This window comes from Dermochelys coriacea, chromosome 9 (genome assembly GCF_009764565.3).
Source record: "Dermochelys coriacea isolate rDerCor1 chromosome 9, rDerCor1.pri.v4, whole genome shotgun sequence".
NCBI classification, from domain to species: Eukaryota; Metazoa; Chordata; order Testudines; family Dermochelyidae; genus Dermochelys; species Dermochelys coriacea.
In genome coordinates, this window is record NC_050076.1 from 10,681,150 (window position 1) to 10,961,557 (window position 280,408).

Consider the following 280,408-nt stretch of genomic DNA (forward strand, 5'->3'; position numbering starts at 1 on the left):
AAGTCGTGTCACTCCCCTTTCCTCAGGTATTTGTTTGCATATACTGAGAAGCTAACTTGATTATTCTTGGATACTGGTGAGGAAGTGCAATCCCCCTTTCCCCACTATTCTATTTGCATTGTGGCTCAGACAGTTTCTTGCCCATCTGGAAATGAGGGGACTTGATTTACCCCTTCTGCTTTCAAAGCCATAATGTCATTCTGCAAAAGCAAAGAATATACAATATTTGACAATATTCTTCCAACCAGAACCCAACCCTTCCTGGGGTATAGAAATCTGTGGTGTAGGTAGAGTGAAGACTTTTACCCATGGAACTTTAATCCACATTTCACACCCAGGGAGCATTAGATGGGGTTTGGAGACATGGAGCTTAATATAATTTTAGCAGTCCCAGTATCCCTCCATTATCTATCACCTTCCTCTCCCACTGACAATCTGATGGATCTGCAACCAGGAGAGTGAAGCATGACACGTAGGCAATGGTTTGGGGTGTGAATGGTTCAGCATCACCATTATATGACATTATATGACTCCCTCCCTCTGGAGATTCAGCCACACAAGACAACTCTGTGAAGCTGGCATGCCGCTGGCCTTCACATCACTGCACTGGTACTCAGTGAGTGACATGGGCATTCACAGGCAAAGTAATCCTAGTTGCCGCCCTACTTTTCCTCACCCATCCCAGAGCTTTTCTGAGGCAGTTTCCTTTGCCACTGGGTGTGGGCCTCAGCTTGGGCTTGACCCCTGTCCTCATTCCATCCCTGTTAGGGTTTCTACTTAAACCCAGGATGACTATCCACAAACTGATCTGCCAATTTTCTAGCTACCTCCCTACAGTTTTTGTCTATTAACCATGATTTCAGGTTGAGGTGGCAGAGTTCACAGAACAGTTCTATACTCATAAATTTGCAGGTTGTTTTGACTGTGTTAATTCTCCACCAGTTCCCCATTTTCTTACATAATGCCTAATTTGAGTAATTTGGAGTCTACACCCCCTCTTCCATGTCCCAGGACATGTACATGGGATTTGGCTTCACTTTCTAGATTAGGGCTTTGAAAGTGCAGTCTCTCCATCTCAAGCTAATGTTAATATTCCCTGTACTTCTCTCTCTTTCCTCATGAAGAGGTTGGTTCTGCTTTTCTTCTCTCTCATACTAGTACTGATGTTCCCGGACTGCTCTCTCTTGTTTTCAGTCTGCAAACTGCTGGGTTTCCAGACACACTTGATCCCTCTCCAGCTGCAGTTTCTCCTGCTCTAACTGCTACTCTGTCCACATAGGTACCGACTCCATGGGTGCTCCGGGGCTGGAACACCCACGGAAAAAAATTGTGGGTGTTTAGCACCTACAGGCAGCCCAGCGGATCAGCTCTTCCCCCTCCTTCCCAGCACCTCCCACCCACCATTCTTAGGTCTTCAGCAATGTACAGGAGGCGCGGGGGGGGGGGAAGAGGAGGCGGAAGAGCAGGGTCAGGAAGAGGCGGGGGAGGAGGCGGAATGTGATGAGAAGGGGGTGGAGCAGGGGTGGGAAGATGTGAGGCAGGGGCTTGGGGCAAGGGTGGAGTGGGGGCAGGACTTGGGGCAGAGCACACGTCGAGCACCCCCTGGGAACTCAGGAAGTCAGCACCTATGTCTGTCCACATCTCCTGTTGCAGCGGTGTACTTGATCTGCACAGCATATAGTTACTTCCAGTCCAGGGGCTGGTTCCAAGAGTTTTGTCACCTGGTGGACCCTCTGCCAATGGGCTGGAAGTTCCCTAAGGACCCGGACCATTGTTCCTCTTCTGGTCATCAGAATATAGCAAATTTATTAGCTGTGTTTTTGTCCAATCCTCAGAGTTGAGCTGCCTTTCTCAACCAGCCGATTTCTCTTAATAATTCAAAATTGATTGTCCCCTGTTTCTCTTTTCACTATCCCTTTCCCAAAAGACTACTGAGACTTATCTCTGGGCATTTCCTTTCTAAGGTACTTGCTTTCACTACTGGCATGCTTCACTTTTCTCCTCAGAGATGGTAAACAGTGTAACTGCCCACAGTTAAACTACCACACAGCTCCTTCTAAGCAAGCACATGTATTCTTAAGATAAAAGCATTACAGAGAAAACATATTAGTGACAATAAAAGAAACAACACACATGATAATAAGCTTACCTGAGATCACCCCCTGACTCCAACAAGGTCTCTGCCCACTAACAGGCCTTCAAACCCCACCCAGGGGTTTTTATGTGGTTACCAGGTCATTTCTTCTTTTGCTCAGAAAAAGAACACAGACGGAGCCAAGTCGTTCCAACTCTTCCAAGGAATGACTGGGGCTTTCTTGGACAGTAGGTCCTATCTGTTTATTGGATCAGAAAGAAGGCCCTGAGTCAGTTTAAATTTAGGCTATCTATCCAAAAATCCTTTCTTTGTCTGTTGATCCATGGAGAATTCAGTTTGAACTAGTATGAGTCTCTCTCCAGGTGATGGTAATTCTCTGGAGTTGTTACAATGTGAGTAAATTTGCTTATTGACACCCCCTCGCTCCCACATTGTTTTTAATTCCTGGAGGGATGTAGTCCCTCTTCCTCATGGAGTCATATATAATCTCTGGCCCACAATGATATATACATTTAATTCAATACGGTTTAACTTAATTAAGTAAGATTTGCATATGCTATTGGAGGATATTGTCATAGCTGTCACACCATAGTTGCTAAGCAGCCATTCATTCACCTCCCAGCACTGATGAGGTCATAAAGACAAACCCAATAGGAGCTGGACTCACAGTTGCCATAATTATCAAATTAGCTACCAGATTAGCTATCTCATCTGCTTTGAGCTGGTGTCAGAGGTCTTCAGAAACCTTTTGGTTCAAGTGGGGTAGTTAAGGCTCTGAGGATCTAAATGGCAGTTAATTTTTTGTACTTTTTATTTTTCTAATACTCAGACTTGTTTTTTTCTGTTTGGGAGCATGAGTGGGACTGGTGTCATTCGTGATGATTTAGCAATGGCAACTGCTAACATGGAAGAGAGTGAGTGTCTTCAGGACAAAAGCAATTCCTTTAGGATCTTAATGTTCAGTTGTGTTTGCTGTTTTCGGAGAAGGTAAGCATGGCTGCGGTCACAAGACTATATCTGCCCCACAAATATGGTGAACAAAGGGATTTAAGCAAACAGGCAATAGACCATTCTATTGCTGACCAGACAATAGAATCCACTGCTTAGACAATGAGAGGAGGGGAATTAGGCATATTATTTGAAGTCACTGTGTAGTTATTAAACCATTAGTATATAGGATGAGGCTGGGACAAAAGTATTTACAGCTGAATTATTCCTAATTCCCCCCTCATATCTCTGCAGAAATGAAACAAACTCTGTACAAAGAAGGGGGGAAAAGAAAAGAAATAAGAGAAACGAGGAAGAGGGCCACATTGGAGCCATGCCCCTGGATAAGTCTGACAAGGAGGAGCAGCAGAGAAAGGGACAAGACCACTGGAGCACTATATCCCTGGGTGAACACGACCATGGAGATGCTGTAACTCTGGCTGCTAAACCATACAGAATGGAGATTCAAGACAGCTTAAGTACTGTGCACTTAGATGGGCACGACAATGAACAGAAGCAGGAGCGAAAACATCTGAGTGCCGTGTCCCTGAAGGTGCATTGTGAGGAGCAACAAAGAAAGGACAGACAGGACTACTTCAACAACTTGTCTCTGGGTGCACAGTATGAAAGGGGAAAGCAAAGAGGACAAGACCATGTAAGTGCTGTGTCTGAGGGAGCAACCACCAATGAAGAGGAGGACTACCAAAGTGTACCACAAAAGGAGAAGCAACAGCCTGTGGGAACAGAACACCTGAGTATCTTGTCTCTGGGAATAACCTATGAAAAGGAAAAACCAGAAGGGCAGATCCATGTGAGCTCTCAGTGTGAAGGTGCAGCCTACAAGGAGGAGCAGGACTACCATGGTATACCATACAAGGAGGAGCAACAGCTTATGGAACCAGAACACCTGAGTAATTTATCCCAGGATGTAACCTCTGAAAAGAAAAAACAAGAAGAACATGACCATGTGAGCACTGAGTCTGAGGGTACTCCCTCCAAAGAGGAGCAGGACTGTCAAGGTGTACCATACAAGGAGGAGCAGCAGCCTGTAGGACCAGAACACCTGAGCACTTGGTTCCTGGGTGTAACCTATGAAAAGGAAAAAAAAGGAGAAGACTATGTGAGCTCTCAGTCTGAGGGAGCATCCTCCAAAGAGGAGCAGGACTGTCAAGGTGTACCATATGAGGAGGAGGAACAGCTCATGGGATCTGAACATTTAAGCATCTTGTCTCTGGGAGTATCCTACGAACAGGAAAAACAAGGAGGAGACCATGTGAGCTTTGAGTCTGAGGGTGCAGCCTACAAAGAGGAGCAGGACTGTCAAGGTGTACCATACAAGGAGGAGCAGCAGCCTGTAAGACCAGAACACCCAGACACTTGGTTCCTGGGTGTAACCTATGAACAGGAAAAACAAGGAGAAGACTACGTGAGCTTTCAGGCTGAAGGTGCACCCTCCAAAGAGGAGCAGGACTGTCAAGGTGTACCATTCAAGGAGAAGCAACAGCTCATGGGATCTGAACATTTAAGTATTTTGTCTCTGAGAGTACCCTATGAACAGGAAAAACAAGAAGGAGGCCATGTGAGCTTTGAGTCTGAGGGTGCGGCCTACAAAGAAGAGCAGGACTGTGAAGGTGTAACGTATAAGGAGGAACAGCCTGTAGGACCAGAACGCCTGAGCACTTGGCTCCTGGGTGTAACCTATGAAAAGGAACAGCAAGTAGGAAAGGACCATGTAAGTTCTGTGTCTGAGGGTGCATCCTGCAAGGAGAAGCAATACTACCGAGGTGCACCACACAGTGAGCCACAACAAGTTAAGGGACCCAAACAGCTGAGCACATTGTCCCTGCCTGGAACCTCTGAGGAAGAACAGCCAGTAAGACAAGACCACTTAAATACTAGAAGCCTAGGAGCACTCTATGAGATGGATAAGCAGGTGGGACAGAATCACCAAAGCAACCTGTTCCTGTTTGTGCCCTGTGATGAGATGAAACTGCAGGATGGACAGAATCATCAGAACACTCTGCCCCTGACTGTGTCATGCAACAGTGAGAAGGAACTGTGGGAGGGACAGGATCCGCAGAAGATCATGTCCCTGTATGTGCCATGTGAAAAGGAAGAACAGCAGGAGAAACAGGATCTTGTAAACAACATGATCCTGTGTGTGCCCTGTGACAAGGGGAAACAGCAGGACGGTCAAAATCTCCTTTATACATTCTATGAGAAACAGATGAAACAGCAGGATGGACAGCAGGATCAATTGAACCCTATGTCTCTGTGTGTGGCCTGCAAGGAAAACGAGAAGGAAGAGGAGGAACAGGATCTCCTGAACACCACGTTCCTGTATGAGCCCTAGCAGTAGGAGCAGCAGAAGTAATTTCATCACCTTGGACACAGCTGGACTGTAGAAAGCAGAGGACGACAGGAGGGATGAAATCACTTGTATCTTTATGAGGAAGAGGAAATATAAATTATTTCTGCTGAAATATGAATTGTTTGAAAGCTTTTAGCCCAAAAGCACAATATAGAAAGGATGGAAAGTAAAACAAATTGGAATCAATAGTTCCACAGTTATATGCTAACTGATTCCATAGCTTAATGCCCTACAGCAATATGGTAAAATATTAAAGGACCTGTACCACAGGTCTTTGGCAGGGATGTATTTCTGCATTAGATAATTACAAGACCAACATTTTCAAAAGTGGATTCCCTAAAGTTAGGCACACAAAAAAGGTGGCCTGATTTTCTGTACTGAGCAGTTGCAGATCCCATTGATGTTAATGGAAGCTGCAGGTGCTCAACAATTTTAAAACCTAAAGTTAGGCACCTAAATCCATATTAAGACAACAGTATAAGTGTCTGATCCTGCACCATTAAGCTGATGAGAATTTTACCCTTTACTTCAATGGAAGAAAAAGCAGTCCCCTGATTTTCAATGGTATTAGCGTCCACAGCTCCCACTGATTTCAATAGGGGGTGCAAGTGCTCTGCACCTTGGAAAATCTGGTCATGCATTTAGGTGCTCAAGTGTGGATTGAGGAATCTAACTTTTGGAGAGACAAAAAACTTAAAAATTTGAAATTTCAGCAAAATGTTTTCAAAAACCTGTAAAAATGTTCAGTGATAAATTGTCACCATTTCCCACCAACTCTACTGACTTTAAGGCCAGTATTTTCAAACTCAGGAGCTTAGAAACCTGATAGTTTTCAACTAAAATAAGAATGTCCATGTTTCTCTGGAAAGGGAAACATAGAAAAAGCTATTTCATATTTCTGAAAATAGGCTGCTTTGTTTCACAGCTTATCTTTAATCATAAGGCCTCTTATGCTGCATGATATTTGCTACAAAACATTACACAGCATATTCACAAATACAGTGTAGAAGCAAAAGTCTAGGACACTTTTCAATCCTCTCTCGTTTTTGCTATTTACATAAGTAAACATTATATCTGTATTTTGATTAGAAAAAGGCTTGAACCAAATACCAGATCAGAACATCACAGAATGTCTGAGGGTGAGGAGTTAGCTAGATCCAGATTCGAATCTTGTAATCTTTATATAATGAGTTGAACCAAAACCTAGGATCTAAATAACTTGAAGTTTGGGGTTCTAAAGATCTAGTTCTGAATTTTGTGGCTTGGGCTAATATTTAACTTGGATAGACTCTACAGATGATGTACATATTCAAACTAAACAAGTAATACTGTGTTCACAACTCTGAATGTGATAAAAATGTCTAGATGATAGATGGATAAGCCTATATGCAAGTAAACTGTTAAAAACAACAGAACAGTTCTCATCGGTGGCATTTCGGCAGCGGGTCCTTCATTCCCTCTCTTCCACTTCGGCGGCAGCTTAATCGGTGGTTTGGTTTTTTTTCTTCCACTGCTTGGGGCGGCAAAAAAGCTGGAACTGGCCCTGGTTCTAGTCTAAACATCCTGTTTTCATTTGTGCAGCACTATATATATATATTCATATATATATATACACACACACACACACACACATACATACAAACACACATATATGTGCCTTAAAATTGTTATATATAAAATATTCTCATTTTATTTGCTTAATATTATGTCAGTGTTCAAGAAAGAAATGTGGTTATAATGACAAAAAGGTTAGAAAGTTCCAACAACACTCCAAAGTTTATTTCTGCCATTGTTAATTGTGATCTCGATCCTACAATTTACAACATGCTGATGAACACCTGCAGCTGTGCAGAGTCTGATTAATACCAGTGGAGCATCATATTTGGGGCACAGATGAATTTTAAACACAATCTGGTACAAAAGCTATACAAGATCACTCATTAAAACAGTGCAGTTTTCTGGTAGGAAAGACTACTAAACATGAAATATGATTAGAGCAAGCACTAAGGATAGTAAAAAAAAATTATATATATATATATATATATATATATATATAAAGACATATTAGATGAGAAATTATAACGTTTCAACAATGATGGAACAGTTGAAATTATATATGATATTTCAAAAATAAAACAAAATAGTATAAAATAATTGTATACATCACATCCACACAAATATATACATGTATGTACAATATATATATATTCACATACACACACTAATCTCTAGACAGAGAGGCACTTAAACTGAATTTTTTTGAGGCATGCAAAATTAGAGGCTATGTCTGAAAATGTGTTATGAATCCAGCAAAGCATGGATGCACTTCAGTGGAACTATTCATGTGCTTACCATGCTTAAATGCTTTGCTGAATCAGGGACTGAGGGCCTGATCCTGTGCCAGCGAAATCAACAGGGCTTTTGTCATGCACTCCAATGCCTGCAGGGTAAGGCCCTCAGTGACTTGCCAAGGTCATACAGTAAATGGCAAAATTAGTAATAGAACCTATGTATCCTGACTCCCAGTCTGATGCTTTATCCACTGTGTCATATTATTTCCCTATACAAGTGTTTATGTGATTATTACAACCACATATATGATGATATATACAAAGCCACACAAGCTGAGATTTAGTTCTTAAAATATTATTTTGTCAGAGGAAATAATGCATATTGTGTAAATATATACACAAGGCTAAGGGGGAATTTTTTGTTGTATATTTTGGAATTAAATTTCATATCAGTACTAGCAATATAGATTTTAAGAAATTAGGTTTAACTTATTAATGCATATAACTTGCAGAGGATAAATGGGATGTAAAGAACTGTTATGTGTGTCTAGTTTTATAAATAAAATTATAACAATGGCTCATAAAACTGCAGCAACCACTTGAATCCTAAAACTTATATATTTCAATTTTAAGACTCCTAGCTACACATACAGTTTATTTTACTCAGTTGAAATAATTCATACAGCTTGTATTGCAAAAAGAAAAAGAAAACAAACAAACAAAATATGCAAGACTTTATTTCATATTTTCACCTCCCAGGCACTGACTACATGATCATTGGATTTCTTCAGGAATATTTCATATTCCTGGGGTATGCCAAAGAGTAGCTATAACGCAAGACATAAGAGTATCATATGATGTGTTTATTATAACCATTTCCCTGTAGCTGCTACAACAGAACCCCCTGAGGCTTGATAAAAGTTTGCCAAAAATAAAATTCAATATAATTTTAATCAAAACAAGATAAAGAGGAGATTAGTGCCACCAGTGTCAACACCACCACTTCCAAAACATATGCTCAAATAAAACATGAAAGCTTCAGGGGATTGGTTTTTGCAAGCTTCAGTAGTTTACACTTCCTCTCTTCCCCAACTCTATGTATTATTAAAATGCTGATGATGTGTGTTAATGACAAGCTTCATTCTCAAAGGGCTCATTCACTGAAGAGGCACCATCAACTTAAAATTCAATGCAACTGAAAACAAAATGTATTTACCTAAGTTACTAATATTTTATTGAATTTTATTTATTGCAATTTATAAAACAACATAAAAAGGCATTCATTTACTACTCTGGGTGCCTTGGACATTATTTAAAACACCTATATAACAAAAGAAAACAAACCCCACCAGCAACCCCTTTAAAGCTCCTAGCATAACTCCATCCCCAACACAGCTTACCAGAAGAGTTTTTCTGTATCAAACCTTCATCCCCTGTTTACACCCTAGATGATTCAAATGGAAATATTTTTTATATCAAATTTACTTTTTCCAGACCCTGGTGTTTCTTCACCTCTTTTTTCAGTTTGAACAATGAAAATAATTTCAAATTTAATTTTTGTTTATAGTCTGTTTCACTTTCAGATTCCTGAGGAGAATGTAGGTGAAAAATGTGCTCAGAAATAATTAGCTCACTTGGAATTTAAAATATGAGGAGCTTTTTAGACCCAGTGACATAGCCACCCCCATAAATACTCCCTAACTTTACCACCAAGTTCATTCTCTTAGATGTACAAAATACTCTGTAGTCCATTCGAATGAGAACATGTCAGATATTACAAAAGCTAAGAAAAAGTTTGGACTGTAAAATGTTCTTATCATATAGCATTAAGATACACAGATGAGAAATATACACATATATAAATTAGGGACATGGGATAAAAGACAAATGCCAGAAAACTTTTTTCCAAAATTCCAACAGGTCTCAGACCAAAGCTTTATAATACATTATAAATATTATAAAAGGTTTGATATTACTTATTTTTCCAATTTTCCATTTTCATGAACCTTCATGCTTCTGACAAGAACTAGAAACTGAAGTGCAAAAATAACACCAGAAAAGCTTTCTTCCTGTATTTCAGAAACAAAAAAGCTCAGAAAATCTTAGGAGAAAATCTCTTTCTCATAAGAATCTCAGATGACTTTTGCCAATCTAGATGGTTCATAGTATTTAGGAAAATTTGGAGTAAACAAACAGATGTTGGAGTTCTTATTCACAGATGTTGGAGTTCTTATTAATTTGAGCTTCATCTATCAGTAATATACAAAGCGCAAGCCTCTCACTGAGAAGATTCTTGGTCTATATAAGACATCCCTCTGAATACTTTTGCAAGAAACATGTTTAATGGGATGCAGAAAATAACTAACCCACAATACTTACATATAAAAAAATTAGTTCAGAACATTTTGATATGTTTTGTCATATTATATTTAAATCCAACAATTAAAAGGTTAAAACTAGTTCTGAAGTTGAGAATGAGTTAATCAGAACACGACGTGCTATTTTTTCCAAAAGTCTAAAGTGTATAGGAATAGACAAAAATGATCCATTGTCGCTATTAGTGTTATAACTTGCACCTGTATCTATTTTCATCTGAACACTCTAAGAAGAGTGTTGATGGAGAAGATTGATGGTTTCTGAAATTATTATACTGCTCTTTCATGTTTCACACTTTAGAATTTCTCTTACTAAAATAAAAGCATTTATTAAGGAATTCTCAAGAGTGTCAAACTCCACAAACCAAACAAAGAAAAAGTTAGTCAAACCCATACAAACTGAACCTGGCTATTTACATACACCTCTAGTTATTTGGTACACACTGCCTGCCTACCAGAAATAATTGGAAGATGATAGTGTTAGGCACTGGGAAATTTACAGTTGTGTTAATGCAGTTCAGAATATGCATTCCACTATTGACTGGGTTTCCATCAGTAACTCTGACTCTAATAAAACCGCCATTTAAGAATGCAGATGAAAATCCAAACTTCTGGCTCCAGATAACTTTGGTTCTGGAGCATCTTTACATTTAAAAGTGAACCACTTACTTAGTCGTATGCTGTTAATTTACCATTAGACAGGGATTTGAGGAAAGGGGTGTTTGTTTTGATATGTTATTTTTCCATTAATTGCTTGAAAACTCTGGACCAGTATTATATAGTCAACGGCAACAAAATATCACACCCACCTATTATTTCCTTGGGAAATTCAACCAAGAGCCTGTATTTGCTCTCTAGAGAGGCAGGCCAGAGTGGCTGTTAGAGATATGTTTTACTCTGGATGGAAGGGGACACTTCCCTCAGCCATCATTGCTAATGAACATATAGTAGTCTGCAAGTACGCAGAACTATTTAGCACCAGTGTTCAACTTAAGAGGAATGAGGAATCATAGGAATGTCAGCCAAGGTAAACCAAAAACAAATAAAAATCCCCCCAAATCAGTAGGAATGTAAGCTACATCAAGGGTCTTGTTCACAGCCTCTTCCCTCACAAAAAAATCCCATTTTGTTCAGTGACAATTTTGTCTGTGTAGGAAGTGCTCAATCAAGCTTTCACATTGTATCTTCCTGAACTTCTGTGAAATAGCAACACTACTCTTCCTTTGTATGTGACTGGTTGTAAAAGCAAGATTGTGGGCCTATTTTTCAGCCAAGACCTACGAATTAGTGTCCACTTACATTAGATTATAAACTTTTTAGAAGAATGCCTGTTTGCCTACATGCTTGTACTATGTCAAGTATAACGGAGCCCCCATGTTAATCAGGGCCTTTGGGCACTAGTACGATGCAGATGATAATATATGTGTGCATGCCACTTACTAGATATACAAAAGTGGATCTGTAGCCATCCATTTGTACAGGGAACATGTAGGGTTTGTGCATGAAAAATGGATACACAAAATGAGAGACTAGCTAAAAATGCTGCCCTTTAAAGAAATATTTGGTATAATTATATGTATACATGTATGCATTATTTATATAATGTATTTTTCTGTCAATATTGTCATTATTCCATATATCATTATAACATGTATATGTATTATATACAGGCATGATGTAACAATTACAGTAGCATTTGGCATGGCCCATTGGTGTGGGTGGTTAAAATCACTACAGGAGCAGAATTTGACAACTTCCTCTAGCCTACTCCTCTATGAGCTCCATTTCTTGAGCCAGCTGACCTTGAGAAAGCCAGCTAGATGTGTCCATAACTGGAAGAATTAGCCAATAGGTTTTGTCAGGTGCTCCTAAGCAACATAAGACTGAAGCTGGACTCCTACAGAGTTGAAACATGTGGGAGTGGAGCTTCACTTCCACACAAACTAGGAGCTCAACGAAACTAAAGGTCTGCTTCTGCGGTGCTCCAAAAGCCAAAGGAACACTGATTCAGGCTCCCTCCATCACTCCATTTCCCCAGGACCAATCCTTGCTCAGCTTCAGTTAACTAAACAGCTGAACACTTCTATTATCTGAAGTGTGGCAATATTCCCAGGTAAAGTTGACCTAGAGGACCCAGCTTGAGATAATAGGGTTTTGGATAACTGAGGATTGCACTGTATATTTACGGAGACCGTAGGTACCCAACCTTGAAAATGTTGGCAGTGGTTTTTAAACTTCTAAAAGGGTGTTACAAACTAAAGGGAGAAAAAGTAAACACTCTAAATAGAAACAGTTCCATTTTATGAGCAAGGGATTTTAGACACCCAGAATCAGGATTCATACATATTTAATAAACAAGCAGAACGTTATTAAACCACTTCACTTTTTAATGTCACCATTACTCATGTTGCCCTGTGGGCCTCCAAGACAAAAATAAAAAATTATAGGATGATTTCTGAATTAAACACTTTCAAAATGCTAAGAAAAGACATTATGTTAAAATAAAGCAATACTTTGGTGAAAGTATAGCATTTTAACACAACATATAATTGTCACTGTACTGAAATGATAAATGAACTGGGCTAGTCATCTTCACACAAAAGAGAGATCAACACCAACAGCCTTTATTCTAGCTCATGCAGTGGCATTGATCAGGTACCAGTAGTTGCCTCTTGTGATAAGATTACCTTCTGAGTGTTCTGAAATACTATATTTTGACTGTTTCCATACTTATACAACACTCACTTTCATCAGGGTATGAAACTGATTCTAATATGGAACCCTCAGTCATGAATTATCCATGATCAAAGTCATTATACTGGGAGAATCAAGTTCAAACTCTGAACTGTTACATTAAGAAATTATTGAAAGACTTTCTATTCATTGAAAGGTTTTCTATTCTTTTCAAACATGTTTTTCACAACACCACCATTTATGGAAAATAACACATTAGAAAAAAGCTCAAAGCACAAGAAACTGTTTTCCGAGGAGCATGACCTAAGTAAAATAGATACATCTCTGGATTGGCAGAATCAAAGTATATGGTTTATTGCAAGATAGAAAAAGCCACTTTATTGTTAAGCAGGATTTTGTGTATATGTGACAATGAAACTGTATATCGGGCAGCTTGTTTTTGGTGAAACAGATGCAGAATTCATTTGATGGTTTATTTTGCAAACATTTGGGTTCTTGTTTATTTTCCCAGAATTTGAATAGCATCTACTATTCTTGTTACAGTGAATACATAGAGCTCAAGTATATCTCTTCTGATAGACAAGTTCATATACGCAAATCACAGCAGATCCCCGATAACCAGAAAGTCTGTGAGAACTCCTTTAATATCCAGTATATTTGGAAGAGTTTGCAGTGGAAGTAGCTAAAGGGGTTATCAGGTTTAGCCTGATCACATGGCCATAGCTAGGACTAGATTTAAGCACATCCTGTTAGTTCAAGGTATCTCATTCTAGTTACCAAACTCTAGACTTCATAATTATTCCCTATCCTGAATTTACCAATTTAAGTGAAAACTCAAAATGTTCTGGAGAAAGCTGACACTTTTCATGAAAAAAATCTTTAGTTGTAAACCCCATTTTCTGCCAACAAACAATTTTGATGGAAAATTTTTGACCAGCGATACTTACCTCTTAGCTTCATACTGGACAAAGTTAGTGTGCCGCATGTGTGCTAATTTGGTAGTTCAATCAATGAGCTATAGAAGAGAAAATATTTTTCAGTATTGTAATTTTCCAATGCAGGTTCTGCTGAGGATTTTTTTTTACCAAAGATTTACCCAGTTTATGCATGATGTCAATGTCATGCTGGCCAGAATGGCTCGTGAGCAAGAATATCAGGGCAGACTGTTAAGAAGCAGGGCACAAACCCCAAGCTGAGTCGCAAATGAGTTGCAGTCTTAGGTTTCAGATGGTAAGAGAGCTGCTGAAATATGCCAGCTCTATAAATCCTTTAAGGCTAACCCAGGTTAATCCTAGGGATCAATTGTTTATGTTTAGGAAGAATAGAATCGTAGGACTGGAAGGGACCTCAAGAGGTCATCTAGTCCAGTCCCCTGCATTCATGGCAAGACTAACTATTATCTAGATCATCCCTAACCGGCTCTTAAAAATCGCCAGTGATGGAGATTCCACAACCTCCCTAGGCAATTTACTCCAGGGTTTAACCACAGAGACAGTTAGGAAGTTTTTCCTAATGTCTAACGTAAACTGCCCTTGTTGCAGTTTAAGCCCATTGCTTCTTGTCTTATCCTCAGAGGTTAAGGACAACAAGTTTTCTCCCATCTCCTTGTAACAACCTTTTATGTTCTTGAAAATTGTTATAATGTCCCCTCTCAGTCTTCTCTTCTCTAGACTAAACAAACCTATGCCTAGAGACCTTGGAATGAGCGGATACCTGGTCTACCAGCCTCACAGTGTAATAACCTTAATCTGCTAAGTGTTTTGTCAACATGCTCTGATCTTCTTTAAATTTAAATTTTATTATTGTGCTATGTTGATAATGCCATCTTGCCACGCATGCCTTGAGTAGACAGAAAACACATGTTCTTTATTCAGAGAAGAGTTGGAAGAGCAATACATTCTACTGCTTACACTTTACCTTGCAGATTTATGTCAGGGTTTTTTGGTGGGGAGAGAAGAAGCAAGTTGCATTATAATCATATCACTATAAAATGTCAAAAGCATCAGGCGAATAATCTGAATTCTTCTTAACCAACAGAAATGCAATACAACTATGTATGGAAGTTGTCTGGCTTTAAAGTCATGACAATAAATTACTGTTAGAACTTGCTTTAAAAGCACTGTTTATGATTTCACTACTGTGTTGCAAAATTGAACATTAATGAAATCATTACAAATGCTAGATAACTTAAAATACCACTACTATGTACTTCTCTCACACTTTTCATCCAAGGTTCTCAAAGAACTTTTCAGAGATTAATGAACTGAGCTTCCAAGCAGCCTTGGATGTAAGGACGTTTTATTACATGTTTTACAAAAACTCAAAATGAGGCAGAAGTTCAAACCCACGTAAAGTACAGAGCTGAGAACAGACTTCAAGAATCCTGACTCCCAGTCCCCTGCTTTGACTTATAGTTATATATAAATCTGTATTAATTTCGCAGGCAATATTTCAAAAACTGAAACCTATCTTACAGAGAAGGCATTAGACCTGTTGGACTCAAGTGTGTATGTAGGGCATTACTATACATGAACCAGCTGAGTGACATCCTTGATCCCATATCTATAGTCTTGTTTAATTCTTGGGCCAGTAAGATATAACAGAGATTTAATTGTCTAAGTCCCCTTGGGACAACATGGTGGAGCAAATAACTGGTGTACAGAAATAGTTTGGTAGTTCTTTATTTGTATGAGGCTTCCCATGTTTACACTGAGGCTAAAAACAAGTTTTCAACAATCTGGAACTATTGAAAAACAATTTTAAAAAGAGGGAAAAAAGCCAAAACAAACCACCACTACCGCTCACCACACCCTCCCGCCCCCTTTGCCCTAAACCGAAAGGCAATCAGAGACTTTGATACATCTACCAATTTAGAGATACAAGTACATGTTTTACTATTAATTTTAATTACTGGATGGGGAGAAAATGACTTTTTTTTGCAGGCAGGTGATGGGGCAACTGCTTGAAGGACCCATTTCCCATGAAACCAGCTTCCAAAGATTTCATTAACCTAAATGATAATGAGCCGTTTTGGTTGAAATGAACTGATTAGTTCCTTCCCCCTGCTCTCCCCCCCCCCCCAGCTGCTGTTCAATTAATGGACCACTTTTTAAATTTACAAAATGAAGTTCATGACTCATCTATTTTTAATTTTTTAAATTGCAAACTGATAAATACTTTTGATGAATTCAGCCGCTTGATGACACAAACAAAAATAGTTTGAATTCCAGATCTGGAAGGAGTCAGTGTTAACACTTAGTAAAAAAAAAATGCAGCATGAAAATTTAGCAGTAAAAGTATTTCTATAAAAGGACTAATAAAATACAGATGATTAAAGTAACAAATTGGGGGGGGGGGAAGAATGAAGATGGCTCTTAAATTAAAGGTGAGGTGTTTAATCCCAAATAACAAACTATTGTTGTCACTGAAAGATCTTATACAAACCGATTTAGATAATATAGAAAAATAAACACACAATTTGACAGCCACCCTGGATTTATAGAATCATGGGATTAAATGCTTTCCACTTATTCAAAGAGGATTAGTGAGGATACATTTATTTATTTAAAGCAGATCTTTTACAGAACTAAAGAGTTTACAATGATATGGAGTGATGGAAAATAGAGAATCCATATCAGCTTTAGCTTCTATCATTCAGCCACAGATGGGAAACTGCTTACAATCAAATATGTGACATACTGTATTAGGAAAAAGTATGGAATAATCTTAAACTACTTAGTCACGGAAACAGAATATTGAATATGAAAAATATTTGTATACATTATTTGTACTGAAATCTAATAAAATTTGAAACTAGATTTAGGACACATTTGTAAAACAATCTGTGACTTTGGTGTAAATTTGGAGTAATTAAGATCACCGAAAATATAGGAAAATAAAAACAAAATCTAACATGAGGAGGAAGATGTTTAGAGGCTAAAAGGGAAGACTGGAGGTCAGAACTCCTGAATTCTACTCCAAGCTCTGACAGAGACTCACTATTTAGCCCCAGCTAAGTCACATAACCTGTCTGTTCTTTAGTTTACCCATCTGTAAAATAGAGAAAATCCTTACCTTGCAGGAGTGCTCTAAGTCTTAATTAATTAATGTCTGTAAAGTGATTCAAGATCCTCATATTAAAACCTTCTATACATGAAAAATATCTAACAATCATAATAATTCAATACATTTGTAGAGCATTTCTATTTGTGTTGTATCAGGGCCCGATTTTCATCTATTCTAAGGCTTCTTTAAACCACTCTGGTAGTGTAAAGAGGACCCATTTCAGGCCCATAGAGTGGTATAAAGTGGTCTTGATTTTGGTTTGGGGCCAAAATTTGTACAGCACCTAACTGACTGTATATCTGTGCCCTTCCGACTGACAGTTCTGGGTGCTACCCAAATAATATTCGTAATGATAGCAACAACAAATTTTAAATATGTTTATTGCATAATGTGACATAAGTACCTACAGCCCACAACAGAACCAAGCACTATGAAAAGTTATCATTACACATTCATGAAAAGATCTCACACATTCCAGAAGACTTCTCAAACAGTATATATCCACTCCTGCTATACCAGCCAGCAATCAGCCCACCTGCATTCCCAGAATTAAGTACATACACTCCTTAAGAAGTACTGGAAAACCTAAAGGAGTCTCAAACCAAACCTGTGAATGTGACCTACACCCTTCCTGGCTTGTGAAAGAATCATGGGAACTGGTGCTACTCCTGACTGAACTAGCCAACACATCATTCAGAGAAGGGATTTTCCCTTACTCCTTCAAATATGCAATAGTGCAACTGGCATCGACAAAACCCATCCTAGATATCAGGTTTCTAGCCAGCTATTACCCTGTATCAAACCTGTTCCCGAAGAAGCTCAGAGAGAAGCTAGCCAAAGACCAACAAAAAGCTCATCTAATTGAAGCTAATGTAGTAGACATGGCACAATGTGGATTGAGTCCAGGACATATAGAATGAAAACTGCTTTAGTAGTACTAAGGGATGATCTCCTGCAGTTAGTGGATGATAAGTAGTCATCTATTCTCATCCTCCTGATCCTCTCAGCAGCATTCAATATCGTTGACCCTTGCATACTGTGACGTTGCACTCCATATGCTTTATGAAAATATGCTTAGAATGTGAATATAATGTAACTGGAATATGCTTTATGCAAAAGGTCTCTTGTAAGGTATCATTACAAAGCTTATCATCTACTGAGTGTGTTCATCCTATTTGTATGCATGTATCATTCTTGTATCTAAAAACTAGAAATATGAAGTTAACTCAGAGGTTCTATTGTACTTATGCAAAGTGTGGGCCATTAATGGTGGTTTACAATCTTGTTGACTCCCATTGACTAGGACAATTGGCTGTAAATGGCTGTTTACCTGCAAGCCTTCCTGTGTACATGAAGTGGGTAATGAAGAATGAGGTCTCACAGGACATGTGACCAGGTCACATGATACTGGAATCCATCTTAAGCCTGGTGCTTTTCCATTTAGGAGGAGGGGTGGGGACCCAGAGAAATAAAAGGGTCCTGCCTTGTGCCAAAGCTATAAAAGGGGGTGGAACAGAACAAAGGGGTCCCAGTCATGTGAAATCTCCTGCTTTTCACCTAAGATGCCTGCTCGAACTAACAAGGTCTGAACCAGGGGAAAGGATTGGGTCCAGACTAGGAAGGAGTCTAGTCTGTGAAAGAAGCTTATTGGAACATCTCTAATGGTGAGATTTACCTGTATTCAGTTTCTTAATATATTAGGCTTAGACATGTGTGTTTTGTTTTATTTTGCTTGGTAACTTATTTTGTTCTGTCTGTTATTACTTGAAACCACTTAAATCCTACTTTTTATACTTAATAAAATCACTTTTGTTTGTTTATTAATTCATCCAGAGTCAGTGATTACTACCTGGGGGAGCAAACAGCTGTGCATATCTCTCTCAGTGTTATACAGAGTGGACAATTTATGAGTTTATCATGTATAAGGTTTATACAGAGTAAAACGGATTTATTTGGGGTTTGGATCCCATTGGGAACTGAGTGTCTGGGTGCTGGAGACATGAGTACTTGCTGAGCTGTTTTCAGTTAATTTTGCAGCTTTGGGGGCATGGTTCAGACCCTGGGTCTTTCTGCAGCAGGCTAGCATGTCTGGCTCAACAAGACAGGGTCCTGGAGTCCCAAGCTGACAAAGAAAACGGGCTCAGAGGTAGTTTCAGCACATCAGGTGACAGTCCCAAGGGGGTCTCTGTGACCGAACCCGTCACACAAACTATTGTCTTGCTCAAGAAAGATGGCAGAGATCCAGGGGAATGAGCTAAAATGGTTTAAGTCCTTTCTGGAGGGATGCACCCAAACAATAGTGATTGGAAATTGCAGGCCTCCACTAGACTTCTCGCGTTTAGAGTCTGTAGCCTGATCAATTATTGCAATTATAAAATAATTTATCACTTGCTCTTTATTCAGATGGCCACTTAGACTTAAATTAAAAAAATGAGAAGGGTGGAACACACACACAAACTTTATAGGCTTTAGTTAATACAGGCAAATATAACTGAAATCATAGAAGACTATAATAAGTATAAGAATATGATAAATTCAGTAAAATGTTTTCCTGAATTGTTCATGCTTCCAACTCTATGGAGACCATTATAAACAAAGATGGAAGAAACAGTCAATGGAGTGTGTCAGAAAAAAGGTCCTGATTCAGGTTGCACTGTCTCAGGATCTGACAAATGCAAATTACAGGACCAAAACTTAGATCTTTATACCCTCTTAGTACACCACCAGATATCCATGGCCATATTTGACCTATTCTGTGAACTGGAACTTGCCCTTTGCCCATGTGTGGTATTCCGGGTGCCCAGAGTTAGACTTCCAACCACTGACATAACCTATTTGCATCAATCACATGCTTAATAAATCTCATACATCAATGGGGTCACCATTATAGTTACCTCATTGCAAAATACCCCCAAACATTCTGTTATTTACACAGTTTTGTGATGTACCTATTCTTCTATAGTTACTTACTTTGTTATGCAGCATGCCACTATGAAATTTATAACCTCAGGTCAAACCCTGGGGCTTACTTTGGCTAACTATTTATCAGATCTGTCACCAAGCCTGCATTCTAAGCCCTTAACACATAACATTTAATAGCCAAACCTATACACACAGGTTAGTTCTTCACATGCTGTTACACCTTTAATAAAAATCCTTATTATTTCTATAAGAATGCTTTGCAGATAGATTATAATTTGATCAGAAATATAGAACATCACCATAAAAATAAGATCTGGTCAAAGTCAACAAGTCCCACAAGGATCAATTATTTCACTGGTCCTATTCAACATCTACATGCAGCCACTAGGGGAACTGGTCAGATGATATGGACCCAAATGCCAACAATATGCAGCTGACACACACAGCTCTACCTATCTTTCGCCACATACAATCACATCACTACAACCAAAATAATCCAAACCTTCATTCAGCTCATGGATGAAGAACAGCAGGTTGAAGCTCAACCCAAGCAAGACAGAAGTTAGTCTGGTGGACAGAAGAAAGCACTTTAAAGTGTTTGCAGTCACTGTGTAATCTTCTTTGATTGATGGTACACACACATAACAGGTCAATTCAGTTCATAGTTTAGGAGTGCTCCTAGATTTATTGATGGTGCTAAGTTCTCACAAAACATATATAGATATAGATATATGTATACCCACCAAAACACTAGATTGCACACATAATTCGCTGCCTGGGAGAGGATGAGCAAGACAACAAACTACATGTGAAAGACCTTAGTCACATCACTTAATGCGCTAGTAGAAGGTGCTCAGATACTACAGCGATGAGGCTGTTATAAGAATCTATAAAGCATAGAACTCTTCTGTTTCCATTTCCATTGTTATTTATTCATGCCCTCTTTCATCTCCCAGTCTCTTAATCTCGCCTACTTTTAACTCTGTCCCTTTCCATTCTCTGTTTCTTTCTTCCCTTTCATCTCTTCTCCACCCCTCTCCTCTATATTTACCTCTATCCTGAATTCTCTAATTTTTCTTTTCCATTTTGCAAGTTTCTCAGACCTTTCCCCAAAAGATTAGTACTGAACTACCCACATCCCCATCTCCAAAGAGTGGAATGCAATCAACCCCTTATGCTGTGCTCGGGCTGTTTTATCCGTAATTACCTCCAACACAGCTGTTCTACTTCTAAGCCATTCTGAGTCTCTGCTGTTTCATTCTCCTGGGCCACTTTGTGTTACCCCTCAGCTTCCATGGCTACTCTTGGCTTTTCCTGCCTCCCATTTCTTAATGAAATCATTCATTCAGTCGTTTATGATCCATCATCCTTTCTATTCTTTTCTCTGACTAATGTGATTCTTGTTTAACTCCTTTTATTACCCACCTCTTTTACCAATCCCTGTCAGAGTTGTGCAGCCAGTATTAGCAGATATTGACTTCAGTAGAAGTAGATATCAATGTCTATTGACCCAGGTGAAGCTAAGATCAATTTTTTTACCTCGAGGGACAATAAATCAAACATGAATTCAACTGTTATGTACATTCAGAATATATTTATTAGAACTATCTGGAAATCTGACCATTGTGGTCATGAATGTAATAGGTCTAATTTAAAACAGAACAGTATCAACAATACAACCACAATTAATATTCTAAGAGGAGATGAAGATAGACATCTGTAAAAGGAGACAGATTTATTAATTGTAAAATAAACTAAACACCTGACCATTCATATCCACAGGAGGGGTCTAAGAACCACAGATCACTACCTGAAAAAGCTCCCTGTCTAACCCCTGGAAGAAGTAGGTTGGCTTCTGTCAGCTGAAGTGTCCCAGCTGTTCCATATGCTGTACCAGAGCCCAGACTGGAAGACAGTGTCTGACTTTTTAAGTGGTAGTTTGATAAAAAGCTTTTAAGGCATTTCTTATTTCTTTTCAGCAAAACTATTTGTATCAACCCATCATATTCTGCCTACAAGTTAAGACCCAGTTTTAAAGTTAAACAACTTCATATTTACAGTCATGGAAAGCAGTGTTTCATATAAATCTCCCCTCTGTATTTTCCACCAAATGCATCCGATGAAGTGAGCTGTAGCTCACGAAAGCTTATGCTCAAATAAATTTGTTAGTCTCCAAGGTGCCACAAGTACTCCTTTTCTTTTTGTGAATACAGACTAACACGGCTGCTACTCTGAAACCAGTGTTTCATTGGTATATCAGCTAATTCCTTTTTTTCCAAAAAGAAGATATAGTAAGAATTCTAAATACCTCCGTACATCTTCTCTAGAGAAAGTAAATACAAATAAAAAAACTTTTTAAATAGTAAAGACATCTTAAAAATCTTTAACACAATGGAGCAGCTGTTACTGAGTTTACTTGATGGGTATATCCTGTCATTAGGGAAATCAGAGGCCTCTTCTAAATACCTTTTTTGTTTGGTTGTTTGTCAGCTCAAACACTGATTAGGTTCTTTTACAACCACATTGTTTGTTTGCAAAAATGCCACAGGAAAAAATCTTAAGTAGCAACTTGAGCTCTGTAGAGACTCCAGATACACATAGGGCTATTTTCTTAAATTCATATACAGTGGATGATGTTACTAGGATAAAAAATCAGAAGTGCATGGGAAAAAAACTCAAGGGGTATTTTCAATGATTGGTGTACACAAGTGAAAACAAATATATTTAAAACAGAAGGCCTAATCCTGCATTCCTTATAGGAAATACTGACATTGCCATTAATGGGAATTTTTCCTCAGTAAAGGAAATGCAGGATTAAGTCTTGAAAATAAATCTAGAAGTGAAAAACAACAACAACCCTAAGTCTGAATCTGAACTATTTGACAGAAGGAACTTCAACAAAGGGACACAAGGTAGGGTTCCCTTTTTTTTGTATCTTACCATAGACTCTGATGTAACTCGCAGCTGACCAGAACAATAGTATTTAGACAGCAAGCTGTGAAAACCTAAAGAGAATCCTCCCCATTTTCATGTTGAAAAATCCGCATCTAAATACACCATCTGCCAAGCCCTGCCCAGAGCTGGTATATTGTTGGGTATTCTGGATATCTCTGGGCAGAAACAGTATGCAGCGGTCTTCTACTCTGCTATGCAGAAAATCCACAGGGGAATAAAGAGGGGTGTATGTGTGTGTGTGTGTGTGCATCCATGCACATGTATATATATATAAAGGCCAAAATCAAGTATAAAATTATTTTTTTAAAATGAGAGTCCAGTAATTTGCTGGCTTCAGATTATGAAGCAGGTCAGTTTTGTGGGTAAATTCCTGTTTGCAATTTAAAATTACACTATGAAATGTGCAAAAATAGCTGGGTAACATATTGTGGCTGGTGATTTAACTAAAGATAAACCTGCATGGCATTAAAAATGTGAAATATTCTCTGAATTGCATTGGGAAATTTCTAACAGATAAATTTACAATGTCCAGAAATGGTTACCATTGCCATCTGACAATATACCATGAAGAAGGGAAAGAGGGAGAAAATATACACACACACACACACTTAATGCCATAGAGGCTGTTATTTATTTAGATCACCAGTACATTACTCAGTGACAGTAAATATTGTATATATGTATACACCACCTCTTTCACCATCAGAGAAAGAGTTGAGAGAAGGAGGGTAGGAGAGGAACAGAGAGAGTATTTTGTTCACACTTTTTGAAGAGGAGACCTGGTTTACAAGCTTCTTTGGAAGATTTTTTTTTTTAAAGAGAGACATGAAGACGGAGAAGATGGAGGTATGGTGGATCAGGTTTTCCAGCCATTGCGGGCTGCATGGAAGAAGACGTTGCAGTCAATAGGAGTTGGATGGGGTCTTAGTCATCAAGCAGAGCAAATAGGGAAGAGGAAGCACAGAAAGAGAAGAGGGGAGAGGTAGGCAGGAGCTAAGTTGTGGAGGGTGCTGAAAGTAAGAACTTACTTATGAGGTAAGTGGAAAGCAGAGGTGGTGTTTGAAGAGGGACCAGACATAGTCAGAATGGAGGGAAATGCAATTGATTTTTGCGGCAGCATTTTGGTTGGATTGAAGGAGGAGGGAGGCCAGGGTCTAGGATGTTCAGAAAAACCTGTTTTTTAAAAATGAAAGTGAGACACTGACATGACTCATTAAAACTTCATAGGACAGGATGCCAAAGCATCTCATCCTAACCTGCACCATGCATTTGATTCCTATCCTGGGCCTTTCACAAATGAAGATTATAGTTATAGTTATTCCAAATGGTGAGGTGCTTTTTTGGGAGATCAGATTGAGACCTTCAAATTCATTTTATTCATCACAGAGGTAATGGCTCCAAAATCCAGGTTTCCAGAGATAAAGAGCTAATGCTTAATTCTGTATACAATCTAGATCCTTCCTTAGAACACATACATTTATGGTCTTCCTTAGAAGAATCTGCCATTTTTTCAAAGATAATTTTAGTATTTATACGAGGTTCTAGACAGGTGTCCTGGAAAATGACATCCTGCATTTAGCCACAGAACAAGTAAAACAATGGTCATGGCAATGCCAGCTTTCTCATGCTTTCCTTTCAAAGGGCATCAGTCTTGACTTGAGAGTAGCATATTCTCCATCCCAGGTCAATCTCAGCAAGAGTACACAGCAATAGTCATTTGGCTTTTGATGTTAACACCTGTCCATGAAAAGATGAGTTAATTTTACCGTGGCCACCTAATGATTTTTGCCCACAATCAACCACAGTAACAATATACAAAAACAAGATTTTTTCCATATTTGCATTCCTTTTGTTTGAAAAGGAATATTTACCTTCTTGAAATTATGTTTTTCAATCTGACTTTATTCAGCAGATAAACATACATTTCATTATACAGATAGTTGACAAAAAGGAACAGGAAACCATTTACTTAAGTTAAAACCCTCATGTTATTATTGTTTGCAAAATATACATTTAAATAAAAGTGTTCAAAGGAAGCTAAAGATGTCAAAAGCATTTACAGACTGAACAGATCCCCGTTCAGATTACAGCATTTCACATAATCCAAATTCATACCCATTGTCACTAAGGTGAGCATTACGGCCGTTACCAAACCCTACACAAATATTCAGATTTTTGTTTTTCCTGTCATGCTGAAGGTTATCTCCATAGTTGCTCTGAAAAATCAGGTGACAGCCATTTCCCATGATGCTTTAAGGGCTGTCAAGCTGTCCATCAAACTGTCACCTGACCAATCGTTCCCATGGTTCTTTTAGACTTCTAGTATGATAAATTGAAAGGCACTATTATCTGCCTGTTGTGAAGAGGAACTGCTTAGGCTTTGATAAGATATCACTAGTCCCAGGTGAGAGGAGGCTGACAGCACATCAAGACAAGAAAACACATGGAAACAGTGAACATAGGAGCACAAGGATTACAAATATCTGTTGTCACTATTTATTACCCCTTTTCTTGATTTTAGTTTTATACTTGTCCTATTGTCAGTTCCAATACAAACAATTCACTTTCTAGGCAGCAAATCTTAACTGTTGCTATTTTTACAGTTAGTTATAGAATGAGAAGAAGTATTTAAAATATGAAAGAGAACTTTAATAGATGGTTGTGTTACCTACCTTTTTTGATACACCTTGCGCTTTCCACCATTGTATTTGAAGTTTTCTATGATTCTCATGGTACAATTATGTCAGAGGAAAATGAGAAACCCTGGAAGATATAAAGATATTTTTGAAGCTCAATACCTATTTTCATTGATATCTGTGTTTATTAGGAAGACCTTCAGTTCACAGTTTTTCTTGCTGATATCTCTGATCTCAGACTTTATATGAACACCCAAAGTTAGCTTAGGAGGTCTCAGACATAAAACAATATGTTGTTATTTATTGTGAGTTGTTAAGAATAAAAATAGTTGGTTGCTAACATCACCACCTTGTGTACAAATGTTTTTTTGCATGCAGATCTGTAATGTGATTAGGCAGCACTGTAATTTCATTAAGCAGCAACAGAGCCCCTCAATTACAAAGAAGAACATTTAAATAATTTTGTAAATCAAAAATCTAAAAAAATTCTTAATTTTTAGCCTTTTGTGTTCGTTCAACCACATTTCTATACTCCCCTGAACTGAGATTTAAAGCAAAGCTGACATACACAGTGAACAACTTGTATTCACTAAGATAAACACTAAGAATCAATGGCACAGTAATTCGACAAAGTAACAAAATCATTTCTAAAGTACTAATAATGGTAATGGTCTCAAGTTGCAGTGGGGGAGGTTTAGGTTGGATATTAGGAAAAACTTTTTCACTAGGAGGGTGGTGAAGCACTGGAGTGCGGTAACTAGGGAGGTGGTGGAATCTCCTTCCTTTGAGGTTTTTAAGGTCAGGCTTGACAAAGCTCTGGCTGGGATGATTTAGTGGGGATTGGTCCTGCTTTGAGCAGGGAGTTGGACTAGATGACCTCCTGAGGTCCCTTCCAACCCTGATATTCTATGATTTTGTGAATAAAGGTTGAATTCATAATTACAGCATGTTCAGCCAACTTCAAAAGATTGTTTTCCACTTGGTAGCTCTTTTGAGAAACCACCCAGCTTGTTCCATGGAGGGGGACTTCCCCCCACCCAAACTCTCCAATTTGCTCATATTTAAATATGCAACTCATTTCAAAACATTAATCCAGTACTCATCCACTGCTATGAAACAGGGCCAATTGTAAGTACATTGAGGTTCTCCATTCATGAGCCAGGTGAAAAGGCAAGTGGTGAGGCACACAAATATTAAATAGTGAATTCCATAATAAGTGGATTTGAACAAGACAGTTTCCTCCACCTTTTGTCAAGAAGAAGGATGTTAGCTGAAGTGGAAAGACAAAAGTGAAATAACAAATCAATTTCCTGTATGCCATAGAACAATTAGAACTACTTCAAGGGAATCTTAGCATCACTGAACGAACAACACACCCCTAGAACCCCGACCTGGGGTATTCTATCTGCTACCCAAGATCCATAAACCTGGAAATCCTGGACGCCCCATCATCTCAGGCATTGGCACCCTGACAGCAGGATTGTCTGGCTATGTAGACTCCCTCCTCAGGCCCTTCGTTACCAGCAATCCCAGCTATCTTCAAGACACCACTGATTTCCTGAGGAAACTACAGTCCATTGGTGATCTTCCTAAAAACACCATCCTAGCCACTATGGCTGTAGAAGCCCTCTACACCAACATTCCACACAAAGATGGACTACAAGCCGTCAGGAACAGTATCCCAGATACTGTCACGGCTAACCTGGTGGCTGAACTTTGTGACTTTGTCCTCACCCATAACTATTTCACATTTGGTGACAATGTATACCTTCAAATCAGCGGCACTGCGATGGGTACCCGCATGGCCCCACAGTATGCCAACATTTTTATGGCTGACTTAGAACAACGCTTCCTCAGTTCTCGTCTCCTAATGCCCCTACTCTACTTGCGCTACATTGATGACATCTTCCTCATCTGGACCCATGGAAAAGAAGCCCTTGAGGAATTCTACCATGATTTCAACAATTTCCATCCCACCATCAACCTCAGCCTGGACCAGTCCACACAAGAGATCCACTTCCTGGACACTACAGTGCTAATAAGCGATGGTCACATAAACACCCCCCTATATCGGAAACCTACTGACCGCTATTCCGACCTACATGCCTCTAGCTTTCATCCAGATCATACCACTCGATCCATTGTCTACAGCCAAGCTCTACGATATAACCGCATTTGCTCCAACCCCTCAGACAGAGACAAACACCTACAAGATCTCTATCATGCATTCCTACAACTACAATACCCACCTGCTGAAGTGAAGAAACAGATTGACAGAGCCAGAAGAGTACCCAGAAGTCACCTACTACAGGACTGGCCCAACAAAGAAAATAACAGAACACCACTAGCCATCACCTTCAGCCCCCTACTAAAACCTCTCCAACGCATCATCAAGGATCTACAACCTATCCTGAAGGATGACCCATCACTCTCACAGATCTTGGGAGACAGGCCAGTCCTTGCTTACAGATAGCCCCCCAATCTGAAGCAAATACTCACCAGCAACCACACACCACACAACAGAACCACTAACCCAGGAACCTATCCTTGCAACAAAGCCCGTTGCCAACTCTGTCCACATATCTATTCAGGGGATACCATCATAGGGCCTAATCACATCAGCCACACTATCAGAGGCTCGTTCACCTGCGCATCTACCAATGTGATAAATGCCATCATGTGCCAGCAATGCCCCTCTGCCATGTGCGTTGGCCAAACTGGACAGTCTCTACGTAAAAGAATGAATGGACACAAATCAGACGTCAAGAATTATAACATTCAAAAAACAGTTGGAGAACACTTCAATCTCTCTGGTCACTCGATTACAGACCTAAGAGTGGCTATCCTTCAACAAAAAAGCTTCAAAAACAGACTCCAACGAGAGACTGCTGAATTGGAATTAATTTGCAAACTGGATACAATTAACTTAGGCTTGAATAGAGACTGGGAATGGATGAGTCATTACACAAAGTAAAACTATTTCCCCATGGTATTTCTCCCCCCCACCCCACCCCCCACTGTTCCTCTGATATTCTTGTTAACTGCTGGAATTAGCCTACCTTGCTTGTCACCATGAAAGGTTTTCCTCCCCCCCGCTGCTGGTGATGGCTTATCTTAAGTGATCACTCTCCTTACAGTGTGTATGATAAACCTATTGTTTCATGTTCTCTGTGTGTGTATATAAATCTCTCCTCTGTTTTTTCCACCAGATGCATCCGATGAAGTGAGCTGTAGCTCACGAAAGCTTATGCTCTAATAAATTTGTTAGTCTCTAAGGTGCCACAAGCGCTCCTTTTCTTTTTGCGAATACAGACTAACACGGCTGCTACTCTGAACTCTATCAGCTGTTGTTTGGGTCTGGTAGCACCTACAATAGCACCTCCTAGGCACTTCCCAAAAAGAAAAAAGCATCGTCCCTGTCATAAATATAAAGCAAAGGGTAACCACCTTTCTGTATACAGTGATATAAAATCCCTCCTGGCCAAAGGTAAATTCCTTTCACCTGTAAAGGGTTAAGAAGCTAAAGTAACCCCGCTGGCACCTGACCCAAAATGGCCAATGAAGGGACAAGATTCTTTCAAATCTGGATGGGGGGGACAAAGGGTTTTGTCTGTCTGTGTAAGACCTTTGCCGGGAACAGATCAAGGATGCAAGCCTTCCAACTCCTGTAAAGTTAGTTAGTAATCTAGCTAGAAAATGCGTTAGATTTTCTTTTGTTGAATGGCTTGTAAAATTCGCAGTGCTGGAGGGAATATGTATTCCTGTTTTTGTGTCTTTTTGTAACTTAAGGTTTTGCCTAGAGGGATTCTCTATGTTACGAAACTGATTATGCTGTAAAGTATTTACCATCCTGATTTTATAGAGGTGATTCACCCTATACAGATAGTGTGAGAAGCTGACAAATGGTAGCGCAGGAGGGGGCAGTACATAACATGAAATAGGACATGGGCAGATAAGTAGGGAGGGGCAGAGTTATGAAGGACTTTGAACTGGTTGACAAAAAGCTTAAACTTGATGCAGTGGTGTAGGGGGAGCCAGCAGAGGTATTAAAAATGGGAATGATGGGGTCAAAACAACCAAATGATCTTATAAACAGTTTTTTGCATAGACTGGAAAGAGAAAATGAGCGTGTTGAAAAGGACAGAAAGGAAGAGGAGACAGAGATAAAGAGGGGAAATGATAAGGGCCTGAATGAAAATTTTGGAGGCGGGGATGGCAAATAGTGGAAAGATTATTGAGATGTCATGGGGGAAGAAGAAGAAGCAGGATTTGGACGTGACTGGGAAGTGTGGAATGAGGGACGAATCAAAGGTGAACCCCAGATTATGGGTAACCAAGGGGACAGTGATATTGCTCTCTTTATAGCTATGTTTCTTAATTAGTTTCCAGACACCCATCACTGCAGTATATAGGTGCTATGCACAGTGCTCCACTTATCAACTGTCCTGCAGTAACAGACCTCACTGGCAGGAGAAACAGAATGGGTGTATATCATACCTGCTTTTCTGCAAACACCACACATTAATACTTCAACAAGGTTTTAGTGAGTTTTCAGCAGTAGGCTGTATGGCACCAAACCCAATAAAGTTCTGTCTACCTCCTACTGAACACATCATTGTTTTTCTCTTCTCATTCCCATCCCAATCTCGCCTATTTGCCGGCCAAATAGAACTTGAAGGTAGAAAAAGGGACATAGATTACAAAACTCTACCGCACCCTCATTGGTGAATTATTACGTTGCACTGAAGAGTCATTAGAGAAAATAATCCACCCCAATGTCATAAAAAGTCTGTTCACAACACTGCTGCTCAGAAAGAATTCCCATTGCTAACAATAAGGAATGCTGGATGTGTTGAATAAGGGCCGTAACTAAAGGGAAGGCATCTACTGCTGACCAACATCAGCCCTATTATCTACTCTTTATAACCTGACTTTCCCCCTTGGTAAAGATGAGTGACGGCACTCAAATATTGCATTATATAAAATACATGAACTCCGCTATATTCACCCCAAACATAAATCAAAAATCTGTCTGTCTAATCTCTGCCCTGTATTAACAAACAACAAATAAGAAAAAGTACTATTGAACTGAGTATACAATAAAAGTAATTCCCTCACTGTTTACAAGTAAAATAAAACATTAGACCTCATTAAATTAATTTGTCAGCATCAGTTATACAGCACCAGTTGTCACATGAAGTCAAAAGAAAGGAAAAGGAAATGGGAAAGAGAAGACAATACAGGAGGGAATTCAACCCAGATTTTCCAAGTCCGAGTGCCCTAAATCACTGAACCACCCATGCAGTGCAAAATCCAAATTGTTTCTTTCTGAGATTGTTAGTTTCTCTGTAATAAGTGTGAAACCACGTTTTTTCCCAGTCTGTGAGGCAAGAAGGGCTACATTCTTCTCAGTGAGTCTGCAATATTTTAAGTAGTGCAATAATCATCAGCATATGTGTATTAAAATACCGTACTCATAACTCAAGTAAGAATAGTTTAAAAGAAGCAGTCAGAGGATACTTTAGAACTCCATGATGATAATGCTTATGTTACTCCATACAAAAGTCATTTTCTGGCTTGATCAGAGGATATGCAGTAATGCTGGAGGTGAGTGGTTGCATCCACAACTGTGAGGATGACAGCTTGGAGCCTTAGTACGAGCCCAATAAAATCTATTCAAGACCTTTCTGGGGGGTTAGTGATAGATTGTTGGGTGAGCAGGAATAGTTTTCTACAATAGAAAAGAGTACGCAGTATGTGTGTTTTTCTTGACAGTTTCTTTTTCCAGATCACTCTTTTCTAGATTTGTCAGTCAAACACTTAGTCCATATCAATTCCATCCTCCTGTACACAGTCTTTCCACCACTTTCTTGTTCTTTGTCCAAACACACTGGTCTCAAAGGCCTCCCTAACAGGATTCCGTACATCCTTACTTTGTATGCGCCCACACCACATCAGCCTCCTCTCTTGATACCGCCAACCTCCTGGACCTCATTTCCACTTGTGGTCCAGTAAAGTCGCCCCTCTCACTGTCCTCAATTGTCTCATTTCAACGACTTCAAATCTTCTCAAGTGCCTCTCTTTGGTCGTCCATGTCTCTCATCCATACAGTAGGATTGGTCTCACCATGGTTGTGTATAGTTGCCCCTTAAGTAGTCTGGGCATCCATTTATCATAAAATCACTCCATTTATCTTATGCCAGAGTTTCCCCAGGCTCAGCAGCCTTGCTTGTAGTGCTCTGTCAGCTTCTAATCAGCCCCCAACATACTTTTAACATTGTAAGCTGATTTAGGCACTGGCCCTCGATTTTGACATTCATCTGTTTTGGCTCTGTGCAAGTCATCCACACAACTTCAGTCTTTTTTCCCCTCATTTTGAGGCCGCAGGTTTTAAGTTTCCTGTTCCAGGTACTGATTGCCTGGACCAAATCATTTTTATGACAGTTTCTATAAACATTTTTTCTTTCTATCAACAATCTGATTTTGGCTAAATAAAAAAAGGAGGGAGGCCAAAGGACTTTGTTTGGATCCCTGATGCAGCAGCAGAATACCTCAGGGAAGCCTCTTCTGTGCCTGGAGTATGTGATTCAGTAAGACTAGTACAGAATACACTAAAGGAATAAACCGGTTAACCCATTTCTGCCTGTATGGATCCCTTTAGATTTACAAAATGTGATTTTTCCATACACAACGATAACTGATAATATATCTAGTAGACACCAGATATATTTTGCAAGTGGGCAAAAAATATGCAAGAGAAATTGGAACATCATTAGAAGGCTAGAACCGAAAATATATCAGAATGGAAGTACAGTAGTTGTCAGGAATAACCTAATGTTATTTTTTTTTTAAGACAATCTACTCTTTTATGCCCTCATCCTGTAAACACTTATGTATACAAATAACTTTTCAGATATGAGTAGTTCTGTTCAGTATGACTACTCACGTTCATAAAGTTACCCATATACCTAAGTGTTTGTAGAATTAAAGCCTTTGGATTTTTTTCCTTTATATTAGAAGAGGGTAGTAACAGAAATATTACTCAAAGTAATTCCTCACCTAATTCAAACTTTGACCTAGCTATTTCAGATCCTGGTACAATGGGCATGCTCAGTGGGTCCACTGAAGACAAGGATAACTAAACAAAAACTGTTTTTTCTTTAAAGAACATTACCAGTTCAGTACAATGCTGTGAACATTAGGAAAAAGCCACTTTAATAAAAATAAAATTGCACATCATGCAACAAAACAATCATGATTTGAAAGATCCTGACAAAATTACACAATGTAATATGATCCTTCTTAACTTCATTTCCCATCCAAAACCAGAAATCATAACACTAAAGTTTTATACATAAGCAACTTTGTGAGCTGAAAGAAGACAATGTGTAACTCCTTTCCATGCACTAAGCCAAAAGAAATGAAGAAAAAAATTGATTCTTCTCTGTTGGCCTCCTGTGTAAAATTTTTCTCCTTATCATCTCATCTAGTCATATCTTTCTGCAGTTTGAATTACCCTCTTTTCCTCAATCTGGTAAGGCAGTGAAAGGATGTTTGTTCTGGTAATTAACTTTATTACCCTGATAACTCCCTGCAGCCTTTGACGAAAACAATTACCGTTCCTCCTTTTTTTTAACCCCACTAGCAAAAAAAAAAAAAAGGGAAGAAGAAGAAGACTATTAATTAGAAACGAGGCCTCAGTCCCTGCCATGTTAGCCTGCCACATTCTCAGACCCTCGAGCGGGATAGCATTACATTGTCAGTAGTAATTTAGCTCTCATCTGTCTCTGCTAATTATTGTCACATTCATCAAATTCATCAACAAAAGTGCTCTCAGAAGGATTGCATATTTGCAGTTAATACAGCATAAACTGGTATTACCCATCACCACATTTGTGATGATGAGAGGGACACAACTTATTCATCCCTAATTAGAGCAAGCTGGGTAATTAATTATACATTCCGCCTTATTACTTCTGAGTTCCCAGATATTGTTTGTCTAAAAAGGGGGGGAGAGAGGAAGAGAGAGAAGCCTGAAAATAAAAAAAAAAAGGAGAGAGAAAAATATGTGTGATGTGTTTTGTCACATGTGCTATGCCATAATTCCCACCTGACAAACTAGCTGAATCAGTAGAAAATTGCAAGTTGTCAGCAGCAGAATAAACTGCTGTAATAGCTGATTAATGATCAGCACCTGTGACAGGTGCTATACAGGACTGTAAACTTGGTGTGATTAACAGTCACTGGACGAATAAATATTAGTGACAGTCAGTGGAGAGCAAGTTTGCTTGTTTGCTTTTGTGTTAACAAATCTCACATATTAAAGTTATTGATATTTCCAGTGCAGGCACTTTCTTTTTGGCAATTATCTGCCAACATTGGAAGAGTACATTAATTCAGTATGTTTGTTTCTACTTTGTTAATTTATTTAAGTTAATTTAATTATTTATTTATTATTTATTTGTTAATTTATTTATTTATTTAAATTTGTTAATTTATTTCAGAACTAAAATTCTGTTTTGACCTGGAAGGGTTCAAAACAGCAAGCAACCAAATGTAAAGGATTCACATATGGTTTAATCCGCACACTCCTGATAATAATACAGTCAAAGTCTCACACACACACACACACACACACACACACACACACACACACAAACTTTCTTTCGAGGAATTTTGTATGAGAGAGAGAATTTAAAACATGGAATGAAATTGAGGGCTCAGACCTCATTATTAAATACATGAATGGTTATGATGTAAACTTCATTTCCGTGGCTCACTGACATTTCACTGGCTACGTCACACAGTGAAATGTTTCATCATAGACAATTTGGCTTTTACTAGATACAAGACTTGAAGTTAGAAAATCCCCATGATATATAATAATTGGACATGAAGCCTATTTAATTCAAGTTATTAGAACGATATCCTACTGGACTGCATAAAATCTTCTGCTTGTCTCCTTTCCTTGGTTACATAAGGCATTGTTTAGATCAAATATAGATTACATATATTATGTAAAAAAGTTATCTACCATAAGACTAAGAAATTGTTGTAACCACATGCTACTAACAAAAAATCTGTGAAAAGACACAGACTCATCCTAGGTGTGCAAATAAAATGGGCCAGCCAGCCAGAAGCCAATGGAATCAGCTAAATGACGCTGATCTTACAAAGTATAGAGCAACATGTGCCAACTTATCTGAGGGCATTCTCAAGCCCTACACAGGGAGTTATTCTACCACCAAATAAAATTTCACTCTTTTACCATCTCACTCACAAGTACAGTGTTGCTACATACATGAGAAAAATCCTGGGTTTGTGACTAGCTGAATCTAGCCATATGATCACTACTAAACAGAGGTCAAACTGAAGTAAGGAACAAGGTAATCAAATAAGCAACATATAAAGCAATCTATTACTCACCTCTCCGGAGCTAAATAACTGTATTTTATGGCCCTCTAAACAGATCTATTTCCCCTTTAGAATGTTAGCTTAAAGGGAAAACCTACACTTTTGAAAAATCACAGTCCTAATGGAGCAATTTCAAAGTATTCAGATTGTATGTCGCAATACATATACTAACTTCTCATATCAGTGAACATCAGATTTATTGTCCCTCAAGGTAAATATATTTGCCTGTTGGGTCAATAAACCTTGATATTTTTACCTTAAAAGAAGCCAATTTTTTATATATATATATATATAAACACGAGAAACTATTAAATAAAAACATAACCTCAGAACATTATAACTATCGCCAAGATGTCATTTTCATTCTTCCATTTCCATTCATACTTCCTGTACCAGAAATATCATACAATTTCTGAATGATTTATTATCTCTAAAAAAGGAATGAAAATAAATTTTGTGAAGCAAAACTTTGATAGGTAGAATACCCACTTTTCTGTGTTCTGACGCATCTTCACTGAAATGTTCTGAAATCTTAGACAAAAAGTAATGACTTGAAAGCTTTATGTAAAATATATGTAAATGTGCCAGTACAGATACATAATAATCTGAATAGACAGCAGTGCAGCTAGCCAAGAGTCTAGGAAGGAGGCCAACCTCACATCCAGATGCCACTGATAGACAGACCCTGGGGCATCTAGGTTTCCTGCTGCCAAGCATGCCATGAATTTTGAGAAGGGTTTTAAGATCAGGAAGAGTTCTATGTCCACAACTGATAAGTAAATGCAGCATCACATTTCACATATGGTGGAACTCTTTTATAACAAAGTTATTGTATGGTAAAACAATTTCCATATAAGCAGTTTCTCATTATAACTGAAATCGCAATATCCTCATTGCACTGAACTGAAACTAAAAGCTGATGAAACAGTTTTTGTGAAAGTTCATGCAGGTTTTTTGGTAATTCATTTTGCATGATTTTGCACACTACTCAAAGAAGGAGAAATTACTCACCTTGTGTAGTAACTGGAGTTCTTCGAGATGTGTGTCCTTATGGTGCTCCACTTCACACCCCTTGCACCTTTAACCAGAGATTTTTGGTAGTAGTGCCTGTTTGACCTGCACATGCACCCTACTCTTCCTTGTGCCCTGCTCTGAGGCTACATAGGGCTCTGTGAATGAACCTCCCTTAGTTCCCTCTCCACCACAAAGTCCCCAGAGGAAACTCCAAAGCAGAGGGGAAGGAGGATGGGTAGTGGACCACCCATAAGGACACACATCTTGAAGAACTCCAGTTACTGCACAAGGTGAGTAATCTTCTCCTTCTTCAAGTAGCATCCCTGTGGGTGCTCCACTTCAGGTGATTATGGAGCAGTATGCCCAGCTGGAGGGGAGTGGGATATGGAGGCAAGTCCAAGACTGAAGACAACACTGAATTTCCTATGGTGGCATCTGAACTAGAAGACTGAATCACTGCTTGGAGAAGGTATGTATCGAAGACCAAGTGGCAGCCTTAGAAATGTCCAGAATGGGGATATTCTCTGGGTGGAAATTGATAAACCTTGGATCTATGTGTAATAGTCATGAACAGACTGGGTGATTTCCTAAATGACTTAGTCCTGTCTAAATAAAAGGCTTACGCCCTTCCAAACATCTTAAGTGTGCAACACTGCCTCCTTTCTGGACTAAGGCGGCTTGCGGGAGGGGACGGGGGGAGGTGAGACAGAGAAAGGCAGAAGGTGGATAATCTGGTTGATATGAAAAAATTTAGGAGGTGGATGTAATGAAACTTTGTCCTTGAAAAATACCATAAATGGAGGATCCCCCTAAGAGCCCCTGTTTCTCCCACCCTATGAGCAGAGTCGATAGCCACCAAAAAGGCTGTATTCTTAAATAAACAAATGAGGAAGTTGTTGTCATTGGCTCAAAGGAAGGGCTTAAAATCATTTAAGTACTAAATTCAAATCCCAGCTACACATGGGTTCCTTAGTTTGGGGGAAAAGGTTCCCTAATCTTCTCAGAAGCCTTACGGTTGTAGAAAGGTAAAGATCAAGAATCCCTCAACCGCTGAATGAAAAGCTGTTAGAGCCACCAAGTGGACCTTGACAGAGCTCATAGATAATCCTGTCTTTTTTAGCTGTATGAAGTAATCAAGGATGATTGAGAGGGAAGAACAAACAGGAGGAACTCCTCCTTGGACACACCACGGGCTGAACATTTTCCATTTGTGGAGGTAAGTGATCTCGTGAACTCCTTCCTACTGTTAAATAATACCTGTTGCACTTCCTTAGAGCAAGTTGATTCTAGTCACGCGAATCATCGAGAAGCCAAGCTTTGAGACAAAGTATCTTCAGGTGGGGATGAAGAGCACAGCCAGCATCCTGGGAAAGAAGATGAGGAATGGATAGGTGGCTGATAGCTAGGAACCAAAACCCGTCACGAAAATAGTTCGCTCAACTCTAACTGAAACAATGTGGGATTTAAATTGTATTTTACTATAAATGAAGTTGCATTACATCTGAGTTAATTATAAATAGGGTTCAACTTTAGATACCACTTTGCTCTGAAAACAGTTAGGAATTTTATTAAATCTCTAAAATGCCAGTATTCACAAGAGAAATGTAAACCATATCCACTGATCTCAGAACATGCGTGAACAGATCTGAAGACTGAGAGGAATAAATTTATTTCTGTATGAAGCAAGTATGCTAAAAGTCCATATACCATTTCTTCTGTGAATAGCACAATAGCAATAAGTAACTGGCCAAAAGAAAACAAAGTCAAATGCAGTTTATCTTAACACAAATTTACAGTATTGGGAAACCCATCTCTTTCCATTTATCCACAAATGAGAGAGGCAATATATGTTACTGTCCCTCAGAATAGTGGAGAATTTTGGTATCTCTGACACTGTCCTCAGGACACCCAGTACCATAAGCCACTATGTTACCCTCTGCCTCAGGAAGAGTGAACTTTGCTAGGGCTTGAACTGCATGTCAGCGCTCTACCATGCTGGTTTGTTCATCTTATCAGCAAACTCCTCAAGACACTGCCAGTCTTTACCCTGCCTTGAAGGTAACGATCAGTAAACCCCAGTTCCCGAGTTCCCCAGAGACATCTCTCTGCAGTGTCCAGTCCCACTCACTGTACACTTACAGAAATTATTAAGTTTGCTGCCTCCAAAGAGACAGTACATACGCCAGCCTGTTAGTTTAGCCGAGGACTCACACTTTACTCTGGTGTAACAGCACTGAGATGATTTTGTAATAAAACATGAACAAGTTTATTAATAAACATGGATGTAAGTGATACCAAGGAAGAATAAGAGAGAGAAAAAAGGATAACAAACAAAACAAAAATAACATGCTTTCTAGTTCCTAAAACTTAGTTCTAGCAAGTTATGCCTTACTTAAAACAATCAAGTTACCAACATCCCCAGACCTCCAGGCAAAAGCATCCAACATTTACAGAATTGGAGGGTGTGATTCACCCTTGTCCCCTAAATGAAGGACAACTTGATTGTCATATTGCTGCCCTTATATTTCCCAAAGTCCGTTGTTTTTCCCTTTTCAGAGTAGCAGCTGTGTTAGTCTGTATTCGCAAAAAGAAAAGGAGTACTTGTGGCACCTTAGAGACTAACAAATTTATTTGAGCATAAGCTTTCGTGAGCTACAGCTCACTTCATCGGATGCATTCGGTGGAAAATACAGTGGGGAGATTTATATACACACACAGAGAACATGAAACAATGGGTTTTATCATACACACTGTAAGGAGAGTGATCACTTAAGATGAGCCATCACCAGCAGGATGGGGTGGGGAGGAGGAAAACCTTTCATGGTAACAAGCAAGGTGGGCCATTTCCAGCAGTTAACAAGAATGTCTGAGGAACAGTGGGTGATGGGGTGGGGGGAGAAATAACATGGGGAAATAGTTTTACTTTGTATAATGACTCATCCATTCCCAGTCTCTATTCAAGCCTAAGTTAATTGTATCCAGTTTGCAAATTAATTCCAATTCAGCAGTCTCTCGCTGGAGTCTGTTTTTGAAGTTTTTTTGTTGAAGGATAGCCACTCTCAGGTCTGTAATCGAGTGACCAGAGAGATTGAAGTGTTCTCCGATTGGTTTTTGAATGTTATAATTCTTGATGTCTGATTTGTGCCCATTCATTCTTTTACGTAGAGACTGTCCAGTTTGACCAATGTACATGACAGAGGGGTATTGCTGGAACATGATGGCATATATCACATTGGTAGATGTGCAGGTGAACGAGCCTCTGATAGTGTGGCTGATGTGATTAGGCCCTATGATGGTGTCCCCTGAATAGATATGTGGACAGAGTTGGCAACCGGCTTCGTTGCAAGGATAGGTTCCTGGGTTAGTGGTTCTGTTGTGTGGTGTGTGGTTGCTGGTGAGTATTTGCTTCAGGTTGGGGGGCTGTCTGTAAACAAGGACTGGCCTGTCTCCCAAGATCTGTGAGAGTGATGGGTCATCCTTCAGGATAGGTTGTAGATCCTTGATGATGCGTTGGAGAGGTTTTAATTGGGGGCTGAAGGTGATGGCTAGTGGCGTTCTGTTATTTTCTTTGTTGGGCCTGTCCTGTAGTAGGTGACTTCTGGGTACTCTTCTGGCTCTGTCAATCTGTTTCTTCACTTCAGCAGGTGGGTATTGTAGTTGAGGAATGCATGATAGAGATCTTGTAGGTGTTTGTCTCTGTCTGAGGGGTTGGAGCAAATGCGGTTATATCGTAGAGCTTGGCTGTAGACAATGGATCGAGTGGTATGATCTGGATGAAAGCTAGAGGCATGTAGGTCGGAATAGCGGTCAGTAGGTTTCCGATATAGGGGGGTGTTTATGTGACCATCGCTTATTAGCACTGTAGTGTCCAGGAAGTGGATCTCTTGTGTGGACTGGTCCAGGCTGAGGTTGATGGTGGGATGGAAATTGTTGAAATCATGGTGGAATTCCTCAAGGGCTTCTTTTCCATGGGTCCAGATGAGGAAGATGTCATCAATGTAGTGCAAGTAGAGTAGGGGCATTAGGAGACGAGAGCTGAGGAAGCGTTGTTCTAAGTCAGCCATAAAAATATTGGCATATTGTGGGGCCATGCGGGTACCCATAGCAGTGCCGCTGATTTGAAGGTATACATTGTCACCAAATGTGAAATAGTTATGGGTGAGGACAAAGTCACAAAGTTCAGCCACCAGGTTAGCTGTGACAGTATCTGGGATACTGTTCCTGACGGCTTGTAGTCCATCTTTGTGTGGAATGTTGGTGTAGAGGGCTTCTACATCCATAGTGGCTAGGATGGTATTTTTAGGAAGATCACCGATGGATTGTAGTTTCCTCAGGAAGTCAGTGGTGTCTTGAAGATAGCTGGGCCTGCTGGTAATGTAGGGCCTGAGGAGGGAGTCTACATAGCCGGACAATCCTGCTGTCAGGTTGCCGATGCCTGAGATGATGGGGCATCTAGGATTTCCAGGTTTATGGATCTTGGGTAGCAGATAGAATACCCCAGGTCAGGGTTCCAGGGGTGTGTCTGTGCGGATTTGTTCTTGTGCTTTTTTCAGGGAGTTTCTTGAGCAAATGCTGTAGTTTCTTTTGGTAACCCTCAGTGGGATCAGAGGGTAATGGCTTGTAGAAAGTGGTGTTGGAGAGCTGCCTAGGCTACTCTAGGAAATAGCAGCATTAGTGCATGATACCAATGTGATATATGTCATCATGTGCCAGCAATGCCCCTCTGCCATGTACATTGGTCAAACTGGACAGTCTCTACATAAAAGAATAAGTGGACGCAAATCAGACATCAAGAATTATAACATTCAAAAACCAATCGGAGAACACTTCAATCTCTTTGGTCACTCGATTACAGACCTAAAAATGGCAATTCTTCAACAAAAAAACTTCAAAAACAGACTCCAACGAGAGACTGCTGAATTGGAATTCATTTGCAAACTGGATACATATATTTTTCCTTATGTTGAGATTCATGCCTAGTGAGAGGATGGAACCTGGGGTACTGCCATTATATGGGGCACACTTCACACTGATTATGGTGAAATTCCAAGCCAACACCCATGCAAAAGTTAACGCATTACATCTCCTGTGTCTTCTACAAAAAGAAGGCAATGTGCAGGTAACCCACTGGCAGCATGACAGCTTAGGGAGTCACATTGCCAATAAAAAGAGGCTGCTAAGGGAGCATCATGAAGTGGCCTAGCTCTCCCATATTACAACATGGAAATCTGCAGGAAGCTCCTTGTTTCCCTGCAGAACACAGGACTCCATGTGCCCTGGACCCCAAACATAAGATTGGAAACTGCTCCTCAATGGGGAGAATAGGAAGGACATTCCAAAGTGGTGACCTTTCCCCCTTTCTGGGTCTTCCACAAAAGAGGACAATTCTACACTATTAATGTCTAAATTAAACTTCTGTCGTGTTAGAAGACACAAGGCACTATTCAGTAAGGTCAAACCTACAGTTTAAGCAAAGAGGTCATCAGAGCGACTGAGTTCTGAATGTCTGGTCACTCTCAGGGTGAGGTAATATTTCTGCATGCCTCACAATTTTCCATAAAGAAAAGGAGTACCCGTGGCACCTTAGAGACTAACAAATTTATTAGAGCATAAGCTTTCGTGAGCTACAGCTCATGAGCTGTAGCTCACGAAAGCTTATGCTCTAATAAATTTGTTAGTCTCTAAGGTGCCACGGGTACTCCTTTTCTTTTTGCGAATACAGACTAACACAGCTGCTACTCTGAAAAAAATTTTCCATATATTTTCCAGTCCATACATGCAGGAGTGTTAAATATTACACTTCAAAAAGTTCAACTCTCAAAGAAAAATCTTTCGAACAGAAGGATCTGTATTCCCCCAGATGTTTTCAAGAGAGAGATACAAATATATTTTCTTAACTGTAGCAAAATTAATTGCTCTACAAGCGCCAATATAAGTATCATCAGAGGAGCTGGAACTAAGGGTTCCGGGTTGAAGTGGTTTCCATCATATACAGGGTTTACAGTTCAGTTCAATGACTCTCAGCACCCCTACTATAGAAATTGTTCCAGCACCCCTGAGTATCATCACGGATAAATCATTCTAAAAGAGATGTGAACAAATATATTAACATTAATCAATGCAGTCAGCAGAGTTAAACATTCTATAGCATGAAATAATCTTATCAGGCTTCTTATATGACAGTGTTCTAGATGAATTACAGATGAATGTTCTGGATGAATTTGTTAAGTAACAACAGCATACTTGGAACGGTCTCAGATACAGAAGACATCAAATTCTAATCTTAGTTGCACCAGTGGTTATATCAGTATAGCTCCACTGGCTTCAACGGAATTAATCTGCATTTATACCAGTATATTTTAGAGTGCTGCTCCTTAGCAGTAAACAGCCTATGTAGACAGACAGCATCACACACACTGGAGGAGTCTGTCTTAGAGCATTTTCCCCCTCTTATTAATATCAGGGTGAGGCATTGTTAACAAGGTCTTTTGGGATCTCATGCAGTGGTGAGCTGGAGCCGGTTCGCACTGGTTCCCAGGAACCGGTTGCTAAATTTTGAAGCAGTTTTAGAACTGGATGTTAAAAATTGTTAGGAAAACAAATGTTATAAAATGATCTTAAAATGAATAATCTTAATCTTATAAAATGGTGTAGAAAATAATAGGGCAGAGGTCGGCAACCTGCAACATGTCTGCCAAAGGCGGCAGGCGAGCCTATTTTTTACTGGCACACTGCTGCCAACCGGGGTCCGCTGGCCCCACTCAGCCCGCTGTCTGCCTGGTTGAACGGAATTGAATGGGGCCCACAGCCGGGACCCCGGCTGGCAGGAGCCGGCGGACGGAACCCCAGAGCAGCGGCGGGTGAGCCGCTGCCAGTCTGGGGTTCTGTCCGCCACCCCGCTCAGCCCGCTGACGGTCTGGGATTCCAGCTGCCGGCCCCTTGCCGGCTGGGGTCCCAGCCATTGGCCCCACTCAGCCTGCTGCCTGCCTGGGTGAATGGAACTGAGCGGGGCCGGCAGCTGGGACCCTGGCTGGCAGGAGCCGGCGGCCGGAACCCCAGAGCGGCAGCAGGTGAGCTGCTGCCAGTCTTGGGGTCTGTCTGCCACCCCACTCAGCCTGCTGCCGGACTGGAGTTCTGACCACTGGCCCCTTGCCAGCTGGGATCCCAGCTATTGGCCCCTCTCAGCCCGCTGCCTAGCTGGGACCCCAGCTGGCAAGGGGCCAGTGGCCAGAACTCCAGTCCGACGGCGGGCAGAGCAGGGTGGCGGACAGAGTCCAGGGTTCCAGCCGCAGGCCCCTGCCAGCCGGGGTCCTGGCCGCTGGCTCCTTGCCATCCTGCTCAGCCCGCCACAGGACTGGGGTTCCGGCTGCCGGCCCTTTGCCAGACGGGATCCCAGCCATTGGCCCCGCTTAGTCTGCTGTCATTCTGGGGTTCCATGGGGGGCTCAGGTAAATGTAAAATTTATAACTGGCATGGGAAACCTTAAATTAATGAAGACTTGTAATACGGTGTACAAAATAAACTTCAAATGCAAAGGGACGCGGAATTTTAGCAGTTAAAGAGCCGTTTCTACAACAGATAGTTGAAGATTTATGTTGCTATGTGCGTGCGCATGTAATGTTGCAGGCTGCAACTCGGTTGCATCCAAGTTCGTCCTGAAGCAAGACAAACGTCTCGTTTATTATTTTATTAACAGGGGTTGCACTTGCCTCGTTCATGCACTTGCTCAACTGTTTTTTATACAATTCAACACGACCAATGAGTCATAGTCGGTCTGTTTATTTCTAGTAAATTGCGTGTGATATTTCGGTGTTTAATACTAACTGGACTGTTATTCGAAGATTAAAGTTTTCTATTCAATATTATTTATCCTTCATAATGAAACGCCAGAAAAGCATTAGTGACTGGTTTTCCACTAAAATGACAAAATCATTAGTCAGTAGCTCTAGTAGTGAAAATAATTATTTAAATACTGAAAACGCCAATGACAATAACTTTGGTGATGAAAATGTCTTCAATGTTGAATCATCTGAAAATGTGTCCACAATGGAAGAGAATTTACATGATTGTGAAAATGTAGTACCCGATTGTTGGACTTCTGAGCAGGCACAATATCTTTTAAAGAAATATAATGGCTTGATAATTGAAGGCAAAAAAAATGGCTGTTGCCACTGTGCAAATATGTCACATTTGGGGGTCCTTGGAGGAAAATCTTTACACTTTTCTTCAGAATGGCAAAAGTGTACTATTAAAGCATCTGAAACTGATAAAAAAGTTCAGCAAGCTTCGTTAAGAAAAAAAATGAAGGAACATTTCAAATCAAGCTCTCATTTGAGAGTTATAAATATTTTAAATGAATCTAAAAAAGAACCTCTCACTACAGTGATTGATAAAGTTACTGAAAAAAATATTGCAATAACCAGCAAAATTTTCAACATAGTTTACAGCTTAGTAAAAAGAAACTGACCAATGTCAGATATGGAGGATGAAGTAGAGCTACAAATTAAGAATGAAACCGATTTAGGGAATGGCCTACATTCTCAATTTTCAGCCATCAGAATTTTAGAGCATATTGCTGAATTAATAAGAAAACAAATTTTTAGTAAAATCATTGAAAACAATTCAAAGATTTGTATTATTATTGATGAAGCTTCTACAATTTCAAGTAAAACTGTACTTGTAATTCTTATAAAATGTGAATTACAAGATTCTTCACCAACAATTTTTCTCAATTTAGTGGAATTAGAATCAACAAAAGCAGAAAATATTTACAATGCTTTGAGAAATACGTTAACCGATACAGGAGTTGACACAGAATATTTAAAGAAAAATTTAATCGGAGTTTGTTCTGATGGTGCAAGCACCATGCTTGCACATAAATCTGGAGTTGCTACAAGACGCATTCAAGATTTTCCAAAGATTATAATTTGGCATTGTTTGAATCATCAGCTACAACTGGTTTTAGATGATGCTATAAATGATATAAATGAAATAAGCCATTTCAAGATTTTTTTGGACAAGATTTATGCAATTTTTCATCAGTCAAATAAAAATCAGTTTGAACTTAAACAAGTTTCTGAAGAACTATATATTGAAATAATCAAAATAGGCCGTGTTTTTGGTCCACGATGGGCTTCTTGTAGCCTTAGAGCTGTCAAAGCAGTCTGGAGAGCTTATCCAGCTCTCTATATTTATTTTTCCAAAAATAAGAAATTTTCTGGCATGGATAAAAGATTGAAAAACAAAGAATTTTTAAAAGACTTGGCATTAATGATTGACTTGCATTATTATCAAATGCACTGCAAGTGAGACAATTGAGTTTAACAAAGGCAGATAAGCTAATCAAACCAACGATTGATTTTTTCATATAATTAAAAGATAGTTTTGGTATACATGAAAATAAAATTAATGAAATGATAGAAAGTGATGCTTTTAAATGCATAGAGTTTGAAGATAATGTAAGGTTTAAATCACTGCCACGAGACAAAGTAATAGAGTGTATTATTGAAAAAATGAAGGCAAGATTATTAAACGAAAATCACATTAAATATAAAGAAGATAATTTAGGTCATTCTAGTAATACACCTAAAATAGTTGAATTATTCAATGTTATGGCTCCCACTTCATGGAATATTGAAGAAGTCAGGTTACCTTGGAAATCAGGAGAAGAAAAAGTGCATGAATTAAACAAATTCATAAAATTTGTAGACGATTTAAATGATTTTTGTGACTATGTAGAGAATAACATTCAATCAAAACATCTTCCTGATCCGGAAACAATAAGGAAAGCAAAGCAAATCATGAACACAATTGCAATTAGTTCTGCAGAAGCAGAAAGAGCTTTTTCATTGATGAATATTATTTGTAGTTATAAAAGGGTGAATGTAACAATTACACATATCTCAAGCTTTATGACCATGAAATTTGTTGGGAAAACCACTAAGTTCCTGGAACCCAATACCATATGTTAAAGCATGGATGAGAAGTCATCGATCCGCATTAGATACCAGAGTTCGTGTATCCAACACCAAAGATTATGGAGAAGATCAAGAAGCCATTTGGAAATTACTACCTAATTAGTAATAAATAATGTACTTAAATATTCTTTAAAATATTGCTTGTTGCATTGTATACTTCAACATGAATATATTACACTTTTGATTTTTAATAACTTAAGTAGTTCACATGTAATATGTTAAAATACAAGAATAATAGGCATTTCATTCTTAAATATTATTATCGTTTGCTTACTCATACATCTCTTCTTTATATTTTCTTCTTTTCAAATGTATTTTAAATTCATTTAAGAAAGCAATACTTTGTTTCTATTATAATAAACATGTAAAAATGTTTTTTATTTTTTTTATTGTTAAATATGACTCCCAATTACTCAATGCATTGCCACTTCTTATGGGAAAAGGTACAAAAAATACATACTGTGGCACATCCCTTAAATCAGAACTTTTTATAGGGAACCGGTTGTTAAGGTTTTGGCAGCTCATCACTGGTCTCATGGACATGAGTCATGTCATGATACCCTAGCAAAAAAAGCATCTGAGTGTGACCAACATCTAGCAAAGTCATCTTAATGTTAATGTTAATAAAAACTGATTACACTACTGTTTAAAAAAACAACCATCAATATTTACATTTCCTTTACCAAGAGCAATGAATTAGTCAACTGGGGCAAGAAAATGAATAAGTAATGTTGCTACCTCACTGTGACAGCCCTCGCTCAGGGTTAGTTGGCAAGGAAATGCTGCCTAGTGGTCAGTGCTTAGGCCAGTGATGTTCAGGGAGGTTGTTGGTAGAGGAGCCCAGGTTCTCCACTCCACCCGACTCTGACCCGTGCTTTGAGTGCTATCAGTGATCTGACAGCTGGGGATGCTTAAGGTGGCCCTCCCTGGGCCACTTCCTACCACCTCCTTGCATTTGTCTCAAGGTCACCGTCTGGGGTAAGGTGGCATGAGGGTTGTCTCCTCACCACAAGGCACCTCCTGGTGGCGGCATATAGCGAGGTCGTTCTTCCTTCTCGGGCAGCAACTGCCTCCTCCTGTGGCATGGTCCGGCCTCCTGGGCCAGTTCAGTCCAAGAGCTTTCCCCTGCTGGGGTAGTCCAAATAAGAATAACAGGGATCAATCAAGTCCAGAGTTCATATAAGAAGAAGTGTTTCCCTCTCAGGCTGTCTCTGTAACAGGCCCTCCCTTCCCTCAGGGAAGGACCTTTGGGCAATTGTTTAAGGAGAGGTTCTGCCTTCCCTCAGCTTGTCTCTCCTGGAGCTGCAGATAGTGGATCTGCTCTCCTTCCTTGGTCTGCCACCAAGTGAGCTGCTCCCTGCCTTTTAACTCCTCCTCCAAGTGGTGCATTTATTATACTTGTGCCGGGGTGGGAATGGCTGAGCCCAAAGTAGTTCCTTAACCCCTTACTGCTCAGTTTAGGGTTTGTTCACCCCAATCAAACTCACATAGAGTTGATCATGTCCACTTGCTGCGCAGATGCACAAGGAGATTGAGAGAAGGCTCCTAAAGACTGAACATTATTGTCAGAGGCTGGCCACTCCTGCTTAGTGCTCCTACATAACTGTTACGCACCCCTTAAATGGACCTGATTCTACATCAAAACCATTTTACACAAAGAGAAATCCCTCCATTCCATTCTATTCCTGACCTGCACCTTGACCTTTTTCCTAGCGTAGATGCAGGGTATCAGATTTATCTTGATTTGAGCTGCTCATAATCTTAACTGGATTAGAATTTGAAACAAAATCAAAGTAAAGGGATGTTACTCAATATCTACACTAGTAAAATGTTCCAGTTTAGCTGGGATTTAAATAGTGCATGCTAGATAAGCCTTGCCTAAATTTGAGCACATTTCCTAGTCAAGACAAACCCAAATAGGACTTTTCTATAAGGGAAGAGGTGCATGGATCATACACTATTCAACAAGATAATTTATCATGTTGCTCAAAAACTAGCCCCATGGCTGGTAAAAGAGTGACATCGATAGCAAGAATTTGAAGAATTGCCACATTGAAGCAAGAATGTGTTCCTTGAATAAATGGTCAAACTCCTTCAGTTGAGTTTTAAAGAAAATATCAAAGGTAAATTCTTACTTCTACTCTTCTCTGAAAACACACACTATCCACAAACACATAAATCCTAGTTAAGTAACTAAATACAATTATAAAGAATTCAGACCTCCAGGCTTTGTGTGCATTACTACATGAAGCAAAAACACAATCTGATTGTTACAACCTCCCCACTATCTCCCATGTTTATCATCATTACTCATCATGTCAGGTCTTAACACAGATTGTAAACTCATTTTAGCAGAGACTCTGGACCTGACTCTCCTTTCCTTTACACTAGTGTATATCAGGACTAACACCACTAAATTAATGACACTACATAAGCATAAAACTGTTCTAAGTGACTGGAGAATCAATCCTATATCTAGTAAAGCACTATGCACATTTATATAGTGGTATAAATACGAACAACCACTCAATGGCACAAACCATTCTAGTTAATGACACACCACTGGAGATGGCTAAATGTTGCACTCACTTTTAGTCATTTGACCCCTCTTCAAATTCACTTTGTGTAAATGAGACATTCCTAACTAAAAATATTTCCCCTAACTTTATATCGTTTTCATCCTTATCATGAAACCAGAGCAACAGTCTCTTAAATCACTAGGAAACTGAAGAATTGTGTTTCCTGGGCCAATATAAATAGATGTTACCATGCAATGGAAGAAGCAAATTGCAGAGACCTAAGTAATTAAAGTTACCTTTAATTGCACCTCTTTAACCTTTTATAGTTAGTTTATAGTCCGTTTCCCTTGCTAGTTTGGCAAACAATTGCTTCCATTGGGAATTTCATTACAAAAATCATGAAAACATTCTAACAAAACCTAAACCAGCCTGACACGTTGTCATTATTTATTGTGATAGGAAAACTTCAAAAGGTTTGGGAGTACTATATGGGAAATCAGAACTTTATGCGACAAGACCAGGGAACTGGGAATCAGAACTCCTGGATTTTATTCTTTGTAGAGATGGGACCAAGCCACAAAGTTGGATCTAGAGCCAAACTTCCTAAAAGTTCAGAAGTGTTCAGATCGAGGGATAATAATGCCTATTATGCAGTGAGGCTTAATTACTATCTATAAAACCTTTGAAGATCAATAGATGAAACGTACTTCAATATATGAATGAAAAATAGGTTATTTCTAGTGAAGTGATTCAGATCTAATCTAAGTTATATCTAGAGAAAACAAATGGCAGATCTAGACTCATAGCACATTGAAACAGTCTATATTGTGTGCAGTTATGGAATCTTTGGCAATTAGTCAACCATCACAGTTAATTCCATTCACAAGAACATAAAACCAGTGTAGGTGCATTATTCCAGGTTCATATTTCAAAAGAATGAATGCTGTTCCTCATGCTTCAATATTCAAAACACTAATAAATACAGTCACAATAAAACAAAATACATTTTCAATTACTTAATACCAAAAATATAAGCACATCTGCTGAGTTAATTTCAGCAAGAATCATCCCCTTTGCATTTTCCCAATATTTTTGCAATTATTTTACATTTTTCCTCATGTAAAATTTTTTTCTCCACATCACATACAAGTTAATCATAAACAATTTGATTTAATCAATAAACAGAGAAACTGTATCTCTATCCATTTTCTTATATGGGCCCTATTATTGAAGTATAAAATATTCTTCCATTCTGTACTCAAAAGTACATAGAGAGGCACGTGACATTAACAAAAAATGTTCAGTGCAACATAATTTGTAATTTCAAAATTAGGGGCTATTTTTGCTCCTCAAACATCTAGATAGAAGTATTGGAAATACCTTTTCCTATGAAAGTTTAATAGCAAGGCTTTGGAAAATGACATTTATGGTACAAGAAATCTGATTGGACAAAAGGAATTCAACACTCATGTCCAGTCTGTGTATCTTCATTATCCCGCTTAAAGAACAGAATTCAAAGGGAATTGTGCCTGTGTCCAGGATGGGGCATTAAATGAAATAGAATATTTAATATTATTAATTATTATTATTCTAAAACTTAAAAAAATTACATCATTATGCATTTTTTTCCTATTAGATGAGAAGTTCGTTAAAAAAGCCCACACACTCGTCCAAAAAAGAGGATGGGGGAATTGCATACATTCACTAATGCTGGTTGGATGGTTCATACTGGATTGGGGCTCAGTCCTTCAAGCATTGGAAAAATTCCTGGAGGTACAGAGCGCACTTAATTCTCATTGAAAACCAATGGCAGTTGAAGATGCTTAGTATGTTGCAGGATCAGGCCTTTGGAAGGCAAAAATTCACCCACCTGCCCTGGATTAAAAGATATTTTCATTATATTTCGTTGGAAACCTATATCATATGTTTGTTTATTTTACGTCTACCAGTAGTATTCAGTTGGAAAATGCTGTTAAAATGGCAATATCTAACCAGATTGTAAGAACAAGATATTGTATTGGTATGTAATATCTCAGGTTTCATAATTTAGTCAACCTACACATTACCAATATAAAAGAAGGGCCACACATGCCTTTTTTGAATATCACTGATTCATGAATATAAATAGTTATGGGAAAATAAAATTTGTAAAACCAGACCTGGGAACAAAAATCTCCTGGAGAACAACAACTCTGAAAGAATCTAGTGTCACATTCCTTAGAATGTCAGATTAAACTAACATGTGCCAGTCAATATTGGTACACTGTGACCCCTGATGCCTCCTAAGCAAAACTATTAAGTCCAACATTTTCTCCTGTAAGCACTTATCTGTAAGGATGGCTAACATGTCCTCTGAAGCAGATATTGAAACTGATTGGACAATAGGTAGCTACCAGACAGGGGCCTGGGGGCCGACCTCTAGAAATAGGGGGAGAAAATCTTAATCTGCAACACAATGCAGCTCTCTTGAAACCCTATCATTTTCACTTCCCATGTGTCTGCTGCCTGACTGTGAATGGATTTGAAAAGGAATGGTTAGTGCTGAAAATTGGATCAGAGCTAACATTCTCTCATTTTTATCAGCAGCTGCCAAAGGTCATCTGACATAATAGCTGATGAATTCAAGCCCAGTGGATTTCATTTGCAATTTTCAATTTACTGAGGCCTCCAAACCCCACAGTGATAAAAGCTTCCCCTATCGTGGCCTGTCACAAACATCAAGAAACCGCACAAACCCACAAGAAAGAAATAGGAGAAAGCTGTGCATCATCACAGTTACAGATAAGGAGAACAGGAAGAAACAGTATCATGTAGAAAGGTGTAGAGCGGCATGTGAGGTTGAGTCTCTAAATGCCAATTGTAATGAAAAGACTATGAACAGCAATCAAATAACTTCTACAGAATAACATCATGCTCCCCCCCCTCCTCATTTGAAAACTGCCTTCTAATCTCTTGCTTGACATCCTGAAGATAAAAGTGAAAATGAAAAAAACTCTGTTTATTTAGACATGGAAAGTATTGTGGAGTTGATATATTTTCTGTAGTTTTGATTTACAAATGCATGCTATTAAGAGTCCCATTATCAGAGAAATGGGATGTCAGCACCAACTAAAAAATGCATTTGTTTGCTGACAGAGAGATTGTAGATCTTTACTCCTGATCTACAGGGAGTGCAAATGAACTCCAATATAGGAGGCTACAGAGACAGCACGCCTAACATTTCTCTTGCATACTTGAATTATTCTGGTGAAGCTAACTATTTTTGCCCAAAGCCTTTGCAAGATGAACCTTGTGAAGAATTTGCATAGGATCATATTCTCAGACATAAACAAGACCAGACTTTTCAGAACGAAAATAATAAAACAAAAACAAAAAATCACAAGAAAAAAAAAAGAAACCCCATGACTCAAGAAAATGATGCCTTTTAAAAGGCCATTCAGTTCATCAGCATCTTATCCTACACCTGCAAATAATGAAACTATGAAAGAGAAGAGTCAGAAAGACAGCCACAATTTCAGATGCGAGTGCTGAAGAAATTAATTTCAGACATTAGCATCTGGATCCCAAAGATGCTTAGTTTATCCAGTGAGAGCGTGATGTGTGAGGTTACCATCTGTCCTGTTTGTGACCATAATTTCCAGCTCGCAGGCACATCCTCTAGTACTATAGAATGAACTCAAGTATCTCCTCCCAGTAATGTTGACAAGAACTTCCAAAACAAATCCAGATAGCCCCCCTCATTCAGTATCATCTGGGTGGTTCTTGGGCTTTAAAATCAAGGATAACAACCATTCCTGAATGATAGTTTCAGTAATAAAGGGCACTGGATACAGTGAAAAAAATAACATTCACAAAAATCACTGAGTACAGAAAAGGTAGTTACAGTGAATACTGAGACTCACCTCCTGTTCTTGAAATGATTCAATTAGTATATTGCTCTTTTAAAAAGTTATGGCAAGAAAAACAAGGGTTATTTCTTATTGCAGCATTCTCTGTTGCTTACCAGTAGACAAATCAGTTGTTTTTCTAAATTGTGGCAAGTACTTGACAACACTACCTTACAGTGTTTCTTTACTTCTCTGTGTCTGTTAACAGTAGATTCTTGACTACTGCAGGAGTTTGGTTTTATGGTAAAAAACACTCAAAGGGAGAGAATACTGTGGCAGGCAAGTCAGTTGTATCCTTAGATGGCACTTAAAAAGAGAAAATAGATACTTGTTGCCTGAATAATCTCCCCATACACCTGGTGGATTTTGTTGAATCAGTACCAGCCGTCTGTTAGGGTAGCATTGTACTAATCCATCCTATAGGATGCCAGGAAAAAGTCAACTCTTCCGCTTATAGGGTCAAATGGAAGAGATTTTCAAAATATTACACTGTTTACAGAGAAAGTAAATGAGAGATGGCTCCAACCTACAATGTTTAGAACCAGAGCTAAACTAACCTGAAGCTCAGATCCAAGGTTGTGGTTCAGTCCTATCTCTGGTAGAAACTATTGGATTTACATGTAGGAGCTTCTTTTTGCAAGTTATTTAGCCAGTTGTAACCACAGATCCAATATGCACATTGTTTAGCTCAAGGTTCATATGTTATCCGCAGAGCCATAATGTTACCCCTTAGCCATCCTGTGTTCATCTCAAATAGCTCTAAGATATATCTACTCTTAAATCTTCATCCCAGGTTTATACAGTGTCATGAGCTACTGCTGGTTTTGTATCTACTATGAATATTTATTATTACCATTATTTCTTTTATAATACCTAAAAGTATGGTAGGCCCTTTACTGAACATATAGTACATGTGATCCCAGACCCAAGGAGCTTACAGTGTAAATAAAGATATGCTATTACAAACAGATACAAGGAAAATAAAGGGAGAAGGGATGGTGAAATGAGGACAACAGTGACTAACAGATTCCATGGTTGCCTAGAGATGAATGGGTTTTTATATGGTGAGCATTTTTTTGTTATTTTAAAAAAAAATCTAGCTATCTGAGGGTTTCATACTGACACCCATCACTTCAGTATCTGAGCACCCTCTATGTAAAATCAATAACAATTGCAAAAACCCTAGTTGATTTTGTAGAATTTCCATAGTTCTTGCTTTTTGTAGTTGTGGTGTATTTTTAACTAATGTTCTAGTTATATTGAGAATATATATATATATATATATATATATATATATATATATATATATATATATATATTTAAGTTTGGTTTTTCTTTTGGATGGGAAATCGGTGTTGAAGGAGGGAAGGGGATAGTGGAAATGAGGAAGAAAAGTGAGTTTTCTTTTGCAAATGATCATGGAGATTCCTCTGCAACCGTCAGCTTGTGTGGCTGTTCAAATCTTGATGTTAGTGTAACAACCATCAGTGCTCTTAGGCCAGATCATATGCTCACGCAGAAAAAGTTGTAAGACGGAAGAGTTACTTGTGAGTTCACAAGTAATGGTGAAGTTGGGGATAACAGGGGATAAAAGGCATGGCCTTTAAACTACCCAGGGAAATCTTAAAGATGGTGGAGCATCCCTGTCACATTGGGGCAGTGGCACTGAGGGATCACCCATACACACAATTCTTTGTTGCCACTCTGGGAATACAGCTCCATCTGGTCTATGATCTTGAGGATAAAATTTTGGCCTGGGAATCCAAGATACACCCCCGCCTCCTTACCCATCACATCTTAATTTGGCTCAGTCTCCATTCAAATGACTTTAGGGTTGTGGAGGGATTGGACATAGCTGGAAAAAGTATGTAGCTACATTTGGTTCAGAGGCTATATGAATTAATACATATGATAGCTACAATTTTGTTCTTGAAACTTTCTATATAAGGGCCGTAGTGCAGGGAAAGGGTTTTTTATTTTATATTGATTTGTTATTTGTTTTCTTCTATGTACTCTCCAGTCAGATTATCCCAGATTTTCAGAAAAAAAAAGTTCCTAGGAGAAATCTCCAGGTATCCCAATTTATAGAAGGAGACTGGCAATCATAACCCTACTAGGGAGAAGCATAATATGCTTTCATGCTGCAAATGCCTTTTCTTTATGGGATTTGTCTTACCTGGTGCCAGAAGAGATATTAATACCAGTGCCAACATCTTTATTAGGTTCCATAGTGCCAGCAGGAAAAGAAGATTTTGTGATACAACCACCCCCTAGAATTGCTGACTCAAGGTGGCCTATATTAAGCTAAACACATCTTGTTCTCTTCTGGGTGCAAGAATTAAATGCTTCCTGATGTCTGTTTAGTTAGTATCTCTCTTTTCCAATATTTTGAGAGGTAGTACAGTCTAAGCACATGAGATTCAGTAACTCCTGGGTTATAATTTTGGCTCTGTCATTGGCAACATGCATGGCCTTGGTGAAGTCACTTAACTTCCATGTTTCAATTTTCCCTTCAGCAAAATGTAAATGACAAAACACCTACAAAGCTATTGTGAGAGTTCATGTTTGAATAGTGTTTTGAAGATATTAAACAATAAGTGCCAAGAATCCTCAGCATTCATTCATCAGTAATTTGTATTGATCTTATCAAAACTGTGTCCTGGGTCCTCTCTCTTCCCAGAATCATACACACCTCATGTTCCAATAAAGCTTTACCTTTCCTTTGAGAGGAGGGCATAGTTAGAAGGAAGAGGGTAATTCCTATAGAAAAGAAACTATGAAAATATAGAAAACTCTTCCACACAATGATACAGAGATAAGACAGTGAGGAAGAAGACAGAGAAAATAATACTTTATTCAATATCTCCAAGTTCTCATTGATCATTTTTTGGCAAGCCTCCTATTTCAAAGGAAAAGATCCAGAAACATTTGATATTGCAAAGTCAGATGTGACTTCCACGGTACAGTTTTCAAAAAAGTAATCTGTTACTGAAAAAATGCTTTTAAATTACTAGAAGCCTCAATATGTCCTACATAAAGGCTAAAAATCCAAACACATGAAATTTAAACTGATAAATTAAAATGTACTTTTCATATTTAGCCACTGTGTTATGTCCATGAGCTACAGCTGAGCTGATTAGAACATTTACTGACATTAAAACAATGTAGATTAATACATAGCTGGAGTGTTATTAGTCTAACATAACTGAACATATTACTCAACAACATAACCTCAGTCTATTTATAGTAATTCTATTTGTAATAAAAAGATCATGTTTAAAATTATATGATTTAATACACTCTTACATCAATCTTTTCATTTTAACTCGCAAGTTATTATTCCAAAGCATTTCCCATCCATTTTAAATAAATCTGTAGGAAGTTTGGGGCTATAATTTGCTTAAACTCTGCTTATCTTTAAATGCATGTTAAATTTTATTTATGAATAATAATCTCTAATATTACACAGCCTGTGGTGTCATTTTTCTGTAACTACCATCATCTGAAGATCTTTTCAACAAACAGTATTGGCTTCACATATGTTTGGAGAAAAGCATCAGTTTTGTCCACATTATTAAATACACAGAAAAATAATAAAAGGGTCCAATCCAGAAAGATGCTGAATGCCTTCAGTTCCCAATAAAGACACTCAGCACCTTCTAAAATCAGGCCCTGAGGCACTTACAAACATGCTGTAGGATACCTCAATGACCTTCCAAGATTAAAAATGGAAAGAAAAGAGTTTTCTTCTATTCCTAGCTTGCCTGATTCAGTTATAAGTGTCTGATTCTGCATAGTGTTGAGCACCATCCTGGGAGGCACTGACTACTCTAAGATCAAAGGCAGTTGAGTGTGGTCAACACCATCCAGAACTGGGCCCTAAGAGAGCAGCAAAGATAGGATTACCATATTTGAACATTCAAAAAAGAGGACACTCGACGGGTGGGGGGGGGAGAGGAGGAATTTGCTCATGCCCCCTACCCTGGCCTCACCCCAACTCCACCCCTTCCCCACCTCCATTCCAACCCCTTCCTCAAATCCCTGATCTGGCCCCGCCTCTTTCCCTGAGCAAGCGCTGGGAGCTAGGGGGAAAAAGCGGGCACTCTCTCGAGTGATCAACATTCACTTTCTTCTTCGGATGATCAACATTCACTTTTTTTCGTGAATGATCAACTCTTCTTTGGGAAAAATAATAATGGCAAAATCCCAGACGTTTTTAGATATTTAAAAGTTCCTCCTGGATGGTGATTTAAGAACCAACAAGCTGGACATGTCCGGGAAAAGACAAACGTACGGTAATCCTAAGCAAAGATGGATGTATGTAAGTGAGAGTAGGCAGTGGCCAACTGTCAGTCTAAACAATAAGACTCTGAGATAGAATTACACTGATTATGCATTGTAAAGAAAAGTCTCCATAACCAGTGAACATTTATTGCTATAACACAGCGATCAGCGTTAAGTATTACTGTGTATCATCTGGGGGTGTTATAGTAGACAGGGCTCTGGCCTTTCAAGCCAGGGCTCCTGTTTCAACCCCAATTTCTAAAACTCCACTGGAAAAATGTGTTTAGTCGCGTCAACCTAATCCTTAGATGATAGTATCATCTAAAATGTACATAAAATAATCTGCTATAATTCACAGATTCATTTTAGGAGGGGCCCAGGATAACGAAAACATAATCAGTTACTCCTCACCCTCAAAAAACAGGATGACAACATGATAAACCTTGCACTACAGCAGCCTTTACTATACTTTGATCACTTACATTTCAGTATGAATTTACTCACAAAATGTTAAGAATGAACATATAATTTGTACCACATCTTTATTCCTGGAGAGAAATGTAACAGTAGCTGCTTCCATTATCAACACTTCATATGGATCATTTAATGACAGCAATGTTACATATGTACAAATAATGTGTGTGTATCATTCAAGTGATTAACTAGATAGGATTGTTAAATAGCGTCATTTAGGGAATAATTTTGATCAAGAAATAATCCAAATTTGTTTCTTCATATCCAAGGAAAATATTAATTTGACCATTGATATTAAATTTAAAATATAAATACATTATAAAGCTTATTTTCTGGGCATGGAAGGGGTTCTCTGTTTGTGCTTTATAACACTTTGGAGTTGTTTTATCTTTGGTGAGCCTCTACTAAGCATAAACCAAAATATTCCACAAGAGTATTACCAAATACTTTGTAGAATAGTTGAATATATTAAATATCTATTCATCTGTTGCTATAAAAGATAGTTTAGCATCATAATTAGAAGAGGGTATATTGCATTATAACCAGAACTACAATTGACACATTGTAATGCATTGAAAAATAAATCTGGGACTTTCATTTTATTTTGCTGTCTGCATTTCACCATGTCAGAGTTCACTTAATGTGGATTACAAAGTTTATTAAACCACAAATACGTCAATAGCTAAAGCCATCTTTGAAAAGTGCAGAGCTCCCTTTTTAAATTTATTTTTTGGCTAATTTTTTAAAAATAGCATGAGAAAAAATAAAATAATAGAAGAGCAACTCAAAATGCAGAGCCCATTCCTAAGAAAGTCTGAAGGCCAGATCTCAGTTACATTGGCCTAACTTCACCATATGAATTATACCAGCATAAATCCAGTGGAGTTATTTGTATTTATGTCATCATAAAAATAATACCACCACCTATCTCTTTCATAATGTTTTTCATCCGAGTATTTTGGAAAGGATGTAAGTATCCTTATCCCCATTTTACAAATAAGGAAACAGACACAGAGAAGTCAAGGCTGGAATAGAATCCATGTGTCCTGAGTCTCAACCCAGTACTCTGTTCATTAGGCAACACTGCCTCCTTTTAAATGAGATCAGAATCTTGGCCATAAAATTTTTGTAATAATAAACTCAGTCCTGCAGTGCTTATACAAGTAAAACTGCCCTCAATTTCAGAAGAAGTTTTGCTGAAATATGAACTGCTTGATCATGAGTCTGTCTTAAATCCGTAAAAGCAGAGCAATTCAGCCTGCAGTAGAAAACCCATGTACTCTTAGTTTAAAAATCCTGGTCACCATCCGCAGAAAAATGAAATAATGAGAGAACTCCGTATACTTAGAAAACAATATACACTAAAACGTTACCTACCTGAAACCACTTCAAAATCTCTTGCTTCTCCTCCTCACTGCCAAGTACAGCATGAATTTCCTCAGGACCACTCCCTAAGAAAATAGCAGTCTCCATCCTCTAATACATTGTATAGGGTTATAACCTCACTGGAAACAGTGCACATGCCTCTGAGGGAATGATCAGAACCCTGCAGTTTTCCTTTTACCTGCCCTTGTGTGTCCAGGTACCACAATTCATAGGATGAAGTAATTTGGGAGGGGTTGGTTTTGTTTCTTCAGAGAGACCTGCAATTACTTTGCACATAGAGAATAAAGGATGTGGTTTTAATTGTAAAGGGTGGTATCTCTCTGTAGATATAGATATACCACCCTTTACAATTAAAACCATATCCTTCATTCGCTATATATAGATATAGATATATAGGACCCGCACATTCAACCTGACTTTTAGGAGCCAAAATGAATTCTTTCATTCTTATGCATCACCACCAGTTATAATACTTCTACTGCGAACTAAACTACATCTGGCCAACTCTACTGAAGGCTGGACCATTACACCATTTGCACAGTCATTTTTCAGAGCAGAACTGTATTACCTCTGATTTTCCTTCCTTTTGTGGGTTCAAATCAGATGTTTAAGGTTGCTTCAAAGTATCCTGAATGTTTAATTTCCATCTGTAATTTTCATTTCCACAGTAATGATAAAAAATTAAGCAAATCTCACTGGAAGTGTTTCAGATACTTATGTTCTAACTTTGCCTGTGAGATTTTAATGGCTCCTTTGAAGCCAATAAAACCCAATGAAAAAGTGTATGAGAACGTACAGTACCTTCTAATGTGTACTTAAGCCTCCTTTAATTTGCATATTATCAAACACAATAGATCATAATGCTACGCTCATGAAAATATGCTCTTAGGGACACTTAATATGTGTACTGTTGACACAAAACACTAGTAACAGCTCTATATATAGTCCCCAAGAGTGCAAACTGCAGGGAATCCCTAATATAAGGATTACTGATCCATGGTTAGGGTTGTGCTTAGGTCACGGTGGCTCTATGCATGCATTCAAATGCCACATGCTGAAAAGGCTATGCAATTCTATTTACTTTTTAAATAAAGTTACTGTGCACATGACTAATAGTTCTGTACTCTTCTCCTCAATATATTTGAGATATTTTGTAAAAAAACTATATACAACCCTTATGATTAACATAAGGCAACATGATAACATTAAGATATATATTTAAGAAAAGGCACTGTACTGCGTGTTTGGCAGGTATAAACACATCCTTTGTGTTTATCTATCTTGAAAGAGCTCACACAAAGCACATGTGACTGTGTCAACACATTGAATTTATCATGGAAGACTGACAGTATCATCACAATCATGATATTTAAAAATCACAGGCTGCTTTCAGTCCTAAAGAATAGAGTGACTGATTGCCATTGACTAACAGGTTTATATCATTATGAGGTTGAGTCAGCTATCACTATGAGTTCTTTATAGTTTCTAAGACATATGGGCTAAAATCCTGGCCCTGCTCAAATCAGTGGCAAAACTCCCATTGGCTTCATTGGGAGTGATGAAATACGAACATGTCACATAATATGCACAGAGGGCTTTCTACACAAGCTGTATATGTTATAAATGCTCAGATCTGATGGTAATGAAAGACAGACAGACAGAAAGAATGAAAGTAAGACTGGGCATTGTTGTGGGTTTTCTTTACACAGATCCTGTGGCTTAAAGGCCTTATAAAGATCCTGAGCCTTATGGGACACAACCCCAGCTGGGTAAACTGGCATAGAATGATTGAAATAAAATAATTAACAATACCTGAGGATCTTGCTCGGTATCTCTCAAATCTGCTGAGATAAAAAAATCATAGTTCTGTTCTTGTACAAAATCAGATATAGATTAGTTAATGGATCAGCTTGTCCTATGGAATACTGACCCCAGAATTTCGTGAGGATCTTTTTGCTAAACTCGCCATCTAGAAGAATTTTTGCACCTAATCTCCTTTAACTGAATGTATCCTGCAGCATTTTTTTTTTCATTGAAGAGCCATCTAATTTTGCTTGGGTTCATTCTTCTCAGTTTGCTACCCTGGATGACCATTGCCCATAAAAACTGTTTCTGAATTTTTGATTTGCTTATCTAATTGGTAGCTCCACTTAACTCTCCACCCATTTTTGCATGGTACCCTTCGAAGCAACGTACATGAAACTGCATGTTCAGACTTGTGCCCTTTTTGAACACAGATTCTGCATCCTTGGTTTCAAAGAGTGGAGATCTATTACGGTAGGCATCTCTTTAGGAAAAAACGTTATTTACCCTGTAATTCCTTTTCTCTGACAGTATACAGTTGTAATAGCCCACGGCTCACCTTCCTCTTCCCTTTGAGTTTTGGGTTAGCTCTTTTAATAGTTACGTCTGTTCAGTTACAAACGAACTCAACACCATTGGATTGATTCATTTTAACAACATTTTCTGGATGGTTCTAAATTCTTTAGCTTGCTTGTCAGCTACTGGTCTTTCTTGTCCTGAGGAGAGAACTATGTGAAATTTTGAGCCTCCATTTCAGTGGACTGCTCTACAGTTTACTAACTTCATAAAGAAATTTAGCCTATTTTGGTTTCACTTTCTCTCACTCTCATTTCCTCATAATGATATACTACATCTAATGTTTATCTTTGATCAGATTTATTCAACAGACAGTAACTGCTTTTGTTTTTAAAAAGTGACCAGAGAATTGCTTTGCCATCAAGTGTATAGTTAAGATGCCTCATACAGCTCTGTTTTTCTGAACGTCTCTCATTCTCTGCCAACTGGTACCTCAGTCTTATTGGTATCCAATAATAAGCCCGATTACAGCTAGCCCTAGGAGACATGACAGAAAGAGAGTCCTCATCTTGCATTAATTGCTCGTATTGAAACTATGCCACATCTCTCGAAGCTAGATGTTGCTTAGTATCCCTTTGATATGATAATGACATGCTTCTTAGCAGATGAATATGCAAATTAAAAGCAGTAATTTGGTGGCATGCACCTGCTGACACTGCACTACTATGCTTATGTGCTCCTCTGTAACACTGCAGCTACACAAAAGCATCACAGAGGTAAAATTAAATTCTAATGTCGTATATATTAAACAGATGCTTCCACTTTTCTTTGTATATCTACTTTTTTTTTTTAAACAGAATTTGCTATTGGAATCTCAGTTCTCCCTTCATGCAATTAGTGGACATTTATGTGTCATACACAGCAATGTACTTAGAGACATTTAAGGGCTCTGTTTTTAAAGAAATGGCTTACATGCACTACACTCTCAAAGAGGAATTTTTTCCCTTTGTAATAGAGCAGCAGAGGATTTTAATCTTGATGCACAAAAGACTTTCATTCATAAAAGGAATATGTACTTGAGTACAGCTGCCTGTAATAGGAAATTGCTGCAGTAAAGATACTACAACAATATTTAGTTATCCCAAACTTCCCTCACTAACTACAACTGTGTTCAAATAGGTTTTATGAATAATTAAGGAATGTGTGTTAATCACACAGAGCCAATTTCTGCCCTGAAATATCCACATATATCTCATTTACACACGATTAAGGAGTTGAATGAGAAGGTGGAATTTGTCCTAATTTGTCAAGTTTCTCAGAATCATCACTGTGGTGAAGGTACCTAACTGTTCAGTCCTGCAAAGTACTGAATAAAAATGCTGGACTCCCTCAATTCTCAATGGCTTTACTGGGAGTTGAAAGCACTCAGCACCTCATAGAAATATTCAACAACTCGTAGGAGTGATCCCTAGGAGGACGAAGTAGCAATCGAATTAAAGTTGAGATACAGCCAACTAAAGTGCTATCAATGCCTGTAAGGTCTTCCTAGAAACAAATAAGCAATTGAAAAAAACTGCACTGCTTTACTTTTGGTTCCTAGGTCTGTTAAAGTAAAGAACTGGTACATGGTAACCCCAATTCTAATACTTATATATGGATTTCATTTAGGAAGTATCAGATTGTTTGTATTCAAACCGAAAATCAAACCACATATAACTGGTTCCACAAACAAATTACCTAGGTTTCAAGTAATGAACCACTGTTGGCCCCTAAATGTTCCTTTATGAAATATCATTCACAACCATCTAAATTCCTCTCCAACTCCCTTTATCTGGTATAGACTTTAATTCTATACCCATTTGTTGACAATGAGGGCAGAACATGACAGCCCATCCTCTAGGGTTGCCATTTATTCTGTATTGTTGGCCGGTCAGACGTACTGAGGAACAGCAGTCAATATTGCCTCCCTTCTCTAAGGGAACTAGTTGAGTCAGAGAGCTGCTGTTCTTTCACCTCTGCCTGCTTACACAACAAGCAACATTGTTGTCAAAAGACAGGTTGTCTTCATAGCTAAGGAAGTTGCTGATGAAGCACTAAATCATCAATACTTTTATTTCCTTCTTCCATGTCCAACCTTTATTCCTTTCCATTTGACCACACGCTTAATTTCTATTTTCCTATTGTCTATTAAAAATAATTAAAGGGTCTTTTTTAATTAACCTCAGTCTCTGTAAATATTTACTCCATTTTAAGCAATCCTTAGTGCATACACACAAGATGATCTCCATTTTATTTTATTTCTTCAAATTAAAAATGGCTCAAAGGAAGATTGTAAATATGCAGCATTTCAAAAGCTTTGAGCAAACACTACTTAAAATAACTAAAAGATGGTTATAAGGATTAGGGAATTTTTTTTTATAGTAACATTAATGAAAGTGAAAAAACAGAGTTGGTCAGAGGCAAAAATAGACAGAAATCTCCCATCATTGAACCTCCACCCTGTGCCACCAAAACGTTGCCAAATAAAATATTGGGCCTTTAAATGTCAGGAAATTTACAGAAGTTAATCTAATTAAATATAAGTTTGATACTGTGAGAAAGAGCAGACTAAGACAATCTCACTGACGTTAATACTATTCTTAAGGGGACAGAAATGAAATGCAAGGACATAGGAATTCATATTAAATACTGTAAAAAAAGAACCATGTACTTAAGGGAAAGAGCAATTGTTAATTTCCTAAGCTATCTTGGTGGATTTTCTTTCATTGAAATGAGGCCAAATTTGTACCTGGACTGATCTGTACTCTGTGGAGCTATGTTGAAATCAATGGGGTTGTACAAGTGCATATAATTCAGTGCTAAAGTGGCCAAGAAAAAATAACATATGAAGTATATTACAGTACAGTATCATAAATAGCAACAAAAAGCTCAACAAGCATATATGGCTTCTAGAGCTAGTAGGTTTCAGAGTAGCAGCCGTGTTAGTCTGTATTCGCAAAAATAAAAGGAGTACTTGTGGCACCTTAGAGACTAACAAATTTATTTGAGCATAAGCTTAGGACAGGTATATGTTTAAATTGGTAACTCAAAAGAAGGAATGCTTCTATATGGAGTTTCTTGGCTTCTGTCTGTTCCCAAGATGTCCTGTCTAAGAGTCACGGCATGTCTTCACCTTCTCAGACCCATTTTTCTGAGTTTCCCAAATACAAAAGTAATATATGATCTACTCCAAATAATATGAACTACATATTGTAGGTAGTTTTGGTATGTCTAGAAGGACCAAAAATATGATTTAAATTACCAGCAAAACTTTCCTTAAACAAGCCTTGCTACTATGACTATGTATAATGCAAATTGGGATGAACACTTGGAACACATAGACAAGGCAATTCCTTAAATATTTAGAGTTATTTTAACTCAGTCCCAGTAAATATAAGTAAAAACACAATGAGAAAAGATACATGGATTATGTGTTTGGCATCCAGAAAGCCACAAAATACAAATATTACATTCTTTCTTCACATCATTATATAAATGAGAAATGTTTGTGTTATTTGTATGTACAGTGCCTAGTACACAATAGGGTCTTAATCATCTCCTGTTGGAATCCTTAGGTGTAACTGCAATAGAAATAATAAAATGATAATAATGGAAAACACCTATTAAGTCATCAATGTGTACATCAATCCTGTAAATGCCAGACTGTTCCACAATGCTTCTCAATTTTGCATCATCTGCAAACTGAATATTGTTTAAAATGGTCATTATTCTCTAAATAATACAGTACACACCTCTCCCTGTTTGCTAGAGTGATATTTATTAATTCTCTTTTAATGGTCATCAACCAATTTTCAATCTCTATGACAGTGCTCAGAACCCAGCCAATCTGAATGAATTTTGAAACTAAAATTTCATGAGACCCTGTGGTCCATATGTTTTGCAAATTCATCTCCATCTTTTCTGATATTTCCATTCAACTAATGTATTTACCAAAGATGACCGAAAATATGACCAGGACTGCACAAACCTTAGAATATCTTCAGAGCTCCTATTACATACATGGAAGGCAAAAAGCCAAACAAATAAACAAACAAAAAATCCCCTGACATAAATACAGTCAAAGCAAATTAGTTTAAGAATATAAATGGAAAAGGTCATGTAAAGTTTTCTGCAGTGTTCACTTAGAGTGTGATTCTCATTTCTTGGGGCCCTTTACACTTGTTTTGAGGATCCTTGCTCTATTCTATATAGGTTCTTATACCACACTCATTATCATGTGGTTCTCAGCACCCTTTACCTGCCAGAGTGGTGTAAAGAACATTTATGTAAATGAGAATCAGGCTCCCAGTATTTGAGTAGCTGGAAGACATTTGTGATTACATTTCTAACAGTACTAGTTGTCTCCCTGATCTGTTCTGGTCCAGAGGATAGTATTACATTCTTCTTCTATTATGTCTGACCTCCCAACTACCATATTTGTTCTGTTATAAACTAGAATCTGTATCCATTAATATATTTATAATGCTATTTATAAAACATGCATCATTTCCTAAACAGCAAGGGATATTTAAATGAACAAAAACACAAAAACAAAATTTATTATCCTGCCAAGAAATGGCTGCAATAAACACATTCTGTAAATTTACAACTAATCTTGTGCCATAATAGAAACACAGACACGAGGGTAACATCGTCAGACCTAATGCTTAGCAAACTAAATGCAAAACATCCACCATTTAATGGTGCATTGAAGGTTAAAGTCTGACTCCTTTGGAATCCTAGGAGAAGTGATTTCTAAAATCACAGGCTCTTCCACTGAGAACACTATGTCAGCATCATCATAGACTATTAGCAAACCAACTCAGCTGATCTCAACTTCCATAACAGCTCACGAGGAGAGAAGCTATCTTAGAGGCTATGTCTACACTACCACGGGATCGATGCTGCTGTGATCAATGCACTGGGGGTTGATTTAGAGAGTCTAAATCGACAGCAGAGCGCTCTCTGGTTGACTCCAGTACTCCACCGGGAATGAGAGGAGTAAGATTAGTTGACAGAAAAGTATCTCCCATTGATCCAGCATGGCGTAGACACTGCAATAAGTTGACCTAAGCTACATCAACTCCAGCTACATTATTCACGTAGCTGGAGTAGCGTAACTTAGGTCGACTTATCGTGGTAGTGTAGACATAGCCTAAGAGACCTAAGACCTGAAACAAGTAGAATTTTAAAGATCACAATCAAGTCCTTAAATTACACCAGAATGCAAAGGGAAATCCAGGGCCTAACCCAGCTCCCATTGAAGTCAATGGAAAGACCTCCTATCTCTCCCTCCACAACCCCGAATTGGCTTCAATGGGAATTGAAGCCCAAATGCAGAGCTTGCAGTACTGGCGTAACATACTTTCTAAGGACATCCCGTGGCCCACAGCCTTGTGCACCAGCTGAAACTTCTGACTAGCCCCAAAGAAAATGCATCATGGTACAATAATACAATCACAGGTCAAAAAGGCACTAACGGCTTTGGCAAGAGCCACATCCTAGCAAAATAGCTGCAATCGTCACACCAAACATAGATGATAAAAAAAAAGCACTGGAAAATCATCTAAAAGCCTAAGGAGCACTGGAAAATGTTCTCATAACACGCACTTTATTTATAATTCTCTTCTACTGGCCAGTAGGGGCATAGGAAACCATCTCTTCTCTCTGCAGAAATGCTACCAATGGAATCTGCTCAGGCTCCTTTAGCATGGTGATGGAATTCAGTATTAAACAAAAGTAATTTCAAAACATTTACATGCATACACTAGAAACAGCTTATGTTATTCCAGAAATCAATCTTCAGAACTATTGAGAGACTAAAATTCTTGCAATCTAATGCACAATTTGGCTTCCACCCCTTATATCAGTAGATTGTTTTTGCAGAAAAATTAAAACAATGAGACTGTTTGATTCCCATTATTTATCATGAATTAGAGCAGAAAAAGAAAACAGGTTTAAAGCAATGATGACTGTCATCACAAATCATCAAACATTTTCTATAGATCCTCCTCTCTGAGCAGATTCAAATTTCATCCCTAGAGTCCGCATCCGAGATTAGATAAAAGATTTATCTAGTACTTTACATTAGTTTATAGTTTCACAATTTGTTCAGTACCCCTCGGAGTAATTACTCTAAATAAACATACCTCTTGTAGATGCTTTAATGTTAAAATCAGTCTCTGAAGCCACCCTAAAAACCTTAGTCTTAAATAACTCACATTTGCTAACATTAATAATAATTATGTTAATTACAGTAGTGCCTATAGGCCCCAGCCAGATCAGGGTCCTGTTGTGTTAGGAGCCATACAAACATATGAGGACCTGCAACGAGTGCTGCAAGGCCCATCTATATACCCAGGCTTTTAAGGGCCATGATGACAGCTGATATTTGTGGTAAGGGGGAAGTGGGGAGAATATTATTTGGATTTCACTTAATAAGTACCCAGAGATTTTCTGATGTCGTGGAATGGAATAGCTGTCTATTGATTTTTATGACAGGTTTCAGAGTAGCAGCCGTGTTGGGAGACAGGCCAGTCCTTGCTTACAGACAGCCCCCCAATCTGAAGCAAATACGCACCAGCAACCACACAACAGAACCACTAACCCAAGAACCTATCCTTGCAACAAAGCCCGTTGCCAACTCTGCCCACATATCTATTCAGGGGACACCATCATAGGGCCTAATCACATCAGCCATACTATCAGAGGCTCGTTCACCTGCGCATCTACCAATGTGATATATGCCATCATATGCCAGCAATGCCCCTCTGCCATGTACATTGGTCAAACTGGACAGTCTCTACGTAAAAGAATAAATGGACACAAATCAGACGTCAAGAATTATAACATTCAAAAACCAATTGGAGAACACTTCAATCTCTCTGGTCACTCGATTACAGACCTGAGGGTGACTATTCTTCAACAAAAAAGCTTCAAAAACCGACTCCAACGAGAGACTGCTGAATTGGAATTAATTTGCAAACTGGATACAATTAACTTAGGCTTGAATAGAGACTGGGAATGGATGAGTCATTACACAAAGTAAAACTATTTCCCCATGTTATTTCTCCCTCCCACCCCACCCCCCACTGTTCCTCAGATGTTCTTGTTAACTGCTGGAAATAGCCTACCTTGCTTGTCACCATGAAAGGTTTTCCTCCCTCCCCCCCTGCTGCTGGTGATGGCTCATCTTAAGTGATCACTCTCCTAGCTGTAGCTCACGAAAGCTTATGCTCTAATACATTTGTTAGTCTCTAAGGTGCCACAAGTACTCCTTTTCTTTTTGCGAATACAGACTAACACGGCTGCTACTCTGAAACCTCTCCTTACAGTGTGTATGATAAAACCCATTGTTTCATGTTCTCTGTGTGTGTATATCAATCTCCCCTCTTTATTTTCCAACAAATGCATCCGATGAAGTGAGCTGTAGCTCACGAAAGCTTATGCTCAAATAAATTTGTTAGTCTCTAAGGTGCCACAAGTACTCCTTTTCTTATTGATTTTTATGTGATTTTAGTTTAACGGGTAGTAAAGGTAAGCCCGGAAAGAGGTCGTTTTTCATCTGTAGTATAATCTGAAATTAATAAATAAATATAACGTTCTACAGAGATTTCATTTTGGGTTTCTAAATAGAATTAATTCTTTAATGTTGCAGCCATAAGGGTCCAAGCTGTATTGGAATAAAACATTAGTATAGTTCCTTAAAGTTAAAATCTTAAAACTCATGTTCCTGCACTGTATATCATCAGATTTTTACCTCCAGTGTCTGAACGGTGCAGAAAGGTCACACTTTGGATAGAAAAGCAAGCAAATCATTGGTACTTTCTGCTAGTTGACAGAGTAGCACTGACTTGATCTCCAAAGTCTGCAATGCTGCCCATTACATCCATGGATTCAGAAAGGGAAATAGTGGTAAACATACTCTTCACCATTTCCTCCCTTCCAGAACAAAATCTAAATGGCTCACAAAAACATATATATCTTCCTACCTCTAGGCAAACTCTGCATTACTTAAGCTTCTCTCATATGGACTTAGCTCATTTATAGGATAAACAGAATAGATATTAATATAACACAGAGTAACATTGCTTCTCAGTCCAACGAGGGAAACATTATTAAACATATATAAATTGAGAGCATGCTTGATAGTAAGTTATTAACAACTTTAATCAGACATAATTAACATTAGCAATGATTTTTGCTAATATAAATTACATTATGCCTAAGGAATGGTTTTCAGTTATGCATTCCGTTGTCCTTTGAGTATAAGGTATCTAGCCTGCCCCACAAAGATTCTGGTTCAGACAACACAGAAGGATTTACTACATTTACACATCTACAAACTGCTGAATACTTATGCCCTGGGCCTGATTTCCTCTAGCATACATTGGTGTGAATCAGGAGTTATGCCACTGAAGAAAGTGGAGTTTCAGTACTTAAGACTTGTAAAAAGAAAAGGAGTACTTGTGGCATCTTAGAGACTAACAAATTTATTTGAGCATAAGCTTTCATGAGCTACAGCTCACTTCTTCAGATGCATTTTCCACTGAATGCATCTGATGATGTGAGCTGTAGCTCACGAAAGCTTATGCTCAAATAAATTTGTTAGTCTCTAAGGTGCCACAAGTCCTCCTTTTCTTTTTGCGAATACAGACTAACACGGCTGCTACTCTGAAACCTGTCTTTAAGACTTGTGTAAATGAAGGGAGAATCAGCCCCCTCATGTTTTATTATAGTTTTAAAATGAACTAGCAGGCTCTCATTGTCAGATAAAAAATACATGTGTTTCCCCCAAAGAGGTGTAAATCATTGTGAGAGCAGATCCTTTGATTTATAAAGTATTAATAGCATTAGTAAGTAACCATACTGATAAAGAGTAAATTTATAACAGAAATATCATCTTGAATTAATACCATTAAACATCAATTAATGTAAACAGCTTAGGGTCTCAGCACTGTCACTGGATAACTGAATGTACAATGACATACTGTTAGTAATTCACTGACAGTAGAAAGCTGTACACAAATAATCCTACAGGCCATTTCTCACTGAAAAATCAGAGTAAAAGCTGTGTGACCACTCACTTGACAGCAGCATGTTTGTCCAACATTGTGTTAGATTCTGTTATTCATCTATTTTTTTTCCCCAACACCCTTTGCTCAAACTAATTGCTGGTGCTTCTACTGACATGTCATAGCCCTGTGATTCCTTGTCAGCTTTACTGACCTCTTTTTGGCTTGAGTTTCACATTTTTAAAGGGGAAAAATTAGACAAACACACTTCTCAGTTTAGCCCACCCACACATCTCTGAGCCGCCAACTCTTCAGTATGTGGTTCACTACACATTAGTTTCACCTGACTGCTTTTTACCTGGTGCGTGACCTTCAATTGAAAATTCCAACAGCATGCAACTTGTCTTTGGCAAATGAATTGTAAGTATGCCAGCTGCCAGATGTCTTCATTTTTAAAACACCTTCAAAACTGCTTTCTGGCATCGATCCACAAGCATAACAAGCTATGCTATAACTGCAATTTCCATGCTGTGTGCAAAAAAGGGGAGGAAACCCAAGATGTTTTGCCTTTACATCTCTAAGAATAGCACAAGGCAAAGAAAAAAACAACAACCAAAAGCACAAACCACATTATTGATGTGCTGTGTATTTTGGGGAGAGTTTTTCCAGTACATAGAGCGTATCCAAAATTTACATAAATGTTCAGCCTAATTAAATCATTGTCAGAAGTAACAGATTTGAACAAAGGGGTTCCGTCTGTACCATGAAAACTAATGTCTGTGTCTGTATGTGTGGAATAACCAGCATATCTTGAATAAGGTTGAAAAAAAGCTGCTTGGCAAAAGCATTTGAAGGCAGGGATCTTAATCAGACTTGTGCAAAAGTTTTGTTACAAAACCTGAAATTATATGAAGTTCATCTGTTTTTAATTGTTTGTTGTTGTTTTAGTTTGGTTTTTGTTTTAGAATTTGAAATTCATCCCAGGATCATGGAAAGTTTCACTAAAGTTTGCAAACCTTTTTGACAAATCTGGACTGATTTGTAGTTTTACACTAAAATCATACAAGACTAATTTTCCAACAGATTTGACATGAAAGGTGGTAATTTCAGCTTAATTTTGCTTTCAGTTTATAAGGTCATAGGGATGTGAACCTCTGCAAAGTGAAGGAAAGTTCTGTTCTTAATAGAGTCTCTGAGTAGGCTGCATATCTAAATTTATGTCTGCCAGATGCATTGCACTCATCTGGAATGCTGAAATACTGGTCCCAAGGATGAAGTATCAAGAAACCATAAGTACGGCTGTCTAGTTAGCAGGGATTTTGTCTTCACTAGGAAATCATCTCAACTGAAATCTGGCCACATTAAAAAGAGTTACAAGATGTATCTCTCTGAGGAAATTTCAAATGAATGCAAAACCCATGACACTCTGACTGGCCAAACAACTCTTGGTAAAATAGGTGCAAGGAAAGAACCATGGTGTATCTGCTTCTCTCCCGTAGATAAGTTAACTGTCTCAAGTTTAAGACATCTAAATCACAGTGATAAGTGTCCTATAAATGTGTGCAATAAAATAAATTAATCTCTAATTGTCTGTGAAATGTTGGGGTATATATCAAGATGCTGTACAAAAATAAATTATATTGCATTAAACTTTAGCTCTCTTTAGTACTAGTATTGTTATGACTGCAGTGTTACTAGCTTCCAAGAGTAGAAAACCCAGGTTCAAAAGTAAGAATGTAAAGTAAAGACACTTTAATGAAAAGATAATTCTGTGAAGGGATGTTTTTCAATGTAAGTAATAGCACTGTCTTATCATGCTGACCAAAACTGTCTCATGGTTTCCTTGTGCTCCCAATCTGTCTCTATCCCTGGTTGTCTCTTGTTTTATACTTAGATTAGGGTAGGGACTGTCTTTTTGTACAGAGTATAGCATAGTGGGGTCCTGGTCCATGACTGAGGTTATATTCACAGATTTTAAGGCCAAATGTAACCATTATTGTCATCTAATCTAACCTCCTGCATAACACAGACCAAAGAACATCACCCAATAATTTCTTCATCAAGCCCATTACTTCTGTTCAAGTTACAGCATATCTTTTAAAAAGATAATCAGTCTTGATTTAAAGACTACAAATGATAGATTCTCCATCACATTATTTGGTAAGTTTTTCAAATGGTTGATTACCCTCAATGTTAAAAATGTGCACCTTGTTTTTAGATTGTATGTGTCTAGTTTCAGCTTCCAACCATTGGATTGCATTATGCCTTTTTCTGCTAGATTAAAGAGCCATGTACTACCAGATATCTCATTCCCAGGAAGCATAGGAGCTTGAACCCCTGTGCAGTAATTGAGGCTTGAACTCCGAAAGGCCTTGTAATCAAGGCTAGTTTCAAAGCTATGGACAATATGTGTGTGCATATGGGTGTATAATGAGAGGAAGCAAAAATACACTCAGAAATTGGTTAGCCCATTTACTGTGTATTCCCCTATAGGAACATGAGAGAAAGAAAAATATAAGGGAGTATATCTTTTATATTGCAATTTCCATTTCTTCTACTTCCAACCTCCCTGCCCCATTTCTGACAGCTAACACTATGCCTCCCTAAGTCAAAATCAAAACTCATTGGCAACTAACTTTGCACCAGACATTTTTGGGGGGCCTTGGTTGTGACTGGCCAATAACTTCCTTCCAATTTCTTTTTCTGAGCTCCCAGTCTGTTTCGGTCCACTATCACTGCATTTAACTTCCCTCCTACATGGCAGTGCAAGTGGTTTCTACCCTTCCAGCCATGAATAAGGCTCTCTGTAAGTGAATCTATGCAATATAGTCTGGGATGGAGTGTTCCATATCTTTTACTACAGATACTAAGTGCATCATCTCTGCAGCATGCCTCAGATCTACTAAGTTGGGGGAATGGGCAACCCAAGGTCATTCACAAACCTAAGTACCAAACAATAACAACATGACTAAATAAAACCATCAACCCAGCTCTATTCCCAATTTAACATTAAAGTAATAGTTATGGGGCATGTATTTTTCAAGGAACCAGTTTATCTTTAAAACATTTTTTCTAAGGAGTATATCAAGAATAGATATATGCAAGGATCATGTTTAAATAGATCTGAGGAAAGGTATGTAAAATTTAGCACTTACCTGAATCAATAAAGATCTTGTCTACACAGGGAAATTAAGTCCTGGTCTCCGCTACAAAGTTAGGTCAATATAAATTGCCTTGCCTTGGACACCAAGCACATCAAGCACAACACAATTCCTAACAGCTCCCAAAACTTCAGGATCAGGTAAAGCACAGTCCACCACACCACATTACTGTTTCTGACCATTAAAGTGTCCTTTCAAGGCCTCTCCCAGCTGCATAACACTGCACCGAATGCTTCTAATGGCCCTTGTGTCTGGCGGCTCAAACTCAGCAGATAGCGGCTCCACCTCTACCCTCCACCTGGTGACAACTTTTCCCCTTTTGCCTCACAGATATTATGTAGGACACAACAGACAGCTATAACCATTGGGATAGTTTTCTCATTGAGATCCAATCTTGTGAATAAACACTGCCAGGGACCCTTCAATCTATCAAAACAATTGTCATTCTACACTTGCTGAGTCAGTAGTTGAATCTTTCCTGGGTGCTGTCAAGGTGGCCGGTGTCTGGCTTCATGAGCCAGGATAGCAAAGGGGTAGGCTGGGCCCCCCAGGATCGTTATTGGCATTATAACATTGCCAATGGTAATCTACTGATCAGGAAACAGTGTTCCTGCTTGCAGTTTTAAGTCCTGTGTTCTTAAAGATGTGAGTGTCGTGCATCTTCCATGACCAGCCCACATTGATACTGGTGAAGCGTCCCTGGTAATTCACCAGTGCTTGCATAACCATTGAAAAGTAGCCCATTCTATTGACAGTATTCCGTGGCAAAGTGCGTTGGTGCCAAAACAGGGATATGTGTGCTCTCTATCACTCCATCACAATTCAGGAACCCCATTGCTGAAAGTGCATCCTATATGTCCTACATATTGCCCGAGTCACAGTCCTGCATAGTAAGAGATGATTAATGGCCTTATACACTTTCATGACAATGGCTCCCTCTCTGGGTTTTCCATCCCCAAAATGATTTTCCACGGACAAGTAGCAATCCAGCATTGCAAGCTTTCAAAGTGCAAACGCCACTGCTTCTCAACTGTCAGTGCAGTTCCCATTCCAGTGTCCATGAATCAGGGGCGAGTATGGCACACAGATTCAGGAATGTGGCCTTTTGCATCCAAAAGTTCTGCATCCACTGCTCCTCGTAACCTACTTTATGATGTGATTCCACCAGTCAGGCCCAGAATCAGCACTCCACTCCACTGCAGCAGCTCCATGAACACCACCAACAACCTTCAACTGGTTTTTGCTATGTCCCTTAACTATCTGTCCTTGAAGAAATCATCACATCCCCTGTTGTTGTGGTTATTCCTGCAGCTCTGCAAATACAGGAGGACCATTCATCCTGTGTTTGCAACATTCATGACAGAGATGGTGGGTAACAAACAGTACTACATGGGTTTGTGGGATTTTAAGAAAAGGAGAAAGTAGCCTGAGGGAATTTGACCCCTTGCTCCCAGTCATTTCTGTGCAAATTGCTTGTGCCCAGATATGTATTGTGAAAATTTCCCAAAAGATAGTGAGCAGGACAGTGGCTAGTGGCACACTGGGATAACTATCCAAGGTGCACTGCATTCCTGGTGAGTATATGCAACACTGACACAAACTGCCAAGCAGGCTTGCACATGATTGATATTAACTGTAGCAGCTTTATGCCAAAGTAACTTGCATTGATCAAAGTGTGTACTGTATACATGGCCTCAAGAAAGTTAATCCAAATTGTCTAAAGTGTGAATTAAAAGTAGATTAGTTAAACTCCTGTGAAAATACACTCATTTAAAAATAAAGTGGTCTTAGTTTGTTTTCATTTAATTTACTTTGGAAGTGAATTAAACTAAACCGAACTAAGGCCATTTTAATTCTGAATGAGAATGTCCACACAGGAGTTTAATGCAATTCAACTAATCTACTTTAAATTTCCACCTTTAGTGACTATGAAATAATTTTTCTGAGTGTCCCCATGCAGACAAGCCCAAAGGTGTTTTGCACACATTAGCAAGTGAAGGGGAGATTTTCAAAAGCACAGGTGGGAGTGAAGTGCCAAACTCCCACTGACTTTGAACGGGAGTTGTGTACCTGACTGCTTTTTGTGCCATTGAAAATGATTCTGTTAATCATCAAGCCATCCCTGTGAAGTAGGTAAGTAAATATTATTATCCCTATTTTACAGATGGGGAAATAGAGTCAGAGAAGTTAATAGGATTGCCTAAGGTCAAAGACCATCAGTGAGAACTGGAATTAGAATTAAGAAATTTCCCTCTCTCAGTCCTTAGCTCAGAGAGTGGAAGGATGGTCCAGTGATTAGGATGCTAGCCTAGAACATGGGAGACCATGCTTCAAATCCCTGCCCAGTCACAGATTTCCTGTGTGACCTTGGGTAAGTCACTTAGGGCATGTCTATGCAAACATTTAGTTTGCAGCAAGCTGGATGTGAATCTACCTTGCACTAGCCTGCTGCAGACTAACTCTCCATAGGGACCTTGCTGCCACGCAATAACAGTTTGTTAGTTTGCTTTGATGTATTTCTGTTTCAGTATTTGTGAGTCTCAATTACTTCCCTACTTCACAGCAATACATTAAAATTTGTGAGGAACTAAAACAGTATAGTAATGTAGGGCCACATCAGTTCCTAGGTCACATGTACCCATAAATCACTGCTGATGCTCTCAGCTGTTATGTGAGATGTGACCTCTTTTCCAAGCTGATTTTAATCCATTTAATATTTATTTTTTTATTTTCCTTCATCACCTAGAAAAGCGCACTTAGGAATGTGGGGAAAGAATGAATCACTGAAAATCATTCTTCGCACTAGGGAAAAAGAACTTGCTGACACTTTCTCAAAAAATGCAACATTCACCTGGAAATGACCTCTCAGTATTTTTTTATTAATAGAGTCCTTAAATGTGGAGTAGTGCACAATGTGTTGCTTGTGTAGAGCTTTAGATTAATTGGCAATAAAATATGCCATTATAAATCACAATACATTATCTTTTCTATTTGTATCTACAAACCTTCCTATTGCAAAAAGAAAATGTTATCATCCCTGCTATTAACATTTCATATCTTTATGAACTGAAAGACAAAGATTCTCCCAGGCTACACAGAGAGACAACGCATGGAGCGTTTTGAGTATAAATGCTTAATCTGCTAATATCATACAAAATATTACATGTTAATATATTTTAAGAGACACAGGCATTAATTTCAGATTATGCTTGTGGTTCCTACCTACCTCTAAGTGCCTAATCCTGCAAGTACTTCCAAGTCCAACATTTTACACGTTAGAACAGAACTCTCCCCGATCTAACTTCTAAGAAACTGGAATTTATCAGCTTCATTTTTCACTGGGGTATTGCAGAGAATGTATCATTCCAAAGAGAGAGAAAAAGAGCAAAATATAAGAACATGTAATAAGATTTAGGGACAGGTTCTCAGTGGGTGCAAATAATTGTAGTTCCACTGAAATCAATGGAGCTACATTGATTTATACCAGCTGAGGATTACAGTCTTCTAAATTACAGAACTTTATAGTTTAAATGAACAAACAGTGCAAGTTTTAAACTAAGATTTAAACAATTTCAGCAGCCAAGAATTGGCTTCTGTTCAAATTTCCCCTAACAACATCAATACATGTCACAGACACTTACTTATACAACAGATCACATCAGCCCAGTTTATCATCAACAGCATTACAAAATATCTTAATGGAAAAGGAAACTGCTCCTGAAATTCTACATAATATGTCAAAGTCAAGACATAGTGTAAGCAGGTCCAGCTCCAAGGACCAGTGCTGAGAAAGCACAATTTAGGCCAAGGTCAACAGACATCAGATCATGAGAGGTTGCAATAGGGGATGACAAATCAGTTAATTTTGGCTTTTCTTTTGTAAATGAAGGTGTTGTAATACCAATCACAATCAGTATTGAATTCTTTTCATATTTACATTTTTTTTACAAATGTTGCTTTATGACTCCATTGTGATTAGAAATAACCAATGCTAGGCATAATAGCTCTGCCTTTTGGCACTGAAACTGATTTTTCTAATCTTCTTTGCAGTGTTGTTGTAGCCCTGTTGGTCCCAGGATATGAGAGAGACAAGGTGGGTGAGTCCAGTAAAAGATATTGCCTCACTCACCTGGTCGCTCTCTTTTTCTAATCTTGGCATTCAAGGATTCCTAGCATGCATCTTGACTCAGACCCCAAGAGTTTGCAGTGGCATTAGCCATAGAAATGATGAAGAGCTTTGGAAGATCAAAAATGGTCACAATGTGAGATTTTGTACAATTAGACTCTTGAAGCAGTTCTCATGCCCTATACTAAGTACTTGGAAACTACAGGCTGCTAAAGGCAGGCTCTTGGTGCACAATACTGTAATGTGCTTGGTTACTGTTAATCGTTAAACAATGGCAAAAAAAAAGAGGAGGGGGGAAATACAAGCCTGTACATACATAGTATCATCTTTGAGAAAATGCTTTTCTTAATATTGGGGAAACTTCACATCCACTAATTGTTTTATATAGATAACTTCTTAATAATGGAGTACCAATCCACCCAGGAGGAGTTCAGGGAATTTACCCTAGTCATAAAGGATGCCATATGTGCTAAGTCATTAACAGTTATTTATTTGTACTGTGAAGAAAGTCCTTGCAGTACCAACTTCTTTAGATAGCACAATTGCAAGGACTTTCTTTACAGTACAACATATATTCTGATAGTAATTGTGTGAAAAAACACACAAACTAATAAAACATCCTCACATCCCTAGTAAATAAAGAAAAGGCTACCAGCTCAAATGTGGTAACAAAACCCATAATAAATTCTTGATTATCAAGTACAGAGCTTCAACACACTGTTCACCCAATGAGTTAGGTAGGCATACAAACACCTCCAACCTTTCTATTGTTCATGAAAAAGTGGACTATAGATTGTCCCCTTTGAGCACCCCATATAACCACTCTTGTGGCCAATCCAATCACTCCTGTCATGAACCTCTAGTGATTCTTTCTAATTGACCTGACTATTTTCCTCCTATTCTCATCTACAGGTCTTTCTGCTCATTACCTTTTTCTGTTCCCCACCTGCTGTATCATCCTAATGGCATCCAATTGTTCATCTATACATCCCAATACCCAGCTAGTATGAACTTTCCTGATACTACCATCCCATTTTTCTTTTCCATGTATTTTTTAATTTTTTCCTATTCTTTTGTTACAAGAAGACATTCCAAAACACTCCAGCTCCCCTTTTACCTTTCCAATCTCTCTCCCAATCTCTTTCTGAGTTATTGGAACCCAGATTTTTGATTTCTCAGTTATTCCATTTTTTCCATATCCTTTTTACATTCCACTTATGCTCTCTTCCGCACCTCCCAAAGATGAATATTTTAGTAATGCTTCCTAGAATAAATGTCCTTACTTACAGTCCTAATCCTGTGTACTATCCTTAAGATGAAAAGAAAAGGAGTACTTGTGGAACCTTAGAGACTAACAAATTTATTAGAGCATAAGCTTTCGTGAGCTACAGCTCACTTCATCAGATGCATTTTAAATGCATTAAAAATGCATCCGATGAAGTGAGCTGTAGCTCACGAAAGCTTATGCTCTAATAAATTTGTTAGTCTCTAAGGTGCCACAAGTACTCCTTTTCTTTTTGCGAATACAGACTAACACGGCTGCTACTCTGAAACCTATCCTTAAGGTGACCAGATAGCAAGTGTGAAAAATTGGGATAGGGATTAGGGGGTAATAGGTGCCTAGATAAGAAAAAGCCCCGAATATCAGGACTGTCCCTATAAAATTGGGAAATCTGGTCACCCTAACTGTTCTTATTCTGTTTGTGAATATCTCTTATTAATATTAACTAGAAATCCACCATGGATTGAGGGTGATGTATATCCGCCCCTAAATTTGTCTTGAAGCTGCAAATCTGATGAGTGATAACTATTTACTTTTGAAAGGTATATTTATTTGCCAGGTGAGGTTTTTTTAAGCATGTCATCTCCAGCCAGTTACACTGGATCTTTAGAGTATCAAATGTTATTTGCATCTAACAAAGAAATATTATTTTCATTAGCAATCCAAAGGGAGTTCATCTTTACTTTTCAAATACAGTCATACATATGTTCTTAAAACTGTAGAGAAATGGATAGCCCTAAAAGCTGGGGATGAACCTTCATCAAGTAATGCTTTTTCATAGCTTGCTGGTGAAGATGGTCAACTAAAGCAAAACTTCTGTCAAGATCTATTAATAGAGAATAAGGATTAATAAAGGATTATGTCATAATGAGTTTGCCTGCAGAGTTGCTTCAGTTCTTGTCCTTTGCTGCCAAAATACAGTTCTCATTTCCAGCAAACAAAGTCTATCAGAGAGAAAGCACAGAGCCCCTTTAGAACTAGAAAGTTCTGTGCATAATAATGAATGCCTAACTCTTCTTTTGCCAAAGCGCTTCAGCACTTTCAATGTCATAGGTCAATGCAGTGATTCAGCGGGGGCCTGATCCTTATCTAAGCTTTTGCAACAAAATTAGAATGCGCTGTAGTCTTATTAAAGAAATGTTTGTTCCACCATCAATGAACTGAAAAGAAAGCAGCTCAATGTAGTTTTGCAAATCACAGCAATAAACTCCTTGAATTAACGGCTTTATTACAAATATTTAATTATTCTGTATTTAATTCTGTATTTGATTATTCTATATCCAGCATTTTTAAATGTGAAATTAACAATGTACTTGATAACTTATTCAGTTTTACTTCTGTTTAAGAGGGTTTTTATTAAAAAAATTGACCGATATTAGTTGCTATAAAATTAAAATGTATTTTTAAAAAATGGTAAATGATTCATTGGCAGAAAGTAGAGCAGATCCAAGAAAGTGAATAATAGAAACAAAATATAATTTGTCATAAACAAATAGTGTAATATGATGTATGCCTTATTATCCACAGACAGATATCTCTCTGCACATGCTGAATTAATAATATATAAACACAATTAATAAGTAAATTAAGGCTGGTCCTATTATTCATAGATTTTTCCAATAACTCGCTATATGATAAGGAAAAGAAAAATGTCTCTATAAAGTTATAATTGTTAAACTCATATCCATTGTATTTTAGTTTTATTGGAAAATTCTTCCTACAGAATCCATTCTACTTTAAATACTAATGTTTTTGCAATGGAAAGTTCTTCCTTTGTAGATGCCAATGATTTAAAACAATTAAGTACAAGGAATAGATAGTATTCAGGAAAAAAAAAGTGATCTTCAGTGGAAAACCCTTATGTTAGTCCTTGAAGAGAGACATAGGCCAAATTCAAATTGGATTCTGGTTATTAGATTAGTGACAGCAAAACAAAAGAAAAATAAAGTTATTCCTCATTTTAGTTGGGTGTCTGAAGAAAATGTAACCAGAGACTATATAGGATTGAAATGCAGAATAGAAATCTCAAAAATTAGAAAATTGACCAACTGGGATATGCATCAACAGAGAGATTTCATCAAAGCATTGTAACAGTCTATCTTCATTTACTGTTTAGATACAGCTAATCTACATCACTAAATTGACCATTCAGTAACTGAAAATCTGCCATGTAGGTCCCGACTTTTCATAGCGGCTTTTAAATATGTATTCGGTAACTACAAAGTGCTGAATATATTTTCAGTCTTTTTATACTAAGATTTACAACTAATGACCTTAAGCAATGTCATGCATGTAAAACAAAATTATGAGACCACCCTGGTTTGAACAGAATTAAGGTATAGAATCATACTTCATTCTCATTCAAATTTAGTAGGATAGAACAAAAAAAATCCATAGTAATATAGCTAAACCTATTTCATAGTTTTACTTTGTACAACATGCCTCTTCACTTGTATTTTGCTATTACAGGCTCAATATAAGTAGACAATTATCTAAGCTTAATGCCAAGAATGATAATGCATTGAGCACATGCAAAATCCTTGTGCAACATCAACTATGGCCCGCAGGGATAAAACATTTATCAGTTGCTCCTTAGAGCACTAGTGGCTTGAAAATTTGGCTGCCCATACTGACATTTAATAAAACCATAGTTTTAGCTTCATTCAGAACCGAACACAGCAAAGCCTGATACCAGGATGACTCTGTTGGCAATCTGCCTTCCCATACCCACATGCACTGCAGGCTACTTTCTGTGCCACTACTTTCAATGAAAGAAGTCCTTTTACTTAACTGCAGTAGTTGGCACGCTGCCCCTTTCATGGACCAAACTAACCGTCATCTTGGATGTAACAAATTAGTACATTCTCAGAATAATAATAAGTACAGACATGAAAACACTATTGTTTTTACTTGGAAATGAAGTAACTACATTTTAGCAGGATGACTTTTTCAGTTCAGCACCACAGGCAAAAATAAATCTTATAAAAAATAATGGACAATTATAGGAGAGACGAGACAGTCTTGGCTGTGGGTTCAGAAGTAAAAGAGCTGCTTAGTATACTGCCTGTAGAATATGGTGCAAAACAAAATTTTGAATATCAAGCAAGTTATTTGTCCATTGAAATACTATTATGCAACGATTTAAAAGGAATTTCTGAATGTTTCTGCTAGCAGATTTAGAAACTGATAAAGAGATTTCCACATGTAAAGTACAGAAGCTCTTAAGTAATTTCTTTACAACAATAATAAAACATCTTACCAGATATATAAAAAAACATCAGAGATAAAGATTAAAGGAAGAACCAGGATCAGGTTGAATATGAAACTATTACTATATATTTAAAAAATGTAAAGTAGCAACTCAGATGTATAAAGATCTATTTGAATATATCTTTTAAGTATAAAAAACAGATTTTACATTTTAACTGAGGGCTGCAACCACTGAAAAATATATTTTCTCTCAAAGTACAGTATTTACAGTTCAGTACTAGTCAGATCTTTTAAAAATAATAATACTTAGTACTTATACAGAGGCATTCTAAACATTTGATGAAAGTGAACTGAATGTTATTCTGAATATTCTGGCACAGATGTTCTAGGCCAAGTTCTCTAAAAAGTATAGATTAAAACTTTCCTGTATCATAGTCTGATACAGTCTCAGCTTTCTTATGAAACTATGATATGGAACATTAACAGGGATTTGAATAACAAGTGCATCCTTTACTGTGTATCTTCTTAGCTGCAGATAAGAGTAAATTAGTGTGAAGTGCCAACAAGTATGAAAGATTAAAACAAATATTTCTTGTAAATATGCTAAATATGTTTTCATTTTAAGAGGCATGTTGAGTTCACACAGATGAAAAATCAAACCTATAAGTAATACATATATTTAAACTCTATTTAAACTCAAACTCTAGCCATTTAAAATAATTCAAGGTATTTTATGTAAAAATGTAACAATTTTACTAAACTTTCTAGTTCAAATGAGTCCAAGAATATCTCATTATAAATGGAGACAGTCCTGAAAAAGCAGCCAAGCATGACTAAAAAGATCGCTCTTTTACACAAAAAAATAGCCTTCTTATTTTACCCTTTGTTGGAAAGACATTTGGCCAGCCACAGGGGAAATACATAATCTACTTTTATATTCAAATAATATATTTCAAAATTCGATGCGTACAAGGACCTTAAAACAATTCTGGGTGGACTATATAAGACATGGGATTATGTGATCCTAATAACTGAATTGTTGACATGGTCTGACAATTACTTGATGAGTGTTGTGGGGGTTTTTTGTTTGTTTGTTCTGTTTGTTTTTGAGAGTATGTGTTCAAGGATTTGTCCCTTCAAGTTGTGTTTTTTAAAATGCACTGTAAGTAAAACACCAGCTGAAATATATTGTATATTAAAAAACCAACATATATAGATGCTAGTTAGAGTTATATTAGAGTATGAAATATGAAGATTGTACACATTTTTCACAAGGGGGAGGGTTATTATAGCTGCCTCATACTATCATATCAGAGGATTAGACACGTTTTTCAGGAAGGCAGGATTAATTCTAGTTAAACATGCATTCCACCACATATCAACTTTTTTGGTATGCTATAGCACATCATTGTAACTGATTTTTAATAAGATGAACACTATTGTTAACATATACGGATAATCTTACATTTACATATTTATATGAGATATTCAAACTAATTGAATTTTGAATGATTTGCTTTTTGCACTTTTAAAGATTAGTCAACATCTTAGTATGGACCCTAACTGATATGTCAGCTTGCTGTAGAAAAGTTGTTCTTAAGGTATTACTGCCAAAGGTTAAGAGTCATAGAGGATAGCAACAATTGATGCTTTTCTCTTCTCTTTAAATGAGAAGACTGTTATTCAGTTTCTCAATACCAAGGATTATGAAGATGAGAGTACTATACATCCCAGAAGAAGAAAAGCTTAGAGTAATTACAATTCCCTTGTAAGTACTGTAGCACTTTACTGTTGGTTTTCAAAAAATAAGTAGTGTACACAAATCTCTATTCCTTCCTAGTTGTCTGAGTTTCATGCTCCTGAAGTCCACTAATAGATAAAAGAAATGGGGAAGTTCATTAATATAATGTCACTGTTTAAAAATCTGAATTTGCTCATTCACGAAGAGAATTTTTTTGGGTATAATCCTGCTGGATACATTTCCCCCTTACATCCCAAAAGATAAATAAAGACGGTACAATATCAGGGCACAGGACTGAGAAGTAAAATGTCAGCGTGTCTTACACATTCATAGTTTCCTCTGAACTCTTTAGGTTTGCACAACAGAGCAGAATGAATATTTGTGCTAACCACACATTTTAGCACAAAGGATCCAATTCGGAGAAAAAAAACTCAAGCCATTTATGGGGATTGTGCATTTTACAATAAATGATTGTAAATGCTTTATTCAGTCATTAGAGGTGACCCTTTATGACTGTTGTGCCTGAGGAGTCTGATCCAAAGCCCAGTGAAATCAAGGGATAGACTCTCATTGAGTTCAGTAGGCTTTGGATTCGGCCCTTGAAGTCCCATTCACTCAATGGGGTTTTAAATGTAAAATGGGTATAAACCTTTAAGCAAAGTTGGGCTTAAGCTAAAATTGCAAAGAACAACACAATCTTGATTTATAAATCAGCAAATACGAGACTTTGATGCAACTGTTTCTCAGATATTCAGCAACAAAGGTGCATTTTTCAAATACCAGCTGATATGTAATAAGAAATAATTAGTGCCTTGCATAATGACAGGTTTCAGAGTAGCAGCCGTGTTAGTCTGTATTCGCAAAAAGAAAAGGAGTACTTGTGGCACCTTAGAGATTAACAAATTTATATGAGCATAAGCTTTCGTGAACTACAGATCACTTCATCGGATGAAGTACTCCTTTTCTTTTTAAGAAATAATTAGTCTGTCTTGTACTTTACATGGTCAAAGTACTTTATCCACCTTGCTATCTCTGATGTTATACTGTGTCCAATACCATGGTATTTGGGAACTTTTACAATCACTAAATAATTCTCACTAATGCCTCTAATGAAGTATTATCCCTATTGTACAACTGTGCAAAGTGAGGAAGAGGGTACTCAGAAAACTGATAGGATTATCTGTGCAAACCAGGTAATTGCATATACAATTGATTATGTGCCTATGTATGTGTAGGTTTCAGAGTAGCAGCCGTGTTAGTCTGTATTCGCAAAAAGAAAAGGAGTACTTGGGGCACCTTAGAGACTAACAAATTTATTAGAGCATAAGCTTTCGTGAGCTACAGCTCACTTCATGTAGTTACCTATCTATGCAAATTATGCACGCAGTAGCAGTTGAAGGCACATTTTGTGCATACAAGTTCCTAAATTGTATGAAAACCATGTCCTAAGGAACTCGTCCAAGGCCAATGAGTACATCAGTGTCAAAGCTAAAATTGGTTTCAGAGTAGCAGCCGTGTTAGTCTGTATTCGTAAAAAGAAAAGGAGTACTTGTGGCATCTTAGAGACTAACAAATTTGATGCATCCGATGAAGTGAGTTCACGAAAGCTTATGCTCAAATAAATTTGTTAGTCTCTAAGGTGCCACAAGAATTCCTTTTCTTAAAGCTAAAATTGGAATCTAGGAGTTTATAAATCCCAGTCTTGTGTTCTGACCTCACCTTGTGTTCTCTCATAGGGCATGTCTATATGTGATACTCTATACAACTTGAGATTTATATTCATTCAGACATAAAGTATTGGAGAAATAAGTTTTTCTATATGTGAACCTCTTCACTTTCTATTATGATCAGAAGAAAAATATTGTGTTTTTTTATATTTTTAATAATCATTTAAAAATGTTTTTCATACTTTCCCCAGAATGAAGTGAGATGTATAAAAGGAGAAGATGAAAGATTTGAGAGCTAAGAGACTATTAAAATGTATGTACTATTATGCAGTATTACAACTCCTTCCTTTCCTATTATTTCACTGGTGTCTTGGGAATGAAATAAAAAAAGATACTATATGAAACCCCACATAAATTCCAGCAGTGATGACGTGATCAGCCAAACAAGTGGTTCCCCCTGTGCTCAACTGGTTGTAGCTCAGACTGCATACTCACCTACTGCAAAGAATGCAAAAAATGTTGCCCAGCCTCTCTCCATTATGTATCACTGCTTTAACTGCATTCACAATAATATGTAACCAAATTATTTTCAAACCAAGTAACAGTACCTTGAAGTTTCCAAAAGGAATATATTCAAATCAAATAATCAGCACTTTTAATTCAAGGATTTAAAAGCATTTTACGAAAGTTGGAAACATTTAGAAAGGAAAGTGTCTGTCCTGAATCAAGTAAGTAGGATTATATTCAATTAGTTTCAGTATAAGACATTGCTATCAGCCCCATATCTATAAATGAAAAGAAAAAATGTCCTTGATTGGTAATAGAACAAAGACTACAGCATTACTGTGAAGCATTACTGGTTCTAATGTGGGCCTCTGAGCGTCACTAGATGGTGTTGTAGAGTAGTTTTAATACAGTACGTAATTTTTATAATGGTTTAAGGCTGATTCTAATTAAAATGTACCCCTTTGTAATGATTGTAGGTATTATATTTGAGATATGACATTTCCATATGACTATCTGTTATGCATCCGATGAAGTGAGCTGTAGCTCACGAAAGCTTATGCTCAAATAAATTTGTTAGTCACTAAGGTGCCACAAGTACTCCTTTTCTTTTTGTCTCTTTACTAGAGGATATCATACGTAAGTCAGAGATCCTTTGTCCAATTCACTTCAAATACAAAAATTCCACTTTTATCCCACATCTAACCCACCAATTCTGCGATTGATATATCTGTGCTTCTAAATGTTATAATGCTTCTAAGTGCATCTGATGAAGTGAGCTGTAGCTCACGAAAGCTTATGCTCAAATAAATTTGTTAGTCTCTAAGGTGCCACAAGTACTCCTTTTCTTTTTGCAAATACAGACTAACACGGCTGCTACTCTGAAACCTGTCAAAAGGGGATTTATCATTCAGATCTTTAATGGAAATTCAGTTACAACCTTAAATAATTTTAGGGCTTGTCTACATGATGAGTTAGTGCTCTATATATTCATACCCTCGCTTGCCATGCACTGACTCACCATGTGTACCGTGCTACAGTGCACTAAAAGTTCTGTAGAGAACTTTGATGTAATGGTATTTGAAACAGGAGTATGGCCACTACGGAACGTTTAGTGCACTTAAGCAGCTAGCTACGCTAGCATCCTATGCAGCCCTAAGGAGAGACTACACCTCTATAATTATAGACATAGCAAGTCACAATCACATGCAGAGATGGAGAAAATCAGCCAAGATTGAGCCAAAAAGTGGATACTTTATGTGGTTCCCTCTTTGAATTAAGTTGCCTCTTTGAATATGGGGTAAATTTAAAAAAAACTAATTTATTTAGGATGCTAAGTCCCATTTTGGAAAGTGACAAGCACTTATGGACAGATTTTTAAAGTTATTTGGGTGCCTAAAGATGCACATAAGTGCTTATTAAATTTTCAAAAATGATGAAGTGAGTTGTAGCTCATGAAAGCTTATGCTCAAATAAATTTGTTAGTCTCTAAGGTGCCCCAAGTACTCCTTTTCTTTTTGCAGATACAGACTAACACAGCTGTGACTCTGAAATCTAACTCCCATTGATTTCAATTAAGGTTATACTTAGAAGAGTAATACTCATATGGAGTTGGGTTTGTTAACTGAGCATTTCCATACCTTAAGATGGCTGGATTTAAAAAAAAAAAAAACTTTAATTCTGAATTTCCTGGGCTTGTAATTATTGTTTTTGGAATAATTACAACATCTCTAATGTTTTCACCCTTAAGTTACTGATATGTACTCTCAACCTTTACTCCAGCTTAACATAGTTTTAACTGCAAATTAGAGATTGAGGTCTGAAAAAAGAGAGTTTGACACAAGGAAAAAGAAAAGAATATTAGAAATACTACAGGTTTCAGAGTAGCAGCCGTGTTAGTCTGTTTTCGCAAAAAAGAAAAGGAGTACTTGTGGCATCTTAGAGACTAACAAATTTATTTGAGCATAAGCATTCCGAATGCATCCGATGAAGTGAGCTGTAGCTCACGAAAGCTTATGCTCAAATAAATTTGTTAATCTCAAAAGTGCCACAAGTACTCCTTTTTTTTTTAGAAATATTACAATCTTCCAGCAATATTCTACCAGTCAAATAGAAAATCACGAATAGAATTCTTCTCCATTAGAACTTCATTTATTTTTTGCAAGCACTTACTTGAAAGTTCAATATTAAAGCTGAATTAAACACATTGCTGGTTATGTACATTTATAACTTGCATTATTTTGTTAACATTGTTATTTCCTCAAAGTTAAATGATCATGAAACGAGGAACAAACAGCAGATATTAGTGTCTATTTTTAATTCAATTACCACCATCACAGCTTTCATTTCTGACAGTCTGATTGGGCTGAGGATGTTGAAGCCCAAATTCACTGATTCTGGGATTGGTTGAGGGACAGTTTAGTCCCCAGCGCAATTCAGAATAGCCTCATGTCTGCTTCAGCTTGCACGCATCTCTCTGTGACTTAAGCCTGTGTGACTTAAGTCAATGGAAATATTTCCATTAATTTCAGTGGGCACTGGACCATTCCCGATGGCCCCAAAGGGCTGTTCCACCAACCAAGGATCATTGGAAGTACAACACCTACATCCTCTGGTTGCCCCCTACACTAGAAAATGCAAAGGGGGCAGCATAAAGCCTTCATGGTACCCATTAATTTCCCCTGTGCCAGGCAAATTCCAGGAGGGTTATGATGACAGTTCTGTGCCCACGGTGTGCTACCTCAGGAGCACAAATGGGTCCTATCAGAGCGATAAATCTGACCCTAAATGTCTGGACATGTCATTGCATCTCTGGTTTGAATCACCTCCATGTTTGTTTCTTCCCTCTCTGCCAAAATATTTCATAACCACTTCAGCATCCTGCCACAATTTACATCTACAAATTGACGATGTCTACAAAAATAGTATCTGGTTATGGATACAGTAAATGAAACACTGTATGGCATGTTTTCACTACACAGCAGGCAACTGGATTTTAGAAAACATTATTTGCAGTTGACTATAGGTATTTAGGCTTAGGGCCAACACAGACATATTTACAAGAGGAAATGCTCTTTGTTTATTCTCAAGTTTTCAGTAGAAATGCGTGTGGAATGCAATTCTAAGAGTGTTAATACATAACACTTCCTTCTGTTCAAGGACAGTGCTGAAAGTGTGATGGATAGATACTTTTTATTTTGTCTATTCAGAGTATTCAGGGAACACATTATAGGTTAACAGGCCTACCACCCCTCCATTAACAGGATATGCATCCACACTTTACAATAAAACTTAAGAGAATGTTAGTAGCGATTTTCTGGGTTGTTAATTGTTGACGGTGCTGCTGTAAATTGATCACGGTCTTGATTCCCCCCCGCCCCCCATAGCAAGCCTTTTAAAAAAATCTATGAGTGGAGCTCACAAGGGGGACTTAGACTCTTAAGTCCAACATTTAAGCACCACTGGCATTCATAAAACGCCTTCTCAGCTGCCGCCTAACCCTGTAGGCATCTAAGTTTCCACCTTAAAGTCCCCAAGACACCTAAATTTTAGCACCCGCACATCCACACAGCCGTCTTAGTCCTAACACTGTCCAGGATCTAACACATGCTTAAATCCCAGTAGGATTCACAAACGAGGCATTCTTCCACCTATCTTGCCTTCAGGGCCTGATCCAGAAGACAGGCTCAGAGCACAACTAAACCCCACAAAAAACTGGGGAGAGAAAATGGGAGAAGAAGTGGTGCCAGTGGCCTGCCCCCTCCTCCCCCCGTTACTTTTAACCCAGAGATTAGATCACTCAGACACTGTGGGAGACCCAAGTTCAATTCCCCCCCTTCCTCCCCCTCCCACCTGATGTGGAGAAGAGATTTGTACTTAGGTCCCTCACCTCCCAGGACAGTGCCATAACCTCTGGGCTACAGTGTCAGTCTAACTTTCGTTCTGACCCAATTAATGCATTACACATAATGGAACAGCTTCTAAAGAGAAGACAGAGAGATGCCTGCCCCAGAATATCTCATAACTCAGTTGAAAGGGCACTGATCTGGGAGACATAAGGTAATAAGGAGGGTACCATCACTACCTTTTCCTCTTTCTTGGTTTTCTTGGAAAAGGACTGACCTGGCGTAGGTCCCTAACTCCAGGAGATGGTTCATGCTGTGAATCTTGAGTGGAAATAGGTACCTAAGGGTATGGTCTACACTGTGTCCAGGAGTGAGCCTCCTAGCCTGAGTCCATACATTTGCACTAGCAGAGCTTGCAGTAGCGCACTACAAGTAGTTGTGTAGATGCTGTTTTGACGTTGTGCTTTGGGCTGGAGTTTGAGTTCTCAAGTCATGGGGAATGGCGCTTGAGAGCCTGAACCACAACATCTATGCAGCTATTTTTAGCATGCTAATGCAAGCCCTGCTGACACAAGTCTCACTCCCAGATGCACTGTAGACACACCCTTTGTCCCTTTGAGGGATGGGGCTTAGGCCACACTACTATGCTTATTATTTTCTACTGACTATCTTAACCAGCTCCCTGCTTGGCATTCTAACTTTTGTGAATCCCATTCTTAGGCACATCGCTCTCTCCATACATTGTACAGGAAACCTGGGTGCTTGACTCAGGGTTGTGAATTCCATGAGGCAGCAGAACACTACAAATTAGGCACTGTAACGCTTTGGGTTACAGCACCTAAATCTCCTGTGTGAACCCCACCCTACACATTTTAAGCTATTTCCTTCTTAAATCTGATTTTTTAAAATCTTTAAGAATATAAAGGAACTCACTTTAAGTTGCCTGGGCTGACTCATCAGGTTGACCTGACTCATCCTCCATATCAGTAGCTCACCCTTTTAAAAATAAACAAAATAAATATTAAGAGGTGAGTTTGAAAGGGTTACCCCTTATACCGGTCAGGGACTGATTTGTCCACATTAACTGCAAGCAACAATATGTTGCACTTGTGCAATATCTTTGATATGATGATCTTAATGCATTTTACAAACAAACAATTAAGCCTCAACACCTCCGTGAGGCAGAAAAACTGAGGCAGAGACAAGTTAGTTGCTTCATTTTCAAAGCTGCTGATACTTGCAACACCCATTGATTGCAATGGGAGCTGCAGGTGCTCAGTAACCTTGAAAAATCAGTTGAGAAGTAATTTGCTCAAGAGCCCACAATTGAATCAGATGCAGGGGGATTAGAACCATGAGGCATGACTTTCGGTTTTCTGTTCTAACCATTATACACAACACTGCCACTCATCGTATACATGGACTTTTCCATGACAGGTGTTCAAAATTCTCCCAAACTTGGGATACCTTCAGATATTAGTGTTAGTTGGAAGAATCTCATTTCTTAACCTTTCCATTATAGATAATTAATTCCTCTTTTTTGCCTCCCTAATTTTCCATCAACACCTCCCCGTCTAGTGATGGATAATTCTGTGTCTTTCTTCTTTTGACTGTATCAGTGCTGCCACTGTGTGCAAGGGAGAATGACTGAGTGGATAAGTGAGGTAGAAAAAGTGGGGGTGTGGAAGGGGAAGGTTGGAATGGGAGAGAAAGAGACGAAGAACAAACAAAGGTCAGAGCAACAAAGAGTAACAAGAAAAGAGAAGCAAAGAAAAGTAAGAATAATGGGGAAAAAACAAGAGGAGCAGAGCAGAGGAATGGAGCAGGAAATCAGGTAGTATTTGGAGCAGCTAGAGATAAAAAAAATTAAATTATAAAGGAGCTGCTCATGCAGAAACTGATAGAAAATAGTAAAGGGAATGGAGTTGGGAGAACATTGTAAAGGGGGACACACAGAGGGGTTACTACTGTTAACTCTCAGTGCCAGCACTCCATTTAATATGTCCTGAATACCATGGTGGGATGGAAGTGAATACCATGGTGGGATGCAGACAGCTGCAGCGGCACAGGAGCTAGCAAACAGAGCTCTAAACAGGGGAGTTTGAGTGGGAGTTTGCAAGGGGAGTTTGGCTTGTGGTGCTTGTTTGGGGTTTGCTTTTGCTGGGGGGTGTGTGGTCTTTTTGGTGTGGCTTGTGTTTCCCAGATTAACAGGATTTAGGTGGGAAGGAGATGACAGATACAGAGGCAGCTGTGGGAGTGACTCCTGCAGTGAAAGACACATTGAGGATGACTGGATGTGGAAGCTGTGGTATGTACATGATCCTGGAGGGGGGAACCGGTAAGAGTTTTGTCTGCATGAAATGCCGTCTGATAGAGCTGATGGAGGAAAAGATCCGAGGTTTGGAGATGCAGGTGGAAAGTCTGGTTGAGTTTAGGAAGGGGTTTGAGCAGATGATGGAGCAAAGATATGAGGTATCTGAAGGGAAAAGCTCAGACTCACGGATGGAAGCAGGGCTGGGGAATTTTGAGGGGAGACTGGATGAGGAAAGTGGTCAGTGGAAACATGTGACTCAAAGAACCAGGCATAGAAAAAGACGGGCTAGTGAAGGAGAAATAGAGCTTAGGAACAGGTTTGCAGAGTTGGAAAATGAAGAAGGGGCTCAGCAGGTAGTCGCTGAAGGTGGAAGGGTAAGGAAGAAGAGAAGAGAGGCTAGCCCTATAGAAAAAGGGGAAGAGTCAAGGGAGACTACACCAAATATGAGCCTCAGGAGGATACAGGACGGGTTGAAGAAGATTGTAAGGGAAAATAGGAATGGAAAGAACTTGCAGCCAGAGAGAACAGGGGAGACACTGGAGAATAGCACTGTCACCAGGAAAAGGCAGGTCTATGTGATCGGGGACTCTTTATTGAGAAGAATAGACAGGCCTGTAACTAGAGCTGATCCTGAGAATAGAAGGGTGTGCTGTCTTCCGGGTGCTAAGATACGGGATGTAGACCTGAGGTTGAAAAGGATCCTAAAGGGAGCGGGAAAGAATCCCCTAATTATCCTTCATGTGGGAACAAATGATACGGCTAGATTCTCGCTGGAAAGTATTAAGGGAGACTATGCTAGGCTGGGGAAGACGCTTAAGGAAATTGAGGCTCAGGTGATCTTTAGTGGGATCCTTCCTGTTCCTAGAGAAGGGCAACAAAGGTCTGACAAGATTATGACTGTCAACAGATGGCTTAGGCAGTGGTGCTATAAGGAGGGCTTTGGGATGTATGACCACTGGGAGGCATTCATGGACAGAGGTCAGTTCTCTCAGGATGGACTTCATCTCAGTAGGGAAGGAAATAGACTTCTAGGATCGAGGCTGGCACAACTGATAAAGAGAGCTTTAAACTAGGAATTGGGGGGAGATGGATGGGAGATGTCCAGAAAATCTCCACGCCAGATTTTAGCATTGAGAGGGAAGAAGATGAAGTAAGAATTTATTCTTTTTACCTGTTCTGTTCATTCCCTCTGAAACGTCTGGCATTGGCCACTATCAGAAGACAGGTACTGGGCTAGATGGACCATTGGTCTGACCCAGTGTGGCCATTCTTTACGTTCTTATGACTACTGGGAGGAAGCCATGGGAAAAGGATGGACTTCTGCTAAGACAATGGGAGTCAAGAGGTCTGTCTCTGTTCCTGAGTTGGTCATAAACTGGGCCAAAATTTTATCTGACTTAGAGCAAAGATTTTCAAGAGTGTTTGGTAATTTTAGATGTCTCCATTTTTGGGTGTTCAGCTTTAGACTCTTAGTACCAGAATCTCAGCAGATGTAAATTGGAAAAACCCTGTCCAAGTCTACAGAGCTATGCTGATTTACACCAGCTGAAGATCTCTTCTCTACAGCTTGATTTCTAGAGGTGCTGAGCACCTCCAGGTCTCACTGATGGAAAGTGCCAACTATGGATATTCAGAACCTCTGAAAATAAGCGATAAGTATCTCAAGTTGGGCTCACAGTACTGGTGGACACTAAAATGGTTCATCTTAATGTCTCTGTGCCATAATTTCATCATTAGTAAAATGAGGACAAGAGTACTTACCTACCTCACAGGGGTCATGTGAGACTAAAATTAATGCTAGTATAATGCACTGAAGTCTTTAGAAAGAAGGTGCTATCAGTGCAAAGTATTATTACTACTACCATGTACATAGTTCATTTCTATACCAGCAATGTTAACTTTTGACAGCATTGCTATTATTCATTATATTGTATTTTAATTTCACAGCACCGATAGAGCACCTGCATCACATTCACTATTCTTTTCTTTACCTCAAGATATTATATAATTTATGCAAATATAGTGCTTTAATGGTGTTAGTATGTCACAATATAAAGTATCTAGGAGATAGAAAGTCTCCAATCCTGCATACACTTATGTTCATGTTTAACTAAGTAAAGTAGTTCCACTGAGTTAAAAACAGTATCCCAGATAATGTCACGGCTAACCTGGTGGCTGAACTTTGTGACTTTGTCCTCACCCATAACTATTTCACATTTGGGGACAATGTATACCTTCAAATCAGTGGCACTGCGATGGGTACCCGCGTGGCCCCACAGTATGCCAACATTTTTATGGCTGACTTAGAACAACGCTTCCTCAGCTCTCGTCCCCTAACGCCCCTACTCTACTTGCACTACATTGATGACATCTTCATCATCTGGACCCATGGAAAAGAAGCTCTTGAGGAATTCCACCATGATTTCAGCAATTTCCATCCCACCATCAACCTCAGCCTGGACCAGTCCACACAAGAGATCCACTTCCTGGACACTACGGTGCTAATACACGATGGACACATAAACACCACCCTATATCGGAAACCTACTGACCGCTATGCCTACCTACATGCCTCTAGCTTTCCTCCAGATCACACCACACGATCCATTGTCTACAGCCAAGCTCTATGATATAACCGCATTTGCTCCAACCCCTCAGACAGAGACAAACACCTACAAGATCTCTATCAAGCATTCCTACAACTACAATACCCACCTGCTGAAGTGAAGAGACAGATTGACAGAACCAGAAGAGTACCCAGAAGTCACCTACTACAGGACAGGCCCAACAAAGAAAATAACAGAACGCCACTCGCCATCACCTTCAGCCCCCAACTAAAACCTCTCCAACGCATCATCAAGGATCTACAACCCATCCTGAAGGACGACCCATCACTCTCACAGATCTTGGGAGACGGGCCAGTCCTTGCTTACAGACAGCCCCCCAACCTGAAGCAAATAGTCACCAGCAACCACACACCACACAACAGAACCACTAACCCAGGAACCTGTCCTTGCAACAAAGCCTGTTGCCAACTCCGTCTACATATCTATTCAGGGGACACCATCATAGGGCCTAATAACATCAGCCACACTATCAGAGTCACATGTATAGTTAAAATATACAGGGCCAACTCTGAGGCTTATGCACCGCCCCCCCCCCAAACAAAACAAAAACCTATACCACAAACACACCTTTGATTCATCTGATAGTGTGCCTTGCCCAACACCCCTGCTACTTTCTCACTTGACTCTGATGTCTGTGATTTTCTGCTAAGAACAAGCTCCTTCACAGCTACCAAATTTTGTGGAGCCCTTCCACTGACATTTCTTGTCAGTGAGAAATACTCAGGCTGCTTCTAAGCAGTGGGATTGATGCTGGAAGAGGAAGAAACCTTTCTCTCTCATGTCTTACAGAGGTGTGGGGATTGGGCAAAGCCTGGGGCTGGTTGGGGAGCTGCAGGGGACTAGGGAGTGACTGGAGTAGCCGGCGGCAACCAGGGTATTGGAGGGAGACAGGGACTTGATTCAGAAGGGAGGCAGAGGACATGTTTGGGGAAATGCTCAGCAGCGTCTGAGGTGGGCTGGGAGCGTGGGGTCTGGGGGTGACTCCCCCATGCTGTCCTGCTTGCCAGTAACCTCCCCCTGGTGCCCCATCACCTCAGACTCCCCCCGACACTGGCCCCTCAACAACGTCCTCCAGCTTGGATCCCATTCTGCCCTTCCACCCCCTCCCCCCGCCTCGTTCTTCTCTCTTATTCCCCCCGCCCCGCAACCCTCGAGCTCCTCGCCCCTGCTGGCAAGTCCTTCGTGCAAATGGCTGCTCCCTCCCTCTACTCCAAACTGCCAGCTCCAGGGTGGCTGGGAACCAGTAGGGGGAGCACTGAGAGCAGAGAACAGACAGTCTCCCTGCCCCCCTCTGGCCAGGAGGACTAAATGAAGGTAAAAACCCCGCTCATTCCTTGCAGCCCTTTTGGGTACGTGAGACCCCATAAGCATAGTGATGCTTGGAATCTAACTGACTGTGCATAAAGTTAAGCATCTGCTTAAGTCTTTGCACAATCATGATCTAGGATTATGAGGTCCATTTTTAAATATATTATATACAAAGCAAGTCACAGAAAAAAGATATCAGAAATACATAATCATTTTATGCTACCCCTGTAAACCTATATCTATTTTGTGTATTAATATGTTTACTTCTAAAAAACAGATATCTACAAATATCTCATCTTCCCTGCTTCAGATACTGAATCAACAGAAGAAAAATAAAACCACAGCAATTACTTTTTAAAATAAAAGTAGTATTTTTAGTTATTTTATATTTTTTTCCTGTAAAAGGGGAATTAAACTATTAAAGGACACCTTGTTAAGTAATTATATAGAAACATCGTTGTTCAATTAAATAGCCATCAGTCCCTGCAGCTGAGAAATTTCAGGTAATTATTCAAAGATAATTTAATAGGAGAATTACTGTATTCAAGAAAGCATTAGCTAGTAATCTACCTCAATTAAAGTGGCCAATTAATTTCAGCACCTTGACAATAGTCGCCTTTTGCAAAACTATCCTCCCCTCTACACATGCACACACACTTGATCTTATATTTTAAAATATTCCTTTAAAAATATTAAAAGTTAGTTTATTTATTCAAAAGTCTGGTTCATCAATCACTAATGAGCCACATATAGTTTTTGATAATATAAGCTTCTATAAGCACAGATTCGCTTTTTGAGAAGTTGAAATATTTGTATTTTATATTGATACTAATGTGCATTACTTTAATTGTTTTACATTAAAAGTCTTTCCTTAAAATTTGTTTTTGTATCCTGTGCAACATTCAGTTCTTGCACGTTACCGTATATCTGTAACACAAGTTAGAACAACATGGGCTGTGGAGACTCTATCAAATAGGTAAATATTAGCCAGCTTATACCAAAAGAAAACACACAGAAAACTGCATAAGTGAAAAATATTTCATCATGGCAATAAGTCTTCAGGGAATTATGCAAGTCTCATAAAATATTGCTTGGCTGTGCTATTGTACAGTACACTGGGGACAGAAGTCATTAATCAAACAGTTGCAAACAGTATTCATTATAACAGATTTTGTGCAGAAACATAAAACTGCAACTACCATGTAGTAGTTTACTAAAGCATCCAAATATTCTCTTAAGATGAGTACACAACGGAAAATTCATTGATATGATGGGGAATATCAACAGCTTTCACGTTCTTCATTTATTTTAGCTATGTTAATCAAGTACATACTGGTACAATATTCCATTTACAAGGGCAATTTCAGGCTCAGTCACAATAACAGAGCTGTCGACAAATATATAGCAAACAAGGAAGATTTAGGTGGATGATTTTCAAAAGCCAGCTGGATATCCAATGCCTAGAGAAATCAATGGGAATAGGGCACCTAACACCCTTAAGCAGCTTGAAAAATCCCAGCCTAAAACTATCAGCAAAAGTTCATTCTCAAACATACCATCCTCCTGCTGCTTGTTCTAATTATCATTTTGTCCAGTTACCTGTAATTTTCTTTCTGTGCTAGAATTGTACCATGTTTTCTTATCATTTGTTGGAAGTACATTATTATGCATTCACTTTTATTTTTAAACAGGGAACAGATGTTGGCTGTACAAGTCAGAGACTTGTCCCCTGCATGTACATACTGGGGTTCCTTCCTCTGCCCTTTAAGCCACGGGAATTTATTTACATGTGGGAGGTGCTTCAGTGTACTGAAGAGTGTTCTTCCCTTTAAACCACAGGAATTTTGTGGTTGAAGAAACAACATCAGTAGATACCAAAACATTTAACAACACGACTCTCAGATTGGGCCCAAACCAAACCCCAGTGCTGAACTCTGAAGAACTTCGGGAAAATTCAGATCTGGATGGATATTTTGTGGCTTTTCCCTAACACTGTCATGGACTGAACCAAAACCCCAGATCCACATTCCTCCAAACCCCGGATCTGGAATGTATATTAAATTTGTGGGATTCTTTCATTGCCAAGAGGCATCTTTAACAAACAGATATTGGCTTTTGTTTAACTGGACATCAAGGTATATTGCAAGTAGAGCTTTTATTTCATTATACAACCTGAAATCCCCCTGTTCTGGGGTTTCCTTACATATTCAAAACTCAGCCCAAGTGTATTACAAGGTTAATAAACCTGGCCTGAATTATTGTTTTGTGTCACAAGTTTCCTGTGTTTTCTTACCAACTCATCAGCAGTGAATAGTAATTTTCAGGCAATAGGGTTATCTGATTCATTAGCATTATTCCGGACAGAAGTATGGTTGATTTCTGATGAAATACACAGAAAACTCCTCATTCATCACATGATTCTTTTGAACCAGTCATAATCCTTATTTTTTTCCATTTAATAATCACACTGAAAAGCGCCATTCTGTTCAGTTTTGTATTATTGGTGATACAAAATTGGTGGGGAAAAATTGGTGACAATAGCACTGCATTGGTACATTAATTTTATAACTTCCTCAGAAAAGGTAATGTTGCCTCAATGACTTAGTTAACTGGAACCAGCATCTCTTCACACTCATGCCAAATTTGGACACCTGACATATCTATAAACCTGTATTTTTTAATAATCATCTCTCCTTTACTTAATAATTTGTGAATTTAAGTTAGTAGTGCCACAGTCCAATGAACTCCATCCAATACTAGTGATAAACAAAAATCAGCTTTTTTAATCTCATGATTCAATTTCTGAGAATATCCTGTATCTGATTTGCAGCTCAAAAAAATATTGTTCATATAATATAAGAGAAACCCAATAAACCATCATCTCTAGTTAGACATTTATATACCACTTTCTACTCTGGTATGTGAGGTCCTAATTCAGACAGATGCTTAAGCAGGTGCCAGAGCTTAAATCCTATTGATTACACTGGGATTGCTCGCTTAAGTACTTTGTTAAAGTGGGGCCCAAATATCTTATAAGAAAACAAAGAAAAAGTATGCCCAGATTTTTAAAAGTATTAGGCACCTAACTCCTATTAAAATTAATGGGAGTTAGGCACCTAAAAACCTCTAAAAATGTGGCCCATAGTTCATTGCTCAGTGGTTCTCTGTCCTCATCTACTGACAGATAGGAGCACTTGGTACTAGTAAGCATGTCCAGGGGTTCTTAAGCCCCCGCAGGTTTTGGTGCTCTCAGCAACAGGTGAATCTAATAATCTTCAAATGTATGGGGAGGGATGAGAGAGAAAATAGCACCGTAGAGCCTAGGCAAGACTCTTTAAGTGCTCCCAAGCAGCATGTTGCAGGGGTGAGCTAAACAACAGGTAATGGGGGAGGGGAGAGCTCCTGCTCTCCCTTATCCATCTCTCTTATAATGAACAATGATGTGATCTCATACCAAGCAAAACAAATCAACACAACAACTGTTAAATACTGATGAGATTAGAGTCAGAACATACAAGGTTGCAGCATTGTAAATTACACAACCTGAATCAGTAATTAACAATATTTACTATTGAGAGCTACAATTCACTTGGCATCCAGAGTGAAATTATATGTGTGTCAAACCCCCAATCACAAGTTTACTCCCTTAACAATATTAGAGAAAGTAGAGATTCATCCAAAATAACCGCAAGATACCTAAAGGATTTAATTTGCTCCATCATGGTGCCACTCGCTGTTCTAATTATCATCTCATCCGGAGTTACCTGTAATTTTCTTTTAGTGCCAAAAAATTGTACACTTTGTTTTCTTAACATTTAGTAGGAGTCTATTATTAATCAGTCATTTTTCAACATCTGGAAAATTGTTCAGAGAATTAATATACATTTATAAATGGACCATCCACAGCAGCAGCATCTGCATAAAACAGCCCCATCATCAGTAGTCAATAGGCCAAACCCACAGATACCCAATTAAGCATAATTCGGATAAACTGGAATTGCTAAAATTCTCTTTTTAGGTGTGCAGACGATTTGCAGATTATTTTTCTAATGGTTTTCAGTTAGAAAAGAATGATCAGATGAACTGTGTCAAAGATACATCTGGACATATCCTGAAAAAAATAATCCATGACTATTTGTCTTTCTGTTTAAGTGCATTTGGTTTAGCTAAGATTGTAGACCACTTTCATGTCTGCTTTATAGAACTATCCTAGAAAGTCAGTATGTTGTTGTGGACATGGAAACAGTGAGGCGTACGCCATAGTATGGTTAAATGCAAAGGCCTCAACTTTATCAAAACTATTAACCAATGGGGAATCACTCCTCAAACTACCTGGCAGGGCTCTTCCAGTGCAGATTTCATTTGGGCACCAACGGCCTTGGGTTCTACAAACCTGAAGGCGAGTACGAGGGCAATATCTTCCGACCCCCTTAATCCTTCAGGCCTGCACAGGAAACCTGGCAGAAAACCATCACTAGGCAGAACACAATAGATGGTTAATGGTGTACAACTTCTCTACACAACACCCCTCTCCCTGTGATATACCACCACAGTTGAGATCAGCAAAGGTGCTCAGGCTGGAGGTCCCCCAGCATATACACAGAGGACAGGCTGACAGGGTGTTCTCTGTTTTGGAACTCAATCTTTCCCCTTTCTGTGACAGAATCCAGATTTGTTAACCTTTTGGGTACATTTGTTAATCTTTCAATGGTTCCGCAGTCAGGGCACTATCTCAGGACTCAGGAGACCTGGGTCCAATTCACTGCTTTGCCACAGACTTCCTGTGCAACTTTGAGCAATTCATTCAGTCTCTCTTTGCCGCAGGTCCCCATTTTCAAAAAGGAACAATAGCACTTCCCTACCAGACAGGTGTGTTGTGAGAATAAATATATTAAAGACTGAGTTACAATATGGTAACTGCTAAAGTACTATGGTAATGGAGGCAATATAATCTAAGATAGATAAAACTGGTTGAAAATTCAGTGAACACTTTCATAAGTGTTCATCATTTTTTTCAGCAAAATATAGATGAAAAAATCATCGCAATTTCAATGATTTTTGATCAATTCTACTCCAGTGAATGCTGCAAACCCCATTCCCCCCCTCTTGAGTAAGGCTGTTGGGGTAGGCTGAGGCAGATACATTTATGGGCAAACCTTTTGCATAATTTTGTTGATCTAATTTGTGAAAGAGGCACCTATAGCACAGGATAGGAGCTTAGAGCTGCATTTTAGAAATGTAAAGAAATAACTAATAAATAAAAATCTTAGTGCAGAAAATGAGAAGACTATCAAGAGAAGTTTCTGGGTGGTGGGGAGTTTAGGAAGAATGTAATTAAATTTATGTAGGGAAACTAATGATGTCAAGCAGGGCTGAGGACCTCCGTTTTAAGTTTTAGCTGAAACATGGTGACTATAGTAGCACAGTGCCTCAACGGCCATCCTGGGCAACTGGTTCACTACTAACTCTACAGCAGCACCTGATTCACTTCTTGCAGTACTTTTGTGTTTCACTTCCTTGAAGGTCTCATCTGAGTATTGACCAAGCTCAAGGTGATACTATAATTTGTATTAACAAATTTGTATTCCAGTCATGGCCCAGGACCCTATTGTGTTAAGCGCCGAACAAACACAAAATAAAACGATAGTCACAGCCCCAAAGAGGGTACAGCTGCAAAGTATACGTTATTACAACTACTAAGAAGGCAGACCAAAAATAGTTGCATAAACAGATACTGAAAACCAAACTAGATATGCCCATACAATTACTTACGTCTAATTAACTGTTAAAATAAAATATTAGAGTTCTAAAATGTCTTCTATACTTAACGCTGGACATGGATAGGAAAATAAATTAAAAAAAAATCAAACCCACTACATTCAATACATATATAATTATAAAGTGAACAGGATTTAGCCTAAAATTCTAATAATTCCAGGTACAATTTTCTTGCGTGATTCATTGATAATCAACTTAATGTTTTTTTCAGATGAAAAGGATCAATATCTTACAGTGAACCAGACACGGGTCATCAGCCATTTTATAAGCTACTTGTTTCTAAGGTTCTTGGAATCCGGTTTTTAAGAAACATTGAACAGAAATGACCCACAGAAAATGCTTTGCCAAGTTATCAAAAACACATTTAAAAAAAAACATTAAATCTAATCCTGGTACCAGTAGGCTACAACTTCACATGTCCCCAGGGCACTAAAATAATACTCTTTAGAACAGCAGGTGGACTATTTTAGACTTCAGCTTTCTAGTTCTAACAAGGCAATTAAAAAAAAAGGAATTAAGGATGCTAATCACAATCTCCAAATGTGCATTGCTGGGTAGTAAAAATATTAGACCACAAAACTGACATGGCAGCAATGTATTGTGCTACCATGAAGGAGACATAAATAGGAGGGAAACTCAAGACTCCAGTCCTGCCAGGACCTGATGTATCACAAAGGTCAACATAATTGGCCACATACAGCAGAATCAATCCCGACCTCTTCCCCTAGCCAAGCTGACTGCAGGGGAAACCCTGTCTTCTCACAGGGCTAAATGATGTCTAAAGCAGGAGGAGTGGGAAGTCTGGAAATTTAAATGTGAAAATGTAAGGAATCTTAAAGATGCCATCAAAATGTAGCCTTTAAGATGTCTTGTGACCAGCTGGGATATACTTTTGGATTTGTTTTTTTCTTTCTCTTTTTTTATATGCACAAAGTATTCCAATCATTTTACTAGATGACATTTTTCAGTAATCATGCCTCGGTATTATTTTTTGAGTTTATGAGCAGATAAAGTTTTTAATAATACTACTGTACATTTAAATGAAAATTATTTTTTGATTAAAGATTTTTTTCCTTTACACACAGACCTTTCACTAAACAAGCTGACTGAATTTATCAAAAGAAAAAGAAAAATATCAGAGGATTAAATGTATTTAAATCACCTTCATCCACTCAGCAGAGAACAGCTTCGGGTGCTGGGTTTCTGAAAAATAAGGATATATGTTACATAGAGTGCGGAATACATACCAGATAAATTCTCAGCTAGAAATGGAATTTCTGTCACTAAGATCTCAGTCCAAAATCATCCCTGTTTATTTCAAGATTTTTGTGCCATTGCACCCTCAATCCAATTTATTGTCACTAGATTTTCAGAGGTCTCTGCTTTATCCTTACAAATAATGACCTGAAATGAGAAGGGTACTAAGGAGGGAAGGTCATCTTCATAGGCCACTTTAACTAATTATCCAGATGTAAACCCTTAACATTTGAACTTTGCTGAGTTATTATGTTAGTAGAACCACTCACAAGAGGAGAGGCCCTATGGGATCCTGTAACTATTAATCATGTAGGAATGTTAAGGTATCTTGAGATATGAGAACTCATGATGATGATGTTGATACTGTTCTTGCTAGGAAGATCTAACCAGAAATAATCTTTACTACTCAGGCAGCATTATCTATGAGCCTGAGAGGAGGCCCTGATACTGATCTCTGGTGTACCCAAGAGAAAAATACCTCAGTTTCCTAGTCTATAAAATGGGACGACTATTTACCAAGCTTTATAAAACATGTTGAGATCCTCAGAGAAATATATATATATATATATATATATATATATATATATATATATATATATATATATGGAGAAATATATATATAATATTCCTCGGAACAGAGGGGGGTGTGTGTGTGTGTGTGTGTGTGTGTGTGTGTGAGAGAGAGAGAATATTCCTCTGAACACAGAGGTGTGTGTGTGTGTGTGTAAAATCAATCTCCCCCTTTTTCTCTCCTACCAGAGTATGCTTATAAGGATTAACTGAGGTGACTATTTTAAAGCCAGCTATGTAAAGGCATGCTGAGTATATTCTGGTTGATCTTAATTAGCACTCCAAGTATAAAGAAAAGAGTACTTTTGGCACCTTAGAGACTAACAAATTTATTTGAGCATAAGCTTTCGTGAGCTACAGCTCACTTCATCGGATGCATGCAGTAGAAAATACAGTGGGGAGATTTTATATACACAGAGAACATGAAACAATGGGTTACCATACACACTGTAAGGAGAGTGATCAGGTAAGGTGAGCTATTACCAGCAGGAGAGAAAAAAAAAACTGCTGTCAACTGCTGTAAATGGCCCACCTTGATTATCACTACAAAAGGCTCCCTCCCCTCCTGCCTGCTGGTTACAGCTCACCTATAGCAAACCATGTAAAAAGAGCAAGGGGAAATGGGAGGAAAGGTTGCTTTGAAAGCAAAGAAAACCAAAGGCAAGGAGGAGATCTTGACTGAGAACGAATGAGCAGAAGAAAGTTTTCTAAGTATTCACATTAGATGGTATCAAACATGTCCAAATGAAATATGCTGCCTGTCTGACCAACATGAAGCTTTAATAAACCAGTAGCATTTCGCTTGCAAACCTAAAAGTAAATAACCATGTCCAGATGGTTTCATACACTCCAGCATACTCTGCTGGTCTGGCAACTTGTTCTTGTGATCAATAGATTGGACAGTGACTATTGTTACCCAATCTATAAGGGGGAAAAGGCATGAATCAGGAAACTGTGGGTTAGATTGTTTAACTTCAGTCTCAGTTAAAATTCTGGAAACTAATTAAATGACAAAATAGCAGAAATGGATGATGATACAAAGCTATAAACGGGAATAAGCATGATTTTAGAAAACGCAGATCATCCCAGACTAAATATATTATTTGAGGTGATTTGTGAAGCTATCGATAAGAGGAGAATGTATGTAGTCTGTCCAATCCTTAGTGCATTTATAGATAGATATAGATGAACTAGAGGTAGATGAACAATAAGCTATGAACAAATTAGAACATTATTTTAACAAAAAAGCAATGAACATTCTCCTGAGTACTACATGACTATCTGTGAACATACTTAGTTTAATACTCTTTGGCTGTTTATTATACACCATCAGACATCCCAAACAAACTATTAGCGCTACTGAGTGAAAAGAATGTCTGCTTTAATAAGTTATATGATAAATGAGGGACATCAAATGATATACAACTGCAGTAATGAAGAGATTAGTGTTTAACACCCCATTATAATATTGCCCACATCAGTTATCCCTTGTCTAAAATTCTAAGCATTGTCCTGTATACAACAGTTGTACTGGACAATGAATGGGACTGGCAATGCTCCTCTAAGTATTATGGCCCCAATTCAGTAAGGTTCTTAACACATGTTAACTTTAATAAGCAAGAGACTAGCCCCATTGAACTATTGGCTATTGGGCTATTTTTATGCTTAAAGTTAGGCATGTGCTTAAGAACCTTGCTGAATTGGGATCTCTATGCCAAATAAATGATGTTTACACCCTTCACTTTCATGGGCTTCAGTGGAAGGTTAGGACTCACAACACTTTACAGGATCCAGCCCAACTAGAAAATATACCCAAAGGCTTCTTTGATGCAGTGATCATGATTAACTACCCACAGTATAAGCCAGTTATAAAGCCAACTTTTGGGCCACACAACATATGTTTTCTTTCTCATAGAATTTAGTCCTGTTTCATTACCAGTGAAGAGAAGACAATACTGGGTAGGAAATCAGATTCCCCTTGTCTAATGTAGCATCCAAGTTACCTATTCAAATGAAAGGTATTTAGAATTAAAGGTTTACAAGCCTTTTGGGTTTTGATAACTACAGTCTTTTCTTTGGAGTCTACAGTCTACAGTCACCTCTTCTTGAGGTGCTAGGCAGCTTAATTTGTGCCAGGGCTGAGCCTGGAACCTCTAGACTTGTCAGTTCATAGCCCTGGCATCTCTGGACTTGCTGCATCAGTTATGAATGTAAAAAAATTGCTTGAGCCCCGGTACCATTTTCATTTAATTAATTAAGTACTGGTTCTAGGCAACAGTTACAATGGAGAAAAGAAACGAAGACCATAAGAAACATAGACACTGCCAAACTTCACCCTGACCATAAGCATCCTTTGATATGATAAGCTGGTATAGATTAAATGCAGTCTCACTAAGTTTGTCATCAAAGAAAACTTCCCCATTGAGAAATCAGGACTACTTCAGAACAGAGCCTGTAACTCTAATCTGTCCAGACAGAATCAATGGGAAGTGAAATATAAGAAGTCTTGAATTTTAATTTGTTTCATCTTCTTACGTGATACAAGCAGAATTTTGTTCCAACCAAGACAAATTTCTCATCCCTTTTGTGCATTGAATTATGATGACTATTATTTGTATTAAAATAGCACAGAGATTGGGGACCCATTACATTAGGTACTATACAAACAGTTTTGGGTGTGAGAATCATAAAATCCCTCTCAAATCTGCTGAAGTCTGAGCTGGTGAATTCTATAATGAAAGACAAAACTGATTATCAGTTTATATCCAATCAGAAACAAATCACACACACAATGGGGCTTCAGTCCCATAAACATTATGATAGCTTGTTTCATGGATCAAACTTTGGCAAACATCAGTCAGATTAGAAAGAATAAATAAAACATTTGAGACAGATATGTATTTTTTATATTTATATATATATATTGTCCTCTTAAAACATTCCAGAGGCCACTGGATCCCAAATGCATTCGCAGGACTCTATGAAATCTCACATTTCATAAAGCAAAAAGACAAGATGGGGTAAATGCTGCTCAATTCAGAACCTAATAAAGTAGAACAGCAGTCATGAAATCCCATCCTGAAAGGGAAGAGCCATCAGAATGGCCTCCAGGAGATGAACAGAAAAGAGTGTCATGAGCTGTATATGAAGTACCGTCAGTGGGCAATCATGTATGGCAGCAGCAAAGCTCTAAGGGAAAATCCTGCCCTATCTTACGTGGATGTTAGGAAGGGGAAAGAGATTATCAGGAGCCTGTTCTCTCCGACCGCACATTCACACAGGAACAAAGAGAGGGCTCTGCTAATTTAACTGTCCCATAATCCTGAGGAAGCATGGTCAGCTGATGTGAGGACAAGGGCAAATCCCCAGGCCTACTGTGTGCATTCAGCTGTCAGCAGGAGGTGCAGTGGAGATGTCAGGGGTTGTTCTTTAAAGGGGCAATAAGGAGCAACACTGAACACATTACCCCCAGGCTTTCTTTAGCCACCTGCCTCTCACTGGCATACTGAGTCCTGGACCAACCATTTAAATGAACAGCTTTAATTCCAGCACACCTTCAGAGACTTGGTTGTTATGAGAAAATCTTGCCTGTGTATGTTAAATAGGTTGAAGAAAACACATGGTACAAAAAGCCAACAACAAGGGGGGAAAAGAAAAAGCCAAGGAAAGCAATGTAATGAAAACAGACCCCGACGTGCTTTATACTCTGAAGAAATAATGTCATCTCTAAATTACGTGCAGATTTGTTTCCATTTTCATATTCTTTACCAGGGCTTTTTGGAAGCTACAGAAAATGAGCACCAGAGACAAAAAAGTACTTCGCCCTGCAGGAATACAAAAATTGTAAAAGCACATGCAGCACTACAGAGCAGTGCCATTCACTCACAAAGAATTTTGTGCATGTAGATGGCTGATTAATTGCTGGCCTGCCTAGACGAAGCTGCAATGAGCCAGATACTGTCAGCATGCCATCTGTTACCATGGAAATGCACAATGTTCCTGTTTCTGACAAACCCTTGAATACTGGATAGATTGTGCCATATGTAAATAAGGCAAATTAGTTTTCCTATATCTTCCAGACAAGGTTAGACTAAAAGAAAATATATCTATTTAAACATACTGTAACCTCCAAGACGTGAACTGGGCAAACCTCACTTCTTTTTTGTAAAATACCTCACTCAAATTTTTATTAGAACCAAAAGACGGTAGATAAAAATTAACAAATATAAAATTCATTCTCATCAACAAGCAATGTTTACAAAAGCAATTCTAAAAATAATAGAACAGTATATTAACTTGATTATTATGTTTACAGTAGTGGTAATATTTTATGTTCGCGGATTTTTTTTTCTTTTGACCCTGGCAGAGTTAGTATAGTAGAGATAAACTGGAAAATATCTAGTTTGTACAGTAAAACTTGGTTTTGGTTTGAACATTTGACCAAGGTACGGTCTATTTGTGAGATTTTTCAGAGTTTAACAGCAAAATGTTGCATCACATATCCAGAGTACTGTTATATAAAGAAACTTTAGTAAATTAATGGCTGATGTAAATCAACATAGCTGCACTGAAGTCAACATTAAACTCCAGTTTAAAACAGCTGAGGATCTGGCCCTAAGTATTATGTAAAACTACATTAGAGTATCAGAGGGGTAGCTGTGTTAGTCCGGATCTGTAAAAGCAGCAAAGAGACCTGTGGCACTTTATAGACTAACAGACGTATTTGTGCCGCTTTTACATTAGAGTAGATCATCTAACTGAATTAAATCAGATTATTGTCACATTACAAATAAAGCAAAACTCCATTGTAACAGAATTTAGACTTTAGAGTTTATTTTAGATATTGACTAGTTTCTTTTTAAATGTTCACACTAAAAACAAATTAATGAAATGCTCAAAATTAGTGAGATGTGTGCTTTGTTACATACTTTGCCAATATAACAACATTTTCAATTAGGAAGTTACAAGTATTAGGCCAAATTGTAGCACTGGGCTGGATTCTCCTGTGATTGTGGCCACTTTTTGCTGCACAGTTGGTGGAATGTGGCCTTAACACTGATGCATCTGACCCCAAAAGGATCATCCCAGTGTACGATGGCATGGAGCTGATGGAGAGGATTTTACACCACACATCCTCCCTGCTGCCACTGCAGCAAAGGAAAGGGGGTGTGACCACAGAAAAAGATTATGTCCAGGATATCCCTACACATCACTGATCCCCAGCTGTGGTTGTGGCCCTTATGAACCATTAGTATCTGATGTAAGTTAGAGCAGCCTTCAGGGTGCTTTAACTCAATGTATGGGGACCAGCCCTGCATGCAGTGGTCGTGAGATTGGGGAAGAACAAAGGTGATCTTAAGCCACTGTTATACACACACACCCTCTCAACATTCACTATGTGCCTGAATGGGTTTAAGTGAAGTTTTTATAGATTGTAGATTGGGCATGATAGTAATCTCAGGTTGGGGAGAAGATTGATTTACATTCCCCAACTTTTAACTCTCCTCATTGCATCTGCAGGGCTTGTGTATTCTTACTCCTGGTTTCCCCTCCCTCCTCTCTGCCAACTTCTTAATATGGTTGCACCACTGAGGATGTAGCTCTGCTGGTGGACCCTTCCTGTAGCAATAGATGTTGCAATGCTCCCACACCTTCCCTCACAGCACCTGAATGTTTTAAGAGTGAGGCTACAAAAGGGGGCATGGCATGGCCACCTTACTTCCTTCAACTCCTTCCTCAGGTCTAAGACTGAATGTAAGACTCCAAGGAAGAAGGAAAGGTCAGCAGAAAGTGTGACTATGCGAAGTACACCTCAAAGAACTCCAGTTACAGGTGAATAACCTTCATTTTTCCTTTGAGTGGCCTCTGCACATTCCCGCTCATGGGACAGTTTGATAAGCAGTACTGTTATCTGTAGGAAGTAAGATACAGACTCTTAATTACCTACCAAAGAGTACTGGTGTACCAAACTGAGCATCCAGCCAGGATGCTAGGTCAAATGAGTCGTGTTCTGTCAGTGTATGCATAGAGCTTCAAGCTGCAGCTCTGCAAATTTCTGCGATAGGAATGTGCATAAGACATGCTGTGGAGGCCACTTTTGCTCTTCTGGACCGTGACCTAATCCCTACAGGAGGGGGACAGATACTAGTTTATGGCTCTCTTCTATAAATAGACTATCCCACTTAGACAGCCTTTGTGATGTAATTATTTGTCCTTAATTATTATCTACATTGGAGATAAAAAGATTTGGTGACTTTCTACATTATCTGTACTAATTTAAGTGATAGGCTAAAGCCAATTTAGCACCTAGCCATGTGCAATTTTGCTTCACTTGCATGTGAATGAGGTCTGGAAAAGCATATTGGAAAATTGATTGATTAAGGTAAGAGTCAGTTATAACCTTGGCAGGAATTTAAAACGACGATGGAGAACTAATTTGTCCTTGTGGAAAACAGTAAAAAGGTGAGTCAGCCAGGAGGACTCACAGCTCACACACTTCTCGCAGATGTTACAGCTATGATAAATGCCATTTTAATTGAGAGGTAGAACAAGGAACATTCCCTTATAAGCTAAAAGGGAGGCTTCATAAGCTGCATAATTGAAATCCATAGATGGTGTTCGCTCTTTGACTGGTGGATACATATTGACCATCCCTTCAAAAAGCTCTTTAGTGTGTCATGAGTAAATACGGGCTTTTTTCAAACAAAAAGTGGTAAGCTGATATAGCCACTAAATGAACCTTTACAGCCCACAAAGAGACCTGAAAGTTTCAAACTGAGTAAAGATTGGATAAGAGCCATGGTTGGAGCTATGTTACCATTAGTTGCCCAAACCAGAAATCTCTTCCATTTGAGGTCACAGCACTTGCCAATTCACTCTTTTCTAGCATATGTCAAGACATGCTGCACTTCCAGTGAGCAGGATTTTTCTAGGTGTGTCAGAATCAGATGGCCCAGGCTGTTGAGTGCAGTGAGGAATGTCCAAGTGATAAACCCAGCTGTTCTGCAGAGTCAAATGGTCTGTGGTCACAGGCAGAGACTGATACACTCCTCTGGAAATTTGAAGGAGCTGTTGAGCTGCTGTCCATCATTTTTTCCAGGATCTTGTTTATTCTGATGCTCAACAAGCCATCACCTTCGAAAGGAAGGTATTTCACCCATACTTTTGTTTCTGGTGGAAGACCAGATGACCTGAGTCATGCATGTTGCCTTAATGTGATATAAAGCTACTGTTCCTGCTGCTGCATCTGAGGAGTCAAATGATTCTCTTAGTCCATATTTAGCCACAAATTGCCCTTCTGCTATCAGGCATTTGGCAAGCTCCTTTTGCTCTTCAGGCAGGGATTTACTAAATATAGTCATTTTCTTCCAAAGATGGTACTGATATGTGGACATTACAGCCTGATAACTGTACACCATAATGCCCAGTGAAGCAGAAAAGAAAATATTCCTGCCCGGAATAGCCATCTTTTTGCCTTCTCTGTCTGACAGATTAGAGATTTTAATTACCCATGGTGTTAAAGTCTAACACAGGTCTAACAGTACTCATGAACCCTCTGAGAGGTTACAGAACCAAAGGGTTTGACCAAAAGCACCACCTGAATCAGCAAGGCTTGGAGCCTGTTTAGGTAAGTGTTCTTTATGAGCCCGCAGTGTTAAAGTGCTGCAAATTGAACAGCATGAGGGAGATCACCCTTCTCCCAGGCAAGTCAGATATCTCATATTGGCATCCAAACCACCTCTTGAACCCGGCATTTTCCTCTTCATATCCACCACATGATCCGAGTGCCTGACCAAGGACCAGAAAACACTAAAGCTAACAAAATAAAATGGAATAAAATGACTCTTAACAAATCAAATAAAATTAAGTTAAACTAACCTAATCCTAACTAACTAGTATCTAGCAAAGGCACTGAGTCTTTGAAGTGAAAGATCTGGTCAGGATCAACCTGGAGAGGCTACTGGTCTGTCTGCTACTGTGGCTGTAAAGAACTGAGGTGGCTGGAGCATTCCAGTGGGCACTGCTAAGAGAAGGTCCCATTGTCAAAGCTGCACCATCAGTGCATCTTGTAAGGCTACCTGAAGTACTAACTTTTCTGTAGAGAGCACAAAATATTAATACTCAAAGCAATAGTTTGGGTCAGTTCCTCATCTAAAATGTGAAGTTTAGTTCATTACATTTAAAAATATTTTCCGAGATATTTCATTGCCAGTTTTTCAAATCTACATATAGCAACTGGTCGAGACAGTAGTTGAGGACAATTATTGGTGATACCTGCGTGTGTACCTCTTTCCAGAGAGTTGGAAAATATAAGCCAATATCTGAATTGATTGCCTGTCTGAATATAACATGTGCAAACTGATTTGCAAATTTTATCTAAAGTTTAGGAAACTTGCATAATATACTAAAATAAGTATCCTGTGCTGCTTCCTGGTGAATATGGTAACAAATATAAAGGAAAGTAAGGTTTCACAGTTGTCACTATGTTGCACAGCTTGAACACACAGAACTTCACAGCTATCACAGAAACAGAACTCAGCTCTTCTTCCTCCTCCAAAGCAATGGCCCCTTATGACTTGAGACTCCTTTTGCTATTAGCAGTACACAATCCATGATACACAATTGGGCAGTTCTAATTCTATCCAGTGGAGGACACAGAGAAACACACGTAAGAGCCAGTTTATTACATACTTCCCATGGCCATTAAAACAACAAGTGATGAATCCAGTGATCTTATAGCGACTATTAATTGCCTCATTTATCAGAGTTCAACTCAACAAAATTAAACAATTTAAGAGTTCTGTAAAACAGTTTAAAACAAAGTTTCTGATGTAGAATTTGAACCTGATTCTCCATTTCCTTGCACCCTGCATAGTCATTTACACGCATGCAAAATGAGTGCAAAATGGATCAAAATCAGCATTCTCCATTTAGTCACATCAGTGGTAACATTTTTTACCCATAAGAACATAAGAATGGCCCTATTGGGTCAGACCAAGGGTCCATCCAGCCCAGTATCCTGTCTTCCAACAGTGGCCAGTGTCAGTGTTAGATCAGGATATGAATTTTGTCCCTCAGCCCCATTCCTACTTTTAATGCAGATTTTTGCTCAAAAGTTTCTATGCAGATTTTACAGAATACCATGTGAATACTCCAGTTGTCACCTCTCATAGTAAAACCTGTCTTCCAACAGTGGCCAGTGTCAGTGTTAGATCGGGATATGATTTTGTCCCTCAGCCCCATTCCTACTTTTAATGCACATTTTTGCTCAAAAGTTTCTATGCAGATTTTACAGAATACCATGTGAGTACTCCAGTTGTCACCTCTCATGCTAAAACCCTTTGGAAGAAATGAAATGGAAGGAAGTCTCCATGAGGTTCCTTATGGAGGTTTGTCCCCAGTTGTTCCATCAAAATGGCAGCTTTTCATGGGGTCGCTGGGAGAGGAGGATCATCTACATCAAAACCCTGGTTCCTCCATGACAACTCTTTAGCCCCAACTCCCTCCTATTCCGCGACAGTGTGACACCAATGGAGCTGCTTTGGCAGGAGTCTCATCAAAGATAATGTCTGTGTGTCAATTGTGACCATCTATATACATTACGGAGCCTTTATTCCTATTAACACTGGGAAGATTTAACTAGGATACTTCCACAGTGCATTAAGAGGAGACTAGGTGCCCTATAAGAAATTTTGGTTGAAAAATGTACACAAACTGCTAACCCATTCAAAAAACTAAGTCAACCATAACCACTTTCTAGTCCAAAGTCTCCCAATAGCACTAAGTCCATATTACTGACTCTAGGGCTGCAAATTTGCAGCATATGAAACAAATCATTTTAATCATGGAAGCTCAAAAACAAAACAAGAAAAAAACCCATACTTGGACTACTAAATTATTTTGAACTCTTAAAAACAATTGGGTGGTGGTCCAGAGAATTTTATTAGTTTATTTATTTTTAAATACTTCTAGGCTCTTACTTTGTACAACCCATTATCAGCATGGAGTAAATTTTATATAGCAGTTTCTGAATATATGAGTATAATGAATATGTGGAACAGCACAACTATAATCAAAGAGTCTAAAGTCATCCCATTGACAGCAAGACACAAAGGGCCTGCCAGATAGAAAACAATATGATTTCTCCTGTTCTTCTTGCTTCATTTTGCCTGATAGATTCAAACTGGACATCAGGTGTCTGATACACCATGGGAGCATATGTGCAAAGCCCCTGTAAGATCGAAATCAGATTGCAGATGAGGGGCAGAGTCATAGTTGTACCCAAGAGGACAATGTCCAACATTTATGGCCAGTTCCTCAACCAGGGGAAATGCCTGATTAATTTGTCCATCACACTGGGAACAACAGTATCTGTGTTTTAAACAAACAGCAAAAGACAGGTGGTGAGCAACATGGGCAAAACAGTGACTACATAGTTCTAAGCAAAATAGTGAGTCCAAGTATCAGTGACATTCCAAGCAAAAGTGTGAGAGGCAGAGAGAGAACAGGAGGATGGCCCAGTATATGTGAGAACACTCAGATGATGTTCTTGTTGCTAAGAAGATTCTATCCTCTGCAGCCCACAAGAAGGGCTATTAGAATGGAAGAGATTTATGAACAGAACTTTGCAGTGTGTTTCTCAGAGGACAAAAGTGGAGCAACTTTTGCAGATTTGCTATCTGGTTACAGTTTAACACAACTGCCAAGGGGATCACTAAAGCTAGCTTCTCCCCAACTTCTTTCTCCACACACAAGCCACTCCCAATTCCTTAAATGTCTTCAGGAGATCCCAGGATTTTTGGAGGGTGACAAGACAGCAGGTAGGAGCTGGAAGTTTGCCAATTTTCCAGCAATGAGAACACCATCAATCCAAATAATTTTGATCACAGGCAGCGGTTCACAAAGGTGATAAACCTCAAATCCAAAGATCATTCTGTGCAGGTTTGGGGTGAATGTTAACAGCTCTGTGCAGAAACAGAAAGCTTGTTACATCAGATAGAATTTGGTGTTTTTAAGATCTGTACACATGTAATAATTTCCTAAACTAAATGAGGTTCAATATTGTTCTTTAATTATTATTTTTAAATAAGATCCTGAGGTTGTAGGTGGCGACAGGAACCATTTCAAGCCTAAACCTATCAGACCGACAATGAGCTTCTCAAAGAGAATCTTCCTCTCACTCTCTTGCTTTCCAAACAGCTTAGCACAGTCTTAATTACAAAAATTGCTCCCCTCTTATATCTGCTTTCACTGTGAAGGCAAGACTCAAGCTAAGAACAAGTCTCAACATGTTCCTCTTGGGGACTCTGATCAGAGGACTCTGTTGCTTTTCCTTCTCTTTAATTTATTACACTGGTACTCCAAAATCTACATTTGTTCTCCACCCAATTCTGCACTGGCTTCAAGGTCCAGGTCCTCATCTTCAGTAGGGTAGCACCCAACTACCTCTCTCTCTACACATATACTCAGCATGAACAGTGCAGATGAAAGTGTCCAGTGGCTGGGGACAGAGAGGTCCCTGTGGAGGGTTCTCAGCTTCAGAACACCCTGCAACCAGACAGCAGGCTGAACTCAAGGCTTGCCTCGTTCAGTGCACAATGCAAGGCTTACCTCTTTGCAATGGCCTTCCCTTCGGGAAGCAGACTGATGAAACACCCAGCACATCGCTCATAATTAGCATCCAAAAAGATAACAGATTTTCTCCTGCCCCAGTACACTGCTCAGTGCAGGAGACAAGGAGTCGGAGTCATGGAGCTGGTTGTGGTGCCCTGATTCTGAAGGCTGGCCCTGGTGCCATTCAGAGCTGCTGCCAGGCAGCTCTGACATATGCCACTAACATTCAATCCTAACTTATACCAGTGGAGGATTGGAGAATCAGAGCAGAGCTCCACCACTCCTGACATGATCCACACCAGGTGGTTGCTAAGGTGCTGGGCACAGCAGTGGTACAGCTGTACCAGCCAAGAGTCTCCCTATGTCAGAGACTATAACCAGGCTTTAAAAATTGAGCTAAACATATCCAAAGAGTCAGGAGAAAAGCCAGGAATTATCATAATCATACTGTAACAATACAGCTGCTTAGTGCCTAGATATTACAGTGTTGGGCACTGTAGAAATGCATGGGAGGATGTGGGAGAGAGGGAGGTACAGGGATCTGAGACAAAGAACAATCCCAATATGCAAGCTCAAGACAAGTTGCAAAACTAGACTATACACACAGAGTCTCCTCTGTAGTTATACACATAATGTCAAAAGGAGGAATATCTCTATGTCCTTTTATTCCATTACAAAATTATCTTCATGCTAATTATCAAGATAGCTTCATATAATTAAATTAGTCTAATACAGAGTAAAAATTGTATAGTAAAACATCCCAAGTTTTTCAGCATGGTAGTCCAAAGGTAATACCCCATCCAAAGGTTTTGAGCAGTGGGGCCCTTGTCATCCCGGAAGAGCGGAGCTATCCATCCAGCATGTGGCTTGGTATTCTAGAAACACTGACAAACAGATTGGAAGACATCTTAAAAATGTTCCCTATGCAAAAACATGGAAAAGCTACTCAATTAAGTCAGTCAACAAAATCACTGAGACTTTAAAAATATACCTAATTGAGGATACTATATTTCTACAATATATCGAAGATTTATCTCGGCATTTCCACGCAAATGCATCAGCAATGAGCATTCTGTAAGTGCAGACACTTGACAAACACAAGGAAAAGCTGCCACACTAGTCATCTACTGCTCTGACTTTAGTGTACCAAAATTCCACCTCTTGCAAGGATGAGGAACATGTTTAAATCAATACTGATATTTCTGCTGTATCTGTTACTATTGTTTCTCCAATGTTTACCCTAAATAGTATGGTATTAATGCAGCTACTAAAATGAGTGAACAGAAAATGTATTTAAGAAATCAAGGGGTCTTCACTCCAACTTTTTTCAACAGGTCTCTGGTTGGTGCAAAATCTTAACATAGCTTCAGTACAGTGTGGGAGAGGGGAAGGGCAAGGAATGGCTTTATTCTGAAGTCATTGTATTTCATAAATTGGCATCTTCTAATGCTTTGTGTTAGAATTGCGGGAATCTACCCACCAATTAGAAATCCGGCACATGATGCTCATACACAGACAGGATTTTCTCCCTTTTGAAGACTCCTTGCAGAGATCACATGAGACGAACCTACCAGGTTGCCTTAGCCAGCAAGTCTATTAATCTTTGCCAAAAAAAAAAAACAAAAAACAAACCAACCCTGGGTAAATCAGTGAGGTTGGCGCTTCCAGGGACTCCATTTATCCCCATGTGTTTAATCCTGGATTTATTTTTTATTTCATCTGTCTTGCTAGTCAACCATTTATTATCTAGGCACAAACCTTTAATAACCTCTGTATGATCTGAGGTCCTAGTTGCTACTAGAGAGACTTGCCCACATTCACCCCGTTGAAATTCCTTTGAAGTCAATGAAGTTTCCAACAGGGATTAATTTGGCCCACTGTCTCCAGTGTTCTCAAATCTGTACTTCCAATGGTTTCCGTGGATCCCTGTGTACCACCTAATCATTTGTGTATGAAATCAAGACTAATTCTAAAGAAGCCCTTGAAGCAGGTACTAATGGAAGTGCAGGGTATACCATCCCTCACTTCCCTCAGTTGAGGCTGGGCAAACAACTCTTTTGGATGGAATCTTACCTTCAAGTACCTAAACATTCAAGCTCAGCAATGTTGTCTAGCAGGAGATAAACAACAACTGAGAAAGTACAGGAAAAATAAACATTAATATTCTGTAAGACTAGCCAGAACATTTCTGCACCCATCCCAACTCTCACATGCACACTCCAAGAAACCATTAAATAGAGAGATCATCTGTGTATTTCTCCCCAACAAAAATCATATTACCATTTGTAGTATCAAAAATAGTTGCTATTGCAATTACCAGCAAAGGATTATTATGGCTTTATATGGCGTGCGTAAGCAGCAGAAAAGGATACGTTCTTAAAGATCCTGTTTTCAAGAAAATATGCTGCACAACAATAAACTAAGAGAAAACAGGTAGGAACCAAGGAATTGCTAAACTCAATCACACCACTATTTACTTCAGTAAGGGTTTTTAGGATTAACTCTTATTTTTGTATTTGGCACCCAGACAGTGATGAGAACCAAAGTAATGCTTAGACAGACAGGCTGTTGGACAAAGGGAATACTATGCCCTACCTTGGAGCTGGGGGTGCATAGGTTAGGACAGTTTCATAGTCCTTTTGCTCTACTCAAGCAATACAAAGGGGCTGTAGAAGGAATGAAAATCTGGCCCTCCTTGCCACATCCATGACAGAAATTAGACTCCCATTAATGCTGTATTTCAACACTGCATGTTTGTACCCAAAATCTGAGTAGGCTTTGAATTATACCCAAAGGTCTAGATCATCACAACTGGTGCAAATCATCATTGTGGCTTTGATGTAAATAGAGTGATGCCAATTCATGGAGCAACATCAGTTCCATCCAGCTAAGGATCTAACTCAATGTATTTAAAATACCAAGTTACATTATAATGGCAGCAATAACAAAAATTTAGGATATTTCCATTAGTTGTTATTTGCAGTGCTAGATTACCAGCACAAATAGAAATTTACAAGTCAGAGCCTTACATTCATTGCAAAGTCCTGTGTTTAAATTATTCTCCCAGGAATTATTGTACCAAGAATGCATATACTTGCACTAATAAGAATACTTTTTGTGTTAATTTTTATTGTACAACCTTTTGTTAAAGTATTTTGGCTTTTTAATAAGTGAAGTCCTGGTAAGTATGTGACAGAACCTGTAAACATTACCATTAGCTGAACAGTTGTAAATATCTTTATAACAGCTATAAATAACCACAAATACCACAAAATGTAGTTACTGCTGTTCCTATTTATTCAAGACATTTTCATTTAAAGTCACAAAAATAAATGTGTTCAAACAATACTAAGAGTCCTGACAGACAGAAATTCAAGAAAACTCCAAGGTACAGTTTTAAATCCATCCTTTTCCCCTGTCTATATGGAACTACATGTAAAGTCATCTCTTTCCATACTCCAGGAACAAAGAGTAACACAGCTTTGTTTCAGTTTAAGATTTGGTGAGATCTAACGTAATTATTTGGTGATCTGACTAAAAACAGAAGCAGGAGAGAACTGACTCAAGGCAAGTTAATTAATCATTTTAAAAATGCTTCCAGTTTTGGCTAATGTCACTTTAATGTTCACAACATCGCCTATGCTTCTCTATGATGTTTATAGGGAATCCCTAGATATCAGGGTCTAAGACAATCAAAACATTTTCAAGGGCAAATATTCATTTAGTCAGTCTGGGAAAGCATTGGTGTCCATTGTATAGCACACTGCACTGGGACTCTGGATCTATTCCCAGTTTATAACTGTGTGATCTTGGGCAAGTCACTTCACCTCTCTGTCCCTCTGTTTCCTCTCCCATCCTTTGTAAGCTCTTCTGGGAAAGGACCATCTCTTGCTATGTTTGTACAATGGTTAGCATGACAGGAACTCATTCTTGGGTGGGGTCTCTAGTGCTTCTGTAATAAAAATAATAAATACCAATAATTTTTTAGAAGGCTCCTGGATGGACCTGTAACTTTTTCAGCATCTCTCTGCAGCTTTACCTCTACTATAGCTTTTTAAGAGTTTATTCTTTTCCTGAACAGCCTCATTGCTTGGGTGGGAGTGACACTGGCATAGTAAAAGCAAGATTTAAGGTCAAATTATGAGCCATTTACCCATACTACTGAGCAGTTACTCACTCAAGTAAATCTTATTTAAGTCAATGAAATTACTAGGATGAACAAAGCTTAGCAGTAAGAATAAGGGGCTCACAACCTGTTCTTTAAAAACGAAAGTTTTTAAAAAATAAATATTTTCTGTTCTTTAATTACGTTCCCTGGCAGCTTGACATTCAATGAGACATATGGGGGAAAATATAACTCACATACATTAAAATGGACCACAATAAGTACATTTATGCCACTCTGAAACTATTAACAGATGCTACATCAAATGAAAACACAAAATGCAATAGGTAACACAGAAAATTAAAGGAAAAATAAAGCTATCATTCAATCTGGCCCCAAATCCTTGTCTTTTTCCCCCAGATTTAGTCTAGTTAGAGACAGTTCTTTGAAGCTTTTGTACAATTCTGATACTCTCCATTAATGCTGCCTAACCTTATATTAATTTAGAATGTAAACCACTCTTCAAACACCTTGTGATACACAAATGAGTGCACACATGGCTGTGTACAAGAAGAGCTACAAGATGCGTGAGGTGATATCTTTTATTGGACCAACTTCTGTTGATGAAAGAGACAAACTTTTGAGCTACACACAGCTTGAAAGCTTGTCTCTTTCATCAACAGAAGTTGGTCCAATAAAAGATGTTATTTCACCCACCTTGTCTCTCTGATATCCTGGAACCAACACTCTACAATACTGCAAACAACATATAAGAAGAGCTGATATATATGGGCTGAAATGTCCTCCATCAGTACACACAGCTAAAATTTAGCCAAATCTTTCCAATGTCGAGGAGAGAGATATCTCTTAGCCTTCCATAATTCCATAAAATTTGAGAAAAAGAACTAGAAGAACTAGTACAATATTCTATCTATTGTAAAATATCCACCTGTTATCCCTTTGATGAATCTAATCCAATGTCATTTTTCCCTACTGTATTCTAACCACACTAGCCCTATTTTGTTACGGGCTTTGTTACAAGAAAATTGACCATGACATCTGGTAACCACCCATGTCTTCAGCTTAGATGCACAATTGATGTCATGATAAATTATTAGGCAGTACAGTCCATGATGATGCTTAGTTAAGCGATTAGATAAATTAGAAATCAGATCCATTACGGCACATTGCCCCCATCCAGTATGTAAAGGTGATGTACAGAATTTTATTTAATTGCATAGCTTAACAAACTGTTTAGAGCATGCAGCGTTTTGTTCAATGAAAATTTTAGCTCACTAGATGGAACATAAGATTTATAATTCCTCAAAGCACTTTACAGATGTTGATTCAGCCTCAGTGAATTAAGCTTCACAACATCCTTGAGAAAGGCAAGGAGTTGCTTTGTCCACCATGGAAATGCAGCTGCTTCTGGGATGGTCCATGGCATGAATACCTCTCTGCGCCACAGATTAGGACAAAATGGTAGCTTGTTCTTTAATCCCAGAACTGTGGTTTCAAAGCCCACATTAGGCTGTACTGTAATGTCCTTTATCGGAGGGTCCGTAACCCAAGCAACAGGAGTCCAGGCTAGAGAATATATTAAACAGTTGTTTGGCAGTATCTGAATGTAACTAAGTTTCTGCAACATGCCAAACCTTCTCCAACTTTCTAGAAGTCTTTAGGGGAAGGGTCAATGGACTCCACACAGGTCTCTCTACAAAGATACTACTCCCCTTCATTCTACATGAAAAGGTGCTGCTACCCCCATGAACAACCATCATTACAATGTCTGTAAGCACTTGCAGATGTAGCAGCAACCAACATTTCAGAATAAATTCCCAGGAACTGATAAAACCAATCCAATCCCATATGAAAAGTGCTTATCCTTCATGGGCTAAGACAAGTGGATGAAACACTGAACTGGGACTCAAGATAATTGGGTTTAAGTCCTACCTCTGCCACTTGCCTTCTGCGTCACCTTGAACAAGTGGCTCACCTCCCCGTGCCTCAGTTTCCTCATCTGTTGAACAGAAATAATGCAATTTACCTCCTCTGTAAAGTGCCTTGAAATCTACGGATGAAAAGAACTAGGTATTATTAGTAGTAGTACTAAAGTTGTAGGTATTCATTCACTTTACATTACCTACAGTTTGTTTTGTGCCATCTAAACATACAGTAGTTGGGTTAAACACGCTGCAATATAAATGATGTAATACAAAACAAAAGATCAGATATTTGTCCTGATTTGGAAAGTGACCTCCTAATTTGAAGTTGCTGCGGAATGTGTCATCATTTCTATGGTACTAGTGCTTCAGAAGTAGCAAGAGAATAGAACAGCAAACCTACCATATCTGAAGTATTTTTACTCTGTGTGTATGTGTGTGTGCCTGTGTGTATGCAGTCTAGTCTTTGGTACTTATATGACTCCCCTCCCTTACCAGAGTATCTGGGCACCTCCCAATTTTTAATGTATTTATTCTCACAACACCCCTGTGAGGTGGCAAAATATTATCCCCAATTTACAGATAGGGAACTGAAGAAAAGAAAGACAGTAAAATTTTCAAAAGCACCTAAATTCCATCATAAAAAATCGCTACTTAATCTGGGTGGATATTATACTCTTACATTACAAAGAAAAATATTCACCTTATAAGGATGAACTAGCAGGATCTGGAGCCAAACTAAGATTATGTCTACAGGACAGGTTATGTAGGCATAATTTATGTCACTCAGGGGTGTGAATAAACCATCCCTCTGAACAACATAAGTTATACCAACATAAGCGCCAATGTGGACAGGAGAGCTTCTCTCACCAACATAAGTACTACCTTTCACAGAGATGGTTTTATTATGCCGACAGGAGAGTTCTGTCGTGTCGGGCATAGAGCATCGTCACCAGACACGCTGCAGCGGCACAGCTTCCCTGCTGCAGTGCTGTATATGTAGACAAGCCAATATGTTTAGAATGGAAGGAGCCCAGGAAACCCTTTAACTGCTAATTATTTTAACTTATGTGTCATGCAGTAACTCACATGTTGGTAACCGTCAAAAGTCAACATTTACCAGTAGTGATAATAGTTACTAACATCTGAGATGCTGAAATTATTTACCATTATAAATGTACGGAAAATAACACAACATCTCATATACTACTGTTTGGCAACTCTTGGTAAATGTTGACTCTTCAGTGCTGACCACTGCACTGTGCATACTATTATGTTTTTATTTTTTTGATTCCTTGAGAATAACCCTAAAGAGGCCCAAATGTAATTATCATTTATATGCAATCTGTTTTAGCATAGAGAAATACGTAGCACTTAATATCCAAATACCCTACTACTATTTAAACAACAACAACAAAATACTTCTCATGTTCAGCAGATACATTGAGCAGTTACCAATTAAGCAAATAATAATCTCATGATATTTGATGCATGGAAAAAGGTATTAATAACTATTCTTTATGAAGTGAGTACTGATGTCTGATTAATGTATAGTGCTGTAGGCTTATTGGAATACATAGTGACCTGTCACCTCAGTGATGTAAGAGAGTGTGTAGGTTTAATCTTGCATGTGACAAGAGTTTTGAAGCAGTTTTAAGAAGGCATAGATTTTCTTAGCTACTTATCATTCAAAAGAGCAATAGGAGAGCAGGGAAAGGCCGAAGCACCAATAAATCAAGAAGAATTGAGAGCAGAGGTGGATTACGGGGTTATGGGGCCCTGGACCAGAACAAGTGGGGGGCTCCTCCCCTGCAGTCCCCCCACCCTCCCTCTCAGCTCTCCTGCCAGAGAGCGGGGTCAGGGCACAGGGGCTTCCCCCGCTCCACAGCAGGAGCACTGGGTGGGCGGAGCGGGTTGGGCTGTGCCCATTTTTCCAGGGGCCTCCCAATTGCCGGGGCCCCTGGCCATGGACCCCATGGCTAATCCACTACTGTTTGAAGTCAGGAAAAGACTTATCTCAGCTCATGATAGGGAAGGTAGAACAGCCTTAAGTGACCTGTCATCTCCTGAACAAGGAATGGTGGGTAGAGACCCTTCAAAGGGGCAAGAATCCCCTGAATGATAAATAAACAGATTTTGCCACATGAAAAGAACGAGTGTCCACATTGTTATATGCTGTAATTAGGACACAGCAATAGCTCCACACATCTGAACAGTCAGTCTACTTTACTATAGGTTTCAGAGTAGCAGCCGTGTTAGTCTGTATTCGCAAAAAGAAAAGGAGTACTTGTGACACCTTAGAGACTAACAAATTTGTTAGTCTCTAAGGTGCCACAAGTACTCCTTTTCTTTTTACTTTACTTTAGAAACATCTACCACCAAGCAAAGACGTACTAAAACACATAGGTGCACTTCTGCGCCACCTAGTGATCCCCCAAGTAACTCGTCACCACATCTGTCAAATTTGTCACAAAGACTTGTAAGGCCCTGAGCAGAAATTATTTGCTTTTCAAAGGTGCTGAGCACACACAATGCCAACTGAAGTCAACAGGAGCTGTAGGTGCACAGCACCTTTGAAAATTAAGTTAGCCATTTACTGTTGACAATGCGACTCATTTGTACTTGTGTGGGTGTTTTTTATTACATACTATTTTTGTTTGATAATGTACTGAGGTGAAGTTCAAGAGACACTATATAATCCAGTACAAAGGAAGGGGTTTACATATTTTATTAATAATAAAATAATTAACATGTTTCTCACTTGACCAGCACCTTCCTCCCTCAAACATCTGATGCTGCTTTATACGCATTAATGAATTAAGTGTGACACCATCCTGGTGAGGTAAGCAAGTAAATCCCCAATTCACAGATGAGAAAAATGAATAATAAGCACATATACTGCTATATATGTTCAAAGCTGTGTGCAAAAAGACAAGATGCTCTCTCTCTCTTTCCCTCTCTTTTTTTGTTTTTGTTTGTTTGATAAGAAATACTTAAGGGTCACCACATCAGTTAACCTCTAAGGTTATGATGCCCCAGGACTGAAGAGGTTTTCATCTTGCAGTAAATTATGCCAGATCCTCCAGTGCCCTGTACACTGTCTAATCATTTACACCTGTATAAAGTGGGAGGAACACACTACCACTAGTGTAATTAAGTGTGGGTTCTGATTTGGTAGTATTTGGCACCTACTTCCTATAGGTGTAAATGACTGGCAGTGGACAAATAGGCCCTGTGTGTTTCATCTTGCTTGACAAGATAACACAAGATCCAGTGATCTTGACTATTCCCTCACTTATATTGTTATAAACCCCGTGTGACTTCATTGACTTGGGTGGATTTACTTCCTGATTTGCACTAGTGTAAATAAAAAAATTTAAAAACCAGGTCCAAAAATTTTAGAAGAGAATTTCAAAAGAGAAGGAAACTGACAAGCAATAAAGATCAATCACTGCTCTTCTAGATGGATGATGGGTCAGCGTTATCTTTGATCAAGAGTGACTAAATATCACTAGTCAAATGGCAACTACAAATGATGAGGGAAACAAGCTTGTGATTTTTGCTGAATTAGATAAAACTACTTATAAGCCTATGATAAAACGGTCACAAACGAGACAATTCAGTACACTATGAAAGATCTGCATATACTTACTGCTGTAACACAGCACAATTACAGCATTATCCATTAACATGAAAGAACAGGAGCATATCCCGCAACTGCCATTAGATGTCATTTCCATTTGCTATTTCACAGATACCTAATGTGCTAGGTACATCCAGCAGAGAGTTGCTGGACATGTCTAATAGCTCCTGATGCTATTTATTATTTGTGTCTTGATTTGAATGAAACAGTCCATTTAATATGGCAACACAAGACTCAATAACATGTACAGCAAGGTTAAACTCAGACCATGCTAGATGCTATCTTCCCATGCAACCAAGTTGAAATCAGGCAAATCATAAGGTAAATCAATTGGTCTCCAGAAGGAATTAGGAACGAGCTGAATGAGCAATCACTGTTGGCCAATTAATTAAATTGCATGAGCAACAGGAGTTAGCTCTGCATTTTGCCCTCCTGGCTGGAGGATGCGTACCATGGCAGGAGTATGGGGGTCACAAATGAAGTATGGGTTGAGAGACCCATCCTCAGGAGCTCCACAGAGATGAGCGGAATGCTCTCCCCCTTCAAACCCACAAACTCACTCAGCAACAGATGCCTCTGAGGGGGACAGTTTCATGAAGAAACGTTAACCTCAATTTTTTATTTTATTTTATTTTCAATTTATAAATATATAAATATTAATGATCTGGCTAATATTCAACTTCACTGCCCTCTGCTGGATGGAATTAACACTACTTGTCAGGTCCCACACTGCAGTTAATGGAAAAACAATGTGGAGTCCTTGTGGCACCTTAGAGACTGACAAATTTATTTGGGCATAAGCTTTCATGGGCTATAACTCACTTCATCACATGCATGGAGTGAAAAATACAGTAGGCACGTATAAATATACAGCACATGAAAAGATGGAAGTTGCCTTACCAAGTGTGGGGGGGGGTCGTCAGTATTAATAGGCCAATTAAATTAGGGTGGATATGGCCCATTTCCAACAGTTGACAAGAAGGGGTGAGTATCAACAGAGGGGAAATTATTTTTTATAGTGACCCAGCCACTCCCACTATTTATTCAGGCCTAATTTGATGATGTCAAGTTTGCAAATTAATTCCAGTTCTTCAGTTTCTCATTGAAGTCTGTGTTTGAAGTTTTTCTGTTGAAGAGTGGCCACTTTTAAGTCTGTTATTGAGTGTCCAGGGAGATTGAAGTGTTCTCCTACTGGTTTTTGAATGTTACAATTCTTGATGTCTGATTTGTGTCCATTTATTCTTTTGCATAGAGACTGTCCGGTTTGGCCAATGTACATGGCAGAGGGGCATTGCTGGCAATGGGTTAGGATTAGGATTGCTGACACATGGCTAGTGGTGTTCTGTTTCTTTCTTTCTTAAGCCTACAGGATCTCTATCAAGTGTTCTTCAAACTACTATACCCACCTGGGGAAGTGAAGAAACAGATTGACAGAGCCAGAAGAGTACCCAGAAGTCACCTACTACAGGACAGGCCCAACAAAGAAAGTAACAGAATGCCACTAGCCATCACCTACAGCCCCCAACTAAAACCTCTCCAGCGCATCATCAAAGATCTATAACTTATCCTGAAGGACAATCCCTCACTCTCACAGATCTCGGGAGACAGGCCAGTCCTTGCTTACAGACAGCCTCCCAACCTGAAGCAAATACTCACCAACAACTACACACCACACAACAGAAAGACTAACCCAAGAACCAATCCGTGCATCAAATCGCATTGCCAACTCTGTCCACATATCTACTCAAGGGACACCATCATAAGACCTAGCCACATCAGCCACACCATCACGGGCTCATTCACCTGCACATCTACCAATGTGATATATGCCATCATGTGCCAGAAATGCTCCTGTGCCATGTACATTGGCCAAATCGGACAGTCTCTACAGAGAAGAATAAATGGACACAAATCAGACATCAAGAATTGTAACATTCAAAAACCAGTAGGAGAGCATTTCAAACTCCCTGGACACTCAATAAGAGACTTAAAAGTGGCCATTCTTTAACAAAAAAACTTCAAAAACAGACTTCAACGAGAAACTGAAGAACTGGAATTAATTTGCAAACTTGACACCATCAAATTAGGCTTGAATAAAGACTGAGAGTGGCTGGGTCACTACAAAAAATAATTTCCCCTCTATTGATACTCACACCTTTTTGTCAACTGTTGGGAATGAGCCACATCCACCATGATTGAATTGGCCTCATTATCACTACAAAAAGTAATTTCCCTCTGTTGATATTCACCCCTTCTTGTCAACTGTTGGAAATGGGCCACATCCACCCTAATTAAATTGGCCTCTTTAGCAGTGACCCCCACTTGGTAAGGCAACTCTCATCTTTTCATGTGTTGTATATTTATACCGTCCTCTTGAATTTTTCACTCAATGCATCTGATGAAGTGGGTTACAGCCCACGAAAGCTTATGCCCAAATAAATTTGTTAGTTTCTAAGGTGCCACAAGGACTCCTCACTGTTTTTGCTGATACAGACTAAGATGGCTACCCCTCTGAAACCTGTCACCATGCAAGGCAGTTAATGGAGATTCTTCTTCCATGCAAGAGGCTTGGGGGGCTGTGCTTTTAGAGAAGGAATTATCCCCAGTACAACTGGCAAGTTCACTGTAGCCATGCTGTGCATCATAGTGATCCTCTCAGCGCCATTTAAAGTGGGGGGCATAGATTCTTTCCCCCTCTCCTGCCTCACCCTCCCTCTTCCCCATCCCCTCTCAGCCTGATGGTCCAGGCCCACGAGCCTCTATCCTCATCTCCTTCAAATCTGAGTGAGTGGTGTTGCAACCTGGCGCGCAGGGTCACAGCACCACTCAGGTTTGGGCCAGCCAAAACGTGGTCAGGCCATGGTCCAGGTGCTCCACCAACCCCGCTCTAGCTCCATAGCCTATGCCTGTGAAGACCAAGGAATTTGAGACTTCTGATCCCAGAAACGGCAGCACTCACATTGCTGGAACTCTGATATCCTGTGTGACCCTCATATGGTTGCCAGTGAACAAATGATGACTGAACCCATTTCCATTCTGTTTAACAATGAGTAGTAGAAATGTAATGTTTAATTAGAGCTAGGTGCATACTCTTAAGAAGAAATACACTCATCCAACCAGGGAACAGAAACAATACCCATGTGACCAGTTTGCAGCCCAGCTTTAAACAACTAGGCAATTTCTGTTTCCAGACAGCAAGCCACAGAGTAAACCAAGTAAGTCAACATTTTCTGAGGCATATTTTTAAGACAATATATATGATTAAATTACAATGTATGCACCAATTCAGGAAAGTCCTTAAGGACATGCTTAAGTCCCACTGAAGTCAAGCATGTGCTTCTGTGTCCCCCCCTCCCCCCGTTCTGGACAGCACTCAAGCACATGCTTAATTTTAAACACATGCTTGACTTCCATGGGACTTAAGCATGTGCTGCCCTGAATTAGAATGCTTTCCTGAGTCAGGGTTCTAATTTGTAGATGCTTTCATGAATAGTCCAAGAACACAAAGCTCATCACTTGAATTACTCGTGAATTATTCACCCAGCTCCATGTTTAATATTACACAGCTAAGTTCTTCTGCTTGATAAGCCAGTACTAAAAACAGAAATTGTTTTCTGGAATCCTCTACTGCTGGCATCATGATTATATATCTGTATTGTGAGAACACAAGAAGGTTCAGGGCCTCCCTCATTGTACTATAGGGGTGCTGGAACAATTTGTATAGTGGAGATTCTGAGAGCCTATATCAGCAACACACTTAAGTAAATTCTTAAATCTCTTTGAAATCAGCAGGACTTCAGCACATGCGTAAGAACTTTGTTGAATCAAGGCCTACGTGCATAACTTGTTCATTGTGAGTCATTTAAAAGATTTTTCAAAAATATAAATAAATATCAGCTTTCCCATAATGGTCCTTTAGCCATAAGCAGTTGCCAATTTCCTATAGGCATCATGGTAGAATTGGATTTGGAAGAAAGATTTAAATTTACCAGAAAAATGTTCACCACCAGAAGTTGATTTTGAAAAGCACATTTGGATTCAAAACCATTTTCTCCAAATACATTTTGCAACCTATTGATGACAACCAGCACCTCATCATGAGAGCCAGAGGAATGCAGATGCCACTGCTTCCTATCGTATCCTAAGTCAACAGAGTTTAAATTAAAGAAACTTGTTGCGTGAATACACTATTAGATTTTAATGGAAATATTTCCTCATTCTCCAAATGCAATTTGGAACAATGGTATATTGTTTACCATTTCTTAGCATAATATAATTAAATATATACTATAGGTTTTTTGTTTTGTTTTTAACCTCAGTGAGACAGCATAGAAAACAGAGTTTTGAATTTATTTAGAGGGAAGGAGGCACACAGGATGAAATCTTGGCCCCATTGAAATCGATGACAAAACCTTCATTGACTTTAATGGATTTCTCAATAATATTCCATGACAGGCATGCCATTCGGCAATTGGAGGAACATGCAAAACGGACCAAGTGAAAGAATCCCTCCTATGAACACTGCTTAGATACAGGCCTTAACAACAAAGAGGACATGCAAAGAGCAGTCCAGGATAGACAGGGATGGCAGAGTCCAGGCCCTAAGCAACATCTGACTGTGGAGGGAGGATTCAGATTTAGCCATGGGCCTATACAATCTCTCTCCACCTTCCTCTTCCCAGCCCTTAACAAACATATCTTAATATTGTTTCTTCTTCCACCAGTGCCCATTCATCATCCTAATCTCACACATATTCAGATGACTGGTACTTGACTTCTCTTTGGGCTACTCCCTGAATTGACCACCAGAGTCTACTATAGTCTAAATTCTACCAACTCCATGAGGTCCTGAGGTTCTCCCTATGACATGGGCTTGCATTGAAACTGTACATTGCTAAGCTGCTGGGATCTAACTGGGACCAAAATGAAACTCCCTTGGGTGAGTCGGAGTTGCCATTGACTTCAGTGTGGCCAAGATTTCACCTCTTATGTCTGGTAAAATTCCAATTCAAATCCTAACTTTTCAATTGATCCCTCTTTGTATGATGAACCAAACCAAAAGCACAGGTCCAAATACCCCCAAATGTTAGCAAAGTTTGCATCCTAGTGCAAACTTTGGGGCTCAAACTTATCTTTAATATGACTGTTTTTTATTGTCTCAAAGAAGAAACTATAATGGAATGGCCTAGAAAACTATGTTTGTCACTTTTATTGTTAATTAATCATACTTCTAATGCAGAATCTTTTGCTCTGGGACAACAATATTTTTTATCATCTCTGAAGACTCTACACTTCTACACCTATTTGATCTGTGCCCATCTGTTTTACTTCTCATTGTAAAACAGAATGATATAACATGTATATTAAAATTGCATCCCCCACCCAAAGTGTTTAATCTTATAGGGGCTTTATAGCCATAAAACTGCATTTATGGGTCAAAGATCAAAAATAAGTGAAGACCCACAAGATGCAGAGCTTTTTAAAAAAAGAATGTCACATTCTTTCATTTTCAGCATAAAAAATGGGCAACTTGTTCAGGGCAAATAATTGTTTGAACTGAGGATTTTATTATTAATCTCCGAAGACTGCTGAATTTAGGGTCACAGTAAGTGTTGATTAGGTACAAGGTGCACAAAGCTCTCCTCTGTTGATGCTATTGAAAGAAGCAAGTAATTTAGATTCAGAATTGGTCTTGGATTGAAGCTCACTCCATTACCGACCATTTTCAATTTCAGCTATACAATAAACATCAAGCTCAGCAAGGAAATTAGTACATTTGGTAATGTATTGGGAGAGATGGGTGGGTCTTTGACAAGATGACACTTATCACCAAAGCTTCAGTTAATGAAACCCTTGAGTGGTATCTGCGTTTGACATATTTTGACATTTTTTGAAATCACATCCAGCGTTCCCCCCCCTGCCACGAATGTTCTTCTTTATAGGAAAAAAAAATCCATCTATCTTTAAAATGAGTGCTGAACTACTGCAATATTATTGGAAAAATTAAAGAGATGCTGACTGCACTGAAGGAAAGAGAGGAAGACTTTCTTGAAATTCAGAAGCTACAGCAGGATAAATATTATTTAAACTGAGGAGAAGTTGAGTTGTTTCTTTGCGGGGGGGGGAATTTTAGTCTTCAAGGAGTATGTTTGTTTTTACTTCACCTGCTCTAAAAATACCCTAAGAGGAAGGCTTGTCATTAATGTGATTACAGAAAACATTTAGTCTTAAATGAATCACATTTGTTTTTAACATGCCTGTTCTAAAAAACATCCTGACCCATAAAATAAAGATTTTCATTAAAAGGAATTAAAATGTTTGGGTTTTATATCATCATTACCTGAAACAGTGAAACTAGATTCAATGAATTACTTTCACGACAGAAGTAGCTTGTTTATTTTGGTTTTGTTTCTATTTCTTTGTTTGATTTTTATTTAAAGTTGAAATAATAAGAGTGAATGAGAAGACAGCTTAAAGTTCTATATCTTGAGCATGGAGATATTGTACAAAAGACAGAAACTATGTATAAAAATGAAAGGAAACTCAGAGAGAGAGACAGAGGGAGTGAATAATCGCTGGCCTAAAAGTAGTTCTCAGTAGCTCATGACCCAAAAACACCATAGCAGCTCTCAGATCACTTTAAATGCTGCTTTGTGGCACTGTGGCACCTATGATATAAGACCAGAATTAAAAAGGGTCAGATGAGGCAGAAGATTTAAAGTTCACTAATCTGAGCGCTTTGATATTTACTCTTTAGCTTTCCTGAACGCCAAGGGAAATTATTATGGATTCATATATTTCAAATCTCACACAGCTCTATTATTGTTCATTTTTTTCATCCAGGGCTGCGAGAACAATTAAAACAAAAAATACAAAGCAGTCTAAACAGGGGCATTCCTGAACTCTACTGGACCTACAAGGCAACATTTACAGCTTTAGTTCCAAGCCGGGTGGTCCCTCCCAAAGATTTTTTTTTCAACACAAGTGGGAGGTCACCTTGAAGATTTCAGGGACAGGAATTGTATTATACACGATATATATTCCTGAAGAGTCGTATTGTGTCGGGTTGCAATTTTTATTTAAAACTTGCCCTCCCATGACACTGCTCTAAGCATTTCTCTTGCCTCCCTTAGTCAAGGTTTAAGGTGCTGGAGAAAGCACCCTGTGTATGTCTGCCCTTGTGAAAGCCCAGAGCTGAAATAATGGAAGTTGATATCTTCTGAAACAAATAAATCCCGTATCACAAAAGAGTTAGATTATTTCTCTAGCTTTGGGGGATTTTTTTTCTTTTTGGAATTGTTTCTCACAACAGCATGACCAAGCCCTGCTATGTCCTACTGAATCTTTGATTCTCTCTACCATAAAGTTTTACTTGACACTAAAATAAATAAACAATAAGCCAAATCTGCAAAATATATTATTAGTGTTATTTATTATTTGTGTTATGGGAGCACCTATAGGTCCATATCAAAGATCAGGAATCCATTGCATCCACACACATACAACAAAGGGACAGGCCCATCCCCAAAGTCCTTAATGTCTAAATTGGATCAGGTCTGCACTTTGAGCAATCAAAGTTTGGCGGTGTTTGGATATCACATTTTTAATTTTTCCCATTGTAGTCATATGATCTTTGAGATCAGTAACATCCTTTTAGATTATACACTCTTTGGGGCAGGGATTTTGTCTTACTCTGTGTTCAGAAAGCCCTTATGACTTTTTGGGCACTTCCACAATATAAGCAAACAATGATTTGATCTTTAAATATTCAGGGTAAATAGGCCAAATCCCCTGAGATGGGATATTAGATGGATGGGATCTGAGTTACTATAGAAAATTCTTTCCTGGGTATCTGGCTGGTGAATCTTGCCCATATGCTCAGGGTTTAGCTGATTGCCATATTTGGGGTCGGGAAGGAATTTTCCTCCAGGGCAGATTGGAGAGGCCCTGGAGGTTTTTCGCCTTCCTCTGTAGCATGGGGCATGGTTGACTTGAGGGAGGCTTCTCTGCTCCTTGAAGTCTTTGAACCATGATTTAAGGACTTCAATAGCTCAGACATGGGTGAGGTTTTTCATAGGAGTGGGTGGGTGAGATTCTGTGGCCTGCGCTGTGCAGGAGGTCGGACTAGATGATCAGAATGGTCCCTTCTGACCTTAGTATCTATGAATCTATGAATGATAGGGGACATTTGAGAAATTTAGATTTGAACTGAAGTTCACGTACTAACCCCCTAATACAAAACTCAGCTGTGTCTGGATGTACAGTTTTGGTTCTAGCTAGTTTTACATCTCAAGTTTTATCCTTTACCTATGATCGCTGACAAAGGACATTTTTGATGACTATACCATATAATGTGATGTGTAGGTATTTTCTGATCATGTGTATCAGAAATCTAGGCACGTTTTCATACTTCTAATTAATACAAAACATGTACCCTGTTCTGGTAATAATGCTGCATATCAGTATTTAACCCTAGAAAGCAAACCATAGTTACTTTGATTCACTCAGTAATCTTACTGGAGTTTTACTTGTCCAACTGTTTACATAACAAACAAGTTTCCTACATAGGATCAGAGTAATTATTCTGATCCTATGCAGGAAACTTGTCTATTCTTTGTTTGCTCCTGTTAAGATTTAATAAGTGTTGCAGTGCATCTCATAAAAACAACACCCCCACATGAAATCAGTTTCCCACTTTATCATATTTTTGTTCGCTAAGTAGGACCAAATCCTGAAGTCTTTACTCAGTTACTAGTCAGCCCGAAGACAGGCAAATCTCATACTGTCATTGCCTGAGTAAGACTGAGTTGGTTTGGATAGGGTGCATGACCTGCACTTACTGGGGGACTCAGGTTGGGAAGAGACCTGCCAGCCCCACTACCACAGGAAGGCAGGGAGAGGATGAAAGACTTCTGTGTATGTTCACCGGTCTCTCCTCCACCCCGGATTAGGAGTGTTCTGAACTGGTTGAGCCTAGCCTGCTGTCTTCTTGCCACAGAGTTGAAGGCCTTTGGGCTTGGCTGAGAGTTTGGCATCCCAAGCACTGTGGATGTTCCCTCTCAATGACACAGGAGAGGGGTTGGGTATATTTAAGCAGGGGGTGGAGGGGTCTCAGTGTCTTTCTTTCCAAATCCCTCCTCCTTTGGTGTTCCTGCCTCCCACCAGGACCTTCTGACTGGCAGCTTCCTCAGGGTCTCTGTTCCCTACCCATCTCCCCACAAAAAGGGGCTTCTCCTGAGCCTCCCTCAGGCCTCCTCTTGAGCCTCCCTCAGACCTCATGACTATTAGTGCCCCCTGCTGGAGGCTTTTTCTTGGCCTCACCCCATATTTGGCAGCTACTGCAGTACCGGCTGCGGGGGGGGGAGGGGTGTTCTTTCAGTTTCCTCTCACAACGCCTGCTATTCTCCCAATCTGTCACTGAGCCCTGTTTTCTCTCAGCCTTCTCCTCACCCCTTTCAAGACACAATTATAATAAGCAGGGGAAGGGGTATGGGGGGGAAGAGAGCAAATAATTACACAGGAAGCCCAACCGAGAGGGTACTTAAGGGCGTCTACAAGTTATTGAATCAGTCCTGAGTATAAACAGAGTAAGGACTTCAGAATTTGGCTCATGTCACATGCACGTTCCCAGCTTTTCCATACCAGCCAGTAAGAAAGTAGCTGCCTGTCCCTTCTCCAGTTCTGCAGTAGTTTCTCCATTCACATTTTCTAATGCAGTATTTGATTCTATGCAGGAAATATTGTCATGACACTGAAAAATGTTTTCTTCCATGTGCAGAAAATGTCAACTTCCTATCAAAAAACTGAAAACTGGAAAATTTTGCTTTTCTTATCAAAAAAATAAATAAATAATCAAAAGATATAGAGGAAAGCTGATACTTTCTGCAACCTGATTAAAAAAAAACAATTTTCTGTTGAAAAAAAATTGATGGAAAGTTTTCACCCAGCCTCATTGCCACAAATCAGTAATCATTGGCAGCAGCCATCTTCACTTCTATTGATGGAAAGTTTTCACCCAGCCTCATTGTCACAAATCAGTAATCATTGGCAGCAGCCATCTTCACTTCTACTGCCATCCTTTCTTTTTGGCCTGCTTATAAACATCCAGTCAAAGAGCCTATGGGTGTATCTATTTCAGTTTAAATCAGGTAGTTTGCTTAAGTCCTGTGCCAAATACATATTCTTTGTTCCTTTCGGCCTGCCAGACCCAGATTAGCTAATTCATGATCCGTGAAACAAGGCTGCACAAGCACAGACAGAAAAAGTCAATCCTGACCTCCTCTCTCAGTCTCAGGGGAAAAAGAGGAAAGTTCATGAGAGCCAAAGGTCCAGAATGCAGCGAAAGGGCTGTCAGTAGCAAGGCTCTGAAAGAAAAAGAGGCAAACCACCACCTTTCTCTTTTATACACACAGACATTCAGTAGTCTCCAGTGTAGGCATATCCAGTACTTCCACAATATGGAGATTCTGATTCAAAGTACTCTACTTTAGGATTAAGCTGTGGACGATTGATGCCAATCCCAAAGCTGCATAAACCTCAGCAATGTATCCTTTTCCAACTCCCACATGCACACTCTTGTAGGCTGAAGAATGCTATAGCTCTAAGCTGTGATTAATTCTCTCCAAATGATCAGCTCACGGGAATCAGATGCAAGGGCTATCTAACTGTACAAGAGTCATGGTAAGCAGTGAACAACTGAAAGCAAAAAAGGATCAAATTTCTTATAAAGCGTAGAATATAAGAACTGCTGAAGAGTGAGAGTATCCATGGCAACAGAACACCAAAAACCGAAGAACACATCAGCACCTGCATAGGACCTCAAAAGGATGTAAAAGAACACCACTATGGACTACGTGCTGTTCTCTATCAAATAGTCAAACGAAACGGAAAGCATAGGAATGAGACACAACATTTACGAGGGCTTGTTCCTTCCTTCTTCCTTTTGGGTATGTCATTAACAAAACGAGTCTCCATCTAAATCTGAAACACTGGAGACCCCACTCCAGTGGAGAATAATTAACGGAGGATGTTGTTCCCAGTTTAACTGCTTAGAATTAGTGGCCAATGAATCTCACAAAACTCAGAGTCAGTATAAAAGCTCATCTGAGAAATAACAGTTCAAGGTTTCTTTTGCCCCCCACTTTCTTAATGTTTTCCTAACTCCAGCCTGTACCAATCTTCCCACATGACTAACACCTCTCCATGCCTCATACATCATTCTTCTCAATCAATTGAATCAAAGACTTCGGAGACCCTCAAGCCCTTCCTGCCAGTGATTCTGCCTCAACTGTTAGCTCTCTGGGGCAGGGGCCATCTTTCTTGTACAATGCGTAGAACAATGGGCCCTAGTCTATGACTTGGGCTGTTAGGCATTAATACAATACAAGTAAAATAATACTTAATTGATTATGAAATTTCAGGTTTTAATAGCTATAGCAGGCACTGGTCATTGCACCTCTGAATTAAAAGTGTTCACATGCTCTATGGTTTTTCCTGTCAGGAACACTGCAGGGCATGAGATATGCATTCAGAGTAGTTAGGGCCTAGCCTCTCTGCAGCTGGCCCTTAAAATTTAGCATGAGGTATAAAGCATCTTGTAGAGGACATTCATTTAATTCTGCAGCTAAATCAGCTTTTACATTGTAGGCACGTCTGATGATTTGACAACTCATGTGATGAGAGGACTGGAGAAGGAACAAAAGCCAAAAATATAGGTGGCCATGCTATACTACTCACGTCTCACGTTTCTACTCGCACAAAACTCAACACCCCTGCCCCGCCCCCTGCCCCACCCCCATCTGAGGCCCCACCCCTGCCTCGCCCCTTCTCTGAAGCCCCGACCCCTGCTCACTCCATCTCCCCTTCCTCTGTCACTCGCTCTCCCCAACCTCACTCACTCGCTCATTTTCACTGGACTGGCTCAAGGGGTTGTGGTGCGGGATGGGGTGAGGGCTCTGGCTGGGGGTGCGGGCTCCAGGGTGGGGCCAGACATGAGGAGTTCAGGGTGTGGGAGGGAGCTCCAGGCTGAGGCAGTAGGTTGGGATGCGAGAGTGGTTGAGGGCTCTGGCTGGAGGTTCGGGCTTTGGGGTGGGGCCAGGGATGAGGAGTTCAGGGTGAGGGAGGTAGCTCCAAGCTGGGGGTGGAGCTGAGGGGTTTGGAGTATGGGAGGGGGATTTGGGCTGAGGCGGGGTGCAGGAGGGAGTACAGGTTCTGGGCTCGGGGATGCGGGTTCTGGGGTGGGGCCAGAAATGAAGGGTTTGGAGTGTGGGAGGGGGCTCTGGGTTGGGATGCAGGGGAAGGGGGTGAAGGCTCCAGCTGGGGTGTGGGCTCTGGGGTGGGGCTGGGGATGAGCGGTTTGGGGTGCAGGAAGGTGCTCTGGGTTGGGATCAAGGGGTTCGGAGGATGGGAGGGGGATCAGGGCTGGGGCAGGGGTTTGGGGCGCAGGAGAGGGTCGGGGGGCAGGATCCAGGTAGTACTTACTTCAAGTAGCTCCCAGAAGCAGCAGCATGTCCCCCCTCTGGCTCCTATGTCAAGGTGCGGCCAGGCGGCTCTGTGCACTGCTCTGTCTGCAGGCACCACCCATGCAGTTCCTTTTGGCTGCTGTTCCCAGCCAATGGGAGCTGCAGAGCTGGTGCTTGGGGCGGGGACACATAGGAGCTGGAGGGAGGACATGCCACTGCTTCCGGGAGCCACAGGGAGCCTGCCTTAGCCCTGCTGCGCTGTTGACCGGACTTTTAATGGCCCAGTCAGCAGGGCTGACCGGAGCCGCCAGGGTCCCTTTTCAACCGGGTGTTCTCGTAAAAACCGGACAACTAGTGTATAATTATGGTCTACAAGCATTGCTAAATCCCACTACCAGAATACTGCATGCAGTTTGGGGCTTAGTACCATAAAAATACTGCTAAACAGGAAGGCTTAGAAAACATTATGCAGCATACTCCCCCCAGAATGAAGAATCACTAACTCCTCTCAGTAAAGAGCAGCTGGGGACAGTGAATTCTTAGCATGCTACCAAAGTCATAAGAAGAAGTCATAAGTCAGTATGGAAAGGAAGACATCTAAGCACAGCTGGGCACACTCCATGTGAAAGTACCACTGTTTTCCAGACCTGTCCACGCCACAACCTGGTTAGTTCCACGATCTCAGAGCCAGAAGTGAGATAACTTGAGGACCATATAGTACCAATGAAACCACAGTGTTTCCATTCCTTTACTCCCCTCTGTGCACTTTTGCATAAGAGGGCAGTATATGGCGAGGGTCAGGAAATGCAAAATAAAGTTTCCCTCTGGCTGAATAGCACATCTTTCATGTTTTATGGCATGTATTCTATGCCATGAATGGTAACACATTAAGCAGAGCTGGTCAACATTTTTCATTGTCAAAGTTTTTCAGGAAAAACAGCCTTGTATGAAACTATGCTTTTACAAAAATCTTTAATTTTTTTCCAAACTGTTCCTTTTTTATCCAAACAGAAAACTTCAAAATTTCAGTTTTTTGTTTTTTCCACTTTCTTCCATTAAGTGCTTTAGAATAACTGTCTAGAGGGTTTTTTACTTTTTCATTTTTCTTTTGCCACAATAATTTTTTTAAAACTTCCTCAAGTTTGGAAAAGTGATGAGTAGCAAAGTAAAATTTCGAAAATAAATAAAACACTGGACATTTATTTTTTGCACCCACCAGCAAAAAGGAAAAATGGGGAGGAGGGGGGAGAAAGGTAAAAAAAAACAAATTTTAAACTATAAAATTTCAAACATTCAAAATTGTTCATAAAAATATAGAGTGAAAATTTCTGGAAAAAAATGTGTGAGATTAGAAGCAATTTCATTATTTTGAAAATGTTCACATTTATTTTCCATTTTTGACCAGCCGCAATGTTCAGTTACACATTTACAAAAACATTACATATGTGCAACATAGCCAAGTTAATACTGTTGTTGAACTCCATCTTCTGCAGTTTGTAGCTTTTTGTTATTTCAGCAGTGTAACCATAATACTGCAATAACATAGACTGTTTGCCAGAGGAAAGAAAAAAACTTGCCATGTAATTCCTTAAATATCATAACTGAATTAAATACAATGTGTGTGATGTCTTTACCAGGTTTTCTCTACCTATCTTTTTTAAAAAAAAGTTTGTTTCATTGTGTGGGGTTTTTTTTCTGGGCAAGTAGAGAGGGAGGTTCAGATAAATTAGTGAATTTATTTTTATTTAGAAATTTACATTTATCCAATTTGGATAACCTTCAGTTTTAAATTTAATGTAAAATCTGCAACTGGTGTGTCTCTAACAGTAGCCAGTAAAACATTAAAAAATTACATCCTAATTGTAAATACATACTCATTGCTCACATGTTGGTGTGGATTAATTAGTTTAGTCTGGTGGATATAACCAAGACCAAAATGTACCCGACAGCTTGGAAGAAACAAGACTATAATACATGCACTTTAATCATGTAACCAGCGAACTAGGAATTTATTCTTGTATCTAATAGTTTAAATAAATTTAGATTTTTTTATCATTTGATTGAGAAATATAGAATGTTAACAAATTGCTTGATCTTAGTTTGCTAATCAAATCTACAATATATCAAGTTATGAATACTGAATACATTTTGAGTTATTTCTGCAGATTATCATTGGTTATTAAACATACATAGGATTATATTTTGACAAATAAATGTATCTTCTATTTATGTGGTCGATCATATACTACTATGCAATTTTGGAATGTACTGTACCATTTGTTATTGGTGTGCCAGTGATTTTTATAAGATAGGTTAATGCTTTTTAGAGCTTTTTATTTTATTATTATAAAATATAAGGGTTCAATCCTAAAACTACTTATTATTCTTTAAATTTCTAAATGTAATGTGAGTGAAGTTATGCATATAAGTAAGTTTTTGCACTACTGATTCCTAAAGCTGAAAATGTGAAATATATATCCATTACTTTAAAACTTAGTATTTATTATTTTTAAACCACTTTTAAGAGATATTACACAAAATAGTAAACTTCACATGTCATAAAAATTACTCACCCCTTGTACTTTCAAGGTTCTGATCATATAAAAAACAAGGTTAACACCTCAACACGAAAATACTTAATAATGAAATCTTACAGGAAAAATTATGATTATGCATTTATAATTCCCCTATAATACTCATTACTAAACATATGTGTATCTATATTATATATAATGTGGAAACAAACAAAACATGATATTTTGAACAGGTGGACCTTTAAAAAAGATTCTAATTATTCTTATACTGTTAAAATTATTTAGTTTTGCATCTCAGCAGATACACATTTGTATGCGGGAAACAGGTGTTCATCAAAAGGCGATGATAAAGAGACCGCAGTCAAGGCTTGGAACCTAGCCTGCATGGTATGATGACAGATAAATTAGAAAAATCCTGCTAAACATCTCTCTACTTCAGAAGGAGATTACACCTTTTTAAAAAGGCAAAACATGCAGTTCAATTACTTATTGTCTTGGCATGTGGTTGTGATGAAAGAAGAAGTCTTAAACATCAATAGAGCTAAACTAACTTACCAGATGGGCTTCAGAAGAGGGAAACCTACAGCAATCCACCTGCACATAAAGCAACTTTTTTTCTATTTCAAACGAAATAAATGTTTCCTCACCCTCTCATTCAAACTGTCCTTTTACCTTAAATGGCTATTTGATATGCAATTTATGGAGGAGGGAGTTTAAACACAAAAGAGAAAAACTTTAAGAACTAAAATATCATTGTCTCTAGGATTACATCTATGTACCTAATGCTGCTATCACTATGGTATCTGAGCACCAGCATAATATTCTATGTGAAATTTGCAACTAATGTGTCTCTGAAAATAGCCAGTAAAGGATTACACACATACACTCTCTCTCTCTCAGTGTATTTTTATATATATATATGCACAAGCAATTTACAGATGTCATGCCCATGTATATTAGCTTCATGAGGACATGACATAAAAAGTAAAATGAAGGTAATTTTATCTTTTATCTAATACCATTTGACCAGAATGCTTTCTAATTGCTTATAACAAATTGCTGCTAGAATCCTGAAGCATTTCAAATTGTTGGAGAAAGAAACCAAAAAGTCTTATTCTCTAGTCCAGTATTCATATTTGAGTTCTCAAGTTACAGGTTATAATTACAAAATAATCTTCAGTGAGGGCAACTTATATGGGGGGGGGGTTTAGAATCTTTCTCCTCTGTATTACATACAGTCTGAAGGCATTATTTTTAGCTGTTGTTATTTGAATATGGCACATTCAGGAAGCTATTCAGTTTTATTTCTGCTTCCCTGTGTAGATCATAAAAGGGGTGGATGGGAAATGGAAGGGAAATTATCTCATGGAAAAAGAGAAAGAACAGGATGCTTCTGTTTAAACAAATGTCTCTTTGTGTTCTAAGTTTCAATGCAGAAGTGCACTGGAATTCAATATATATATTAGTATAATGCAATATTTATGTCAAAAGATGACCTCACATGTATTACAATTACAGGTATCCAGTAATAAGTGAAGAAAGTGAACAAAGAAACCTGCCAAGAGAAAATTCTGGTAACCTAAGCCAGTTTCTTTGTCTACTTATTACTGGTTATCTGTAATACCACATCTTGCACATCAACAGAATTGATTTCTAAGAGAGAATACTTTACATCTGTGCAACCCCTGAAGTCAATGGGTGACACAGATTGTACCTGAGTACCTGCTTTTGTATGTAGAACCTTTGCTACTGAGATGGAAAGAATCCAGCTTGAATTTCAGATCCCAAGCCCTTTTAGACAGACATGGAAATTGGGTGAGACAGTGAACATAGAACCCCATAATGCCTTTTTAAAAGAAAGAGAGAGACAGACAGATAGACACAATCACTACGAGCAGACAATCTGCTGTAGCTATATGCACCAGAAATGTTTTCCCCCTTCTTGTTCTGGGCTGATCTCCATGGGCTGCTGCTCCATGTTAAAGATGAGGATAGTAGCAATCAATTAGCAGCAACTCCGAGTTCTGGACAAGATGCCAATGCAGCCCTCAATTGGGCAAAATTTGGATGCCCTTGACTTAAGCTTTCTAAGCCTTGCAGTTCCAGTTCAGGAGATTATTATAATTCCTAAAGCTCATATTTCTCAGAATATTTTTTTTGTTTTTGCTTATGATGTTAATAGAACTGTACAAAACCCAACTGTTTCAGGTCACACTATTTCAACGAATGAAGTCTGACATAGGGACTCCTATGCTTCACACCAGACAGAATCAGAATGAAGCCCAGCAACACATTTCTGCTTCATAAGTAAATTTGTAAAATTCACCATTCACATCTAGCCCCCTAGTATCTACCCCACACTACAGGAGGACCTAGCTTATGCTAACTTCTTGAACGGGATGTCAACCTTCTAACTCTATTTCTCCTTACTGCCTTGAGGAGTGTGCCTCTCAGTGGCTTTCTGTTGTTAAGGAATGAAATGGCAAGCCTTCTCTCCCCAAATCTGTGGGAAGTTCTTTTGAGAGTGAGCAACTCTGCCTGGCCTCCTCCAAGCCCAAATTCAGAGTATCCCTGAAGTATTTCTCTTCCCTGGGCCGCCTTCTCCTTTCCTCTCAACATTCAAAACATCTATCCCAGCCTAAGCCACCCTCTTCCCCACCCGCTTCCCATAACCAGACAACACCCCAGTCTCCTCACACATTTCAGTGATATTCTTACAAAGGCACACATTCTTCTCTGAAGGCCCCTCCCATTTCTCACACCCCACAGAGACATCTCTCATTGGGGCTTTCCCACTATCTCTTCCTTCTCCTATTAGTGTTGCATGTGAAGTATCAACAGTGCATCCAAAGCTGTATGAAGAACAATAAAAAGAACAGTCCACAACCTGAGATGCTCACATAATCTCCTCTAGTGGCTGGTATGCACAGCCTAATGCTTCTTAAAAACTAGTGGAGTTGTTCCTTTAACTCAGGAGTTAAAGATCTATACTGAAGGCCCTCTATACAAACCCTTCCAATAATCGATGAGTGGGGGAAGGAAGAGGCAGTCATTACAGTCTCAGTGAAAGGCCCCGGTCCTCCAATTTACAATGTGCATGCGGATTATCATTCCAACGTGGAGCTCTTGATTTCGATAGACTTCCGTGGAGCTCTGCATGGGTTCAATAGTCCACTGCATGTTGTAAATTAAGGATCAGGTCCAAAATATGTGTTCAGTGGCTAAGCAGAGGACTTCAGTCTCTAAGGTTGGCAACTCGAATTTTCTCTGCTTAGTTTTCCCTTCTCGGTGCCCTCATTAACCTCCAACCCTGTAACCACATCCCTGTTTGTTCATTTTTTGTCCCCAGTTCTCAGCTGATGTCTGGGTTCTGTGGCCACTCCCTCACTTCAAGCAGTGGGCTTTCCACTGCTTTGATGGCTCTGCCCATCAATCCCAGTCATCCAAGTAGTATGCCACTTTCACAAACGTTAAATTCATATAAAAACCAGAGAAAAATTCTTGGTTTTAAGAGTTTCTATAATTTTTTTTTTAAAGCTGAAGGCAGTGTCCACTTTTATATTAATTGTTTAATTACCTTTGGGCTCAGCTATTAAAATATAAAATAATACAGCGCAATGCTGCAAAATTATATGTCTAGCACACAAATCAGAAAGAAGATAAAAAACAGGCAATGTTTTGTTCCCTAAAACTTGTGTACATGTCAGAGTCATGGAACACTGGTAGGATATGAGCCCATATTTAATAAACTAAATGGATCTGCTAATCAGTAAATTCATGTTAATAGAAAACTACAGTCATCAGAGAACTAATTTGCAAAGCCTGTTGTACAGTCAAATATTATGATAAGATACAGGAAAGCATGTGCTTGGCCTAATACGGTTCAGCAAACAACTTCTGATTTGCAAAATAAGCAGGCATAATATCAATCAATTTTGAATTGAATCAATTTGAAGTTTAAAATACACCTATCTAAGCCTGTCATTGGGGTGATTGAGAGTTATCCATTTAAAACTAATAGACAAACAAGACACGGGCTCTTTATTGGGGTGACGCAGTGACTAAGAGTGCTGTTCCTTTGCATTATTCTTGCTCAGTGCATATATAACTAAAAATAAACATCAACTCTAGTTCCTTCTACAAACCACCCTAGATAAATATTTTTCGCCTGCCTGACTTCTCAGACATCATCATGCCCAGAAAAATTGTTTTTTTTCCCATAGGAAAAATTCTAACATTGTGTAATAAAAAAAGCAATGATTATTTAAGTCTATGCATGCCAGCAGTTAGACTGCTACAAACACACACAAACTTGCTTTGTTTAGGGCTGCAAAAAACCCTGCATGTTTGACATAATTTTATCTTGCGTTAGATTTCTGTGTCTTTGAAATAGTCAATTGGAACTTATCGCAAATGTCTTTTCATAACAGAGGAATCCTCCGCTACGAGCCACATGGCACTCTCTATATACTCTGATCAGACATTATGGGTAGGATTTTCAAAAGCACCCAGCATTGGCCTAACACCCCACTTCACTTCAATTGGAGCAGAGTTAGGCCAACACTGAGTGCTTCTGAAAATCTCATCGTATAAGCACACACACTACTTTAGCCAGATGCTGCCTTTGGTCACCACTTCTCTCTGTCTGCCATTCTGCCTTGATCTGTCTTCTCACTTCATTTTGCTCTCCCCCTCCCACGTTCTGAGGGTGGACTGCTTGCTACTTTGCATCAGTCAGTCTTCAGGCAAAAGGATTCCTTCTTTGCTTGAGTATGGAAAATTTGAATTTGCTGCAAATATGTCTTCTTATAATCAAGGAAATTTTCAAGTCCTGAATTTTCCCCTCTCGGATACAGAGTTTGTGTAGGTTTCTAGTTTTCGAGAGTTAAAGATCTGTCAGTACCTTGGCTGGATTTCTGATGCACTTCCAGGCCTTACATAATGATAAAGTTTCCCTGTTTCCTCAGGAGTCTCACAATCTCAGAAGTCCATTCCCAGGATCCTTAGTGGCTGCCTGAATCTCCTGCTTTTCTGGAGTCCAGGAGATTGGTACAGAGACTGTATGTGAACTTTGACAGGGTCCACTTCCTCGCTCTTTCACCAACTACAGAGCCACTCATAAAGATTCTGCTGCTGCTCCACAGAACACAGAGGGTGGCTCAGCAGGCTGCAGACAGGAAAGGAAGCAATAGGCTGCTGCCTGGAGCAAGAGGGAAGTAATCCCATGATCCAAACCCTCACTCCTAATTCTTCTCCCAGTCCCATCCACTCCTTCCATTACTCACCCATAACTCCCATTGATACTAAGAAGGAGTGTAGTCCAGTTTGAGTTTAGAGCATCAGATTTAGAGTCTGTATTCTATTCTCTGCTCTGCCAATGACTTGCTGCGAACCCTTGGGAAAGTCTTTAACCACTCTATACCTCAGTTTATCAGTCTGCAAAATGGCTACATGGCAAGAGTGTTGTGAGATTAAATTAAGTTTATAAATATGTGCTCTGAGGTGCTCATATAAAATAAGCTATATCTCAAATTATTATTAAGGGGAGAATATACCCAGAATCAGAGCTGATCAGGAAAAAATCCATAGCAAATTTGGATGAAAAAAATATATTATACCACAGAAAAATCTTTGCAGCAAAAAAAATTAAATTAAATAAAAATAAATTAAAAGCTTGATTTGGAAATGTCACTATGGGCCCTTATGGGAACTGTACTTTGGATTCCTCATGTCACTATTCTATTCTATTGACTAGCCTCTCTAGCCAGACTAGAAATCCCCTGCAACCTGGCTGAGTTGACATGTTGCACTATGAGAGTCCCTGGTCCTGGTGCATCATGACAAATGTCATCTAGCTGGGGAAATTGGTCCATGGGAGCATGAGTCCTCCACTGGAGTGAAAGAGAGGAAATCCTTCAAACAGAGTTAACTGAAATATGGGGCCATTAATTTTTCATAATTCAAGCTGTCATTCTAAATAAATTCTAAAAAATTAATTAAGGTTGGCCTGACTTGCAAAATTTGGATCCAGTTCTGGGTTGCCATTCTAAAAACATTCCCCCAAGTGAAGATTATTAGGAGACAAACAGTTATGTTATTAAAAAGTGACCGTACTATAGAGAAAACGGTGGTACCTCAGCGCTATTCAGGACAAGAAGTGAATAGCCTCTACAGTTGATGATTATCCGGCAAGGGGTTCAGCTAGAATGTTAATGCCAGAGGTTCCCTCCATATCTTAGGACAGGTGTATCATTATCTGAGAGATGCTCAGACTCCTTTAAATTCAGACTTAAAAAACTCTTATTCCAAATGCTAGCTAGTGGTTAGAACTTCTTTAGTGCGCAGGTCAAGCATAAAATGTTCCAAATAGTTATGATGGGCAAACTTATCATTAATTACAAGATTACAGTAGAAAACTTAAAGGGGGGGAAGGGGGGTTTGGTAAATGCAAACAAAACAAAAGCTTCCAGTGATACTTGATTTTTCCGGTGAGGCGAGTCTTTCAGATGTGTGTCTATGAACACTGTCTGTTTGAAGATAGATTTTTATATACAAATCTGAAGTGATCTATCTGATTCATTCTTACAAATGTTTTGTGCTAGTAAAGGAAGGTAGGGTACTTAACTGTTTTCCAGTGCATTACTGCTCTTCAGAGAGAGTGAAAACTGATTTTATGTATAAACTATTAGATGTTATATAAACGGCAATATATCCAAATTATACAATGGGTATGCTGAAAGAACAGCAATAATAATGTTTAGCACTTATTTAAGTGCTATCACCAGAATACTTCACAACAATGGCAAAACTCTGGCAAAATCCTGCTCCAATTGGCTTCAGTGATACTAGAATTGAACCCACTAAGGGCCTAATCATGCAAGGCGGTAGGCCCTTGTTATAGAGGCTCTCAGAACCTTGTAGAATCAGACCTTAATTAGTTTGCCAATGACCACAGAAGGAATCAGTGTCAGAGCTGGGATCAGAAGTCATGAATTCCCAGCTTTTATTTTTAGGAAAAAAACAATTACCTGCCCTTAAAATTGATTCTCCTGACAGTTTTTTAAACTCCTTTAAATTACCACTTTCTATTTCATCAGCCAGCAAACTGCAGGCCTTATTATGCCCCACTGAACTCAAAAGGAGTTTTGCCATTGATATCAATGGGAACAGGACAGGGTCCAACCAGTCTGAGCTTAAAAGGAGCTTAAGTCAATGAGAGATCCAGCTACTCAGAAGGTCGGAGAATCAGGCCCAATGGTTCCCACAGCTAGGGTGCCCAGGTGTCCAGTTTTCGACCAGAACAACTAGTTGAAAAGAGACCCTGCAGGCTCCTGTCACCACCGCCGACCAGGCTGTTAAAGGTCCAGTCGGTGATGCTAAGGCAGGCTAGTCCCTACCTGTCCTGGGGCTCCACGCTGTGCCCCGGAAGCAACCAGCTGTTCTGGCTTCTAGGCGAGGGGGCCATGTGGCTCTGTGCACTGCCCCCGCCCCGAGGACTGGGTCTGCACTCCCATTGGCCAGTTCCCAGCCAATAGAAGCTGGGGGGCGGTGCCTGTGGGCGAGAGCAGCGTGTGGGGCCTCCTACCACCCCCCTTGCCTACCTGCTGGCTGCCATGGGGCACACACAACATGGTGTCAGGACAAGCAGGAACCCTGCCTTAGCCCCGCTGCACCGCTCACCAGGAGCCGTTCGAGGTAAGCCCGTGCCCCAACCTCCTGCCCCAGCCTTGAGGCCCCCCCACACCCAGAGACCCTCCTGCACCCCAAACCCCTCATCCCTGGCCCCACCCCAGAGCCCTCACCCCCTCCAGCACTCCAACTCCCTGTCCCAGCCCAGAGTCCTTTCCCACACCCTGAACCCCTGATCCCCAGACCCATCGCCCCCTCCTGAACCCCAACCCCCTGCCTCAACCACAGCCCCCTTCCACACGCCGAATCCCTTGGCCCTACCCTCCAGCCTGGAGCCCCCTCCTGCATCCCAAACCCCTTATCCCCAGCCAAACCCCAGAGCCAGCACCCCCAGCCTGAGCCCTCTCCCACTCCCACATCCCAAGCCCCTACCCCAGCCCAGTGAAAGTGATTGATGGTGGGGGAGAGTAAGCCACTGAGGGAGGGGGAATGTAGTGAGTGGGGGTGGAAAAGGGGGTGGGGCCTCAGGGAAGAGTGGGGGGCTAAGGTGTTCGGTTTTGTGCAATTAGAAAGTTGGCAACCCTACCCACAGCCTGGATAATTTTCTTCACTTGATTCCAAGTAACATGTACCACAATTCAGTGCATGATGCAACATAATCTCCTATAGTCCAAGCACCAGACAGCAAGCTACTTGTGATTTATACCATAATCAGTATACTCTGACTGCAAATTACTCATATAAACATTTATGTCCTGTAGTAAATAAGTCAACCGGTTCATACCCCACTCAATTAGCATAGCCCTCCTCACTGTCCCTAAACAGACCATTGTGTTTAGTGCGAGAACCTTCTCCTTTGAAGGTCTTGCTGTCTTAAACAGCCTCTCTGTAACACTCAGCCACATTGAGTCTTCATCACTTTCCACATCTTAGCTAGCAACATATTTTTCTTCTTGGCCTATATCTCTCAATCCTATTTCTGCTATTATTTATCTCCAATTATATTATCCCACACTGCAAAGTGCTGTAGGACAGAGCTTATCGGAAAAACTCTGCACAAAATGAAGTGCACGGTACTATACTAAGCCAAAAATGTGCTATGCAGTCTACAATATAAATTAAATAGATGTTTTTTAGAACTCTTTTCACACGCCGTTCCTTGGTAAGTCTGCCACTTCATAATGTTACCGGTTTTAATAACACTTAAACAGTAATTATGATAAAACAAAAATGGAAGTAACAATTTTCAGGTATGCAAATTGGCCTTACAAATCTCTGCATCTGAAAACATTTTTAGACTTTTCAGACAGAAGGTAGCTTCTGCCTCATTCATCACGAATTTAGATGCCATTTAGTTTTGCTTCAGTGTGCTGTATTCTGCTGCTTGTTTAAGGATGGCATTATTTAACAGGACTTTAATTACATTCAGTTTTAACCCTATAATGGCAAGGGTCAATTAATTTTACCCCAGAGCTTGCAGATCTATGCTTGTTAAATAAATAAAATGAAAAAAAAATCAGTGTTAGTTTGGAAAGGGAAATAACTTTACAGTCTTGTAGGGACAATAAAATTACCTCTAATCCTTTTGGGAATTCAAATGGCAATAAAATGAAAGTGAGCGGAGATTAACACACTGTAAATCCATTTAGAACCAGGCAATGTTTACTAAAGTATTTGCTCTTACCTGTTACTATTCTGTCAGTGTTTAATTGCACTATTTTGCCAAGATGCCATCTGAAGAGGTTAACTCTGTTTCTTACAAATATAATTCAATTGATTAAAACCTGACAACATGATTTAATCAAGGGCAAGACCATGTACTGAGATGTTATGGATGACAGAAAAATGGTGTGGCATTTTAGAGGGTTTCCCATGGACAATTTGGTAGAATATGAACAGATCCTGGAATATCTAAGAGAATGTTTCAAGTGCAAATGGCCCTGCGTGTTCATATTACTGAATTTGAAATGGAGGTGGTGGAGGGGGTGGAGCAAATCTCGTGCACTTTTAAAAAGCTATTTGCTGGAGTCCAGAACAGCATTTTCCTTACCACTCAGTTATAATACAAACTGCACTTGCATAGAGGCCAACAGCCAGCAAAAACATATTTCCATTTTAACGCCTTTAGATGATCAAAGCATAAGCTTAATATAATCAGCTCAAATCCATTTACCAGTGAGCCTACCACTGTGCCCAGGGACTGTTTTCCTTTCCAGCCCTATCTATTCTGGAACAGGTGCTATAATAGTAAATTAATTAGTCTGTGGAGATGCACCTTGTTCTCCATCTCCACAGGCCTCTTGTGGGTCAGGGCCTTGAGGAAAATGCCATCTGGGCAGTGTTTCCCCCAGAGATACAATCAAAGCCTACAGATTGCAGACTACAGAGGAGGGTTCATATGACAATTAACCTTATTAGTCTTTTTTTTTTAACAGTTTATAGTGTGTCAACACGTTAGCCCTATAAATAATCTGCTTCAGAAAATCATCAGCGCAACTAATTCAAAGAAATGGTTCCTCAATAAAAATCCTCTGACGAAAAGAGAGATGCTTATTCAGAGACAATAAAGCTCATGGGTAATCAGCATTTAATTGTAGTTTACATGCATGAAGAAATATCACACACAGCAGTTATAGGATACTTGTTCTAAAAACTTAATGTATTTTTACAGTCTAAGTGGACAATTTTTCTCTTCCTTAAAAGATTTTATAAACTCTCGAGTGCAAGGCTTAATATTTACAAGTACCTCTGAAGTATTATATCAGATTTTAGAAGGATTTCTAGCTCTTACATATTTGATTATGACTGGCTATTTTCTCCAGCACAGTTTTGTGAAAGAACCTAATATTAATGGGCTCTGAACTGAAATCAATAGATTTCACAAAAGATATCAACTTCCTAGTCATAAACTTGACAGGTATTAAGAGAGTCATTGTTGATTCACTTTAGGTCCAAACCTTAGGTTTTGTGGAAAAAAAAGAATTCATAAAACTTAAAGTAAACAGAAAATTTTCATTTTTTTAAAACTTACAATGAAAATTGATTTTTTTGTTTTGAGTTCAGGATTCCCTGTTAATGTGTTCACCACAAACACCGAAGTTTGTGCTAATGCTTGATATTTATAAATGGGCACTAATGTGAAATTGACTATAAGCAACAAAATTTGGTATCTGTTTTCCTTGCCTAAGCTGAGTGAAGTACAGATCAAATACACATTATAGAGAACTGTACATTATTTTTTACGGTTTCTTTCCATTTTAAAAATAGAGATAAGTAGCTAAAGTGATTTTTTCTAATGTGTGATTTTAGAAGATAATGTCCCCTTTACAAATTTTCATTAGACAATTAAAATACTTTAATTTGCATATGAGATATATCTGGATGAGCAGTTCCTAAAAAGTTTTTGATGATTTTTGTCTTTCTGCTTGTAAGTTACCTGTGAATAGCCTGCAATTTTCTTAAGTTTATTTATTGTTTAACCTTACTGAGCACATCATTTCTATGAATAACATTTAATTTTTAGACTTTTCACATATAGTTTGTTGTATTTAATATTTGAGATTCTTTCATTGGACACCTATGTCATATGGTGTGTTTCTGTTCCCTTACTGGACAAATCACTTTTATAATCAGATTTCAGTGTGAATACTCACAGTTAGAAACAGTTACTTTCCATGAAAATCCTGCAATAAGTGTTTAAAATTCATTATTTTGCCAAAAATCTCTGCCAGTAAGAGATTGTTTGCTAGAATCGTCATGGAAAGCAACACAAAGGAAAGGGAACACAGTAAAGCAAATTTAAATTCAAATAAGTATTCTATGTAAACATATTGGGATATTCATCAATTTCTAACAGCAACTAGAATGAAAATGTAATAAAACATATTTTAGTGTTAACCCTCAAGTTCCTTCACAATTCTAGTTGTCAGGGGGAAAACCAATATATCGAATGCCCCCTCTTACATAATCATACTGTCATATCTGCTTCCCTGCCTACTCCCTGTTTACCAATTGATTTATTACCATAAGCACCATCTTAATCTATCCACTACTTATGTAAAGTGGTCATCTAAAAAGTGTGCTACTTCACATATATTCTGAGTACCTAGCTGCTATTCAATTGTGCATATTCTGTAATAAACCCTTGAAAACAGAAAATTATGTTTTTATTATCTGTTTTAAATAATTTCTGAGTTTTTAATATTTCTTTCCTCCTCCTTATCCCCGGATGTAAAAATGAAACGACACCCACTGCTTTGTATTAGAGAGAGAGAGAGAATCCAGATTTCAAACCTTGGGAAGTATTCTTCCATTGCCAGCATCTAAATGACTCTGAAGTCATTATTCAGTTAATAATATGTTTGGACACTCATGGATAACATGGGCTGCTTAGTCTTCTTGAACTCTCTTTCCACTGACTCACATTTGTGTATAAAATATTTGCAAACTGTAACTGTTTGACATTGAAGTCCATGAGCTATCTCTACACAGCAGCCTGTTTGATTACACATTAAGGTAGTCCCAACTGGTTAGATGAGAGCTGGGTAAAGGATTCTCTTCCTAAGTATGAACAGCTTCAGCCTGTATATCTACAAAAGTATTATACATATAGAAGGCTAGTGATGCATGTATATAGCTCCCACTGACTATAAAGAGAGCTGCAGACACAAATGCGTGGCCAGAATTTACCCTGCATGTATTCACTTAACTCCGACCCTTTAACTTTTACAACCCTTCTCCAGTTTTGATGTAATAAAAACTTAAATAGTTGTTCACAGCTACTGGAAACTGATTTATCGCCTGTTGACAAGTAGAACAGATGACAAAGAATTCAATGCAAAACCCTTTCATTTCTTAAACTGTGTTTCATCTGCTTGACCACTTAAATTTGATTTAACATTTGAAATGATTTTTGCAATTTGTAAAATATTTGTTTAACTTTCTGTTGTTGTTAAACAGTGAATCTTGGTCCAGCCTGTCACAATGCAGTGCCACGTGGGAAATTTAGTGTTTGGGTGCCAAGTTCATGGGTTGGCAGAGGGTGGAGGAATTGTAACAGCCACACATTAAAGCCCCAATCTGGCATTGTGATTCATGCAGGCAGACTGCTACACTTGCACTGAATCCCATTAAAGTCAATGGGGCTCTGTGTGGGCTCAGCAGTGCACCTGCCCACTGTCAACTGCAGGATTGGGGACTATGATGCCTGGTGGGGAAAGGAGTGCTTTGCATCACTCTCTAATTACTCTGTGTCACAGTCCCAGGGTAACTTCACCTGCATCCCCCCTCCCCTTCATGGTCCCTCGAGGGCACCCACTTATGATTTCCAGCTCCCAACCGTCACTTCTCTTGAGTGGAGTCCCAGGTCTCTCTCCCTCTTGACTGGGGTTTTAAGAATGTACAGATCCCTGCCTTACACTGCGATAGCCCCAGCAAACCTGTCTGCCTAAAGACCAGTACCTTTGCTTTGTTTTCTCTCTCTGAGGCTTATGAACAGTGCTTAATTTGTGCCAGGGTTTGCCAGGGCTGAGCCCTGACACCTCTAGGCTTGGCAGTTCTTAGCCCCGGCACCTCTGGGCTTGCTGAGTCAGTTATGAAAGTAAAAAAATTGCTTGAGTCCTAGCACCTTTCATTACAAATTAAGCAATGGGTATGAACAGTGTATTACCAGCAGCTACAAGTTACCACACAGTTCGTTCTAAGCAAACACATTGATTCTTAAGGTAAAAGCATTACAGAGAAAACAACAACAAGAACAACAAAGAGATTGTATATGCATTCTAAAAGCCTACCAGTGGACACCCATAGGTCATATGGAGCCCTACTAGCTCAAAGTCTTTCCAACCTTTCCACAAGGGTTGGGGCCCCTGCAGAAATAAGTTCCTGTCTATTTGCTGGATCAGAAAAAAGGCCCCAAGTCAGATTAAACACAGCCTTTTTTTTTTTTTTTTTTTTGCCAAAAGCCATTTCTTTGTCTGTTGGTCTCTGGAAAACCCACTTTGAACCAGTATGTGCAAGCTTTCCCATAGGGTGGCTCCTCTCTGGAGGTGTTTATAACCTATGTGATTCAGCTTAATCACCCCTCTAGTGGGGTGACTACCTCACTCCTATAATAGAAGGGGTTAAAAGCAGCCCTGGAGAGCGCTGTGGCGGGGGATGGCTGATTGGGGAAGCAACCACAGCTGGGCCACGCCCCGATCAGGCCCCAGCTGGCCTGTATAAAAAGGCTGTGAGCCAGAAGCCCAAGGAGTCTCTCTTCAGACTGGGAGAAAGCAGGGCCTGCCTGGGTACTGAGGTTGGTGCAGTGCTGGGGAAGGAGCAGGCTGAGTGGGGGTGCTCCAGGCTGTAGGGCTTGGTCCAAGGCCCACAGAAGTACTGGGATGCAGAGGAAGGCAGCAGGTCTGAACCCCCTTGCCTATGATGAATGGCCTTTACACTGCAGTCTGCCCCAGGGAGTTTAGGTTTGGTGATGACTGGCAGTAGCCCAGACTGAAGCAAGGTGCGGACAGTGGGTTGGGGGTTCCCCAGGAAGGGGAGACCCAGAGGCAGAGTGTGGGGGTACTGCCAGGAGAAAGAACCCTAGAGAAAGGGACATGGGGGCCAGAGCTGTGGTGGATCACTGGCCTGCAGAGGGTGCTCCACGCTAGAAAAGAGCTAATTCCCAATGACCAGCAGGAGGTGCTGCAGGGGTGAGTCTGCTCCTTTACAACCCCCCACTCCTGTTGGTTCCTAGAGGAGCTGGTATACCCCTGCCCAAAGTTATATACAACCCTGGCCCACAGTGATGCATAAACTAATAATACAGTATAGTCCCCACAGATTTTGCATGTGGGTGAAATATCTTTCGCACCCTACAGCTCTGGAAAATGTATAAAATGACATTAGTTTGATGTGGAAGAAGATACAAACCCCCCCTCAGAAAGAAGAGCATTTGCCACCAGACTGGGTAGGTTCTTCCCCCCCCCCCCTTTTTTTTAACCAGCTCTGATATTGACTCTTGAGTAAAGAGGGGTAAAAACTGGGTAGACATTTAAGGATACAAATGGAATTTCTCTGGTTGGTAGGGGAGATATGGAGAACTTTCATCACACATTTTACTGCAGCTTCTGATATACTTATTTATTTGTCAGCTGTAATATCTCAGTGCCTTCCAATACCCTTGCAAAGCAAGGAAGTATGTTATTATTCCCATTTTACACATGGGAAAACAGAGAGGTTAAATGCCTTGCTCAAGTTCAGATAGGCAGTCTGCAGCAGAGCTAGGGACTGAATCCAGATCTCTTGAGCCCCAGTACAGGGCTTTAGCTACAGGGCCACCCTTTATCTCTTCTACATTACAACTCTTCCATTAATACATATTTTGGGATAGACAAAAAATAATGTAGTATATCTGAGAAATAGTACAAGAGTAGAGAATTAAAGACTATGTTGTAAAAAATGCATACACACAATGGGGCACACTTTTCCTGACTTTTGAGAGCTTAACTTTGCAACATTAATCTCTTATGCAATTTTTCTATGGCATTTCCTAGTTTTTTTATAAAATTAAAATATGAAATTAAAAAAATATTAACACTTCAAGCCAACCACTGAAAAATGTGTTAGTGACCATATCAAAGACAGACAGACACACACACACACACACACACAATGACAAGTATTCTCAAATATCAAAAAATGATGCCAACAAACTATATGGGGAATAGAATTTAGGACCTTGTGATTCCTAACCCATCTGTAAAATAGGGATAATAGCATTTCCCTATTTTATGCAGATGTTATCAGGTACTCAGATACTAGGATGATGGGGGGCATATAAGGACCTTAGATGGATAGTGGCTCCCAGTAGCCTACTGTAATAGATCTTTTGATATTGACAAGGAGGAAGACATGCCTATCCATCGGTGACATGGAGAGACAGTTGGGATCCTTACAAATGAAGTGAGAATATTTAAATATTTTCACTGTATAAATATAATTTCTCTGTTGGAATCACTTCCTCTCTAGGTTACTGTGCTAAAGAAACAGATTGACCAGCAGGGGAAGTTAACAGATACATCCAGAAGAGAAGTGACACACTAGGGGAACACAGTGAAGCAGCTGTAAGAGATGAACTACAATGAGCAAGCTCACCGAAGAGGAGATGAGCTACAAGGGACAGAACTCAGTGAAGCAACTGGAAGAGATGAGAAGCACTAAAAGAGCTGGTAACAGCCCTCAAGCACTCCCCCTCACTAAAAAACAGAACTTAATGCATTGAATTTCCCTTACTATTTTTAAGTATTATATTCAGGTCAGCATTTAATAAAAGTTTTCTCAAGGTGATGATGTACCTTACTCTTGCAAGCAGGATTACTGATAGGACAATCTGCACATGGCAGAGTTGTTGGGAACTTCAGTGAGCAATGTAATCAGGGAATCTAACACACAAGCCCACCTAAGCTAAACTTGAATTTCCCTAAAGTCACCAATTTCTGCACAAAGCTCTAACCTCACAAAAGTCACAGCAGCAACAGTGGGTGTATACTTCGTTTACTTTTTCACCTATTTTTTTTAAAGGGGAAAAACATTTTCCTGTGCATCTTTGCAGTGGATAAAAATGTCAGAAATCAAAAATATGTTTGCAGATGAAGAAAATATTTGTAAAAGGACTAAAAGAGAGATCTTAGCTAGTGACATATGGTAGGAAAATTCCTGTCTTATTCCTTCATTTCTTAATGCTGCTTATCTTATTTCACACATATCAAGCATTTTGTCTAAGGGGCATTAGAGTATTTGGTGATGAGATGAAGGCAAGCTAATGCAGGCCTGACAAGAACTCCCTGTCACCAGGCCTCCTGGGCCCAGAGATCAGCGTTCTTAAAATATTAGGATTTGATAGAGTTAACACTAGCCCCTCAAGCAGATGGTTTGGAACATTCTGTCAACATTGCCAGCGATTACCGCAAACAGATTCTTGTTACACTGATAGCCCCTCTGGGACCCTAGTGAAGTGCTTTCTAACCTCGGCATCTCAGAAAAGAGTGCCATTTCTAGGACCTCTTTCAAGCAGGAAGACTGTGCATGCCTGGGAAACAGAACCATTATCACTGTGATATTAGAATCTCCATAATCCACAGCCATTCAGAGTGGAAATGGATTTTAGTCTCTGTATTTTGGATAGACCTTTCGTTTTATGCAGCTCACTGTACTTCGGATGCAAGTGGAAGTAAGTTTGCAAGTGGGGACCCATTTATATTATCTTTTTTCAGTTTTTGTAGTTCATACTGCAATCACAAAACCTCAAGTTTAGATTCACCATCATGTAACTTCAGTTATTTCCTGCTTGTCTAACAAAAAACCTCTCTCTATATATATAAGACTACATCCTATCATACTGACTTACCTCATCCTTTCCTTGTACTCCCTGTTTTTCTGTCCATATCCATCTGTTGTCTCATCTTCTACTTAGTTTGTAAGCACTCCGCAGTGAAGATTTTTCTTCTACTTTTCTACAGCACCTAGTACAATGGGGTCCTGGTCCATGACTACGATAATATAAATATCTAGAATATCTTAAATACAGAAAACATGAGCTTATACAGTACATACTGGTCAGGAACATTCTGCAATTCCTGAACAGCTATGGGCCATTCTGGAATCTCAATTACTCCACCATAAATCAGGAGTTATTCTTTTCACTTCCACAGAGATGTTCCACATTCATGCTCATTTAAGTGTAATTTGAACTTGGCCCCACATTACCCCCAAGCACTAATATATTTACAGAATTTAACACAACTATAATCTCTCATAAGAAATACTTTTGGAGACTGGCCATTGCTACTGCACTATTGTAGCCTTTTCATCACTATACCTCAGAACCAAATTTAGAAAGGACTTTGCAAGTATCAGCCTCTGTGCTAGAAGCTTGAAGCATCACCAAGTGGTTAATGTCCCTTTTTGTCCTGAATTTGGTATCTCGTACTACAGCATACACTGACAACAGAAAAAAAAAACCTGCCTATTTATCCTCCCAGCTGGAAGGATTGATGGGGTTTAGAATAAGGATGGGGAGCTGGTCTGAGAAATATAAAAACTGATTCAAACTTTTGTCTGTCCCTCAGATAGGACCTGACCCAAAAAATGTTGAAATCTGACAAAGTTTTATTAAGTGAAAGACCAAGTGGTTTCATTTCCTTCACCCCTTCTCTGGGTGAGAATTACGTTCTAGTCTAGAGAGAGCAGCCAGGTTGTCTCTGCTCCCCCACCACTGTCAGGTCTTCTGTGAGGAGGGAAAGTTACAAGACCTGCTCCTTCCTTTCAGTTACAAGATGCAGATGGCGTAACTCAATAACTCCTCCGACGTTAATGACATTTCTGGAACTTTCTCAATGCATCCCAGAGGGCACCATAAACTTATTAAGCCTTCAAGGCATATAAAAAGTATTCTCTGGGGCACAAGAATCAGAAAGACACCGAGATTTTTGCTAAGAATTACGTACCGCAGCAGCAGGAACCTGTGGAAATATTTCTGGTGCTCTAAAGCAAGGGAAGGAAGATTCTTAAGTTGTTTCCTGAAGAGTACTATCACCCAGAGATGGGCTCCCAACCCCATTTCCCTTCACACAATCTGCAATGATAAGGAGGGAGTTAATGCTCTGCTTAGCCCCCCAAAAAAGACCAAAGGAGTGGGACATGTTTTTTTTTGTCTTCCTCTTAAACAGCACCCACACTGGAGCCAAATATATTTTAGTAACTCAAAACCATAAATTAACCCTCTCCAGACACAGATTCAGACACACAACAAACCACCAAATCACATGTGGGATCACACAAGCATGATCTTCTAATTGTATCCCTTGTCCTCCACTTTTCTCCATTAATTCTCACTGTAGACAGGGTGAAATCCTGACCCTATTGGAGTCAATGAGAGTTTTGCCACTGACTTCAACGGGACCAGGATTTCACCCAATGTCTTTTGTTGATCTGTAAAGTGCCCTACACACTTCAAGTGCTAAATCAGTCTAACTACATGAAATAATTTAAGGACCAGTGCCTACTACTGGTGGGGTGAGAGAGAGCCCAGAGGGCACTGGGAGGCTCAGAGAGCTTCAGCATTTCAGAAAACTATCCGAATATTTGGATGTCTATACCTGCTGAGATTTGTCTCATTGGTTTTTTTTTTAAATATTAACAGGCTGTTTTCCAGGGTCTTTACTTATAAATCACAGATCAGCCCAAACTGATCATTGCCAGCTGATGACAGTTCAGTGGCTTGAGTTTGATCATCTCAATCCAGTTCCTAGTGGACAAGTGTCTACCTAACAAAAACAGCCATTATAATTGGCACTGGGCAGAGAGCAAGGGCTGAGTGAGCCAGAAGGCTGGGCAAGTTTTTGAGTTAGGCTAGGCTGTCCCCTGGGAATAAGGCAGAGGAGGGATTGTGTGGCAAAGTATGCACAGAAACCATGATGTATCATCTTTTTCAAAAGAGGATTTCAGCATGCAGCAATACAATTTCACCATCTTTGATGAGAACTGAATCCACGTAAGGCCAAACCCTATTCCCACTGAAGCCAATGACAAAACTCAAATTGGCTTCAGTGGGAATATGATATGGCTCTTAGTTAATAAATAAATATATGAATTTGCTAAGGGACTAATCTTGGTCTCACTGAAGTCAGTGGTTTTTGCAGCTGATTGCAAAGAGCTCAAGATTTGGCCAATTTTAAATAAATAAAAACAAAGTCAGCATATATATTTAGAAAGATAGACAGATAGAGTCTCAGGAAAAGGACCATTTCTTCCACATGTTCTTTCGATCCAAAGCCCATTGAAGTCATCAGAAAGACCCCCATCAGCTTTAAAGGGCTTTGGATCAGGTCCACAGTGCCTCATTTCTGACGGGGGCCCTCTGAGTGCTACTGCAATACAAATAACAAAAAAAAAGCCCATTAAAACAGATCCTGCTTAAACCAGTATTTCAACAATCAGAACCTTTAAAAAAAAAGCAGGTTCCACTTTTCACCTGTAAAAATACTTTAAGGAGTTTTGTAGTGACTTTTTACATTAAACAATCAAAGACAGCTAATTTGTGTCTTCCAGGCTTTCAATACATTTACAGTTCCTTTTGCAGACATGTTATAAGTTGAATTGCCCAAAATGTAACTGTAGAAAGTAGCTCAAAACAAGAGGTACAGGATACTTGGTATCCCATTCTGGGAGGATGAGACCTTACCATCTGTAGAGGGTGGGTAACAAGTGACACAGCGTCCCCTGCTGACGTATCCATAAAGGAGATAGTTTCAAAGGATCCCTGCAGAGGCTGCACCTTTCTGAAGGTAGGATAGTGCCTTGACAATCACTGAGGGCCCAATCCTGCAAACTACTATCTCACTACCATAATATACTTGACTGCAGTAAGAAGATTAAAACAAGAAATGGAAACAATCAAAAAGATAACAGGAAAGATATATGTGTGACAGCGTTATCAAAAGAACCGCAATGAGACTTCTCATGGTATACTCAGTGGTAAATGTTTTCAGGCTCAGGACCCAGGATTTTATTTTGTAAGAGCAAAAAGACAAAATATTTTAAAATCCCACTAACATGGCCCAGAGCTCTCACTAGAAAGAGTTGCTAACCTCCTCATTCAGTAGCTCATCTCGCTGTGGTGCTCAGAACACCTGCACTATTAAATTCTTTTCTTGGATTTTTTTAATAAGAAAAAATTAACAAAGTAAAATTTGTTGACAGTGCTCACAGTCAACGCAGTGGGTGTTCTACCTATGCGCTGTCACATCTTCCATGTTCATTTCTGCAGGTGTTAAATACATGCTGACAACAACATATGTTAACAATCTTAAATGTGTGTGTGTGTGTGTGTGTGGTGGGGTTTGTTTGTTTTTTTTAACCTTGTAATTAAAGATTGCTCACAGCTTGAAAAAAATAATACAGGTGAAAGCTGTTTCTGCCCAGTGAATTCTACTCTCCCTTTCTTGCCATTTGGGTAGTTCATTAATGTTGCACAGAAGGAAAAAGAAGTAGATTCTTATCTCCAGATTAGTAGTTATTAAATAAAACGTAAGACACAAGTCTGAATTTATGATATGCTCAAAAATCTATTAGCTCTCTTTGGTATCACCCCTTCCCCTGTGTGTCTTTAGTTCTCTTCCTAAGCTCTCTTTTTGTTTATTTTCATCTCTCATTTTAATCTTCTTAGTCCTGCCAAGCACGTTATACATAGCATCCAAAGGAGTGCTATATATATTGCAATATAGACAGGACTCTCCTATTCATTTGCACATAACTAAACTGAAACTATTAATGACACAGTTTTTATTTTTGCATGTTTAATATATTACAACTTCCTAAGTATTATTCATTTTATATATTACATTAATTAACATTCCTCAATGCCACACAAGATCACTACACGGTATGAACATACAAATCAGAATATAAATAGGTATATAAAGCAGAACACTTAAGGAAGGGATTTTTGCTCTGTATAATCTAATTATACAAGCTACCTTGGGTCAACTTGAAATAAATACAGCTAGACCACTAGATCAGTTAGAAATCTGCCAAGAAAATAAAAAATAATTGCATGATGTTTAAAATGAGGGAAACAACAGTACATTAAATGCAAAGTAATGTCATTTTACATTACAGCCAAGACATCACATTCTGGCCAAAATATTACACACAACAAAAGTAAAGAAATTGAAACTTACAGAACAAGCAGACATTATCATCCCTCTTTGCAAACATGATAAAGTAAGTGATAATGTTTAGTATTAAAATACTACAGTTAGGTTTGCTCTGGGAACCAGAACTTTTTAATTCCTCATTTTTCTTGTGCAAAATTTTGGTCTTCTCACTGGATTACATTTCCATTTCTTGAAAAACAACTATGTTCTGAGAAAAATATAAATGAGTTTATAATACATAAAATTATACCTGTCTTAGCTTTATTGTATATGGGTCTATTTGAATGTGTAACTGTATATGTACGTTTCAGAGGGGTAGCCATGTTAGTCTGCTTCAGCAAAAACAACGAGGAGTCTTGTGGCACAAGACTCCTTGTTGTATATGTAAGTATTCACATACTACAGTAATGGAGAGTCACATTTGTACCTAAATACTGTACACAGATATGAAGATCCAGAGAGACCAATATCGGCACATTGTAGCAATATGGAGTACTACATATTGAAGTTATATTTAGAACATAATAAAAAAATATTGCCCTGCATATGCACAGTCCCAGATCCTGACAGTTTAGCTATTCTTAAGCCAAACTTGATCAAACATGGCAAGGGCACTTGCCTTTATTAATAACTAAACCCAAGACAAATTTGAAATGATAAAAATTAACTCAGCTCTGATTTAGTTGAGCAGCAGGGGAAACATAATTTAATATTTGCTTTAACAGCTTTTCTCAACTCAAAATGGCATAACTCGGTTTTCTGGTCTCAAACTTTCTCTCTCACAAAAATCCCAATTCAAGTTCACCTTTGGGCACAATTATGAGAAATTTCAATTGAAAAGTAGGCGTATCCAATAATAATAGCAGCATATAATGAAAACGTCTCCTCTGTCATATATTGCATCTACCACAACACTATAATGTTGAGAGCTAGAAGATTATATCTGGTTTCCCTTTATATCTTCCTACCTTTCAGCAGCATAAACTGATCCAAAACTGTATATTGAACCATGAGTATAGAATTAGATATTTTAACACTGTTCGATAAAATCTGTTATCTGCTTAAAGAAACACACATGTTTCAGTCTACCTGTAGCATATGTGCATGCACATATGACTTACCTTTACTAAACTCTGTGTGGTTTTTTCACAAGTATTAGATTCTACTCCAGCCCTTATAAAGGTTTAACATACAGATGCTGTGAATGGAATGTATAATCTTTAAGGCCCTAGAGTATTAAGACATATCTGCTCCTTAGGGTCCATCTCTGTCCATAATCAATTTCTTCTCTTGGAGAACATTAATTGTCTCTAATGATAGCTTTCCATCAATACATCCTTGATCTTAAAAGGCCTGTACAGCTTTTTCCTTTTATTCAATCAAATCATCTCTACAATTGCCCTCCTTTAGTAAGATAATACCTTTTAAGCCTTGTATTTTAATATAAAAAATAAGAGGTAGCAGCAAATTCTAATGGAAGTGCTAACATTTGAGAACCAGGATGATGGCTTCCATTATCCTAAATAATGTTTGAAGATTACAGAAAGCACTGTGTTTCAAAAGGTGGAAACTAATCCCCCACTTTCAAATTATTCCTTACATAAAAATCTGTTCTATCATTCGAAAATTTTGTGCCCCAACTACAGCAGCATATGTTTAAAATATTTGAATATGAAAGATAATTTTCAGGTTGGAGGAAAGGGAGGAAGGAAAATAATTACTATTTATAAGCACAAATGCTGAATAATTTTAGGAATTGATAGCCTAAAACACTGCTGCCCTTTATTTTTCCATTCTGCAGATAAGCCATCCCTGTACTGTTCACTCAAACCAGTACAACCCTAATCAGAACTCCCTCAAATTATTTAATTTCTCGATGGCTCAAAAACTCAATCTCCTAGTGACCCACTAATGTGGCTTGCTTTCCCCACCCCCTTCCCTTCCTTGTACACGCTTTTCTAAAGGCGTGGAAATTCAATTTTTTGCCATTCAACTGATTTGTTTCCATTCAAATAGAGCATTTCTCTTGTGCTGCTTTTCAAGATTGCCCAGCACAAAACTGTGTTTCTGCCCATATTCCAGCAGCATGCTTTTGCAGAAATTGCGCTACTGTTTATGATGACTCAAAGACCTAGTGAGGAAACATTGATGGGACAAAAGACCTCAGCCATCTGGAATTCTTTCCTCGGTAATTTTTACATCCAGCATGAACGTGATAGAATTTCTGTGTTGCCTATACAGTATCATTTTTATCTGAGCAGGGATATGAAGCAGTTTCTCTGTAACTGACTTGCATCCATCATTGACTGCAACACTAGGGCTTTCCTCTTATTCAGAAATCTTCACACACAAAAAAAACACTGAGAAACAAACAAGATCAGGAAACTCTGAGAAACATAATAAATGGCAAAACACAGCTAACTAAAAGGAATTTTAAGAACACACAATAAAAAACCTATTAATTTAAAAACAACAATCAAAACCTGAATGGATTTTGTTTTCATTCTTCATACAAGCATGTATATTACATCACCTGCAGCTAATTTTACCATACGGCGTAAACTCCACATAGTGTTTCGTAAATATATCAATGGCAAAAGCAACATAAAAAGAAGAAATGGTGGAAATATGAAAAAGCTCAGAAATATAGGTAGGTAGGTACAATCAATCCAACAGTATCAAACCTAAATAAAAAAAAAGGAGACCAGTTAACAACCTAGATAAGAGATGAAAATTGCCAGTGAGGCAGATCGAGTTTATTCAATGCCCTGATAAGCACCTATTTGCTCTTCCCCATAATGCTCTCTCAGTATTTATAAATTATCATTTAATTATGCTGGCAAGTGGTAATTGTCAAATAAAGCTCAGATAGGCATAAGTCCTCAGGCTGCACATGACAGAAAAATATCTGTTAAAGCTGGGCTGATTCACACGCTTAGGAAATCATTTCCTTTCTTCTTTTTATCCTTGCCAACAAATTATATGAACTGGCACTTTGTGCTTTGTAGGCATTTTGAAGTCTATGCAGATTACAGGAAAGAAAAATTAGTTGTTTCAATATCTACCATTCCTAAATTATTCTGCTGATTTAAGACACCATGTTCTGTTTTAACAAAAGAATACCAAAGATCAAGGAATCAGAGCCTTCCTTTGCTTAGAATTTATGACGAGGGTCACTTTCAATTGGGTAAATCAAGATTTGGGGAATTATTTAATACTGTGCATAATAGATTTTATATAGAGCAATAGTTAATATATGACATTTATCCCATTAGGATAGAAACACTAAGCAATATTTCTTTAAAAGTCCCTTACTACTTAGATTCAACTATAGACCCATTAAACATACCATATACAACGATAAGCAGGTTTTGAAGTGTTTTTGGTTTAGAGCACGGATATCTAACTACTACGATGCACATAAAAATGATTTCAAACAGGTAATTTAATACACAATAATAATAAAAAAATAGACGCTTTATTTGGTGGTTTAACCTGGAATTGGCTTGGGAAGCATACATGAATCAAATTTATGGCAGAAGAGCAGATGTTTGCAAAAAAACTTGCAGAGAAAACACTCCTTTTATACAATGTCATAAAAGTATATGCTGCAAAAAGAGGCTTTTTAATGTTTCTGTATACAAATATTAAAAATCGCACAAGCCCACAATTACAAGGATAGCCAGAAGTGAAGAATTAAAACTCTGACCTTCATTCAGCCTAGCTGGGCAACAATACTGCTACATACATACAGTACGGTGCATGTTGTATGCTCCATGATACCTTGGCCAATGGGGAGGGATCTGGATGACTCTCAGGCTCTGTTTCCACTCTCTCTAGCCATGCAAGTATTCTTACTGCCCTCATCACCATGATGAAATAAGATTTCTTTATTTTTAAGCATACAGTAGACAGTATTAATGGATATTCAAATCCAAGATGTGTCAGTTAGTTATAACTGGTCACATGAGACGAAATCCTTGTTCAACGGACGTCAGTGGGAGTTTTGCCATTGACTTCAATGGGGCCAAAGATTCCTCCTGTGGAATATTTTCTATTCCATCAAAGACACTGGGGCTTTGAACCTTTCAGGAACAGGGAAGCAGATAAATCGTGTGAAAGGATTTAAGCAAATCATAAATCTTTACATTTCTGGACCACTAGTGAAGGAAACCACTGCTGGTTAATGTTCATTTATGAATATTGGGTTGGCCTCAGCAACCACAGCACAGATTAACATATTACACTGTGCAGGTGTGGATGGAAGAAAGAACACAGCAATATTCTCAATAAACTACTGGCTGTATAGAAGAGCGTTTGACCACCTTCGCCTTGAACCTCCCTTGAGTTCACGGCCTTGATAAATGCACAAGATGCAGTCTACCCACGCATATGCTGGCTTCTAAGTGAAATTTTTCAAACAGTTATTCACTGAAAAATGCAATCTCAGGTCAACCAAAACTATTCATGAATTCCAGTCAAATTCAGCTAGGTTGGGTTATTTCTGTTTTTGAGAAAGTCGTTTAGCCTTTTCATTTTGCAATGTTTCATTTCAAATTTAGCTAGATTTATTTAAAAAACAAAAACGGGTAATAAAATGACCAAAACAAAATGGAAAAACAGGAAAAAATGGTTTCAGGTCAAACCAAAATGAAACATTTGGGGGATTTTTTGGTTCAACCACCAAACTGAAAACTCAACTATTTGCTACATATACTGCCTCAACCCAGCCGTAGAGGATCTTCCTCACAAATGAAAGAAAAGGAGTACTTGTGGCTCCTTAGAGACTAACAAATTTATTTGAGCATAAGATTTCGTGAGCTACAGCTCACTTCGTCGGAAGTGATGAAGTGAGCTGTAGCTCACAAAAGCTTATGCTCAAATAAATTTGTTAGTCTCTAAGGTGCCACAAGTACTCCTTTTCTTTTTTGCGAATACAGACTAACACGGCTGCTACTCTGAAACCTCACAAATGAGAACACGGACAGGACTCTTGTCAAGATCTGCAGCCATTTGCAACATGGATGCGATGCATGTCGTTTTCCCCAGAAATGTCAAGTGGCGAATCATCTTCCCAGTAATGAGATGAAGCAGGTGTTGGCCAGGCAGCAGAATCCCAAAGGCCATGTGTTGAACTGGTTATATAAGCAACACATAGCCAAGACAGCATTTTCATCCATGCTGTTCCACTTACCCAGCAAGCCTGCTAAATGAGCAGAGGAGAAGGCGAGGATCTGAAACTGCTAGTAGTAAATATCTCCAATGGCCAATGGTGGGACACTAGTTGGCATAGGCGCAGACTCCATGGCTGCTGCACTGCTAGCCAGCTCTCCCCGTCCCAGTGCCTCCTGCCTGCCAGTGGCCCCGCCGATCAACTCTTCCCCTCCCTCACAGCACCTCTTGCCCGCCGCGATCAGGTGTTCCATGGCATGCAGAAGGCTCTGGGGGAGGGGGAGGAGTGGGGATGGGATGTGCTCGGGGGAGGGTGCTTGTGGAGTGGGGCAGAGTGGGAGCAGGAAGAGGTGGAGTGGGGGGCTGAGCAGGGGTTGAGAACCCCCAGGGACAGGAGGAAGCCAGTGCCTATGCTGGTTGGGGAGGGCGCTAAGTTATACAGAGAATTCTTTCCCAGGTGTCTAGCTGTTAGGTCTTGCCCACATGCTCAGGGTCTAACTGATCACCATATCTGGGGTCAGAAAGCAATTTTCCCTGGGTTAGATTGGCAGAAACCCTGGAGTTTTTTTCACCTTCCTCTTCAATATGGGAACAGGTCACTTGAGCGTTTAAATAAGTATAAATGGTGAATTTTCAATAACTTGGAGTCTTTTAATCATGATTTGGGGACTTCAGTAACTTAGCCAGAGGTTATGGGTCTACTAAAGGAGTAGGTGGGTGAGGTTCTGTGGCCTACCATATGTAGGAGGTCAGATGAGATGATCATGATGGTCTCTTCAGGCCTGAAAGTCTATGAGAAGGTGAAGAGTCTGCACCTGGCACAAAGCAGAGGGCCAACTCATAGGGACTCTCGTAGCAACACCTCAAGGCACTTTGATGTGCCATAAAAAGTTGGTCAGTGGTAATGATGCTGGTATTAGTAGGATGCTATCATGGATATGCTTGTGTAGAGACAATCACTGTTTTATTCCAGCAATACAGGCAGGAAGCTCTGGACAAGCCCTGTCACACAAAATGCTGCAAAGAATGTAAGATAACCGACAAACCACCGAAACACAGAGGCAAGAGCACTGCATCCTGGTTATGTACATTGACCCTAGATTCAAAATACCAAGGTTGCTTTCTTGTTTGGGAGAAAGAAAAACCACTGGAAACAGACCATTGTTAGAGTTAACTGGGTACATTCAAGAAGGCCCTGATCCAAAGGCCAAGTATTATGGTACAAATTGGACAGAATCACAGCAACATGAAGCCAGAAGTTCACATGGGGGAAGGTCCCTGTGGAACAGCCTGGAGAACTTTGGACTTGACAGTAGTGTCCCAACTGCCAGGATTCAGCTGAGACTGGTTACACAGAGAATCAACAGATATCTCCAGGATACCATTACTGCATCTGCCAATACAGAATCTCTGCTGAACTGGCAGTTCCAGGAGCACCTTTGGTCAGTCCTGTTTCACATAGCTGGACATCACCTAAACTGCCCCATTCATTCATCAAGTGTTCATGCAGCGTTTTTCCACAGCCAGTGCTATACATTCACCAACCAGTGAACATTTTTTCCAGTTTAGAGAGGCTTGAATTAATTAAAGTGAACACACACGTGTTTCCAGAATGCCAGAGCACTTGGCTAGTAGAGGGGGACCAGCTATGCAGGACCTAGGCACTAATACTCCATAACAGCCACCAGCTTTCTTCTTTACAGAGAAAGCACATGCTGCCTCTTTCCCTCACCCCTTGCAGGCCATTTCATAATGAGACCTCACTCAGTGAGTTACAGGGAAAGGGGTTTCACTGAGAGACAGAGGCAAAGAACTACTTAGCAGATAGCAAAGAAGGGAATACAGTCTTCACATCAGAACTGTTTCTGTCTCTCAGGTGTCTATTTTGTTTTCGTAGTTGTTTTCAGCGGCTCCTTTATACACATGTCCATTCTGCAAATGGGCAAGTGGGACTGACCTCATTTTTCAATAAAATCCTTTGCTTATGCATTTTTCAGTACATATGATCTGTTGTGAGAAACTGCAGGCATCTCATGGAACATGTATCTAGGGATTTCTAAGGGGCCTATCATCATAGTACCTAAGCAACAAGCAGCTGGCTGCCGAAAAGTGCAGCATATTTGCCAAGCTCAACTGGCCATATTGAGGACTGATAAAGCTTCTGCTTTGGGGGAACTTGAAATCGTGATATTGTCTACTAGCAATGAATATGACCCTGCAGCTGGCAGTTTTTATGTTTATGGGCCTTCATTTGTATAACAATATTTTGCAGCACCTGTGCAGCATGTGATGTTAAATAAATCTACTAATGTAATTCTGGATAGGGAATGATAGTGTGAGGAGCAGTGTCCTGTACTAGGTGAATTAGTGCGGAAGCATTATACACAAAATGGGCTCAGGAAGGCTTCTGATCGAAGGCATGCTGGTGATATAATGAAACAGGAGGAGGACGATTGAGTCATCATATCAATGAAACGACATATATCAGGAAATAACAGTATAAGAAGTTATCTGGAAGTAACGGATGCTTTGATACACGGACCTAAGGCCAGCTGCCTTTAGCACCAGCAGGAACAGAGTGTAGTGGACTAAAAAACAAAAACAAATAAACAAAAAACCCCATAGGACTGAGTTCAGAGATCTGGATCCTGCTTGCCTTGCTCTCAGGAGTGCCATGAAGCTTATTGCATTAGTGTTTGCAAAGCACTGTGCGATCCTGAAGAAATGCACAGCACCATTATCGTTCCATGCTTGCGTAGCGTGTGTAGACACATATGTAGCCAGCCATAACCAATTAAATGTGCTATTACAAGTTATAAAATGGGGATTCCCAACTCCCTGCACAGGGAGCCCCCCTGTTAAGCCTGCTCTGATATTATGTCCCTGCCCTTTTACATGGATCTGTAACTGTCAGGCCTGACAACAGGGCACCAGAGTTGGTTTCCCCTCCTTCCCACCTTGCCTGCAGATTGGAGGCAGGGCATGCTCTGGGTATTCAGAGATTTCAAAATCCTGTGGAGCAGTGATTCTCAAACGTTTTGGGCTCAGGACCCATTGGTAAACCTTGATGGCCTGTCACAATCCAGTAAATAGCTTTAGTGCAAAAAATATCTGGCTTACCAAATATTTCTCACATAACATAGACAATGTAATAAGTACTAAATAAGCATGCCATGCGTACCATAGGGGAAGTTCCTGTCCCATGAGGCTGGTTGGGCTTGGCTTCTTGCTCCAGGCAGCACCACCCAGATTTGGCTTCGCTCCACTGATGGGGGGCCAGGCAGACCAAATTTCTGTGAATGGCATTGTGATCTGGCGCGTGGGGTCACAGCACCATTCAGTCACATTTAGCCCCATCAGCATGACAGTGTGGCGGCTGGGCCAAACCTGAACAATGCTGCCATCCTGTGCACTAGGTCGAAATTCCCGCAGTAGTAGCTATGTCAAGTCCAGCCAGCCCTGTTGGACAGAAGCCACTACTGCAGCTTGAGTGCAGAGTGGGCTCTGCACATTCTCTCCCTGGGGCAGGACCTGACCTCCGAGATCCAGGCCTCCCACCTCCCTGGAGGCAGGACTCGCACCTTTCTCCCACAACAGGCCTCCCATTTGACCCTTTCACACATTCTGGCAACACAATTTTGGGTTAGGGAGATGAGGTAGGTGAGGTAGGAAGAGTGTTGGAACAATTTGTATAGTGGAGGTGATGAGAGCCATTGAACCAAACTGTAAACCCTGTATGAGACAGAAATGGCTGGGATAAGGGCTGGTTTAAGTTTTGGAGGTTCATGGACTTGCATAGGGTTTGTCCTGTTGCCATATCTGGGGGCTGGAAGGAATTTCTCCTCAGCATTTTGGCTGTACTGCACAAACATTTTCTTCTCTCCTGCTTTAAGATTCAAAGATTTTAAGGCCAAAGTGACCATTAGATAATCTAGTTTGACCTTCTGTATAGAATTTCATCCGGCTACTCCTGCATTTGAACCCAGTAACTTGTGTTTGACTAAAGTATATTTTCCCTTCTCTGAGGGAAGCACATTTGGCTGACTGCCCCTTTCATTAACATCCAGGTTGATATATCTTATTCTTCATGTAACTTCAGATTTCATTATGACATATCACTTTTGCTCCAGTAGGTAAGTAAATAAAATGTATACCCACAGACAGGTTTGAAAGCCATCTAACAACTGACCTATTACAGACAATGATCCCGCTATAGTGGTTGGGCTTGCCAGGATTAATGTGTTTCGATGAGGTAATCAGCTCTGCATTTTGTGACCAGCACACTCCCATCCTGGCAAAATGATCTTGCAGGGAAGGCAGGTTGTAAGCTTCACTACCAGGATATGGACAAAGACTGATAGTCTGTATTTCAATTTACACATATCCTTAATTGTTGTCACTGAAAAAGACGTGCCAGATACTGACACAACAGATCATTCAAAATAAGTTATGTATTCATGTTAAGCGTTATTTATCTAGGCTGTGAAGGAAAACAAATATTGCTCTCCCCATGCCTTTCTTTTCCTAATTAGCCAATTGTTTCACATGCTTTTTGTTAGGGATTCAGCAATTTATGTTCAAGCTTGTCATAAAGATAACACTTATTATGAACTATGCTAAGAATACAGTCCTAATTCAGATTCTCCTTTTTTTCCCTAGGATGTTTCATAATGAAGATGTTTGTAGGATTCATTTATTTTAATTCTGTCCAGAGACCCTTAAAAATAAACACAATAAAACATCCGTATTTGGGACCAAATTGGCATTTTTTTTGTAAGATTCTGGTCACTATAATATGGAGTTCTGCTGGAATACATTTTTACATGAAACATTAAAGCTACATTAACAAAGACAGAGCAGGAAAAAACAGTCTGGATTAAAATATTGAGGAAAGCTGCAAATTCTATAAGAAAATGACCCCAATAAGACAACATTTGAAAGGTAAACAAAAGGAAAAGCCAATTCTCAAACATTAATTATAGTAATGGGGAAAGTGACAGATTTTTTATAATTGGATTATGAAAGATAGTTTTGCACATTGGAAATGGATGCTATGAATGAAACTGAATTGTTACATATTTATTATTGATTTACTGTCAAAGAGGGCCCAATACCTCTCACAAATAGTTCCACTGAAATCAACTTGACTACCAGCATGCGAAAGGACTAGTCGAGTGAGTAAGGGTAGCCGAAAAATGCCTTTGTGACAATAGCTTTGGTGGAATAGTAGTTAACAGGTTTGATAATGATCCTGCTCTTGCTATGCTGCACTAGTTAAAATCTGAGTGGCAGATCTAAACTGCTGGCAGAAGAGTGTATTGTATGTGGCATGAGATTGTGATGTGTAATAAATTTCATGGAACAAGGGCCTGACCCTATGCTCACTGCAGTCAATAGTGAGGTTCCCATTAATTTTAACGGCATAAAGTCAGACCCCCAAATGCATATTTGCTATGTTTATGATTTCTTGTTATTTTTGTTTGTAAAATGGCTTATCAGGGCAATCAGAGAAACTGACTACTGATTTGACTATTTCTACAATTTAATTACAACTCTGCCAGGCAGGCCTACTTCTACAGCCAAGTTCATTGTGAAAATCTCCTGTGATATTAACAGATGATATCTCTTTGGGTGATTGACCCATACAACTTAGATCGTACCTAGTTTAATATCACAGTTTTGTGGTTTGCATGTAGCAAGTTGTTAAAAATACCTTCTACCATTTTAAAACAAGTGTTGGTGCTTTCTCTCATAGTCCATATACTGTATACATTGTATCATTTGTGCTAAGGGCAAAATCCCGATCAGCAAGATTAATAGGTGAATCACCCATTTGTTTGTTGGTTTTTGTGCCTGTATAGGGCATCATATAACACTTTGAATACATTTCAGGTACACATTGATGCTGTAGATCTGGCTGTAAGAATGAACTGCAGATATGAACAACTCAAATATATGTTCATTATTTGGCTATAACTAGTCCCACACCTAGAGAATTAATTGGGTTTTGTCTTAAAGATTAAAAAAAAAAAGAGGCCAACATTTTTTTTAAAAAAGGTGTCAAAAGTTAGGCTCCAAAGCCTATATTCAGACACCTTAATAAGGAGCCTGATTTTCAAATAACTCCCAGTAACTCCCACTGACATAACTGTAAAAATCAGGCCATTTATCCGGGTACATAAATAAGGATTCAAGAGCCTAGCTTTAGGTTCTCTTAAAACACACACACACAAACACTTGACCAGAACAACGACCATAATGAACCATTCCAATGGTACATCTAGGTTACTGTCCTGATACTGGTTGTGGTCCACTCAAAATGATTCAGAGGAAGAGGAACCCTCACATTGGACATATTTGTGCAATACTGTAAAATAGAAGGAGAAATCTTTTAAGGTCCACTTCGTAGTAGCACGAAACTAGATAAGCCTTATCATTTTTATTCTTGTGCAACTGCAAATAATATTCGTAGGAAAACATAATATAATAGCCTAAGCCCAGGGCTGGGAACTAGGCACTTCTGTGTTCCCATACTGACTCTGATGCCATGTGTGACCTTGGTAGATCCCTTACAGCCTGATTTCAGTTGGAGTTGTGGGACCTAGACATTTTTGAAAGTCCAACTGTTAACCTCTGCCTCAATTTCCCCATTTGGGGTAATGAATAATACTTAACATGACTGTGAAGCAGGTATAAAGATTAACTAATTGTTGTGAATTGTTTTGAAGAATAAAAGCACTACAATGTTGTATCAGTTATAGAAAAGTCTAACCCTTATTGTGAAACTTGCTATGCATCTCAATAATATAATGTGGTAGTGAGTTCCACTGACTAATGTTGCATTTAAAAAATCCCTTTTTATCAGTTTAATTAGGTTGCCTTTTAATATCTTTGAGTGCCTTCTTGTTCTAATATTATGAGAAAGACTTAAAGCACCTGAGTGGTCTTTTCAATATTATTCATTGTTTTATATACCTCAACTATATATCATCTTACTCTTTTCCATTCCCAAATAAACAGTATTAAACTGTTTGTAAACTCATGGTACCATGTACCAAATAAAGGGTTTCTTCCATGGGGCTAGTCATCTAGATTGACATATTGCTCCTAGCCCACAGTAAGTGGCAATGCATACTAACACCATTCCAGGAGCAGCCCAAGAAAGGAACTACCATTTAGAGCCAAAATTTCCTCCTTGGATTCCCTTCTCCTGGGGAGAAGTAATTGGAGTTCTCTACCCTGTTCAGAATCAGACACAGTATCATCTTTACATAATGCTTTAAAAAGAATCCAATTCACTTTTACTGGTCAGTTCTGTTCAACCACTTTCAGATGTCACCAGCCTCTGCTGCTGCCAAACAACTTAATGGTACTAAAATACTACAGGGATTGTCTGAAATTCACATAATGTTCTTAAGTGCTACAGAGTGCACTGGGGCCCCGTACACTAGCAAACATATCTGGGGATGGAGATATAAATAGCATTGTTTCCTCTATCTCTCTAGGGCGACTACATCTCTCATTTGCGGACATTCTTGTGCACTATGTATTTCAACTTAGAGGTGGAGGACCCTTTTCAGTTTACTTGCCATTTACTGCAGCTGGTGTCAGCTCTAGGGAATACAAAGCTAGGGGGGCTGGAAGTGAAAGTGTTCCTTTCTGACAAGAATACAGCGCCCCCCCCCCCCGGGGATCCATTATGGCAAACAAGGATGTCATGTACAACTGTCACAAATCCCTATTTGGGACTTAACGGGGATTAAAACACTATTTGTACATTGGGGCTAAGAAGCCTTCATTCATAACCTCAATCCCCTGTTTGAGAAAGATCTCACTCGTAAATTCCACCCACCCACATCAATGGGTGGGGGAAATATGATGGGGCCAATTGATGAAAGGGAGACAGTACCAGAAGCAAGAGAGGGAGGCACTTGCCAAGGGGCAATAGGTATCTCCTCCCCTAGGAGTCTCTGGCATCCATTGGGCAATTGGGGGAGAATGGTGCTGATTGGCCAGCGTTCCACGGCTCCCAGGATTTCACCCAGTGCAGGGGCCATGTGGAAGCTCTTTCAGCTCCATTCCAGCATCCCACCCTATCCATCCTAAACTACAAATGGGAACCCAGCCTGACAGATGCTGTGGGTCTAGCCGATCACCTGTTTAGGGGGTCAGGAAGGAATTTTTTCTCCCATGGGCCAAATTGGTGGAGGACCAAGGAGTTTTTTGCCTTCCTCGCAGCACCTGCAGGCCACAATGGATTAAGTAGGAACACACATGGTACCTAACTGAGGTACTGGGGTGGTGTTACTTACTCGTTGCAACTTGCAGCCAGTTTCCAGTGCGGTTAAGAGAATAAAATGAATGGTCCCAGAGGTAAAAGACCTGGGATTTTTGTGATAGGTCTTGGGTTCATGTGATAGGGTGAGATCTTGTGGCCTTTGCAGGCCAACTCTCAAGCTGAGGTCCCCACCCTGCTGCATCCTCTGTCCCCCTTACAGAGAGGAGGGTGCTAAGATGCAGAGAGAGCTGAGTCCTAGGGGGTAGGCGGAGGAGAGCCTACCCCACATTATGGGTTATATAGTGAAAAGCCCTATGACCCTGGTGCCAGTTATGGGTTATAATGGTAAAGAGCCCTGTAAACCCAGCACTGGAACCAATTAAATGCCTGGAATAGGAGAATATGGGTGATGGGGTGTAGTGCCCATCCCTTGTGTTAAAAGTTTAATAAAAGTTGCCTTCTGCCACTTAATTCCATGCATGTGTCTGTCCTCATTTTGCTACTGTGTCAACATCAACACTTTCAGTGTAGACGTATTCTTCCTGTAAATTTTGATTTAAACAATGAAGTTGCATAAGTCTTCACTAGGCACAACATGGAATTGGTTCATACCTAGCCTCTTGCATATCCCTACCTCTGTCCTTCTATTTCTCCTGCTTTACACCTCCTCACCCTGTGCACCATCATGATCACGGTCTTCATAAGAGAAGAGGACTGAATGGAACTCCTATCAAAACCCTGAATGCCATTTTTTTTAAAATGGGCCACAGGGACTGCCATGTTGACCAACAGAAGGTACCACTTTCCATAGGGATTAAATGTGCTGCCTATACAGCCCATGTAGGTCTGGCAAGACCAGAAGCAGAGAATTAAACCAGGCATGGCTGCAAACACACACCATAAATGCCAGCTAAGCCACAAACATGTATGACAGCAGGGGCAGAACTTTAGTTCAAAAACCACAATCCTTTACTGGTTGAGGTAAAAGGAGAATCTTCACTCATTGTAGTAGTAATAGGGCTCAAATTTTATGTAAGCTGTAGGCAGTAAATGGCAATATCACAGCACACTTGAGTGACCTGGCATTCCATCCAGTTGACAGAAATGAAGCACAGACCCACTAGTTATTATATTATCACAGTCACAAGGTTGACTAAAAGTCCTACAATAGATAAATCTCTTTTTGGTTTGCTAGCTGAATTTAGCTCCACCACTACACCCAGCTCCACCATACTAAATCCAGGCAACACTGGCCTCAACAGGGTTTTAACAATCCTTTATGAGAACCCACCCCATCAAGACCTGAATCACATCAGCTGGAAAATAGGATAGGATTCCCCAGGGGAACTAGACAGCACTACCCCTTGATCAAACAGTAGGCATCGTTATCAGAAAGATGCAAGGCTTACCACTCTACTCAAAGCCGAGTATACCACTTCTAGAATGCTCTCAAGCTTACTGAGTAAGGAATGAGAGAAAGTCTCCGAGAAACAAATGTGGGTCCCTCATGTCATGCAATATACATAGCTACAGTTGGATCAACCAAATAAAGACAACCACACAAGGATTTTCCCCATCTGTTTTATCTTTGTATAAAATGCCCAAACTTAGTCCTTACTGTGCAAGAACAATGCAAATGAATAACCAGGGGTATTGATTTCATAATTATTAATAGCTATTCTTCACTATCAATTTGCATCCTGCTTTCCTTACACAGTCAAAACTCCCACTGATGTCAGTGGGAATTTCTCAAGGAAGCTGTGCTAGACTAGATCCATTATTTTCATACTTGAGACACATCTCTGTCCATTCCTCTTGTTTTATATATTATAAAAGCACATACTTATATAGTAATTTAGCATTTTCTCAATAAACAGAAATTGTGATTCCTGATTCTTTATCTGCCTGTTCTCATTTCTTAAAAAAAAAAAAAAGAGTCACTGTTGTTTAATCTGATAATTAGGCAAACACTAAATCTTACACTGGAGGAGAAAATGTTAACACACATTGAAAAACCAAAACGCACAGAACTATAATCTGTATGATAAAATGCATTACTCTGTTTAAAAGGATTGTTTTACAGAAGCAATTAACAATCAGCAATCATATAGTTCAGACCGGTGTTTTGATGCCATCTGTTGGAATAAGTCTTCGCACTCCCTAGAATGAAGCTATAATTTTCAGTTTATGATTTCATTAGATACATACAGTATAATAACTACAAAAAGAAGAAAAAAGATTTAACTAAATACTTTCATTAAAAAAAGTGCTTCCCTAAACAATTCAGCTTGTCACGGTTTATTTTTAAAGGGACATAATTTAGATGTACAATATGCAAAAACCCAACATCTCATTATGATTCTTTAAAGTATGTCAAGCACTGAATTTTCTATCAACTAACTTTCCTAATTCTAATTTTATGAATATTGTAAATTTAAGATGGTAAGAAAAATGGTGCAAGAAAATCTATTTTAAAAGTTGTACTTTTTTACTTATTTGTATAATTCCAAAGAAGTGCAGTGCATTTTTTTTCAGAGAAAAGGGCAATTTTAATGACACTTCCCTAAGCAGACATATTTCTACTTTATTAATTTATTAAATGTTAGATTAAACCCTTCTTTGTTTTTAATACACTAGGGGGAGCCAGATCCCTATATTGTATGTGCACAATTAATTGGGGGGGGAGTTTTACAAAGTAAACATTTTGAAATAATAGTCTTATAAATTGCTTAGGAAATAGATATATAGATCTCTATGTGATAGCATGTAGACAAATTCAAGTTATGCAATATATGAGGAAATATTAAACAGAGATAATGAAATACTAATTTGTAATTCAGATACAGTTTTCAGTTACTTGTGATTAGACATGGACTGCAGAGATCTATAGTTGTGAATCTCGAAAAGACCATGAAAGAATGCTCCTTCTTTTCACAAAAACTAGTATCCATTATCCAGTCTGAATTCTGTAATATGGGCCATTACATTACAAAATCAACCGCAACATTCCCATACAAGGACTCTGCACTGTACTCATGTTTACTTCTTTTTCCTTATGTCATACCATAAATATAATATATTTTTAAATCCAGAAAAATTATATGTTAAGATATGAAATTCTAACCCCACCTCTTATGCTCCTGCAAAATGTTACAGATAGATTAGTCCTCCAAAACACACTGAATGTTTGCATTTTGAAAGCTTAAGACAACTTTTAAAGTATTTGCTTTGATCTAGCAGTAAGATCTCTTTTCTTGCATAAGAAAACAAAGTCATGATTTAGTAGGTATATTGAATTTGTGAAAAAACAGCAACTAAACCACCCTAAAGATTTTTTTTCGTGTAGACCATGATTAATGATCCTACTGCATAACATAACTCATAAATCCCCTGAATACTCACAGTTGTAGTCATTATATTTAAAGGGGAAATGTCAAGTTCTTTCAAAGGAGATTTTATTTGTAAATGTACATCTTGCTTTCCAGAGTTTGAAATACAACCTCAAAACTTGAAAATAATTTTTCTTTTTCTTACAAGTGAAGTCCTTTTCAATTTTGTTTTCATTTCTCTCAAGTTAACACGATTCATCATTGTTTATTTCCCTTTTTGCCATAGTTCTCATAGTAATCTTTGTGAAAATATATGACAGTATGCTCCCAAAATTCTATGGCAGAACTACCAAGAAGTGTTGATCTATAATAAACATCCATTTTCTTTAATAAGTTAAGCATTGATATATCCTCTCTTTGTTGGCATTAGAGAAGCAGAGTAAAACTACAAAAGCACCATTTATAAATAGTAAGTATATTTTTAACATTAATTAGTGAATATTTGTAATAAGCTTTGTAGATGCAGAAAGGAACATAAATGCTAAAACATATATTACTCAGCAATTCAAAGATGATTAAAAAAGACAACCAACAGATATTCGTTGAGGACATTATGTAACAGAGCATAACTATTTTAAAGTAAATCCAATTTAGAGCCAAAACTATTTGAAAGGGACTTCTCAAGCAATCATTTTGTCAAATTAACTTAAAACTATAAATCGATCATTTTTTAAGGAATTGGTGTGGAATTGTTTTATCTGCAATTCCACATTAACTCTCAAAACTCTGTTATCACTAGTCTTTGAGGCAAGGACCATCTTCTTGTTCTGTGTTTGTACAGGGCCTAGCACAATGGGGTCCTAATGCATAAATGATGCATAGCTTCTAGGGGCTACGATAATACAAATAATAAATAATAATGCAAGGAGTGCTAGAATCTCAGATATGGGCACCTAAGGTCCTGATTCTGCAACATGTGAGCACTCTGGTGCTGATGCAGAAAAGCACTTAGATACATACCTAACTTTAAGCACAAGTAAAGTGAAGCTTCACACTGAAGCTCCTGACAACCCATGTGGTATAACACTTACAAATACCTATACCAGCATGATTGTAGGGTGATCTGGGATTGTCTGTTCATCACAGAAGTATTGTGTCATTAAAACTTTGTATTGCCAGGATGTGGTCGATCACCACCTGGACACTTAACTTGTTCGTTCTTCTTTGTCCCCTGCTATCCATTGATTTGTCTATTTTTTTCCTTTTGCTTTTAAAGAACACAAGCTTTTTCAAGCAGGGACAATGCTATTCTTCCCCCCCTCCCCCCCGGAAAGCCCACATTGTAGTCATTCCCAATAATGACTACTGAATACTACTATTAATAGTAAATATGAGGGAATGCTTCATTCTAGAGGGAAAAAGGAAGGTTTTACAGATCTTAAGGCCAGGGGGGAGCATTGGATCATGCAGTCTGACCTCCTGTATAAGCACAGGCCATGGTGATTTTGGTGCAAGAGGAGCAGATGGGCTCTAAAACAGGTGGTCTCTTCTTGATCATCCTACCTGTGGTTTCACTGGCTCTTTGGGTTTAGTAACTAATTACAGTTTATCTGGCATGTAATCAATCTCTATATAATAGAGAGTTGAACTGCATCTTCCAATTTAAATGGTGCAATCCTTGGGGCAGAGGTCTTCTCTTCATCTGTAACTGTACAGGGAGAGGTGCTCTGGCATCTTGGCCCTACTTCCTACTGGAATAAAAACGAGATATCCAGGAGGGGAAACTCTGCAAACGAGCTTCCCAATCCCACGGCCAGCAGAGACAGCTCAGCTGCCAGCGGCGTGTAGAACAGTTTGGGGTGCGAGTGGCAGCTGCGGATTTGGATGGTGCCCTGGACACGCTCCTTTCCCCCTTGGCATGGCCCCACGTCCAGTGCCACCAAGAGAGTAGTGCAGATATCTATCATTATAAATATTCAAAACATAGCATAAACGTTAATGAATCCATCTTCACAATACCACAGTATCCCCCTTCTAATAACTAAGGGAAACTAAGGCAAAATAGGCCAGTGAAGCCAATTGCCCAAGGCCATAAGAGCACGCTGCCTTCCTCTCATCACCTCATTCACTCAGAGACATGACTAACATCTAGTGCTCTGAAAAACTGACACACCATTTGGGACTCTTCATAACAGTAGAGCTTCCTTAGTCAAACTCTCCTCTCAGGTCACTGTAATGCACTGTGCCTGCTGACTGTCATCTTCCAACCTCAGAATAGCTGCATTTTCTTGCATGTACATAGCTTACAAAGTGCTTTGAGATCCTTTGGACTGAGCGTGCTATGTCATTATACAAGAATACCTATAATGCTAGTATTACTACTTTTGTCAAACCACATATATTCTGCATGCGTGTACACACACACACACACACACACACAGGGTGTACATTTTATACGCCCAATTTTGTCCTAATTCTTTTAAGATATTTTAAGACAAGATTCTCAAACTTCACAGCCAAGAGATATGAAAAATCACCAGGTTGCCAAGCTGGCCCCTTTTGCCAGAGAATCATAAAAGCGTATTGATGACAATGGCGTCAGGAGACAGTGTTCTCTGCTTAAAGTGGCTGGCATCTATTTTCCCAGTCCCACTCCCATAGAAGACAAGGTACATCTAGTCTGGAGAGACCATAGCACTTGATTATAGATTCAGTTAATGAGAATTACCAGAGGGAAAAGAAAGGCAGATTAATACACAGGGTGAGCTCTGATATATAGGCAGAAAATTCAGTCACTGTTTGTGCAGATGACTGCTGGGCAGAGGGGCACGATTAGCGTTCATGTCGCACTCCCCGTCAGTGCGACATGCAAACTAATGATCCAATCCGCGGACCAAATTCAACGATGAATTCTGGTCACATGCACTAAGATGACTGCTGGGCAGTAAGGGCCGACATTTCATATTTTGTCTATGACAGCATGCAGAACCCCTCAAGCTAGCCCTGCACAGATATTAGTATGTTTCCAAGAACAGACAATGTCATCTCCCCAGCTACAATTGAGTTATCACTATACTCTCTTCTTCCACACAATAGAGCACATCTTGCTAAGGATTTTCCAAGGGGGCTTATCTAATTCTCTTAATCAGACCAAACATTGTGGGGAAAGGGAGGACAATAAGCTTGCCAATTGCCCACTTTCATACTGCAACAACATTATGAAATTCACCCCTGTGCATGAGGTCAGCCATGATTTATTCATTCATAGATTGTAAGGCCAGAAGGGGCCATTCTGATCAACTAGCCTGACCTCCTGCCTAACACAGGTCACAGAATTTCAGTCAGTAATTCATGCATCAAACCCAGCATTTCTTTTAGAAAGATATCTTGATTTAAAGATTTCAAGAGATGGAGAATCCACATCTGGTTAATTACACTCACTGTTGAAAATCTGTGCCTTGTTTCTAACCTGAATTTGTCCAGCTTTAGCGTCCAACCCTGGATCTCATTATGTCTTTGTCTGATAAATTTAAGAACCCTCTACTGTCAAAAATCTTTTTCCCAAATAGGTTCTTATAGACTGTGATCAAGTCACTTCTTAATCTTCTTCTGGATAAACTGAATAGATTGAGCCTCTTTAGTCTCATCATGTAAGGCAGGTCTTCCAGACTTTTGAGTATTCCTTTAACTCTTTTCTGAACCCTTTCTATTTTTTTCCAAAATCTTTTTTGAACTAGACATGGCATTCCAGTAATGCTCTCACTAATGCCATATACAAGGTAATACCATTTCCCTACTCCTACTCGATATTTGCCTGCTTATAGAACCAAGGATCGCGTTAGCTCTCTGACACAGCATCACACTGGGATGTCATGTTCAGTTGCTTATCCACCATGACTCTTAAGTCCTTTTCAGAGTCACTGCTTTCCAGGATATAGGTCCTCCCCCCCACACACACACCCATTATGAACTATTTAAATCCCACTTCAACCTTATTCTGAGGACATAAAATGGTGCATAAGCCTGCATAGACCCTCTGCATGGGAGAGAAAATTTCACTCGGTTCCTATACTTCTAATATGGCTCCTCAATTTCCAAGCTTCTCGGGTCAAGGGGAGCAAAGCAAAGAGGTAGGTGCACCGATGAGGGGTGGACTACCAGTGCGGCCTCTGATTGGTGCTATGTTCTGCTTGAAGCACAGTTGTCCGTTATGGGGGTACACAACTTCCTCTCAAGTATCTATTACTGGTGAATGCCAAAGAAAAACTACTGAACTAAATGGAGTACTGTTTTGAAGTGGTAGCAGCTCCTGTGTTCCTGTATAGTCAGAGGAGACAGTGGAGCAACAGTCACAGGCAAAGAAGAAGACAGGGCACAGAAGACATGGAAGAGAAGGAATTGCAAGGCACACTCTACTCTGACTCAAGTGAGTGAGACGGAGATGAAGCCCAACAATATTACAAGCTGAATCGGGAAGAGGAAGGGAAGTACCACCCTGTCCTCGCTCTCAGGAGGAACTGCCCCAGTCCTTCAAAAATTCAATATGAGGGCCTCTCTCCTGTAAGGGGGAAGTGCAGTTGCACACTCCTCTCCCCTCCCCAGTCAGCTGCTGGGAGGAGCAAGACTCAATCCTTCTCTCTCATATGAGACTTGGAGATAAGAGAGGCCTCGCTTCTGGCCAACACCACTTAAATTCATGCAGAAATATTTCAGATGTAGCAAGTGGGCAGAAATGTTAGGATATAAAATGTTAAATGTTGATATAAAATTTGGGGCTAGATGTTCGTGAGGTGGTGAGGGGATGGGGAGACTCTTCTGCCTATGCAAGCAGTAAGGCAGAAAATCACTCTTTCCACTTGTCCCCAAAGGCAGCTTTTGACCATACAATATACTCCCAGAGCATAACTTGAACCATCCTGCAAAGCAACTGCACAAAGGCTCATGAGGGATATAAAATTGGCTCTGCTTCCAGCCGCTCCACTGGACAGGTCACTAAAGTTGGGGCAGAATTTTGGCCTTGGAAAACTGATTCTCCAAATGTTTCTTTGACTCTGGATGAAATTTTTACCACACTTACCAATTTAGGGAAAAAATAAGCAAGACAAATATACAGTTCCAACAACTCTAAATGTTAATTAGGCTCCTAGGTTTCCAAGCCATGTTTGAAAATGGGACTTAGGTACTTTTGAAATTTTACTGAATATCAAAATAAAAGTTGTTACATTAGAAGACTCTATAAAAATCTTGTTTACGTCACAACCATTTATACGAGATGTTCACATTTAGCATTTCATTCAATTTGGACAGTTAGAGACGACTGGTCATTTTCACTGTCATTTATAATTAACTTTTTTACTCTCCTGCATATGCACAATGCTGTTGTGTATGGGCTTGAAACACTATAAGGACGTGGATTAAGTTATTTAAAATGTATTGAAATTTGACTATTCAATGTAATGAAAACATCTCTATTCATATTAGCTGATAAAAGGGAAAAAATTAAAAAGCCACTCTTATACCTATTACATTATGACACCTTGCCTTTCACTCCAAACTGATCAATAGACATATGTCTCAAACTACATATACCATAGTTAGATACATTTTTGATTGAAATGTTGTTTTATATAATAAGATTCCAGTAATGTCACTCCGTGTGTCGCTCTGAAGCCTAAAATGTCTGTTAAGTCAGGGTGAAGTGATGAAAACAGCTACAATAATGGCTGAGAGCTCTTTTTGTTCAAAATATGACCAGGTTGAATCATCACATGGTTCTCCATTCCATTATCATCCAATTTTTAAGTTTTCAGCCAATTTGACTTTACAAATTACACCCATGAAGCGTATAGCTACAGTAAAGTATGAATCTATGCCATGCCAAGAGTCCTAGACTATTGTGATATCAGCAGTAACTCAATCACCACCTTACTCCATACGTAATTTGCATGCAACAATTTCATTGGTTGTATGAAGGAGACTGCACAGATGGCGGAGTACTTTACCCAACTGCCACACCAGTGTGCTCAACTGCCACCCACACATATCAACACAAATCTCCCAGCATAGCCCCTCCAAACACAAATCAACCAACACTCATAAGAACCGCAAACACACACAGCCCCTCACCACAATACACACCCCTCATTTGCCACCTGCACAAATGTGCACAACTGTCACAGCACATCACAACTACATACACAACCAGCTCAAACAATAACCCCAAACATCACTCTGACGCCTAGAATGTCTGCTGAGTCCGTGTGAAGTGATGGAAACCACTACAAGCATAGTTGAGATTTTTGTTGAGGAAATCACCAAGCTGAATCATCACTGGGATTTGCAGTCTTTTATGGGCCAATTTTTAATTTCTCAGCCAGAGACATAACTAGGCATTTTAGCATAAGGGGTGAACAAGCATATTTGTGTCCCCTACCAGTTTTTTTCTCCTAATTTTTCCACTCCCTGGTGCACCCTGGCCAGCTTCCCCACTCACCCCTCGCAGGTTATGACCCTGTTCTCAGCCTTGATGTGTTGTGGTTTTCTGGGGGGGGGGGGAGTTGGGTGGGGATGGGGGTTTTTTTTGTTTGTTTTTGTTTTTTTACACAGATGACTTTATGAACTACACCCTTAACAACACATGCTTTCAGTTACTAGTTGTTTACGTTGTGTGTAAAAACAAAAGGGATATAGAATACAGTAAGAAAGGGAAAAGATTCCTAACATCCTTCCAATACAAACTGCCAACATCATCCTATTTGATCAAATTAATTATAGTAGCTAGAATTTTTAACTTAATTTTCTTGTATACAGCAGGACAAATTTTGGCCTGTTTTTCTATATAACACATACAGCTGTGTTACACTGTTTTCAGAGACAAAAGTTGAAGAACTTTAGGTCGCACTGACACCATTTAAAGATCAGGCAATAATAACACTCAGCAAATTCACCAGCCCCCACTTATAATGTATTGAATGGACTAATTAATCTCTGCTTTCTATAGCCAACACACAGGAGCACATTGTTGTAAGGAGAAGATGGAGATAAATCTTTAAAGAGAAAAATCTGTCTATACTTATATATTTGAAATGTGATGAAGTAGCTAAAATCATTTACCTTTTAAATAAAGCCATAATAGCCAATTCAAAAGTGGTTAGTAAGGGGCTTCGTCCAACATCCAGTAGGATGAATGAGAGTCTTACCACTGACTTCAATGGGCTTTGGATCAGACCCAGTGAGCACGTGATCAAGTCCAATTCCCAATGAACAAGTGAACACAATAACAAGCTACTTTTAGTGGGAGCTGTATAGCTAAATCCCCAAGTCAGCTTTTAAAATCTCAATCCCTCCATGTTCAGTTAATTAAGCCATCAAATAAGCCCCTGTAGTTTACTGTGTCAGGGACCTCTGAGCTATGGGTTGCTGGACATTTTTGGAATCATGCTTTTCAACCCACATTGTAACACTTTGAAAGTCTGTTATAGTCCAGCAGGCCTCCAGTCATCTAGAAGAACCTTGGTGAGTGTGTCTTCATATCCACTGAGATCATGATGGTCATTCGGCACAAGGTTTGCCCTACCATCGAGCAGTTGGTTCATCTGTTATGAGGAGCTGAACATGGGATAAATATCCTTCCTGACCTCTGGAGCTATCAGTTTATGCCTTGAAGCAGGAGATTTATTTTTGTATTTCCATTTTAAAAACGGCATGTGGCTGAAAAAAAACGATTAAATGCTCTGAGCACCTTTTCCAATATTTAAAACACGATCATCAACAGTTAAACTGAATCACTAAAAATCCACTGCTGACCATAATCACAATTCATTCCCACTTCATAACTCCATTATACTTCAACTCTTGAATATTCCAAAATCATCCCAATCCTTATGCAACCCCAATTACAAACTGCTCTTATCTTTATATGCGAAACTAAATTATCTATCCCTTTCAATAGTTTGATTGCATTATTTGACATCCTGGTCTTCTATGCCAGAATCCCATAGGCTAAGTACATGTTGTGAGCTAAGAGATAGCAAGGTGACTTTTGCTGCCCTAAGTGAACCAGTGCCCAATTCTATCCAGCAGAATTGAACATTTTGCTACCTAAAACAGTCCTTTCTGTAGGATACAGCTGGCCTCCAACTGAAGTCAGTGCATACACAGGGAAGTAACTAGTTGTTTCTATGATCAGGCCCTTTATCTGGCATTGGGACTTCTTGTTCTCATAGTATATGACAGCATAGAAAAAATGGAATAGTCAGTTTTTACTATAAGAAAAATTTCAGAGGCACCTAAGTGATTTAGGACTAGAACTGGGCAAATAATGAACTTTTTAGTTTGCTGGCAATTACAAAAAAAAATTTTTTTTAAATCATTTCAGGTCTAACTGAAAATATTTCATTTGACCCAAAATGAAATGTATCATTTCAATTGCAAGTTTTTTGGGGTGTTTTTTTTTACTTTTTTCTAAAAAATTTAATTTAATTAAATTAAAGACATTTTTTTAAAAAAAGCATTTCAAGTAAAAAAAAATGAAATGTTTCATTTTGAAAATGTCCAAATGAAATGTTTGGAGGGAGTTTTTAACTGAAACAATTCAGCAAAATCATTTTGAATTTGTGAAATGTTTCAGGGTCACTTAATCTGCAATTTTTGCTGAAAATATTTTCAGTTGAAATTTTCCCCCCAGTTCTAATTAGGAGCCTAAGTCCCATTGATTTTTCAAATTAATGGGACTTAAGCTCATAAGGTACTTAGAGGCTACTGAAAATTTTATCCTCTACCTTTCTTAATCTTAAATATGTTCAAGTACCTTCTTGGTCAACTGAAAAAAGAAATGAGTTTGATGGTCTCAATCTAATTATCCAGTATACATTTATCAACATATCAAAACCACTCACAATCATGGACAAATGGAAATTTCTGCTCAGGAGAGACCTCAAAATGGAACCATGGTGCAGATCCATGTTAAATTTTCAAAAGGCACCTCAACTACGTAGGAGTTTAAGCTCAATGATGCTTTGGTGCTGTTAAAATTTTTTACTCAGGGACTCTGATACAGACAATGTTATACAGCTAAACATGCACATCTGCTAACATTACGCAGTATAAAGTCAGGTACAGTGTGATCAGTATCTCACTTGCACGAGTGAAAACTTCATCTACATTGTTTTAAAAAATCATAACACTTACAAATATATTTAGTTCTACTGAAATTATAAGAACTCCATTTTAATGATAATTGGCCCAAGTGGTCCCTGGTGTAAATTCACTGAAGACATTGGAGTTACATCAGGGAGGAATTTGGCCCAGTGTCTCAAACTTCAGCTGAAAGCGTGACATGTCCAAGAATCATCATGATTTTAACAGATCAAGTGTATTTTTTTCTTTTAAAAATAAAAGACACAGAAAAAGAGAAAGAGATCAAAGTAACGTCAAGATTCCAGTTCTAACCACAGTCACATGCAATCGTATTACCACCTACTACTATCACTTGAAAAATCCCTGAATTGCAATAGCGAATTTTCAAAGTAAGGGGACTGGTAACCATAACCACTGGAGACAGTAGATACCGGCCAATTACTGTTACAGGAACCAAGAAACATAATAATCCTCATGTGTTCTTGATTTATTAAACCACATGAGCTGACTATTATGGCAGCCGTTGGTTTTGTCCTAGCATTTTGCTTTCTCTGCAAACATTTGTGCCTGGCTATTTGAGTCAGGCTGTTTTAAACCATCCTAATTTCTGCATGTTGATTGGGTGACTAATCCCCTTCTTAGCTCTACATGGGGAAGGTATTTCCTTTTGCCTCATTTTTTATTTACACGCAGAAACAACCATTCCTCTAATCTCATCCTCCTTGGTCCCTCTAAATGGCTAAATAGTATTTTCTTTCAGAACTCTGCAGAGAAATCACCTTATTACAAATGTGCAAAAAGCATGTGGCTCAACACAGAGTATTCTTCATGACTAGGAGACCAGATATTGCTAAAATGCAAAGCTAACAACAAAGATGGCAGAAAGAAACAATACCAGGGAAACAGCTTTTATGCTCTAAGGGCCAAATTTTGGTCTCTGTTAAACAAATATAATTCTGAAATGACTACTCATTTACACTGGTATCCCTTTGGAGGAACCAAACTTACATTCAACAAGAAACTGTTGCAACTATGAGTAGAATTTAGTACTAAATGGAGATCTTTGGCTTTTGGAATGTATCAATATACTTTTCATTTCAAGTTCTTGTTCATGTATCATCTCAACCGCTAACTAAAAGATTTCCAACAACAAAAAAGCCTTTATATTCAGAATCTCCTAATATACATTGTGTATAGTTGCTAAAGATCCAATTTCCCACTTCTCAGGCTTTTAGTTTTTATTTTAATACACCTTACTGAGCTTAAACAAATTCTACTATTTGCCTAAGACTTGAGAGGGTGGATAATTAATGGATGCTTCCCTCTCCCCATATGCAAGCATAAGTCATGCTGCAAGAGACTGTGACTAATCCAGTATATCAACATTTTATTCAGTCTTTAAAACATGAATATTTAAACAGAAGACTTTTTCCCATGCAGAAGACTGAATAGAAAGCTCTTATCTGAAATAGTAAAAGCTGTTATTTCCACACACACCCCCCCAAGAGGTTTTAGACTGTATAGAGATAGTTACATACACAGGCATCTCAAATGAGAGGGCACCATACATACATGTAATTGGTTGCTTTTTCTTTTCCTCGGCAGTCTGTAAAATATGTGAAAATGTGCCTGCTTCTGACTAGCCATTAAAAGGCAGTGGTTGCACCATACTGTGATTTGGGGAGCTGAAGAAAATAGCCAGAACTGACTGATATCTGATAAACAGTAACAGGAGTCAGTTTATTGCACCAATCGTTAAATAATGGTGCTGATTATAAGGCTGCTAACTGCAGATGCTGTAATTGTCTGTCATAAATCTTAGTCATTTGTGACAGGAGCACAATGAAAGAGAGCATCTGCTTGAGGGCAAATGACTTCTGATAAATATCAGCTCTGCTAAAATGTACTTGGATGTGTCTCAATATTTTGGAGAGCCATTCATGTTGCTTCCACAAATGTGAAGTTATTATTGGTTTGTATTGATTTTGCCACCTTTTTTTTTCTTTTTAAAGAGACAGAGTCAGAGAGTGACTCAAGGTTGAGTTGAATAGAATCTCAGGCTCTTTATCTGATCTACTCATTTCTCTCAAATGCACGTTGAGTGAAAAAAAATAATTGCACTTTTTCAGAAGATTGCTGTGCAGAAACACAGCCTGGAAAATTCAATATGCGGTTTGGCTTTTTTAGGTTTTTTTGTTGTTTTTTTTTCCTTTAAAAGCAAACCTCTATGGAAGGGAAAAAAATGTTTTTCGGGTTACTATAGGGAATTTTGTAAAAAAGGATTTAAAGCTCTTGAAATAAGAGTCAGTCTGAGATTAAGTTATTTTTCTGGAATAATAAAATGAAAACTGGAAATGCTATGACAAAGTAGTTTTTGTTTTTAAAAAAATTCAGTAAGATTTTCATGTCAGGTCTCAAAACAGAGCTTTAATAACACAGGGCTAGATTCTGCTACCCTTTACCTGCTTTGAGCAGCATTTCACTTACTGACCCTGCAAACATTTGCACATATATTTGCCTTTACACATATGAATAGCCCAAATGCCATCAGATCTCAAATCAATAGGATTTCTCATGCATGTAGTTAACTTTGAGCACTCGCATAAGCATTGACGGGTTTGAGACATGATGCTGCACATTCTCTCTGGGCTTGTCTACACTTACAGTGCTGCAGTGGCACACATGCACCGGTGCGCTGCTTAATGAAGATGCTACTTATGCCAACGTTAGAGCTTCTGCATCTCCCCGAGAGGCGGTAGCTATGTTGATGGAAGAAGCCCTCCAGTCGACACAGCACTGTCTACACTGGGAGTTAGGTTGGTATAACTATGTCACTCAGAGGTGTGGATTTCCCACACGCGAGTGATGTAGTTACACCTAAATCAGTTTGTAGCGTAGAACAAGCCTTAATGTTTAAAAACGGTGCTAGAATTTTGGCCCCAAACCTTCAGAGAACAGACAATTTCTGTTTTAAATTACAAACATTTTTCTCTTTGATTGTCAGAGGAGACTACGCTTTCTTTTCCTGGAGCCAGGTGTCCTGTCTTCTTGGTGAGTGCCCAAACCCCCAGGGTACAGGGTACTCTGGTGTGGGGCTCTCTCCATTGCTCCAGTTGAAGCGGTCCCACTTTGTGTGAAATACTTAAATGCTCATTGGGCCCGAGAAAGAGAGAGAGAAAATAATGATTCTGTAGACTGGGGGCTAGGGCATTTTTGTGAAGGGCAGGGACACACCAAAACTCCACTCCCTTCTCCAATGAATATTTACTCATTTATACAAAGTTGAACAGCTTCAGCAACAGGCGGAGAAATACCCTACAGCCTCTGAGTTACGGCACTCACTTAAAAGTAGCAGAGCAGGGACTTGAATCCGAGTCCCCCACATCCCAGGTGAGTGCCCAGGCTACTGGGTAAAAGAGGGTGGGGAACACTACCACTATCTCCCAATCTGTTTTGTAAATCTAACCTAAATATTTAATTTGCTATTATAAAAAAATAATGTACCCAAATTGAAATATAATGTTTCATTTCAGGATGACTGAAACATTTTGGAAGACCTGAAACCATTTTTTCCCCCAACTTTTCAATTTGCCAAAAATTCCAAAAAATTGCAGTTTCACATTGACATAAAACTCCCTCCCCCTGTTTTTTGGAACTGCCAGCAAACTGAAAAATCACTGACTGGCACAGCTCTAGTGAGATGGTCTGAAAACACATACTTGTTCTGGAAATGTGTCATTCCAACATATGGCTTCTAGTCAGTCTTCCACTTAACCTGGGTGCGGGCTGGACCACAAGCCTTCTTACTAAATCTTCTTAAATACATTTTGGGATAGTTTGTCTTTCACTTCTTTAATGTGGGATCATTAGATGACACAATTTATTCTATTTTTGGAGGCTCTTAAGCTTTGTATCTCAGAATACACTATAGCCTCCACGCTGACAATCTCACTAAAAGGTTCTATAAACTTCAAGGCTGTTTCACTGAGCTGTGGTGAAGTGCCTTTCAATGGTTTTTGTTTTGTACTCTGCAGATGGAGGAGGGGGAAGAAGTTTGTTAGTGGGAGGAAATCACAAAAACTTAAAGAACATTTTTAAGTGTATACAGAGCAACATTTAATATTATTTACAAATACTTATAAATACTAACTGTTCTGCTGCTGACTGTAGACTGTGCTGCTAGTTCATGATTAATTTGGACTTTAAAAATAATTAAATTAACCCTAGAACATTAATGTACAGTTAAGGTTGAGAATTTACTCCCTCTTAATAACATGCATCTGAGGGCTAATAAAGTGAGTCCATCTTGTATATTAAGGATGCATGGAGATACAAAGCAGAGTTGGTTTTAGAACTTAAATGAAAATTTCCTATCTCTGAACCATTCACATTCTCAGCTAGTGTTTAATATATGTATCCCTACAGCAAGGGTTCTCAAAACTTTTCCTTCTGAGGCCCCCTAACATGCTACAAAAATTCCACAGCCCACCTGTGCCACAACAACTGTTTTTCGGCATGTCCAGTAGATTAAAAGCTGTATTAAACTGATAGTTATACAATTAAACACACACACACACACATATATCATATACAAAAGAAAAGGATAATATAGACACAAAAATAAAAAACTGAATATTATTTTTGTTTTATTTACTCGGTGTGAAGCTTGTTGCTGGTGCTGACCCACAGGCTGGCTGGCCCACTGAGGTGAGTCAGGGGTGGAGGTGGCACTCCCTCCCCGAACCCTGCTGCCAGTGGCTGAAGCCCAAGCTCAAGCTCAAGCTCCATTGGCCCGGGGCTGAAGCCCTGTTTATTTTGGCAGAGCCCCTGAAACCTGCTGGGGGGACGAGGGGGGGCAGAGACCCCAGTTGAAAACTGCTGCCCTAGAGAACCCTTCCATCTCCCTAAATATCTTCTACTGCCATTAGACCCCCATCTTCCAGCAAAAGCAGACTTGACAGCAACATGATTCCTCCCTGTTTCCTCTCAACCATCAGTCCAACTCTTCTGCAGAGAGCTGCTTTGGGCTCCATGTTACTTTATTTCCATCCCCATCCTGGCCTCCTGAGAGGCACAGTTTTCATCTGCTGGCTTCCAACCTGTGGTTGTGACGGGAAACTGCAGTAATAATTTGCAATAAAGTTTGGGAGTGCCTCCAGTTGGGACTGATTAGAAGCAAGAGTCTTGACTTGGGTTCCACTTCTCAGCTGTCACACATCCTCTCACTTGCCAATAGTGCCGCTGAAACCCTAGAAAAGCAACTAATATCCAAACTGTTGAATGTGTGGGGATTAGCAAGCATGCAAAAATATTTATTTTTAAATCCTTTTTTAAATGACAATATTTATTACAGGTTTCAGAGTAGCAGCTGTGTTAGTCTGCATTCGCAAAAAAGAAAAGGAGTACTTGTGGCACCTTAGAGACTAACAAATTCATTTGAGCATATGTTTTCGTGAGCTACAGCTCACGCATATGGAAGCAAGTATGTTCCCCATTGGCCTGTTCACGGTCTCTCTCCCAACACTGTCAGCCCCAAGTGTCAGATCTCAAAAACTGACACATTGGGGTAATTTTTTTATCTGCTTTCTGGATTTTGAGCCTTTAACTTCACATTTTCTCTGCAACCATAAAGGCTAGAATGTACTATTTTTTTTAAAATGAAAACTGAGATTTTCACATAGTCATGTGACTCCAGAAGCTGGGGCTTTAAGAAAAACATCAAACATTGAGAAAATTGGCAACACTGTAAATGACTTGATATTCAAAGACCTCTGTGGGACTGACCAAAATTACCCAAGAGATCACTTCTCCTTCAACCTCCATGACATCCCACAATGGTTCCATTCCGCTGTAACTGTGAAAACGACAGTCAGCAACAGGAGGCTGGTGAGGGCAGAAGACAGAACTTTCAGAGGAGCTGGAACTACACTATGGAACTCTCTGCCACATAAGAGAAGACAGCCCACGGGCCTACATGCATTCACAACTATATGCAAAACGTTTCCCCTCATTTTAGCTCTCCCTTAGTTCCCCAACAGGCTGGGAAGGAAAGAAAAGATTCTTATTGCTATTTCTAAAATATCGGGGACCAGAGCTGGATTAAGGCAATCTAAGTCCATAGACACCTCCCCCTCTGTCCACCAAATATACACTTGGAGTGATGTAGGCAGGGGGACACCCTCCTCTCCCAGAGAGGTGTGGCAGAGGCATAGGGTCCCCATCTGCTCCCAAGGCGTGGCAGCAGGGAGCCCCTTCCCTCAGGAGCAGCAAACAGGGGTACACTCTACCCCCTGGAGAGCAGGCAAGTTGTCTCACCCAATACTAAAACCAGCAGCCAGGGTGTATCTGCTTGTGTGAGTGTGAGTGGCCTACCACACTTTTCTCCTGCCACAAACAGATTTCTCTGCTGGCATGGCCTCCCATAACTATGGGCTTGGCGTTACCACCCCATTGAAATGCACTGGTTAGTTCACCTTGTTTTAGAGGTATTCTCTCACGCTGTCTGCACTCAGGCAGACATAGCTACAGCGATTACACTCAGGTCACATTTTCAAGCTTTTCTTTGCATCCCCATGAGGGCTAGAAACTTTCTTCAAAACAAAACAAAACCTAAAGCAGAGATTCTGAGATAACAACATGACTCCAGGAGATGGGATCTTCAGCACAGGCCTCTAGTGCCTGTGCCTTCATGTGTCCCTGCTTGGAAGATGGTCAGAGAATGGGACCATGTGGGTATAAACAGGAGAAGCACCAAAAAAATAAAAGAGAAAAGTTCCCAGTGGAGACAGAGGGATTGCAAAAGTTGCTGGAAGCAAGGAGACTGAACCTTGGTCTACACTACCAACTTATCTCAGTATAACTGCAACATAGTTATACTGGCCTACCCGCACAGCGTAGTCAGTGCTATGTCGACCAGAGGGCTTCTCCCATTGACATAGCTACCACCTCTCGGGGAGGTGGAGTACCTATACTGGTGGTAGAAGCTCTCCTGTTGGTATAGGTAGTGTCTTCACGAAGGCTTCAGCCACCCAGCTGTACCACGGGCAGCAGTGCTGTAAGTATAGACAAGCCCCGAGTTTGGACATGGAACTGCCACAGCCTGATGCCCCAAAAGAAAAACTGCATATTCCTAGCTTCTGAAGCAACTGGGCAAATTTACCCAGCAATTCTCTCCAAACTAGCAGAGGCCACCACATGAGACTATTACACATTAGTTGTTTGCTTCTACATTTTATCTATGACAGCATTTGTATTTTCACATTTTTTCAGACTTTTTAAAAAATAAACGCATATGGTCTTCTTTGTTGGGCTCCTCCTCCTCCCTCTTCCCCACCCCTCCTCCACCATTCCAGCCCTTTAGTAGGTTTTCCTTCTTTGTCCTGTGCAACTTGGCTTACTGTTCCTTCTTCCTTTTTCACAGTGATTTCCCTCGCTCTAAGTTGTCTATTGAATATTCTTTTGAATTTTTCAGTTCATTCTTCTCTAAGTGGTTTCCCCCCCTCAATTCCTCTAATTCAGCCATTTTCTTCAATTCTTATTTTCCCTGACATCTGCTTTTACCTTCAGCATTTTCTTTCCTCTTTTCCCTTTCACCAGGTTTCTTCTGTCTCCCACTGTCTAGCCTTTCTTACATGCACTAGCCACTCACTTTCCAACTTGCTAAGCAAAATGGCATTTCCACCTGGACACACTTTTAAGACAAATTTCCATCCCCTGAATTCCCTTGGTTCCACTCCTGTACTCCAGAGGGCAGCAACACCAAGTTCTTTGCCCTTGCAGTGTTTAAAATATGCATTCAGCCTCTTCCCAGTCTTTACCTCCCTGCAGGTCATTCTGCTATTGAGCACAGTTGTGCTGTGCTGTCTAAAATGATAAGCAGGTGGGCAGCAATAATGAGGTCTGCATTGTGTAACAAAATGGTTGTTTGGAAAAGTAGTCAAGGAAAAGTGCAAATATACGGGGTCTTTCTAGTATTTATCACCAGCCTGAGACAGGAGAATAAGGATTAGAGCAAGGGAAGGGGGAACACTATGTCCCATACTATCTCTTCCCCTCTCCATGCCACAGGACTGCTATAAAGAACTTAGAGTTGCTTATAATGCTGTTTCAAATGCAAGGTATTATTTTTATTACCCTTGTGCTTCCTATTATCATTCACCGCTCTACACGAAAGCCTGGCAGTAAAGAAAACTGAAGTTATATATTCAGTAACCAAAAAGGTAAAACACCAGCAGCTAGGATGTTCTGATAATAGCCACAACCTTGACCTACTATGAGCTGCTTTTATGAAAGAGAAAGATTTTTGTTGTCTTTCATATCCATCTTCTCATATTGTGCTAAATTACAGGCACTTGTTTTAAAAGTGGATTGCTATTCATCATAGAGTGCACATTTAGGCCCTCATTTTGACTAAAACCATGTCCCCAAAGGAAAGAACAGCCTGTACATTAAACTGTAATGTAATGTAAATGTGTTTATTAATGCCTTTCATCCAAAACTACTTACTAGGTTCTTGTGTACAGTTACGTAGCTTACTCATCAAGAGACCTAGCTTCAGAGAGGAACCTTTTTATCAAAACTAAGTCATTAATGTTAGCATAGCTATACTATACACAAGAAAAACGTTACAGGCTAAATTAAACCTCATCACTAAACAGTCCACCCATAGGTTTGGGGATAAAACAAAAATTCTAAAGATTAATTTACTTTTAGTTTTAAACAGAACAGCTAAACTTTTAATCAGTTGTAATGAAAATCTTCTATATAAAATGTATTTTAAAGAAGCTGGAAGGATCAAGATTCAGACTCCAAAAAATTTCCATGAACTGACTGCTTTCGAAACTTTCAAGGAAGCTCAGAAAGCACTAATGAAATCACAGAGTTATAACAACCATTTTTTTTAACTATTTAACCAGATGTTTTTACGACATCTCATCCAAAGGGTGTCTACAGAGGAGTTGGGAAGTGTAATTCCCAGCTCAGGCTAGATGTCCGAATACAATCCTGTCTGAAATTCTAGATACATACTTGGGCGGCTACCGCAAGTTGCTATCTGTGCTGCCGTGGCCACACTGCTATTTTTAGCACACTAGCTTGAGCAGAGCTAGCGCTATGTCTACCCAAGCTGAGAATCACACTCCCTAGCTACTCAGTAAACATCCCCTTCGTGTCACATTGTTAGGCTATGTTGAAGCTTACAGCAATTAATTCCTCCTCACAGTTAGAGCTGGGCAAAATCTCTTGGCTGGAATGTTTTGGCAAAAAGTGCAGATTTGACAACATTGAAACATTTTGACTATTCAAGTAGATTTTTCCAAATTGGGTCATTTGAAAAAAAAATCTGAAAAAATGGAAACATCTTGTTTTGACATTTTCAAAATTAAATGTTTCTTTTTTGGTTTGAAATAATTTTTCATTTCAAAATTTCCTTTGATTTGATTTTAAAAATTTAAAAAATGTTTGGTCTAAACTAAACACTTTGTTCTCCCTGAAACAACCTTTTTTTTAAAAAAAAGCCTTTTTGAAATCGTCAAATAACCAAAAAATTCATTATATACCTAGTTGTATTCCCAGTATATTCACAGTGGAAATTTCAGGTCTCAGAATCCGCAATGGAACATTTTCAGAACCTATAGATGGAGGCAGTTATCACATTTTTCTTAAGGGCTAGAGTATGGATCCTTTATTTTCACTGGTAAGCAGTTACTCTCAGGAGCAGTCCCACTGAAGTTGTTACTTGCATGAACAACTGCTGATCTGTGTAAATAAAGGTTTCACAACCTGGTCCCAAATGATTTGATTAAAAAAAATCACTTTCTGGTAAATAAGGACATATGTGAGGAAGAGACTGTGGGGGAGGTGTAATTTTCACACTGATTCTTGACTTCTAAATGCAGCTGCAATAATCATGGAAACTTTTTCCATAAAAAGATGATGGGTGAATGAACAGCACACTCTGGTTTCAAATATTTTTCTTGTAACTCTTAATCTTGATTCCAAATAATCAGCCGTTCCCTTGTCAGTTTGAAGCTAAATATACTGTTCTCACTACCTCTATGTTTTTTATTAGGATGAATTTTTACTAACCCCTCTGTCCATGTCTTTTCAAGGCAGGTGAATTGTTTTCAGTGGAATGCCAATTGATCAGCGGGGTGTACAGAGGGTATGTATAAGGCCACATGGGCATCCAGGCCTTGAAAGTATTCAGTGTAGCCTGGGGGCACGTAAGGGGTTAAAAGCATTGCAGTATGCATTAAGCACATGTTTCAAGTCAGCAGGGTGCCAGTCTAAGATGTCCTCAAAGCCTAATTCGATAGATATTATGCCATATGCTGCTGCAAGTAGTTAGTAATGAAGAAAGTAAAAATTTTATGGATGAGCAAAATAGGAGCTCTTATGGATGGAGTGGTTTTAAATCAGGTGTATAATTTACCTAGCATCAGACCACATGTAGAGTGCATTACTCAATTGAACTTACATGCAGATAGGAAAGCAGTTTCTTTTAATAAGCACTTCTTCAACTTATTGGCTCTACAATTACTTGCACCAAATTACCAGCAGCTGCTGCCTTTTTGGTGTTTTATCTTAGACAAGGAGTTACATTAATTTCTAATCAACAATCCAGTCAAGGACTCCTAATTTTTGTAAAGTTTGATCTCCCCATTTATTTAGAATTAAACTGAAATATTGGGTATTTGCATTATAATTTTGATTTTACTTAGCTTTTTCTTTATAGATTTATTTTTTACTAGAATTCAAGTGTATCCTATCTCTTTATAGGTGATCATAAAAATATTTAGAATTTTATAACTAAATTTAGATTTTATATATACACACACATATATTTACACACACACACACACACACACACACACACACACAAAAAAAACATAACATTTTATACAAATATGTATAATTAATATTGGCCTTAGATGTGAAGTACATTGATATTGCTTTTGTGAAAACATTAGACTTGCCATAAAGTTTGCTGAGCTCCAAGATCCTCATCTTAGTTCCAAATCTTTGAACCTCACACTAGCATATAGAGAAACATTATTTACCTTTATGAATCATACCTAAGACAGTTGAGCACTAATTAATATACCAGGATTCCAGTTTCTGTTGTGGGGGACATTTTAAAGGTTTTGTTTTTAAAAAAAATCAGCTTCCAATATAATTCTCATTAGGAAAAATATTTATTTTCATTCTTTGGATTTGTGTAGTTAGTTGTATCGTTTTCTGTAAGAAGAAAACCCAGCTCGGTCATTTGGGTTTTTTCCCCAAAAATTATATCCTAATATGACAAAAGCTCTCATTCAGATATTTAAAAAAAAAGATTTATTAGAAGCCATGGAAAAACTAAAATAAATTTTAACATGATAACCCTAGTTTACTAATAAAAGTAAAAAGCAAAAGGTGGTATGTATACTACTGTGAGGGTTTTTTGTTTTGTTTTGTTTAATAAAATCATCATGGCTGTGAGTTACCTGAACTAATTCTTGTACTGTATTTGCTAATGGCCCATTCCTGTAAACAGTGCCAAGCAAATGATGCCTGCTCAGAGCGGAAAGGCCTTACACTCATGAGTAAGTGGTTGCAAGGTTAGTTCAAAAAAGATCTAGTTAGGATAACCCACACCCATATTGATTAGGGAACAGTCCTTATGTTATGCAACAATAGGACAAGGTTACTAGGAGCTTCTCTCTTTTATCACAGTTGATCAGGATTCTGTCCTGAGCACAAGACCTTCATAGCTTTGGCCTTTGTGACAGGGTGGCAGTATCTATATTTCAGTTGAAGAGTGAATCCCTTTAAGACATATCCAGAGGACATGGATTCCAATAAGCCTTCTTCTGGGAAGGCTCTGTCTCTGATGCATGAAGGAACACAGGTGAGTACTCTAGTTCCTCAAGCTTATGTATGTTGAGATCCTCACCATGGTTGATTCTGGAAGAGGCTTGGCTTAGGGCAAGTCCTTGGGAGAAGTCCTACCATCTGAAGGAATTAACTACTTGCATCAGAATGATGATAGGTATAAAATCTATTCTATTTAGGTTCTTATACCACTGTTATCACTGTGTTACCTGAGTATCTGGTATCTAATCTTGGTGATCCCATTCCAGAAGCAGGAAAGTCTGAAAAAGTTGGGAGTGAAGGATATACATCCCACTACCAGTTACCTGAGCCATCCAGCCCTTTAAATCTTTGACTACCATCAAAGTTTAAAAACAAACACAATCACATTTTTATTGTAACCTTCTTCAGTTGATGCTGTTATTTTACTAATTATGCATCTTCCTCCCTCTTTTAAAATGATCTCTCATGCAGCTGGGAAAATATAACCCTCTCAGGACCCAATCAGATTTTCACATCAATTTGTCTAATTGACGCCAGGTTTAATACATCTCTTAATTATGACTGCAAACACTTTGTTAAGAAAAATCAAATATAATACCTTACAAAAAAAACCCCAACCCTTCCCTAATCATTTAAAAATAACTAAGTTAAGATCTTTAAAATGGGGAATTCAAACCAATTTAATCAATAAAGTTATATAACAAATGTAGTAGAATATGCATGCTAGAAAAATAAAATATGTTCAAGCAAAAGGAGAATTAAATTTATTCTATAGGAAATACCTCATCTTCATTCTAATGGATAATGCTATTGCTTCTGTACGTACTGAAGCCAAAGTGGAAGATTAAAACTTTTGCAAGGCACCTGTAGAATACATTATATCAGTGCTTGATCCTGGCATTGACTTCAGTGGAGTGTTGCCATTGAGAATGAGAATAGGATCAGAGCAGATCCTTATTAAGAAATGTGCATTTGTAACAGTGCATTCTAAAATCCTGAATCGGAAAGCAAGTGCACAGGAAAAGGAAATGAAGGAAAAATAAAAACAAACATTAGTAGAGAAAAAATTAAATCATACTTCATATGTTCTTCATAATCCTTGAGTTTCTTCTATTTGGCCCAAATATAGTATAACTATGCTAAAAATAACCTCTGGAATACAGTTATACTGATGGAAATCCAGAGTAACTCCACTGAAATCAGTGGAATTACTCTAGGCCAAATTCTGTTCTCATTTATGCTAATATATTCAAGGATAAATGTTTATAAAATAGAAGTACTACAGTCAGGGTATAACACTGCTGTTTGAAAATATTTATCCATGCTTGCTTAATAGCTCTTGGAAGATTATGTCTTCCAATACTACATGAAAAGTCAGGTCCCTCTACTATATGTGTGACGAGATTTTTTATGAATTGTTTTGCATATTGCCAGACCTGAAAGTTACAAATGTCTATTAACTTATTCATTTTCAGCAGATGATGGGGTGTGGGAGGGTTGTTTTGGGGTTTTATTTCTGCGAACTATGCTTGTGGATCATATGTAGTGTATGCCAGTGGCTCTCAATCTTTTTAGAGTTCTTTACCCCTTTCAGGAGTCGGATTTGTCTTGTGAACCCCAAATTTCACCTCACTTAAAAACTACGTGCTTACAAAATCAGACAAAAATACAGAAGTGTCACAACACACTATTAGTCAAAAATTGCTTACTTTCTCATTTTTACCATACAATTATAAAATAAATCAATTGGAATATAAATATTGTACTTCCATTTTAGTGTATAGTATACGGAGCAGTATAAGCAAGTCATTATCTGTATGAAATTTTAGTTTGTACGGACTTTGCTGGGGCTTTTTATGCAGCCTGTTGTAAAACTAGGCACATATCTAGATGAGTTGATGTACCCCTAGAAGATCTCTGCATACCCCTAGGGGCACATGTACCACTGGTTGAGAACCACTGCCATATGCAAACAAAAGGAAATCTGAAAACACAGAGAACACTACTGAATCCTTTTCTTTCATGGTACCCATACTGCGATAGTTGATGTCAACTGTAAGCAACTGCCTGTTTAAACTGAGTATTCAATTCAATTACATATAGTATAAATATGTAAGGGCATAAGGTTAACTATCTTGTGATAGAGTCATCCTCTAGAATATTTATCCAAGATGAAAGGCACGCGTGGTCAAAAGAAGCACAGTTCAGCTTTCAGTAAATGCTCTGTGACCACCACAAATATCAACTTGACAACAAAACCATTAGACTTTGCCCTTGAGATTGGATAGCTATGCATTCAACGAATCAAGGATCTCATCCTGCAAGCCCACAGCATGCAGTGATCCCATTGGCCAGTAGCACCAAGCTGTAGGACAATAGCAATGAAAACGTTTGGGGGATATAATCAGATAGAAATAACTTGAAATTTCTCCTTGCTTCTCAAAAAAACCCCAAACCCTTCAAATGTTAAGTTCAACATATTAAATTCACAAAAGTATGAAACTGACTAGTCAACCTGTCTGGGCTCCTGGTAACTGTTAATCGGTGTTTGGGCACCTTAAAGGGGAACTGAACTGCACCTAGAGGGATGAAGAGAAAACATAGTTGTCAGGAAAAGTAGGTCATATACAAAGGAGGTGTCTCCTCCCCAAATAGCAATGCATGAAGGCTAACACAGGAGAGCTGAACAACCTCAACAGAGCAAGCTGTTGACACACAATTTCTGAAGACTAGCTTTACTCCCCCTCTCCCACCTCTGTCTCACTAGAACATATTTCCTGTCTTTTTAAAGACTTCTCCAATGGAAGATGTTGGGACACAACAACACACTTTCAAAACTAAACCCATTTTTGTAAAGAAATATAAGTAATATACCCATGGCACCACGTCCCAGCTACAGATTACTTCCTCTTGTCTCTAAAGAATTTTTTCTCACACTTAAGTGGTTAAATGGTGCAGACAGGTGCTGGCCATTTTACAACACGTACTGTGTAAACTGCCTTTTCTGGATAGGAAAGCTCTAAGCCCAGATGCTGGTAAGAAACTTGTGTGGAAGGTAACTCTAAGCCTTGCCCATGCAATACCTTTATCTGGACACCTGGGCAGGAAGCAGCCACTTGAACAATTTATTCTTTCATTTTACTGCCTGTAAATTGCCAAAAGGACTACAAACTTCTTTGCCTCATGTCCAAAGTACTAGAAGACAGCCACAAAAGGGAACCTTTAGCCTCTCTTGCTCTTATGTCCCACTCACATTAACCTGTGAAAAAATGGGATAAATATAATAGGGCCAGTAGTTAATTATGGTACCCAGCATCATAAACTACTTCAAACAGTCACAGTGCAAGCAACAGAACCTTAATTCACCTATTCTCAAAAGACAATTTGCCCTTTGCAATTCTTACTGAACAGGGCACCAACTTTATTGCCCACCTAGGATAGCAAGTTTGGGACCTCCTGAAAAATGAAGCCCGTGTATATGCCGATCTATCACTTCCAGAGTCATGAACCTGAGGACTCAGGTTCCCAGAAGTAGCAGAGCTGGTGAAGTTCCTCTAGCAGAGGAATTTATGAGCTATCAAAGATGGCAAACCCATAATCTAATCAAAAACTCTAGTGATGACTTCTCTTCTCTGGCAAGGAAAACTTTCATAACCCAAAGTCAATCCAAGTACAAAACCATAAAAGAGGTCCTCTTGATTAGACTGATAGGACCTCAGGATTGAGGCCACCCAAGAAAAAAAGATTCAAAATTCTCCTGTGTTTCTCAGTAGGGAAGAGTTAAGGGTCTTAGAAGTCAAGTCTGCTGGAGCTCATTAAGCAACCAGATGTAGCTGTTTTATATGCCAGGAATTAAAAGGAAGTTGGAAGTTAGAGTGGGGAAAAGACTATGGATCAAAAAAACGTAGAGCTGATCTCTATTTTAGGATTATGCTTCTTCACTACAGATACCTGGAAGATCTCACCTTGTGGCTCCACAATTAAACAAACAAATAAATAAATAAAAGCATCATGAAGGTTTTGCTTTATGTGCTAAATGTTTTCCACAACTCTGAGTCTTGAGTCTTGGGCCAAATTCAGACTGTGAGACCCCTTGGAGCATTAGGTCAGCTAGAAGGTCTGTTTCTGCAAGATAAATGCCACTTTTAAATAGCAGAAGTGAAATAGATACTGACCCCTGTCATGTGACAGATATATTTATTTAATGCCAGCACTCCTGTGCCACAGACCCTTATTACAAAGTACACAGTCTGAGTGGAAAAGTCAGGCCTGCAAGTTTTGTGTGCAAGCAATTAGAACCAGCATAGCAAGCTGCCCAGTTTTGTGTTTCCTGTGTAGCCACTGATTAAAAATATATAAAGATAGTATCAGAGGGGTGGCCATGTTAGTCTGTATCCACAAAAACAATGAGGAGTCTGGTGGCACCTTAAAGACTAACAGATTTATTTGGGCTTTTGTGGGTAAAAACCCACTTTCACGGGTAAGTGGTTTTTTACTCACAAAAGCTTATGCCCAAATAAATCTTTTAGTCTTTAAGGTGCCACCAGACTCCTCATTGTTTTTATAAAGATAGTCGTAGTTTCTCTTTGTGGCAAATAAAAGTTCCAGTGAAAGGGCTACTCTCTGGACCTCTCTTCTACCCCACATGTACCACCATCCAACAGCAATAAAAGATTTTTCTCCCCATTGTATTCCTGGGGCGGGGGAGGGGGTGTGGGGGGGAATCAGATTCAACTTTTTATTATAAAAGTTAAAGACTATTTTCTATCAAAACCAACATTTTCAAAACTCTTAATCTTTTTAAATTTGAGGTGGTATGTCTGTCTCGTAACTGATTAAGAAGCAAACCTCTTTCTTTAAAACACACTTCTATGTATCTTCCCATTGCCAGATACAGCAATATCCATTATAGACATGTTTAATAAGGTAAGCTTTTCTCAGAATGATTTCATCCTTTAAAATGGGAGCTTTTTAATAATGATGGAAATTTTTCTTTTAAAAACTGGAATTAATGTGCACAGCATATAATGTGCTGTAAAACAGGCATCGCATCATTACCACCTCCTACTCAGAGCCATTTTAACTATAATCTCAGTATTTGGGTAGCTCAGCTAATTAACAACCTGGTATTACTGTAAAGATGAGATTGTCATTTTATTTGAAGTGGCTTTTAACAGTCTTTGAGCACTGACTACTAAATTTAAGTGTTTGCACTATTTTAAGAAAAAAATTATACAATTTTTAGGAGTGCGAAAAATGAAGAGAAATGTATATAATTTGATTAAAAACTAAATTTACATTTAAATAAAGTTTTGGAAAATTTCTTGGCACATATCTGTAGACTAGTTATATTAGCTGATTCAGGGATAGATCACTTATGTTTCTACATAACTTTATAAGTTTTTTTTTTAAATTATTCTCACAATTGCAAGTTATGGTACCACTCAACTAATCTTCAAAGCATTACAAAGACATTTTTATAACTATTTTCTAATATGCTGGTGATGATTTTGGAGAAGCTAAATGAATTCTTTGCATTGGTCTTCAATGCAGAGGATGAGAGAGAGATTCCACAGCTTAGCCATTGTTTTTAGGTGACAAATCTGAGAAACTGTCCCAGATTGAGGTGCCATTAAAGGTAGCTTTGGAACAAACAGATACATTAAACAATAATAGGTCACAAGGACCAGATGGTATCCACCCAAGAGTTCTGAAGGAATTCAAATATGAAATGGCAGAACTACTAAGTGTGGTATGTAGCCTCTCTCTTAAATCAGCCTCTCTACCAGATGACTGGAGGATAATTACTGTAATGCCATTTTTTAAAAAAAATGTCCAGAGGTAATCCTGGCAATTACAGGCCAGTAAACCTAACTTCAGTACCAGTCAAATTGGTTGAAACTATAGTAAAGAACAGAATTATCAGACACATAGATAAACATGATGTGTTGGGGAAGAGTCAACATAGTTTTGTAAAGACAAATCATGCCTCACCAATCTGTTAGAATTCTTTGAGTGTGTCAACAAGCACGCAGACAATGGTGATCAAGTCAATACAGAATACTTGGACTTTCAGAAAGCCTTTGATGAAGTCCCTCACCAAAGGTTCTTAAGCAAAGTAAATACACATGGAATAAGAGGGAAGGTCCTCTTATGGATCAATAACTGATTAAAAGATAGGAAACAAAAGGTAGGAATAAACGGTCAGTTTTCAGAACGCAGAGCGGTAAATAGCGGGATTACCAATGATCTGTACTGGGACCAGTGCTGTTCAACACATTCATAAATGATTTGGAAAAGGGGTAATGACAAAGTGAGATGACAAAGTTTGCAAAGGATACAAAATTACTCAAGATAGTTAAGTCCAAAGCAGACTGCAAAGAGTGACAAGGAGATCTCACAAAACTAGGTGCTTGGCAACAAAATGGTAGATGAAATTCAATACTGATACATGCAAAGTAATGCACATTGGAAAAATCCCAACTATACATACAAAATGATGTGTCAAAATTAGCTGTTATCACCGAAGAAAGATCTTGGAATCATTGTGGATAGTTCTCTGAAAACATTTTGGTGTACAGTGGCCATCAAAAAGCGAACACAATGTTAGGAACCATTAGGAAAGGCTAGATAATAAGACAGAAAATATTATAATGCCACTGTATAAATCCATGGTACGCTAACATTTGGAATACCGCATGCAATTCTGGTTGCCCCATCTAAAAAAAGATATATTAGAATTGGGAAAGGTACAGAGAAGAGCAACAAAAATTATTAGGGATATGGAATAGCTTCCATAGGCAGAGAGATTAAAAAGATTGGGACTGTTCAGTTTAGTAAAGAGATGACTAAGAGGGGGATATGATAGAAATCTATAAAATCATGACTGGTGTGGAGAAAGTGAAAAAGGAAGTGTTATTTACCCCTTCACATATCACGAGAACCAGGGGTCGCCCAATGGGCAGCAGGTTTAAAACAAACATAACGAAGTACTTCTTTACACAATGCACAGTGAACTTGTGGAACTTGTTTCCAGGGGATGTTGTAAAGGGCAAAAGAATAACTGGGTTAAAAAAAGAATTAGATAAGATCATGGAAGATAGGTCCATCAATGGCTATTAGCCAAGATGGTCAAGGATGCAACCCCATGCTCTAGATGTCCCGAAACCTCTGACTGCCAGAAGCTGGGACTAGATGAAAGGGGATGGATCACTCGATAATTGCTCTGCTCGTTCCTTTTGAAGCAGCTGGAACTGGCCATTGTCAGAAGACAGGATACTGGGTTAGATGGACCATTGGTCTGACCCAGTATGGCCATTCTTATGTTCTTATCCTGTCCTATGTATTCTTACATCCTAGTGGTCCCCAGTTCTGGACACTGAGGGACAAATTTTCAAAGGAGTTCATCAGGGCCCACCCACAACATTTTGGCACCTGAGGCGGGGAGCTCAAATGATGCCCCCATGCCCCCTCGCTTGGGCCAAAACTTTGAAAGGTCTCAATTCTGCCTTCTTCCTGTTCTACTCCTCTCATGGTACTGCTCTGCTACCTACCCCAATAAAGGAGAACTAACAACTTAAAATGCCTTGTTCAAAAATTTTAAGCAACACTTAACTTTCGAATGCCTGAACAGCAAATGTAACTTTTCTTGTCTGCATAATAAACACTGGCATTTTTATCTGTTTGAATAATCAAAGTGGTGCTTTCCGTGCCTTCTTGGTTGCAAAGATTTGAACTGCTTCCTGCTGAAGTCCACAGTCTGGGCCAGCTCATGCTCTACTGAGATGGTTGTAAGGCTGACCATTGAAGTCCTGGGCCATTGTGGAGCATAGATGTGTTTCTTTTAACTTCAGCATGGAGAAGCTGCGTTCTCCACTGGCAACTGTTACAGGAAGTGTTAGAAGTATGCACAGAGCAACCAAAGTCTTTGGAAAGAGGGTGATCATCTTATTTGTGCACATATATTCCAGAACAGCCTTTGGAGTTGATCCTGCTGAAATACATCTTGAAAGGACTTTCAGTTCATCACCTAAATCACGCACATCAATATCGCGCATTTCATCATGTGTTAACACTGTCTCTAGTGCCCTGCATTGCTGGTGTAGGTCTTCTTCAGGTATAGTGAGGAGTTTGGCAATATCATACAACATCCCAAATATACTGCTGTGTTCCTTGAGCTGCATGAAACGTTCTTCAACTGACTGTATTGAACAATCTAGCACCTGGTTAAAGAATTCAGCTTTGAATTGTTGTTTGGGGTCTCTTATGAGATTATCCCATGCCTCATAATCAAAATGTTATCTTTTCGGTGACTCTTGTGTTCTTGAATGGGTGGGAAAATAGCTTCAGTGTGAAGTTCCTCTGCCAACTTCTGTGCACTCTTCAGAACAGTTTGAAATCCCTCATCTGACTGGTAAGACTGTAGGTATGACTTTGCTTTGTCCAGTTGTTCCATTGCTCCAGATATATCAAGGTCAACACCTACGAGTCTCTTGCTTACAACATTTATTTCAAACAGTATGTCATGCCACAACACTAAGCCACACAGAAATTTGAAGTTATGTATGTTTCTGGTGATTCCATTTCCCTCTGCCACTGTTCTCCTACAAACAGTTCCTGTCACAGCATTATCCTCCATGAGGGCAACTATGGCTTCATCTATCTTTCCAATTTGGTGTTTGATAGTCTTTATCACCTTCACTCGACTTTTCCATCATGTGGCATTCCGTGGTTTCAGTGTCAGAGAGGATGTTCCCAGATGTTGCTTCAAAATTTGCCATTGATGAGTTGATGCAGAGAAAAATACATAGATGCTTTGAATTACATTAAAAAAAATTCAGCAGCCTCACTAGAAGCTGATGCTACATTACTGACCATCAAGTTCAATGAATGAGAACTGCATGGGACAAAAAAGCTCGAGGGTTTAACTCTCGGATCCATGTCTGCACTCCTCTGTTCTTTCCTCTCATGTTGGCACCATTATCGTAGCCCTGACCTCTCATGTCAGCTATCGCAATTCCCATATCTTCCAGCTTTTTAAGAAGTACATGTGTCATACCAGTTCCTGTAGTATCATCAATGTCAATAAATTCTAGAAAATGCTCTCTGACAGTCACTATTGCAGGGACATTTTCACTAGGTTCTGTTGCTGTTACAAAACGCACCATTAAAGTCATTTGTTCCGTATGGCTGATATCAGATGTGCAGTCCAGAATAACAGAGTAATATCTTGCTGATTTCAGATCTGCCACAATCTTCTGTTTGACTTTTGTTGCCAGTAATTGTATGATCTCATTTTGAATTGTTTTTCCAATGTAGTGGTGTGTGTACATTTCTTAGGTGGTGACTTCTTAGATGCTCCAGGAGTACAGCATCAAACTCAGCCATCAGCTCCACAATTTTAAGGAAGTTTCCATTGTTTGGCACATACAGCTCGTCTGAAGTGCCATGCAGTGCTAGGTTTTGAGTAGCAAGCCTTCTCACAAAGGCAATGAGCCTTTTCAGAACTTTTTGCCAGTAAAGAGACTCTCATGCAATCTTCTCTTGATGCTGATCATCTATGGTGGCCTTTAACTTTAATCTCATCTCAAGCTCTTTTCACCTATGGAATCCTCTCTGGTGATTTGCTGCCTTCTCATGGCTTGACAGATTTCTAGCCAGATTTTTCCAGTCCATTGTTCCCGTAGAACCCAATGTGGCTGGAACATTAGACTGGAAGAGTTTGCAACAAAAACAGTATGCAGCATTCTGGGTTTTTGAGTACATAAGCCATGGCCTCTCCACTTTGTCACCATTGGGGATTTCACACCAGTAATGTGTTGGATGGAAACTTCTATTTTCATTGTCTTTGGGGAACATGAAGTTTTTCACTTGCTGTGGCCCATGCAGTACAGGAAAGTCCCTCAGGCTACTGCTCAAGTGGGTCCACAGTCCTGGATCATCTAGACTTAAGGAACTAAATTCAGCATTAGCTGTTTCTTGTGCCTCCACCACACTCTTCTCTGATCTACACTTTTCTTCAGGAATGTGCATGGTTACACCATTTGAGATGGAGATATGGATGCTGCAGCAGCTGCCAGGTCACCTGCACTCTGACTAACTGGAAGATCAGGCATCTCCTCACCGCTCACATCCTCACTGGGGCCGGAATGGTCACCGTGAACATTTGTGTCTATGTATCTCAGAACTCCTTCCTGCTTAGATAGAAAAGCTTCCTTTGCTTTCTTTGTTTTTCTGAATGCTGCCCCAGAGGGGCATTTTCTTCTTTCACTCATGACTGCTGTTCTGTGCCAGCTATAGTGGCTCTCAACACTCAATTGAAGGGGACAAATAAGCAGGCTTGTAGCAGGGCCTGAGTGAGGGAAGATATCAGCGTATTAAGGGCCTAACTGCCTCCTAGTACTTCAGTTGACTGCCTGATCTCCTCAAGTGGGTTCAGGAAAGCAGCAGGAAACAGGAAGCTCCCTGAGAAGCTGGTGTTAATCAGTCCTGGCCCCGTATAGGCCAAATACTCTTCACTTTCATGAGAAGCCTTGTTAACTTTACTGGGACTCACAAGTCAGACGAATAGAATTTGGTGTCCTGTATTTAACAGGAGCACTGGGATGGGGTCCACATGTATCAACATGTGAAGAATTTCTCATTGTACAAATATAAGGTGTTGCTATTTATTAGTTTGCACACACTACAGATTATGAAGACGATATATGTAGAGGATGGTCAATTTATTACACTTATACTTGTCTGTTGGAATTTCCTACATTTGCATATGAAAAGCAAAGTGTTGCATGAAAGTGAAGGACAGCTCAAACTGTAGCTCTTTTTCATCCCTACCGTCAAATGATGTCATGGTCTGCTGGCTTTATGATGACTCACACCTGTGTTTGTCAGACAGTGTGTTCACTCACAAGTGGTTCAAACCATTTGATTAATTCACTGGCATCAAGCTAATGTGCATTTAGATAGCTAATATGCACAATGTTATATTATTGACCCATACAGGATATTTCTTCCCCAGAAAGTCCCTTCTCTGGGGTCTAAATTGGCTGGTACCACTCAAAAAAGAGATCTTGGAGTCATTCTGGATAGTTCTCTGAAAACATCCTCTCAATGTGCAGCAGCAGTCAAAAAACAAACAGAATGTTGGGAATCATTAAGAAAGGGATAGATAATAAAACTGAAAATATCATATTGCCTCTATAAAAATCCATGGTACATCCACCTCTTGAATACTGCATGCAGATGTGGTCGCCCCATCTCAAAAAAGATATATTGGAATTGGAAAAGGTTCAGAAAAGGGCAACAAAAATGATCAGGGATATGGAATGGCTGCCATATGAGGAGAGATTAATAAGATTGGGACTTTTCAGCTTGGAAAAGAGACGACTAAGGGGGTATATGATAGAGGTCTATAAAATCAGACTGGTGTGGAGAAAGTAAATAAGGAAGTGTTATTTACTCCTTCTCATTACACAAGAACTATGGGGTCACCAAATGAAATTAATAGGCATCAGGTTTAAAACAAACAAAAGGAAGTATTTTTTCCATACAACACAGTCAACCTGTGGAACTCCTTGCCAGAGGATGCTGTGAAAGCCAAATCTATAACAAGAATTCAAAAAAGAACTAGGTAAGTTCATGGAGGATAGGTCCATCAACGGCTATTAGCCAAGATGGACGGGGTGGTGTCCCTAGCCTCTGTTTGCCAGAATCTGGGAATGGGCGACAGAGGATGGATCACTTGATGATTACCTGCTCTGTTCATTCCCTCTGGGATTGGCCTGGCATTGGCCACTAATGGAAGACAGAATACTGGGCTAGATGGATCTTTGGTCTGACCCAGTATGGCCGTTCTTATGTTCTTACAGCTTATGACCCCAACAGAACAATGTACCTCACTTCCTTTCATTTTAATTTTATTTATTTATTTTGGTGAGTTTAGTGCTGGTGAAAGGTTCTGGATGATATTCTAGGAGTCTAAAATCTTCTATTTATCCACAATAAAGGCTGTGGCAGGGTGACACATGTCTGTATCACCAAAGTACCTCAAACCTGCTCTAGAAGGGCCAATTCTAGTCAGAGAGTTTCAGTCTCCATACTCACTAAGCCTTTGTCTTTACTAATACAATTGCCAACAAACCAATTCATGATTACCCACCTTTCCCTGGAGACATGTGGATGTCTGTGCACTAGGAATCAGGTGGAGACCACCTGATTTGTGAATTCAAAGTGCTGACCTAAACGTCTCTCTTCTGCCCTTATGTACCCCTACTACTTGTCTCACCTTGCACTGACTAGTTGTTTTCCTTTACACTGAGAAGTCATCTCTGAAGGCCTCTTAGTTTAAATTATGTTGCTAACTATTTTCTGTTCAGCACAGATTTAGGATGACTGACTTCATTTACACTGAGGCATTAGTTTATCGTATCTATCTTCCCCGCCTTGGTTTCTTTTGAACACATTAAGTATTTACGATGAGATAATCCACAGGAAAGATGTTAGGATCATAGCAGTGCTCGGAGACTAGGTTTGTGCAGGACGCTGAGGATATTGAGCCCTTGCCATGAGGACACCAGGCTGGCTATAACCGGAAGTCATTACCAACTGATGGTTATTCAATGGCTTGCACAAGATAAAGATTGGCTTGTTTCATTAACACAAAAAGAAGTCTTGTCTGTAGTCTGAGCAGAGAATCAAGGAGTACAAGAGCACAGAGACTGAACTACTGTGATTCTTAGAGACAGATTGTTCCCCCCAGGTTAGCGGTAAGGGGCGAATCACAAACCAATCAGAGGTCAGTTAAATATGCAAACAAAATTTGGATGCTTACCCAAAGCTCATCCATGATTCTTCAGACCACAAAACTGGACAAATGGAAATTGCATGAGAGAAATATATAAAGGAAAAAAGTCATCCAAACTTTTTGGCACCTCAAAAGGAATTGGTTTTAATTTGATTCTAAATATGTGTACAGGTTTGGCAGATGAAGCATCCGCTATTTTTTCCCCAAACTTGCTCACTCTTCCCGAGAGGTTGAAGCACAGTGAAGAGGCAGTTTGGGACAGCTTTTACTGCTATTGTCTAATAGAAGTCTTCAATCAAGCACAAAATTCATTTTTTTTGAAAAAATATCAATGTTTACTCTCCTTTCAGTGAGTCTAACTCTAAAGAATAAGTCCTTTGAATACATTGTGATAATGGATAGAGTTTTCTTATTATTCCTTCTCTCAAAAAATCTTATAATTCTAAATCAGCTGAACGGGAATGGAATTCATGAAGTAGCATCAGAAGAATATTGGCTGTTTGAGCAGGTTATGAGATAATGAGATTTTAACATCTTTGGCTCAAGTAAGGTGGCAATGAAACCAACTCCCCCACTTCTTTAGATATTTTGAAATAAGAAGTACAGTCCAATCCCTCAGTAAGTGCTGACCTACAAAACTCCCTGGTATTAAATCCTGAGTTACTACTATATATGCTCAATGCACTGATTTGTCAGAGAGACCAGTACAAAAGTAGTGTCCAGATAAAACATTTTAAGAGTCGGTAATTTGATTCAAAGGAAAGTGGGGGAAAGATGGACACATCTATCTAGACATACAGAAGTGGTTTAAAATATGCAACCCAGGTGCAAGTACGTTCATCTTATTTAATAAGGCATATCCATGGGCAGCTTGAAAGAGAAATGCTAAGCAAAGCCAACAAAATTAGAATGCCACAAATGCAAAAGAGACAACACCTTTGCAGGATAATTAGAAATCATGGCTCTATTTAAAACATTTATCTGTTGGGTATTTTCAGTATCATACTGGGGATTTTCTAGAGCTACTGTGAAGTTCTACTGAAATTCACGGAATTCTATATTAAATGAATATTTTCTGCTGCTAGTTGACTAGTACAAACATTCATATGAGTAAATTAACAAAAAGTTACTAGTTGGAAAGCTAAATATTAAACAAGACTTTCAAAACACACATTGTTAGAAGAATCAGAACACACCCATAATGGAATACAAATCCATGGATTAAATTAGCATTGTGCCTATCTGGACTAGAAAGGAAAAACTAACACACTGATCTTGGCAAACACATTTTTGTTCCATTTTTTGGGTGCCACCCAAAGTAAGAGGAGGCTTTGTAATAGAGTGGGGCACAGGAGAGCGTTAGAAAGTAAGCTACATTGGCTGCTAAAGAGGAGGAATACAGAGATTTAGCAACACAACCTAATACTGCACAACCTAAGGAACAAGTAGTATAGCAAGCATCCAACCAAGAAATCAGACAATAAATATCACTTAGAAATTGTTCTAATGAAAAATTAGTATCTCCCATATAAAAACCTGCTAGATGATTTGGTGTGTGGTTATCTTAGGTGACTTGTACATTGCTGACTAGATACAACCCATGATCTATACATCTTTCACAATAAACCTTAACAGGATTAGGGATGAAGGCGCCACTTGGCAAAAACTAAAGCTCTCCCAAACCTTTGCTTAAACTGAACTCTACATTTTGAGATTAAGACTTGTTAGGTACACTCCCACCAACCCCACTACCTTTCATTGGTAGGATCGATACCCACTACTGTCCTTCTTTGGAGGTTGCCCAGTATTACAAGAAATGTGGTAAATCTCATTATTACATAATCAAGGGCTTATAAAATGCTTGCTGGGTGACACCACTGTGAAAAACTGTTCCACATTTAAAACAAGATCTTGTTTCACCATCTCGTAGTGGTAAGAAACTCCCTGAAAAGACACCTATTTTTTTTTGAGAAGGGTGGGGATATCTTCCGGGTGCTTTCAAACTAAGGTATAAAAGGTTCATTCACCATCATTTGGTCCTTCTTCCATGCAGTGCTTTGTAGCACAGGGCAATTGTGGGATTATCATTTCTATTTCAGGGAGAGAAGGATTAACTTGTTGTCATTATCTTACATTTCACTGCACTTAATTGCATAATTCTTCTTGCCTGCAAATAGATCTAGACAACGAGTTGCTCTGGAGTTTACTCTCATCTATTGATTTCGTTACCCAACACACACAAATTTTGTTTCATTGCCTAGTCCCATTATTTTGCAGCAACTTCTTCACAGCCACAGATGTGGTTCTAGTGCTGACTGTGAAGAGATGTCCATTAGTAACATTCTTCTTTTCGCAAAAAGAACAGGAGTACTTGTGGCACCTTAGAGACTAACACATTTATTTATTGTCTCTAAGGTGCCACAAGTCCTCCTTTTCTTTTTGCGGATACAGACTAACACGGCTGCTATTCTGAAACTATTTTTCTTTTTCAAATTCACAGTTCAGAACTTCTGTCTTTGACAGACAAGCTATTTCTTTGCCATCTCTGTTTTTCACTCATAAACTGAATTTTGCAGATAGGTCTCTATATTCAAAGCTTCCAACATCCAAGTAAAGTATGTCTCTGGCTTCCATGCTGACAATCCTGAATTCGCATCTTTCCATTGAGTTCCCATATTGCCCCTCCCCCCCCCCCGCCCTGCAATTCGCGTTTGTAGTTTGGCTGACAAAGCCTAAAAGTCGGTAGCTTCTTACAACTTCCCGTTGTTACAGTTTCAGTATAGGGGTTACAGCCCTTCCCCCGATTTCAGAGGAAGACACATCTTCTACTACTTCCCTCAGAACTCTAGATCAGAACTATCAATACCAGCAGCATTTCTCTCCTCGTCCTTCTATGTTCCACCCATTTCATTCCTGGAAATTGTGTGGTTTCCCAGACCCAAGAGTAGCAGTGTCTCTTGAGATGAACTTTAGAAATCCCACCCACAATCAGGAAGGGGAGGTTAAAGTGAAGAATGAAAACACCCTAAAGAAAATGGAGTTTTAACGTGGACTTTTTCCTCCAATGGATCCTCAGAGACTAACACAGTGGGGTTGAGAGTATGGGAAGGACAGACAGAATTTAAACAGAAGTATCCAAACAATGATAGAATGGATTGGGGAGAGAGGTACAATGGAAACATCTCTGAATCTTTACTACAGAATCATAATCTACAGAGTTTTAGATATTTTCATTCCGTGCAGTGTTCAGTTCTCAAAATCCTTGTCCAGTAATAGCATGACCAGCTTTTCCAGGCTGAAGCACCTAATGATTGCAAACTTGATGTGCAAAAAGAAAAGGAGTACTTGTGGCACCTTAGAGACTAACAAATTTATTAGAGCATAAGCTTTCGTGAGCTACAGCTCACTTCATCAGATCCACCAAATGCATCCGATGAAGTGAGCTGTAGCTCACGACAGCTTATGCTCTAATAAATTTGTTAGTCTCTAAGGTGCCACAAGTACTCCTTTTCTTTTTGCGAATACAGACTAACACGGCTGCTACTCTGAAACGTATCTAAGGTAGTAACTGTCAAATCAGGTATTATCAGGTCTATTCAGATTAGCAGGGACACTAATTCCATTACACAAGCAACTATCCCCCTTCAACTGCAACTAGGCTGACCAGACAGCAAGTATGAAAAATCGGGATGGGGTAGGGGGTAATAGGAGTCTATATAAGAAAAAGCCCCAAATATCAGGACCGTCCCTATAAAATCGGGACATTTGGCCACCCTAACTGCAACTTCTTGTGACACTTCTAAATTGATTTATCTTTCACATGTGCAGTCTCTTAAGTCTATTATACCATTCGCTACAAAACTGTACAAATTGCTGGGCAGGGACAAGTTGATATGTAAAGTTAATGTGGCAGGAAGAGAGTGGTGAGTTGCATTCACCCAGAGTAAGTATACTCAATCATAACTATAGCAACTATAACAGAATAGATGTAACCAGTTTGTTGATGCTTTCAACAGCAACCAGGAAGCTATTTCACATCTATCAATTTTTATCAAGATCTGTTGATTTTCTTTTCTGAAACAGAGTGTAGGACTACTAAGGTTACCAGGGTATTTAAACATCTGAAACATACTGCGATTCTCCTAAGTGGTTCTAGAATGCATAGAAGGTAACGTCAACAATCATGGTGTGGTGTGTGTTTCTTTTAGAAGATGCCCTGAGGTAACACATATGAACTATGGACAAGGGGAGCTGCCATAGTAAGAGCACTATTTATGCAGAATCTCCTGAACTGGCATTAAAAGCCTATAGTTTATTAGCATGAAAGTTACAGTTCAGAGCTCAGTTGTGCCTCTTACAATCACTAGGAAGCAACACTAGGAAGTAATTGCTGCAGATGCACCGAGTGCAGTGCTCGGAGACATTGTACCTCCAGAGGCTTTGGAGAGACACCCCTTACTACAGCTGTTGAAGGGGTATAGCCAACACTTCCCCCAGTGTGGCCATCTTTGTCCTCAAGGCAAGTAGGGCCATCGCCCCACACTCATAATGCACACAGGTGCGCACACACACTCCTACCCCTTCTCTGGGCTGCAAGCACTATCAGCAGGCAGTGCTAGCAGTCCCCTCACTTGTGTTCCCCAGGCCTGCAATTAAATAGAAGCAGGCCTGCTTCTCCCTGTACCATCTCTCCCTGCCAGAGCAATTTGAATCTGGCCCTAACAATACAGTATTTATTCCACCCCTTGCGTATTTTATTTATTTATTCATTGTACTTCCCTGCAATTCATGCGCTAGAACTAGGGGTGCCTTTTTTTTGCTTATTCTGCATTTCAGGTACACCCCCTCCTACCATACTCAGTGCAAATATAGGAGTTGAGGTTTCCCACCAAAATAATCTAAAACCAAAACATGCTGAGCCAAATTCATCCCTAGAGAATTAATTCACTCCACTGCCTTCAATGTCATTATACCAGGGTGACATTAGCCTGATGTCTTCATTGTTATTACTGGCCAGTTTCTACCAGTAGGACTATTCAAGGAGTAAAGTATTACCCATTGTTAATAAGGGTGGAAGAATCTGGCTTTATGTCAATGTCACTGTCTTTACTGTCAATATGACTTTGGCCCACCATGAAAAAAGCATACAGTATGATTTTTCTGTCCATGGTGAACCAAATTCATATCCAATTCCATATCTGTTTTCCAGGAAAAAATCAGATAAAATGTCACAAAAAACTTTTTGACAGGTTTCAAAGTAGCAGCCGTGTTAGTCTGTATTCGCAAAAAGAAAAGGAGTACTTGTGGCACCTTAGAGACTAACAAATTTATTAGAGCATAAGCTTTCGTGAGCTACAGCTCACTTCATCGGATACATTTGGTGGATCTGATGAAGTGAGCTGTAGCTCACGAAAGCTTATGCTCTAATACATTTGTTAGTCTCTAAGGTGCCACAAGTACTCCTTTTCTTTTTTTGAAAAAACTTTTTGTATAACAAGGTTTTATAAATACTGTTGCTCGCACGAGCTCTGCAAAAACACAAACGACAGTTAGGTGCCCAACTCTCAGGCACACACCTCTCATTTATGTCACTGAAAATCTCCCCCTAACCCTGCAACCGTTGTTATGTAGAGACAGCCCTGACACTGCTTGGGAGTGAGGTATATTATATAGGAGGTCAGACTAGATGATCACAGTGATTGGAATCTAGGATACAGAATTCACTCAAATCAACCAACAATAAAGAGGAATTTTGGAGGGTAAAGCAACACTCAAATGATCCTTCTGAAGCTTACATCTGAAGCCACTTTCCTACGTTTTCTTTTAATTTTCCACCATACATTTGCTAGCAAGATAAGGAACACAACACTTTGATTTCCAGACATAGTGTTACACTAGGAAAATGCTAAGACTGTACTATGTGATATCTATAATAGCAAATGTTAAATCCAGTCTGGATACCAAGAATAGATCTCTTAACATTGAAGTATACTCAGTTTGATCTATTGCACTAACACATTTATGGTCAGATACTGATATCCTTACTCACCTTGATTAGTATCTTATCTGGGAATTGTCACATTGAAATCAGTGGCACTAATTCTTGAAGTAAGGTACTACTTAAGGTGGGTAAGATTATCAGAATCCAGCTCTGACTTTGTCTATTTTACACACACACACACACACACACACACACACACACACACAGAGAGCTAGATTCTGATACACATGCATAACCTCTGTAGCCCTACCCACCCATCCTAGTCTCAATAGCTAGCCTAGTTCAGTTTCCTTTCTCCCTTTCATTAGTAGATACCTGTTTTGCAGAGCAGCTCTCTCACCTACAACATCAAAATCAACTAATTCAATGCTAAATTCCTGCAGCAAACATTTCTTCTCCTTCACCACTTTTAAATAAACAAATAGCACAAGAAACAGAACAGAATTACAGTAGGGTCATATTTAACTTTTAAAAATAATTCTAGTACCACAGACCATCTATCAGCAAATGATATTTTACAGAAAAATAAGCATGAGTGGTAAAGAATAATGCTTTATAGTTAGTATTATTTACCATGCAATATTATTACCTTGTCATAAAAATCATCTGCACATACAATCAAATCTCCCTATGGTAACTGAGGAATAGTACAAATATAAATAGAATAAAAACAAACATTTTATTATGACAAAAAAGGATATATTTTCAATTAAGTACATTGCCTTCCCCAAAAAGATTTTTTTTATTTGACAAACTATTATAAATAAGTCGTTTTAATTTTACATTTGCCAACAGTGACACCTGCTGGAAATCACTGTAGTCATGTTTTCTACACTTTCAGATAGATGCCGTAACATGATAGATGACATGGTACTGTGATTCCACTGTGTTCACATACACATTTGCCAACATAAGGTTAAATCTTTGCATCAAATGCTTAGCTTTAGAGCGAGTACATTAAGGAGCAATGATATTCAACTAATCTTTTAGCACCTGTTTGGAGTGTCAGATTAGTATGTTTGTACAAAACATTTTCCTGTTTTGTCTCAAATATTTTTAAGTATTATTACACTTATGAAATCAACACTTTGGGAATTACAATGACACTGGGACTGTGAAGGGCCTATTAGGTTTTCTTCCTTAAATCTCCTTTTGAGTGGTTTATAAAAGCAATTTGTCATGCAAGCTCTCAATCAAAATTTCACAACCAAACTCAATAGGTTCAACTATATTTTGGGCAGACAGTGATTGTGCAGACTGGAAAAAATAAAGCATTTTGGCTTCTAATTTTTGAGGACTCTTAATGTAAACATTGCTTCCTTTTAAAACAACAAAAAGTTAAATCCATAAGATGAAGAATGCTTTTGCACTAAAAATATGGGAAACAACTGATTTATTTATATGGAAAAATGGCTAATATATATATATATATATATTTCATACTGTTTTCAACACACACTGAGTTGCATACTACATATGGATCTTATGCAAATGCCCTTTGATTTCAAATGAGACTTTGCATACTAAGGAGTCTATTTTCCCTTCAATGCAGAAGAGATTTACGCACATAAGTCCCATTACCATTAATGGGACTCACCCACATAAATCCCCGGCACATTGATAGACCCTTAGGATTTACATTGAAATGGGTCCTTTAGAGCCATTACAATGTCAACCTTTTGCCAGGATTTTGTGTAATAACAATACTAAGTAATACGTGGCAATCTTAATGTGTAAAATCCCAGCAAAAGGCACAACAGAGTGATATGAACAGACTAAGACATTTCTTGCCTTTACTCAGTTTAATTCAGATCCTTAATTCTACTTAATTTCTTGTATTTAATATCCATTGTTTTCTCTATAAAAGACAGTACTTTGTATTCTGAACATAGGTCCTCTTTCTCATAGCCCAGCCCAGCCCAGCTAAAGGCTGGTCCAGTAGATTGTAAATACATCACACATATATTAGACAAATATTTATCAGGGATGGTCTAGATAATACTTAGTCCTGCCATGAGTGCAGGGGACTGGATTAGATGATCTCTCAAGTCCCTTCCAGTCCTGTGATCCTATGAGTCTATCATTTTCATTTTGCTACTGATCACGCTTCCCTCCTGTGAACTTGCTTGCTTTAGCTGGCTACCATCTTGCAGGCCATCCTCAACATAAACGTAGGAGGTGGGGAAGCCAATTTCACTGAAACTGTAACAGTAATGTTAGTATATTAATTGGTAATCAGTGAGCCATAATTTCCCAAACATGTTGCCTTTGCCTCATAGGTCTAGAAGTAAAGTGGATGCCATCCTCCATTCCTGGGCATGCTGCACAGAATAGCACAAGACTGTTGCTATGCCAACAAACCAAGTATAGTACCATTGCTGTGCCATTAAAAAGACAGCATTTACCACCTACATTGGCCAAAATATTTTATCATAGATATATCCTAGGTTAAGTAAAGAGAAATACCAGTGTGATGACCCAGTGTAGGATCATAAATTTCTATCCAGTATTTGGATGGCATTCTGAGTGCACACTGACCTGCTATTCCATTTTCCAAATGAATTCCCATTTGAAAGAGTTTGTCTGATTTTCCATTGGGCAAGAGTATAAGACATGCACTGTTCTGGACCTACAGATTAATTTCTTCCTTTATACTGTGTGGTGAGATGTGCTAGGGGCTTCAGAAGCAAACCAATATATACAATGAGTAAAGGAGTTGTTTGGTTTGGGTTATTTGCTGTTCAACTTTTTTATTGCTACTGTCAAAGAAAAAAATGAAATACAGAAAAACTATAGGTTTCAGAGTAGCAGCCGTGTTAGTCTGTATTCGCAAAAAGAAAAGGAGTTCTTGTGGCACCTTAGAGACTAACAAATTTATTAGAGCATAAGCTGTCGTGAGCTACAGCTCACTTCATCGGATGCATTTGGTGGAAAAAACAGAGGAGAGATTTATATACACATACACACAGAGAACATGAAACAATGGGTTTATCATACACACTGTAAGGAGAGTGATCACTTAAGATAAGCCATCACCAACAGCAGGGGGGGGAAGGAGGAAAACCTTTCATGGTGACAAGCAGGTAGGCTAATTCCAGCAGTTAACAAGAATATCAGAGGAACAGTGGGGGGTGGGGTGGGAGGGAGAAATACCAGGGGGAAATAGTTTTACTTTGTGTAATGACTCATCCATTCCCAGTCTCTATTCAAGCCTAAGTTAATTGTATCCAGTTTGCAAATTAATTCCAATTCAGCAGTCTCTCGTTGGAGTCTGTTTTTGAAGCTTTTTTGTTGAAGTATAGCCACTCTTAGGTCTGTGATCGAGAAACTATGACATCATGAACATTGTGACAGAACTGGATAAAAACTTGGGAATTCAGAGTTAAGGTGCTCTTCCCTTAAATCATTCCATTATCCATGATATGTTGATGTACAAAAAATTATGCATAAAACTACAAACTGTTCTCAGATTCATACAATGCCCTAAGTAAAAGAGTGGTAGAGTGGAATGGGAAATGTACTGAGAGTCAAGCAACAGCCTCATCCTATGAAGTGAGCTGTAGCTCACGAAAGCTTATGCTCTAATAAATTTGTTAGTCTCTAAGGTGCCACAAGTACTCCTTTTCTTTTAGCCTCATCCTAGAATTTCTCCCATTCTGTTGCACTTCGTGTAGGATATTTCCCCCCTACTCATTTGATAGATATTCAGGATGGGAAACCTAGAATCCCTGTGTGCTAATCCTGACCATCCTGTGGTTACGTGTAAATGAATCTGGGTGTAATTTCCAAAACTGTCTAAGTGACTTAGATGCACACACCCATTGATAGTGAGAGTTGTGCTCCTAAATCACTTAGATAATTCAGACAGACAATCTTACCCTCAATGGCTTTTCCTCAATTTCCACATGTATAAAATGAGGATAATACATACAGCAGTTTCAAACTGTTTGGGGCAGGGACCACATTTTCCCTCTGTGCTTCACACAATGGCTAATGTACTATTGGCACTCAGCAAATAAAAAGAAAAAGCTCCTGAAGCATAGCAAGTAAGGGCTAAATTTCTGGGAAATGACAGCAAGAATACAAGATATGTAACCATGGCAATTCTTGATCCTATGAACAGGACAAGCTGCTCATTGTGGACCAGATCCTACCCTTCTCTGTGCTGAGGTAACATTGAAGTCGGTGAGAGTTTTAAGTCCTCCTCAATAGGGACTACAATGGAACTTTTCCCCCAAGTAACTATTTGCAGGATCAGGCTCTTAGCATCCAACACAAGAATGACCACAGTTAAGTACTTTGTGTTTTAGCTGCTATCATCTGAAAATGTAGCCCTAAACTACCACAGTGCAGGAAGAGCAAGGAGAGTAGGGAAGGCATCATGTCCATAGGGTGGAGGGAAGAGAGAGGGCCTCACATTGTTCAAGACTGACTACTCAGGCCAATGAAGGAACAAAGCTGACTGTGGCATCCAGTCCTTTTCTCCCAGAAAGGCCTGATAATTACACTGGACCTTCAGGATGGAGGATTAAACAGAAAATCGTGGAGGAACCTAAGATCTCTGATAAAGCAAAAGAAGAAAACAGTTTACTCATGTGGACCAAATCCTGGCTGATGTGTTAAATATACATGCACATTAGAAAATCCACAGCCAGTGGCAAGAGGGCATCATGGGGGTCATCTGCTAGATTCTGACCCCTGACATTCGGACTTCTGACACTGCACAGAGACCATTCCACAGGTCCTCGGCAAATTTATTTCAAAAGGACTTAATGAGATGTGAGCAAGAGCTATATTTATGTGCATCTGCCATTAAGGCATTGGCTCCTACATTCAGCCATTATTTTGCAAATCATTCCTGCTACTAACAGGAACAGGACACATAAGGAGCCAGCACCCAAAGCTTTGTTCAGCACAGCAGTTCTGTCCACCCCAAAAGTTCAAAAATCATGAATCAGACCCAGAGGGAAAAAAATCAAAACCATGCAAGATAGGCCTGACAGATGAGCCCAATGCCTTTCTATTAACATTTGAATGGGTAGTGTCAGGGGCAGTCTAGGAGAAGATGGTATGGGCCCTCCGTTCGGCTCCCCACCTCTCAGGAGAAGCCCAGTTACATGACACTGAGCAGTTCAGAGGCAGCCAATTATGATATTGTAAAAGCAACCATCCAAGATCAAATAGGGCTGTCTCCAGAAAGGTACAGGCAGAAGTTTTGGTTGGCAAGATGGTCAGAGGGGACACATCCTAGGGCTTTTGCCCAAAAATTTACTGATTGTCTGGACTGAGGCCAAACAACCGAGGAATTGGGGAGGTTATGGACTCCATGATTTTGAAGCACCTATTACAGTCACCCTGAGGTCAGCAAGGTTGAGTGCAGAGACACCTTAAAAGCTGCCATAAAACTCACTGAGAAGTTTGTGGAGGCAGGCATCCCTAACAAACCAGTCCGTCCATTTAGAGGACATGATCCTGGGAGGCAAGGAGGGGAACCTCCAACAATAAAGACACCAGGAAAGAAGAGGGAGGACAAAAAGGAGTCCCTTGCCCATACACCCACAAATTGTGTGTAACCAACATGGAGGTTCCAGACACTTGAAAAGGGACTGCCCTGATATGAATTTAATTTCACTGAGTTCTGTGGTTACACAGAAACCCTTTGAGGGCAGTCAAAACAGACACCCACTATCTCTTTGAGACTGCACTACCAACAAAGGATGGCCCTGATTGCTCAGGAAAAACTGGGGAAAACTCTGTTGGAGGATGCCAGAAGAGAGAATAAAACCAATGTGTATTCACAGGGAGGAGAAAAATCTGTACAGTGGCCAGAGTACCTCTGGAAATTTGGGGAACACTTAGATGGAAGCAGGTTGGGGTTATCAGGGCCTTGCCCCACCTGGTATTAATCACAACAAATTGGAGCCCTTTTCCTTTAAGAAAGGGGAGGAATGCCCAGAGACCCAAATGGCCAGAAAATGTAGGCAAGCAAGATATCACAGAATAGGCCCCCCCACAGGGGGGCTAGAAAAAGAAGAAATGGTTAGGGGACATCCTATTCAGGAGGCAACCCAAGAATCCAATGGCCTGGGGGAAGACTGCCAAGGTCGAGGATAATAAAAAGTGGCCGAAACTAGAACAAGGTTTGGTAGAGAAGGTAGGCGAAATGATATGTGAAAAAGTTGATGTCCAGAGCCAGGATAACTGAGTGTGATGAAAGCCAGGATAACCTGGGTGAGAAATCAAAAACAGGGAATAAACCCAATGAGGCAAAAGCATATCTGTGGTTTTAAGGAAGCTGGGCAGAGACAGATGTAGGGGTTAAACCCCGCCTCCCCGCAAATGAATGCAGCTACTGTGGTTGGAAGATGGTGAAAGTTTCCACAGCAATACCAGAGAGCCAGTTAAAAGCGACCCCAGCCACAAGAGGGGACGCTAACTCTCAGAGGAAAGACTGAGCTTGTGGGAAGGAGAAATGACCCTGGAAGGAAAACAAAAGGCAAGGGAGTGTGTGACAGAATGAGAGTGGCCTTAGACTGGCTGACCACTCTGAGCACTTGTAACCATCCCCACATGGGGAAAATTAGGGAGATAATTGGTTCAGGATTGAATAATAAATTAACAAGGTGGCTCAGCTCATCAGCTGAGGAGAGCTAAAAGAGAGACAGGAAGAAGGGAAGGCAGGAAGGGCCAGAGAAGCCCAGGATCTGAGAGAGGTGAGATCTCTCCCCATCTCATCCTAGGGAGAATGTAAGACCCTTGAGCTGAGGGGAACATGTTCTGCTATAATCACACTGTTTGCAGAGAAGCATCTAAGATGAGGGAACCCCACTCTGTCTTCTAAATATTTGAACCGCCCCTGCCCACACCAGAAAGAGACAGACAGACAGACAGACAGACAGCTGATGTTGCCAACTCTCCCAAGTGCATTGAATCGGGCAATTCTGGTCGAGTAGGTAGGAAGAGTGGGGAGTGCAGACTGACTCATTCACGGGAGTAGTGGAGAGAGGAGGGAGCAGAGCTGCCCTGAGCTTTCAGATTTCTTTCTTCTCCCTTCTCCACCCTCCCCTTCTGTGAGAAAGGAGTTAGCTGCTCCCTCTCCCCAACCCAAAATCTCTCTGTCACCTCCTGTAAAGAGACAGAAAATCTCTACCTGCCTCCTGCTGACATACTTTGGTAATGCAGAGTGTAACTCTAATTCCTCCATGACTTTAGTATCATCTTTTTCACTAAACTAGTCAAAATAACCATTTTAGCTATTCTTCCCAGACAAAAAACATTATTAATATATGTTAAGGTTGTGACATGAAGTGACAGAAGCCAGGAAAATTTAAAGTTAAGGCTGACACTATATCCTCAGTTCATGCCGTTGGGATAAGACAAGACAATGGCAGTCTACACTTTGGAATTCCCAGGCTTTTGTTAATTTGTGTCACAACCTTTCATACTCTTTAAACAAAGGGTTCTCTTTTCTTTTGAAAAAAATTGTCTGTGAATTTTCATTTTGTAATATTAGTTTTAAGGTGTCAAAGTCATGGAATGGTAGGAGACAGGTAACTTGATAAACCTTAATGACTCCTCTGGCACTGGATAATTTATCTTATAGCTAAATTGGGCCAGACTCTCATGGCCCAAAGCATACAGATGCCTGCCAGATTTTCTTCCTAGCCCTTGGTTTTTCTACCACCCATGAGCAGACCACTATATGAGCCAAGAAAGAAAGAATAATCCAGTATTTAGGGCCACCAAACTCAGGTTCAATTCACTACTCTACTACTAACTTCTTGAGCGACTTTGAGCAAGTCACTTAGTAACTCTCTGCCTGAGTTCCCCATCTGTAAAACAAGGATAAGAGTACTCCCCTACCTCACAAGGGTGTTGGGAGGATAAATACATTAAAGATTGTAAGGCACTCAGCTGTGACTGTAATGGGCGCTATGTAAATAGCTATATAGATAGATGGGTTATTTCTGCTTAGGTAGGAGATGTAAAGCATATGGGTTATCATTGCCTTGAGTCGCATTAATAACTCAAGTTTTATACAATATCCCTCTAACATTACAGATGTCTAGTTCTTTATTTTAATGGGATGATATAACAGGTCTAGAGCAATGTATTCCAGCACAATAACTCCTACTCTCACTCCTACCCAACCAATCTATGTGCTACCACTGCTTTTCATTTCATAATTTCTTTTTTAACCACTATATTTGTTTTATCTATTTTTATGTAATTCCTATTAAGAAAATAAGTCTCATTTTGGATAAAAACTATTTAGTCCTCTTCGTTCCCTAACTCATTTTTCATACTTGTAAAAGGGGGTAGTAATACATAGTCACACTACAAGGGTATTGTGGTTAGAGAATTAGCATAGGACTTGGGGACCTATGTTCACCTCCATATTCCACCAAAGGCTTCTCCTATGACACTGAACAAGTCACTTAGACTCTCCGCCTCAGTTCTCCATCTGTAAAATGGGGATAATAGTACTGCCCTACCTCACAGGGGTGTTGTAAGGAAAAAATACATTAAAGATCGTGAAGTACTCAGCCACTACAATAATGGTTAGGGGGTCAGAAAAGTACCATAGATTTGCAAGTTTCCTGAGAGAGCAGGGAGCAGTATCAGGGTAAAAACTTTGCGTTTATCATCAGTCAATGGTTTGCTTTGAAAAATGTCAATATTCCTCCCCCACTTCCTTGTTCCCACAGCAGAAGTCAAATAAGACTTCCACCGAATGCTTCCACCCAAGCTTCTAAGACTCCTGCAACCCCAGTCTCCTATGCCCCTTCAATCCAAAAGGAATTAAAGCTGGTGAAATGCACATTATGCAGGGTGCAAGTGACTCAAGTCCAGCCTTGTCTATGTCTGAAAGGTTTACTGTCCTAATAGGGCCAGGCCCACTAAAACTGGAGGAAAGGGGGGAAATATTGTAAGATGACTTATTGCCAAATTTGGAGTCTTGCCTTGTCCATTTCCAGTGTTCATTGTCCCAGCATCCTAGAAGTGGGATTTATTTAACATTTTGTCTGTTATTTGCAGCACTTGGATTTGTTACCATACCCCCAGCTGATATGATGCTACAGGACAACATGCTAGTCAACCAGGATTTTGGGGTTTAGAGGCAAGACACAGTACTATTGCAACACTCGGTGATGGGAGGGAGAAGGGAAGATTATAAGTCTGTGAGAAGGACTAGACATATCAGTGTATCCAGATCAAGAACCAGCTAGACTGATCATTCATTTTCCTAGCTGCAACCAAATCATCAGATTTTGCTCAATATAAATATACCTCCCCCGTCAAAACAGATGCCAGCCTATACTGCAGCCCTTACCCCACTGGTCATACTGAACATTTATCATTGTCTCTTCACTGTGTCTGGCAACCCCTTTAGTCAGGCTCTTGGTGCTTCTATCTTGGGCACTTGTGGTTCAGCAGCATGCTGGGCATTCCAGGCTTTCACCAAAAGAAGTTTAGAAGGCTCAGAATCCGAAACATTTCATAAATTAACACAAGCATGCTTGCTGCGGACAGCTGGAGGGCCAAAAGGAAGGCTATACAGAAAATCTGGAGAGCTGAGTTACCAAAGTTATGAGGATGCTGGGGCCAGTTTTTGAAGGACAGAGTCATATTCTCTAAACATGGCACTTTAGGGGTTCCACATTAATGTTATCCCACACTTTCAGAAGTGTACTCAGTTTACAGTGAGAGAGCTGGTTTTTCCAATTTCCCACCCTGCAAACTCATCTGGAAGTCGTGATGAGTTTTCTGACTCATGCATCACCCCCAATAATAAAGATTCTGCATACCTACACCAGGCAACTGCATACCTGTTATACTAGGCAGCCCCATTGGCTTCAAGTTATGCCTTCAGTTGCGCCCAGCTGGAACTACTGTCAGTGAAAGAGCACAAGTATAACAGATGTCAGCATTAGAAGACAATGGGTTTGCACAAATTTGCTCTGCACCTGGAGATGAGTTAATTACACTACTGATGGTGTACGAACCAGAAAACAAGAGAGTGAACTCTCATAGAGGTGTATTGGTTCTGCAGATCTATCAATAGCAAAAACGTATTTCTTCACTCAAGTCAGCAGATTTGACTCTGAATAAATAAAGGGGTTTGATTTTAAAAGTGTCCAGACTTACACAGCTACTGTTCAGATTAGCACCAAACTATAAATGTCAGAGATTTAGGAAAAAAGCATACAAAATGTAGGATGTTTATCCAAATGGAACTAAACCTTTGGAATTTCACTTTTTTTACCAAAGAGATGTATGTCACAACCAGAAAGTAAGCCTTCTGACTAATGGTCAGAGCAGAAGTCAAGAATTAGATATCACGAAGCTGGAGTCTGAAGCAGGCCAGATGTCAACACTGAGAGTCAGGAGGCAGGCAGGATCAGGTTACCAAAAGATCAGAGTCAGATAGTAGAACCAGGTGTTGCAGGGGAAGCTGTCTTAAGCAAAGGGAACCCAGTTGCATAGACAACTTCCTGGTCCTGTGCGTGGTTTAAATGGAAGGTGGGAACTAATCATCACCTCCAGTGTTCTGCCAGTCAGCTCCCAGGACTGTAGTCCTCTGTCAGAGTTCAGCTTTTATTCCGACAAGCATTAGTAGGTCACTATGTGGCAGCTTTGAGTGCCCTGGCACTTAAGAGCCCTGTGGTCCGGGGTTCAAGGCCTGCAGTCCCTGATAACATACCAAGAGGCTGGTGTACTTTCTCTCAATCTTAAGTACTTATATGGTTCCCATGACTGTAATGGCTGAACACCTTTCAATCTTTAATGTATTTGTCTTCAAATCACCCCTGTGAGTTTGGGCAGTGCTATTAGCCCCATTTTACACATGGGGAATTGAGGCAGAGCGAGAGAGACTAAATGACTTGCCCAAGGTCATATAGGAAGTCTGTGGTAGAGCAGGGAATAGCAATCTAGGTCTCCTAAATCCCAGGCTAACACTTAACTACTGGATCATCCTTCTTCTTTAGTTTCTAAGCAGGGAAGGGAGTTGCAAATGCAATATTTTTCTTTTCCCTCAAAATCTAGAGGCAAAATTGCAGATATAGTGTCACTTTGCACAAAGCCCCAATATTGGGAAACTTGGCCAGCAACAGAAACTTGTCAGAAACAGCTATAGCCCCATGCATGATTAACTACTGAAATAAGTATCACTTTGGGGAACAGAGTACCAGAGATATTTGGGTCTGACAGTAGACTTCCATAGGGGGATCACATCAGCAGGGCATGTCTAGCAGTTCACACAACCTTTAGTGAACAGGGAGATTGAAAGAGCATTTCAGACCATTATAATCTGCTGCAAAGTTCCGTGCACTTATATGCAGCTCTCTTGGCCTACAGAGCCATGTTTCTATACATTCTATGTGCAGCAACCTGGGGTTATTTTAAAAACAGTCTGACTCTCTACCCTATCCACAACAGAGTATACAGACCCCAACTTAATAGTTTCCAAACTCTCCCATCTTCCTGGGACTTTACTTGTAATTCAAAACAACAACATCATAAACTGTAGCCTAAGCTTTCTCTCACAGCGTGGGTGTTCCCATGGATTCATGCCAGGATCACTTCTTACCCATAAAGACACTCCACATTTCTTTAAAGCAAGTTAGAACTAACTGCACCCACTTGCCAGCACAACTGAGCAATTGTTACCCTGGATATCAGTGCAGAGTTGTAGCACCAAAGCCTGGTGTGGTTTAACAGAAAAAAATGGCATTCCTGTCTAAAATCTTGAAGCTTGTCAACCTGTTAGGCCATTGCAGCTTCTGATAGACTATACACACTGCCTACCTATCCCTCCAGTTTCTGCTGAACATTGCCAGGTAGCAAGAAATTGACTTCCTGGGAAATAAAATACCTGTGGTTTTGGGAGGCCTTCATAACTGTTTATTAAGGCAAAGTTACAATAATATGTAAACATACTACATCATACATTACTTATTCAGGATCAGGTTAATATTCAAAAGAACCTGGCTAAAGATTCTGGCTTGCTGGCTGCAGAGCCCTCTTCCTCTGAGTACACTAAAAAGGGTGACCAAATTTCTAAATGCTTTTCCTCTTTCTGGCGCTTCTCTTCTGTACCTACTTGATGGGAAAACTGTTTCATTATATTTAGTCTGCAGAAAAGAAGAGTGAGGGGGGATTTGATAGCAGCCTTTAACTACCTTTAGGGGGGTTCCAAAGAGGATGGAGCTCGGCTGTTCTCAGTGGTAGCAGATGACAGAACAAGGAGCAAGGGTCTCAAGTTGCAGTGGGAGAGGTCTAGGTTGGATATGAGGAAACACTATTTCACTAGGAGGGTGGTGAAGCACCGGAATGGGTTACCTAGGGAGGTGGTGCAATCTCAATCCTTAGAGGTTTTTAAGGCCCGGCTTGACAAAACCCTGGCTGGGATGATTTAGTTGGGGTTGGTCCTGCTTTGAGCAGGGGGTTGGACTAGATGACCTCCTGAGGTCTCTTCCAACCCTAATATTCTAGGATTCTATGACTGCCCCTATTTTACTATACCACAATTCTATAGGAGGGTCACATTTTGCAACGATGTGCAATACAACGTCTAGTACAAATAGTAAAAAAGAAAACTTCTTGTTCTGTTTAAAGTGTAGATCCTTGACTGGAATATTAAGCGAGAAGATCGGGGATCTCTAGGAAGCCGGCGTTTTGTCATAAGATGAATCTCTTTAATAATATGCTCCCCAAACTATCAAATTCCCAGGCCGCATGTGCAAGTATGTAACAAAGATATGAAGGGTTTTAACTGTAGCCAAATGCCACCTACACAGTCATTTATAAATATTTTCTTTATGAGCTACACAAATTGAAGATATAGAGACCCATTCATCCAGATCAGGTTCTTTGTCCAATTCTCTCTCCCATCTTTCCATCTGGCTACTTTTCTTATCCACATCTTTTTCAATCAAAATTGTATACATCTTAGAAATTAAACCTTTTGTTCCAGCTTGCTCCTGAGTTGTCGTTTTTTCTCTTTTTTTTTTCTTTTTTTTAACTACACACGGACATTGCAACCTGCCACAGTTTCCTCCCTGCCCATGAGTGTAGGTACACAACAACGCAGCAGCAACAGTGGTTCAATAATCTTTTGCTCCACTATCCAACACTGTAAAGCCAAGTAATAACAGTCAGACAGCAGGGTCACTTCTTTTCATCATCTAATCCACCTACATCACAATTTTTAGCCAGTGTCTAGCCCAGGATAATTTGCCCAGATCACTTCCTCTAAGATGGGAAACAATCACCGTTACAAGGTGTTTGTCCATCAAACCATAAAGACTGAACTTATGAACTAGGACTGGGTCAAGAAGAGAGAGTATTGGGAAGCAAAATCATGTTTACAGGCATTAATATCTAAAACTTATATTAGTAGCCAGTTAGAAGAAGATAGAAAACTATGTGCAAACAAGCTATCATAGAAATAAGATCATTCTATTAGGAGTTAAAGTCTCAGAATACATTAATGACAGAATATATTAGTACAGTTCTGGATCCTAAAAATTTAAAATTCCACCTGTCCCAGAGAGTGAATGCCACTGAATAATACTAGGGAGTTCTTCATAAATACAAACATCCTTTTCCAGTATTTTGCATGAAAAATGGGTTAACTCCCATCTTGGGAGATATGGCAGGTAGCAAAGAGATATCTTTTAGGGAACAGCATTAAATCACATCACGCTCTGCAAGTGGCCTGACAAGGGTATTCTCCTGAATTCACACATTCATTTTCTGCACCAGTTAGAGCAGACTAGGCTGCAGGTCAATCATGCAACAAGCAGCCAGCCTGTAAAGAAGCAGTAATTCCTACCACAAGCAGAGTCTACCTCTTCCTTTTTATCTCAAAAAGGAAAGGAGTACTTGTGGCACCTTAGAGACTAACAAATTTATTAGAGCATTAGTCTCTAAGGTGCCACAAGTACTCCTTTTCTTTTTGCGAATACAGACTAATACGGCTGCTACTCTGAAACCTTTTTATCTCAGTATCTTAACTATTACAGTTCAGGTCTCACATCATGTTGCTGGTGATGCTATTACATTCACAGTCACTCTCTTTCAGAGAAGCAGAAAAACTGGCACACCCATGATATACTTCCCATATTGGAGAGGCTGCACTGTTTGGGAACTTTATGGCTATACCAAGGTACAGCAGGTCAACACAGAAACACAGTTAAAATGTTTATTTACAGAGTTAGGGTCAGATGAACGGTCCACTGGCTAAGGGCACTAGGCTACAACTTGGGAGACCTTGGGTTAAGTCCCTGCTCTAGCACAGATTTCCTGTGTAGTCTTGGGAAAGTCACTAACCCTCCCTGTTCCCCTTCTAGAAAATGGGGATAATAGTACTTCCCTACCGCACAGGAGTGCTGGGAGGATAAATACATTAAAAATTTTGAGATGCTCAGATACTATGCTGATGGAGGCCACATAAGTACTTCCTGTAGTCTGTATTATATATTTTGGTGAGTTCTATTAACTCAAACAAAGGACACAGCCTGGGGAAGACACTGAGATATTTTATTTGAACTGCAATTCTTAACAGGACCCTGTGGGTAAAAAGGAGAATGTGTTGCATCATCCCCCTCTTCTTAAGGGACTGTACAGCTGGCAGTAGAATAATTGTTTAACAGTGTTTACAAAGGTTAAATATAAAATTACTAGCTTCTGAGAGTCATAATGTCTGAGAGTCATAATGAATGACATGACTCCATCCTCAGTAGGCATCACCTGACACTCCACTAGCCAACCAGACGTGCAAATAAATAAAATGGCCCCAGAGACCATGAAGAGCCACAACCTACCCTCCTCCCACCCCAAATGGTTTTGTAAGAGTTTCTTCAGATATGGGTCTTCAAGGCCTTTAAGATCCAGGCCTTGCACAGTTTTGCCACGTAAACTTTTCTGTTTTCTGGTTTTTAAACATAGGCAAAATGTCGTTTCACTGTAGCAAAGAGAATGGGGCAAAAATTTCAAATATATTTTTTCCATGAGAACTTGATTACCAACCTACTCAGTTTTGCCAGTTTAAAAATTGTTTGCATCACTGTTCTAGCATCTGATATAATCATTTACAATTAATGCAGCTTCAAGTCCATTTTGCAATTGTGCTGTTATTTAATGTATGGCTCACTCCTTGACTGGAGGAAATGCATATGTTACATAGTATTACATAAGTAAATCTACAAACAATCTGCAAGTGTGCCTCTTCTTGTATTACAGGGATAGGTCATTAAGTTATGCCATCTGTTCCCAACCTGGCAGTTGGAAACATCTGCCCATTTTTATAACTAAATGAAAAGGGAAGGGGGCTCGAAACTATGGGGAAGTTCCTGAAACTTTTTTGGGGGGGGGAGGGCTGTTTTAACATGAGGTCATGGGAGAGAAAAGTGGAGTACGTAGTCATGCTGGAGAACAATTTTTATATTCACTATGGGGACCTCTAGCCCCAGTTGTTCTGAACCACTGTTCTGCATCCCACATCCCAGAAACAAGTCCTAATTTACCAGTGTTCTGGCCAACATATACTGCAGTTAGCAGAAAAAAAGCTTATATTTCTTTTATTAATCTGTTTCCATTGAAGGATGTCAACGATGTGCTGATAAAATCAAGTTTAAAAAAGCCCTTGTTATTGGCTGGATAATGGAAAACCAGCCAACCACTTCACAGTGCCTAAAGCACTTAGCCCCATGTCAATGAATCCAATTGGTGGTGAAGACCTCCAAAAGAAGTTCTGGGATTAGAGGACATTAAAGTGCTAAGAGCCCTTACCCATCTCAGTATTTCCTCATCACGCTTGGTACCTCTTCCCATTACTTCATGTTTACCCAACTCCTGCCCTGTTTCTATTACTTTCTGCCCCTTTTCCTCCCATTCTTTTCCTTTTTAAGGAACAATCAAAACCAACAATCCTTGAAGAGGCACTTTACCAGTTTTGAAATTATTCTTCCTGGGAGCATTTTTCATAAGGAGCAGGCCAGCAGCATCATGAAACCCCACCTGCATTCACCATGATGGGGTAGGTGGCCTTAAATAATCTCAGTGACTGTGAAGAATTCAGCCTGAGGGAAACATTTCTTGTAGGGAGTCCAGACCCTAGAGGGTACATGAAGCCCTGGAATTATCCTCTTCTGCCCCGTCTCCTGCTGCTTCAGTGGCTGGAAACATCAAGGCATTGGGGGTTTTAGGCTGCTGAGGGGCAATTTAATACTTTGCTCCATCCCATCTCAATTCAGCGGGGATCAAATTTGATCAACAACCTATATATACAATGTAGTTCAATGAAGCTGGCGGCCTCCCTAACTATGGGGCTTACTATATGACGAGACTACTCACCTCAGCATGCATTTCCTTGTTGTTTGAACTAAACTGGTTTGTGTTCTCAGACTATAAGTCCTCCAAGGAAGGTAGTTTGTTACTTTTTTAACATAGCTTCTTTTCCCCTCCCTTAGCTATTACAATGGTTCTCTTCTGAAAGGCCAATACTGTATATTAAAAAGAATGTGGTAATTATGCATGAAAATTAGGCAGACAACTGCATGCACATTTGTCTGAAAGTTTAGGCCATTCTGTTGCCAAGATTCTCTTATTCATAAGGGTATTAGCAACAGGTGATGCAGGGCATCTTTATTACAAAAGCTGTTCTAGAGTAATGCTTCAGTAGGGCCATCCACAAGGTTGATCTTGCAAGATGCTAAACACCCTTAATTCTCATTTAAGGCAATGGCAGATGGAGGGCTTCCACATCTTGAAAGATAGAGATCCTCAGATAGGGGACCAAAATGCTTTACAGATATTAACCCACAAATATTAATGCTAAGTGGGTATTATAAGCATTATACAGAAGGATGAACCAAGTCACAGACAGGTTAGGAGACTTGTCCAGAGTCACACAAAAAGTCAGTAGCAGAGTCAGGATGAGAAACACTGAATGGAGGCATAGTCCCCTGCTCTAACCATTAGGCTCCACTCTTTAACCTTAGGCAAGTTAATAAAAGGGACAAAGTAGCATGGGGAGAACCTTTGCCTCCAACTATATGGCCCAAGGTTGGATGTAAATGTTGTTATTCTTTATTTATCTGTATTCTGATAGGTCCCAAACTTCCCAAGCAGAATGGGGGCTTCATTGTGCTAGGCGCTGTGCACATAAGAAGACAATCCCTGAGATCAGGTAATACCATGGAGACAGCACTATCTTGCTTTAATACTGTATTCAGTATTAAATACTTAACTGAAGTGTGTTCTCTCTGCTACATTAATTTATGGAGGCTATATCTTAATACTGTTTTAAAAAGTATGTGTGGAGGGGGCCTAAACAGACTCAAACTATTTAAAAAGCCAGGAGACAAGTGAATTTTAAGTCCATAATTTTGCCAAAATAAACAAACATTCTTGATTGTCAATATATAAGCTACTTTTGTAGAGCAAGTCTTCTTTTGTTATAAGCGATTCTATCCAAAGCAAAATAAGTCAATTAAATTTATCCAAGATTACATAATTGTAAGAAAGTTTCCCACTTATTCAACAGAATCATAGAATATCAGGGTTGGAAGGGACCTCAGGAGGTCATCTAGTCCAACCCCCTGCTCAAAGCTGGACCAATCCCCAATTTTTGCCCCAGATCCCTAAATGGCCCCCTCAAGGATTGAACTCACAACCCTGGGTTTAGCAGGCCTCCCCCACAGTGTTATTTACCACCTTCACATAAGACTATGAGGAGACTACAATAGCTATTGTATCTCCTCAATCTACAAGTCATGATGATTCATCATTATATTAGATAGCGTAGCTATTAATTTCATGTATTTCTTTTCTTTCAAGTCAAGAAGTATGAAGAGTGACAGACTGTCACTTCTGCAGATCTTAACTATTTCCAAAGAAACCTCTTGGAAATATACCATTTTTGCTGTTTTATAAGTCAGTCATTAGGAGGCAGCAAATGGCTCAAAACCATGTGAGATGATAAATGTTGTAGGAAGTTGAAAAGGGATAGAAAGAACTAGGAGTGGAAAATATATTCAGGTATGAAAGTGACTTCCTGACACTCTGATTGGATTGGAGATGTCTGATAAGATAGAGCAAGCACTTTAGAAGACCTTTGGGATCTAATCATCCATTAAACCAGATCTAGATAAACTGCACATGGTTCCTCTGATGATTTGGTAGTATTAAAGACCACACAAGGACAGAAAATGTTCACCATGTATGACTTCCCATAATATTCTTTCTAAATTGATGTCACAATATTACACACATGTATTCACAATTATTCCCAAAACATGAAAATAACACAAAATATAGTTCATACCATTTCATCCAAAACAAAGAATAGTTCATGACTGAAATATTATCAAGATTTTCAACTCACTTAAAGTTTTCATTAACCTAGGTATAATTAAATATCAGTGCAGGGGTTTTTTTTTACATTTTACTTGCAAAGTGTTAATGGTAAGATCTTTGATAGGCTGTAACATTTATACCTTTTCTCCAATGTATAATATAAAACACAGACTAAACCAATAAGTTTCCAACATCAGAATTTCCATTGTGTCTGTGGATTGTTGTAAAGTAGAAACAATATAATTGTTGCCAGCAAGCTTATATCATATACCATCAGAAAGCTCTTTTAAAAATGTATTGATATCCATAAACACATAAGTGGAGAAGGAAGCAGCAACATAAAATCTATGCAAGTCTGTAAAGGTGGGAAGAATAAAACTCTGGACTAGGTTTGCACAATTATGCATAACTCCATTTGTGGCATTTTCACATGCTGTACTATCCTCTGTATATATATGTAATATATCAATACTATTACCAATACTGCTATAAAAGCATGCAGCTATAGTAAAAAAACAAGGATACAGAAACAGTTCAATCAGAACTGGTATATTACATTTTAATAAATGCATACTGCTGCATAACAGCAGTGTTAGCAATATGGCATTTGCAATTAGTCTAATCCTTTCAGCTTCACTAGATTTAACATGAAATATTAATAAAACAATGCACAAACTTACTATTCGTTAGATGTCCACTTTGTCCTTTGGTTTTGAGTCAATGGGAAACAGTAACCACTAGGAAATCTGGTAGACAGAAATACAATAAAATAATAAATATTAATATGCTGAAGAGAAACTCTAGATTTTCTGCAAGTTCTTTTTCTCATAATATTCCACAGGCAAGGTAAAAAAGTAAAGTTGAAAAAAAATATATTTAAACATAGTCCAGCAGTCTTCAAGGATCCATGACTCCCAAACTTTAAAGCAGTTAAAGACTCAAAATGTTGAGACACCGCGAATAGACCAAAAATCAAGTTCGATATCACTAGTTACACAGTGTATGTCAGTAAGGAAGACTGAATCTCCAAAATAATGATTAATGTATTATCCACATTTTTTCCTCTCTCTCTCTCTCATTCCATTTCCATTCACATTTTTCTTCCTATAAAATGCACATAGTTTTGTTCTTCCTTGTACCCTGACTCAGGCCTGGCTTTGAAATGCATTTCAATCTCTCAACACAGACTGCTTTCACTGCATTTAGAGTCCCACCAAGGCCCAGCTTTAAAAGCTACTGATTCTTTTTTTCTGTAGCCTTCCTCACAAAAGAAGGGTATTTTGTAAATTACCAGCTCGTTCAGATCAACAAAAGGTACTTTCATAGAAAGCCCCATTTGATTTTGCTCAAATTTGATTACAAGGATGGAGAAAAGGAAAGGAAGTCAAAAAGAAAAACCCCAGATGGCTTTTTCATTCATCTCAGTGAATGAGCTTTATCTGTGCCTTTTGAAACTGTAGCAGTGGAAAAGCATTTCTGTTGGCTTAAAAAACTTGACAAAAATTATTGGTTTGCCATTTCTCATGTAACTGCCATTGGGAACTGGATGAAAAGACTTTTTCATGGGATCGCCTGCTTGGATCAAAATAATGGAGATTAGGTATTTCATTATAAATTACAGTGGGAGATAGAGCAGGCTGTCATATTAATAGCAACCTGCTCATGGCCTTCAATGGTAGCTATTCTCCTAGACAAAGGACCAAGGGGGTTGTCTATTGAACTTGTATTTTAGGCCTGATCAATTTTCTATCATCAAGGCAAAAGGTGAGGTGACTAACAAAAGAATTCACACATGAGTGACCTCATAAGCCTAGAGATAAAACAGCTTAAAGAAACAAAACATCCTGAAATTATGGGTGATAAACTGTATAAAGGAAAAAGAGGAGAGAGAGAAAGAGAAAAGGGGAGAAAAAAAGAGCTCTGGTCTATAATTCTCTTTTCCCTTCTTGGACAAATGGACACATTAAAAGCTACTTGTTTTCAGCTATAGATAATTGCAGCGTTTGCCTTACAATGTTCTGCCTTAAAACCTTCCATGTACTTCTTCGACAAGGTTCCAGAAATTTCATTCCCAAGTAACCATGCTAACGCAGGACTTTTAATAGCCACATACACACACAAAAAGGATTAACAACACCACCACCACCACCACCACCACAAGCAGAAAGATGCCATGTAATAGGCATTCAATATGTAATCAAACTACAGGGGACAGCTATCATCTCCCCTGAGCAGGTACATTTTCTATACAAAAGCTCACTAATTAAGCAGAAATTGGACAACTAAGTTATATGGCAGGAGCATCCCTCCTAGAGACAGGAGGCTTTGACACATTTCTTTTAGCCGAGTTAATTTGTTATTTTATGCACTGTGCAAAATAACATGTGAAGTACACATGTTCTAGACAGATGCCTTCACAAGTATATTCTCCTCACATTTTCCTAAGCCTAAGAGGGAGTGATGATCACTCTAGAATAGTGGCATTCGACTTTCAAAAAAAGAAAGAATCACTTTGTCATCAATTGGAGATACAAAGAGTGAAATCCTGGGCCACTGACATCAAATGACAAAACGCCTATTGACTTGAAGGGGGCCAGGATTTCATCCACAGAACTACACAAGTACAACCTTGATGATGTGAAACTCCCTGTTATCCAAAAGACAGTCATGGCTCCTGATATCTCCTAAATATGTTCAAAATTCCCTCAATTTACTGACTTGTTCAGTATCTTTTCCCAATTTGGACAATTGAAGCTGGATTGTACTTGGAACGCACAAATGCATGTATTATGTTTATTATAAATAGTCAATGCATTTATCCAAGCAGCTTGAAATATGAACAGTTTTACCTTACATTAGACAGCATCAGCACAAATACAAAGGTAACCCAGCAGACTGTTTTAACTGTAGATAGAGGAAGGATGGTATGTTGGTTAGGGCAGTAGCCTGAGATCTGGATTTAATCCCTACTCTGCCACAAGCATACAGGGTGACCCTGGACAAGTCACTTAGCATCTCTTTGCTTCAGTTACCCATTTGTGTAACAGAAATAATAGCACTGCATCGCCTCACAAGGGTTTTGTGAGGATAAATATATTAAAGATTACAAGCACTCAAAAACTATAGCAATGGGAGCCATATAGTACCATAGACAGACATTTTGCTAGAGCCAACTGCTATATCAAGATCAGGGCTTTACATGATACTTTAGGCCACACCTTCCCTACAAAAAAAAGTGTTGTTTTCTGGCATGGGGTTTTTTTTAATAGCAGGATAACTAATGTGTTATCTATGCCACTATAAAATCCTAGTAGAGAGAAAGCACCTGTAATTTTTACTACAGTGAGATAGATGAATCATGGGCTGGGTTATATGGTAACCTTGCCTAGCTACCTTGTAGTAAAACTACAGGTGTCTTGTCTCCACTAGGATTTTACAGCAGAATAGCCATCACATTTCATTAATCCCATTATAAAAAAACCACCCTATTTGGCAGTGAAGTCAAAGCCTGAGTCAAACGCTATAACAAAGCCACATGAGAGGCTAGCAAGGGCCACTTGTGGGTGTCAAGACAAGCATTAAGTATCACTATGTAGTGCACACACTTCTGGGTCGTTTAAATAGTTGAACAACTGATTACCATTTGAAATCAAGAGAAGCTTTAGTAGCAATTTTATAACTCCTCTATCAAATGAGATGCAAATGAAACATTGATGTACTACCAAATGACTGCAAAATACTTACAATTTTACTGGAGCTGGTTGAAAAATGGAAAGTATATTTCACTGAAAAATTTGAAAAGATATTTGAAATTTTCCATTAAATATTTTGGATTTTAGGCAAAAAAAAAATCATACTGAAAATTTTCAACCACATTTTTGTTTTGATAGGGGGTGGATGATTGAACCACTCTCACTTTACAATTATTATGGTCCCTGTCCCACCCACTCTCTCTAACTTTACTTTTTCCCCACCTTTTCCTAGTGTTAATGTCTTGTGAAAATGTTTGTTTCAGTCAAAGTGACACTCAAAAGCTGGTCTTTTCCACCAACAAAAGTTGGTCCATTCAAAAGATATTATCTCACACACCTTGTTTCAGTTGAAGGCTTTTTTCCCCATCAAAAAAAAAAATTTGGATGTGGAAAATGTTCAAAGTGGCTCTATTTAAATGTATTTATCATCCCAACACCACTTAAATTATTTCACTGTCATTCTCCTACCCAAGATGTTCTCTATCTTATTTAGAAAGATCAAAAATGTGCATTCAAAGAAGCATATTGTAGTGAATTGCATATACACAAGCCAGTCCACTAAAGTTGGGATTTAGCCAGTATAAAGTTATTTGATGAAACAATATGCATATTGTCAGAAACTAACAAACAGGATAAAAAACTTATTGTTTACTTTGCACTTCTATGGCACTATCCTTCAAAGGGTCACCAAGTGCTTTTTAAATATTATAGGATTAATCTTCTCAACCCCCTTGTGAGGTAGAAAAACATGATTTCCCCCATTTTACAAAAGGGGGCACTATGGCACAGAGAGTTTAGCTGATTTACCCACATTCCAAGAGAAAGTCTACATCAGAGCCAGTAATAGAAGCCATATCTCATCTCCCATACCTGTGTATCAACTACAGAACTTACCCTTTTGCTCATTTTCCATATCCCCAGGAAAGTATTAGGAAGTTATCAGACAGCATTATAACTAAGGCAGATTGAAAGTTTTCTATCAAGACTGTTCTTCACCAGAAAATTGAGTTTTTGACAAATGAAATTTTTCATGAAAAAATTTTCCACGGAAAATTAAAAAATTTCAATAAAACCCCCACCAAAATGTTTTCAGCTCCAAATTAAAAAGTTTCCTCAGCTAGCCTACATTTGCCCTGATGCACCATTGCCAGGAGCTCCTATGGTGCACCGCAGTGGCTCAGCAAGAGGCGAGACCATGATGCACCATGGGAGATGTCATCTGGCCAGGGAGCCTACTCCATAGGGGAGAATGGGGACATGAGAAATCTGAACTACAACTCCCATGATGCATTGTGGCAGAATTTCCAAATCAAAGTTTTCAGTTTTCAGCCAGTTTTTGATTTTTTGCTAAAAAAGTCTAAAAATTTTCCATGGGAGGGGGGGAATGTTTGTGCCAGCTCTAACTGTAGCATTTAAAATGGATTAAATACTGAATGCTTGAAAGTTTAAGGAAGTATAATTCTTTGGAGAGGGAGGGCAGTGGAGGGAGAATGGAAGAGTGAAATAAGCAAGGAATATATGATGGATTTTTTGGAATGTTTTTGCCAAGTCAGGAGAGAAAAAGCCATTACAAGAATTTGTAACAGAGTTTGCAAGGGGATCATGCTACAAAGCTGCCACACATCTCATGTGTCACTGTTGAAACCCACAGAACTGGTAACATGTCATGCTTGGGGAGGGGGGCGCAGTGGCGGGGGGGAAGGGAGAGAGGGAAAAAGTTGCTAATGCTCAATATCCTATAGCTTAGGGGTATGGGCACTAAGCTGCAGATTAAGAGGCTGCAAGATCCAGTCCCAAACCTTCCTCTGACCACTGTTACTCTTTCTGTGTGCTTCACAACCCTTATTAACCAAGACCTCCTATTCCTATCTGAGTGGGAGGTGTCTATTATTTACCTGTTTTACAAAGAAGCTAACTCAAAAGTTGCACAAGTTGACATTAGACCCAGCTAAGAACAGAACCTTGGCTTAATGAATAAAGCATAGGACTGCAGAGATCTAGGTTCTATTCCTGGATCTGCCGCTGACTGGTTACATGACTTTGAGCAAGTCACTTCCCTTCAGTTTTCCCATCTGTAAAACAGGGATAATGATACTTCCTTCTTTTAGAAAGCACTTGCAGATCTACTGATGAAAAGCGCTATATAAGAGCTAAGTATTGACAGACCCAAGTCTTATATATGTGTGTTTGTGTAACCCAGGGATCGGCAACCTTTGGCACACGGCCCGTCAGGGAAATCTGTTGGCAGGCCAGGCCGGTTTGTTTACCTGCAGCGTCTGAAGGTTCGGTCGATCGCAGCTCCCAGTGGTCACGATTTGCTGTTCCAGGCCAATGGGGGCTGCGGGAAGCAGTGTGGGCCAAGGGATGTGCTGGCCACCGCTTCCCGCAGCCCTCATTGGCCTGGAATGGGGGACCGCCACTAGGGAGAGCTGCAATCGGCCCGCTGCAGGTAAACAAACCATCCCGGCCCGCCAGCAGATTTCCCTGATGGGTGGCATGCCAAAGGTTGCTGATCCCTGGTGTAACCCATATTAACAAAGTGTGGCTCTTTACCCCTGTTGTGGCTATAGCACATATACAAGTTTATGAGTCTACTACTGCCTCCATGCTGTAAACCTGCTTCTTTAACTCATGTGGTAATGGTTCATGCTTTTAGGTCCCAGATTTAGTCCCTACAGATGATACAAAGAGGGGCATCATTATGCTTGGCAATGCTGTTTCTAAACACTAGACCATAGTCTGCTCTCAGAGGCAGGAATAGGAATCCAGATACACAACAATCCAGTGCTATTTCACAAATAGTTACAGGTTTCAGAGTAGCAGCCGTGTTAGTCTGTATTCTCAAAAAGAAAAGGAGTACTTGTGGCACCTTAGAGACTAACAAATTTATTAGAGCATAAGCTTTCGTGAGCTACAGCTCACTTCATCGATGAAGTGAGCTGTAGCTCACGAAAGCTTATGCTCTAATAAATTTGTTAGTCTCTAAGGTGCCACAAGTACTCCTTTTCTTTTTCACAAATAGTTGTATAACCTACTGGCAAAAGTATATGTCTTGTCTTCCTCTATGGCAGTGGTGGGCAACCTGCAGCCCACATGTGGCCCATCAGGGAAAGCTGATTGCAGGCCATGAGACATTGTGCTGACGTTGACCATTCGCAGGCACGGCCCCCCGCAGCTCCCAGTGGCCGCGGTTTGCAGTTCCCTCACTGAAGATAACAGCATGCTTCCCATAGCAGTTACTCCTATAGCTAAAGGGATGTTGTTGAGGTTGTGAAGGTCCTGGCTGCAAACCTATGTCAGGACAATATGTATGTATATGAGTTAGTGTGAAGATCTGGGAATAATTATAATTGCTGAAATGATTTTATATTGCAGAATATTGCATTTAAAGTGGGATTTGGAGACTGTCTTAATACTTGTTTAATTGGTATATTTTTAGAGTTTGCCTTCTGGTTAATGAGAGATATCCCTTTATAAATAAGGGCCTTATCCTCTTTTAAGAGTTTGAGGAAGACAGAGCAGTGTAGTGCAAATTTTACCTGTGTGAACAAAAGATAGAAGACCCTGCCTGTGTAAACTCCAAGTAAATTTCTCTTACCAGAAAGCAAGCCGCATCCTTGAAATTGTGCAAACTAGCACTTAAGGGAAGAATGCACTTAAGGCATTGGTTTTCAAACTGTGGGTGCACCCTCCAGGGATGGCATAATGAGGTTATCGGGGGGCATGAGATGAGGCTCAGGGCTGTGGCCAGCCAGATGTCAAAACCAAGGCAGGCCAACATTGTGGGGGAGCATGCAGAGTCCCCAGCATTGGGTGGGGTGCTCAGCCCTACGGCATCCCTGCAGCTGCCTGCTGCTTGTCCTGCTAACCCCCTATCCCTCCAACTGTTGGGGAGTCCCACACACTCTCCCCACTGCTGCCCTACCCTGGCCTGGGAACTCAGCAAGCTACAGTCCTGCATATTTTAAACCCTCAAGAGCAAGAGGCTCTGGGCAGAGAGGATGGAGGGGGAGGAGCCCTGGTCCTCTCTGCACCATTCAACTATGGGCTCCTCCAGGGATGGAGCCAGCCAGGACCCAGGGAGTGAGTCACCTGCTTCCATCGTTAAGTCATTTTCTGCTCCAGACAGGTAGAAGTTAGGAGTGTGCATGTGTGGGGGGCCGTTATGTGACTCCCATGGGAGGGGGTGTCTCAGCAAAAATATTGGGGAACCTTTGCCTCAGGGCACTGGCTCAAGAGCTTTAGAGACTTTTAGCAGCAATATTTGGCACCATCCTACCCTTACCATAGGGAGCGGTCGGTGGGGGTTGTGAGTATAGCTTATTTGCCCATTGATGCAAGCAAGGAAAGTGCAAAAAAAAGCCCTACTGAACAAGCAATGGCCCACCCTCAGAAAAGGAGAGGGGCCCAAAACAGATGGAGCCAGCTAATTATAGGGGACAACTTAGGAGGGGAATGCAAGTGCACCACTGTCAGATACACATTGGACACATATAAAGACATATTACAGTTGCAGGGCATAGGAGAGATAGGGATGAACAAACAGCAAGAGTCCTGACCACAGCAAGCATGCTAATTGGCTGCGGGGACTATATATGCTCCCTCCGTAGCAGGCTACTGCCTCCTCTGAGCCGTGCTAGAGCGGTAGTCAATTCCCCTTCCCCTTCCCATTAGTTCATAATGAACAATTCAACTAATTTCACCTGTTTTGTTTTTGAAATTGCAGGTCACGGTTTTATTTTCAAATGTGCTATTTAAATTTATTCACCAACTAAATTTTGCAAATAGTTCTTAGTGTATAGCTTCTACATGCACAGCCCATTGTGACTACTCAATATGTGAAGTTCAAGCTGTTCGACTGGACACACAGGTCACTTGGAACGTCCTGTCCGCTGACTGGGGCCCCAATTCCACAGTACATCCCTATTCATAGCACTATGCTGAAACATGATTAAATGCTTTCCTGAATTGGGGCCTGGATATATAAAACATTTAGAATCCAGTTCCTCAGATAAACCTTTGCAATTTTACATTTGGAACTTTGCTTTATGTGAATATTCTGCAACATTTGCTATTTCAGTGAACATTCTTGCCAGTAAATGAATGGAAAGCATACACAAAAGGAATGTGAACACAGTCAAAGCTAACTAATTAAAAAAGACCAAAGGAGCATTCAGGAAATTTCCCCCCCCCACACATCAGCATTCACCCGTCTTTAACAGAGAAGATCAATAGCCATAGGCTTAGAGGATATGAAGTGTAAAAGACAGCAGACCACTCACATTATCCCAACTAAATCTCAGATAAGTGTATTGAATCATAGAAATGTAACGCTGGAAGGGACCTCGGGAAGTCAGTAAGTCCAGCGCCTGCACTGTGGAAGGACAAGTCAGCCTAGACCATCCCTGACAGCTTCCACTGGTGGGGACTCCACAACCTCCTTTGGAAGCCCATCCAAGAGCTTTGCTACCCTTATAGTAAGAATTTTTTTCCTAATATCTAAGCTAAATCTCCTTTGCTCACCCTCTTTATAACAGCCTCTTGATCACCACCCTCTTTATAACAGCCCTTAATATACTGGAAGACTGTTATCTGGTTCCCTCCTTAGTCTTCTTTTCTCAAGACGAGCCATGCCCAGTTTTTTTAACCTTTCCTCATAGGTCAGGTTTTTTAAACCTTTTATCATTTTTGTTGCTCTCCTCTGGACTCTTTCCAATTTGTGCACATCTTTCCTAAAGTGTGGTGCCCAGAATTGGACACAGTACTCCAGCTAAGGCCTCACCAGTGCTGAGTAGAGTGGAACAATGTTGTTGTGCATTTGATTTTTCCTTCCTGTGAAGTACTTTGCATTTGTCTTTATTGAATTTTATCTTGTTGAATTCAGACAAATTCTCCAATTTGTCAAGGTCATTTTGAATTTTAAACCTGACCTCCAAAGTCCTCGCAACCTCTCCCAGCTTTCTACTCCGTTATCCAAATCATTAATGAAAATACTGAATAGTACCAGACCCCAGACTGACCCCTGCCAAACCCCACTAGATACGCCCTCCTACTTTGACAGAAAACTATTGATAACTACTCTTTGAGTATGGTCTTTCAACTAGCTGTGCACCCACCTTATATAGTAATATAATTTAGACCACATTTCCTTAGTTTGCTTATAGAATGTCATGCAGAACTGTGTCAAAAGCCTTACTAAAAATCAAGCTATATCACATCTCCTGTTTCCCTCTTATCCGCTAGGTCAGAGGTTCTCAACCTTTTCTTTTCTGAGACCCTCCCCCACCTTCCCCCACAACATGATGTAAAAACTCCACGATACACTTGTGCCAAAACAACCTTTTTTCTGCATATCTGATAGATTAAAAACTGTATTAAACTGACAGTTATGCAGTTAAACACTTGCACACATATATAATATCAAAAGGATAATATAGGTACAAAAATAAAAAAACTGAATATTAGATGTTAAAATATTAATATGCCTGAGTCCCACCGCCTGGAGTTGAAGCCAAAGCCCGAGCCCCGCCACGTAGGGCCCCCTGTGGCGTGGCACCCCAGGCAATTGCCCTGCTTGCTACCTCCTAACTCTGGCCCTGCTGAAGCCAATAGGTTTCAGCATATCATGCAGGAAAATTATCCCCAATGTGTCCAAATAGCACAAGGTTAATGGCTTATATTTTTTGTATGCTCTCTGGTTTATTTTGGTGGACCCTCTGAAACCTAGCTTGCAGGCTGACCTAGTGCTGTGGTTCTCAGTAATCCTATCAAAGGAGGAAATTAAGGTGGTTTGGCACGATTTGTTTCAGACAAATCCATGCTGACTATTCCTTATAACTAGGGCTGTCAAGTAATTAAAAAATTAATCGTGATTAATCTCACTGTTAAACAATAATAGAGTATCATTTATATAAATATTTTGGATGTTTTCCACATTTTCAAATATAATGATTTCAATTACAACACAGAATACAAAGTGTACAGTGCTCATTTTATATTTATTTTTATTATAAATATTTGCAATGTAAAAATAAAAGAAACAGTATTTTTCAATTCACTTAATACAAGTACTGTAGTACAATCTCTATCATGAAAGTTGAACTTACAAATGTAGAGTTATGTAGAAAAATAACCGCATTCAAAAATAAAACAATGTAAAACTTTAGAGCTTAGAAGTCCACTCAATCCTACTTCTTGTTCAGCCAATTGCTCAGACAGACAAGTTTGTTTACATTTGCAGAAGATAATGCTGCCTGCTTCTTGTTTACAATGTCATCTGAAAGTGAGACCAGGCATTCGCAAGGCACTTTTGTAATCAGTGTCACAAGATATTTACGTGCCAGATGAGCTAAAGATTCATATGTCCCTTCATGCTTCAACCACCATTCCAGAGGACATGCGTCCATGCTGATGATGGGTTCTGCTCAATAATGATCCACAGCAGAGAGGACCGATGCATGTTCATTTTCATCATCTGAGTCAGATGCCAAAAGCAGAAGGTTGATTTTCTTTTTTGGTGGTTCGGGTTCTGTAGTTTCCACATCGGAGAGTTGCTCTTTTAAGACTTCTGAAAGCATTCCTCACACCTCATCCCTGTCAGATTTTGGAAGGCACTTCAGATTCTTAAATCTTGGGTTGAGTGCTGTAGCTATTTTTAGAAATGTCACATTGGTACTTTCTTTGAGTTTTGTCAAATCTGCAGTGAAAGTGTTCTTAAAATGAACAACATGCTGGGTCATCATCCGAGACTGCTATAACATGAAATATATGCAGAATGCAGGTAAAACACAGAGCAGGAGACATAAATGGTCCCCCAAGGTGTTCAGTCACAAATTTAATTAACACATTTTTTTAACGAGCATCATCAGCATGGAAGCATGTCCTCTGGAATGGTGGCTAAAGCACGAAGGGGCATACAGATGGTTAGCATATCTGGAATGTAAATACCTTGCAATGCCAGCTAAAAAGTGCCATGTAAGCATCTGTTCTCACTTTCAGGTGACATCATAAATAAGAAGTGGGTAGCATTATCTCCTGTAAATGTAAACAAACTTGCTTCTTTTAGCAATTGACTGCACAAGAAGTAGGACTAAGTGGACTTGTAGGCTCTAAAGTTTTACATTGTTTGGTTTTTGAGTGCAGCTATGTAACAAAACAAAGGAAAATCTACATTTGTAAATTGCACTTTCATAATAAAGAGATTGCACTACGGTACTTGTATGAAGTGAACTGAAAAATACTATTTCTTTTATCATTTTTACTGTGCAAATATTTGTAATAAAAATAATACAAAGTGAGCAGTGTACAATTTGTATTCTGTGTTGTAATTGAAATCAATATTTGAAAATGTAGAAAAACATCCAAAATATTTAATAAATTTCAATTGGTATTCTATTGTTTAACAGTGCGATTAAACCTGTGATTAATTGCAATTAATTTTTTAGTTAATCACGAGAGTTAACTGCGATTAATCGACAGCCCTACTTATAACTAAGGCTATGATTTCGTCAAGGGTATTTTTCATAAAGGTCATGGACAGGTCACAGGCAATAAAAATTCACAGCCCATGACCAGTCCATGATCTTTACTAAAAATACCCCTGACTATTGGGTGGGGGAGGTGCTGTTGCAGGGGGTGGGGGAGGTGCTGCTGCAGGGGGCAGTTGCTGATATGGGGGGAGGTGCGGTCCTGCAGGGGGCACCCCAGGAGGCCACTGCAGGGGATGCCGAGCAGCCGCTGCTCCGGCTGCCCAAGTGACTGCTGCTCAGGCAGTCCCCGGGGCCAGCCACTGCTTAAGCAGTTTCTGGGCCCAGCCGCACTGGCCGCTGCTTGGGCTGTCCCTGGGGCCAGTTGCCCGGGCTGCTGAGCAGCAGCTGGTGAAGCTGGTCCCGGAGTCGCTCCAGCAGGGGCTGGTATGGCTGTTCCTGGGGCCACCCAAGCAGCTGGACCTAGAGCCAGCCACGCTGGCTGCTGCACAAGTCATGGAGGTCTCGGAAAGTCACAGAATCTGTGACTTCTGCGACTTCCATGACAGACACAGAGCCCTATTTATACCCTTTTATCCTCCAGGTGTTTACAAATTGGTTGTTTAATAATTTTCTCCAGTATCTTTTCAAGTATTGAAGTTAGGCTGACTGGTCTATAATTCCCTGGGTCCTCCTTAGTCCCCTTTTTAGAGATACGTGATGCCATGTTTGCCCTTCTCCAGTATTCTAGGACCTCTCCTGTCTTCCTGGAGTTCTCAAAGATAATTGCTAACAGCTCCAAGATTGCTTCAGCTAGTTCCTTAAGTACCCTAGAATGAATTTCATCAGGTCCTGCTGACTTGAATGCATCTCACTTATCTAAATATTCTTTAACCTGTTCTTTCCCTATTTTGGCTTGCAATCCTTCACCCGGATGAAAGATGCAAAGTATAATTCCTATGCATTCAACAGTTGCTATGTAGCATTATTATTTCATCTTTTTTTTGCATTGGAATTCTTTACATCTTGAAAAGAGTATTTTATTGTTTCCTTGCCTTTGGGGTAGTAGCAGGGGGATGTTCATTAACAGCTGTAATTGTACTAGGAAGAAAAAGAGGTAATAAGCGTAAACAGTTTGTCATGTATAATTAACATTTTAAATCACAGTATTTACTAAACTCCAGTGGTATTAATAGCCAGTTGAGGAACTAATACTATGAGCTAAAGGGTCCTGTGAACACAGAACCTGAATCTGCTTGTTGTGAGGTTTCTGATTGCCTAAAAAAGAAGAGGAAAAAGAGTAATGGATGATAAATGATGTCAGGGACAGCAGAATAACTTCATAACATAAGAGCCTGGGAAGTAGTTGACTGGTGGGTATTAAATATATCTTACCCAGAGTCATGATGCTGTCTCATGACTTGGCAGCAGAGTGGAATGACTAGAATTAATGATGGACAAACATCACGAGGTTAGAACACTTGTTTCAAATAAACACATGGGAGTTCAGGTGCATTTCAGAACTTGGTGTATCTTCATAATTAGTAGGGAAGTCCTGCAAGGACAGCATTTCTTGTGGCACTTTGCCTTCTGTTCTTGGGTGGCACCAGGAAAAGCAAAAGAGTATGAAAATGTTTGTAGAACAAGTTCAGATTGGCTGTTATTTTATCCCAGCCAGCTCCTTTATTCCATGTTTGGTTATGGTATTTATACTTATTTAGCTCTATAAATCCTCTGTAAGTGCTCACTCAATGCTCTGAGTGCCCATTCCATCCACTGAAAGCACCTAGTACAAATAACACAATATAAAGAACTGTTCATGTCAGGATGATAAATACTCACCAGCAAATATACAAAATACACCAAATTTCTCCAGCCCTCAATCCATGCCTCCCCAACTGCCTCAGGGAAAAGATGGGCTATGCAGTAGGTCTGGAAGGTTAATAAATCCAATACCAAAAGGAGAGACCAAATTATGAAGCTTTCCAGAGAATGCCCTGCCAGCAGCTCCCTCCCATTTATAATAGCAGAGCTCCAGCTCAACTGGCTCTGTTCATCTCAGCTGTGGACATGGGGAGGTAACCAGGTCCCAAGCTATTTAGGGCTTTATAAGTTAAAACCTTGAATTTCACCTGGAAACATGCTGGTAGATAACACGGATCTTTGAGCATAACATGCTCTTGGCATGTAAATCCGCTTCGTAAGGAACTAGGTTCTGTTTCCAAGGTGTCTCAGGCATAGCCCCATACAGACTACAATGCAACAAGGACACTTGTTGCAAGTTCCTTGCATCTGAGAAGTAATATCACATTCTTCTTACCAGGCACTGATGGAGAGGGTGCTATTGGCTACAGCTGCTAGGAGGGCATTCAGGAGCAACTCAAGATCTTACGGCACATCTACAAGGAGTCCGGTGGCACCTTAAAGACTAACAGATTTATTTGGGCAATCCATTAGTCTTTAAGGTGCCATCAGACTCCTCGTTGTTTTTGTGGTTATACAATAACATGGCTACCCCTTGATACTTGAAAACGGTCATATTCCCTGGATCAGGGTACAAATATAGGTTCCTCTACTTTTTCCATATGTCTCTCCAATGCAACTACATTATCAAGCCACTTTTATCTGGAAGAAGCGATAGTCAGCCAGCCCTCTTCCAAGCCCCAAGGTCATATAGACTGCATAACCCATCTTTTCCCCTAAGGGGCCTTAACACTCACTTATGCTGAAGCCTTTTGACACCACTCTGGCAGCATAAGGGCACCTTAAAGTGGATATAACTAATTTCCATCCATTTTAAAGCACCTTTATCCCCATCATATCGGTGCAAAGGGACTTTAGTGTAACAGAGAATCAAGCCCTGGGTTACTTGTTCCACTGCTCTGGCCAGATCTAATGTGATGGATATGTAGAGCAAGGTGCCATCAGCATACTAAACTTGTTGGAGTCCGTGTCTCCTCACTAATCCTCCCCCAGCAGGCAGATATACACATTGAATAGGGGAGGGGTAGCAAGAGAGCCTTATGATGAGGTACCCCAAACAAGAGACTCCTCTGCACAGAGGATCAAGTGCATGCTACAATCCTCCAAGTTCTCTCAGAAAAATAAGAATGAGGTCACCCCAGAGAAGCTGTGTCCACCTCTGCCTTGGTCCACAAGTAATACAATAATATATATAGAGAAAGATAATCAGTGGTATCAGAAGCTGATCACATCTAAAAGAATCAACACAGACATTTTATTTTCATCCATTGCTAGGAGAAGATCACCAGTTAATGTAATCAGGACAGTTTCTAAACCATTTCCAAGCCTATAACCTGATTGGCCAGGGTCCAGGTATTCAGAGTTTTCTAAATACAGCTTTCTCAGTGGTCAACCAGACTGTCCATGTCAAGTGTTGGTTTCTTGAATACTGATCTCACAATAGCTTCTTTAAGAACCCCTGGCACCCTGCCCCTCTCTGTGCTTCCCAGCTGGCTTTCAACACCCGGAAAGGATAAGGACCCAGCTTGCAGGTGTCACAAAGCTGGCCCAGCACCACCAAGATCACAGAGAGCAATACTGCCTGGAACTGCAAGAGAGAAGACTCAGCAGGAGTCTTCTTCAGAAACTGCTCTGTTTCCATGCCAGTAGACAGCTCAGTCCAAATCCACGTAATTTTAGCTGTGAAGTAACATAAAAATTCTTTATTGTTAGAAAACTCTAGCAAGGACAGTCAGCACAGGAAAGTGTCTGGATCACACAGATATCAATAATGAGACCAAATATTTTTTTACTCAGTCCTAAAGTCTTCAGTCTTAGAAGTCCAACAGTCAGCTGCTCTAGTGAGCAACAATATCGAAAGTGCGGGTATTTTTTTAGGGAACAGTAAAGATTTAATTTCCTTATTTACACTTCACAGGGGGGTTGTGAGGATAAGTACATTAAAATTTATGAAGCACTTTGAGATCTACTCATGAAAATTATTACATCAGAGTTAGGTGTTATTAGCGATGAGTTAAATTTATACTGCAAAACCTGGTAGCATACTTGCATGAATTATGGAGAAGTAATTTGAATACAGTAAACATTGTATATTTAGTATAAACAGGGATAGGTCATAAAAGTGAGCGTAACATTACCATAGCAGTGATAACTTTATATTTTATCTCTGGAAATATAAAGGGGAATCACTTAAACCCACTAATGAAATGAAACAAAACACAACACTTCTTTAACATGCATACACACACTACAGAACAATTTAGTACAAAAAGTGAAGTGTAACTTAAATTGGAACTAATTTAACTGCAATCTGGCCACAATGCCAGAGTAATATTTAAATTACATATAATAACAAAGAGAATTTAGGAAAATACATAAGCAATATAAAATAGTAAGTTCTCTTTTTTTTAAAAAGAGTTCATAAAACAAAGAAAAATACAATTCACAAAATACAAAAATACACAACTGAAAAAAAGATTTCAGCAGATCAACATCCAAGGCAGCATTTCTCAAACTTTAGAAATCTCAGCTCCTTTTCAAGAAAATGAAACCAAACACACCCCGTTTCCAGTTCCCCCTCCCCACCTGCAACGACAACACGTGTTGTCAAAGGCCTGCCCATATTAATCCATGCACAACCCTAGCCTTCCTTCCTTCCACCGAGAGTTCTTTGCACAGCGCAGAGGCCATGCCCCTCTTGTAGAAATGCTGATCTAAGACATGAATTTCAGGTCTCAGGCAAACACCCAGAAACCTGTCATTATGCAAGGCACTGAATTTAGCCCTATAGAGTGGAAATCTGTCAACTTCATGAAAATTTGTTAGTCTCTAAGGTGCCACAAGTACTCCTTTTCTTTTTACCCAGAAATATGAATAGGAGATTGCCTACGTAAGAACTATGGCATCAGGACCACGAGTGACACACATTACTATGATCTTGACAATAATCCGGAGCACATATTCCAGAAGAGAAGACATAGTGCACTGTAATGTTCATACTGCCAATGCCTCTTAATACCAAATCAATGAACAATCTTAAAAATCAATACATACATAATCTCTGGTCATAAAAACATTTAAGAATACCAGGGTACATGTTGTTGACTTTGTCGGACTTCTATGTTTCAGCTACAGCCAGTGATTGCTACATTCTGACAACTCCAGCCCTAAATTACCATGACAACATGAACATATAATTATATACATGCGCTGGAAGCAAAACTAATGAAAGAGAAGTACAAAGCATCCGAGGGGATTTTTTTTAATTTTATGATGCAAGGAAAACTAATAGAACTGAATAGATTTTTTAAAATCATATTTTCACAAAGGAAAATCATGTTTATTATGATGTTTACATGGATTTTAATGTAACGAACACTAAGACCATTCTAATCTTTCAGCCCATTTGATTTATCAAATTTTTCAATAGCAAAAAATTCAAAGACAGAAATAAAGCTTTTTTAAGTATTTTGTCATGCAATTACAAGACTTACCAGAGATCATTTTAGGGTTTTTTATTAGATAAGTACCTGAGTTTAGCAGATCTTATTTTGAACTGAATTTTAACATACCTGACATACAAAAATCAAAATAAACTTTGTGGTTCACATATTTAAAATAGATTCCTGCAAAGACTTTTTACATAAACCACATTAAACTCAACTCCGAACAAGTGTTTTATTTTTTTTTTTCAGGTGAATGTAGCGCTGGTGAAATGTGCCATACGAAACTCTATCTTTTCAAGGCTGTTTAACTACAGAATATATGCAGCACAGTCAACTATAGTACAGAGTTTTCCACACAGCTTCCTGCTCCCAGTAAAATACATCAACACTTTAGATGGATCACCTGTAGGGCTCATTCGCCAAACTCATTCAATCCTGGTTTTTCTGATGCGAATACCAACAAAACTTTCAATCAGTGATGGTGGTGGTAGTTTTGGAGATGAAGACACATCCATTAGGGAATAGAGTGAAAGCACCCAACACGGTTCACACAGGCCACTGAACAGCCATGAGATGGTAAATTTTTTGATATTACCAAATTGGGCTGGATCTGAATTTATGAGCCATTACCACCATTCTGAGCCATCCAGTCCCCCAAACTATGTACTTACATTTTCCCTTAAGTGATACTGACATGTTTCAGGGAATAAATGAATTTTGCAGATGATTAAATGCAATTGAAAATGAGATAGAAGGTCTGGTATCCAGCTAACAGAAGGAGGGGTGGGCTGATCATCTCCTATAACAAGAAAATCTACTGTTCCCTCTTACTTACCCTTCCTGGCCTTGTCAGCACTTGGGAGCCAGCCTGTGTTCTAAGGGTTTACAAGACCAGTGGCTTCTCATCAATAAGATGTTGCCAGGCAGTACACCCATGTTTTGGAGAATCTTTGCAGATAATACACCTTTTTCAGACAATACACTCAGATCCAACAGAGGTGGTGATAGAGTATTGTCCTGGTTGACTTTGTGGAGCAGCATTAATGTTAGTGACCCAAGCAAGCTACTCATTTCCTCATTTGTCAGATGAATATAATGATTGGGTTGAATCTCACCCTATTGCATGCCATTCAGAAGAGTGCAAATCACAGAAAGGGAGAGAACCGCACCATACATATGCATGGTATGGTGGTTTCCAGGATCAGACACTAAACCTCACTGACTTGTACCTGCATGTAGTTTCTTTTCACTGTGATACTAGCTAGAACACATACTATAATATACACCAAACAAAAAATTTCTTTCTAAAAAAGCCAGCCCAGGTCACTAGCTAAGTTGTTACCATATGACTGCTATATGTATATATATATATATATATATATGGGCCAGTAGTCTACTCTAGACCCAGATTTTCAAGAACAGGCACCTAAAAGTAGATACTAAGTCCACAGTTAGGCTTGATTTTCAGCCAGACTTTAGGCGTGACTTGATTTTCAGCACTGAAAATCAGGCCATTTATTTAAGTGCCTAAATATGAACAGATATGCCTGATTTTCAATGAGAGTTGCTGGGTGCTCCACACTTTTGGAAATCAGGTAATTTATTTAAATGCCTAAATATGAATTTATGAGCTTAATTTTAGGCACCCAACTTTGAAAGTCTTGGCCCTAATTCCTAGTGAACAGGTCTTCACAACACTAAGCCACCATTAGAATGGTCAGAGAGACAAGGTGGGTGAGGTAATATCTTTTATTGGTCCAATAAAAGAGATTGCCTTGCCACGTTGGCTCTCTAATATCCTGGGACCAACATGGCTACAACAACACTGTAAACCACAAAGTTTGAATGGTTAGCGGGCTCAGTGGAGATGCCAAGGACTGAGTGGGCACAGAAACTAAACTGCAACTCTCACCTCTAGAAAATGACTCTCCATGGGAGAATTCATGCACGAGCATTGTGGAGGAACTTTGCAGTTCTGCTGCCATATTGCAGCTGTTCAGTGAAGAGAAGACTTCCGCCTCCAGTCAATAACAGTCACAGCGTAAAAACATAAGAACGGCCATACTGGGTCAGACCAAAGGTCCATCAAGCCCAGTATCCTGTCCACTGACAATGGCCAACGGCAGGTGCCCCAAAGGGAATGAACAGACAGATTATTATCAAGTGATCCATGCTCTGTCACGCAATCCCAGCTTCTGGCAAAGAGAGGCTAGAAACACCATCCCCGCCCATCCTGGCTAATAGCCATTGATAGACCTATCTTCAGTGAATCTATCTAGCTTCCTTTTGAACTCTGTTATAGTACTGGCCTTCACAACACCCTCTTGCAAGGAGTTCCAGAGGTTGACAGTGCATTGCGTGAAAAAAATACTTTCTTGTGTTTGTTTTAAACCTGCTACCTATTAATTTCATTTGGTGGCCCCTTGTTCTTGTATTATGAGAAGGAGTAAATAACACTTCCTTATTTACTTTCTCTATCCCACTCATGATTTTATAGACCTCTATCATATTCCCCCCTTAGTCACCTCTTTTCCAAGCTGAAAAGTCCCAGTCTTATTAAACTCTCCTCATACGGAAGCCGTTCCATACCCCTCATCATACACTATTGTATGGAAAATAACAGAGGATCACCTTTTTACTTACCACTAACAATACATTACAACATTCCAGGGTGTCTGATAAACTGTCTCTCACCATGATTTCTCTGCTAAATCTTACAGCTGCAAAGTTAAAATACTGTCATGACTGAAAACAACGGGATAGCAACATTCAGAGAAGCATGGGGGGAGAAAAGATGGGTGAAATCCTGGCTCCATCGAATTCAATGATAAAATTTCCATTTATTTTAGTGGAGCCAGGATTTCACTCAAATATGTTTTCTAAGAAAGATCTGAAAACCCAGACAATGAGCTGAAGAAGGAAAGAGGAAGGATGTTCCAGACAACACAAGCTGCAGAGGACTCAGTCAAGCATGGTGAGGCTGTGTGAAATTGACAGATGTGAAAGAACTTGCAACAGAAGAAAATCTAGCACAGAACTGGTGGTACAACTGGTGGTAGCAACATGTATGCTATGTAAGCCAGGTTAGACCTCCAGACTGATGTAAAATATTAGTCAACACTGAGTTTGTAATGAGTTCTTTAGGCCTGGGCCTACAGTAAAGGCTTCCCACCCAGGTGACTGTCTCCCTGAAAGGTTCATGAGGTTTCAGGCACTGGTGGTTCTAACAGAGCCTGCAAAATGTAAAAAGAAAAGGAGTACTTGTGGCACCTTAGAGACTAACAAATTTATTAGAGCATAAGCTTTCGTGAGCTACAGCTCACTTCAAAATGCATCCGATGAAGTGAGCTGTAGCTCACGAAAGCTTATGCTCTAATAATTTGTTAGTCTCTAAGGTGCCACAAGTACTCCTTTTCTTTTTGCGAATACAGACTAACACGGCTGCTACTCTGAAACCTGCAAAATGTATAAAATCCAGTGGCTTCACCATCAGAAAGTGGGGTCTTTGAACATGTATTAATATATGTAAGGAGTAATTAGAAATGAAACCCTGGCACAATAAGAAACTATACTCTGCTACATCCATTAGCCAGAAAAGTAGTGGTTTCTGTTCTAATTCTAATATATCAGTCCTTTAATGCAATTGCTATCATGCCACATTCACCTCATTTTGGCTAGACCAGTGGTTCTCAACCCTGGGGATACACAGAGGTCTTCCAGGGGGTACTCAATTCATCAGTGTTTCTCAAGCTGGGGGTTGCACCTCCCAGGGTGTGTGTGTGTGTGTCTCAGGACAGGTTTGGGGTGGGGGGGGTCACAAGTGCAGGGCTGGCATGTGGGGGTGGCAAGCAGGGCAATTCCCCAGAGCCCCACACCATAAGGGGCCCTGTGAAACTAAGTTACATGCTTCAGCCCCGGATGGTGGGGCTCAGGCTTCAGCCCGCTCCCTGGGGTTCCAGCTTCAGACAAGGCTCATAAGTGAAAAACAGGCTCAACTATCACACTGAAATGGAAGTACAATGTTTATATTCCAATCAATTTATTTTATAATTATATGGTAAAAAGGAAAAAATAAGCAATTTTTCAGTAAGTGCGCTGTGACTGTTTTGTATTTTTATGTCTGATTTTAAGCAAGTAGTTTTTAAGTGAGGTGAAACTTAGGGTACACAAGACAAATCAGACTCCTGAAGGGGGTACAGTAGTCTGGAAAGGTTGAGAACCACTGGGCTAGACAAAACAGTGAAAGAGGAAATCAGATGACTGTAGGTTTGACAAAAGCAAAAGAGACAGTGGCAAGGAAGGTTATATTTTCAAAATGTGAGAGCAAGATTGGCTGCTGTTCAAAGAGAGAGCACTGAGACATCACTCAAATATCTAAAACAAAAAATAAGCATTCTAAACACAGTAGTATAGCTGGAAAATCTCTGATGGCATTAGACAGATCCATAATACTGAGTAACTAAATTCCAGCATTAGAGAAATTGCCTCTGTCATGGATAAATCTGGGAGAGCCAGGATGGATTTTTACTCATTTGAAATGGAGCTGTGGCTTTTGAACATAGCTAAATATGTGAAGAGTATCTGGATAAATGAATGCTTAGCTTTCACAGCTTAATTAAAATCAGCTAACACAGCAATATCCAGCTTGAGGTCTCTCTGGGTGTTACAGCTGTAAAATAATATTTTTAGAAGACATTTTTAATTGCTAGCATCTCCACTTAAAAAGCTGTTTAAACTATTCCAGCGAATAAAAGTCTTCCCAGAAACAGTGTCTGAATTCATTAAAATTTTGAACCAAGAAGAAGATAACGATGCAATGGACCACCATATATGCCATCAGGCCTCCTTTAGAAACAGGGAGTCAAATTTAGAAGGGATGAATAAGGCCATTTAAGTTAGAGCCCCTTTCACTAACTTAGACTCCTGCTGTACCTAATTCCAAAGCAGTAAAACTTGCATAACAAGGAACCAGAAGAAGGTGCAAGAAAGTATGTGCTAGAGTAAAGCGTACAGTTCCTTGACATGTACATTACACCAACAAAGGGCATGTCAACATTGCAAATGAAGGTGTGATTATAGCACGATTAGGCATACACACAGGCTAGCACAGGTTACAGGTGCAGATGTGGCATACAGGCTTCAGCACAGGCTAGCAACCTGAGTTCATAACCAGTCTACCCGGTGCCTTTTATTCTGGTTATTAGCCTGTGTTGCCACATCTGCCCTACTATTGTTACCTATGCTAGATAGAACAAAGTTAGCCTGGGTGTGCCTACCAGTGCTACAATCACACGTTCATTGGCAGTGTAGACGTACCTTCAGACTCCCATGTACAGCAGTATAGTGGATACACATACAGTAGTCTCACTTAGTGTAAGGGGTCTAACATATACCTCCCTTCTGAATTTGACCCAGGGACATCAAAATCTTGGCAAGGACATTTACAGAGTAAACTAGAATCAGTAATGCTGATTTTAGTCTTATACTGAAGCCTGCAAGCAAAGAGTTGATACTTGTTTTAGCATATGTGAAGTTAAGTGAGATTAACTGGATATAGCTGATGATAATTGTGATTGGAGTAAGGGGGGAGGAATTGTTGACTGGGTATTTTATGCTTTTAATTGCTCTCCCCCTATTCAGCTATTCTTCTACCAGTTAAAGGGATTATTTTCATGGTGCAGCACATTAATCAACAGTCTTTTATGTCCACAGTCCCGAATTCAGATCTTAGTATGTGCTTTAAGTGTAAAGGAGCTCAGCTGATTTTCCCCTCTATAGAAATGTTTTTCCACATCACAAGACCACCATATATTAATTTTCTCAACTGAGCAAACTTGGCAGTCCCTGCTTAGGACAGCTCCAGGACTGGAGTAGAAGGAATGATGCAGCTTAGGAATTAATTGCTCAGGAATATGTGCAACCTTGCACACTGCCTGCCCAAATTCTGACAAATTCAGGAGCAAAAATCTCTCTCTCTCTCTCTCTTCCCCCCACAGTGACTGAGTTTTACGGAATACAAAACAGAGTATTCTGAAATTTTTCAGCAGTGCATAATATAGCATTTCATGGAGGACAACAGCCAAAGACAAGACACACTGTAAAGGAAGCGAAAGGGGTGCTAATCTTGAAACACACTTCTATATTTGAAGAAGATATGTTAATGAATGAAATAATTGAGAGATGATCTCAAAGTCTGAAGAGTCTGGACTGGATAATACAGGGCACAGGAAAGAAAAGAAAGTACTTTCACCAAAGGAGGATGGAAAACCATAATGGGAAGTATGTCAAAATGAATACTCTGTTCTGAGGAAAACAACATACATACAGCTGAAGATGGAAAAGAGTAATATTACATAGTGCATACATAGTCCACCCATTTCCACAGAGAAGGTGGGAAAACCCGTGCATACAGTAAGGCAGGTCGATAGTGGTATCCACTGCATTGCATTGTTGATGTGGGGAATATAGTTTTAGAAGATTACCTGAGCTATAACATGATTCCCTAGCACGATTGGTTCTATAGCCCTGTTGTCCCACTCACACTAAAAGCCAAAATGGCATTAGTATGTGAATATGTACACCACACAGGCCATGAAGGGGTTAATGTGGGCCTCAGCAACCAATTAACATACCTGGCAGCACCTGCAAGAGAGAGAGAAAGCCAGGCTTAATTAATGAAGAAGCCCAGCTGGGGCAGGGCAGGGCGATGATTATAAAGCCAGGAAGTTGGTAGCAGAAAGGGGTTCCAGAAAAAGATTCTGCAGTCACGCTCTGAAGGATAGAAGAGATAGGAAGTGGTCCAGGCAGGTAGTAAGGAGTCTGAGGGAACAGACCTTTACTACCTGCTACAGAATCTCTGGGTTGGAGCCTAGAGCAGAGGGAGGGCCTGGGTTTCCCTACCACTCCCGCCACTGAAGAAGGTGGGGTAAAGCCTCCTGAGGTAAGGAACTCAGAGATAGGCAGACCACCGCTGTAAGGTCATTGAAATATTACTTGGTTAGACTCTATTACCCCAGCAGGGGTGGAGTAAAGCGGGACGTGGCCGGAGCGCCAAGGTACAGGAAGAGACCATTGCAGTGATGGAACAACCATTGGCAGGGGGCAGCCTATAGGGAGACAGCTGCTATGCCATGAGGTGCTTCTGCAGTGAGTGAACCCTATTACAATTGGTGGACAATGCAGGCATGACAGCTGCCTCTGATAAAAGGGGACAGCTAGGGTTGTTAGTCAAAGGAAGCGGGGGGTACAGAGTGGAAGTGTGCATCAGCCCTCTTTTTGTGAAGGAAGATACATCTTCCCAAGCTGGGATAGGGAGGGGCTATCAGAGACCCTAGAGGCCCTGTTCCAGTTGCTAGAAGCAGCTAGCGTGACCAGATATCCCAATTGTATAGAGACAGTCCTGATTTTTAGGTCTTTTTCTTATATAGGCTCCTATTACCCCCCACCCCCGTCCCAATTTTTCACATTTGTTGTCTAGTCACCCTAGAAGCAGCCAAGCAGTCAAAACAGATCCAGGCAATCCTCCTGCAACTCCCGGAACAGCAACAAAAACTGTCAGAGGTGCAGTTACAGCTGCAAAGACAACTCTTTGTACTGGAGGGGCAGCAGAGGAACCTGTTGGAGGAAAGGTTTCAGAGTAGCAGCCGTGTTAGTCTGTATTTGCAACAAGAAAAGGAGTACTTGTGGCACCTTAGAGACTAACACATTTATTTGAGCATAAGCTTTCGTGAGCTGTAGCTCACGAAAGCTTATGCTCAAATAATGTGTTAGTCTCTAAGGTGCCACAAGTACTCCTTTTCTTGTTGGAGGAAAAAGATCATTCAGTGGACACAAGCATCAGGTAAAGAAAAAGATATCCTGAGGCCCAGCCCAGAGTGAGCTATTCCTGTGGGCAAGTTGGGCATGTGAAAAGGGCTTGCCCTTATGTGAATTGTGATATAAATTCTTGTTTGGGGGCAGAGCCTGGGAGAACCCACAGATGCACAGCCTGTTGCTGGAGTATGGACAAAGCTAGATGTTGTTGGTGCAGAGCAGTAGGGTATTTAAGAAGGTATTTTTCTTGAGGAGAGAAGGCGCTGCAGCGAAATAAAGGACCAGGATGCTAGTAATTGGGGTAGGGGGAAGAACAGATGATGTGTGGCACAAGCATGGTGCCTGTGGGAAAAGCTGAGGTGGCGGCAATGATGGACGCCTTTCCACCTACTCAACAGGCCTGTTTGGCAGCAGGTTGGAAGGAACTCGAGGGAACGAAAGCTCCCACAGAGATGAACCAGATGGATGTAGAGATGCACACAGAGGCTAAAGAGTCCTCAACGGCTACTCAGCCTGACTCAAAGAGTGCTGGGGGATGCAGAGACTGAAGTAAAAGGCTTCAGGATAAGCTTGGAGGATTCAGAACAGACCTTGCATGCAGCTTTGTAGGACCAAAAGTTTCTATGGGGGAAAACACCTGCACATCACTGAAAAGAAAGGCCGACTGCTTATCATGGTGGGTGAGTTTGAGGGGGGGCAAGATGACCTGCCGGCCTGGCTCTGACAACTCGATGGTGGAAGGCATCTGAACCCACATGGGGAACAATTGAGCAGGAGGGTATGTGATGGGGTGTATAACCCCTGTGTCGGGTAATGTGGGCCTGAGGCCAATTAACATACCTAGCACACACTGTGAGAGAAAGCCAGGCTTAACTGATGAGGAAGCCCAGCTGGGAAGGGACTGCAGGGTGATTACACATCCAGGAAGTTGGTAGTAGAAAAGGATTGCAGGAAGAGAGTTTACAGCCTCCCTGGAGGATAGAAGAGGTCCAGGGAGGCAGGAAGGGGTCTAAGGGAGTAGATCTTGGCTGCCACTTACAGGGCCCCTGGGCTGGAACCCAGAGTAGAGAGAGGGCCTGGATTCCTCTACCAGCCAGCAAGGAAGGTGGAATGAAACCACCAAAGTAAGAGGTGTAAGCACCATAGAGCTCAGAGACAGATGGAAGCCCTGCTGTAAGGTCCTTGAACCATTGCTTGGTTGGACTTTCTTACCCCAGAAGAGGTGGAGTAAAGGCATGACTGGCCAGAGGGCCAAGTTCTGGTAAGAGACCACTGCAGCGACTGTGCAATCATAGGTTTCAGAGTAGCAGCCGTGTTAGTCTGTATTCGCAAAAAGAAAAGGAGTACTTGTGGCACCTTAGAGACTAAATAACAAATAAATTTGTTAGTCTCTAAGGTGCCACAAGTACTCCTTTTCTTTGTGCAATCATAGGGAGACAGCTGCCACAAGCAGGTACTCCTGCAGTGAGCGAACCCCATTACAGGGTGCCATGTCAAACAGTGCACTGGCCAGGCTGAGCTTTCTTTATGTAGAAGGATCTAAGACAATAGGGAAGGCTTTACGTATATTTTTGGCTGTATAGGAGAGGTCTGATCACAGATGAAAATTACTAGTAGCAGCTGTGAAGAAGCCCACAGTTCCGGAGTCCCTTTGAATAAACAGAATAGAGATAAGGCTGCAGATCTTACAAAACATAAAAACGGGATAAAATTTTGTAGAAGTGAAGGGATTGAGTGAGTGTCTAAGTAGTTGACAGCCCAACCTGAGGCACCTTGGATTTGATTTTTGAAGTGCTGAGTACCCACAACTTCAAATTTAGCCAATCGGCCTTTACCACCTCTGAAAATCAGGCCGAAGAGATCTCCATTTGGGCATCCACTTTTGAAAATGTTGGCCCTAGTTAACTGAATTAAGGAATTATAATTGAAAGGTAGCATTCAGTATTACAAAATATTTACTTTCTACAGAGGACACATACATTTCTCTTAAAACCCCCATTAGCTTCTACAGCTTATTTTTATCTTCAACTTGGCATTCAGAATTGTCCACCCCTATTCTGATTCACCAGATCATCTCCCTGTCCTCTTTCAAGGCCTTCCTAAAACTCAGTCTGTTCACAGAATCCATTAACGTTAAAAAATTTGCAAAGCTATTCCCTCCCCTGGGTAGTCCATTGCATCCTGTATCTTTTAGACCAAGCCCTTTACAGTAGGGCCTGTCTCATTTTGTCTTCTGCAGCTTCAAGCACATTTCTGTGCTCAGCAAATAATGAAAACCTATTTGTGACTAAAACAAGCAGATATAACTGAATATTCATAAGATGTGCCTCTGTTAAGTAAAGCACCATTTTCATATACTCACTTTAACATAAGAACGGCCATACTGGGTCAGACGAAAGGTCCATCTAGCCCAGTATTTGGTCTTCTGACAGTGGCCAATGCCAGGTGCCCCAGAGGGAATAAACAGAACAGTAGTCATCAAGTGATCCATCCCGTCGCCCATTCCCAGCTTCTGGCAAACTGAGGCTAGGGACACCATCCCTGCTCATCCTGGCTTATAGCCATTGATTGGACCTATCCTCTATGAATTTATCTAGTTCTTTTTTGAATCCTGTTATAGTCTTGGCCTTCAATATCCTCTGGCAAAGAGTTCCACAGGTTGACCGTGTTGTGTGGGGAAAAAATACTTCCTTTTCTTTGTTTTAAACCTGCTGCCTGTTAATTTCATTTCACTTTTCTGGATCATAACTGCATTTGAGGAAAGCATTTGATATCGTTCTGTTTTACATTTGTAGATTGTTTCATAAAAGAATGCAGCAAAGTTTGGTATATAATTGGCAACTGTTTATTTTTTTCCCTGTACTGTTAATTATAAATTAATATGCCTCCTAGATTCCTGACTTCAATATTTTATCTTTCATGCTAACATGTAATGTGACCTAGGTACACACTGCAACAAAAAAGGACAGTCACTGTAAGCTCCTAACATTGCTTGGGGCACAGCTTGGGGCATATATTGCTAAGGTAATTTTTTTTTTTTTGGATAGTGATATTTATGCTGGAGTTTCAGCCATTGTTCAGGTCTAATTTCTCCCCGATATAATACCATTTTTGAACAATTTTAATGTAAAAGTGAATTCAAAGGCTTTGGGGGGTTTATATGGCACCTTGAAGACTTTTTTTTTGTTTTATGTCTTGAACAGCAAATAATGAACATAACTGGATTCCAGATCAATCATTTAAAAAATTCCTGGGTTCCTGAGGCAAGTGCTTTTCTTGTCCTTGCTTATAAGGCTTCAACTACTACTGTTTTACTCTTAAGAAAAGTAAGCCTTTGATTTACAGTAGGCTCCCAAATCATAAAAGAGGCATCTTTGCACAGAGGCATTCTCCCTGCATGAGAATTTCAAGGGTCAGGAATAGGCATTAGATCTGGTGACACTGAGTGGCATTTGTAAAAAGCAGTTTTTTCAATTACCCAAAATAAAACTTTCACAGAGGGTTTGGAAGTTGTATGTGCATTAGTAACCAAAGGCCTGGTGCCTCTGTCTACAACAAGGAGACTGATAGAAAATAAAGTCTCTTGAATATCTCTGGGATAACTTTCCCCATTCCCTTTGGGCTACTTCAGTAAAGATGGCACTTACTGTATCCTTGGAGCGCTCTCTCTCCTTTACATTCAGTTTTTCAATGTAAGCAGCAGCAGCTTAGAAAAACAGTTCCCTTTGTAGCTTTGGAAAACTAGAAAGTAAGACCCATCATAAAGATCTGTTGTAGCAATGTGTCCTCTAATTTTATCAGTCACCTATGTCTTAGTCACTTAAGATGAGGAATATTTATTATCTTACCTAAAATAAACTCTTCCTACTCAGACAAATTTGACATTCTATTCAAAGGTTATTAAACAAAGGATTGCATAGGGTTGTTCATCTGTTAAATGTTAAAGGAATAGTGAACATTTTTGTAGGGGAAGGGTAGTTAACCTTATTTCCTCCTTTTTTGGTAGACAAGTTATTCATCCTTAGGTAATGTACTTTGAGGAACAGGAGGAAATAACGGGAACAACAAAAAATAGTATTATGTAATAGGTGCCAAAGAAAGGAATGCCTCAATGGTCCAATAAGAGTATAGTAAAGTGAAGGGAAATCACAAAGGGGAATGGGACTATAGTAAAAGACTAGGGTTCAAATGCTAACATGTCTCAACCCAGATCCCAAGCTTCCATGCCTAAGTTTTGGTCTCCTCTATTTAAACATTTTTGGCAACTGCTTGTGCAAGCACAAAAACTCATTTATGGATGAAACTACAAAATTTGCATGAGCAAATAGTTTTCATACCTACACCATGAGATTTTACTTGTGCAGATGGAAGTGCCTAGAAGTAATTGCACCAAAACTTGTGTGAAAATTTAGGTATGAAAGTTTGGAGATTCAACAGGTGCAAATCTGAATATACTGGAAAAATATTAAGGTATTTTGGACACTGGACATGACTGAAAATTCTCACTCATATAAATTGCATGTAATCACATTTAAGAAAACGTGTATGTATTGGGGTACTGTGAACCATTGGCATTGTACTAGTCATAATACCTGGAGTCTATTCCAACCTCTGCTACTGCTTCAGTCCATACCTTAAAAAAATCACCTACCTTTATTATACCTGAATTTCCCCATTATATAGAAATGAGGGCTTACACTTGCCCACCTTTGTAAAATGCTCAGATATACAGATGAAAAGCTCAATATGTAAAAAAGGAATAGGGATCTATTTGGTACTTAACCAAAAGCACAAGCATAGACTAAATCGTATTTTCTAGGTCATTCAATCACTAAAAATAAACAGGCACATTTTTCCTTCTGAAAGCCGAAATGGTTTGTCATATCCACTCCATGACAGCCTCTTTATTATAGAAAACCTTTTCACAGTATGACTGTTTTCATGAGAACAGTTAAAGAAATTCAGAATTCTCACAATTTTCTTTAAATGAGTTTGAGTGGCTAGGAAAGGTGCTGGACTGATAGTCCTGGAAAAGAGAAGTCCTATTTTTCTTCTGAATTGGTGCAGCACAGCCACTAACAATGCAATCTCACTTCAGACACTCCTGGATATGTAATTTATCCAGGCCCTTAACAGGTGATAAAAGTGGCAAGAAGGTTCTTTCCTTATGGCCCATTTAATCATTAACCTCTCTGTTGAGACAGCTGACAAGAAAGGCAATTGGAGTGGCACCAGAATAAAATTGTGGACAGCTGTCCATTAGGAAGTAGACTGTGAGCGAGCTCCATCTTAGCACAGCCAGCCACATAAGATTCTTATTAGATGTGGTCTGTCCTTTGCTAAGTAACTCCAGTATTGTCACGGATACAATTTTATATGGCGGAAGGCTTGCATTATGGATCTTTGAAAGGACCAATAATGAAATCCTTTTGTAAAGCTGAAGCAAATATTAAGGAACCTATGAAAATACATTCCTGGCTATTTTACATTTTATCTATAAATATTGTCTGGACATGTGAAGTTTTCCACATGAACTTACGCCTCTGAGTTATTAGACTGAAAATGTTTTTTCCTTTACAAGTAGGTGGGCAATCTTTGCATTATGCCTGGAGAAAAATATCCCTTCACACATCAGCTGCTCAAGATGTTTTCATTACAAAGTGTAACATATACTTATTCATTAAGAAAGAGAAAAATTAAACAAGATGAGACAGATGCACACAAGTTACATGCAAATCTGTTCAACAGATTACTCTATTATTCAATAACAATGGACAATTTTCATCTCTGATAAAAACAGAACTAAAAATGTTAATGGAAACCATATATACCACAAACCAATTCTTGAGAATTTTAAGGCTGCACTTACTTTTTTTTTATCTCATAGTACATGTCCTCCAAATACTAAATATCCCTGCATATCTTCACCTCTCCTATTTCAATAGGAAGTAATCTGAGAGAATTCAGAGTAGCAGCCGTATTAGTCTGTATTCGCAAAAAGAAAAGGAGTACTTGTGGCACCTTAGAGACTAACAAATTTATTTGAGCATAAGCTTTCGTGAGCTACAGCTCACTTCATGAGAGAAGAGGGTGTGTACTCTAATACAATGGTGATAGACGTATAAATCCATGAATAAAATAGATGGAAACCGGACAAAATGGAGAAGTCAGACTTTTTGACTTTCAGATCCTCAACAGTTTGTTTTCCAGAGTACACGCATTTTCTATTTTGTGGGAGCAGAGACTCAAAATGGGGGCATATGTGGAGAAAAACTACACAACTATGCAGATAACATTTAGTTTCACCTCCAGACATTTATGTTCTTAAGTTAACAATAATGGGGTTCAAACTTCCTGAAAACAGCATTTGTATCAAAATTTGCCATCTGCTGAGACTGCAGTGAAAGCCTCTGTCCCTTATCCAGCTGTAGGGTATGACCAAAGTATGCTAGGAATCATGATACTATTTGCAACCACCACCTTTAAACTTTATTGTTAGCAGCACCTTTCTAGCATAGTTCCCTTGAGCAGTGCGCAAAGAATTTCACCTCTCCCCTGATAGTCTTGTTAATAAAACCATGCTGTAGACTACATAGGAGGATTACCTATAGCTTTATTAGCACAGTTCCTCACATGATGCAGGAAAACTGTGCTATACACAAGTATGCGTAAATATAGCATCAATCACCTATCTCTGCATAGGCTGGGAAGAATTTTTCTACCTTTTGACTGACCAAATGGCACTTCCAAGAACACCAGTACAAGAAATAAAAGCTCATTACTGATGGTGAGTATAGTAGCTCCTTAATCAATTACAGAGCATTCAGTACACCTGGGAAAGAATTTCAAACACAAACAGATTTAAAGGGGTGATTGTCCCAATGCAGATTGTGGGTAAACAGTCAAAGAAAAAGAAGGACATTGTTATCAGACCAGGATATGTAAGACTATAGGGAGTACATTCGCAATTAAATTGGGCATTCCAAGAGGATATGGTTAGATTTTAATTTATGTATAGACAAATCCTGCTCCCACTAAAATCTGTCTTTATCGTTTACTTCAAAGATTTTGCTTACATCTGTGTGTTTGGAACAATATCACACATAAATGGGTAATTAAATGAATGATAAAAGGGGGATATGAATGTTGGAATCTAAAGTAATATAATTTTTAATGTGGAAGCTGGTATTGTTAGAAAGTTGGTGGACAAAATGGAAGCAAAGGTGCTGGGGCTATGAGATGTGAAATTCATTTTGTATCTGACTCAAAACACAGGGCTGGCAATGCTTACTCCAAGGATCTCCACTTGATTATTTATAATTCTGTTGTGGATAATTTGATGACTAATTATATTAGAGGTGCAGTGTCTGTTGATAATGGAGTGTTGGAATTTCCCATTTTCAAAGGGTATGTTTGATACCTGGGATTTTTTTTCACTCCTCGTTTGGTGGTGGTTGGCGCGTTTATTTTATTTATTTATTCATTTAAATTGCGCTTGGGGGGTGGAAAAAAGAAACAGGAGATGAGAGGATGTGAACATGCCTTTCTGGGAACTAGCAAGCAGGCTCAACAGTAAAAGAAGCCAAGTGATCTTTCAAGTGGGCTATTACTGTAGTTGTAGGAGCAAAATAATGAAACTGAACAGAATAATTGGCCTAAATATCTGGTTAGAGGGCTGGTACAGAGAAAAGAGCATGAAAGGCTCTACTAAAACCAAAGAAAGGTGGGTGTTCCTGCAATCAGTACAGAAAAAGCCCTGGAGAAGTCTGTAAACTAAAGAGGGGGAGGGGAACCACTGGAAAGAAATCCAGGCCAGGGGAGTAAGGATGGGGAATGAAAACAGACTACATTTTAAAGTGTAAAGGAAAAGAAAGCACTTGATTGTATTTACTGACATTCCAAGACTGGTGGAGTGGTTGCAATTAGAGGTACTGTATGTATCTGTAGCACAAAAATGGACTATCCTTGAGAGCCATTTAGGAATGCAGTACCACAGCATATTATAAAAGGGACGTTGGACGTGCAGTCTTTTGTAATGGGACATTCCGAGATGAAGACGCTTCAACAGTGGTTTCAGAGAAATACACATAGATCCTCTGCTCATGTACATCAGTAGATGTACACCAGCTGAGGATCTGGCTTGTGGTTTATAAACAGGTTCACGATGAAAAGTAATGAAATTAAAATGGTCACGATGCTAGAAGCTTGCATTTTCAAGCCAACACCCTTACTATTACATTGGAAAGTTTGGGAACTCGTGATATAAGCTAACTTATTTATCGTAAGTATGTTAGAGATGCGTGTATTTATTGGAATGCAAGACTAATCTGCCAACATTTTCTCCACCCTTAATATGTATATTTCTGAAGTCAGCTATGATCATTACTCTCAACTGTCCAAATTAGCATTGCCACCTATTCAGGATTCTTACTATAGTAGCATGTCATTCAAGCTATATTCCTGTGGTTAATGAATGATGGTGGCAATGGGTGATAATATAGTAACAACATTGTACTTTCAACTGCAGTAAGTTATTTAAAATAATTGTTATATATTTAGACATTCAAAATGTTAGTTGACAAAGCACAAAATCAACACCTTTTTTGTCTCTGTTAGTACCTATTTCAGCTCCTTAAATAACATGCAGATCAGATCAAGGCCCCAGCCTTGCATCAGGACCCGTTGGCATAGCCTTGGAATCAATGGAATTCCACATAGGCACAGAGATCCACGATAGTGGTACTGTAGTGGATCCTGCTGCAGGATCAGTGCTTAAGAAAGTAAATAGTGAACCTTAAGGGAATTCATAAAGACTCCAATAAGCCTTTCAGAATCACTGTAGACATTTTAAATAGTTTACATCAATGAGGTGTTTAAAATACCGCGCAGTACATTAACAGCTAGATAAAGGTAACTACAGGAAAATGATAAACAAAAATATGTTAACCTCAGCAATATATGCTGAGTTGCCCCAATAAAGAGACAAAGATGTGTAGACAGCAACCCACTCCCTTGCTAAACAGGCTAATGTTAAGCAGTCAACCTAAAGTACAAACCTACCTTAAAAAGAAAACAAAAAACCTCACCCAGGCCTATATTTTAGGTTCATCAAAAGGCACTTCCTGGCAGCTCTGGAGAATGCCTCATTCAGTTACCTCTAACCTAAAAGAAAACACTACTGGAAAGAATGTGGGGCTGTTCAGCAGACTTGAGTCGGTCTCCCACTATCTGAGTTATGTCTCATTTTTCAAATATATAGTTTATAGCAATAATGAAAACTTTTAAAATATCACTGAAAAGCAAACCACAGACAGATAAAGGAGACTATCAGTATTATTAACTGATCCTCTAGGGCCAGCTCCAACTTCTATCTGAATTCTCAGTTAGTTCCAACATCACCAATTCTGGAATATCCTGGCTGTGTAGGTAGCAAGACCTGGGGAAAAAAAAAAAAAAGGTCTAGCAGCATCAACCATTAAGTCAATGCCCACTGGGACCTGACTGCAGCTGCCAAAAGCACTTAAAAGCACCAAAGAAGGCAACAACAAATGCTGCCCTAAATAAAATGGATGAGACCTGGGTAAATATAAGCCTGTCAACCTGACATTGATCCAGTGCAAGATAAATGGAGTGGCTGATACAAGACTCTATTAATCAAGAATTAAAGGAGGGTTATATCATTAATACCAATCCATTGTGAGTTTTATGGAAAATAGTTCCTGTCAAACTAACTAACTTTTTTTATTAAATGAGATTACAAGTTGGGTAGAATAAAGGAACAATGTTTGATGTAATATACTTCGACTTCTGTAGCACATTTGACTTTGTACCACATGACATTTCGATTTAAAAAACTAAAAATGAATAAAACATTAACAGGCACACATTAAACAGATTAAAAGTGCTAACTGATAGGTCTCAAAATGTAACTGTAAGTGGGAATCATCAGAGAACTGGTGTGTTTTCTAGTGGTCTCCTGCAAAGGATCAGTTCTTAGCCCTATGTTTTTTGACGTTTTTATCAATGGAAGAAAACAATCATCACCGATGAGTTTTCAGATGACACCAATTAGGGGAGTGGTAAATATGAAGAGGACTGGTCACTGATACAGAGCAATCTATATTGGTCCAGTAAGAAGGTGCAAGAAAACAATGTTTTAATATAGCTAAATGTAAACGTACACATCTAGGAAGAATGTAGGTTTATACTTACATGATGTGGAACTCTAACTTGGGAAGCAGTGACTCTGAAAAAGATGTGCAGGTCATAGTGGATAATCAGCTGAACATGAACTCTCACTGCACATTGTGGCCAAAAAGGCTAATGTGATCCCTGGATGCATAATCAGAGGAATCTCCAGTAGAAGCAGAGAGGTTATTTTACTTCTGTATTTGGCACTAGTGTGATCACTGCTGGAATACTGTGCCCGGTTCTGGTGTCCACAGTTCAAGAAGGATACTGAAAACTTAGAGGGAGTCCAGAGAAGAGCCATGAGAACAAGGTAAAGAATTAGAAAACCTGCTTATCAATGACAGGCCTCAAGGAGCTCAATCTATTTATCTTAACAAAGAGAAAGTTAAGGGTGACTGGGATTACAGTCTGTATGTACCTATATGGGGAACAATATTTAACAGTGGGCTCTTCAATCTAGCAGAGAAGGTATAACAAGATCCTATAGCTGGAATTTGAATCTACACAAATTCTGACTGGAAATCAGGTGTAAATTATTAACAGGAGATTAATTAACCATTGGAACAATTTACAAAGGTCATGTTCTATCTGGCTATTCCCTATAACTGGCTATTTTAAATCAAGATTGGATGTTTTTCTAAAAGATCTGCTCAAGGAATATTTTGAGGAAGTTCTCTGGCCTGTGTTATACAGTAGGTCAGATTAGATGATCACAATGGTCCCTTCTGGCCTTGGAATCTGTGATTCTACTGGCCCAAAGGAGAGAGAGCCAGAACACCTTTTTCTCTGTGGTCTTTGGCAAGTCATTTAACCTGACTGTCTCCGTTTCCCTTTTCTGAAAAAATGTAGATACTACTTGCTTACACAAGATTGTTGTGAGGGCTACTGTTGGCAAAGCAGCGTGAAATGAAAAATTATATAAATGTTTTACATGCTAGGTAATAACATTGAATTGGCGCTGTATTTCTCTTTAGTCTTCTCTTTCTCCTTAAATGGGAAGATAAGTAATGATCCACTTTGTACGTAATTCAAATATTATGACTTTACATCGCTGAATGTTATGAACTGACAAAAAAAGTAAATTACTAGGAAATCCATTCAGCTAGTAATAAGATTCTGAGCAATAGTTCTTTGAATTCCTTGTTGTGCTGTTTGACTTTCAAGCAGCTTAAAAAAAAACAATCAAATCTCCCACAAAATCTGTACACTGTTTTCTAAATAACATTAATTTGACTACAGTAGAAGAGTTTTTGATAATGAGACACACATCTGTCACAATGCATAGACCAGAAGAACAGGTCAAGCCATCAGATGTCATCTCTCTTTTGCAACGACAATGCTCATTACCTAGTGAAGTCAATGGAAACACTCAGGGCCCACATGCCCTTAAAGGTGATAACTCTCAAGCAAACACTTGTTTTGTTTTGCTTTGTACCCTATCTAGAATAGAAATCTACCGATAAGGGGCCTTAAGCCTCCACATGGATGGAAAGGTCCATGTGGTTGCATCCCTTCGCAGGATCAGGGCATTTAGAATTTACTGTCTGTTGCATCTTTTAATCATTCATTCCCTTTCTGATTAAACCAAAAAAGCCACCAAAATTCCAAGCACACTTAAATTAGGCAACCAACCATCTTTAGATTCGTAGGGTGAAATCCTGACTTCCAACACTGATATTGACTTCAATGGGGCCAGGATTTCATTCAGACTTTAAGGCCAGAAGGGACCATTATAACTATCTAGACTGACCTCCTGAATAACACAGGCCATAGAATTTCCATCAAGTGATTCATGTATCAAGCCCATAATTTATGAATCAGCTAGAACAGGGAGTGGCAAGCTTTGGCACGTGGCCTGCCACGGTAAGCCCCCGGCGGGCCGGGGCAGTTTGTTTACCTGCCACATCTGCAAGTTTGGCTGATCGCAGCTCCCACTGGCCGCGGTTCACCATTCCAGGCCAATGGGAGCTGTGGGAAGCGGCAGCCAGCACATCCCTTGGCCCGCGTCACTTCCCGCAGCCCCCATTGGCCTGAAGTGGCGGACCGCAGCCAGTGAGAGCTGCAATCGGCCAAAACTGCGGACACAGCAGGTAAACAAACCACACACAGCCCACCAGGGGGCTTACCCTGGCAGGCTGCGTGCCAGAGGTTGCCAATCCCTGAGCTAGAACATATCCTTTAATGTCCTATATGAAATCAGTATATCAAAATTAGTCTTTAAATTTCTCTCTTCAACAGAAGTGACAATATAAACTTGTGCCCAGTTGTACCAATATTGTTTCTCTCTCCAGCTATACACACACAAAAGAGACAGATTTAACCCAATTTTTATATTTTAATTAGAATGATACTAACTCTTCAGACATAGTAATTCCAAAACACTTTACTGAATAGATACAAGAATCATTTCACCCAGGACTGAAGGGCAGGCTGCTCTATAGCAAAATAACAATTTTAACAGCAACACTACACAACAATCTCAGGCAGGAAGCCAAGAATACTTTATCCAACTGAAACAGCAGAAGAATTTTTTGTAGACAGGACTAGCTATGAAATTTTTACCAGGACACCAGGATTAAACCCTTACCTTCTTGTGAAAAATGCCATTGGATCTTCAATGACCACAACCAGTCAGGACCTTGGTTTGATATTTCATCTCAGAAATCTTTTTAAAATTTTAACAATTTTGCTTAATAATGTACTTACTACTTATTCTAATATTAAGATGATTTTGGAGTAATGATATAATAAACAAGAATTTGTTGTTTATAACCTCTTTAAATTAAAAGAGCCATATTCCCATTTCAGTACCCAGAAATTTACGAACTTTAACGCCACTGGCATTGGAGATACAAATATAAGCCACTGTTGCAGCAAAATGAGATCACATTACTTAAAATTAAACTTCCTTGGCCTAAACCTAATTTTTGCATAGGATTTTGGATTGAGCTATAAGCATGCCCTTGCAAGACTATTGAAAAATGATTAATCAGGAAATAAAATGACCAACCAAAAGTCACTTTTTAAACTTTATAAATTGCCAGTGGGTTAAAATGAGTCATCTTGCAAGTCATTTTTCACACATCAAAAATTAACTCCTCACCGGCAACTACACCACTTTGATTTTCTGACCCTGGAGTAACTTTTTGGAGTGCAGAGAAGAAACTCATTGTTGCCAGTAAAAAGGAAGAGTATGGCCTGCCTTTCTTTGATGCTCTTTAGATGCTCAATTTTATGTATTTATTTATTTAAATACCCACTGGAATACCTTAATTAACCCAGCTGTTGATTAAAGTCAGTAGCAAGAGCCATATTGCCAAAATCATCCCTAGTGTAAGCAGGTATAACTCCCTTTGACTTCAATGGAGATGCTCTAATTTATAGGATCTGGGAATTTGGCCCAGAATCTCTACTGACCTCAGCTAATAGCCATAGTGGTCATCTAGGAAAAGCCAACCAACAGAACATCTGCAGATTTTGTATATGTTCCACAGAAAGTCCAGGACCCAATGGCTGTGTCTAGACATTGAGGTACTGATGTTCCTAATTCTACCATGGCTTCTTGAAATTAGAGTCTGTCAAAGGGTCCCATGAATGTACAGTGTTTGTCAGATTCCCAATGAAGAAGAAACCACACGACCACCCTAAGATGCAGACCAAGGTAAGTGGTATGTTGTAATATACTTAACAAATGATAAAATACAAGCCACCAACATAATATTAATGATGAGTGGAAAATACATTCCCTCACTGGGAAGCTATTGAAGGTTTAGAATCAGGAAACAAATTATTTAAGGATATAGTGAGGAATATTCCTGACTTCCACACATCCTACAATCCCTGGAGACTCCGTTATTACTGAGCTTCTGCAGCTTAGCCGTGGAGTAGTTGAAGAGTTAAGTGTATTTTTATGGTAATTTTAATTTAGAAGTTCTTTATTTTTATTGTATTTGATATTTGAGAAAAAAATTCTTCTCTTCTAAATGTCCAGTGTTAAACCCTGTATTGAAAGAAACACCTCAATATATAAAGACAAATGCCGGGTTCATACACCCTCTAAGTAATTCCACAGGCTTTCCATTCATTTCAAAGACAGTTACAATCTTCCCTTTGTTTTTAAAATCTTCTGTTTATCTGGGTCTAGCCCTTATTCATAGACTAATCCAACCTACCTCTACTGACTCCCCACCTTGCTGCCTCCACTTAGATAGACCAGGTTCCTCTCTGCCCCTATGCACAATCTTGCCACTTACCATGCGGGAGCCTCCTCCTCTGCAGCTTCTTTCATCTGGAATTGCTTTCTCATAGCTCTGCCTCACTGATTTTTCTCATTATAAATCTCATCTGAAAACAGAGTTTCTCCCTTTCCTGTTATTTGTTTAGCACCATAAGTGAGCATGGTATTTTACTGGCCATGGTCTCTATTTAATTCCTCTTTCCTTCTGCTGTTTAACTCTAAACATGTTCTGGAATCTAATTTTTGTGAAAAACGCCATGCAGACTGAAAATGTGTTGTGCATACACAAGTGGAATACGTGGGGAATCTGGATTACTATTAATGAAAGAGAGACTACAGGGGAATCGTTGGTGGATGGGGGGGGTGGGGTTTCAAAAGCTGCTAAGGGATTTAGGAGCACAAACCCCCATTGGACTTCAGTGGGTCTTGTGCTCCTAAATCTATAGTTGAATATGCAGCTAACTGCAGTATATTCCAATATAACAAATCTTCATTTAGCTGGACTTATAGTTCAAGCACCTTGAATTTACAAAAGAAACCTTACAGAGGGAAACAAAAAAACAAACAGAAACCCAGGAAATTTATAGTGAAAGTTAAATTTAAAAGAACCCAAGCATTTGAAAATATGAAATTCGCATTTAAAGCAACAAAACAACAGTAATTTTGTCCCTGTAGCAACACCGTTTTCCCATCTTCCTTTTTTATTTCCTTTCGTGTGCATTGTTATTTTTGGATCAAGGATTTTTTCTTAAGTATTGTAAGAAGTCCAGTGTCAATCTGTGAGCATCTTAAATTTGAAGACATTTGCATATATTTGCACAGCTTCTGAGTGGTGAATTGGAAATATGTACAGTGTAAGACACTGATTTTATAGTTGGTTTCAAATATACAGTAGCTCCACTTAAAAAATTCAGTCTAGCTCTGGAGGTAGTTCCAGCAGCAGTGACCATTTTAAATATAGGGAATATTCTTGAAACCTGTAATCTCTCTACAATTGGAATGAACTTTTCAAGTGAGTCCACTGTACATGTCTCCAATCCTAATGATACTAGACCAGTGGTTCTCAACCAGAGATACATGTACCTCTGGGGTTCGCAGAGGTTAGGGTTAGGGTCTTCCAGGGGTACATCAACTCATCTAGATATTTGCCTAGTTTTACAACAGACTACATAAAAAGCACTAGCAAAGTCAGTACAAACTAAAATTTCATACAGACAATGACTTGTTTATACTGCTCTGTATACTATACACTGAAATGTAAGCACAATATTTATATTCCAATTGGTTTATTTTATAATTACACAGTAAAAATGAGAAAGTAAGCAATTTTTCAGTAATAGTGTGCTGTGACACTTTTGTATTTTTATGTCTGATTTTGTAAGCAAGTACGGTAGTTTTTAAGTGAGGTGAAACTTGCGGGTATGCAAGAGAAATCAAGCTCCTGAAAGGGGTACAGTCATCTGGAAAGGTTGAGAGCCATTGACCTAGACCTACAACTACCCAAGTCAGTAGTAAATGTCCCAATGACTTCCGTTAGTATTGAATCAGGGCCTAAATGTGAAGTTTTGTCACCACCCCACCAGTTGCTCTTTCCATATGGATATAGGAGGCTTGTGCATGTAAGTAGCTCTGTACTTAATGTTTAACTATGTATATGTGTTTGCGTGTGTATGCATGCATGCACATTTTGTCCCATCTCTTGCCTTTTGTGGGAGGGGGAAGTGAATGAGGGATACACAGAAAATTCTTCCTCCTGCCCTCACCATCTGAGAGGTGTAAAGATACAGCATCCCCCCCAAAAAAGAGCATTGTGGGCACTGATAAGTTTGCTGCCTGTCTTCCCTGTGCACAGTGTTAAATATTATGCTATAATACCCCACATGCCCAGCAGCGGACAGAATGAAGATTCCACGCCTGGAACAGAAGCAGAACAGCATACATGCTCTGCTGCCCTGAAGATTCCCCAATATGACAAGATTATTGTTCAGAGGATGGCCAGTGCCTCAGACCCACTGGCATGGAAGTGGGGGAGAACCACTTTTCTCTTCCTGCTAACCATGATATGGGAAGTTCACTTTACAGTGAACACGACAGCTGACTATGCAATTTTTGAGGGAGGGAGGGAGGAGTCATGGATAAACCACTCTTGCATCTCATATTTAAATATAATCTTTTCAAAGAAAAGCTTTAAAGACTATTTTTTTCCACTGAAAGCTTAGGACTCCAGAAGCATTTTAGAGCCCTTGAAAATATGTGTTATTCCTACTTAGCCATAGGTACTGGAACTAGGGGTGCTGGGGATGCTGCAGAACCCCCTGGTTTGAAGTGGTTTCCATCATTTTCAGGGTTTACAGTTTTGTTTAATGGCTTTCAGCACTCCCACTATTTAAAAAAAAAACTGTTCCAGCCCCTATTTACTTGGCCAGTGAATAACTTCCCAAACATGCTTTTCCTTGTCTCAGAATTGGCTAGCTGCACTAGATCTTGCCAATATCTTTCAAATTAAGCTTTCTGACATTTGTAGGACTGCTCGGGAGATAAACTGTAGCAAAATAAAAAGTAGATTCCTCTATCCGCTCCAATGCCACCAAGTCCTGTGAAAAAGAGCGTGGCTGAATCATTCTGGGCAGAAAAACAAACCAAACCGTTCACTGGTTATAAATCACACGTGTCAAAATCAAAGTGAGAGAGACCTTTTTGTTTCTAAATGAGAAATTTAGGGTAGGGGCAAAACCAGATTTATAACGTCTCATGGTTAGGCTCTGGCGAGGTTGCCATTCTGCAACAGAATCTGTGTGGAAGTAAAACTTGGAACAGTTTTAGATCACTGAGTTGCTCTTTTTTGGTCTAGATGCATTGTGGGGAGGAGGAGAAGAGAGCCAAATACTTTTGCATCATGCTCAAGAGTTCTTGACAGCTTCTCTTCTCCCCTTCTTCAGAGAAAATAGCAGGGTATGGTTTGATTCAACCAAAATTGCTCTGTGGCTCCCGCAATGCAGAAGGCCTTGCAGGCTGCGCGAGCTTATTAATTACCCTGCTGACACACTCAGCAGGTGACAAGCTAAAACAGTCTACAGAAGGCAGTCAAAAAAAGGTTATTTTTGTTTTTTGCAGCACCATGTTCCAAAGCAGAGCACTAGTGTGGAAATGCTTCCCTTCCCTTAACCCATACCTAACTCCATAGACATTTATATCACTCATCTGTGGCTATGCACTGAATTTTGCAACTCCAGTCTTAAATACAGCTACCTCCCATGTGTTTAGTGTCCTAGTGTTTTCTGCTCCATGGACAGTACCTGATTTTCCTCCCTGTCTTCTGCTCCAAGTACCTGGCTGCCTATGGGTAGAGACAGAGAGTTGCCCAAAAGACTTTATGTCCTTGATGGTCGCTCCCACCAGATTTCAAATTCTATGATGACCAACAACACTGCTCCACTTAAGTCCGAAAATATAGATTGTGTATGTGTGTATTTTAAAACATCACAGAACTTAGTCCCATTGGACATTCGGGTATGGTAATATTCAAGGTGTATGGTATATTTTCCCCCATTTGATTGCAATATTTTTTTTTGGCGATGAAGACTGTAATTTTGATAACGTCACTCAAATTTCAATAGATCATTAATCTTGGAGAAAGAAAAGGAGTACTTGTGGCACCTTAGAGACTAACAAATTTATTAGAGCATAAGCTTTCGTGAGTTACAGCTCACTTCATCGGATGCATCCGATGAAGTGAGCTGTAACTCACGAAAGCTTATGCTCTAATAAATCTGTTAGTCTCTAAGGTGCCACAAGTACTCCTTTTCTTTTTGCGAATACAGACTAACACAGCTGCTACTCTGAAACTAATCTTGGAGAAAATGCTACAAAGCACCTGAGAGAATATGTTTAATATTCCAAGGAAAAATACAACTAAAAGATGAGAAATAACAGACAGCATCGACACCTGATGCCCAGTCCCCACACTTCATGTCATACTGTAATACTTAATCAGATTAGGGATAATTTTTAATAGTCCTCCATCAATAATCTCCTTCAGATTTTTCTAGCTCCCATGGTAAAGATAATTCAGCAGGGCTCCCTATAGACTGCAGAAACACAATCCAACACCCTCCCAGTATGTACATAAGTGTGCATTTTTGCCACTGCTACGAACAGATGCACAGCTGATAACATACAGCTTTCAACAGAGTGTTTTTAGTGCCATTAGATTGTTAACTATGACCTTGGTTGGCGACAGTAAATCATAATCTGAAATAGAGATTTAGAACCGTGGCATATTTTTAACTTCATGACATACACAGGGTAGCCTGCTGTTGAGGAATTTTGCCTTGCACCACAGTGATGAGCAGACAAGTCAGCACTAATGTTGCTCCATATACTGCTCAGTGGTAAGTAATGCAAAACCAGTGCAATGGCAAATACTCTAGTATTTGTTTCCCCCAATTTGTAGCTTCAGAGTTGGAAACTGATGACAACAGATGAGATCTTTTTCAAGTGAAGAGGAATCATATGGTAAGTGATTGCAAGGAAGGCAGAATTTACTAAGAACTTGCAAGGCTGATGGTAAATAACGGATATCCATATTTATTACATCTAGGACCAGCTATATTAACACAGGGCCAAATTCCACTCTCTGGTACACTAGTGTAAATCTGGAGGAACTTCAGTGATTTAAACAGGGGTTACTCTGAACTTACATGGGTGTAACATGGGAGCGGAATTTGGCCATTGAGGACATCAGTGCTTATTACTTACAATATTCAATACTTCACCTAGTGGATTTGTGTGCGTCTTTAGACTTGTTTGTATTAAATACAGAGACAAGCACAGCACTAATAAAGTGCTGC

The 280,408-nt window shown here is 39.4% G+C and overlaps 2 long non-coding RNA genes across 3 annotated transcripts; one reads left to right on the forward strand and one right to left on the reverse strand.

The window, feature by feature from the left end:
- Nucleotides 1-26,496: 26,496 nt before the first annotated feature.
- Nucleotides 26,497-240,631, reverse strand: LOC119861670. The gene is made up of 4 exons (XR_006274179.1): nt 240,319-240,631; nt 236,353-236,418; nt 37,077-37,183; nt 26,497-26,661 (listed from the first exon to the last, which is right to left on the reverse strand). It is a non-coding gene; the product is annotated as an uncharacterized LOC119861670 (long non-coding RNA).
- On the forward strand, nt 153,214-155,361 carry LOC119861669. 2 transcript variants are annotated; one of them, XR_005294989.2, is made up of 3 exons: nt 153,214-153,331; nt 153,894-153,982; nt 155,044-155,361. It is a non-coding gene; the product is annotated as an uncharacterized LOC119861669 (long non-coding RNA). The 2 variants fall into 2 exon arrangements; XR_005294988.2 differs by having other exon boundaries at nt 153,216-153,435.
- Nucleotides 240,632-280,408: the final 39,777 nt, after the last annotated feature.